The following is a 254,162-nucleotide window of genomic DNA, read 5'->3' on the forward strand; positions in this document are numbered from 1 at the left end:
TCCCCAATGGCCGTTGCGGCCGGTGCGCTGTGGCCGGCACATTGCACTGATCCGAAGCCAGGAGCCAGGAGCCAGGAGCTTCCTCCTGGTCTCCCATGGGGTGCAGGGCCCAAGCACTTGGGCCATCCTCCACTGCACTCCCAGGCCACAGCAGAGAGCTGGCCTGGAAGAGGAGCAACCGGGACAGAATCCGGTGACCCGACCAGGACTAGAACCCGGGGTGCCAGCGCTGCAGGCGAAGGATTAGCCTATTGAGCCGTGGCACCGGCCATACTCTTCCTTTTTCTCCAGTCACTCCCATCACCTTCTAACACACTATGTAATCTATTTAATTATTAGTTTTGTTGCAAGTCTGTCTCCACAGAAAGTACCACAGAAACAATGATCTTCTCTCTCATTCAAGGATGTATCCCAAGGCCTAGAACAGTGGTCAACACCAAGTAGATGCTCAATAAATATGTTTAAATGAATGAATGAATAGATATGCCTTAGAAGTCACACATACATATTTTACTTCCACACCCTGCCATTAACTAGAACCTATTCACAGAATCACACTAGCTATAAAGGAGGTTGAAAATCACAATTTTTAGTTGGCCGGGGATGTACACTGCTAAAGCTTCCATTGCTAAAGCAAAGGGTACAACACTGTACCCCACTGGGGATACAACTCACAGACTACTCACAGTGCAGATTGCTGCTTCCCTCAGAGGGTCAGAGACTAGCATTATACAGCTATGATTTGGTAGGTAGCGTTACAAAAAAAAAGTGGAGGGATTATAAAAAAAAAAAGAGAGTATAAGAAAGTCAAACTATTAGGGAATGGTTAATGTATGTCACAAAAAGAGCCATATAATTTTATTACTAAAAAATGTAGTAGAAAAAGAGAAAAAGGGAAGAGTTTGACCATCTTCGTAAAAAGCTCTTATAAGTGCCTTCGAATGTAAACTGGTGCAGCCACCGTGGAAGACAGTATGGAGACACCTCAGAAATCTGAATATAGACTTACCATAAGACCCAGCCATCCCACTCCTGGGAATTTACCCAAAGAAAAGAAATCGGCATATGAAAGAGTGAGCTGTACCCCCATGTTTATTGCAGCTCAATTCACAATAGCTAAGATATAGAATCAACCCAGATGACCATCAACTGAAGACTGGATAAAGAAATTATGGGGGCCGGTGCTATGGTGCCACGGGTAAAGCTGCCGCCTGTAGTGCCAGCATCCCATATGGGCACTGGTTCAAGTCCCTGCTGTTCCACTTCTGATCCAGCTCTCTGCTACGGCTTGGAAAAGCAGTGGAAGATAGCCCAGGTCCTTGGGCCCCTGCACCCACATGGGAGACCGGGAAGAAGTTCCTGGGTCCTGGCTTTGGATTGGCGCAGCTCTGGCCATTGCGGCCATCTGGGGATTGAACCAGTAGATGGAAGACTTCTCTCTCTGTCTCTCTGTAACTCTGCCTTTCAAATAAATAAATCTTTTTAAAAGAAACCACATTAAAAAAAATAAGCATGAGAATAGGAGAGGGAGGAGGAAGAAAGGTGGGAGCGTGGGAGGGAAGGAGGGTGGGGTAGGAGGAATCACTACATTCCTAAATTTGCATATATAAAATGCATGAAGTTTTCATACCTTAAATAAAAGGATTTTAGGTTAAAAAATATTTCTCCTCTCCCTCTGAAAATAAATGATGGTACTTTCATCCTATTAACTAGAAGCAGTGTTGGGTTGTTAGGCTGCCCAGGATGGCCCATGAAGTGCTAAGGGTTGACATGATTAGGTCCCTTCTTAACCTCTCTGACCATTCCCTACTCTTCCAATTTCCTGGATTCTTCTGCCTCCTGTAGAGGGTGTGTTCCATGGGCTCTGTCTTCTCCCTTTGCTCGTCTTACTCTATGATGGCTCCTTTAGGAAAACCATCTGGTCTCCTGGAGGCTGAACTCACCTTGAGAAGTCTACAACATCACCTCCCTCTCCTGCAGGACTTCTCACCATCTGTTTCCCCTTACGTGTCTCATTGGTACTTCAAAGTCAATGCTTATAACTAAACTCCCCATCATCCCCAAATTGCTTGTCTTCATAGCTTCTCCCTTCCTAAGCAGGAAGAGAGTGCCAGAGCCCTTGGGAAGGCACGCTGCATGTTCTCTCACATTCATGAGCCTGAATCTACCTAATTGTACCTTTCCTTTCTCCAATGAGGTCATATAGCAAATTCCATCCAAGGTCATGCTTCCAGCTTGCTGATCTGTTGATAGATGATAATTTTCCCAAGTTAAGAGCTCGACTCTCATAGGGATATAAAGAGGAACGGATGTTAAAGATTTTATTTAATTCATGAAGGAACCAGATTAGTTGTTATACCTGGTTCAAAAGAGAACTCTAACAACAGATACCTCTACAGATCAGGATTATTGAAATAAATGTGGAAACAGAGACAAAACTGGCTTTTCCACAGGGGAAGGAGGACTGCCAATTAAGCTTCTATTGGACAGGAGAGAACATGCAAAGCTATAGACAAGGCTTGATTATCTGAAACTATAAACACTTTACAGAGTGTGAAAGAGTGTCCATAGAAGAGAACCCAGAGGTGTCTTCTCCAGAGAGTATCTGAACAATGCATAGTTTTCCACTGAAGCACAGATTTCTCTGCACAGCTCAGTCTTTCTCTGGCCTTGACGCCAGTGTCTATCAATTATAATAAAATGCAGCTTTTCCCTCCCACTCTCCTGTGCTTCCACAAAGAACAGCATTGGTTCCTTATTGACACCCACATCCACAGTAAACTTCTTCCTGCCTTTCAAGATGCTCTTTAATCCAGCACCACTCTCTTTATATAACCCTTTTTTTTTTTTTTGCATTCCAGGCAGGCATGATCCCTCCACCCCAAGCCACGCCAACCCCAACTCTTCCCACACACTCTTCTGTGTCCTGCTGTCCTCCCTCCTCAATCATCTGTAGCCTTCTCATTTTGGTGAGTCATTTCAAGCTTTTCTTGTGCTTGGGTTTATTATCTGAAAGCCCAAGTGGCACTTATCCTGTTTCTTAATTATCTATGCTACCTCTACTAGACCTTGGTTTTGCATTCAAATATTTTATGAGCATTTTGCATACTACCAGGCACAGCCTAGATGCTAGATATTTCAGAGATGAAAGCCATGGCCTTCCATGTGTCCAGGGGGAAACAGACACTGAGAATACAGGTGATTGGCACTTTAAGAGTGTCTGCTTTGGGAACAGAGAGTCACACAAGCCAGACAGAGAAGGTCAGCCAAGAGCTTCCTGGAGGAAGTGGCGTTGGTGCAGCAAAGAAGGGGGTAGAAGGCAATTGAGCACATGTGTACATAATTGTGTGAAACACATTTTTAAAAAATCTTGTTATCATGACATCTTTTAAAAATTTTTTATTTTCATTTTAAGGACACAAAGGCAGAGAGAGAGAGAGAGAGAGAGAGAGAGAGAGAGAGAGAGAATCTTCCATATGTTGGTTCACTCTCCAAATGCCCACAATAGACAGGACCAGGTTAGGCCAAAACCAGGAGCCTGGAACTTCATTTGGATCTCCCACATGGGTGGCAGGGACACAAATACTTGGCCATCATCTGCCGCCTCCCAGGGTGCACATTAGCAGGGAGCTGGATGGGAAATGGGACTGGAACCAGGAGTCTAATAAAGAATATGTGCATCCCAAGGAGCAACTTCACTATACCAAGTGCCCACCCCTATGGCATCTGAATAATGCAGGATGGCAGAATATGCCACTTTGATGTAAAGATTATTTTGAGCTAAAGGTCTGGCTTCTCCTTTTCTTCCTGAAAGATCTAAAACTCTCACACAAAAGATGCCCTCCCTGAAACAGGAGGAAAAGGATGTTATCATCAGAGACAGGAGTGGAGGCCAAGAGAAATCTGTTCAAAAAAAAATTTTTTTTTCAAAAAACTTGTTGAAGCCATCCCATATAGTTTAGCTACTTTTGATAATTACTACTCATTGCTCAACCTAGTACATACGCATTTAGGCATAACTACTTTTGATGTCTTTGTTTTCCTTGAAGGCTCACACCTATGCACAATATTAAATAAAATGCATATGATTTTTACTGTTGATTTGTTTTAGGTCAACTTCATTCTCAGGCCCAGCTGGAGATCCTAAGGAGGTGAAGTTCTGTCACCCTGACAGTAATGCAATCCTTTAGGGGCAGTCTTGTGGTGCAGCAGGTTAAGCCACTGTTTTTAACGCCAGCGTCCCACATCTGAGTGCAAGTTCTGAGTTCCAGCCACTCTACTTATGATTCAGCTTCCCGTGAACGCACCTGGAAAGGCAGCCAAGATCGTCCAAGTGCTGGAGCCCCCGCCACTGGTGCGGAAGACCAGAATGGAGTTTCAGGCTCCTGGTTTTGGCCACAGCCCAGACCTGGCTTTCGGGGTCATTTAGGGATTGTACCAGTGACTGGAAGATGTCTCCCTCTCTCTCTGTCTCTCCCTCTCTCTGCCTTTCAATACATACCTAAGTAAGCTTTTAAAAAATCATAGTAGGCGTCTTGTAAACAAGTTTGAGATTAAATCCTGCACTCCAGCGTCCTCAGTGACACCGGTTATTTGGGAAATGTCTTTCTGTCTTCCACCATTAGGCATCTGAAATTGTGATGTGTGGACTTGAAACAAGAAGAAGAAATGAGTGATTCTCCAGAGTCTCCGGCTGGAGCAGCACACGAAGGAAACAGGAAGAGCAGACTGGGCTGCAGACAGGTGTCACACACAGCCCGGGGTCCCCTCTGCCCGTCACAGTGGCCCCGGTCCTGGGTCAGGCGCTATCACGCATTTCCCGCACAGAACCTGCAGCAGGATCCGCCACGCTGCAGGGGGAAGAGCGACCGAGTGGATGCACAGATCTCTCTTCGGAGCGCAGACCGATGAGTTCTGGAGAGTTTATGGAGTGATGCAAGTCCAGCCTACTTAGCCAGAAGGGGTGGAAGCCAGAGCTGACCTGTCAGCCCAATCCACGCAGCCCTCCAGCAAGGACGAGGAACCGGGCGCTGCCAGCGTCCAGCCAGTGTCCACACCAGAGCCGGCCCATGGCGGAGGGCCCGGCCCTCTGTGCACTCCTTCCCCGCCGCTCCCCGGCTAAAAGCAGAGGTCCCGCCGACTCCATGACCACACACTAGTGTAACAGTGCTGGTTTTCGTATCGCTCCCTGGGTGCTCCGTGTTCTCCAGGTTGCATTCGGCCACAAACGTTTTCCACAACGGAAATGTAAAAACATTCTATTCTATTCTATTCTATTCTATTTTATTTATTTATTTTATTTTATTTTATTTTATTTTATTTTATTTTATTTTATTTTATTTTATTTTTGACAGGCAGAGTGGACAGTGAGAGAGAGAGACAGAGAGAAAGGTCTTCCTAAACAGAAGTAAAACATTGTGCCCTACCCGCAGTTTATTTTCAAACACAGTATTTGGGCTCAACTGCCCTTGTCGGTTTTGCATTCTTGGACCAGAATAAAGTTCAAAAGGACAGGAATTTAAAAAAAAATCGCTCCGCGGGCGTGCCTCCCCCACGCAGCAGGTGCACTCAGCATAGGGCCCGCGGCTTCAGGCGCCGCCTCGCCCCAGCCGCGGGTTCCCCAGCGCTGCGCTCACGCCCGCTTAGAGACGCGGCCCCGCCTCCAGCCCCGCCCCTCGGGTGTCGCAAGAGAGGCCCCGCCCCCTTTGGGAGGCCCCTCCCGCTCCTTCCGGGAACCCCGCCCCTTCTCTCTAGCCTGCACGCGCACGCCGGCACGCGTGCGCCCCGCCGTAGCCGCGCGTTCAAGCTCCACATCTCCAAGTCGGCCCGCGCGCGCACGCGCGCCCCCGCGCGCCCCCTCCGACCCTGTGGCCCGCCCCCGGGCGCCTGTCCTGCCTCGGACGCGCGCGCCCGTCCGGCCCCGGCGGCCGCCTGTCGGTGCGCGCGCCGCCCCCCGCGCGCCACGTGCTCTCTGAAGGGCGGCGCAGGGGGCAGAGCTGGGAAGATGTTCTGGCTGCCTCTTCCGGCGGCAGGCAGAGTCGCCGTCCGGCGTCTGGGAGTGAGGCGGTCGTGGGGCCGGGGTCTCGTCACCGCAGACATGACCAAGGTGAGAGGCGGCGGCGCGCTCGGGGGCTGCGGGGCGGGGGAGGACGTCCCCAGCCGTCTGTCTCGCCGCGGACGCTCGCCCTCCCCCGGCCGGGACCTGCGTGTCCCTGTCGCCGCAGAGCTTGGAGGACGTGTCTTCCGAGGCCCCGGAGGACCTCCCCGCTGCGGCGCTCCGGGCCCTCACGAGGGGCTCGGGGGAAGGGGGCGGCTCCGTGGGAGGATCACGGGCTCGTGTGTCGTGGCTGGGGACCGGAGCAGGAGCGCGAAGACCGGGCTTAAGCTCGGGGCCGCTGCAGGCGTGTCCGCCATCCCCCCCGGGTCTCTTCCCAACGCTGTGCCCAGGAACAGTGTCCCCTCCTCTGGCTCCGCAGCTCCCCAGGGGATGCCGTGGAGTCCCCGGGAGCGGGCAGGCTTGGGAAATGAGCGATGCCCCGGAAGCCTGTTTGGTAGAGGAGAAGGACCAGATATGGTCGAAAAGGACAGTCTAGGTCTGTGGCAAGGATCGAGGACTGGCAGCAGAGGCTCGTGGATTCTGGCTCAGTCTCCCCACGGGGCTGGCGTGGCACACCAGGTCTCTTTCTTACCTGTCAGGCGGGAGGAGGACTTTTCCCACATCAGTCACCGGAAGGCAAACGAAATGTTCTGGAAGCCACCAAAAGTCCTGAGTTTGCGTCTGTACTTAAGGTGTTTGGGGCTGGGACTTTGGAGTAGATGCTGGCCAGCCACCCAGTGCTCCCTGAATTGCACACAGCAGTAGCCCAGTATTCCCAGGGTCCTGGCTCCAGGACTCCTGCAGATAGCAAAAATCCACAGTGCTCATATATGAACGGTAATGTGGTGTTTGCATCCAGCCTCCTGTATGCTTTAAGTGATCTCTAGGTTACTTGTAGTACTTGATACAGTGTAAATGCTGTGGCAACAGTTGCATGGTTTAGGGAAGCTAGCTGCAGTTCTTTTTTTTTTTTTTATTTCCTCGAATATTCCTGACCTGTGCTGGGTTGAATCCTCAGAGGTAGAAGCTGCAAGTACAGGGCTGCCTGATTTTTTTGTCTTCTCCCTGAGTCGTCCGGGTATTACAGCCACAGGATTGTAGGGGAGGAAAAATCTTCCCTCTGCCCTGACATGGCACATAATAACAGGAGGAAAGTCATGCACATTTGTTATTTTTATGTGCATGTATAGGTCCGCGAAAGGAAACTGAAACCCAAAAGCTTGTAAATCTTAAAGAAAAAACAATAAAATGTAGCACACCAAGGAAAGGAGCTTGGGAGCGGGCAGTGAACTGTGGGGCAGTGACTAGGAAATGAATGGGAGAGGCTAATGGAAGGTGAGGGTTATTTTAGTACATTCGTTTTACAGGTCCACTTCGGTGTCAGCTCCCAGGCTCTGGTGATAAGAATGTTCTCTCCTGGGAAACTTTATGACCTGCTTTTAGGTAGAAGAGAGGAGGCTGTGGAGCCCTTGCTGCCGATTCCGAATGTGTTCAGCTCAAAATTAGTCTGCATGAGAGGGACAGCTTTGGAGGTGTCTTGTCTGCAGCCCCCCAGGGTCTAACTTGGTGACAGATGGGTTCTTAAGCAAAACACCTTTCTGCTTTGTTTGAAAGTGAAGCCCTTTCCTGGGGGTGACCAGAAAGATCCAGGACAAGGTCCGGGGTGGACGGTGATGCCAGTTGTGCTTGGCAGAGATTTGAAGCAGTGAGGCAGGGAGCAAATGTAGCTTCATCCCTCTGTCCCTCTGTCCTTGGGGATGCAGTTGGGTGGGATGATTTGTTCCTTCTGGAATCTGGGCATCCCTGAGCCCCTGTAAGGGATCTCCTCTAATGAAATTCATCTTTTTGGCTTGCTCTCAGGGCCTTGTTTTAGGAATCTATTCCAAAGACAAAGAAGATGATGTGCCACAGTTCACAAGTGCAGGAGAGAATTTTAACAAATTGGTGGCTGGAAAGCTGAGAGAAATTGTGAGCATGTAAGTGTTACCTGTGGTTTCTGGTTGCAAATTGAAGGAGAATGTTTCTTATGCTTTATTGTAAGTAGATATGATGACAGAAGTCCCTTGGCCAGAAACCTCCCAATGAAAGTGAAAGTATGTATCTCCGGCACTTATTTATATTACATTGTGGGTGGGTCACATTTCTGGGAAGTCAGACAATTTCCAGTCCAGTCAAAAACCCATTGTGAACGACTGACACAGAAGGATCTGGAAAGTCCCGGATTTCCTCAGCTTACCCCCGGCCCAATCACTTTGCCTGCCTGCATCCTCCCTGGCTGCCTCTCTGCAGCTTCCACCTCCTTTAGCTCCCCTTTGCTTTTGGGAGCGTCCCTAGAATAGTCAGAGACAACCAAGGGCTCTGCTCTTTTATTGCATGCCTGGAGTGTCAAGGAATTCTCAGACGTTAAAGTACAAGAGAATCAGCTGGGATGTAGTTAGAAAGCAGATTCTGTCTGATTCCATCAGTCAGGGTGGGCCTGAGATTCCAGCCACTCCCCATCAGCCAGGGTCCAGAGAAAGTAGGATAACACTAGACTCATAGGCCACATTTGGCTGAAACAGTACCACATAAGTACCACAACAATCAGTATGTAGATTATAGATCACCTATCAGAATTTAAAAGGTGCCATCTAGTCATTATCTAATCAGTGGCTAACGGAATTTGATTTCTTCTCAATTACCAGTCTTTCACCAACAGAGCTTCTCAGGTGCCCTGGTTAGTCCATTAGTCCAAAGCCAGCCTGTCAGAGTATAGAGCACCCTAGCCTTCCAGCCAATGACTGTGGCTTGCAGTGCCAGTGCCCCGGGTCTGGCTACAATCTTGGATCTGTTTTGTTTGGAAATTGCCTAGTTTCCTGGAGGTAGCTCCCCCTCAGAAGGGAACATCTCTAAACCAGACCAGTGCCATCCAGTTAGCCACTTTGGACCACAGAGGTTTTGGTGTTGTGTGTCTTTTATTGGAAAGGTTTAAGATTGATTCAGTTTTGCAGTCGTCCATGGCTTAAATCTTCTGTGTAGCTGCACATCACCTACCCAGAGCATTGCTTTCCTTTGCTGTTTTCGAATAAATTTGGGTTAAATCTCATGCAAAAATTTGTAAATAACTTTTGAGCCAGAATTAGAAGTGCTGCATCTGAGAGATCTGGCATGAGGTCGGTCTCTATTTGGAGAAAACCGTGGGTGAAGCTAATCCACGGGAGTAGTGGCAGACGCTGTGACAGTGCTTTAAGGCAGCTGCATGCCACTTGTAAGCAAAGCAACCTGTACCTTGTCAAATATATTTCACTTCGAACAGCATGTGATATTTGTACATATTTATGGGGTACAGTATGATACTTCCATACATGTAAACAATGTGTAATGCAAAGTATAATTTTTAAAGCAACTATTTCCTCTTGTTTTAGATCTGGACCGCCTCTGAAGGCAGGCAAAACCCGAACCTTTTATGGTCTGCATCAGGTATGAGATGAAGATAGTGTTTGTGTGGTTACACCTACGGTGTGACAAGTACTATGGCTGCCTCGCTGTGCTAAAACTTTGGTATTAGGATATATAGTTTTATTCTAGGATTAAGTTATATAAGATTGAAAAGTGTTATTATCACTATCCTAAAGTCCTGCCTGTCTTGTGTTCCTCAGTCTGAAGGTTTTGTTCAGTTCTGGCATTGTGTTATTTGCAGGGTTATCAATATTTTTCAAACACACAAGTCGTAAAATTTTACCAAGACACAAAGATTTAAAAAAATAGAAAAAACACACCAAGGGTGGGTGCTGTGATTCAGCAGCTTAAGCCACTGCTTGAGGTACCCATCTGCCTTATCAGAGTGCCTGGCTTCTAGCTCCTCCTCCTCTGATCCAGCTTCCTGCCAGTGAGCATCCTGGGAGGCAGTAAATGATGGCTCAAGTACCTGGGTCCCTGCCACCCACATGGGAGACCCAGATGGAGTTCCAGGCTCCTGACTTCAACCTGGCTCAGCCCTGGCTATTGCAGTCATTTGGAAAGTAAATCAGTGAGTGGAAGATCTCTCTCTCACTCTACCTTTCAAGTAGATGAAAACCAAACATTAAAAAAAAAAAAAAAAAAGAAAAAAGAAACCCGAATTTCACAGCGGGAGGTCAGTGAACCTTCCCTTGCCTGTGGGAAATGGGCACTTGTAGAATAAAGTGGCTGATCTGGTGAATTTGTGGAACAGGACTTCCCCAGTGTGGTGATCGTCGGCCTTGGCAAGAAGGCAGCTGGAGTCCACGACCAGGAGAACTGGCATGAAGGGAAGGAAAACATCAGAGCTGCTGTTGCAGGTTATTTTACTTTTGATTTAGTGTCCATGACAGTTCTTAACAGCCTTCCAAGTCCACTTGTATCTCTTTTCTTAAAGTTTCTCTCCCTCTTTTCTTGTCCCCTTAATCGTCATCAACACCCTTAGCATACTCATCTTCACAAAAAAAAATCCACTTCCCATCACTGGATGTGCTTGACCTTAGAGTAGAAGCCCACAGTTAGCTCCTGAGGTTTTAGTTTTAATATTTTTATCTCCATGGTTGGGAATTTTGGTCACTGTTATCATATCTGTGTTAAGTTGTGGTTTGTAGGTTTCTTCCTTTGTAATGTGTAATGTGACCCTGTAGTGGCTCAGACTTTAAATAACTCAGAGTGCTCATATTTACAAATTGGAGATGGTGGAAGCAGAGAGTGAGTGCTTGTCCTGTCCCAGGTGGTCCTGGCAATGGCATGAAAGTGTGGGGGTGGGTGCCAGGGACGCCTCTGCCATGCGCACGTGGGGTTCAAAGATGCTTTCCTCTCTGAAGCAGTCAGGGCACGCTTTGTCAGTCTTTGGCCCTGTGTGTTTCAGAAATGCTTGTGAAGTTTACTGTCAAAGTTCATGTGAAGTGGTTATTTTATAACTTTGCGTGGGGGTTTTGGCTGACCTGATGTTAGTAAGCGCTGTGTTAATAATGGACTTTGCTGAGTTCCTTGAGTTTAATTTCAAAGTCACCCTTTCTCTGCCACTTTTAACCTGGGAGGCTTCTATGATGCGGGGATGGGAGGGTAGGGGGGCGGGGGTCCTCAGGCACCGCTAGTGTGTCAGCTACAATACCAGGCACAGCTGCCCCTTCCCGAGGGCCTCCATGCCCACTGTCCTCACCTCCACCCAAGTCCTCGCCCGCTGTCCTCATCTCTGCCCAAGTCCCTGCCCACTGTCCTCACCTCCACCCAAGTCCTTGCCCACTGTCCTCATCCCCACCCAAGTCCTTGCCCACTGTCCTCACCTCCACCCAAGTCCTCGCCCGCTGTCCTCCCTCTGCCCAAGTCCTTGTCCACTGTCCTCACCTCCACCCAAGTCCTTGTCCACTGTCCTCACCCCCACCCAAGTCCTTGCCCACTGTCCTTACCTCCACCCGAGTCCCTGCCCACTGTCCTCACCTCCACCCGAGTCCTTGCCCACTGTCCTCACCTCCACCCAAGTCCTTGTCCACTGTCCTCACCTCCACCCAAGTCCTTGTCCACTGTCCTCACCCCCACCCAAGTCCTTGTCCACTGTCCTCACCCCCACCCAAGTCCTTGCCCACTGTCCTCCCTCTGCCCAAGTCCTTGTCCACTGTCCTCACCTCCACCCAAGTCCTCGCCTGCTGTCCTCCCTCTGCCCAAGTCCTTGTCCACTGTCCTCACCTCCACCCAAGTCCTCACCCGCTGTCCTCCCTCTGCCCAAGTTCTTGTCCACTGTCCTCCCTCTGCCCAAGTCCTTGTCCACTGTCCTCACCTCCACCCAAGTCCTTGTCCGCTGTCCTCATCTCCACCCAAGTCCTTGTCTGCTGTCCTCATCTCCACCCAAGTCCTTGTCCACTGTCCTCACCTCTGCCCAAGTCCTTGTTTTGCAAAAGAGGTCAGGGAGGTGCAGAGCAGTTGGGCGTGGGCACGGGCATCTGCAGCCCGGTGCAGTCGTTACCCCAGCATGGTGCACCGCTCTCTTCTGCGCTTTGACTGACTACAATTTTCTGCTTCCTGTACCCCCTCGGAAGCGGGGTGCCGGCAGATTCAGGAGCTGGAGCTGTCTTACGTGGAGGTGGATCCCTGTGGCGACGCCCAGGCCGCTGCAGAAGGGGCCGTGCTGGGCCTCTATGAGTACGACGACCTGAAGCAGAAGAAGAAGACGGTGGTGACTGCGAAGCTGCATGGAAGGTGATGGAAGGAGACTGAGATGCGGGTGGCCCTGGCCTTCTGACTGCGTGGCCTTTGGAGTGGGAGCCTTCACTGCTAACTGTCCCCAAGCTGTGCTCTTGGCTCTCTGCGTGTGTGGGAAACCCCTGTGATCCCCAAACCCTTCCTTGCCTGCTCGCCATACTGAGCATAACCAAACTGGCTCTTACTCGAGGGGGATTGACGTGACCCGTGTGCCCTCTTCCCCAGCGGTGACCAGGCAGCCTGGCAGAAAGGAGTGCTGTTTGCTTCTGGGCAGAACTTGGCCCGCCAGTTGATGGAGACTCCAGCCAACGAGATGACACCCACCAGATTTGCAGAAATTATTGAGAAGAAACTCAAAGATGCTAGTGATAAAACAAAGGTCCACATCAGGTAATTTGGGGCTGTGTCGTTGACTGATAGGATGTTGCAGCCAGAAGCACCCTCCAGCATCCTAAAACACAGTTCCCTTGCTGTTGGGGCGAGGAACGCAAGACCCTCCAGCAGTCACGTGCAGGCGGGGATCAGGCTATGTCTGAGGGTCTGTCTTTTGATTTTGAGTGAGTGCCGTGGCTTCACACTGCATTCTCCCCTGGCTTCAGCCTGTGCGGCTCACCAGGTAAAGTGTGCCATTCAGTCTCAGTCACATGCCGTGACCACAGTTAGTTTTAGAACATTCCATCACCTCATTTCCCTGTCCCCCAGAGCCTTCAGTTCCACCTTCTGGCTGCTGTGAGTAATGCTGCTTGGAGCACTTGCCTATGAGTTTTTGTGTGGATGTGTTTTCATGTGTTTTCTTGGGTACATCACCAGGAGTTGACTTGCTGGGCTGGATGTTAACTCACTGACTTTTCGAGGAGTGTTGGTTTGGTGCGTTCTTCCTGTCTTAGTACTTTGTGAGGTGGATAAGAATGCCATAGGCCTACCTCTGTGTGGAGAGGGAATTTCTGCCCTGCACTGATCAGTGGCTGGGGTATTGGACCTAAAAGACTCCTCCAGGTTCTTTTGCTTGCCTGGGATCTCCCCACAACCCTTCCAGCAAACCCATGTCTGAGCATTTGAGGATGTATAATTAAAAGAAACTGGCAGATATTTGCTTTACCTAAAGATTTTTTTCATTAGCAGAGTTGTTTCTCAAAGGATTTCTATTTAAAAGAAATCTTCAGTACCTAATTGTGATTAGCATTCACATTTTTCGGGAAAGGCCTGGTGGTCTAGACAATGAAGACAATCTTGTGAATTGTAGAAAACACACAACTTAGAGCTTGGTAGAGTTTCTGGAGTGGTCAGTGTAGCCGTAGTCTGTACCAATGTTTAGGCTCAGAGACTTTCCTTGTCTTACTTGAGGAGACATCAGAGCTACTTGGTGTCAGCAGACATTGCCCTGCAGGTAGAACCTGGCATGCCTGGGAATTTAGCAAAGATGTATGCACAGTGACAGTCTGCATCCTCACAGGAAGGAATGGGCAGGTAAGTGGGCTGCTTAGGGAGGGGAGGATTGCCCGAGGGTGTGGAGCCTGGGCAGAGTCCTGAAGTGTCCTCACAAGTTATCAAGGAAGACTGGGGTTGGGTGTTCCAGGTGAGGAAGCAGGTGCATGGTGTCCCCTTGGAAAACTGAAAGGTTTGTGGCCGACCAAAGGGAAGAGTTCGGCCAGAGAGCACGCTGGATATGTGGGTGGAGTAACTCATCAAACAGACGCAGCTGCAGCAAACCCTCTGTAGTGTAGGTGGGTGCACATCAAAGATATGTGGACAGCTGTTTCAGAAGGGCAGCACCTTAATAAAACACCAGGTACCAAGGTTGTGATCATAAATGCCTTCATTGTGCAGCCTTGTTTCTTTTGAAGTGATTGTTTTTTATTGTAGTTGCTTCCATTTTTATATTGTTTTCCCTTTGAAGTTTGTTGGCCATCTCACAGTGGTGTAAGACTCTTAACACTATATGTCATTTAACACGGATAGGCGGGTGCTGGAGGAGTACCCCTGCCTATGGTTGCTGCTGGTCTGTCCAGGAGTACAGGATTTCCCTCTGGGCCTAGTTACTGTACAGTAAAATCAGAACAAAGCCCATTGGTATCCCGAGCCTAGGTCTGTTTCCATCCTGGCACTCCAGCTGTACCTATGCTTATCAAGTGAGAACTAAGTCCTTTCCCTTGCCTCTATGAGACGTCTCCCACCATGATGGGAACTGTAAGAAACAGTGTGACAACAGTGAAAAGAAAGAATTCCAGCAATTCTAAACAAAGTAGAAACTAGGATATTTTATTCCTGTCAGTGGAATGTATCTCTGTTGGTTTGTATGTTGATTGGTTACTTTGTGCTTCTCAGAAATACCAACAATAGCCGGCGCTATGGCTCACTAGGCTAATCCTCCGCCTTGCAGCGCTGGCACACCGGGTTCTAGTCCCGGTCGGGGCACCAGATTCTGTCCCAGTTGCCCCTCTTCCAGACCAGCTCTCTGCTATGGCCCGGGAGTGCAGTGGAGGATGGCCAAGTACTTGGGCCCTGCACCCGCATGGGAGACCAGGAGAAGCACCTGGCTCCTGGCTTCGGATCAGCGCGATGCGCCAGCCACAGCGCGCCGGCCGTGGCGGCCATTGGAGGGTGAACCAACAACAAAAGGAAGACCTTTCTCTCTGTCTCTCTCTCTCTCACTGTCCACTCTGCCTGTCAAAAAAAAAAAGAAAAAAAGAAATACTGACGATAAAGTCCTGGGCCCCTTAAGTATCTTTAAGAATTTTTTTAGGGTCTCAGAGCATGTTGATTCATCTTTAAATTAAACCTTTAGATACATCTGAGGTTAGGGGGAAACAAAAGTAATAGAGTATCAGAGAAAAAGGGAGAGACAGATCTTCCATCTGCTGGTTCCCTGCTCAAGTGGTCCCAACAGCCAGGGCTGGGCGAGACCAAAGCCAGGAGTTAGGAACTTCATCCAGCTCTCCCCGGTGAGTGGCAGGGGACCAAGTACTCAGGACATCTTCCACTGCCTTCTAGATGCATTAGCAAAGAGCTGGATTGGAAGCAGAGGAGCCTGTACTCTCTCAAACCGGCACTCTGATTTCTTTCATTAACTCCACACTATTACTGGACCTTGTATTGAGTACTGTGCATGTTTTCCCTTGGTGATTCTATAATATTTTGATGGAGGAATCACTGACCTCATTTTATAGATGAAATAGGCTCAGAATCAAATGACTGCCCAAGAATATATGGAGAGCAAATAATAGGAAGTGATCATTGGGATCTTAACCTGCATCTCTATTTTCAAAGCTTGTTATAGTTTACTTTTTAACACTCTGATGAGATTTTTTTGCTAAGTTATTTTGAAATAAAGGTAACCGCCTATGTGCTTTTTCCCCTTTTCTGCCCTGTAGACCCAAGTCCTGGATAGAAGAACAAGAAATGGGATCATTCCTAAGTGTGGCCAAAGGATCTGACGAGCCTCCAGTCTTCTTGGAAATTCACTACACAGGCAGCCCCAAAGCAGATGATCCGCCCCTGGTGTTTGTGGGGAAGGGAATCACCTTTGACAGGTACTTCTTTGCGGTTTCTGTCCTTTGTATTCTGGCCAACACTTTGCATACACCGTGTTATTTAATTCATAGTTTGATTCAGAAGCATGTCCTTTGGTTGAATCATGTATCACTGTTAGTGATACACTGCCACTTATAACATGCTTATTGCTTGAGCATTTTACATCTGCTAACCCTAATCTTGCTCCTGTGAGGTAAGTATTATAGACATTGTGTAGGTAAGGACATTTGAGAGGGGTCCAAGAATTTGTTCAAGCCTCATAACTGATAAATAGAGCTGGAAGTCAGAATCAGGTCTGTCTGAAATGTCTCAGAATCTTTGCATCGTGCGCTGTGGCTACTAGAGATTTTGCACACAGTGGCAAGCAGTTGTTTGGATTGTGCTGCCTTCTTTTTGCTTGCTGAAGATAACTATTAGCTGAGTAGTCTTGCTCCCACTATTACTAAGATGTGAGTATTCCTTAGAATTGAAAACTGGCTCTGGTTATTTCAAGTTTGAAAAGATATATTTCATTGTAAGGGTACTTCAAAAGATTTGTGGGAAAATGGAATTAAAAGTATGAGTTTATTTTGGTATAGAAGATTTTTGAAATCCATGAATTTTTTTTAAAGATTTATTTTAATTATTTGAAAGACAGAGTTATAGAGGGAGGTAGAGACAGAGAGAGAGGTCTTCCATCCACTGATTCACTCCCCAGATGGTTGCAATGGCCGGAGCTGCGCCGATCTGAAGCCAGGAGCCAGGAGCTTCTTCCAGGTCTCTCACGTGGGGCCAGGGACCCAAAGATTTAGGCCATCCTCTACTGCCTTCCCAGGCCATAGCAGAGAGCTGAATCAGAAGAGGAGCAGCCAGGACAGGAACCAGCATCCATATAGGATCCCTGCACTTCAGGCCAGGGCTTTAACCTGCTGTGCCACAGTGCCGGCCCCTCCATGCGTAATTTTTATAATATGTACTATCCACTTATTTTAGGAAAAAAAAGCTTTGTTGGATTTAAAATATATTACACATTTTATTTCATTTTTTCATGAACTTTCTGAAGCATACTTGTATTTCCCATGGAAAGCATTTAACACTGAATATTAGTTTTAGGGGTGCTACCAAATCAAGAACTGGGTGCTAGTGAGGTTTTGGGGGTTTGTTTTTGTTGTATTTATAGGACTTCTCAGGGTACAGATGATGCCTTTTTTCTGGATTTCCTTTGGAAGCAGTGCTGATTCCTGGGCATCATTTTCTACGGCGGCTACTTTGGAAATGCTGCTGGGGAAGCTTCAACGTTGCCATCCCCCAGTGCACTGCTGTACCCGTCTGGGAACCATCTGAGGCAGGGATGGGGTGTAGCCCTTCCAGGAGTGCTTGCAGATGTTGTGAGGCCTGGCGCGGGCAGAGCTGGCTGTCGGGATGATCCCCCTGAATTGGCGGCTTGTGCTCTCCTGTGGTCCACTCACTGGTCACGTTTAAAGCATTGGTCCTCAGATGGTTTTCACTGTGTAGCCCATTGGCAAAAGATTCCAAGCACATGCCATTCAAAAATGCATAAGTTGTTTGCATATATTACTATACTGATGTGTCTCCAAAAACATTACAGCCCATAAACATTAAAGAGTGATAGTTAACCTGTTTTTAAATGTTGTGCTTTTAATGTCATGGACTCTTAGCTCAATGCAAATAGTTATGCTCAAGATGAAGTTTATTGTCAATTTAAATGCATTTTATGCTGAGGATATTTAACAGGGTAGCCTGCCACACAGTCTTTGAGTGTAGAGGAGGCTTCCTTGCAGGAGTCAGTTTTAGTTGAAATGTGATCAGGGGTTGGTTCAGCAGGGCCTGGGGACAAGTGTTCTAAGGTGGGAAGCATGATGAGGGCTGCAAGGTGGGATAGAGCAGGCTAAATTCTTCCCAGTGTGGCTGCACAGCACAGCACAGCATGACCTGGACAGAGGACAAGATACCGATGGAGAGGCAGCAGGAGCTGGTCATCCTGGGCCTGGTTAGATTTCAGACTTTGTTCCAAGAACAGTTGGCAGTAACTGAAGGGTTTCTGGCAGATGGAATAACATTGGATTTCTTTATACAGTAAAATTCCCGCTCTGAGTGTTCAGTTCAACACATTTTAGGAAATGTATACCCACGCAACAACCACCACTATCAAGAACATACAGGATTTCATTACCTGCAGAAAATGCTGTTGTGTCTGCTGGCTACAGTCATTTACCCCACCCCTGCCCAGACGACCTGTCCTTCCTTTGTTTCTGTGGATTAGTTTTGTCTCCTTCAGAAATTTATGTAAATGGGATCTCTTGTGTCTGCCTCCTTGTCTCAGCCTCGTGTCTTTGGGATTGATCCATGTTATTGGTCATGCCACTCATAGGTGCCTTTGTATCACTGAGGAGTATTCTGTTATATGGAAATACCGAAATTTGCTAGTGCACGCATCTATTGATGGAACTTTGGGTTGTTTCGGTTTTATGCTATGAGGAGTAAAGCCATGATCATTTGCAAGCTTTTGTGTACACACATTTTCCTCTCTGTTGGATAAATACCTAGGAAAGGAACTGCTGAGTTGTATAGTCACTACAAGTTTAACTTTATAACAAACTACCAAACTTGTCCAAAGTGGCTTAGCATTTTATAGTCCCACCATCAGTGTATATGGTTTCTGTTTGTTCTTTTAGTATTGTTGGACTTTCTAATTCTAGCCATTCCAGTGGGTATGTAGTGATGTGTCTTTGAGTTTTAATCTACATTTCTCTAGTGACTAATGATGTTGGGCATCTTTTTTTAATATTCAAGTCTTTTCCCTAAAGGATTAATGTTTACTTATTCATTTTTATTTATTTGAAAGGCAAAGCAACAGAGAGAGAGAGAGAGAGAGAGATCTTCTGTCTAGGTGCTGGGCCAGGCCCTTTGTGAGTGGCAGGGATTCGAGCACTTGAGCCATCTATCTCCTGTCTCCCAGCCACATTAGCAGGAAGCGGGATCAGAAGTGGAGGTGGGACTTGATCCCAGGCACTCTGACACAGAATGCAGGCCTCCCGTGCACCATGGTGCCTGTCCTAATATCAGGCATTTTTAAATTTGCTTATTGACCATTAGTATATCTTCTTTAAGGAGGTATTTGTTCAAATCTTTGGCCCTTTTTTATAGGAGTATTTTTCTTACATAGTTAAAAAAAAACATATTGTGTATATAAATGTTCCATCATACATTATTCAGTTATGAATTCTTTTTTTCCCAGTATGGGACTCACTGTTTAATAGTATCTTCTAGGCCGGCGCTGCGGCTCACTAGACTAATCCTCCACCTGCGGCGCTGGCACACAGGGTTCTAGTCCGGGTCAGGGCACTGGATTTTGTTCCGGTTGCTCCTCTTCCAGTCCAGGTGTCTACTGTGGCCCAGGAAGGCAGTGGAGGATGGCCCAAGTCCTTGGGTCCTGCACCCACATGGGAGACCAGGAGGAAGCACCTGGCTCCTGGCTTTGGATCAGCACAGCATGCCAGCTGCAGTGGCCATTTGGGGGGAGTGAACCAACGGAAGGAAGACCTTTCTCTCTGTTTCTCTCTCTCTCTCTCACTGTCTAACTCTGCCTGTCAAGAAAGAAAAAAAAATAGTATCTTCTGAGGAATAGAAGTTTTTTTTTTTTTTATTTTTGACAGGCAGAGTGGACAGTGAGAGAGAGAGAGAGAGAGAAAGCTCTTCCGTTGGTTCACCCTCCAATGGCCGCTACGGCCGGCGCACCGTGCTGATCCGATGGCAGGAGCCAGGAGCCAGGTGCTTTTTCCTGGTCTCCCATGGGGTGCAGGGCCCAAGCACCTGGGCCATCCTCCACTGCACTCCCTGGCCACAGCAGAGGGCTGGCGTGGAAGAGGGGCAACTGGGACAGAATCCAGCGCCCCGACCGGGACTAGAACCTGGTGTGCCGGCGCCGCTAGGCGGAGGATTAGCCTAGTGAGCCGCGGCGCCGGCCCAGAATAGAAGTTTTTTATTTTGATAAAGTATAATTGGCTGACTTTTTATTTTATGGCTTGTACTCTTTCTGTCCTAAGAAAACATTGCCTATGCCATCATCTGTGTTTTCATCTATAAATCTTTCTGGATTTTAAGTTTAAAGTTTTAGCTTTTTTAAAAAAAAACTTTATTCAATTTTCATTTAAAAAAATTGAGTAGCAGAGTGACTGAAACAGAGAGAGACATAGAAACCTTCCTTTTGCCGCTTCCCTCCCCAGATGTCTGCAATAGCTGGGGCTGCACCAGGTTAAGCCAGGAGCCTGGAAGTCAATCTGGTTCTTCCATATGGGTGGCAGGAATCCACTTTCTTAAGCCATCACTTGTTACCTCCTAAGGTGCATATTAGCAGGAAGCTGGATTGGTAGCAAAGTCAGGACTTGATACTTGAATCAGGCATCCCAAGCAGTGGCTTAACTGCTGCAACACAATGACCACTCCAGTTTTAGCTTTTAGGTCTTTTTATTTTTCTATATGGATATCCACTTATTTCAGCACTTTTTGTTGAAAATGCTCTCCTTTCACTACCAAGTACCTTTGTACTTTGTTGAAAATCAATTAACCGGTAATTGTGAGTTTGTCTCTGGACTGTCCTTTCACCAGTAGTACCCTGTGATGCGCATGTTGATTACCCAAGCATTGATAAGTCTTGAAATCTGGTAATAAGCATCCTCTTGCCATGCTCTTTGCAGGAAGCCTTTGATAGCACCTTTGCATTTTCTTGTAAAATTTAGAATCTGTTTATTATTTTTCACTCAACAAAAGCCTACTGAGATTTTTGAGGTAGATTTGAGAGGAAGGGAATTAAAATTTGTTGTCTGTGGGTACGGAAGTGGAAGAGGGAAGATTGATATAGGAAGTCCTACTAGCAGCCTGGCAAATGTCCAAATGGAAGAGGGTGGTAGCGCCAGCCAGGGGAGGATGTAGCAGAGAGGAAATGGGTGGGTTGGAGAAAGAACAAAACCTGAGCCAGATGCTGCTGGTCACTGCTGGTGTTAAAAGCGGACCTCAGAACAGGGCACAGCCTTCTCCAGAGTGGCCTGGGCGAGTTAGCAGCTCCCGGTTAGGGGTCAGAGCCCCTGGCCATGTGCCCAGCCTGTGAAGCAAGTTGCTTCTGGACACTTAGAAACGCTGGCAGCAGGAAGGTCCCTAGTCAGTTAGGAGCCTGTTTGGGGGAAGTAGTTGTTTGTTGCTAACTGCTAATTCAAACCTTACTCTGCCCTCACGCTGTAGTGTTGTCTCTGAGGCTTTGGGTAAGTTCCTTGGTTCTGTGCCTTTTTTTTTTTTTTTTTTTTTTTAAGATTTATTTATTTATTTGAAAGAGTAACAGAGAGGGAGAGGTGGAGAGAGAGAGATGTGGGGAGCAGCTCGGACTAGACTGTTACTGGAATTGAGACTTATTCTATGCACCTGCTCTCCCACAATATGGCGCTGGGAGAGAAGAAAACAGCTTCTACACAGCTGCCTCCAGTTCAACCAATAAACTGTAGGACTTGCTCCTGATTGGAGGAGAGCAGCGTACTCGGCGTGTGGGCAGCCGAGTTGGGATTGGCAGAGGAGGACTATAAAGGAGGAGAGAGACGGCATGCACCAGGAACATCTAAGGGGAACATCTAAGGGGAACACCTGTGCAGCCCCCCGAGAGAGCCGGCCGGTGGTGTGCCGCTCCCCTGCGGAAGTGGGGAATGTGGCCAGGGGGAACTGCCCTTCCACGGAGGTGGAAGGGACAGTAGCCAACCCGGGAAGAACCAGCAGCAAACCCGGGGAGGGCCGAGCAGACAAAAGAACAGCGCAGGGTCCTGTGTCGTTCCTCCATGAAGAGGGGGAGCGACAGAGAGAGAGAGAGATCTTCTATTTGCTGATTCACTCCCCAAAAGGCCACAATGGCCAGGGCCGGGCCAGACTGAAGCTAGGAGCCAGGAGCTTCCTCTGGGTCTCCCACGTTGGTGTGGGGGCCCAAGCACTAGGGCCATCTTCTGCTGCTTTCCCAGGAGCATTAGCAGGGAGCTGGATTGGAAGTGGAACAGCTGGGACTTGAACTGGTGCTGGTGTCGCAGGCTGTGGCTTTACCTGCTCTACCACAACGCCTGCCCCAGGCCCATGCCTCTTCCAGGTTGTATTTTGTCACCAGCAAGGTAACTTTCTGTGCACGTGTAGGGAGGAAATGTCCCCTGTGTTTCTTTCTGTGGGTGTGAGAGGAGTGTCCCAGGCCTCTGTGAGCTTTGTGGGCTTTTGTTAGTAGCTCATGAGCCTCAGGCTCCGCAAACTGATGGATGCATAACATTTGCCAAGAAGACCGTGTGTGGGGTGGCCGCAGTTAATGAGGTAAAACGGAGATGGGATTTGTGCAGCACTGATGCTGTGAAGTGGTCATGTTTCCAGCAGCCCTGCTTCAGTGAAAGTAAAATAAGCAGAGATATCCATCTACGCTCCTGGAATTGTTTTGTATGTTGTATATAGACTGTAACAGCATCTTTTAATATGAAGTAACTCAGATTCTCGGATTTGAAGTTGGCTTTCTTCGGTGGGAATGTGGTGCTTGTGTGTGGTCATTAATCCTCAGTTTCTTTGTTCTGCTGTAAGAACGTGATTCGGGCCGTGTTCTGTCCGTTAATACTGCACCTTGGCCCTGTTTCCCACAGCGGCGGCATCTCCATCAAGGCTTCCGCGAACATGGACCTCATGCGAGCAGACATGGGAGGAGCAGCGACCGTGTGTTCAGCCATAGTGTCTGCAGCAAAGCTCAACTTGCCCATTAATCTGATAGGTAAGGGGGCACACGAGTCTGAGCTCGCTTGGAGATTGATTAAAGAGATGGATTTATTTGTTTGAAAGTCAGCATTACAGAGAAGGGGAGACAAAGAGATCTTCCACCCACTGGTTCAGTCCCCAGATGGCCCCAACAGCCAGCACTGAGCCAAGCTGAAGCCAGAAGCCAGCAGCTTCCTACAGGTCGCCCACATGGAGAACAGGGGCCATCTTCTGCTTTCCCTGGAGCATTAGCAGGGAGCTCGCTTGGAGAGCTGCTGCGATCTAGTCAAATGACAGAACTGAGTCCTCTAAGTAGGAGATCAAGAGGTGGCTGTTTAGTAGCTCTTCATCAAGAAGGAACTGTTCAGCTGGGATGAGTGTTTCATGTCTGAGTTGATTGCGTTAAATGTGTTTTGCAGCCAGTGGGCTGTCACTAGAATCGATTTGTTTTGCTTCTGCAAGAAGTGCCCAGCAGTTGGGGGCAGGCATTGTCCACTGAGAAATGCTCCTGAGGGTGGGAAGGCTCTTTCACAGAGTGCCCGGTGGGATTGTGGCCGGCTAAGTGGCCTGGGACAAAGTGTTCAACACGTGGGAACTCTTAGTGTTGCAAGATGCAAACCCCCAGACTCCGCACTGGGAGTTTGTGACAGTGCTGCTCCCCGTATTTCAGAGGACGGGGAGAAGGAGCAGGGGAGTTGGTTAAATGGCTCGCCAATGTCATAGCCATTGCTGTTTCAGATCTATCTCGCATGCACTCTCCCCTCCTTAATATCTTAGACTTTTTTTGCTGAACCCTTTGAAAGCTAACTTGCAGATACAACCTGTCACCCCTGAATAATTTGGCATGCCTCCCCAGTAAAAGGGCATTCTGTGGAATGACAATATCATTTTCTTTTCCAGAGATAAACACAGTAACTTAATTCAGATTTCCCAATCACATAGAAAATGTCCTCTTTATATTTAGTTTTTTCTTTTAAAATTTATTTATTTGAAAGTTAGAGTGACAAAAAGAGAGAGACAAAGAGAAGGAGATCTTCCACCCACTGGTTGACTCCTCAGTGTCCACAACAACTGAGAATGGGTCATGCTGAAGCTGGAATCAGGAATTCCATCTTGGTCTGTCACATGGGTGGGGGCCCTTAGTACTTGGGTCATCTGCTGCCTTCCCAGGTGTGTTAGCAGGAAGCCAGATCAGAAGTGGAGTAGCTGGGACTTGAACTAGCACTCCAATATCTGGCATCACAACACTGGCCCCTACATTTACCTTCTAAATCTAGGAGCCATTGAGGATCACACCTCATATTTGCCTGCCATATCCCTTTAGTTTTCTTTGATCTAGGACAGAGATGGGAAACCTTTTTTTCTGCCAAGGGCCATTTGGATATTTATAACATCTTAACAGGTCATACAAAATTATCAACTTAAAAATTAGTGTTGGAAATGGTGTTGTGGCAAAGCAGATAAAGCTGCCGCCTGCAGTGCCAGCATTCCATATGGGTTCCTGTTTGTGTCCTGGCTGCTCCACTTCTGATTCAGCTCCCTGCTAATGCTCCAGGGAAAGCAACAGAAGATGGCCTCTGTTCTCCATGTGGGAGACCTGTAGGAAGCTGCTGGCTTCTGGCTTCAGCTTGGCTCAGCGCTGGCTGTTGGGGCCATCTGGGGACTGAACCAGTGGGTGGAAGATCTCTTTCTCTCCCCTTCTCTGTAATGCTGACTTTCAAATAAATAAATCAATCTCTTTTAAAAAAAATTAGCCTGATAATAGATTTATTGAATGTCAAGGTCCCTTGTGTTGCCTTGGCAGGGCCAGACCAATTTATATCATAGGCCTTACTTGGCCTGCAGTTGGGTGTTCCTGCCCTGATCTAGAACCTTACTCCCCAGTTTTTCTTTTATAATATTGGCAGTTTTGAAGGGTCCAGGCAAGTCTTGTGATGTTCCACCACTTGGAATTATCTGTTTCTTCTTGATTAGAATCAAGCTAGATTCTTCTTGTAAGAATGCTACCTAGGTGAAGTGTACTTGCTGTTCCTGACACATGTAGTGTCAGCTGTGTCACTGGAGATGCTAACTTTGGTGTCTGGCGTGCTTCTGCTGGCTCACAGGGCTCCTGCACAAGGGGGTGCCTCTGGGCCCCACATATCCCATGCTCCTTCGTGTATTCTTCCCAATAGGTTTGGCCCCTCTTTGTGAAAACATGCCCAGTGGAAAGGCCAACAAGCCTGGGGATGTGGTGAGAGCCAAGAACGGGAAGACGATCCAGGTTTGTGAGTGGCAGATGTGCCACGCCCTGGCTGGCCCTCCTCAGGGAATCCCAGGGTAGCCATGAGTGTGGAGCCCTCGTGTTAAGGGAGGGTGGTGTCTCTGTTGCTGAGTAGCTTTTCATGCAACATGAAAATTATTTCCTTATGGGAATTTAGGAATGTTTCTCCTACCTCATTCTCACTTCCTGTGCGCTGTAGAGGGTGACTGTGCGTATACAGCTAGGCCTGCAGCACATGGAGAAGCAGTGAAAGCACTGACTTCTGGATATGCCTGCACCGCGATGAGGTTTTGCTATTGTGTGTTCAGCCAGAAAATGCTGTCCTCGTGGGCTCCGTGCTCCAGGATGTGGCACAGATCCTTCGTGTGACAAGTGCATGCAGGCACACATGCCCACAGTGACTGAGCCCCCACTAAGATGAAGGGGCCATCAAGGGAAGGTTGCTGAAGTCCCAGCGGTGCCCAGCTCTGGGGATCCAGGCTCATTTGTTTTCAGACATCTTTCCTCCTCATTGTTACACATTCTTGGCAAAATAAAGCAGTTTTCCATCTGTTTCTGCTCCAAAAATCATCAGCCTTAATACTGTTTGCTCTGCACATTAGATACATTGCTATTCTTACAGAAGTACATTTTTCATACTCAGCAACAAATGTCCCACCAGCTCTTTCCCACATTGTCGTGTGTCTAGTTCTCATACTTGTTACTCCTGTCCTGTCATCCCTGTGTGTTTTTCACCCTTTGTTTTTTGACCCTCTGCTTTGCAGGTTGATAACACTGATGCCGAGGGGAGGCTCATCCTGGCCGACGCTCTCTGCTATGCACACACCTTTAACCCGAAGGTCATCATCAACGCGGCTACCTTAACAGGTCAACCAGGCACTTAAGGAAGTCTTATCTGTTGCATGGATGCAGAAGACAGGGTGTTGCTGCAGTCGGGCTCACTTTGTTTGCATTCTAAGATCTCTGAGCGAAGGAATTGTTCTGTAGTCGCAGCCTGCTGTGAATATTGGGCTTCTTGTTTCAAAACTTTCCAGGCTGCACCTTTACAAAAAGAGCTAACAAGTGGGCCAGATCAGCTCATGTGGAGCGACGTGGGAAATGATATAAAGCAATGTTTTCTGTTACAATCACCATTTGGCACACATCTAAAAAGATTAGTGACAAATTCCCAAATCAATAGTTTTTCTTTATTTTCATTTCTGTTTAAACTAATCATTTAATGTAACTATAACCACTGGGTTGTCTGAACTTTCTATACTTTTTTAAAAAAATAAAGTCTTTATCTATTTGAAAGACAGAGTTACAGAGAGGGTGGGAAACATACACACACACAAAGAGAAATCTTTCATCTGCTGCTTCACTCCCCAAATGCCTACAGAATTTAGGGCTGGATAGACCAAAGTAGGAACTCCATTTTGGTCTCCCACATTGGTGGCAGGAACCCAAGAATTTGGGCCATCATCTGCTGCCCGGCAAGTGCGATAGCAGGAAGCTAGGTCAGAGGAGTAGCTGGGGCTCAAACCATGCACTCTGATCATTGGATGTGGCCATCCCAAGCTCCAGCTTAACCCACTGTGCCACAGTGCCTGCCCCTGAGCTCTTTATATACTTCATGTTATAAATAAATAGAACGTTTTTCCAAAAGATGTATTTATTTACTTGAAAGTCAGAGTTACAGAAAGAAGGAGGAACAAAGAGAGATCTTCTACCTGTTGGTTCATTCCCCAAATGGCCACAATGTTTGGGGTTGGGCCAGCCCAAATCCAGGAGCCTTGAACTCCATCTTGGTCTCCCACATGGGTGTGGGGGCCCAAGGACTTGGGCATCGTCTACTGCTTTTTCCAGGCACATTAGCAGGGAGCTGGATTAGAAGAGGAGCAGCCACGACTTGAACATGTGCTTATGAAATGTTGGCATTGAGGTGGTGGCTTAACCAGCTACACCACACAACAGCCCCAACAAAAACATTTTGAGGGATAGCAAGATCTTCATTTGGCGGACAGTGCAGTGTAAAATATCAAATGAGCGTGAGCTTTAAGAGAGCATGGGTGTGACCCCAGCGGCGCTGCTTTCCAGTTGGTCAGCCGTGAGCATTCCTGGGCCCTTCAAGCATCAGTGCTTGCCTCACAGAGTTGGGAAGATTGGAGGAAACTTCAGGAAGCTTTTAATCCCGTGCCTGTCTGGAGCAGGCATTCAGGGAAGGAAGGCTGGGACACCACCGCCTCCAGAGCAGTGAATTCATTCCTGAAGTGGTGACAGACATGTTGCCTTATTGCAAAGCCCCAGCCCTCAGCATCTTCCATCCACGGGTTCTCTTCCTAGGAGTTTGTTTGCATCTTTCAAGATAAAATCCAGATCATTTGTTCTTTTTTGGTTTTAATCTTTCCCTGGTCACGTGAGTCTTTAGTGTGGCAGCAAATAGTTCATGTTCCCTGTTCTATGTGGCTGTAACTACAGGCCACAGATTTCATTCGCCAAGATTCTTGCTTAAAAGCTGGCATTGTCAGCCCCATTGCTCCACTTCTGATCCAGCTCCCTGCTAACACACCTGGGAGAGCAGCGGAGGATGGCCCTAGTGCTTGGGCCCCTGCCACCTATGTGAGAGATCTGTATGGTTCTAGGCTCCTGGTTTCTCCAGCCTGGCCCAGCCCTTGCTGTTTCAGCCACTTGGGGAGTGAATCAGCAGATGGAAGACCTCTGACTCTTCCTCTAAGTAACTCTGCCTTTTAAATAAATAAATACATAAATAAATCTTCAAAAAAAAAAAAAAAGCTGGCATTGTAGTGTCTTCTGGGTTTTTGGTTTCCTGTTCAGTTCAACGAACACTTTGAGCTACAATGTGTAGGCTCTAGGCAAGGCTGGGGTGGGGGGGGTCACTGATGACACCCCCGGTCTGTGTTGAGGAGTCACAGAGGCTCTGTACTGCTGACCTTTATGACTTAAACATAACTCCCCCACTTTGGAAACGCTGCCTTAGATGTGTGGAATCATTGCTTCAGGGCTGTCTCCTCTGGCACTCCACAGTGTCCTGTGAGAATGCTTGTTGCTTTTTCCTTTCAGTGACTGCCTCGAGCGCCACTGTACCAGGCAGGGTGCTAGGCCCTAAGAAGGAGAGCTTTTCCAAAAGTTCGTGGAAAGGTGTATTATGGGAAAAAAAATTATATGTATTTCAAAAAATTTTTGCACCAAAATAAGCTTATCTTTGAACTCCATTTTCCCAACTTTCTGAGGTACCCCTGTAGCAGTCAAGGCCACAGTTTGGGTGTGAGCAACAGAGGACCCATTTTGCCTGGAGAGGTTGACATTGACCTGAGGGCTTGTGTCTTAACAGGTGCCATGGACATAGCCCTGGGGTCGGGTGCCACTGGGGTCTTCACCAATTCATCCTGGCTGTGGAAGAAGCTATTTAAGGTAGGAATAATTTATGTAGACCTCAATTAATGGAGATGATGACTAAATTATTGTGGCTTTAGAATGATTCATTTGTTCCACTCCTGTTTTAAAATGATTTAATGGGTTTAATGATTTAAAATGTGTTTTCTACAAATGTTCCTGGAGTATGGGTGTGATGCCACCCTGCTCTCCTCCAGGAACCTCAAGACATTGTGGAAGTGGCTGACAAATAACAGGGCTGTGGTGTGGAATCCCTGAGGTGGGAAAGGGTGTGAGGAGGAAGGCCTGGTGATGAGTGCGTGTGCTGAGTGGGATAGCTGCACCATGCTGGGGGAGCTGGCCCTGGCTCATACGCAGGCAGGGATAGGGTGTCCTCTGACTGCCGTGCTCCGCGTCTCCCTCGTCTGCTTTCACAGCCTTTCCTCCCTGCACTCATCTCCATCCCATCACCCCACACTCACAGCACGGAACTGATCTCGTGATGCCATCGGCTCTGGCTTCTGCAATATTCTCTTCTGGTTCTCTTCTTTGACTGCGCTGCTTCAGTCTCGTTGCTGCTGTTTGTGTTGTCTACCCCTGGCTGGTTATCACATGCTGTTACTCCCCAGAGTCCTCAAGGAGACACCCAGCTATGTCCCTGATTTCAACCAGCACCTCTCTGCTGTTGCCCCCTCCCCTCCTGTGCTCCACTTGGTAGCTCATTAATTCTTTCATAAGTAATTAGTGGGCGCTTACTGTGCACCAGTGGGGAACAAACAGAATGTCCCTGCAGACATTCTTGATGTTGGCTTTCAGTCCTGCTCTTAGGTTTCACCCACACTCCTTCCCTGTGTATCTGGCATCTTGTCCTACCCTCTGTAATAGGTAACTTGTCCCCGTCCAGGCCAGCCAGGAACTTCTATGGTTCCCCATGTACCAGATGTCCCTCTCTTTCCTGGTACCCACAGCATTGTTGTTTTTGTTTTTGTTTTAGTTTTTTTTAAAAAAAGCAGCAAAGTTACAGGTGAATAAGCTTTATTGAAATCAGCAGTGAATAGTCTGCGGTCCGTTTTCCTAGAGGCAGCCCCTTTTACCCTCTGCTGAGTCACGTGGTATTTACTGGTGTTCTGAAATAACAACTTGGATTGCTGCTTACTGACTTTCACCGTGGGTCTTTGACTGTGTTTCTCCTGGTAGCAGTAGGCCCTCTGATGTCTCAGGTAATAATATTTTAACACACCTGATAGTGCTCAGTGTAAGTTTGGTGGACGAAGAAGGGAGGAACGAGTTGGTAAATGGGGAAGGAATGAATGAAGTCATTTGTCTCAGAATCTGATCTTCAGTGTTGCAGGTCTACGTGTGTGTTTGCTCAGCACCTGAAGTGACTGCCCTCAGGATTCTTGTTACCCTAATCAAGCCCACAAAAACCAGTGTCCAATACAGGACGCCAGTTTTTTTTGTTCACTTTAACTGAAACATATGATTTTAGTTTGGTGATTTTAGCAAATGTCCTACAGATTGGTAGGATTGCTCCACAATATTCCCGATTCCTTGTATAATTCTTACATAAACCTATTATTTTATTTTTAAAGATTTTATTTGAAAGGCAGATGACAGAGAGTGATCTTCTACCTTCTGGTTCACTCTCCAGATGACCTCAACAGCCAGGGCTGGGCCTGGCCAAAGCTAGGAGTGAGGAACTAGAAACTCTGTTATGGTCTCCAACATGGGTGGCATTGGGTAGACCCAAACACTTGTCCCATCTCCCATTGCCTTTCCAAATGCATCAGCAGGGAGCAGGATCTGAAGCTTAGTAGCCAGGTCTCAACTGACACTCTGATATGGGATGATGGTATTGTAAGCAGCAGTTTAACCCACTGCACCACAGTGCCAGCCCCTTAAATGAACCTTTTAGTACATTGAAACAATTCTGAAACCTGTTGTATACTCTCGTGTTTGAGAGGATAGAGTAGAACAGCTCTTTCCTGCATGCACGGAGCATATCAGTCAGTGCTGTTAATTTTCCGGAACCTTCTTTGCCCAGTCTTCCAACAATCATGTCTCTGTCTTCTTCAGGCCAGCATTGAAACGGGGGATCGTGTCTGGAGGATGCCTCTCTTTGAACATTATACAAGACAGGTTGTAGACTGCCAGCTTGCTGATGTTAATAACATAGGAAAATACAGGTCTGTAAAATGAGCTAAATGTACTCATGTACTTTTTTACAATCATTCTTGGTTGTCAAAATACCTATTTTAAATTTTGTTCCCTTTAGAAAATATCTTAAGTACCTGATTTCCTTTGGAGGTAGTACTTGTAAACTTTCTGTTGTCTTGAGTTTTCAAGGGTTTCCTCTAATTTCTGTGTATTTTCAAATACAGAAATCATTTTAAGCACATGATAATAGAGGAAGACAGAAAATATGAAAATTTGTTACCATAGGAAAAGGGAATCTAGAATTTATCCTGACTGCTTAAAACTGTATCTGAGGCCAGCGCCGCGGTTCACTAGGCTAATCCTCTGCCTTGCGGTGCCGGCACACCGGGTTCTAGTCCCGGTCGGGGCACTGGATTCTGTCCTGGTTGCCCCTCTTCCAGGCCAGCTCTCTGCTGTGGCCAGGGAGTGCAGTGGAGGATGGCCCAAGTGCTTGGGCCCTGCACCCCATGGGAGACCAGGAGAAGCACCTGGCTCCTGCCTTCGGATAGGCGTGGTGCGCCGGCCGCAGCACGCTGGCCGCGGCGGCCATTGGAGGGTGAACCAACAGCAAAAGGAAGATCTTTCTCTCTGTCTCTCTCTCTCACTGTCCACTCTGCCTGTCAAAAAAAAAAAAAACTGTATCTGAGGCCGGCGCCGCGGCTCACTAGGCTAATCCTCTGCCTGCGGCGCCGGCACACTGGGTTCTAGTCCCAGTTGGGGCGCCAGATTCTGTCCCAGTTGCCCCTCTTCCAGGCCAGCCCTCTGCTGTGGCCCAGGTCCTTGGACCCTGCACCCCATGGGAGACCAGGAGAAGCACCTGGCTCCTGGCTTCGGATCAGCGCAATGCGCCGGCCGCAGCGGCCATTGGAGGGTGAACCAACGGCAAAGGAAGACCTTTCTCTCTGTCTCTCTCTCTCACTGTCCACTCTGCTGTCAAAAAAAAAATACTGTATCTGAAAATAAATATTCTGAAAGTGATTCTGGGCTTTTTTTTTTTTTTAATGATTTACTTATTTATCTGAAAGGCAGATTTGACAGAGAAAGAGAGGAAGACAGAGAGAGAGCTCTTCCATCTTTCAATTACTCCCCCTTGGCTACAACAGCTGGGTTTGGGCCAGGCTGAAACCAGGAGCCAGGAACTCCATCCCAGTCTCCCACATGGGTACAGGGGCCCAAGTACTTGGGCCTTATTCTGCCGCCTTTCTGCATTAGCAGGAAGTTGGATTGGAAGCAGAATAGCTTGGACTGAAACCAGCACTCTGATAGGGATGTTGGCAGTGCAAGCCGTGGCTTAGTTGTACCACACCACAGCACTAGCCCCAAAGACATTTTTAAACATTTATTTGAAAGGTAGAGGCAGAGTGGGGGAAGCAAGGAAGAGAGGGAGGAAGAGAGAGACAATGAGTTATCTCCTAATTTACTTCCCAAATGCCTGCAACAGCCAGGGCTAGGCCATGCTGAAGTCAGAAGCCTGGAACTCGGTCCGGGTCTCCCACATGGGTGACAGGGACCCAAGTACTTGGGCCATCACTGCTGCCTTCCTAGGCACATGAGCAGGAAGCTGGATTAGAAGTGGAACAGCTAGGAATCAGCACTCTGATAAAGGGTGCCAGTGATCAAAGCCACAGCTTAACTCTCTGTGCCACAACACTAGCCCCCAGGATTAACTTCTTAATAGGTCCTATAAGCTTGACTTCTGCTGTCGGGTCATAGAACCTACTTAGTAAGAATGTAGGGTCTTAATGAAATTTTCAGTACACATTGACTTTATTCAGCGTTAAATAATGCTTTTTGTCTTTGTCTTCAGATCTGCAGGTGCATGTACAGCTGCAGCATTCCTGAAAGAATTCGTGACTCATCCCCAGTGGGCACATTTAGACATAGCAGGTGTGATGACCAACAAAGATGAGGTTCCCTACCTGCGGAAGGGCATGACTGGGAGGCCCACAAGGACTCTAATAGAGTTCTTACTTCGTTTCAGTCAAAATGATGCTTAGTGCAGATGCTCAAAAGTTTTCTTATTTTGTCTTAAATTGAACAACCGAGCTTCAAAATATTTTTGAATGAATGCATGAAAATCTTTTAAAGGCAGTAAAAAAGAGTCTATATAAAAATGTAGAACAAAATGAAATTTGTATTGTTGATTTGTTTTATTCAAAAATTTATAAAGGTAAAGCTAATATCTTGCTTTGCAAAGATTTTTTTAAGATTACTTTTTTTGAAAATTTTCTAATCACTGCAAAATGTATGTTTTTAATTGAGAAGAAAATTGTATTTCAGATTTGTGATTCTAGGAGCATGAGCAGACTGAGAGTTGACTATGCAATTGTCAGAAACAATAAATGCAACTTTTTGTGCTCTCTTGTGGCTCTGGTATGTACTTACACAATAGTACAGACTGAGTAACTTCGCTATAACATGCTGCTTGGGGATGCAACATCAACTAAGTAAATTGGGGCACAGGGATGTATGTATTTTCTCAATGCTCATCACTTTGGGGCATTCAGTGACTGAGCTTATCAGTTTGTATAACAATGGTCTGGCATGTGGCTTCCAAAATGAATTTGTCACAGTCACAGAATTAGCTATTGTGAACTTAACCACTTGCCAAGCACACTGTTAAAGAGCTTTTGTGTATGACATCATTAAATTCTCATAATAACTCATGGGGTAAGTACAGTTGTTATTTCATATGATAAATGAGGCACCAGAGAGGGTTAATGACATGTCACTAATATCCCACGAGCAAGTAAGTGGCAGAGCAGAGGTGACTGCCACAGCAGGCGTGCGTAACTGGTAGATCGTAACACTTTCCTTCAGTGCAGACACAGGAAGTGGAATTTATTTGAAGCACTGAAGTAAGATACAGGACCATACAAGTTCCTCTCAATGGGTAAACTGCTTGCTAACCTCCTGGGGCTACAACCAATCAACAGAATTCCTTTTGTGTAGATTTGGAATACAGATGCCTTCTCCCCCTCTCCCCCCTTTTTTAATGACTATTTATTTATTTATTTATTTGAAGGAGTAACAGGGAGAAACAGAGATCTTTCACTCACTGATTAACCTGCAAATGACCATAACAGATATAACTGGGCTAGGCAAAAATGAGGAGTGGAGTCAGGAGCCAGGAACTCTATCTGGGTCTCCCACATGTGTAGCAGCGGCCCAGGCACTTGGGCCATCTTCCACTGCCTTCTCAGGAGCACTAACAGGAAGTTGAAAGTGGAACAGCCAGGACTTAAATGGGCACTCTGACATAGGAGGCTGGCATTCCAAGCAATGGATTAACCTGCTGCAACACAACACTGGACCCCCTCTTTTATATCAGGTGAATCAAATCTATGAATAGTATTTTTTTTTAGGACTCTGAAGGCATTTGACAGGAAAAACTATGGTTTGCAATTATTTCTAACATTTAAAAGATTTGACATTTAAGAGGTTATTGTATATCTAAACTGGTTTATGGAAAACATATGGCAATGGGCATGTATATTCATAGTATTAGAAAATCAGTAGTAGTAATAAACAGGTTGCCTGGGTATCTTCATTCAGAAGCTACTTCTTCAGGAAAGATGGAATCAGAAGATTAAAACTATCGGTTTATGAAGGAAACAAAACATTTCTTCTAGGTGATTCAGAAGGTCCAGGCCAGTGTTGACAGGTTTTCTTTCAAAGGCATTTTAAGTATAAAAGAATAGAACTCGTGTTCACTACAGTGAGAAAGCATAGGCTCTGGTTTCATGTTCTTATCTAATCTGGTTGAGATGAAACAGTACTTGCTGCATGAACAACTACCCACCAGGTATTTTACAAACCCTTGTGGTCCTCAGAACCACACTTTATACCCTTATTTGTACTAACTAGGACTAAGTATGCTGTGGAGAGCAACAAATCCAAAATGAAAGGAGCAGGGCAAGCAGAATATAATCACAGATGAATGTATTTAAGGACTTTTGACTGAAGTCCCATATTTGCGGTACTCTTACCATCAACCAGAGTAAGCCATGTCTACTGCACTGGATTTGGGGAATGCAGATTAGCTGGGTGCATTGTCACCCCAATAGGAAGAGAGGAAAGGAGACAGTTGATGAGCATGAAAGCAGAACAGGGTTTAGAATCCAGACCAACAACTATGAAGTCCAGCATCTTTGTATTCCAACATATGGCCTTGAGCTCAAGAAACTCAAGAATATAATGCAGTCTGTAAGCCCTGACAATAAATGGATAATGCACATTTTAAGTGCTCTGAAGACGGGCACTATACCTCCTGCTTTTATTTCTGCTCATATATACACATGATTCAAACCTCTGTCGGATGCCAATACTGGATGGATAGATGAAAAAGGAGACAGTGGGATGGAAGATGAACTTGATGAAATCTTGGAATGCTTGGCAGTTGGAGATTTTGGGATTACTGCAGAGTAAATCCAAAGATGCTATCCCACATCACAAAGAAATCTTTTCTATTTTGGAGAAAAATACGGATTCAGCAACACTGCATGCCTACCAGTGTGCCAGACATTGTGGAAGGTGCTTGGGGATGGCGAAGTACAAAAAGATGTCCCTGCCCTTAAGTAATTCAAAAGTTAAGGTTGGGAGAAGAGTTTTAAAAACACGTTCTGTCACTTAGTGGTAGCTCAGACAGTACTGATCTGACCATTTCTTTAGGGTCCTTCTTTTGCAGCTGGTCATACACACTCTACAGCCTGTACCTCTGCCACCTTTGAGGTGTGGGTTCCTCCCTTGTATCACAATCCTAGAAAAATGTTAGCCTAAACTCTGTCTACAGAAAAGTCAGTTCAACAAATTACCTTATGCATTTATTCCACTCCCAACCTATTATTCTGAGAAAAATCGTGGAGTTCACTTGACTGCATTGCCCTCCAGTAACCATCCTTTCTCTCTATACTAGATCACTGCTTTGGTGGTCTCCATACCACCATTCTTTCTTTTTATCCACATGAATGGAGAATTTTTTAAAAATATAAGTCACATATGTCACTTCTTGTTCCACAAGTTAATCTATTGCAGGCACTTTAGACTCCTACATACATTATCTCATTCCTGGTAACCTTTCCAATGCAGTGTTCTTCCATTTTATGAAGATTCAGGTTTTCAGCCAAATGAAAAGCTCTACTCTGGGATGAATCCATGAGAAATTTCACTGACCAGGCTGGTGCTGCAGCTCACTAGGCTAATCCTCCGCCTGTGGCACCAGTACCCTGGGTTCTAGTCCTGGTTGGGGTGCCAGGTTCTGTCCCGGTTGCTCCTCTTCCAATCCAGCTTTCTGTGTGGCCAGGGAAGGCAGTGGAGGATGGCCCAAGTGCTGGGGCCCTGCACCCATGTTGCAGTTGGTTTCTCAACAATGTTGCAGTGGATTCGTTTACGAGAAGAGGAGCATGATGGGGGCAAGAGGTGCAGAGTCACCACACGGACTCCGGGAGTCAGGTGAAAGCAGGCCTGAGGCTAGCAGCCCGCAGACTCATTTATTACAGTTGGAACAACATCTTATATAGCTAAGACCAGCCAATCTGGTCAAGGGGCAGTTTATGCCCCAACCAATCACAGCCTGTTGCCAGGCAGTTTCAAATCCATCCAGTCACACCCTATTGCCAGGCAGTTTCAAATCCATCCAATCACAGTCGCTGCCAGGCAGGCTCTGTTGCCAGGTGGGTTTCAAAGCCATTCCTGAGTAACTGACGCTAGCTTGCCAGTGGCCAGCTTGGCATGGCCTTTTCATTCCACCACACACCAGCACGGGAGACCAGGAGGAAGCACCTGGCTTCTGGCTTTGGATCGGTAAAGTGCTGGCCGCAGCGGCCATTTTGGGGGTGAACCAATGGAGGGAAGACCTTTCTTTCTGTGTCTCTCTCTCTAACTCTGCCTTGTCAAAAAGAAAGAAAGAAAGAAAGAAATTTCACTGACCACTCTCAAGTAACTTAAAAAGTACTTAGGTAGACTGAAATAAAATGATGCTACTTTTCACATTCATATATTTGTGGGTTTTTTTTGGAAAATATATACTTTTTTAAAAACTTATTTGAAAGGCAAAGTGACAGAGATGGAGAGACAGAGTGAATTTCCAATCTGCTGGTTCACTCCTCAAATGCCTGCAACTGCTGGGGCTGAAACAGGCCCATGCCAGGAGCCTGGAACTCCATCATGTCTCCCACTTGGATGGCAGGGACCCAAGGACTTGGGCCATCTCCTGCTGCTTGCCCAGGCACATTAGTAGCAAGCTGGATTGGAAGCAAACAGCCAGGACTCAGCTTAACCCACTTTGCCAGAACACCAGCCCCAAAGTTACAGTTTTAATACAAATATTAACATGTAAGTTTATTATTTTTCATGAATTGAACTCTTCCGGTTCATATTAATAGGTAAATATTAGATACAGCCCACATAAACAAAAACTTGGGTGCTCAATAATTCTTGGGAGTGCAAATGGGTCTTGAGACCTAAACAGTTTGAGAACTGCTGGAGCAGACTAGCCCCTCCTGGAATTCTCTTTTGGTTCTTTCAATCACCATGTCCTGACCGTGTCTATCAATGCCAGGTCATTTTGCATGATGGGGATAGCGGTGAGACAGCTAGGCACTACAGAATGGCGCCTGCATCCCAGTTGTTCATACGCTGTAGAGAAGAAATTGAAGTGGGAGCGAGGGTGTTAGACTGAGGCTGGGATCGCGGAAAGGAAGGTCCTGTGGGTTCTCTGACCGCTGCGGCTGGCTCACTCCTCTGGCCCCGTGGGCCGCCGCCGGGTTTGCTTACTCTGCTAAGCGGGACCTTCTTCAAGCGCTCCTAGTTACATTTGCACTCCAGTCGCGCAGCGACCCCACTCGGCTCCACACCGAAGTCTAACGGGGAGTCCCCGCGACAGCCAGCATTCGGTACACGGCACTCCCTCAGTACGTGTGGCGTTCACTAACGGGTCAGCTGAGCCCGGAGAGAAAAAGCGACTCGGGCTAAGCCTGCGGGTTTGAGTCGGGTCCAGCGGCTTCCAACTCTGACGGGAGGGCTCGCTCCAAAAAGGTCATCAACGCTCCCCTCCACAGAACTGTGTCACGTTCAGTCAGAGCCTTCAACAAGAGGAAAAGCCTAGGCAGCTTCCAAAACAAACACGCCCCTCAGCGCCCGCCCTGTCTCGTCGCCGGGCTCGGCTGTCACGTGACCCGTAGCCCGGCTCTCGCGCAGGCGCAGTGGGCTTTTCCGCGCCATTCCAAACATGGCGACTCCGCTGGGCGGCATGTTCTCCGGGCAGCCACCGGGGCCCCCGCCACCAGGGTCTGGACTCCCGGGCCAGGCTTCGCTTCTTCAGGCAGCGCCAGGAGCTCCGAGAAGTTCTAACAGTACCTTGGTGGACGAGTTGGAATCATCATTCGAGGTAAAATGAGACTTAGAAGTCTCTCCCCAGCCCTCCCCGCTTCCCTGCCACGTGAACTGCGCTTGCGCCAGTTCTCCAGCGCTGCCAGTGCCACTTAACAAGTGGGGAAACCGAGGCTTGGAGAACGTACGTCCCTTGCTTCAGGCTCCTCGTTGAGTGGTGGCGGAAGCGTGCGGATTCGACGTTTCTGTGGAGAGACGTGCTCTCGAGGTTTGCTTGCCCTCCCGACCGCGGGACCCTTCCCGGGTCCCCGCGTGTTTAGCAGGGGGCGCATTTTCTGTGGAGCGCAGGTTTCACCGCCTCAGCCTCTCCGCTCAAGTTCACTCTTGGGGGGCGCTGGGGTTCTCTCGAGACTCGATTTCAAGGCCTCATTTCCTGTGAGACTTTTCCTGTTTCCTCCGCCGTTTTCTGTGTGGACCGCTCGTGGCTCAGGGCACCTGCTTCTCATTTCTATCTGGGTGCGACCCTTTGACGTCCGTGATGGTAGGGAATTTTTATATATATAAGTGTGTGTGTGTATATATATGTATATATATAGGCTCTTTGGTGGAAGGAGTTGAGGTCGTTCACTCTTGATGTGGAAGGGAGCTTTGGTGGCCACCTACTCCCATCCCCTCCTTTTATAGATGGAGAAGCTGAGGTTCAGAGAGGGCAAGGAAACAGCCTCCCAAATTGGGTTTGTGGGAATGAGAATTAGCACGTAGGCCTCCTGGCTTTCCATGCAAAGGTTCTGTCCTAGGGAATTTCTAAAAAGCATACTTTTGTATTATACATTTTCTAAAGCTGTCAATGGAAATCTGTGTAATCATAAATGTATATGTGTATGTATATATATGAGATATGTGTGTGTGTGTATAGTTTTTAAGAGGGGAGAAGAAGGTACTAAATTCATGAGGTCAGATTTCAATCCCACTCTGTTTGGGGCCCAGCCACCCCTGAGGGACCAGCCCAGCTTTGTGAGACAGTTTGTGACTTAGTTGGCCCTCTGGATGGGAGGTTTTCCGTTAACCATAGGTTTCATGAAGAAGGTACATGCTGCTCACATCCCACGTCCAATAGGAATTAACTCGCTTTTTTTTTAAAAGGTTGATTGATTGATTTGAAAGGCAGAGTTAGAGGGAGAGATCTTCCATCCACTGCTTCACCCCCCAATTGGCTGCAGTGGCCGGAGCTGTGCCAATCCAAAGCCAGGAGCCAGGAGCTTCCAGGTCTCCCATGTGGGTGCAGGGGCTCAAGCACTGGGGCCATCTTTTACTACTTTCCCAGACCATAGCAGAGAGCTGGATTGGAAGCGGAGTAGCTGGGACTCAAACTGGTGCCCATACAGGATGCCAGCACTGCAGGCAGTGGCTTTACCTGCTATGCTGCAGCACTGGCCTCCGGGATTAACTTTCAAAGTAATACATAGAGACTACCGGGAGGGGGATGCGAGCCGAAGGACTGGTAGGCACTGTTTCCGTTGTGTGCGTGGTGGCGACTACCAGACTGTGCGCAGAGAGGGACACACAGATGGAAGATTGCAGTAGGTGGGAAAAGCGAGGAGGCCCTGGGGGCGTACCTCGTCCTGCCCACCATTCCTCCTAGGGCCCAACATCTGAAAACAGATGGAAAACAAAAGCCCAGGTGCTTCCCTGACCCAGCCAATTCTCTTGCTAGTATTCTAGCCTACAGAATTCCCCATTGGAAATAAATGTTCAATTTGGGAAAACTTATTATAGCCATTAGAATATTCTGAAGACATTAAGACCACAGTACAGAGGCCGGCGCTGTGGCACAGTAGGGTAATCCTCCGCCTGCGAAGCCAGCATCCCATTTGGGTGCTGGTTCAGGTCCTGCCTGCTTCTCTTCTGGTCCAGCTGGCTACTATGGCCTGGGAAAGCAGTAGAAAATGGCCCAAGCGCTTGGGCCCCTGCACCCATGTTGGGAAACCCAGAAGCATCTCTTGGCTTCGGATTGGCCCAGTTCCAGGCGTAGTGGCGGCCATTTGGGGAGTGAATCAGCGGATGGAAGACCTTTCTGTCTCTCCCTCTCACTGACTGTAATTCTACTTCTCAAATAAATAAATAAAATCTTAAAAAAAAAAGTAATACATAGAGTATACCATTTATTTTTCTGATTTGCTGAGCAATGACCAGTATTTCCCTAGTCTTCTCTGTAAATCAAGTGGTGAAACTGAAAGTAGAATTTTCCGCGCAGTTGATTGTGTGCACAGCACCAAAGCCAGGCTTGAGAGTGGAACATGAGCAGGAGGAGGGTGCCATTTAGAAAATGGAGACAGGGACAGCCTCTAAGGAAGTGATATGTGAGCATTGAGAGATGGGGCTGGTGTTCAGCGAGCTAAAGGGATGGGTGGTCTGAGACCAGATGTGCCAGCAAAGATCAGCTGCCTGTCTGCAACCATAGGCCCAGCTGGGACTTAGTTATCAAGCAGCTTTCTAAGCATGTGTACATCTTGTCACGTGTAAACCTGGAGGCCGTCATCTCGTGACTTCCACAAGAAGTTATTTCTGAAGTAAGATTTTTGATGTATTTAAATGATATTTTTTTATTTTGTTATGTTTTTATTATATAGGCTTGTTTTGCTTCTCTGGTGAGTCAGGACTATGTCAATGGCACCGATCAGGAAGAAATTCGAACTGGTAAGAATCTTTCAATAATCTTGCCTTCAGCAGGATCTTTTAGGGTTTTTTTGTTTGTTTGTTTTGTTTTGTTTTAAGATTTACTTTATTTAGTTAACACAGAGAGAGGTGATCCTCTGGATCACTCCCCAGATGGTCTGAATGGCTGAGGCTGGGCCAGTCCAGAACCAGGAGCCCGGAGCTTCTTCTGGATCTCTCACGTGGGTGGCAGGGGCCCAAGCATATGGGCCATCTTTCACTGCTTTCCTGGGTGCCTTAGGGAGCTGGATTGCAAGTAGAGCAGCTGGGACTTGAATTGGCATCCATTTGGATACCTGGATTGCAGGTGGTGGCTTAACCTGTTATGCAACAACGTTGGCCCTTTGAAGGCTAATGTTAAACTTAATTTATACTGTCTTTCAGTCCTGCTTGTATTCTGAGAGAACATTTTCAGGGAATAAATCCTATGCAAGTACTTTCTTTAAACTGCTGGTTATTTCTTTGTTTAGTTTATTAATTGATATCTTATGTCACTCATAAGGAACCACTTACAATGAAATTTTCATGCTGGTACTAGATAAAAAGACCAATAGTGTGTGCTACTTTAACACATGTACACACACACACACACAAACACACACATTTTGTTTTTATTATTACACATGTGTCACAGAGAACAGTCTAAAAGTCTGCCCTGCTTCCTCCTTTGTCCCCAGTTTCTGTCCCCAGAGGTAACCAGAACTGACTTCTTGTTTTGTATTTAGAGTTCCATTTGAACTAGAAATCACAGTGCTAACTGCTGAACCTCTGGATTGTCTCTCCTCAGAAAATCGGTGGTTTTCAGCTATTGAGGTCTCATTTTCACCTGCTAAAAGCTCCAGTTATCTGTTCATTGGTGGTGACCGTCTGGGAACTTGGGAGTCATTACTGCTGCAGCCTAGATTAAAACCACAGATCACATCCATGAGAATGCACTCTTGGTATTCTGACCTGTTATGAGAGAGGTTGTAGATGTGTCTTAAGTGTGTCTAGTGTGTTTTTTTTTTTTTTAATATTTTGGTCTTTTTTTTTAGGTGTTGATCAGTGTATCCAGAAGTTTCTAGATATTGCAAGACAAACAGAATGTTTTTTCCTGCAAAAAAGATTGCAGTTGTCTGTTCAGAAGCCAGATCAAGTTATCAAAGAGGTACAAACTCATTTCTTAACTATTTTATTTATTTATTCGGAAGTCAGAGTTAGAGGGAGAGACAGATCTTCATCCACGGATTTGCTCCCCTGGTGGCCACAAAGGCCAGGTCTGGGCCAGTCCGGAGCCAGGAGTTTCTTCCAGGGCTCTTGCATGTGTAGCAGGGATTCAAGAACTTGGGCCATCTTCCACTGTTTTTCCCAGGTCATTAGCAGGGAGCTGGATCAGAAGTAGAGCAGCCAGGGCATGAACCCATGCCCATGTGGGATGCCGGCATTACAGGCGGTAGCTTTACCTGCTACACCACAACACCGGCCCCTCTCCTTAACTTTTAGAAAGAGGAAACATCAGGATTCTATTTATGCTTTAAATGAGATAGACTCTTTTGCTGTGAGTTTCAGCAGGGCTTTATAGAGGAGCATAAAATGTTGTCAGTGTCCATGACAGCCTGACCAGGGAGTAGGGAGTGAGAAGCATTCCTTCAAACAAGCAGCTCTGCTTATTAGTGGCTTTCATGGCAGATTTTTCTTAAAGGGGAAGTTCTGCATGAAGAAATAAAAAAGCTATTAATGTAGGTGGTTTTGGACAGGAACCTGTGACCTTGGTCCCTAGTTGCCTTACCCAAAAGAAGGGTTCTGCTTGATTCTGTTAAACAAATGAAAAAATAGAGAATTCTTAACAGAGGCTCCTTGAAACTCAGTATATCATTTATCTCGGTTGTCTGAAACTAGGGCATCTGGAAGTGAGTTGAGGTTGCTGAACAGAACCTGCCCCTCAGGATGGAGAAATGGAGAATTGTCCTGCCCCAGAGGCCACTGGGCCCCAGGGAGAAACGCATTGAGATGATTGTCTTTTGCAGTTTTTGAAGTGACTGCTCCCATAAGCTCATCAGTTAATCTAAAAGGTGCATTTTATTCATGATGCCAGTTGTTGAGGGGCGAATGGTAAGAAGACCATTATAGTCTTTTGTTCTGATTCGTTTCCTGAAGTGCACCTTTGAATAGCAGTGCAGTGGGCTCTAGGGCAGATCATAGTCTGACCTAAGAGAGTGGCAGCAGGGATCCCACTGGAACAATCAGCATCTTTAGCTTCTTATTTTAGATTCTCAGCAGTAGCCTTTGGACAGAGATCCTGGTTGGCAGGGCCAGGGTGAGAAGACGACTGGTGTCTTTTTGGCTGCCCATTGGTGCTTTTTGTATTTTGTGACTTGTGTAACTACTGAAAGAAAAGTCATTACAGATAAAAACTCTGAGTAGGCAGATGGCTTCCATTGGAAGAATTGTGCTTTGAGTTAATTCAAGTAGTGGCGCCAAGCAGAGTAATGGGCTCAGTATTGCTTAATGGATTCTCTTGGTTTTGGATTTACTTCTTACTGTTGTTAATTTACTGGGAACGACATCCATTTTTCCTGAATGTGCTCTGACTCCATCATTTTGATCTGTAGGATGTCTCAGAACTGAGGAATGAACTGCAGCGGAAGGATGCGCTGGTGCAGAAGCACTTGACCAAGCTGAGGCATTGGCAGCAGGTGCTGGAGGACATCAACGTGCAGCACAAAAAGCCAGCCGAGATCCCCCAGGGCTCGTTGGCCTACCTGGAGCAGGCGTCTGCTAATATCCCTGCCCCTCTGAAGCAGACCTGAGGCAGCCTTGGACAGACAGTTCTGCCTCTCGGTCCACCTTTGGACTTGGAATTGGGAAGCACTCTTTGCCAGAGAATGAGATAATTCTGGTTTTATGCTCCCAATTAAAACTTCCCCCTATTTTTATAAATTGTTAATTTCTTGCATACTTTATAAAAAGGCTGTAGCTTAGGAAAGTACTTTTATTTTTGTCTTGTGCAAAGTTGAGACAGTGTGATGACACTGCAGACTCTTAACGATTTTTTTTTTTTGTATTTTTTGTATGACTTTTCATCCTCTTTACATTTGTTAAGTTAGTTTATGTGATCTGAGAAAAAGAATTACTGTAGTCTGAGAATCAGGGGAAAGGGGTTTTGCTTAGGCCTTTTAGGATAATTTCTCCTCAGGCAATTTAGAAACATATCTAAATTGTGTTCAGACTTTGAACTACCTCAAAAAGAGGAATCTAATGCAACCAAGTCTGCAATGCTTCCGGAGTGTTACAGAAGTTGGTATTTTGTAAATAGGTCAGAAGAGGATTAAATACCCTAGGTTAGGGTTGTAATATTCCAGGGGTCCTTAAGTTCACTCTGGCTTTTATGTGGGGTGTGTTTGTGTTTAGTGTGGTGCATACTTTCATTGGGAGAGGATGTAGCAGGAGCAGTGAGATGCTGGGTTTTGACAAGCTCTGCAGAAGTCAGTGGAGATAACGGCGGATCCTGTTCTTGCAGGGGAAGTAGCAGGGGTTAAAGCTTACTCTGATAGTCGTTTAGTTTGAGTTTTGTTTGCTGTGTTCGTGTTTTACTTTTTTGGAGCAAAGACAGTTTCTAGAAAGCTTTTTGCTTGTGAATTTAATTTTAAGGGGATGGGACTTAGGACTGAGGGCTGGGCCCCAGGGTGATCCTCAGCCTCTGAGCCTCCCCAAAGAGCTGTGGAGCCTCTGTGCTAGGGAGACATTTTCCCCTCTTGTTGAATGGGCTTTTCCTTTCCCTGATGTATAGAATCTCTTAGTGGTTGTGTCCCTCCTCCCAAACGTAGACTGCGCTGTCTTCTGGGCTGAGTCTTAGCTGTTTTGTTCTCCCTGGCTTTGAATGCTCACTGGTTTCCCACCTGGCCCTGGGGCCCTTTCCTGCAGCCTAGGGCGCAGGACTTTGACCTCTTCCCTTGCCCTTGCCCGCTTCACTCTGGGAGGTTAAGGTTGAATCAGTGTCTGTGGGTCGATCCTTGAAGACCTGTTGGAGTTAGGTATTAGTCCCATGTATGATTTATCATTGACACATGATACTCACTACTTAGTTTTCTGGTGTGTGCGATGTTTAGCCCTTGGCTCTGATACCCAGCTGAAGCCAGTGAATCCCTTCAGTTATAAACACAGCTTTTACAAGTCATTTTTGCTTACACTCTAAGAGGGTTAACCTGGTCATCTCAAAGCTAATTAGGAACTCTGATTGGCAGCTTTAAACTTCTTGATTAAAAACTTAAAGTATTAGTCCTTAGTAATAAAGGTGCTCCTCATGAAAAGATTTGAGAATGATGCTGGTTGGTGCTTAGTGAAAATACTTTGAACTAATGTATGTGCCAGTTATTGCCACTTCTTTATTATATTGCCATTTCTGTATTGTATTGAAAAGTTTTCTTTTAAATAAATAGCAGTTTTTCCATGTTGTCAGTTTGTAAACATCTTTTTCTTCTTAAGGATATCCTGCTTGATGAGCACAGGAAGCATTCTGAGGTCTGTCACAAAGTGTTTCAGTGGGAGCTAGCGCTTGCTGTAGCTGTTAGGACACTGCCTGGGGAAATGCCCGGGTTCAGGTCCTGGCTTCACGCCTTATTCCTGCTTTCTGGTTTTTTCTGCTTTGGGAGGCAGCAGGTGACAACTTGAGTGGTTAGATCCCTGCTGCCCACTGGGAGACCTGGGTTGACTTTTCTGCTCCTGGCTTCAGCCTGGTGCAGCCCTTTCAAATAAAAATAAATGAATGCATGAGTGAATAAATAAATGATTTTACTGGTGTCCTCTGGGGTCTCCCTTAACGTCCTACTCACCTTGGATAAGTCTGTCCACATCTTCAGAGCAGCTTTTTCCTTCCTTTGCTGTTCATTTGCTGAAGTGCCTACCCTGCATAAAACCTGTTTTTGTTCTGGGCTTCAGGCCAGGTGCATTCTCCAGGGCTTTCCTGCCTTAGGTGATTCCTCCTCTCTCATCATCCTTCTGCTGGATCGTACCCTGCAGCTTAGAACAGTCCTGTCCTTCCATCTAATGCGTTTCCCTTGATCTTGAGCTGCCATCTCCTTTCTCAGCGCCCCTGCCCACCGCCCCCTTCACAGTCTTCAACTCCTCTCCCCTTCTGGTTGCTCCAGTTAAGTCCAGCAGTGGTGGTGGACCCAGGGCATTCCTTCCCTGCATGGGCCCCTCTAATGGGCAGTTGGCACTGGGGCTCCCATGTACCTGGCCAAAACCTCAGAGCTCTCTGCCATCTGACCCTCCTCCCCCAATTTTCCTTGGCCTGCCTTTCACAGTTGTCAAACCTGCATCATAGTCCAAAGTCTCTTCATGTCTTCTACTTCCTCTCAGCTTTCTCTTACACATGTGTTTGCCCTGCAAAGGATGGGAGTGGGAGACACCTGTACCTGACATCCAGAAGCTGACCTAACGTCATTTAGCCATGTTAATCTTGTACATGAACTGTAAATGCCAGCCTTAGCATTGCTGTGAGGCCATGATAGACAAAACAAGCCTCTTCATTAATTTCATCTAAGCACACACAGAAAAGCCAACAGACAAAAGCCCAAAGCATGGTCACTGTGCCACCTATAAAGTACCAAACTGCCTGGCTAAAATGAGTGCTTTTAAAAAAAACACAATTACTCTTTCTTCATTTGTTTTGCCTTTCTATGGGAAAACAACACTGGTCACAGCCATCTTTGTTTTCCAGTTGTTAGTTTTATTCAAAGAGCAAAGAGCATAGAATGAACATCTGTTAATGGGCCACTTGTTGGGCCAGCACCAAAGGACTGAGAAATATTTTGCCCACTACAAGTTGTATTGGGTGTTATCAAGTCACTCTGCCGGTCAGAAGATGGGCCGAGATCAGGGTCAGCACCTTGAACAGTCATTTCCATTTCCTTCTACTCCACTAAGCCTGTGCAGTGGGAAAGCAACACAAATGGCCCAGACCAAAAGACCAGATGCTCAGTGGATCTTTGACTTCAAAGAACAGTCTAGAAATTTTCAAATGACCAAGTTGGTGCTACAGTCACAGAAATTGAGATGCCTGGTGGGACAAGGCCTGACTGTTCCCAGAAGATTCCAACCCATGTTGGTATCTTAACCATATTGTCTTGTTAAATTGTTACAAAGCTCCTTTTGAGGTAGGTGTTCTGCCCTCTATTGTTGGCTGCTGTCTTAAACCTAGGAAGTCAAGAGTGCTCACTTCAAGTGTACCACAGTTCACTTTTAGTAGGTTTGTTGTTTTCTAAATAGCTTTGCAGTTTATTTTGAGCTTTGTTTTATTCCTGTTCCTTTTGAGGTTAGATGTGCATTTTGGAATTAACATCATTTAATTTAGAAACAACTCTTCCAGTGGCAGTGACTGGCATCCTAAGGAAAAATGAAACCACTTGTAAAGCAGACCATGGAAATCACAAAGTGATACCCATCAAAGTGGATTATGATGTTATGGACACTAGAAATACACTGTGTAGGTCATTAGTGACATTCATAACATTGTCCTATTGCTGCTTTTCCGTAACACTGGTTGGTTTTATCTAATGTCTTTTTTTTTTAAATGAATTGGAGTCACCATGAAATGTATCATATATAAATCATATTACAAGCAAGTTATTTGGTTTTTTCATTCCTTTGATCAGACATTGCAGAAGAAATCTAATGTCCTTGTGATGTATCCCAAAGATTGGTTTAGAAAGAGAAGTACTTAGTGAACCACTCCTGGTGCGGAGGGCCTGGTTTCTGCTGTGCGTCTTTGGGTTGGGCTGTTTCACCATCTTGTGTCCTAAAACAAACCAAAAAAAAAAAAAAAGATTTCTCGTATGGTTTTGAAAATATTCAATGAACCCTACCATCTTTTCAGGGGGAGATAACTGCTCCTTTGCTCCTTTACTCTTCAAAAGATTCAGAACCTCTCTGACATCTGTGGCCGTATCACCTTCAATACGCCTGACCTGGGAAGTGGAAGATATGAGACCCTGACAGCTAGTGTTTGTAGCCGGGAACAAGTTACAAAGAATGAGGGTGGGAGGGAGGGTCTAAAAGGTACAAGAAAGAAATGTTTAATTAACCCAGCTTTATAACATATACCTTATAACACATCACCTGTTATGTATTACAGTATCTCAGTGAAGCCATGAAATACACCTTGAACGAGAGAAACAGGAGGCAACAAGGCACAGGTTGAACATCCGTCATCTGAAATGCTTGAGACCAGAAGTTTTTCAGGTTTCAGTGTTTTGGATTTTGGAATATTTGTATAAACTTTATTCATCGAGCATTTCTAATCTGGAAATCCAAAATGTATCAAAATCTGAAACTTTTTAAAACATTGCTCGAACTGTAGCATACACACCTGGCTGAACACTATCTGCATTTGTGAAGCTTCATATGATACAGTGAGCCAATGGCTTTATACAGAGTCACATCATAATGAAATGAACCCATGGCCACAGTCTGGAGCTGGCTGTGGCAGTTAAAATGGGTATGCTTGCTGTTCCATGCCTATGTTTCCAATGCTTTGAAGCAAAGGGGTTAGGTTTATTTAGGACTACTTGTGTTAAGTAAGCCTTGTGGATTAATCCCTTTAGCCTGATGAGGCAGGTGTATATTATCAGCATTTTAGAGATGAGGATATGGAGTCCCAGCAAGGTCTAGTGGCCTGTCCCAAGCTGCACAGCTAAGAACCACGAGGACTGGAATTTAAATCCGGACCCCAAGAGCAAATGAAGAGAGTCTGCTTCCTTTGTAGCCCACACTGAAGTTTACAGCCAAGCGATTCGGTGTCCCTTTTCTATCTGTTCGAAACAAGGCCCTCTGGAATTTGGTGCCAGAAATAGTACCTCTTCCAAAATCCTCCAAAAAATGATATAATTCCCTTGTTTTAACAGTTTCCTCTCTAGGCTGGGTTGTCATTTCTCCAAGGCAGGCTTGTTCTGTTAATCTTTGTATCTGCCTAAATGCTGAGTGTCTAGGCAGGTGACAGAAAGGATGCATGTTTCCCTCCTCTCTGGAGAAAGGGGGTAACTGCTCCCCACTCACCTTGTAGCAGTTTTCGCCTCTAGAGGCGGAGTGGGCTTGTAAGGCCGGCCACAGCTGGGGCTTGGGTCCAAGCTGGGTGACTTAGTTATCGGAGGGGCACTGATTCTGGAACTCAGATCTCCACTCAGAAAGTTCTTTGCATAGGAGGCGAGGTTTGGCACGCTGACCACGCGGCTGGGCACTTCCTCCATCCTCTTCTTCTGTATGGAAGGAAAGGTCAGTGTTGCCCCCCAAAAGACATTACTATGAAACTACCTGAGGCCCAGCCAGCAAAATTACCTAGGAGAGACAACAATCTTATTTACATATTTGCATGTCATTTTTAGTACCATTTCCCCTCTAATCGTGGTTTTTTGTTTGTTTATACTGAGATGTTCCGCTTTATTTGCAATAAGCAGAAGCTGGAGAAAAAAACATTTTATTAATGCTACAATGAATATATAGTCTATTCATACACTATGTCTGCATTTCACAGTACATTGCAAGCAAACTACCTGAAATATAGTTATATGCAATAACATGAATGAATCACAAAACAACACTAAGCAAATCTGACGAGAAAACATGTATGATTCCATTTATACGAAGTTCAAAAGCACTTAAAACTGAATGGAAGTGCTGAAAGTAAAGTTACCCTCTGAAGTGAGGGAAGGAGGTGGTAAGGATTAAGACAAAGGTAAATCACAACTTCCTGGGTGTTGGCAGTGTCTTATCTTTTGACTTGCAGAGTGGACACACAGGGCATTCATTGTGTGGTAATTTACTTACATGCAAATTACCACTATTCTGCCCATGTGTTATAATCATGTTTTGAAAAACATACAGGACCACAATTTCCTATCCAAAACTTCTGGAAATGACATATTTTGTAATTCAAAATTTTCTTAGACTTTTTAGAAGGCATGTGTCATCCTTTGTAGATCCTGGGTGCACCCTGTCTTCAAATGCGTTAGTAATTCTGGAGTGAAACTTACATAAGGGAGCTTCCAAAATCTCATAGAAAATGGAATTAAGAGAAAAATTTGTTTTGACACAAAAAACTTTGATATGCATGTATGTGAGGGTTTCTTCAAGAAGCTCATGAAAAACATATACAAAGAATAAATTATAGATAGATTTTTGAATTTTTACTTTAAAATAAACTTACCTTTCAATTCCATTTTTTTCACAAACATTTTAAATTATATTTTGTCACCCTAAGAGGGAGACATAAAACTAATAAATGAAATCACATCAGTTCAGTTTAGGTTTAAGGTTCTGTGAGCGATTAAAAATGTTAATATTTTTGAACTCAGGATTTTTGTGATAGTAGATAACAGACTTGGATGTGAATATGCTCATTATAACAAATTCCAAAAGCAGGTGTAGAAATAAAGTTAAGAAGTACACGATTCCTACTTTGTTCCCTCTCCTTCTGATCACCAGATAGAGCTGTTATTAGTATGGACACATATTTATTGTAGAAAATCTGGAAATTACAAAAGCCCATTAAGAAACTCACATAGAATCTGCCCGGCCAGATATAAAGACTGTTTGTCAATTCTTTCAACTATTTCCTGTGGATTTTTTTTTTTTTTTTTTTGACAGGCAGAGTGGACAGTGAGAGAGAGAGACAGAGAGAAAGGTCTTCCTTTGCCGTTGGTTCACCCTCCAATGGCTGGCGTACTGCAGCTGGCGCACCGTGCTGATCCGATGGCAGGAGCCAGGTACTTATCCTGGTCTCCCATGGGGTGCAGGGCCCAAGTACTTGGGCCATCCTCCACTGCACTCCCTGGCCACAGCAGAGAGCTGGCCTGGAAGAGGGGCAACTGGTACAGAATCCGGCACCCCGACCAGGACTAGAACCCAGTGTGCCGGCGCCACAAGGCGGAGGATTAGCCTGTTGAGCCGCGGCGCCGGCCCCTGTGGATCTTTTTTCTAGTGAATATTCCCCTGAATGTACACTAGCCCATTAACAAGCTGGAGTTACCTTTAAGGAAACAAAATTGACAGAACTGAGTATCGCATTGAAAGCAGTAGAATCAGTTTACCTTCATGGAAGGGGTCAAATATCCCGGGTGAGGATTAAAAGAAAAGGACCGATTCCGATGAGACATTGTGCTGGGAAATGCTGCACAGTAGAATCTTCTCTCTTCCTGGAAAACAATACAAGTGAATCTTCATGAGCCTGCGTTTGGTTTGAAGCAAAATGGCTGTGAGGGCAGAATACAGAGAGAGGGGAAGGCCAGGGGAGGGAGAAGCAGTCAGTGGGAATCAAGCTGCAGCCACTGAACCTGTGAGGAAGCACCTTTACCCATGGGGGTCCTTGTGTCCCCAGCCCTTCTTGTAAAAGAAAGGGCAAGCTTATGCCTTGGGAAGTAAGACATCCAAGTATTCTTAGCTGAGGATAAGAACCTACTGCAGAAAGTTAAGTATAGCAAAGAGAGAAAAACTCCAGGGAGTAAAAGGATTTCACCTTCCTCCCTACCTTTCTTCTGTTTTACATCTGATTCAGAGATATCTTCTAATACACATACAAATTAATCCATCTCATAACTATATGGCCAGTCTTGTTTATGTGTATAATCATCCACTGTTTTTCCCTCCTGATATATTATTTTTTATTTTTTAACATGTTTATGTATTTCCATTTATCTGAAAATCAAAAAGAGAGACATGGGGCCAGTGTTATGGCATAGTAGGTTAGACCGCCGCCTGTAGTGGGTGCTGGTTCAAGTCCCGGCTGCTCTACTTCCAATTCAGCTCTCTGTTAATGTGCCTGGGAAAGCAGTGGAGGATGGCCCAAGTGCTTGCCCCCCAACCCTGCACCCATATGGGAGACTGGGAGGAAGCTACTGGCTTCAGCTTGGCCCAGCCCTGGTTGTTGTGGACATTTGGAGAGTGAACCAGTAGATGGAAGATCCTTTTGCTCTTTCCTTCTCTCCCTCTCTTTCCTTCCCTCTTTCTCTGTAACTCTGCCTTTCAAATAAGTAAATCTTTTATGAGAGAGAGAGAGAAAGACAGAGATCTTCCATCTGTTGGTTCACTACCCAAATGCCTCTGACAGCTAGGCAATAGGCAAGAGCCTAGAATTCTATTAGGATCTCTCACATGGGTTAGCAGGGGCACAAGCACTTGAGTCATCATCTGCTGCCTCCCAGGTTGCATTAGCAGGAAGCTGGATCAGAAGCAGAGTAGCCAGGACTTGAACTAGGCACTCCAATATGGGAATTAGGCATCCCAAGCAGCAGCTTAACCTGCTGTACCATAGTACCCACCCCTGATATCTCACTTTTAAAGCAGATCCCTGTCACTGTTTAATCTTTTTCTGTAAAAATACCAATAAGTAATTTTAAGAGATAACGTTTTTTTAAGTAATCACAATACCTTTGCCACACATAGCAAATGCACAATGACTCTTTATTATTATCACCTAATTATCTAGTATCTAATGTCATTCAGTTGGGGATCAGAGTTTACGGAGATAGGGAAGGGAAGAGAGCAGGCAGGAGCAGGTAGAGAAACAGTCATTCCCAGGACAGGAGCATCAGGCCTTGGCGGCTCTTGGTTACAAAATCAGACGAAAGCAGGGATAGGTTCTCTACCAGGAGTCTGGGGAGCAGATCCACTAACTAGAAAACAGGTGGTCATTTTTACAAAAGGAAAAGCAACAACAATAATTTTCAAAAGTTGATTGATTCCTTTAAGATTTAAGCATAAGGCAAGACATTCCAGGTTTTCTCAAATTCTGTAGCTTTAAAAAGCTGAGCCAATATCAACATCAGGCAAATGCTGTTGGACTTGGGAGTGGAATGATTTATTTATTTATAAATAAATGCATTTATAAATATATATTTATTTTCCTGTATTAATTTTAAAGTTTTTTTAATGCTAGGAAAAGACAAAGGATTCTTTGTAAGGCAAAATCTTAAGGAACACACAAAAATGGTAGGTACAGAGGGAGTGCGCATCCCACAGGAATCCTGCAAGGTCCAGGCCAGGTTGGGGGCTGAGACTGCTGCTGCCCGGGTGGCCTCACCGTGAGCTGCTTGATGGTCTCCTCTTTCTCCTTCAAGCGGGTCTGCAGGCGGCCAATGAGCTGGAGGTCCTCAGGCCTGGACGCTCCCTTCCCTGACTTCTCTCCCGAATCTTTCAGTCTGCAAGCCAACATGCAGTTAGTCCCCCTGTAGCAGTTACCTGATGAGGAGCTGGGAGAGTAGGTGAACATGATGAGGACACCACTGTATGCTTAGTCTCACCAGCCTGTGCCCAGAAAGCAGGACTGCCCAGGGCCACCCGGTGAGTTGTCGGCAGAGCCCAGGACCCTGACTCCCAGTCTGACTTGTCCACCTCCCGAGGCTGAATCCCATGTGTATACCTAAATGCTCACATAGCCGGCCTGCAAGAGCCAGACATGCTGCTGGGAGTAGAGCCCTGGGCAGGAAGACACCCCTGGATCCCATCAGCAGCCAGCAGGTGCGCTAATACCCAGGTGGCCCTGGTGCCATCTACTGGTAGACACAGAGCGCGGCATGAGCCCATTCTTGGCAGAGCCTGGGGGGATGCAGGTGACCAGACACCTTTCTCCAAAGGATAGTGGGGTTGCACATGCCCTCTTGACTGTAGTTGATAAGAGAGAAAGGTGGGATAACCTGGCCTCTAATTGTGGCTCTGCGTTTTTCTAACTATGTAACTTTGGGTACAGCATTTCACCTGGGCACCTCAGTTTCCTCTTTTAAATGAGTGTGAACCTGAGTGGTTGGGAGGATTTTAATGAAGTAATGGACTCCTGGTCCATGTGGGTATTGGATGGTAGCTGGCAAAACCTCTCATTACAGGTTTTGCATGATTTGTTTTGTACTGGAGATTTTTAAGACCAAAGCACAGGCTAAGGGTCAAAGAGTGACACTGAAATTCATTTAGTGCAGCATAATCTTGGGCGAGTGGCTTCCTCTGTCTGATCTGTGATGCTGCAGTCACCTCCATGCTGATCCCCAGATCTTTTTAAGATTTGTTTATCTGAAAGGTAGAGTGACAGACACAGAGTGAGAGGCTGAGAGAGATTGATTCCATCTTCCCATATGCTGGTTCATTCCTCAAATGGCCCCAAGAGCCAGGCCAAAGCCAAAAGCCAGGAACTGAACCATGGTCTCCCACCTGGGTGGCAAGAGTCCAAGTACTTGGGCCTGTTCGCTCCCTGCTCTCCCAGGCACATTAGCAAGAAGCTGGATCAGAGACGAGCAGCTGGGACCCAAATCAACACTTCGATTTGGGATCCCAGTGATTTTGCAAGTGGCAGCTTAACTCGCGGTCCTATAACACCAGTCCCCAAACAAATATGACCTCCTTGAAGAGGCCCTTGTTGCCTCTCCATAGCCTGGATCCTGTCTCCCCTCTACTACCTTCCCCACCTGCCATGAAATTAAATATTTTCCTGTCTAGTTTTTATGAATTCTCACCTAGAATTTGTGACCACCATGAGACCTTGGTTTGTATTTTGTTCCTTGCTGTAACTCCAGAGCCCAAATCAGTGCAGGGCACACCGTAGGCCCTTAACAAATATTTGTTGAATGAATAACAATGCACACGTGCATGCATGAGGGGCCCTCGCCTACTTTATCTGCCAGCGGGAATACCAGTTTCCACCGAGAAGGACTGGTATGAAGGGTCCATGAGATGACACTTGTACACCTGGGCAAATGCTCACAGAAAAACAGCCCAGAGCCTGGTTTCTTCCCAGGGTGGGGCTACACCATGCCCACGAGACTCTTCATTTTCACGGAGACCACAACCTCATAAAATGAGGGATGGCCAACCATCCCAGTTGGCCCAGGATTCAGGGGCTCCCCAGAACTCAGGACCTGCAGTTTGAAAACCGAGGAAGCCCAGGGACACTGGGATGAGAAGTAGTACATCTGCCAGTCCTTTCTTCTTCCCACCCCCTCCAACCTTGGGCTCAAGGCTGTACTTACTCTGCTTCCAGGACAGCCAGCCGGGCCTGCAGCCGGGCCTGGGCACCACTGAACTCCGCCACCATGGCCTGCATCTCCTTTCGATGCTCCTGGCGGAGCGTCTCCACCTCCCTGGCCCGTTGGGCTTGCTGCTCCTCCTCTAGCAGCCTGCCGAGGACAGAAACACAGGCTCACCCAGGCTCCAGGGAAGAGCCCTTTGGGCCCTTGGCCTTAGGGCTCCTTCAAATAGATAGCCCGGCTTGGGAAATGCTGGGTGAGGAAGGGTGATGAACTTGAGGTGAGACACCCATGGGAAGGAGAGCTGGGCTCTTGAGCTATGGGGTCCAGGATAGAGCCTGCATGTGGGACCCAGCCCAGCCTCTGTGACAGAGAAAGCTGAGTAGGAGGGCAGCCTTCAGGGTAAGGAAGGGCTGGGGGCTGGCCCAGGAGGGAGGCCCAGGAAAGGCTCCCTGCTCTGGGGGGCAGCTATGGAGGCCTACAAGGACTGGACTCTTGAGACCTGGGAGAGCCCAGCCCCAGTGGAAAGGCAAGCTAGGACAGCTGGGAGAGCAGCCTTTTGGGCTAGGCCACCTGCGTCCATGGCTGCCTTGTCACAGCAGAGTGACCCCAGGCAAACTGCTCCCTGCTCTTCCTCTGATAAGTGCAGGTGACAGTGGTACCCCTGTGTCTAGTTACCGCAGGGAGGAGGTGTGCTGATGCACCTTCACAGCACTCCATGCCACAATGAACTTGGTCAATCCTTGGTTACCACTTTCCTTAAGCTACAGGCAGGGCACTAAGGGGCTCACAGGTGAACCTCAGGGGTCTGCTGCCCTCCAAAAGTTCATGCACGTTTTGTTAACCCAGGGAGCGAGGCCCCGGCGCCGCAGCCTGCTGAGACGTCTCTGAATTACTTCACAGCCACAGGAGCCCGAGGGGCGACCCCACTTTAGATCTCAGTGGCTCACAGGTGGGAAACACGGGCCCCAGCCTGACCTGCGCTGGTCGCGAAGCTGCAGCGCTTCCTGCTGGTGCTGCTCCACCTCGGCTCGCAACTGCCGCACCACATCCTGAAGCTGCGCGTTCTCCTCCCGCAGCCCGCACCTGGCGCTCTGCCCCTGCTCGCCGGCGTCTGGTGGGCAGCCAGCCAGGCCCGAGATGCCCGCCTCCTGAGAAGGAAGAAGGCAGCCACGAGGGGTGTTTTCAGGAGGCGCAAAGAACCAGGGATGTGCTGCGGCGGAGGCGGAGATCTGTACGGGCCCCACTCCGCCGGGAGCCCAGTGCGGGCTCCGGGTGAATGGGTGAGTGCAGTCTCAATGATTTCCTGAGTTGGGTGGGCCATGGCCAGCGCACAGGGAGCCTGGGGACACTGGCAAGCATCCAGACAAGCAGTGCGCTCTGCCCAGCCCATACCCCCAGGGTGCAGAGCACCACCGAATGAAGTGCAAGACTATGTCTACACACTGGTTCCCTCCGCTAGCCTGGGAGCTGTGCAGGGGAAGGAGCCATATCATTGTCTTTCCAGTCCCTAGCACCTAGCACATTCAGCATTCAGTAGGCTGGTATTCAGTAGGTGCTGCATGAAAGCTTGCTAAGTGAAACGATGAGAGAATGTCAGTGGTTCCGATAGAAATGCAAAGATTTATGTGCAACATTAAATGAGGTCAGATTGAATTCGTGATTGCTGAAGGTTAAGACTTCCAAATTCAGTCAAAGATGCCTGCGGGCTTGTGCATTTAGTTTTTAGCTGGCTTCCCATGAGGACTGGACAGTTCTGCACAGAGCCTGCTTCCTGCCCTTGGGTTTGATAGTGTGGGAGGCCCGAGTGCACCCACCGGTGTTCACATGGGTGTAAGATGAAGAGCAGGAGCAGGGAGGCAGCACCCTGCGGGGACCACTCTTGACCCATGGCGGGCAGAAGCCGATGGGAAGAGCCTTTCCCGTTTTGTCCCCAGGTGGGACACACCTGAGTGTTATTTCACAAGGCTCCTCAGAGGATCCCACTGGGATGGACCACCGGTGACCTCAGCGTGGGCCAGCGTGGGGACATGTCCTCCTGTCGTCCCCGCCCCATCCCGTTTCATTCCTGCTGCCTGGGCTGTTCCTCATTGTTGATACCCCTACCTCTGTTGTGTGTTATTCTCTGAGGCTCACCATTCCTTCTAGAAGGTTCAAGGCTTCCCCCGTGTGACATGAAGGTAAAGGACTGGCACGAGGGTACTCAGTGCTCCCAGGTTTCTATTCTGGAACTCTCTGAAGGAGCTGCTGTGCCCTGGTTATAAGCTATCTCCATCCCACGTTTCTCCCATCCTCTTCCATAGGCAGCAGAGGCTCCCGCTGATGAAGAACAATAATGCAACACATCCAGTCTTCCCTCTGCTGGGCCTAACTCCTTGGGCTAAACACCTTGTGATTCATCATTTGCTAATATTTCTCATTAAACACAGACATTGTCCTGTGTTCAGTGCCAGCAAAATCTGACTTGTGTGATCCTGTGTCCCTGTGACCTTCAGCAGGGCTGGGAGACCAACCCATCACCATGCCCATACCCACTGGTGCAGACCCTGCTGTGTGCTTTGGGCTGAGTGTTAGGGGTGGTGGTGGGCACCAGAGGAGGCAGAACAGATGTGGCTTGTTCTCCAAAGACTCCAAAACCAGTTCAGGTAACTAGAGAAGCCCTGAGTGACAGGTGCCTAACAGGAAGTAGAACCCAGTGTGAGCCAGGCTGTGTCATGGAGCTCAGCAGGTGCAGGGGGTGTGGGGTGTGTGTGTGGGGGGGGGGGTGACAGGAGAGACAAGCTGCATGGCAGGGAGGGAGGGAGGGAGGGGGGGAGGTGGTTCAAACAGGAGGACAGAGGCTGGGTGACTGCTCAGTTTGCCAGCTGCAGGGATGTGGCTGGAGATACAGGGTCCAGCCAGTGGAAGAGGCCATTTAGTGGCAGCCTGGGCCATTCGGAACTTACTGCAGTGGGAGCCATGAAGGCTCTCTGTAAAGTCATGCTTGGCTTTGATCTGACACCTGAAGCTGGACGTGTTCCTCAGCTACACTGGGAACTACAGACTTGCAGGGAAGGGACAGACAGAAAGTGGAAAGACAGTCGCTGCCGAGCCTGGTAACATGCCTCATCCACTCACGGGAGCATCGAGGTCTAGACAGGAAGTCAGTCTGCTGAGCTGTCCCAAGAAACTCCTCTGCCAGGTCAGAGGAGTGGCCCAGACCACGCCCTGAGACGCTGTTCTCTCTGAATTATAAATAACGTGCTGCACTTAACATCTGTTGCTTGCTCTTCAGACAGGCGCCTGCAGGTCGGCCCTGGGTGCCCTGGGCCTGCGGAGGGGCAGAGTCTTGCCCAGCTCAGAAGGGGAAGGAGTGAGCATTCAATGTGCCTGTGCTTTGTGGGGCTTCTCCTTGCCGCCCTGGTGCTGCTCCAAAGGGCAAGGGGTGTGACCTGGGTGGGGTACCGACCTCTGTGCTGATGGTGTGGTCCTCACTGTCGCCCAGACACTGGGTCACAGCCTGCTGTCTGCCCGAGCTGCCCATAGTCTTCAGCTCGATCCGCAGCGCCTCCAAGTCCTGCTGGTGCTTGGAGCAAGCTGCCCGCTGCCCCAACAGCTCTTGCTTGAGGGACTCTGGAGAAGGAAACGGTGCAAGTTTAGGCCCACGGTCAAGGCTTCAGTCTGGCCAGCAGGGTCAGCAGTCTCTGGGGTGAGGCCAAACGGGAAGCTGCTGAAAGCTTTCGGTTAAGTTCCCCGAACTTGTCCCAGGATCATGGTAACAAAAGCCCCATGTATCAAGCACTACAAGTGCTGAACCCTTGGAAATCTGTTCCCACTAAAGCCCACAACCTTCCTATCTGCTGTGTCACCCCATCCCCCACCCCAGCTCTATTTTAGGAAAGAACCTAGGATCAGAGAGGATGAGTAAGTTTCCTTGGGCCACACAACTATGAAATGGTGAAGTCGGGATTCAGAACTTGCAGGGGTTTGTCTGCACTCTAAGCCTCTTGGCCCCTGCTGGGTGGCAGGTTAGGGTGAGAGGGCCTGAGGCAACACTTGCCCAGAGCACCAAGTGAGGAAACTGAGGGAACTGACAAGTGACCCCGGGGGTGAGGGTCTCAAGCGTGTGATTTTGAAATTTATGACAATCCAATCTCAGTGTCTCCTTTCCATTGAGAAGCACCCATATATCTATATTGCTTAAACCTGACTCAATGCATGGGCCCACCCATCCATCCATCCATCCATCCACCCATCCAACCATCCATCTGCCCACCCTCCTACCATCCATCCACGTAAGAAAAGTATAGACCCCATAACCAAAGTCAGGCTGGGGAAACAGCCAGCTCGGGCCAACTGACTGATAGTCTCTGGGTTTGCCTGCTGAAGAAACTGATTTCTCAATCAGCCTCTGGTACAAGTTGTTCTTCACTCAGGGGAGAGTAAGGCAGAAACTGGAGCCTCTGCTCTGAGCATGGCGACTGGCTGATTTCTAACTGTGCAGTTCTTTCCTGCGTGATTGAGAAGCAAAGAAAACTATTTTAACATGAATATTTTTTGATGTAGTGATGCTACTCAGTGAGCTCTTAATATTTAAAAAGGAAACAAATTTTCAAAGGCTGGTAAATTCAATACTCAACTTTTCTGTTATGGACTTTAGAGATCAATTTTGTTATTGCAGTAACTTTTGAAACATTGTTCTGATTATTCTGTAAGCCATAAGATTAGCACTCAGTACAGGCTACAGTGCAGAGAAGGTGCTCAACTTGTATTTATGAAAGAAATAAATGATCATTAGGGTAAAAATTAATGATATTATAAAAGTTAATCAGTTATAAAAGATTTCCCATAAGTTTACAAAACTTTTGTCAAAGGTACATCATATTAAATACACATAAAATCAATATATTCTGATGATACTAAGAAGAAAAATCTACTTGGCTATCTTGCCTCACCAATAGAAGTTTAGTAAAGTGATTTCTGTAACTTGTCTTTTAAAAAAAATCAAAACACAATTCAATTTTAAATAAGCTATTATCACAAAAACATGTGCAACAAAATCCTTTAGCAAAGCATGTACTACAGGGTATATATTCATTACCCTCCCCTTCCCTGCTACCTTTCCTACCATTCATCCACCCATCCACCTACTCACCACCCATCCATCCATCCACTACCCACCACCCATCCATCCATCCATCCATCCACCTACCCACCATCCATCCATCCATCCACTACCCACCACCCATCCATCCATCCACCTACCCACCACCCACCCATCTATCCATCCATCCACTACCCACCACCCATCCATCCATCCATCCACCCACCCACCACCCATCCCTCCATCCATCCACTACCCACCACCTACCCATCCATCCATCCACCTACCCACCACCCACCCATCCATCCATCCCTCCACCTACCCACCACCCATCCATCCATCCATCCATCCACCTACCCAACACCCATCCATCCATCCATCTACCTACCCACCACTCATCCATCCATCCACCTACGCACCACTCATCCATCCGTCCACCTACCCACCACTCATCCATCCATCCATCCATCCACCTACCCAAAACCCATCCATCCATCCATCCACCTGCCCACCACTCATCCATCCATCCACCTACCCACCACCCATCCATCCATCCACCTACCCACCACCCATCCATTCCTCTATCCACCCACCTGCTTTCCCACAACCAACCATCCATCTTGCCATCCATGCACCCATTTAGTGTGTCTGGGTCCCAAACCTAGGGAACCAGGCACCCTGGTGGACACCCTCCCTCCCTGCTCCTCATACACTGATCTATACCACAGTTCTTCTGTGCCACACACAGACATGGGAATAGGGAAAATTGGGAACAGGCATAGCTAACATTAGCCTGTTGTTGTGGAAGCACTCCTACCCTTTCCATGACACTCGGAAAGCCTGGGATTTGTTGTCATTGTTACAGGTCCACAAAGCCCCTTCTTTCTGGGACTGGTGCTGAGAATCCCAGCCTGTCCCCAGGGTCTTTCCAGGCATCTCTGAGTCTTCCTCCTGGAAAGAACTGGGCTGCAGCGGCATCAGAAGAGCCAGGGACACGTGGGCCAAATGCTGCTGTCAGGGTGGAATCACTAGCCTAACCAGCACCAGGAGGCCTTGGACCTGAGCCATGGGCACAATCTGGCTCTGTCTTGTGTGATGTGTCTTCCTTCAGTGCTACTAACTTCAGCTTTTCCCATGTGGGCCAACCCCATTCCAGGGGGGCTGCTGACTGGGGCTGTGGGACTCTGCCTCCTTCCTGCTCCTCACATCACCTTCTCCAGACACACACAGTCTAATGGGAGCTTGGCCACATGGCCAGGCAGAGCTTACTCACTTGCAGAGGTAAAGGAAACACTCTTCCCAGACTTCTCCTAAGGACAGCCCTGCCTGAGTTTGGAAGAACTTCAGTGAGGCCAATGTGGTCTTTAATGCTGAGTATGAAATAAGGAGAGGCATTTGTCTTGCTGTCAGGAGTGAGAAGATGGGGTAGAGGAGAAAATGAAGGAGAGAGATGATCTCCCAAGCAGAGAGAGGTCTCCGGTGGTACAATGTTCAGTAGCAATGGATGCAAACCTCACACAGCATTTACCACGTGCCAGGCGGTCTTTGTAAGCCCTTTGCATGCATTTGTTCATGTAACCTCATCCCAGCCCTATGTGGTGAAGGTGGTTATTAACCCCATTTTACAGGCAGGAGACTGAGGCACAGAGCAGTTAAGTAACTTGCTCAAGGTCACAGAGCTGGTGGGTATTGGAACCCGACTTCAAACCCAGGGAGTTTGGCTCCAAACATCTTCACTGTCTCCATTGACTTCTAGAATGTCTTAGGAGTTGCTTTTAATGAAGAAATTGAAAAGGGGCAGAGGACACATAGAAACAGAAGCAGGGAGGCCCGAGTTTCCCGTTTGCAGGAATCTTCTAAAAAGAAATGGGAGGTTGAGGTGACACCACGACATTCCTATAAAGGCTCAGATTTCTGGGTTTTTCCACCGGGTTCAAGTATACGCTAGATACTTTGTTTCCAATATCTCATGACAGCAACACTGTTTCATGGAAAAGGAAAATGTGGCTCACAGTGACTGTTCCCAGGCCCCACAGCCAGTCGGCGGCAGAGCCAGGATCATGATCACTCTGGCCTGGTGCTTCCAGCGTCCACCCGTCCCTCAGCTGCGGCTGATTTCTGGTGTGGGCAGCTGGGTTGTGTACCTGGCACCTGGGTGTGCTGTGCCTGCATCCTCTCACGCTCCTCCTGCAGCTCTTGACTCGCCTTCTCCTCCAAGGCCTGAAGCTCCAGCCGGTGTGCTTGCTGTTGGATCTGCAGGCTGCGGCTGGATTCCTTCTTCAGGTGCTCCTCTGTGGCCTGAGGGTACAAAGGGGAGGAAGCAGCCATGAAAGTGAGCACAGAGGTAGAAGACCCATCCCCTCTGCCACGCTCATCCAAGCTAGGGCACTCTGGGCACTCACCACTCCCTCATGGAAGGCTGGCTCATCAGGCTACAGAGAATAATCCAGCAATGGCCTGGCCACAGCACAACCCCCCGCCTTTTTTTTTTTTTTACCATGTGAAACCATCCTCACCCACAGCTGATTGGACCAGAGTGAACATCCTTTCCATGTTGGGCAGTCTGGTGGTAGATGGTCAGGGGGAGAAAGAGAGACATCTGTGTGCTCCAGACTTAACACACTCAGGATCACTGACATGAACCTCTTCTACCCGCCCAGAACAAGCGGGGCGGAAGCAGGTGTCTGATAAAGGCCCAGGGCTGGTGTGCAAAGGACAGTAGAAATGCCGGGGCTGGGGGAGTAAAGGGCTGGTCCTTGCGGCTTTTCAGCTCTGGGTCTAGAGCAGTCCTGAGAGCTGCCTATATCTCAGCCTTGGGGCTCCTTTAGGTTCATTCTTTCATTCACCCATTCTATTATGGGTCAAACAGGTTTGATGATCAGCTCTATAAACTGCCTGTCTACACTGGCTCGAGTTCACACCTGGATATGTCCACATCTGGATCTCCAGAAGTGGAACATGTTAACTTACACAGTAAAAGGGACATTGCAGATATGATGAAGTCAAGGATCTTGGGATGGGAGACTGCCCTGAATTATCTGGATGGGCCCAGCGTCACAAGGGTCCTCACAGGGGGGGTACCAGAGGGTTAGACAGAAGGCTTGAGTGTGGAAGCAGAGGTTGGGGTGGATATGGGGAGACTGAGGAGAGAAAGACCGAGTTGAAGATGCTCTACTGTTGGCTTTGATGACGCAGGAAGGGGCTAGGAGTCAAGGAATTCGGGCAGCTTCCAGTCGCTGGAGAAAGCAGAGTACTCCCTAGAGCCTTTAGCTTTAACACGGCCCTACCAATACCTTACGTTTAGAGTTTCCGACCCTTGGAACTGCCAGATGACTAATCTGCGTTGTTTTAAACCTCCCAGTTTGTGTTTCTTTTTTTAAATTTATTTTATTTGAAAGTCAGAGTTACAGAGAGAGAGGAGAGGCAAAGAGAAAGAGAGAGAGAGAGGTCTTCCATCCGATGGTTCACTCCCCAAATGGCCACAATGGCTGGAGCTGTGCCAATCTGAATACAGGAGCCAGGAGCGTCTTCCCGGTCTCCCACTTGGGTACAGGGGCCCAAAGACTTGGGCCATAGCAGAGAGCTGGACAGGAAGTGAAACAGCCAGGTCTCGAACCGACGCCCATATGGGATGCTGGTGCTTCAGGCCAGGGTGTTAACCCACTGTGCCACAGCGCCAGCCCCTTGTGCTTATTTCTTATATCAGCAATAGGAAACTAATACCATTTCTGGTTTTGTTTTTTTGTTTTTTTTTTTTTTTTGCTTGCCTTCCTTCCTTCCTGCCTTCCTGCCTTCCTTCCTTCCTCCCTCCCTTCCTCCCTTCCTCCCTTCCTCCCTTCCTCTCTCTCTCTCTCTCTCTCTCTCTCTCTCTCTCTCTCTCTCTCTCTCTTTTCAACCAAGAGAGTTCTGGCTAGAATACAGCTACAGTTTTCAGATGAGACTGAGGGTGTTAGGAGAAATAGGTTTGTTCACACAGTCACAGAAAAGATGCATGGGGGTTATCCCCCCTAGAGCTGAGCCCCAGAAGGACAGAGAAAGCGTTAATCACCTGGGATCTCTTGAGCTCAGCATGAGGGTGGCTTTTTAAGCTTTTAAAAATTTATTCATTAAAGAGAGAGAGGGGCCGGCCCTGTGGTGTAGTAGAGGCTAAGCCTCTGCCTGCGGCACTGGTATCCCATATAGGTATCAGTTTGTGTCTTGGCTGCCCCTCTTCCGATCCAGCTCTCTGCTAGTGGCATGGGAAAGCAGTAGAAGATGGCCCAGGTGCTTGGACTCCTGTGCCCATATAGGAGACCCAGAGGAAGCTCTTGGCTCCTGGCTTTGGATTGGCTCAGCTCTGCTGTTGCAGCCATTTGGGGACTGAACCGGTGGATGGAAGACTTCTATCTCTATCCCTCTCTCTGTCTGTAACTCTGCCTCTCAAATAAATCTAAGAGAGCGAGAAAGAGAGAGAAAAAGAGAGAAAGAGGGAGAGATATTTCTTGGTTGCCGTTTTATTCCCCCAAATTCTTGCAAGGACAGGGAGGCTGAAGCCAGGAGCTGGAAATTGAATCCAGATCTTGCTGCTTCCCAGTCTGCATATTAACTGGAGGCAGCAGCCAGAATGGAACCAGGCACCCTGATGGGATGTGGGCATCCCAAGCAGCAGCTTCACTGCTAGGCCAAACACCCACCTCATAGTACCTCTTTTGATCTTCTCAGTCTCCCATAAGACACCTCCCACTACCTGTCATTTTATAAATGAGAGGGAGGCACTAAGGAGCTAAATGACCTGAATGAACTCCACTACTTTGTAAGGTCCAGACCCAGAACTGGAACCCAGGCAGCCCACTCTCAATGCACGGTCCTAGACTAGAAATCAGCATATCTGTCCCCTAAGTCCAATTAGAATTGGGACTTGACTTCTTTGTCTCATTTTGGAGCCATTCCCACGCAGACCAGAGCCCACGGTGAAGACCCCTGGATCTAGTTCCTGGGTTTCCAGGCACTGGGGGTTAGGCCCTAATGGGAAGTACCCTCTTCTCCCCTGATCAGGTCTCAGGCACTCCTTGGTCCATACTGCGGAGGTCTGGGAGCTGCTTCCTCACAGGTGAGCCAAGCTTCTGGGCTGCCAGGGGTTGAGGTCTGTGCCCTGGAGGGGTAAAGCCCAGGCAAACACACACGCCAGTGTTGCTAGATTGTTGGCCATATTTGAAAAAGACTTACAGGAATAAAAGAAGTAAGGGGTACTTCTAGTAGTGCCAGGCAGCCCACATGAATAATCTCATTTCTTTTAAAAAAAACTCATTTTATATTTTGATCAGGACAATGCATGCACATAGTACAAAGATCCAGATGGTCTTAAATAAAAGGCAGCAGCCTCCCACTCCTCTTTTCCCCTATCTCTGCAAGCTACTCTCTGGAGGTAAACACTGTCTGCTCTTTTAGTTGTTTCTTCTGGTATTTACTAACAGGGGCATATCTGGGGCACATTTCATGCAGTGGTTAAGCTGTAACGGATCTCTTGGGTCCTTGCCACCTTGTATTCTCTCTTCTTTGCTTTGTTCCCCTGTTTTTTTGGGCCATCTCTTCAAAAAACCTCCTAAGAGAGTGGGGAGGGCATCCCTCCAGAGAAGGTAAGCCAAGCCAGAAAGTAGAAGGCACTAGCTGAATCGTACTTGGACCACACTGCCAGATTATACATCATGGTGGGCCTGACTCCATTGTCCTTTTTCCAAACCCTTGGGAAGGTGTTTGCTGCTCCACTGGCCTTTCTCAACCTTGGGCTGCCCTCCTCCTGTCTAGCCGTCAGGCTGAGCCTGACTCCCCAGCACACATCATGCATGACATCACTGAGCCATGAAAGCTAGCTGTGCTTATGCTAGCAAGGTCACATGCAGACAGGGAAAACCAGAACAAGAAGCCAAACATGCCTGAGTCTACATCCCTGCTTTGCCATTTACTGGCTGGATGACACTGAATGAGTTACTGAGCCTCTTCACATGGTAAAAGGGAACAAGGCAATAACCCTGTATAATCATTACAGGCCTTGGAAGTAAGGGGCCAAATGCACTGGACAGTCCATCGCAGGGACTCTCTGGGCAGGTGCCCAGTAAACAGTCTCCTTCACAACTGTCCTGCTCTTTGGCCTTCTCCAGTGCGTGCAGGGCTTGCTGGTGGGCAGCCTCGAGCTGGGCTTTCAGGGCCTGGCTCTGCCCCCGGAGCTCGCCCTGCAGGGCCTCCCTCTCAAGGTCGGAGAGTGGCTTGAGCTCTAGCACACCCACCCCGTAGCTGCCAGGGCACTGTTCCACAGCCTGCTGCACCTGCAAGCCCTGCCCAGGGGCTGACCTCACTCTCCAGGTCCCTTCCCGGTTTGTTTGCTTGCTTGTTTATTTATTTATTTTAAAGCTTTCTGAATGTCACTTCAACCTAGTTGAGCCTCTTCATCTTTGGAAGAGGGTGGAAATTGGAAGCTTTAAGAACCTGGATGTTACGGTCTGAACAGAAATAGTTCCCCAGACTTATGTAGAAATTTAAACCCCAAAGCCTTATGTTAATGGTTGATGGATTAGGGTGGAGCCTTGGTCCAATTGCTGCATCTGAAGGTGGGACCTATGGGAAGTGAATGGATTGGGTGGGGTTGCTAGGGCAGAGACATAGGGACATGGAGGACATGTGCTCTGTCTCTGGGCTTCCTGGCTTCCATGTGATTCTCCTGCCCTTCATATTCCATCATCCAAAGCCAAACTAACAGGGCCTCCCAGTCTTGGACTGTGGACTTCCAAGCTGTAAGCAGAAAGAAGCTCCTCCGAGGCAGTTTAGTTACAGTAATGAAGGGTGACCAGTAGAATGGGGTGTCCAGTTCCTCCAGGGTATGCTGCAGCCCCTGCCATGAATGCCAGGGAAGAAGGGCCATGGGATGGTTTACAGACTTTCCAAGAGAAATAAGAGTCTAGAGGAGGCTGGCAATGTGGCTTAGTGGACTAAATCTCCTTGTGCAGCGCCGGCATCCCATATGTGTGCCAGTTCGTATCCCGGCTGCTCTTCATCTGAGCCAGCTCTCTGCTATGGCCTGGGAAAGCAGTAGAAAATGGCCCAAGTCCATGAGCTCCTGCACCCACGTGGGAGATCTGGAAGAAGCTCCTGGCTCCTGGTTCCTGGCTTCGAATCGGCCCAATGCCAACCGTTGTGGCCATTTTGGGAGTGAACCAGCATATTGAAGATCTTTATCTCTCCCTCTTTCTGTAACTCTACCTTTCAAGTAAATAAATAAAATATTTAAAAAAAAAAAGAGTCTAGAATGTCCTTCAATGGAGAGCCTCTCTCACCTCAGGTGCTTGCTCAGTCTCCCTTCCTGAGGCTTTTCCTGACAACTCCATTTAGTTGGTGCTACACTTGTCCTCCCCATTACCAGATGGCCTCCCATTCCTTCTACCCTGCTCTACCTTTCTTTTTCCTGAAGCTCTTATTGCCTTCTATGTGATTTATTTATTTTTATATCTAGTATTTATTGTCTGTTCACACCTACTTTGCTAAAATCAAAATATATGGACTATGCTCACCTTTGTATCTAAAAAATATATATTCCTGACATATGAAACATAAGGAGATTTGTCTTTTTTTCATTGATGCATCATCAATGCTTCATGAGCATTGCCCATGAGCTTGTTGGTTTTGAATGAATGAATAAAACCAAGAATCCCATACTGTCCTATAGCCATAATGCCCTTCCCAGCTAGGAAGTGAATTCTCTACATGCATTCTCAAGGTTGTTGGGTAAGAGGGAGGAGGCAGGGTGTCCCTCAGTGTGAGGGCACAGCCCCACCAGGGCTGTCCTACCTGGGCTTGCAGTCTGGCCTTCTGGCTCTGCCAGTCCCCCTGCAGATGCTGGATTTCAGGTGCCTTCTCCTTCAGCAAAGAGCCCACTGGAGCTTGCAGGCCCCTTCCCTCCTTGAGGGGCACTTCAATCCTTTGAAGACACAGAGTCCACAATCACAAAAGATCCTAGGACTGACAACAGCACTAGCGACCTGGTACTTGGCTCAGAGGAGGGAGCTCCAGTAGCAGGTGTTGGAGAAACACCTTACTCAGTTTTTGAAAAGCAACCTGGTATATACATAGTAAGTGTTACTGCACGGGATTCAGCAGCCCAGCCGATAGCTGTTTTAGTTAGTAGATGCTTAATAAATGATGATGGATGATCATAATGATGGAAAACTTAAGAGTTACTTTTGGGGTTCTTAGGGGCTCTATAAAAGAGGTCTCTATGATCTAATTTTGTAACTCTTCCTGCTTACAAAAACAAATGAAATGATAATGCTTTCTTTTAGCACAGTACTTTACACATAAAAGCAAGCTCATAATTTTTTTACTGGCTGTCACAAGGATAAGGAAGAGGATTAGAACAAAGCCTCTACATATGTGGCACGAACAAGAGAGAGCTGCATTAAAGCTGCAGCCATTTCTACATTCTAGGTAACACGCTGACCAGTGTCTCTTCCCCAGTTTGAACTTTTGAACCAGCTGAGCTGTTCAAATGTAATTGGTTTAGATTGGAATGTGAAGGTCAATCTCAACAATGTAAAAGGACATGGTGGCGTTTTGCTTCCCCTTGCAAGAACATTAGGTCAGAGGACCAGAAGTTACGGGGTTAGGGCTCTGGACAGGCCATAGGAGGGGGCATTGAGCTTGGCAGAGGTGGGAATTCCCAGCAGCATGGGCTCAGGCTGAGGGGCTAACATGGAGAGTTAATATCTTTAAAGTGCTGGAAACAGTGTCTGGCACACAGTAAGAATTATATAAAGAGCTAACTAAGCATTTTAGAAAGAGAAGTTTTCTTTCCTGGCATTCTAATCCTCTTAGGTTCTATTTTGGCTTTTTGAATATGTACTAAACACAGCCATCATGAAAGAGTAATAAATGGGGGATATTTGGGTCTGAGCTTTGGGTATGAAAAAATCTGAGAGTTAGGAGAAGGCCAGAAAAGCTGAGGAAGAATAGTCATCAGGAAGAAGAGTGATAGTAACACTTATTGGCTGGGTGGATCAGGCAAGCTCTAGTAGAAAGCCTTGGGGAAAAACTGGACTTCCTCTCAGGAGAGGGATTTGGTTATTATATTTTAAATCTTTTACTGACAAAATTTACATATAGTGAAATTCAACAATCTTACGTGCACAGCTCAGTGAGTTTTGACAAATACAGGTATTTGAAACCAACATCTCAATCAAAATGTACATTTTCATTACCCCAAAATTCCAGATGAAATCTTCCTCCAGTCATCTACCCACAGGCAGCCAATGCTTTGATTTCCATCACCACAGGTTACTTTTTCCAGATCTTAAGCATCATGGGATATGTATTTGCTATGATTTGAATGTGTCTCCCAAATTCAGGCATTGGAAAATTAATCCCCAAGTCATATGTCGATGGTAGTTGGGACATGAGGCCCTCAAGGGTGTGGCTTTGCTGAGAAAGCAAGTTCTCTCCCTCCAGCAGCCTGGCTCTGTCTCACCACTCGATGCCCTCCATTGTGTTAGGATATAGCAAGAAGGCCTCACCAGATGCTGGCGCTTTGCTCTTGGTCTTCCCACCCACCAGAACACTGAGCTAACTCCGCTCTATCCTCTAGTCTGAGGTGTCCTGTTATGGCAACAGAAAATGGACACAGACATGAGTAAATCATACCTTGTTCATCCATTTTCTTGCTGGTAGACATTTGGGTTGTTTATACTTCTGGACCATTAGAATAAATCTGCTAAAAATAGTCTTGTATCAGTGTTGTTGTTGTTTTTTTTAATGTGGATATACGTCTTCATTTCTTTTGCTTAAATATCTAGGAGTAGAAATTTTAGTAGGTTTGTGCTAAATTTTTAAAGAAGCTATCAGCAGTTTTCCAAAGTGGTTGTAGCACTCCTGCCAGCACTGTGTGAGAATTTAGTTGCTGTACACTGTTGAGAACATTTTGTGCTGTCAGTCTTTTTTAATGTTAGTCATTTCAGTGGGTGAGAACTAGGATCTCAATGTCACATTTCCCTGATGACTATTAGTGATAATCACATATTCATGTGCTTATGGGCCATTCACATCTTTATAATGGACCTGTCCAAGTATTTTGTCCATCTTTAAATTAGGTTTGTTTTATTATTGATTTACAGGAGTTTTTAAAAAATATATTATAGGTACGGATTGGATACTTTCTACCTGTTGTTTGCTTATTCATTTTTTAGTGTTTTTAAAAAGAAGATTAGTAGAGCTTTCAATTTTGATGAATACCAATTTATCATGTTTTGTAATTAGGATCTCCATGTACCATATTGTATATTCAAATTGATCTTCTGTCCTTTTCAACATTCCAACCTGACTTAAATAGTTTTTAGTATGCCATCTTAGTCCCTTCATTGTATTTTTAGTTTTTCCAATTTGCATCCTTAAGTACTACAATCTGCTTCACCTAAGATGTAAGTCACTTACAAGTTATAATTCCATTAAGCTCACCCTTGTCCTTTGTGCTAATGTGGTCATATGTAGTTGGCTTTCCATATAAATATGTTCTGCCTCCACGGATTCAAACAACTGTTCAAACAATTTTTCAAAAATTGCACCCTACTGAGTATGAACTTAAGGGCACAATGAGTGCATGAATCCTTCTGTATCTGAGCCCTCATTCACTGGAACACTGGGAAGTTTGTATGTCCTCCTGTACCTTTCATCATCGTCGCTGCTGCTTCCTTCTTCGGTGGCCAACTGACCCTTATACTCTTCTCCTCTGGGCAGCGTCTGGGAAGGCTCATTCAGCTTTAAGCACAGATCCTAAGGCAAAAACAATTGCAAGATGAGATTAAATGGAGAGAGGAAGTCATGCACGGTCCCACCATCATGGAGTTGTGGAATGGGATATGCTATCAGGCCATCCGACACTGGGCCTGAACTCTTAACCATTTTACCATATAGTCCCCTTACAAGCTACAGGGAGCGAGTGGTCCTTGTAAGTCTACTTCAGGGACTGGCTATAGTGATCATCACAGAACATTGCTGGCCCATAGCCAGGGATTGGGAAGTGTGAGCAATTGTAATTATTAGTACTATGTTGATGACATAGGCTGTAATCTGCTTATCTCATTACAAGGAACCTGCTGAATGACCAAAAGCATTGAGAAGTGGGGCATGGGAAGAGAATACGGAAACAGCTAGTTAACGAGGCTTCTGAATTTTTCATGAATTGGAATTTGTTCCTCTTATCATTCTCCCCTTTCCAAAGATATATAAAAGTGAAAAAGACCTTTTTTATTTTTTTTTTACTTGTTATGCTGAGCACTGTCTATGGAAGAGTGTAATAAAACAGGCTAGGAACAAACTTGTCTGCCATTAAGTCTCATTAAATAATGATAACTTACAACCTGGGTTTTCATTAAGCTACTTGCATGGCCTTCAGCCAGCATCTTCCCTTTTCTGGACTTGAGCTTCATCAACTCATACAACAGATGGATTGGCTTGCAAATCTGATTTCCATATTGTGTTCCGGTGATCCTGGGAGGTGTCTGAGAGCCCTCAGGGATGAGTAAGAACAGAGCTGAGGCTTGTGGGTAGAGCATGGGCGCCCATCCTGACTTGACCTGGAACAAAACTGCTTTGGTTGCTTTTCTGTGAACTGCAATGTCTGTGAAAGGGCACCCGTGTCAAGCCAACGATGACCTTCATGTGACCAAATCCAGTGGTTAGTTCCCAGGCCTCAGCTCACTGGACCTCTCAGCAGAAGTGGACATATCTGAATCTGATAGCTCCTTTCTTCACTCAGCGCTCTCGCTCTCGCTTTCACTCTCTCTCTCTTCTTTGGCTTTTGGGCAGTCTTCTCTCTTAAGTTTTCTCCTCTCCACTCCCACCTCTCACTCCCAGCTGCTCTTTTTAGGTCTCTTCTGCTAAAGCCTCCTCCTTTCCTGCCCTAGGCTTCAGCCCTTGGCCTTGTCTTTCCTCTCACTCCCTAGAGTCTCATCTAGTCCATAGCATTCAATGGCACAAAGATACTGAAGACAGACCAGTTTATCTATTTTCAAGCTTCCCACAAAGTCTGAACATGAACATCCAACTGTCCTTCATATATCAGGTGGTGTCTAACAAGCTTCTCAAACTGTAACATGTCCAGAGCCGAATGCTGTCTTACCTCCTCCCAACAAGCATGCACCTGCCTTGTGGTCTCTGCACAGGCCATTCCTTCTGCCTGAAATGCTCTTCCCTCTGATATTTGCATTTCTTGTTCCCTTAATTACTAAATCGATCAGGAGACCTCCACTGGCTTAATGCTTGGACTCTGGGACCAGACTGCCTGTGATAAAATCCCAGTTCTTCTAGTTATTAATGATATAAGGCTGGGCAAATTACTTCCATTGTTGAGGAGTCAATGAACCAACGCATGTAAAATCATGAGATCAGAATTAGGTGCGCAGTTAGTACTCGAAGTAACACTCCCTGGGATAACTGTTCCCTGGTCAGCTTCTCTAAAACACCATCCACTCACATTCTCTTTTCCGCACCTTGCTTCCTAAGTTTCATATCACAGCCTGATGTTAACACATTGTCCGTTTTCTTATTTCTGTTTCCTTCACCGGAACGGAAGCTCCTTGAGGGCAGGAACTCTGCTCCCTTCGCCTGTTTCCCTGATGCCTGGGCAGTGTGGGGAACACATAGTAAATACTAAACGCATAAACCCAGTAAGTCACAGGCCACCTAGGATAGTGGGAGCCTCATTCCTCACCTCCTTGCCCCACGCCCACCTTACATCCCAGGGAGGGAAGGGCTTGGTACTGACTGCATTTTCACGAGAAAGTCTCCCTCTTTCTAGGCATGTGGCTGAAGAGTAGGGGGCAGAGGTGGTTGCAGCCCAAACTGGGGTGTTTTCCTGCTGCATGCAAGAGTCCTTTGTACCTTTGTGATTTGTAATTTCAGCTCTTGTTTGAATTATTTGCATTGCCTTGAAATGTTGTGGAATACCATGTAATGCTCAGCACCTTCTTCCGGAGAATCAGTGAGGAGGCGGCATGCATGAGCCCACTGCCCACCTGTGCCTAGAGGGTCTGCGGAGGCTCAGCAATGATGAGTGAGAGGGCGCTCTACCCTCACAGCCATCCCACCCAAGCCTGAATTCCCCACCAGGGTGGATGTGCTCTGTGCGAACAGTCACATCAGAACTACGTTTCCCAGGATCCCCTTCCTGCACCCTTCTGGAGCATGTGACTTTGCATAGATTTGGAAGACAGAAGTGAAGCACTAGTCATTTCCTTCCATTTCCTTTGGATGCACAGGTGCTGGTTGCAGGGCATCAGGCATCACTGTAGCTCAAGCGTGTTGTCACTGGTCTATTCACTCACTTTGGTGGCCTGGCAATATTTAGGGCTCCCAGACTCTCAGCCACTACTGGGTCCTCCTTAGGCATCTGCCTATCCCAGGCTAGAAGCATGTTTAGCTCTGAGATGAAAGAAGCCAGATTCTCCAAAAGGTCCTTGTAGCACCAAAGTTGGCTTCAGAGACTACCCTAGTTCAAGGTCAACCTTAAGGCTTACAACATGTCTGTGGTCTTCCCCACTTTTCATCTGTTCTTTCTTTCCTGCTGACTTCAGACCCGCCAACAGATAAAGAAGCAACTCTTGGACTTTGGAACACACAGTGTTCAACTGGATCCCACAATTATGCCAGTTTTGGTCCTAAATTTAATCTCACAGCTAATATCCTTCCGTGTGTTTCTCTGATCAAATGCTAATGGTTGCATTCTTTAACCTGCAGCTCCTACTGACCCTTCCAGGCCCCACTCTGCTGTCACTTCCTCAGGAAAACTGAACACTCTTTTTCTGTTGCAATTAACTCTTGAAGTTCTCCTGACAATTTCTCTTTAGTACCACAGTTTTCTCACAAGTACTTATTGATCACAGGCTATATGCCAGACACTGTTCTAGGACAAAGCAATAAACGAATTTTGAAAAGGATGAGGCAGGAAAAGATATGTAATGTGTTCAAGGTCATACAGTGAATATACCACAGGGCTAGCAAAGGCAGTACTAAGGAGGAAAGTTCTTGGTGATAAATATCTACATTTAAAAAGAAATGATAAATGCTTGAGATGATGGATAACCTAAAAATGTTTAACTGATCAACACACATGCATATATGTACCAAAACACCACACATAAACATTGTACATAAAGATGTACAATTATTAACTGTTGATAAAAATAAAAGAAAAAAGATCTCAAACAACCTAAGAGCTAGAAAAAGAAAAACAAACTAGCTCAGAGTTGGCAGGAGGAAAAATTGCCACTGCCTGCAATGTCAGAATTCCATATGGGCGCTGGTTTGAGTTCTTGGCTGCTCCACTTCCAATTCAGCTCTGCTAACATGCCTGGGAAAGCAGAAGATGGCCTCGGTGAGTGAGCACCTGCCACCCATGTGGGAGACTCGGATGGTGTTCTGGGCTCCTTGCTGTGGTTTATGGCCTGTTCCAGCCCATCGCTGAGACCATTTGGAGAGTGAACCAGAAAATGAAGGATCTCTTTCTCTCTCTCTCTCTCTGTAATCTTGCTTTTCAAAAAAATTGGATCAACATGAAATAACCTTAATAGATCAATAACAAATAAATAAATTGAATTTGTTTGTCAGCATGCAAAAATTTCCTAACAAAGAAAAGCCAGGATCAGATGACTTCATGGGTGAATTGTAACAATCATTCAAAGAATTAACACCAATTCAGGGTGGGCATTTGATACAGTGGTTAAGACAACACTTGGGATGCCTGCATCCTATATCAGATTCTTTGGGATCAAATACCAGCTCTGCTTCCAATCTAGCATTTCTGTTAATGTGCAATCTAGAAAGCAATGGTGATGGCTCAAAGTACTTGGGCCTTTGCCAACCACATGGGAAGTCCCAGATTGAGTGAGTTCTGGGCTCTCAGCTTCTGCCTGGACCAGCCTTGAGTGTTGCAGGCACTTGGGGAATGAATCAATGATGGAAGATCTCTTGTGTCTCTCTCTGTCACACAGACTTTCAAATAAAATGAAAACAAATAAATAATTTGTAAAAAGATACGGAAACAACTTAAATGTCTGTTGACAGACAAATGGACAAAGAAAAATTTTAAAAACTACAGTTCTGGGCCGGCGCCGCGGCTCAGTAGGCTAATCCTCCGCCTAGCGGCGCCGGCACACCGGGTTCTAGTCCCGGTCGGGGCGCCGGATTCTGTCCCGGTTGCCCCTCTTCCAGGCCAGCTCTCTGCTATGGCCAGGGAGTGCAGTGGAGGATGGCCCAGGTGCTTGGGCCCTGCACCCCATGGGAGACCAGGAAAAGCACCTGGCTCCTGGCTCCTGCCATCGGATCAGCGCGGTGCGCCGGCCGCAGCGCGCCGGCCGCGGCGGCCATTGGAGGGTGAACCAACGGCAAAGGAAGACCTTTCTCTCTGTCTCTCTCTCTCACTGTCCACTCTGCCTGTCAAAAAAAAAAAAAAAAAAAAAAACTACAGTTCTTTAGAGGTGGACTAAATGCCAAACATTTGCCATATCCAGGTATTTCAGGTACTGGAAGGATAAAGATTAATGACACTTAGTTCTTGATTTCAACAAACCTATGGTCCAGCAGTGGGGAGAAATGCATGGCCTGCCAATGCCAACAAAACAAGCACATGGAAAAAAATAATTTCCCTCTTCACTCTCTTCCTGACAATGTGCACCTGTTGTTTCAGGTCGAGGTAAATACTTCAGACGGTGGTGGGATGCCACTTGAATACTTCACAAATAAACTTGACCTGGATATCAATAATGGTTGGCAGAACAAGTACGTTCAAGCCCAGGAGGTCCTCATGCTCAATAGTCTGCTTCTCCGATCTCCAAATGAAACAGACCCTTCCAGTTGACCCCCACTTTTTTTGGGGGGGATTATTTGCCTGAGGTCCAGTGAGCCCACTAGCAGGAATAACCCTGAGCCACTCCAGGTGTATCCTGAATTATCTGCCCCGATTCATACTCTTGGGTTCTATATCAGGCAATTTGCACAGGTTCATCCTGGCACTCTCTTTAGGGGTCAAGAGGCCTGGGTATAAATAGTGTGCCCAGAAAAATAAATAGTTCTAGTTCTCCACCAAACCATCCACTGCGAAAGCCGCCTCCTGACTCCTCCCAAGCAACAGTTGGTTATTTTAAACCCATGTTCACATTAGGTCACCACCTTTCATCTTCCAGTCATTTAACCTCTTCTGAATTGTTTCTATTTTAAAGCCACACCCACACTCAGGAAGTCTCCCAGAAAGGAATATTCAAAGTCATTCTCAGGTTAAGTTGACAGTCTCTCAGAGGTAGCATTAATTATCTACATCTTAAAAAATAGAACAGCTAATGTGCTGGAGTTTCACTGAAATGAGTACAAGGACTATAATAGATCCTATAAAGTCCCCTTACATTTATAGAATCTTTAATAGCTTTGTAAAATGCCATCATGTGCTTTCTTCTCTTCATCACCACATGTCTCTGTGACAGGGACTGTTGCTGCCATTTGCTAAGAAGTAGGATAAGGCATCATGGCTTAGAGTATGGGCCCTGGTGCTACTCTCTGGGCCTCAGTTTCCCCATCTGTAAAGTGAGGTGGACACTAATACTTGCTTCAGCAGGCTGTTGTGGGGAGTATGTGGAAGCACTATGTGCTTGGCACAGTTAGGCCATATCTGCGTTTACCATTGTGAGTAGTAAGAAAACTGACGTTGCAGGGCGTTTTGGAAATGCCTGAGGCCCCTGGACAGGTCTCAGGTAGAACCCGGGCCAGAATCCACATCCTAACACTCAGACAGGAGCTGCTGCCCTGCCCTATTCTGTCCTCTTGGGTTCCAGAGAGGCTTGGCCTGGGGCAGGGATCTCCCCGTGGAGTGAAGAGCAGCCTGACTCTTGCTGCATCAGATGGAACCAGACTCTTAGCTCACCCCTAATGCTGCAACTGATTGAGAGCTTAGTGATTATTCGTTGTCTGGCTGCCAGGACGGTTGATGTCTGGATTCATTCGACCCTCCAGGTGTGGTAGAGGGTTTTGGCTGCCCAGGGGTCCAGCTTTGCGCTCCTTCCCCCAGGCGTGCCTTTGCCTGGGGGAGTCATGTTCAAATCTCAGGATCAGGCCCAAGTCACTCTGCTGCAAAAGCTTCTCAGACACGTGGGCTGCACAAAACCTTGCTGATGTTACTAGAACGCTCGTCACGTCAGGATATAACTTAAGTAGAGAGTTCTCCCTTTTGAGCCCTCTGAGAACCACACATAAGCCTCATTTGCTGGGGCCCCCGGTGGCAAGGCTGTGCAGGGACAGCACTCAGAGATTTGTGGAGATGAAACCACTGGAATAACATTCACCACAAAGACCCTTCTTTTCCTTCTGGAGGGAATACAGGCAGGGGCACCTATGGAAACACCTATCCTCCTCTGCCCAGGTTCAGTGTGAGCTAGGCACCAGTGAAATCGTCGAGGGAAAAAAAAGGTTTTGCTTCAAAATTACCAAGACTGGAGTGGCTGTTTGCAAACCAATGAATGAAACTAGGCATCTATTAGTATCAGTAGACTGGACATAGAAACGAGGACAAAAGGTTTAGTAAGGTCCCAGCTAATTTGGGTGGGGACACAGCCACACCCAGGTTTGGCAACCTTCTCTCTCTGCCTGTTCTGGGAGTGGAATGAAAGGTCTACTCTCGCTTTACTTGATTATTTTTATCTCTCTCCACTCTGGGAAACACTTTGGCAGAACAACCAAGGACCTAAATGGAAACCCTTGTGTCTTGAACAAACTTAACATCTCTGAGGCTGTCATGTAACAGCCTGCCCTGGTGGCCCTGGTCTTCCAATGCATCAGCTGACAGGTTGTTCAGGCCCCTCTGATTTTCTTTAGCATTGCCTCCGCTCCTTGTACCACCCTATGCTGCTGCAGGAAGGGCCACGCTGTCTGTTGCTCACAGTTCCTGTAGGATTAGGCAAAGCTGGGCTGGCATTGAGCTGATTTGCCAAAAATATTTGAACTACATTATAAATCTTTTCTGATTGGCAAAGTTCAGAGTTTTGTAACTTACCATATTGGAAAGGTTATGCAGAGACAGGCACTTCTGGGTACTGTTGGTGGGAGTATACAGTGGAATACCCTCAGTGAGAAACATGTGGTAGCATCTATTGCAGTTAAAAATACACACCCATAAGACCTAGTAAGATGTACAGTAGTAAGTTAGCACCCATGGGACACTGATGCAACTGGGTGCTGTGTCCTACACTGGTTGTGTATTAATTTATTTAGTCCTCACCAAAACCCTCTGATGTAGTTGGTATCATTGTCCCTGTTTCACAGATAAGAAAGCTGAAGAAAAGATACATTAAATCAAAAGTCCAAGGTTATTTAGCAAGTAAGAATCCAGGTGTCTGGCTTGGGGTGAGCTTGCTTAACTACTATACTACACTATATCCCTCTTACAGTGCAATCCACTGCAGAATTAACTGGAACAGCAGAAAGAATCAAACTAAGTGTCCATTATAAGATAATGGTTAAATATATTAAACTTTTTTCTGTACAAAGTAGGATTAGATAATTAGCTTTTTTTTTTTAATGAAGTGGATATGGAAGAATACTGATGTGTTACAATCTCCAAGTTGTAAAAATTTAGGTAAAAGAGAAAAGCAGAGTTCCACAGAGTATGCTGTCATTTCTAGAAGAAAATTCATAACTATGCCTACATATGCACAGTATAGCTCTGAAAGACATACAAAGATATGAAACAAAATAAAGCAAGTAATTTTCCCTTGGATAGGGAACTCACAGAGAGGGGATGCTTTTCATTGTATATTTTTATATACTTTTGAATTTTCAAAAGAAAAATTAATTTGATTTCTTAAAATTTACTTGAAAGGCAGCGAGAGAGAGACAGAGACACACAGGTATCTTCCATCCACTGTTTCACTCCCTAAATGTCTGAAATGGCTGATGTTGGGCCAGGTTGAAGCCAGAAACCTGAAACTCAACCCAGGCCTCCCACGTGTGTGGCAGGGTACCCATGTACTCAAAGTACCATGTACTCAAAGCTCTCATCTGCTGCTTCCCAGGGTGCACATTAGCAGGAAGCTGGAATGTGAAGTGGAGCTGGGACTTGAAACCAGACACTGATATGGAATGAGGGTGTGCCAAATGCTTGCCCCAGAAAACTTAATTTGAAAGGACAAATAATACCTACAAAGGGCATAACAGTGTATAATAAAAAACACAGCATCAGGCTTTAATTCTGCTACTAAATTTCTGCCTCAGGGCTAGTGCTATTGTGCAGTGGGTTAAGCCATTGCCTGCAGTGCCAGCATCCCATATGGGCGCTGGTTGGAGTCCTGGCTGCTCTGCTTTCAATCTGGTTCCCTGCTAATGTGCCTGGGAAAGCAGCAGAGGAAGGCCCAAATGCTTGAGTCCCTCTACCCACATGGGAGACCCAGGAGAAGCTCCTGGCTCCTGGCTTCAGCCATTGTAGCCATTTAAGGAGTGAACCAGCAGGTGGAAGATCTCTCCCTCTGTCTCTTCTCCGTCTGTAACTCTACCTAGCAAATAAATAAATAAATCTTTTAAAAAAATGTCCACCTCATTTTAAAGCTGTTTGTGTATGCATAATTCTCCCCTCTAGCATCCAACTCAGAAGCTGGCATATCTTAGGTGTTCCACAAAAAACTGGAACGAATGAATGAAAGACATAATATGGAGTTGAATCGAAGGAACCCATGTGTGTCAAGGTTCCTCCTGCAACTCTGCAAAGGAAGAGACCACTTCTCTCCAGCAACCCAGCTCAGTGAGGTCAATGTTCCAGATTAAGGAGTTTCCTGGTGGATCATCCATGGCTCTCCACATGCACTTGTATTTTGGACTTTTCTATGATTTGTTGCTTTACTTGCAGCAGTGGTTCTTAAATGGGAGATATTCAGAAATGTCTGGAGACATTTGTGGTTGAGAAAGTTTGGTTGGGGTTAGGGAGTACCAATGGTGTTTGGTAAGTAGAGGTTGAGTTATTTTGCTAAACATTCTATGATGCATAGCACAGCCCCACAACGAAGAGTTAGCCAACCCCAAAAGTCAAGTGCTGACATACAGAACCCTGAGCTGCTATAGCCCCGGATGTCAGATTCTTGTTCATCAGCACTGGAATATATCTAGAACGCTGTACTTGTTGACCCTCCTAAAAATACAGCCCATTGGCCTTTCTGAACTGCATTTTTACTTAGTCCCCAATTAATCAGCCTTATTTTAAGCTGGATCTCATGGGTGAGGATCCCAGCCAACTCCATTCCATCTCCCTGCTACAGTCTCTTTGAGCAGCTGAGAAATGATTGACTATGTGGGGAACAACCTTTCAGGGAATTTTCACAGTGCCATGAAACATTCAGCTACCCTTGCAGCCCAGAGTTCTCCTGAATTCTAGTTCATGAGGGTGCCTCTTGAGCCACTGAGGGCGAATGGAAGTATCTGCACATTTCTTGGGCAGAAATCACCAGAAAGGATGGGGACCATCTCAGACCAGAAAGGTGCCAGCTTGGCTGATGAAGGTGCCTCTTCTCCTTTAGGCTTCTCCTGCATGCTTGTGCAGGGGCAACAGAGCTGCTCAGGCTGTCTGGGTGCCAGAGGAGGAAACCCAAGAAGCCCTTGTCACTCTCCTCAACCCCATGACATTTCGATTCTGTTTTATGTGGAAGGCATCCTGGGTGTGTGACACTCTGATCAAGCGAAGGGAATGAGCGCCACAAAACTGCTGGGCCCATCCTGGCTCAGCTGCTTACCAACCTGTGATGGCAGGCAAGTCACCTTGCTACTTTGACCTTCATTTTCTTCCTCCATAAAATGGGAGTATTGCAGCATAAAAACTCCAATGAAATCAAAGACAGGAACAGTTCTCTGGAACTGGCCAGTTCTCTTACAAATGCTTATTATTCAAATCCATATTCCCGACAGTTTTGGATAATTTTCACAATGGTGAATATGTGGGTTGTCCCCCTGAGACACAACACAAGGTCTGCTGGCAGGATTAAAGCCCTAGAAGACTGGGGTCAAGAGAGAGAAATTACAGCTCCTGAGGGCACTCAGACACAGGAAAATCAATGAATAAAAGATGAGGCTGATGTGGTGAGAGTCAGACTTGGCTACACAGTGTTTTCCCATCTGGAGTCTAAAGTGGACTGAACGTTTAGAGCAACAATAAAAAATAAGCTAGGGCAGTGGGTTTTTGACAGCTCCAGCTAACAAGGTTAAGAGGGAAGCCAAAATGAGAATCACAAGGGCCATTCAAGCCAGGGGAACTCAAACACCAACTTCACAGGAATTATTTGCACTTCTGATATCATTCAAGGAATGTTAACGGAGTACCTATGGTGTGAGTTGAATTGTGCCACAAAGAAAATACGTTGAAGTTCTAACCCCTGGTAACTATGAATGTGACATTATTTGGAAATAGGTATTTGCAGATGTTGCAATGAGGTCATATTAGATGGGTCATAAGGAGTCCTTAAAATCAATGACTCATATTCTTACAAAAAGGCCCTATGATGACACCAAAATGCAGGCTGACAAGGAAATAGGCCATGTGATGGCAAGGGGAGGTATCAGGTGATGTGTCCATAAGCCAAGGAATGCCAAGAACAGACAGTAGCACCAGCAGCTGAGGGAGAGGCAGGGAGCAGGTTCTCCCTTCCTACCACAACCTTGACTTCTGACTTCTTCTTCTTCTTCTTTTTTTTTTTTTTTTTGACAGGCAGAGTTAGAGAGAGAGATACAGAGAGAAAGGTCTTCCTTCTGTTGGTTCACCCTCCAAATGGCTGCTATGGTTGGCACGCTGCATCGATCTGAAGCCAGGAAGGGGCTTCCTCCTGGTCTCCCATGTGGGTGCAGGGCCCAAGCACTTGGGCCATCCTCCACTGCACTCCCTGGCCACAGCAGAGAGCTGGCCTGGAAGAGGGGCAACCAGGACAGAATCCGGCACCCCGACCGGGACTAGAACACAGGGTGCCGGCGCCACAGGCGGATTAGCCTAGTGAGCCGCAGCACCGGCCAACTTTTGACTTCTGACCCCCAGGATCGTGAGAGAAGATATTTCTGTTGTTTAGGCCACCAAGTACATGGTCATTTATTACAGCAGACCTACGAAAACAATATGGCCTGTCATGAGCCCATCAGAGAGCCCACAGGAACCAGTCTCCACCCTCGAGAAGCACCCTTGAAAGGGATGGGAAGGGCTATTAGAATACATGAGATCACGTGGGTGCAGGGAGGCAGGCAGAGGCTGTGACTATGACTGCTCGACTCTCCCGGGGCAGAATCAAGGGCCACCCTTATCAGCCAGGCAGGCTGCTCTCAGAGAAGGGCAGGAGATTAATCTGAGGAACTGCCCTCTTTTTCAAACCACAAGGATAATTACTCAGAACTCTATTTCCTTTGTGGTTTTTGTAAACGGATTTTTGTGTTGGTTTTTTCTTCCCAGGCATTTTGGCAGTGCTGAGCAGGGACATAAAGGAGCCCATTAACATCAGCATGTGTCACTGGGGATGCCAAAATGCTGAAACAGAGGAGAAAGGGATCCTTAATCACAGCAGAAAAAGCTAGAGGTTACCTGGGTCTCCAAAATGCTGTGGCGTTGGCAGTCTAATTCCTGGGACTTTTCCTCGGTTCTTCGGGAACACACCTTGTTTTCTTGGATAAATTCTTCCAGCCTTAAGACCTAAACCAGAAGATGAAAAACACTAGGCAATGAGGCAAAGACCTACCTTCTGGATATGGTAGTTAATCTGGGCATCAATTCTCCGAGGCCAATCTGTCTGCGGAGAGTGTCCCATTGGACACATCCCAAACATGCTTGTGGAATGGCCATTGCTAATTAGCTGCTTGCTTAGTCCTTGCAGAAGAAGAGCCTAGCAGCCTTACGTATTCCATACTTTCCTTTTAATTACTGACATCAAGTAGTGATTCTAGATTTGTAGGGTGACTTGGATACCATTCCCAGAAAGCCTCTCACTTTCTTTTGGAACACAAAAAATGTTAGTTGGTAAAGAAAATGAACAGCATTGAAGAATTGTACAGATAAATTTAGGTAAGAGTAGAGGGAAGATGCTATGAAATTGTCATCTTAACTATGATGATGATTATTAACCAGATTATTATAATGAACCAATCAGACTTTTCTCACTATCTTTGAGGAGAATGAGGCCAATATCCATAAAGGAAACTCAGAAATTGCCAGCAAGTCTTAGTAGTAGAAAACCAAATACTTGTCAGGTCCCATTCTAAAGTACTAGGAGGAAAGGGAAAGAGAGTGGAAGCCAGACAGCAAGATAATGAAGTCTTTAACAAATATATAATGAGACATGGAGCTGTCATTTTAGGGGGGAGATAGATATATAACCACAACAGCACTCAGGGAGGTGCAAACAAAATAGTACCAGCTTCATTAAGGATGCATTTACTCTGTGCCTGTCACGGGCCTAAGGATTCGACAGCATTAACTCACAAGCACTGTGAGGTGCACAGAATTTACAGCAACAGACTCTGCCCTGAGTGCAGGCAAGTTTAACGGCACTGAGGGTGATTTCGAGTCTGTGGGTAGTAAAGGTGCATCCCAGGTAGCAAGACCAGAGTGAAACAATAGAGTAGGTTGGCTGGATGTGAAATCTGAAGAACAATCCCCCAGAGGGAGGGGCTAGCACAAAGGAGTAAATGCACGTGTCAGGGCTGTGAATTGGGTTGGACCCAAATTATGAACCACATAGGGATTAAAGGTTTTAAGGGAGAAAGAGTGGGGCCTTGAGAACATAAACATGGAGTTTTAGAACACGAGTTCAGGAATCAGCTGCCTAGGGGAGACTGGGGAGGCGGGGGATCCATGACAACGCTCTCGCATGACTCAGGCAGCATCTCAGAGGAACTACAAAGATACCAGCATGTTCACTCAGCTTTACATAATGAGTATTTGGGGAAGAAATATTTAAAGATTATGAAACTCTCTTTATACTACATCCTCTAAGGTTTATGGCACATTCAAAGGACTCATGTGCAGTTGTTTATGTAACATTTAAAGGCAGGGAAAAAGGAATCTAGGTGAGCTACTCTGAGGGTCCTACCCTAGGCACTGGTGTGGAGAAGAGGGGACAGAAGGGTTTGAGTTGTAGGATCCACAGGACTTGATAATTGAGTGGAGGGGATGATGGGGCAGGGGAGGGACCAGGGTGAAGACGGGCAGTTGGGAGAGGAGGATGTGGTCAAAGGAGATTCTTCCACTTCTAACTTTGGTAATCGGAGTGAGGGTAGGGGGGCAGTGGTGGATGAGGATGCCATTAAGATGGTAGAAGGAATTGAGGATGGAGAGCAAGACTGAGGTACTTTGTGCATAGTCAACCTCTTGCTCATGTGGACACTCAGGTCCTGAATGAGTCAAAGTCTTTGAAGAGGTGACATATTGTGCTAGACCCCTATCAGCCTAGGAGTTAAGAGTAGGACCTTTAGAGCCACATTATCTGGATTTGAATCCCAGATTTGCTACTTGGTAGCTGTGCAACTTTGGGGAAGTTATATACCTTCTCTGTGACTCAGTTATCTTATTTGTAAATTAGAGATGAGGGCATTTATGTTATAAGAAAGTTTATGAGGATTAAAAGAGTTAATATAGGTAAGCTGCTTAGACAGTGTCCTGATCAGAGCAAGTATTGCTCAAAGGTTAGCCATTGTAGTTTTTAAAGAGCGGTTTTAAAGGACAGTCACATAAACAGATTTCCATGATGTGAGCCAAGCATCCCCCACCAGCAGAACAACTGGGCTGGTATCACACGTATACACCAAGCCACCTTATGTGTTGTGGAGCAGAGTAATCCAGGTCCAATATGAAGACTGGCAGCGTGGTTCACGGGGGTGGGGGGTGGGGAGAAGTGAAGGAGGGAAGAGGGACAGGGATGGGCATTTCACTGTGCAGCCCCACCTTGGTCTGGCCAAGGACAGAAGCCTCTGTAGCTGAGACCTTCACCAAGCCCCACCCTAGACGCTGGTATATCAAGTCTAAGGCATGGTTCACCTTTTGAATGATAACAGTTATAATTAAAAAGTATTTTAAAATAAAGTAGCAGCCCAGGAAGGCAAACATGCCTTGGGTTCCAAGAGTGATAATGCAGTAGGGGGCAGGAAAGATCCCGTTCCTGGTAGAATGTGCAGTAGAATCAGCAGCAGCAGCCTCCTGTGTCCTTCTTTTATGTGACACATTAAAGGCCAATTTGTTTGGGCCTCTCTAAATCAGCTCTCTGCTACTTGCAGCTAAATTTACATCCTCTGAGAGAGCCTTCCGGTCTGGCCGGATGCCTTTTTCTTCCTGGGATGTAAGCAGCTGAGGTATCTCCTGAAATTCCCGGCACCTCAATTAGGCAGAAACACCCAGGGGCCAGAACCATCCTCATCCTCATTCCCAAGCATTGCAGCTGCACAGATTCAGGGCTGACCTCCAGCAGAGAATGTTGGAGCTTCACACTGAGGGCCGCTTTCTCTTCTTCCAGCTGCTGTATTTCCTTTTCTGACTTCTTCTTCACTTCCTCCAACTGTGCTTCTACTTCCTAAATGATGATTAGAAGAATCAGCCACCGAGGTATGAAAGCAGGACACTTACATAGTCACACCCTACCGAATTCCCAAAAGCAGTCAAAGAAACTTATGAAAGTCATAAATATTGCAAGAAAATTTCCATTGGAAACACATGAGAAGATCAAAAGGAAATGATTGTTAAATTCAGACCGTGAAGTCTGATATATATGGGAGTAGGCTGGGATGGGTACACTCAACTCTAAGTTTTCTAGCATCAGATAAGAAGGGGCCAGTGCTGTGGTGCAGTAAGCTAAGCCTCTGCCTGCAGCACCAGCATCCCATACGGGCACCAATTTGTGAGCCGGCTGCTCCTCATCTGATCCAGCTCTCTGCTATGGCCTGAGAAAGCAGTATAAGTTGGCCCAACTCCTTGGGCCCCTGAACTCATGTGGGAGACCCAGAAGAAGCTCCTGGCCCCTGGATTCGGATTAGCCCAGCTCCAGCCATTGTGGCCATCTGGGGAGCAAACCAGCGGATGCAAGACCTTTCTCTGTCTCTCTCTCCCTCTGTAACTCTCTCTCAAATAAATAAATAAATACAAATCTCAAAAAAATAAAAAAAGGTACGCATCATCGGGTTCTAGTCCCGGTCGGGGCGCCGGATTCTGTCTGCTCCTCTTCCAGACCAGCTCTCTGCTGTGGCCCAGGAGTGCAGTGGAGGATGGCCCAAGTCCTTGGGTCCTGCACCTGCATGGGAGACCAGGGGAAACACCTGGCTCCTGGCTTCGGATCAGCGTGGTGCGCCGGCCGCAGCACGCCGGCTGCAGCAGCCATTGGGGGGTGAACCAACAGAAAAAGGAAGACCTTTCTCTTGTCTCTCTCTCTCTCTCACTGTCCACTCTGCCTGTCACACACACACACACACAAAAACACCCTACTACAAAAAACACTTATTTAAAAAGAAAAGGAAAAGAAAATGTTCACTACTGATAAAATTCTCAGATTCCCAAAAGTCACAAAACCAGCTGCATTGTCAGATGCAGGGGTACATGCAGAACAGAACAAACTTTTGCCTTTGCAACAATGCCCCTATATTAGCATGATGGGCTCTCACGGCTGCTTCCTCTAGGGTCCTCCACCAGAGCCTGCAAGGCCCAATACAAAGCAGACTGAGATGAAGCAACATTCTGGAGACCATGTGAATGGCACAGCTGCCTTCTAGCTGTGGGATCTTGAGCACATTTCCCAATCTCTCTGTGACTCGTGCTACAGGTTTAGCATGGTCCCAGGTACATAATAAAGGCTCAGGAAATTCAAGTACTACTATTATTCTTACAGATACTCAGCTTTTCTGAAATAGCTTAACTTCTGGGGAAATTGTGCAAGTATCTAGAGGAGGGAATGAAATGTTTTGTTTCTCTTTGCTGAACACTCAGCACTTACTGAGACGTTTGTTGGCAGGTGGCAGGTACTGATCTCAGAGCTGGGTTCACAAAATAAATTCCTACAAACTAGGAGTTGATGTTCGAGTAAAGAAGACAGGAGTAAGTAAAGCCAATCAGTACAACAGACTAAACACTAGAGTGGATACAGACACAATGAAGCAGGGAAGGGGCTGAACAGTGTTGATGAGGGGCTAACATAAGAGAGAATCTGGCCAGAGAAGAGTTCCAGAGCAAGTGACTCTTAAGTAAAGACCTGTATGGGACAAGGGGCTGGCAAAAAGGATGTCTGAGTGTGAGCTTTTCAGGACAGGCAAAGGCCCTGGCATGTTCTAAGGGCACACAATAGGACTGCAGTGAAGGGGAGCAGAGGTGGGAGATGTGGCTGAGGGACAGAAGCAAGGCCTTGCACAGCCTGGCAAGACTTACAGGTGAAATGAAGGCTTCTCAATGGCCGGGCAGAGAAGTAACATGATTTAGATGATAATATTTTAACAAGATCACTACTGATTTCTGTCTTGCTGGTGGGCTGAAGCACGTGGGGAGGAGGTAAGAGTGACAGCAGGCAAGCAATGAGGAGCTGTCTGCATTAACTGAGGCAGGAGTCAGACCCATAGCAGCTGTGTGGGAGGTGAGGTGTAGAACTCTGGATATAAATGGGATGTAGAATGACAAGCCTTGCTAAAAAGAGAGGCTATTATTGACTGAGCCAGGGAGGATGGAAGAAGGAGCAGGTCTGGGGACTATCTTGGGGGCTTGTTTGCATGTGGTGAGTTTGAGGCATGTGTTTGTTAGAGCTCTCACAGGTAGTTGGAAACATGGGTTCAGGAGAGAGAGCTAGGTTGGAGTATACATTTGGGAATCAGAAGCATATAAAATGCATTAAGACATGTGTTTAGATGAGAAAAGCTAGAGAGAAGATGTAAAAGAAAAAAATAAAATGTTCAAGAACTGAGGAATGGATCACTGCAGCATTTCCTGTGCATTGAGCTTAGACTATCTGGGAGTTATCTGGAGAACAGTTCTTCTGTGCTGTCCACTGTCATGGACCTTTATGGTCTGGTTGAGCAGATGGATGTAATCACAGGAACTGATATTTATTGAGCGTATAGCCTTGGCTGGGTGTCGCTCCCCCTCTTCGTGGAGGAACGACACAGGACCCTGCCTAGGCTTCATATCCGAGTCACGGCCCCATTATGTCGCTCCCCGTCTTCATGGAGGAGCAACACAGGACCCTGCGCTGTTCTTTCGTCTGCTCGGCCCTCCCCGGGTTTGCTGCTGGTTCTTCCCGGGTTGGCTACTATCCCTTCCACCTCCGTGGAAGGGCAGTTCCCCCTGGCCACATTCCCCACTTCCGCAGGGGAGCGGTACACCGCCGGCCGGCTCTTCTCGGGGGCTGCACAGGTGTTCCTTCAGCTAGATGTTCCCCTTAGATGTTCCTGGTGCATGCCGTCTCTCTCCTCCTTTATAGTCCTCCTCCGCCAATCCCAACTCGGCTGCCCACACGCCGAGTACGCTGCTCTCCTCCAATCAGGAGCAAGTCCTACAGTTTATTAGTTGAACTGGAGGCAGCTGTGCGGAAGCTGTTTACTTCTCTCCCAGTGCCATATTGTGGGAGAGCAGATGCATAGAATAAGTCTTAATTCCAGTAACAGTCTAGTCCGAGTTGCTCCCCACAGATCCCCCTTTCTTTTTATTTTTTGGTGTTGATACGCGCCTGTCTTCGGTGTCCCGCGGCACACACTCTGCTCTACTTGCTAGAGTTGCCACAGGCTCTTACAAGTCCTATCAGGCAAACCGAATCTGGGTCCTCTCTTCGCCATGTTGTGAGGAGGTTTTTAGGCGCTGATGCGTGCCTGTGTTCAGTGCCCTGCAGCGCATGCTCTGGTCGAGCCTGCAGGGGCTTACAAGCCCTATCAGGCAAACCGAATCCAAGCCTTCTCATTGCCTTATTGTGGGGGAGACTTATTAGTGTTGGTTCGTGCCTATCTTCGGTGACCTGCAGCTCATACTCTGGTCGAGCTGCTTGCTGGCGCTTACCGCCTTAATCAGGCAGACCGAATCCAAGCCTCCTAATTGTTGCATTGTGGGGAAGCCTTACTGATGTTAATTCGTGCCTGTCTTCGGTGACCTGCGGCGCACAAGCTGCTAGCCGCCCAGGTGCTCATCGCCTCACTTAATCAGGCAGACCGAATCCAAACTTTCTCGTTGCCATGTTGAGGGGAGGCCTTTCTATTTCTCTATTTCTCTATCTCCGGGTATTCCTATTTCTCCCATTTTACTTCTATCTTCCAGCATTCCTGTTTTTCTCACTTTACTTCTAAACTTCTGTTTCTCTTATCCCTGCGGCTTTCCGGCACCTCGCCCCGAGGCTGCTTCTCGGCGGCTTTCTGGCTCTGAGCCTCTTCAGCCCGCGCTTCTCCGATCTGCGCGGCTTCCCGGCGCCTCGCCCCGCGGCAGCTTCACGGCTCTGCGCGGCTTCCCGGCGCCTCGCCCCGCCGGCGGGTTCCCGGCTCTGCGCGCACGCTCCGCGGTCTCCACGCACTTCACGCCCGCACCACGGCCTCGCGCCAATGCCCCGTGCTCTCTCTGCACGCGGCGGCTTCCGCGAATGTTTCCGCCACCACCGGCATTCAGTCCAAGTTCCCCGGACTAACCTGGCGAATCCTGGCGGCCCACGTCTCTGCCTCTGGTTCCAGATCTTCGCCTCTTGCTCCCCAGGGTGACTTGAAGAATTCCAAGATGGCTTGGCCTGCACTCGCGGCTTCATCCTCCCTAACATTTTTCTCTACCCGGTGTGTTTCCCTAAGTTTTCTTCCAACAATATTCCTCCCTCATTTCTCCTGGCCTCTCCCCACAGTCCGTATCCAAGTCTAAGTTTCTTATAGGTTTCACTTTCACTTTCAACCTGCAGTCCGTATCTGAGTCTAAGTTTCTTCTTGCTTTCACTTTAAATCCTAACTTCTTTCCCACAGTCCGTATCCGAGTCCAAGCCTCCTCCAGGTTTCACTTTCGCTTTCAATCTCCTAGCTTTCCCGCCATAGTCCGCATCCGAGTCTATGAAAGCTTTCACTTTCGCTTTCAATCCTAACTTCTTTCCCACAGTCCATATCCAAGTCTATGCCTAGGCTTTCAATAGCTTCTTCCGGCACCTTTCTCGTCCGGCTTTCCCCTAGGCTCTTCGCTAGTCTCTCTCTCCGGTATTTTCCTGCTTCTTCCCGTTTCTTCCCTCCTAAGTTTCCTATCCGTCCTAGGTTTCCTATCCGAGTCACGGCACCATTATGTCGCTCCCCGTCTTCATGGGGGAACGACACTAAACCCTGCCTAGGCTTCATATCCGAGTCACGGCACCATTATGTCGCTCCCCCTCTTCGTGGAGGAACGACACTAAGCCCTGCCTAGGCTTCATATCCGAGTCACGGCACCATTATGTCGCTCCCCCTCTTCGTGGAGGAGCAACACAGGACCCTGCGCTGTTCTTTCGTCTGCTCGGCCCTCCCCGGGTTTGCTGCTGGTTCTTCCCGGGTTGGCTACTATCCCTTCCACCTCCGTGGAAGGGCAGTTCCCCCTGGCCGCATTCCCCACTTCCGCAGGGGAGCGGCACACCGCCGGCCGGCTTTCTCGGGGGCTGCACGGGTTCCCTTAGATGTTCCCCATAGATGTTCCTGGTGCATGCCGTCTCTCTCCTCCTTTATAGTCCTCCTCCGCCAATCCCAACTCGGCTGCCCACACGCCGAGTACGCTGCTCTCCTCCAATCAGGAGCAAGTCCTACAGTTTATTAGTTGAACTGGAGGCAGCTGTGCGGAAGCTGTTTACTTCTCTCCCAGCGCCATATTGTGGGAGAGCAGATGCATAGAATAAGTCTTAATTCCAGTAACAGTCTAGTCCGAGTTGCTCCCCACAGCTGGGCACTTTACATAGATCATTTCTTTGATGTTTATGAAAATTCCATGAGTTATGTATGATTATTAACACTTATTTAGAGGAAGAAATGAAACTTAAAGATATTGAATGACTTGCCCAAGTTCATGTAGCCAGTAAGAGGGGAAGTCAAAAATATTTTTTAAAGATTTATTTTATTTTATTGGTTTGAAAGGCAGAGTTATACAGAGGAAGAGACAGAGAGTTAGAGATCTTATACAGGCTAGTTCACTCTCCACATGGCTGCAACAGTCAGGGCTCAGCTAGGTCATAGCCAGAAGCCAGGAAACCAACTTGGGTCTCCCACATGGCTGGTAAGGGCCCAAGTACTTGGCTCATCATCTACTGCTTACCTAGGTGCATTAGCAGGGAACTGGATCTGAACTGAAATAGCCAGGACTCAAACCAGTGTTAATGTGGATAGCCGTCTCACAGGCTGATGCTTAACCTACAGTGCTGGACCCAGGGAGATCAACATTTGAACTCAGGAAAAGCTGATTGGGCATTTGTCTTTCCTGTGTTCTGAAGGAAAATGTGGTGCCCAGTACAGAAAAATATCATCTGCAAGATCTTCCCATCTCCGCTACAGAGATGCTGAGGTGGTTCCTGTGGGCAGTCCCACATGCTCCCCAAAGCAGGGTGGACAAGTTGTATAAGCTGAATCCCTATTCTGTTTTGGGCAGTAAGAGGTACTTGAGCTGATATATTGGAAAATATGCGGCAAAGGTTTGAATAACTGGAGGTTCATCTGGGGTCAAATAATGGAAACCTGTCACATATTCATTCATTCAAGCAACAAATATTCACTGAATATCTACCATTTTCCAAACATCATGAAAAGGGACTACAGATTTAGTCTTTCCAAAAAAAGTAAAAAATAAAAAAATTGATTTGTAGCATGTGTTACTTTCCATGATGGATGCATTCCTCCCATGGCCAATGTCGAGTTAGTATAGTGATATCACTGAGCATGGAGTTGAGAAGAGATATGACAGCTACCTCTCATGAGCCAGTACAAGTTGCATGTAGTAGTGAGAAAAGCAGTCCATACGGGAAAACAGAGTGATCGGTAATTACAGTGCAATGTGGTAAGAGCTATTAGACTCCAGCATCACTAGGCTCAGCAGGGAAGATCTGTGGGAAGACCCCTGCTTAAGTCAATTGGTTAGTAAGAACTAGATAGAATGAGATGCATGAATTTGGGAGGTGGGGTGGAAAATATTCTCCACCAAGGGAAAGCTGTGCATGAAGGCCCTGATGGGAAACAGCATGGAATGAAACTGGAGGGCAGAGTTAGAGGAGAGGTGCAGGATGAGGCAGGGAAGGCAAACGGGTCCGCTGTCAGGTCTTAGAAACTGTGTTCAGGACTTGGAACTAATCTGTGAGGATGACAGGGAGTTGTTGGAGAGTTTGAGGCCAAGGCTGAATTTTCAGAAAATCCTGCTGGAAAGGAGATTGGATTAGATGAAGTGGGGAGACAGGGGGCAGAGAGATCATTGCAGTCTATCAAGAAAGGGTGGTTGACTAGATCATTGTGGCACCACTGAGAACAGAGGGAAGTGGAAATGTTCCAGGGCCACCAAAGTAGAATAGTCTTGATTGCTGACTGAACGTGAGCAGTGAGAAAGGACTTCTGGGTTTCTGACTTGAGCATCTAACAAGATGTTGCTGCTGACCGCCAGTGTGACACCTTTATGCTTTCTGGGACCAATGGTCCTGGTACAGTCCGTAGCATTATCCCAGGGGCAGTTATTTAACAGAGGAGAAAAGGGTGATGTGACTAGACTGGAAGGGCTTACAGGATTTGTTGTTTTAGAGAGTTCATTTCCTAAAGACAATATACAGATTATCCTTTGCTTCCAAATAAGCTCAGAAAATTCAAGCAACCATGGAATCTCCTAGCAAAAATTCTGATTTTTTTACTTCATTAGTTAGCTTCTTATCCAAAGAAGGTTTTGCTGGATAAAAGTTTTGTTTAACATACTTTCTGGTACAGACGCTAATTCTGCCAAGACGTGTTCACTCTAACTGCATGGTGAACATCCCCTGCCACAATGGCTTCTGGCACAAAGGAAAACTATTTCTAATTTTACACAGCTGATTTCCTAGGGTACACATCATCACAGTTTCAGCTGTTGCCTTGACAAACGAACCTAGAGTGAAAAACAAATTCCCCCCCAGATGAAAAGAATTGATTTCAGCAGTAATTTTTGGCAATAGTACGCTTCATTTTAGGTGTAGAATAATGTGGATTTCTGTCACAAAAGAAGCAGTTCTTGGGTAATGTGGAGAACACAGATTGGAAAAAAGCATGCCCATGTCCAGCTCAGCCAAAGTGCCCTTGAGGATTTCAGTGGGAAGCTTAACCTTCTTCTAACTCAGGTGAGGAGGAGAGACTACTCCCAAGTCAAACATAGGAGGGAAAAAGGAGACAGATGCTTTTAAATATATAAAGTACTGCATTCCAAGCCTGGAAGAGAATCATGGGACATTAATTTATAAAAGATAGAGTACGTTCCTGCTGCTCAGAGGAAGGCAACAGGTCTTCCAGGCTCACTCCAGCCCTCTCTAGGAGGTGCGTTCTCTAGGGTTAGGCGGTATTCAGGAAAGGTAACGTACCCACACCAAGGGCACAAATAGAGCACACCTATTCTACAGTGGGAAATGGCGTCTGTTTTCAGTCCATAAATCCTAGACTTAAAGTCTATTCAAGGTTGTATCTTCCCATAATTTGCCTGTTCTAATTTATGTAAGGGGTATTCTCAGTTTCTGGACATAAGCAAAAAGCAAAAACCAGGAAGTGAACACCAGTTCTATCTACGTGATTCATTTCTCCAGTGGACTCACAGTCAGTGCATCAAGCTGAAATGAAATTTGCACAGCCAGAGTCAGGTTTGGCTGACAGGTTTCAGGCAACCTGTAGCCCTGGGAGAGGTACTGTCTCTTCTCCTGATTGGGTTTGGGATGGAAAAAGTGTTTGACTGTTCACCTGAAGACTGGATTTGTGCAGCCTGTCATAGCTCATGGGGAGAAAAATGCTTTCAATACAGCTGCCTATCCAGTGTGGGAGTCGGGGTTCCATGGGCTCTGGGACCTCGTTGTTGGGATGGAATTGTCCCTCCGCCACCCACTATCTCCATGACTTAATAGATCATATATTTGAGCCTCAGTTTCCACATCCCTTAGATGGGGATACGGACTCCATTTTGTAATACTGTGGAAGGATTAAATGTATTCCTAAGTACAAAGTATAATGGGCACTAGGTAATAATATTTCATATGATGTCACCCAAAGCACATGATAATTAGTAACAGCATTACATGCTATGCACTGAGCTAAGTGTTCATACAATACCACATTTCATCTGTATAACAAATCCTTAAAGTATTTACTCCCATTTCATAAATTAGGCTTCAGAGAGGTTTAGTGACATGTCCATGGTCACACATCTTGCAGATAATCTGGATTTAGGTTCAGAATAAGCTTGCGTCTTTTATGAGTTCATTTATTTATTCAACATATATTAATTGAGTACTTACTAATCTTAACCATCACACAATAGTTCATGCCCCAGTGATACAGGATTATCTATCAGTGGACACTCAATGCTGGTAATGCAGCTTCTTGGATTATAAAGAACCTTTCTTGTAAGCATCAAACAAAGCATTCTACCTACATTCATAATAATGTTTATTTTACACTCCATTCTTTTCCTATAACCTTCACATATGTTATTTGCTTTTCCCAGCAAAATGAGGAGCTGAGGCTTCACATGTCTTCCTGGCAGAAATCTGCCCCCTTCTGTGGGAAGTGGGAATGAGGCACAGACAATGAGGATCTCCCTCCACACCAGCACGCCACTGACTGATCACCCCATCTCCCTGCTGCCCATCATAGCCCAGGCACTAGGGCATGCTTTGTTTTCTCATGTTGGTCCCTCATTAAATCCTCACAGCTGTTCAAAGATGTGCTATTGTTATCAGCATCCAAATTACAGACAAGGAGTCTGAGGCATGCAGAATCCCGCCCTGGGAAAATTTTGGTAAAACAACTTGCTATGTGGTGGCAGAGAAGGCACCTGGATCCAGGCAGTCTTCCAAGCCTGAGTTTTTGGCTCATATTCTTTCCCTGTGTTTCTGCTGAGTGACTGGAGTTGAATTTCCCTAAGTCAACTGCTCAGAAGACAAAATTCTATTCTCTGTCAACAACTCCTGCTCTTATTGTCTCATGGTCTTAGGGGTGTTCCCCTATCACCTCCAAAAGTCCTCAAATTCCCTGTAGTTAGGGATCATGTCCTTCATCTCCAAGCACGCAGAGACCCAGTTTGGAATTCCAGACAATAGGAGTTCCAGGAACATTTCTGGGAAGGGAAGGAGGCGGGGAAAAGGAGAAAGAGGAGGAGTGGTCTCCATGTCAGGGTTCTCACCTTCTGCAGCTTCTTTCTTTCTGCCTCTACAGATGAGCGAACTGACTTGATTTCCAGGGTGTGCTTCTTTACCAAGTCCTCCAGGCGCTTCACCAGCTGGTCTTTGAGACGTTTCTTTTCTTCATCTGTCTGGTATTTGATTTTACGAAGGTCTTCTTCATATCGTTGCTTCATATATTCTGTCTCAACACTTGCATCTCTCTTGGTCTATAAAAGGCAAAAGAACCTTGTAAAATTACCAGGGAGGGGTGCAGAGCAGGGAGGCACTGTTTCCCTTTTATATAACCTTTATAATGTTGGTAGACTGATTTAAAATCATGTTTCACAAGGTGCCGCCAATTTTACAAGACTATATATTTGACATTTGTACAAGACTTAACTTAATCTATCATTGGAAAAAAAGGCTCTTTGGAATGGGGTAGCTATTGTCACAGCAACAGATGTTCCAGTTCATATTACAGTCATTTTGTAAGAGTGCTTTGTTATTTGGGCTGGCAACATGTATTAGTATCTTAAACAAGTTTCTAGCTTCCCAAGAGGTGATGATAAGATATTGGGATGATTTTGTTACATTCTCAGTCTTCTAGTGTCCAATGACAAGGGGTTGGCAGAAGTTGGCTGGAACTCCACTCCTGCTTCATTCATTCCTAAAACCATGGGACCTGCTGATTCAAACAGATGCATGGTGGTTGGGGAATGGCCTCTACCAGAAGCTCCAGCAGAGCCTACTGTGAACTCTTCATCCCCAGGGCTATGTCAGACACTACCTGTGTCTCTGCGCTTGCTTTGGTGCATGGACACTCCTTGAGAAAGCTTTGGTCCTGCTGAGAATGAAGACTGCAAGATTCCAAGTCATTCACTTCCCCCAGGACTTCATTCTCTGGAACTAGCTCAGTCTTCATGTCACCTGCAGGCATAAGTTTCAACATCATTTGAAATGCTCTTGGCCATGCTCTCATATCCAAGGCCTTTTGCAGTTGGTTTCCCATTCTGCTACTCAACTCTCCCCCTCCTCCCCACAGGTAAACCCTGCTCCATGGCCTGCAGGTCTTCTTAGTCAAGGTTGTGATTCTCATCCTTGCTGAAGCAGCATCCTGAGCTTAAATAGTTGTTATGTTCTCCTAATTCCTACACTAGTGATCTTCATTTTTTTTAATTACGCTTTCTATAGATTACATATATACATTCAATTGGATTGCAGTTTAAGGGATCATATGAAAAATAAATATCACTTGAATTGTTAGTTTTTTCTTTTACATTCCCTGAAGTACTCATGCCCTACTTTCAAGACCTTCAACACCCTTCTAGTTCAAATACAAATCTCTTCTCACTTTTCCTGCCCACGCTGATTTCTTCTTTCCCAGACACATTACTCCCCTGCTGCCTGGGCCATGCTCCTGGATCTAGAGAGTGATGTGGGCTACATTGCAATAGTTCCATCAGGGTCTGGAAAATAGAGCCCACCTGTAGTGCCTTTGTTGTATCTTCCAGCATTAAGCTGGTCACACTGAAGGTATTCAGGAACTTTATGTGGAGGGAACCTAGTGGAAACCACTTGCTGTCCTGTACTTTCCAGATACAAACAATAGCTCTATCACCTCGATTACCGTGCAGTTGGCTGAACTTGAGCCAGTCACTTATCCTCATTCGGCCTTGTTCTTGATCTGTAACATAGAAGATTGACAATATCCACTGCACAGAATCACTGGGAAGATCCTGTGATGCAATTGTGTGAAGTGACGTTAAAGATGCAAAGCCTTGTTTGAGCATGGTGGAGGTGGTGGTGGGAAGCCAGCACCAGTGGGGAAACATGGGGGCTGTGGTCCTTCTGCATCATACCTTGTAAATGTCTGGCCTGGTAGCTGGGGGTTTAGGTTCACATGTGCTCTGCGGGAATTGGATTCACACACAGGGCAAGCCAGATCAAACAGTCCAGCTCCTCTGCTCTGCCCTCTAAGGCATCTCGTGGCTGCCAGTAGCACCAGGCCAGTCTGACAGGTAAGCTTCTATCTTCAAGAGAATCATTCAATGGGACCTGCGTTGTTGCACAATGGGTTAAGTTGCTTCCCATATCTGAGTGCTGCTTTGGCTCACAGCTGCTCTTTTTCTGATCCGGCTTCCTGCTAACATACCTGGAAGGCAGCAGAAGATGGCTACTGGCTTCAGCCAGGCCCATGCCTGGCCATTGCGGTCATTTGGGGAATGAATGACTGCATGGACAATCTCTCTCTCTCTCTCTCTGCTCTATCTGTCCTTCCCTTTCTCTCTGCTGCTCTGCTTTTCACATAAATAAACCAATCTTTTTTTATACAAAGAGAAATCATTCAAGGGCATCTCACCAGTTTTCTGTGTTACATGACACTCCTGGAACATCAGTCTGTCTTTGGCAATCGCCAGCTTCTCCCCGAGTTTTTTTGCAGTGCTTTTCAACTCCGTGTTCTCTTGTCGAGCCTCCTTGAGCTGCACATCCAGGTCCTAAACAGACAGGAAGGGGCTCAGTCGTCTGGTTAGTTCTGTGTTGTGACATCCCTTGTGCACAGAACAGTTGTCAGATCTGAAAGGCGGATAAGCATACAGCAGAAGCCCTGGCTTTCTGGAATTAGTGGCTCAGGTTCATCAAATGTGTTCTCATCCTCCGATTGGCTGTGTGGACCGGGACAAATTATTTGGTGAGGATTAAATTAGAAAAAGTATCTGGTATAAGAAAAAGTGCTCAGGGAGTATTAGTAATATTAGTGGCTGCTACTTTAGAGATGGGATTCTGTGCTTTTGTGGGGCTCACATAACTGACTCATAAATGGTCTTGCTCTCTATGAACACAGACTCCTAGGATTTCAGGACAGGCAGGTTGTTATGAAACAAGCAGAGGCTTTAGAATGAGGCTGGTCTGAGTTCAAAAACGTAGTTACCGGGTGCTCAGCTGGGCCAGTTCTTAAGCTTTTCGATTTCAGTCTCATCATCTGTAAACTCAAAGGTTCTAAGCTCTCTGGTTAAAGACCAAGTCTAGCTCACCATGTATCCCTGCCCATAGCCCTAGACTTGGCACATGGTAGGTTTACAATAAATAGTTGCTGAATGACTGTCATTGACCCGAGAGGAGACAAGGCTCACCTTGAGAGAAGTCAAGTGACTAGTGTCGTGCCTGACACTAAATGTGTGATCAAAACAGCAGCTGTGCTTATTACCCAAAGCGATGCTGCCTCACCTGAATTCTTTCCTTCAGCCTCTGTGCATACTTCTTCAGGTCACTTATCTTGCGGCCTCTGTGTTCCAGGTCCCCTTCCAGCTTCCTGACCTGGGCCTGCAGAGCTGACTCCTGGACTTGGAAGTTCTTGCGGAGGTCGGTCTCCTTCTCCTGCCACTGCCACAAGGCCTCACTCACTGACTGCTGCATGGCCTGCCGGATGGCCTCATTTTCCCGTTCGTAGGTGGCCTGCAGCTCCTCAGCCTTGCGGGCATAGTCCTGGCTTAGCTGCTGGTTCTCCACTCGCAGCCGCTCCACCTCCAGCAGGACATCCTGCATTTCAGGGCCCTGGCCTGGCTCTGCCTTGGCGTCTGGGCTCTCCTGGGAAAGTCGGCCCCACTGGGAGACTTCGTGGCTGGTCAGGTGCCGGAGCCTCTTCTCGTAGTCAGCCTTGAGCTCCAGCATCTCTTTGGAGAGCGATAGCACGCGCTCAGCATGCTCTGCCTCCACCCGCAGCTCCCTCTCTCTGGTCTCCAGCCTGCATGTGGCTGACTCAGCCAGTGCCTCCTGTGTCAACCTCTTCTGCAGCTCTAGGGCACTCTCCAGGACCTGGATGCGCTGGAGAAGGGTCTCTTCGTCCTCACTGCGGGCCTGTTCCTGCAGGAGCCTGGCCTTGGTCTCAGCCACAGCGCCTTGGAGCTCCTCCTGGTGTGCTTCCCGCAGCGCTTCCATGCTGGCCTCGGCCTCATCCTGGCGAGTGTTCAGGGCATAAATCACCTGCGGGAACATCAGCAGAGACCAGTCACGGCAAGAGGTGTGGCTGGGAAGAGAGATGCTTCACTCCTCTCTGGAGACCAAGGCTGGTCAGCACAAGCAATACTGGAGAGGAAGATTTGGATGGGAGTGGCTGCTTGCCAGAGAAACCAATGAGAAAGTAGGGAGGTGAGGCAGGGAAGTGGCGGAAGCAAAACAAAGGCCCCAGAGAGGGTGTCTTTGGTGGAATCCCATGGGAGAACTCTGGGACCCAGTGGGAACGCAGGAAAGAGGTTTGCTCAAAAAGAACACTTTGGAATGCAAAGCCCTCAAAATGTTAGAAAATTATATAAAAGGTTTGGTGTAAAAATCTGAAAATCAGTTCATGTAACATGTTGCATCAACAGAATAAAGGACAGAAACCACAGAATTGTCTCAACAGAGACAGGAAAAATGCTCAACAAATTCAACATCCTTTCCTGATAACAACAACAACAACAAAATCCAAGAAGCTAGAAATAGATGGGAGCCTCCGCAACCTGATAAAGTACAGCCATGAAAAACCCGCAGCTAACATCATGCTCGTTGGTAAGACTGAGAGCGCGCCTCAGGCGATCAGGAACAAGACCAGGATGTCTGCTCTTTCTACTTGTTTTAAGAACTTTCACTTGCTGTGTGGAGAAAAGAACAAAGGAAGACCAGAGCACAGTGGGAAGCCCAGGAATCAAGAATGACCAAAGCAAGAGTAGATGCTTATTGAAATGGAGAAAAGTATAAGTAGAACAGGGATAGAGAAGAAAGTCCACAATTCTGTTCTTAAATTTTTTATAGCTCTAGACATTCTAGTGGTGATGGCACTAAGGCAAATAGATAACCAGGGGCAGGCATTTGGTGCAGTGGTTAGGAAGCCAATCAGAGGGGCCGGTGCCATGGCACACTGGCTTAATCCTCTGCCTGCAGCACTGGCATCCCATGTGGGCGCTGGTTCTGGTCCCAGTTGCTCCTCTTCCAGTCCAGCTCTCTGCTGTGGCCTGGGAATGCAGTGGAGGATGGCCCAAGTGCTTGGGCCCTGCACCCGCATGGGAGACCAGGAGAAGCACCTGGCTCCTGGCTTCAGATTGGCGCAGCTCTGGCCATTGCGGCCATCTGGGGAGTGAACCAATGGAAGGAAGACCTTTCTCTCTGTCTTTATTTCTCTCACTGTCTGTAATTCTACCTGTCAAATAAATAAATAAAATCTTAAAAAAAAAAAAAAAAAGCCAATCAGGATGCCCAGAACCCATGTAGGAGTGCCTGATTGACTCTCAGCTACTCAGTTCCTCGTATTGCTTCCTGCTATTGCTTACCATGGGTAGTGGCTATGATAGAGCAAGTAGTCAGGTCCCTGCTGCCCACCTGGGAGACCTGGATTGAGTTCTAGGCCTGACTCTGACCTGGCCTGGCCTTGGTTGTTGTGAGCATTTGGGGAGTCAACCAGTGGATAGGAAGCTCTATCTGTCTGTCTTTCTCTCTGCCTCTCCACCTTTCAAATAAAAAAAAAAAAGATGACAGAACATGAAGACAACTGGGTTTTAGATGCCAAACATTATATTGGCTTCCTTAGGCCTTCAAGAAAAATTCTAAGGGTCCTCACCATTGTGTAGTTCATACTTATTTACCATTACATTTGTTAGTTGCTGAATTTTCTTTATTCAAAAGTGTGTCTATTGAACAAGACTGATTTCATTGTCAGCTCCTACTAGTGCTCCACTTATGGTGTTCAAGCCATATTCCTTGTAGCCCTGAGTTCCTTGGTGGAGGCTGAGGGTCATTTTTTGGGAGCCTGATAGAGGTTCAGGAGGGTGGGATCCCCTTTTCAACCAGAGAATAGCTTTTATACAGGGTCTCACTGACATGTAGCTTAGGAAAAGATGAAAAAGACTTTTGTCCTTTCAAAAAAGTAAAAAAAAAAAAAACAGAGCCTTATATAATTATGAAATAGAGTAGAGGCCACTCAAAAATAGTACACAAGGAACATGAGGCCTTGTGACACTGGAATATCTGGGTTAAATTCTAGACTCTGGTTCCTGATTCCAGCTTCCTGACAATGCAGACCCAGGAAGACAGTGGTGGTGGGTCAAGGAATTGGGTCTCTGCCACCCACTTGGGAGAACTGGCTGTGTCCTGGCTCCCAAGCATTTGGGGAATCTCAGGGCAACTCTTCTGCCAGTTGCCTGCTGGCTTTCACTCACCATCCACTAGATTGAAGCATCATAACACTGGCCCAAGCCTCATTTGTAAATCCACCTTCTCAGGAGGAAGCTGATCAGAGCCCACCAAGGACATGAATAATTTAGGCAGCCAAGAGAAATACTGAGCAAACCGGGAAGTCTTCCCTAGAGTCTTAGAAATCCACTGTTAATGGTTTGACATCACAGAAAATCTCAGCAGATTGCCTGTTAGGGCCTTAGAGGTTGAGCAATGTAGGTTTAACAAAGCTATAATTAATGGCTTGGAAGCATCAGATCCTAAGGAAAAGTTTCCATCATGTTTTGCAGAATTGAAATGGAAAAGGCCAGCGCAGAAGCTCACTAGGCTAATCCTATGCCTGCGGCGCCAGCACACTGGGTTCTAGTCCCAGTTGGGGTACCGGATTCTGTCCCACTTACTCCTCTTCCAGTCCAGCTCTCCACTGTGGCCCGGGAGTGCAGTGAAGGATGGCCCATGTCCTTGGGCCCTGCACCTGCGTGGGAGACCAGGAGGAAGCACCTGGCTCCTGGCTTTGGATCAGTGCAGTGCGCCTGCTGCAATGCACCGGCCGTAGTGGCCACTTGGGAGAAATAAGGAAGACCTTTCTGTCCGTCTCTCTCTCTTTCTTACTGTCTAACGCTGCCTGCTAAAAAAAAAAAAAAAGAAATGGAAAAAAGAATAATACTTGTGGAGTGCTCAGAGTACAACATTCACTGGACCAGGTAATTTAAATATGTTTTTTCAATTAATCTTCTAATAATTCCACAAAGTGTAGATTCTCACGCTCGTACTTTTTGCAGTGGAATTAACTTCATACAAAATAATGACACAGCTTTAGAGCCTGTTGAGTTGGGGTGCACAAAATAGCCCCACCTCTTTCTTTTTTTATGGTTTGGATTCTCCTTTTTTTTTTTTTAACTTTTATGTAATGAATATAGATTTCCAAAGTACAGCTTATGGATCACATTGGCTCCCCTCTCCCCCATGACTTCCCTCCCACCCGCTCTCCCGCTCTCTCCCCTTCCATTCTTATCAAGATTCATTTTCAATTTTCTTTATATATAGAAGATCAGTTTAGTATACATTAAGTAAAGATTTCAACAGTTTGCACCCACATAGAAACACAAAGTGAAAAGTACTGTTTGAGTACTCGTTATAGCATTAAATCACAATGTACAGCACATTTTTTTTAATTTTTTTTTTTTTGACAGGCAGAGTGGACAGTGAGAGAGAGAGACAGAGAGAAAGGTCTTCCTTTGCCATTGGTTCACCCTCCAATGGCCGCCGCGTCCAGAGCGCTGCGGCCGGCGTACCACGCTGATCCGATGGCAGGAGCCAGGTACTTATCCTGGTCTCCCATGGGGCGCAGGGCCCAAGGACTTGGGCCATCGTCCACTGCACTCCCGGGCCATAGCAGAGAGCTGGCCTGGAAGAGGGGCAACTGGGACAGAATCCGGCGCCCCGACCAGGACTAGAACCCGGTGTGCCGGCGCCGCTAGGCAGAGGATTAGCCTAGTGAGCCACGGCGCCGGCCATTGTACAGCACACTAAGGACAGAGTAAGTGCACAGTGACTCCTGTTGTTGACTTTACAAATTGACACTACTGTTTTTGGCATCAGTAATCTCCCTATGCACCAGTCATGAGTTTCCAAGGCTATGGAAGCCTTTTGCGTTCACCGACTCTTATCTTATTTAGACAAGGTCATAGTCAAAGTGGAAGTTCTCTCCTCCCTTCAGAGAAAGGTACCTCCTTCTTTGATGACCTGTTCTTTCCACTGGGATCTCACTCACAGAGATCTTTCATTTAGGTTTTTTTTTTTTTTTTGGCCAGAGTGTCTTGGCTTTCCATGCCTGAAATACTCTCATGGGCTTTTCAGCCGGACCCAAATGCCTTTAGGGCTGATTCTGAGGCCAGAGTGCTGTTTAGGACATCTGCCATTCTATGAGTCTGCTGTGTATCTCGCTTCCCATGTTGGATCGTTCTCCCCTTTTTTAATTCTATCGGTTAGTATTAGCAGGCACTAGACTTGTTTATGTGATCCCTTTGACTCTTAGTCCTTTCATTATGATCAACTGTGAACAGAAATTGATCACTGGGACTAGTGAGATGACATTGGTACATGCCACCTTGATGGGATTGAATTGGATTCCCCTGGTATGTTTCTAACTCTACTGTTTGGGGCAAGTCAGCTTGAGCATGTCCCAAATTGTACATCTCTTCCCTCTCTTATTCCCACTCTTACATTTAACAGGGATCACATTTCAGTTAAATTTCAACACTTAAGAATAACTGTGTATTAATTACAGAATTAAACCAGTAGTATTAAGTAGAACAGACAAAAAAAAATACTGAGAGGGATAACATATTAAGTTGTTTATTAACAGTCAGGGCTATGCTGATCAAGTCACCGTTTCTCATAGTGTCCATTTCACTTCAACAGGTTTCCTTTTTGGTGTTCAGTCAGTTGTCACCGATCAGGGAGAACATATGATATTTGTCCCTTTGGGACTGGCTTATTTCACTCAGCATGATGTGTTCCAGATTCTTCCATTTTGTTGCAAATGACCGGATTTCATTGCTTTTTACTGCGGTATAGTATTCTAAAGAGTACATATCCCAGGCCGGCACAGCGGCTCACTAGGCTAATCCTCCATCTTGCAGCGCCGGCACACCAGGTTCTAGTCCCGGTTGGGGCGCCGGATTCTGTCCTGGTTGCCCTTCTTCCAGGCCAGCTCTCTGCTATGGCCCGGGAGTGCAGTGGACGATGGCCCAAGTACTTGGGCCCTGCACCCCATGGGAGACCAGGATAAGTACCTGGCTCCTGCCATCTGATCAGCGCGGTACGCCGGCCGCAGTGTGCTGGCCGTGGCAGTGAACCAACGGCAAAGGAAGACCTTTCTCTCTGTCTCTCTCTCTCACTGTCCACTCTGCCTGTCAAAAATAAAAAATAAAATAATAAAATAATAATAAAAAAGAGTACATATCCCATAATTTCTTTGTCCAGTCTACCGTTGATGGGCATTTAGGTTGCTTCCAGGTCTTAGCTATTGTGAATTGAGCTGCAATAAACATTAGGGTGCAGACCGCTTTTTTGTTTGCCAATTTAAATTCCTTTGGGTAAATTCGGAGGAGTGGGAAGCCCCACCTCTTTCTGACTGTGGGACCTTGGGTTAGTTATGGATCCCCTCTGAGCCTCAGTCACCTTATCTAAGGCATGCAGAGAGCAATGTCTATCTCATAGCTTTGCGTGGGAATTAAATCACATACAACTCTTCACAGCCTTCCAAGCACATGTTACAGACTCAAGAAATGCCACCTGTTAGTAGTCTATCTTTGATATCATCGCCAAAAGTCATTGATCTAAAAAGTAAGAGTGCTGGAATTCAAACTCAAATCCTTCTGGGTCTAAGGTTAAAAGAGACAGAATCATAATTTTGTTTGGAAAAAAACTTGCAATGACCTTCACTCAATATTCTTGCAGCATTTACTGCATTGTAAGCAAGGTAGTAAGCCCTATAAGAACACAAAAACATTCTGTTGAAGGCTGTAAGACTAGCAGAGTGTGTCAGACTCCATTATCTGTCCAATATTTTCCCCTTTGTTCCCCTTCCTTGCCAATGACCAACCCAATCTTTTGAAGGCAGGAACTTTTCTTCCCTATGATGTGGGGCTTGGCTGTGTGATTTGCTTTGAACAGTGGCATATGAGTGTACCAGTTGCAAACAGAGGCTTTGAAAGTGTTCATGAGTTTTGGCTCATCATCTTGTGATTGTACCATTTGTCAAGAGAAAAGTATGTGCAGGGTAGCCACTGCTTCTAGCATAGAGACATGTGGAGCATGTTGGACCCCAACCCAAAGTCTGAAATCAGCCTACTCAGCCAAACCCAGCTGAGAGCAGCTGAACAGCAGCCAACTTGAGCATAAATAAGTTACTGTTATAGCCACTGAGACTTTAGAGTTGTTTGTTACTCAGCATTACTGCAGGGAAATATGACCAATACATAAAGAGAGAATGAAAGTAAGCTAATTTGCATGTATGGAGGTATCTGAATGACTTTGCGCAAAGTCTGCAGAGGCACAGAGAAGTGCCAAAGGCAGGAAGGATTGCATTGCCCCATTAAGTCCCCTTTTTTTCTCTAGTATCATCATTAATGCATCACTCCTATCAAAATATAAATGTGATATAATTTTTTATCACTGACAAAAATCCTTCCTTCAATCCTCTTTTTAAGTACCCCATTGCAAAATTCTAAAATACTTTGCTGATATCCATTATTACTAATTTCTTGCCTCCCCTTCTCTCTCTCTCTCTTTTTAAGATTTATTTATTTATTTTGAAAGAGTTAACAGAGTGGGGGGGGAGGTGCGAGAGGTCTTCCATCCACTGGTTCACTCCCCAAATGGTAGTAATGGTCGGAGCTGCACCAATCCGAAGCCAGGTGCCAGGAGCTTCTTCTGGGTCTCCCACATGGGTGCAGGGGCCCAAGTCCTTGGGCCATCTTCCACTGCTTTCCCAGGCCATTGCAGAGAGCTGGATCAGAAGTGGAGCAGCCAGGACTTGAACCGGTGGTCATATGGGATGCATGCACTGCAGACGATGTCTTTACCTACTACACCACAGTGCAGACCCCTCCCTTTCTCTCTTAAATCCTCTCCAAAGAATACGAAGGCAGAAAATATCCCAGTAAAGTACAAAGAAAATCCAAAGCAAACAATAGGAATATTCATGGAGAAATGGCAGGACTAAGTTATTACTTATCAATAGTAACCTTGTAAATGGTCTAAATTCTCCAATTAAAAGATACAGGCTGACTGAATGGATTAAAAAATGAGACTCATCTATCCATTTGCTACCTACAAGAAACACACCTCAGAGCAGAACTTTCAATGAAAATTTTAAAGCATTTCTTCAAAGAACTGTAACAAGAGGTGAATGTGGTTTGACCACTGTGATTGTGAAGACAAAGCCCAATCAAAGCAATGGTGACTGAGAGGAAGAAGTGGTCCAACCAAAGCCAAAGTGGACCAGTCAAGGGCAAAAGTGATGGCAGCAGTTTGAGGGGGGTGCTCGAGGTATTTTGCTTGCTGACTCTCTGGAGGGCAGAAGAATGATAACATGTTTTGAGAAAGTGAGCCAAAACTGTGGTGGAAACTTGCCCAAGAAAGCTCCATGAGAGAATTTTTTTCTCCACACAATGACTGATGTTCCTGCTCATTCCTTCAATCAAACGGTGGCTGTTTCGTAAGAGTTTTAATGGGAAATCACTGGGCATCCACCTTCTGGTCCTGATTTGGTTTCTTCTGATTTTTTGATTCTTAATCTTAAAATATCAAGACACCCATTTTTTACAGTTAATGATGTAAAAAAAATATTGCATTAACATGCTTAAAGTCCCAGGACACTCAGCTCTTTAGGGATGGACCAAATCACTGATATCATCGCTTACAAAACAGCCTTGAACTTGCAGAGCTTCTGTTGAGATATAGATTTATACTTTAAAATTTTATCTTTTAGTTCTGTAATTCCACGAATTTTAAAAGTCCTCTTTTATATACATATATATATGTGATCTGTCATTTCATTTTTTTGTTTAACTGTATATCCCAAAGATGTCATCATACAAGAAAAGTATAGACAGATATTCCCAGTATTCTTGTTTATAGTGCATGAAATTCTGTTGTGTGAATCTAGTATAGTTTAACAACTAATATCTTTTTGCTTTATACTTGGGTTATTGCCAATCACTTTGGTATTACAAGCAATGTTTCAATAAATGACTGTCTTCATAGCAATTAAAAAAAGAAAAAGAAATACACCTCACTAACAAAGATACATGCAAACTGAAAATGAAAGGATGGAAAAAGATATTCCATGCTAATAGAAAGCAAAACAGAACAGGTGTAGCCATCCTAATATCAGACAAACTAGACTTTAACACAAAAACTGTTAAAAGAGACAGAATACGGCACTATGTAATGATTAAGGGATTAGTTCATGAGGAAAATATGACTATAATAGTTGTATACGTACCCAAAGACAAGGCACCTGGTTATTTAAAAGTAAGGTTAATGGATCTAAATGGAGACATAGACTCTAATACAATAGTAATTGGGGACTTCTACACCCCACTATCATCAATGGACAGGTCAACCAGACAGAAAATCAGCAAAGGAACAACAGAGCTAATCAACACTATGGACCAAATGGTCCTTCCTAATATCTACAGAACTTTTCATCCCATAGTTGCAGAATACACATTCTTCTCACTAGTGCATGGAACTTTCTAAAGGATAGACCATATACTAGGACACATAAAGTAAGTCTCAGCAAATTCATGAAAATCAAAAACATACCATGCACCTTTTCTGACCACAATGAAATTAAGCTGGAAAGTAACAACTGGTTACTGAACAACATGCTCCTGAATGAACAGTGGATCATTAGAGAAATCAAAAAATTTCTGTAAATGAATGAAGATGATAATATAACATATCAAAACTTATGGGATACAGCAAAAGCAGTGTTAAAAAAGGAAGTTTTTAGCAACTGATGCCTACATCAAGAAATTGGAAAGGCACCAAATAAATAAGCTATCAATGCACCTCAAGGACCTAGAAAAGCAACAACAAATCAAACCCCAAATTAGTAGGAGGAAAGAAATAATTAAAATTAGAGAATAAACAAAACTGAAACAAAAAACCCAAAAGAAATGAAGAGTTGATTTTTTAAAAAATATAAAGAAAACTGATATACCATTGGCCCAACTAATCAAAAAAAGGGAGAGAAGGCACAAATCATTAGAATCGGAGATGAAAGAGAAAATGTAACAGCAGATACTACAAAAATAGAAAGAATCATTAGGAATTACTACAAAGAGCTGTATGCCAACAAATTGGAAAATCTAGAAGAAATGGATAGATTCCTGGACACATACAATCTACCAAAATTGATGAATACATAGAAAACTTCAACAGACCAATAACCAAGATGGAGATTGAATCAGTAATAAAGACCCTCCAAAAAAAGAAAGCCCAGGATCTCATAGCTTCGCTGCTGAATTCTACAAGCCATTTAAAGAAGAACTAATTCCAATTCTTTTCAAGCTATTCAAAACAACTGAAAGGGAGAGAGTCCTCCCTAACTCCTTCTATGAAGCTAGCATCACCTTAATTCCTAAAACAGAAAAATATAACAACAGAGAAAGAGAAATATAGAGCAATATCCCTGATAAACGGAGTTGCAAAAATAAAAAAAAAAAAAAACACTAGCTAATTGAATCCAACAACACATCAGAAAGATCATTCACCTGGACCAAGTGGGATTCATCCCTAGTATGAAGGGATGGTTCAACATTCTCCAACAAATCCAATCCACCCAGTTCATCAAGGCTACTAATACCCTCCATGTTGCCAATTCTCAGTCTTTACCTCTTCAGTTGTCCAGCAGTATTTATCTAATACATCACTCCCTCCTTTTTGACACATTATCCTCACTTGGCTTTCAAGGTGCAATACCTATCCATTGATCACTGAAGCTCCTTCCTCACCTCCTTGGTTTGTTAGTTCCTCCTTATCTCCCATCCTTCAAGTAAGAGTCCTAGAGCTTAGGCTGAAGACTGTATCTCTTCTCTATAAACATTCCCTTGGAATATCACCCAGTCTCATGTTTTAATGCGTTGTCTATTTGCCAGTGACTCCCAAATTTACATGACCAGGCTGGACTTGTCACTTGAATATCAGACTTATAGAACCTGCTGTTTTCCAGTATCTCTACTAGGAATATAATAAGTGTCTCAGATTTAACTCTGGATTTTTCCTTCAAAATCTGTTCATCTCATAGTATTCCCCATTTCATTTCACAGCAACACCCTTCTTATCAGTGTATATGTCAAAAATTTTGGAGTTGATCAATAAGCACATGAAAAGATGCTCAACATGTCTAATGATTAGGAAATGCAAATCAAAACCAAAACCAATTAGGATGGCTATCATCAGCACAAAAGAAAATAAATGTTGATTAGAATTTGGAAAACTCAGAGCCTTTTGGGGGGCAGGGGTGGGAAAAGGGATGTAAAATGGTGCAGTAACTTGGAAAACAGTCTGGTGGTTCCTTCCATAGCACCAGACTTTTCTCTTCCTATTTGCTATTGTATCAATCTTTGTATTTGTAAGACCTTTATGAGTTGAAATTCTAATCTAATGTATGACTTGCAAAAATATCTATTGTATTAGAGTTTATACAATATCTCAGTTATAGCAATAAAGAGGTCTTTGTCATTGGTAGTGCCTTGCTGCCTGTTCTGTCAGTGATGACTTAGCTTTTGGTTGTAAAAGAACAAAAGAACAATCCTTATCTTGACATATTTTTGCCCAAAAAAGTTTGCCCCTGTTTCTTGGAATTCTCAGGTTGTGGCTATTGTAAAGTATCAAACTATACTCATAATTATTTCTTGTTGAGATTTTGTTGCACTGATACAGACAGATAGCCAGATATAAAAATATTTCCTTTCTTGTTAGATAGAAGAATACTATCTGTCTTTGGGAAATATGAATTAAATATTTGGAAAAATAAAAAAAAAACAGAATTACCATATGATTTAGCAATTTCACTTACTTATCTCTCCTCTCTCAGATATGAGTTATAAGAAGATTGGATTTCGTTGTTTCTTACTGCGGTATAGTATTCTAAAGAATACATATCCCATAATTTCTTTATCCAGTCTACCATTGATGGGCATTTAGGTTGGTTCCAGGTCTTGGCTATTGTGAATTGTGCTGCAATAAACATTAGGGTGCAGACCGCTTTTTTGTTTATCAATTTAAACTCCTTTGGGTAAATTCCAAGGAGTGGGATGGCTGGGTCGAACGGTAGGGTTATATTCAGGTTTCTGAGGAATCTCCAGACTGACTTCCATAGTGGCTTGACCAGTTTGCATTCCCACCAACAGTGGGTTAGTGTCCCTTTTTCCCCACATCCTTGCCAGCATCTGTTGTTGGTAGATTTCTGTATGTGAGCCATCTAACCGGGGTGAGGTGAAACCTCATTGTGCTTTTGATTTGCATTTCCCTGATTGCTAGTGACCTTGAACATTTTTTCATGTGCCTGTTGGCCATTTGGATTTCCTCTTTTGAAAAATGTCTATTGAAGTCCTTGGCCCATCTCTTAAGTGGGTTGTTGGTTTTGTTTTTGTGGAGTTTCTTGATCTCTTTGTAGATTCTGCTCTCTGGCCTCAGAATCAGCCCTAAAGGCACTCGGATCTGGCTGAAAAGCCCATGAGAGTATTTCAGGCATGGAAAGCCAAGACACTCTGGCAAAAAGATCTCTGTGAGTGAGATCCCAGTGGAAAGAACAGGTCTTCAAAGAGGGAGGTGCCTTTCTCTGAAGGGAGGAGAGAACCTCCACTTTGACTATGACCGTGTCTAAACAAGATAAGAGTCGGAGAACTCAAGGGGCTTCCATAGCCTTGGAAACTCATGACTGGTGCATAGGGAGATTACTGATGCCATAAACAGGAGTGTCAATTTGTAAAGTCAACAACAGGAGTCACTGTGCACTTATTCCTCATGTAGGATCTCTGTCCTTAATGTGCTGTACACTGAGGCTTAATGCTATAACGAGTACTCAAACAGTATATTTCACTTTGTGTTTCTATGGGGGTGCAAACGATTGAAATCTTTACTTAATGTACACTAAACTGATCTTCTGTAAAAAAAAAAAAAAAAAGAAAAAGAAATTATCAATTCCCAACTTGACTCTCACTGGGATTAAACATGACAATAGGTCTGATCTGATTTCATCATCATTTAAAAAAAATCATCTATTTTTTTCACTTTATGTTTCTGTGTGGGAGCAAACTGTTGAAATCCTTACTTAAGGTATACTAAGCTGATCTTCTGTATATTAAGATAATTGAAAATGAATCTTGATGTGAATGGAAGGGGAGAGGGAGTGGGAAAGGGGAGGGTTGTGGGTGGGAGGGACGGTATGGGGGGGGGGGAAGCCATTGTAACCCATGAGTCGTACTTTGGAAATTTATATTCATTAAATAAAAGATAAAAAAAAAAAAAGAAGATTGGGATTTTTTTTTTCAAGTCAGAGTTACACACACACACACAGAGAGAGAGAAAGAGAGAGAAAGAGAGCGAGAAGAGAGAGAGAGAGGGAGAGAGAGAGAGAGATTATCTTCCATCTGCTGGTTCACTCCCCAAATGGTGGTAATGGGCAGAGCTGATACAGGCCAAAGCCAGGAGTCCGGAACTCCATCTGGGTCTCCCAATGTGGATGACAGGGACCCAAGTACTTGGGCCATACTCCACTACTTTCCCAGGCACATTAGCAGGGGGCTGGATCAGAAACGGAGCAGCTAGCAGCTAGGGCTGGAACCACAGTCCAGTTAGGATGCTGGCGTTGAAGGCAGCGGCTTAACCCACTGTGCTATGATACCAGCCCCAAGATAGGGATTTTTTAAAAATTTTGTTTATTTAAAGGCAGAGTTATAGAGAAGAGGCACAGAGAGGAAGGGAGGGGGAGGGGAGGGGGAGGGAGAGGGAGAGAGGAAAAGAGGGAGAGAAAGAGAAATAGAGAAAGAGATGTCTTCCATCTACTGGTTTACTCCCCAAATTGTTGCAATGGCCACAGCTTGGACAGAGTGAAGGGAAGCCAGAAGCCAGGAGTTTCATCTGGGTCTCCCACATGGGTTTGGGGGCCCAGGCACGTAGGCCATCCTTCCACTGCTTTCCCAGATGCATTATCAAGGAGCTGGACTGGAAGTGCAGTAGCCAGGACTCAGACCAGTGCCCATAAGGGATGCTGGCAGCCCAGGTTGGAGCTTAACATACTACACTGCAGTACCAGCCCCCAAGATGGGTATTTTTTTAAAAAAGATTTATTTATTTATTTGAAAGACAGAGAGAGAGAGAGAGAGAGAGAGAGAGAGAATATCTTCCCTCTGCTGTTTCACTCCCCAAATGGCTGCAATGGCTGGAGCTGAGTTGATTTGAAGCTAGGAGCCAGGAGCTTCCTCTGGGTCTCCCACACGGGTACAGGGGCCCAGGGACTGGGACCATCTTCCACTGCATTCCCAGACTATAGCAGAGAGCTGGATTGGATGCGGATCAGCTGGACCCAAACCAGTGCCCATGTGGGACAACAGCACTGCAGGCAGTGGCTTTTCCCATTGTGCCATAGCACTGGCCCCAAAATGGGTATTTTTTAAAAAAAATTTTAAAAATTATTACTTGAGAAGTGCAGAGAGGAGAGGGAGAGAATGAGAGACGGGGAGAGGGAGAGGGAGAGACGGTGGGGGGGAGAAAATGAGAGGGAGAGGGAGAGGGAGAGGGAGAGGGAGAGGGAGAGGGAGAGGGAGAGGGAGAATCTCTTTCTATCTTCTGGTTCACTCCCCAAATGCCCACAAAGGTCAGGGCTGGGAGAAAGCCAGGAGCTGGAAACTAAATCCAGATCTCCCATATAGGTGGCAGGAAGTCAACTACTTGAGTAATCACCTGCTTCCTCTCAGGGTCTCCCTTAGTAGGAAGCTTGAGCAAGGGACCAGAGACAGTTGTTCAATCCATGTACTCCCAAATGGAATGCAGGTGTCTTAACTGCTAGGCTAACCACCTGTCCACAGGTGAGAATTTTTGTCTGCATAGTTCATTAGATTTCAGAACAGTTTCTAAATATTTGCTGAATTGATGACTCTCTCCACTCTTGCAGAAAAGGCATCAGAGTACAGAGGACAATTGAGTTGGGTTTGGAAAGAGGAGCGAATGTCAGCCAGCTGTGCGGGAAGGGGAGGCAATACAGGTAAAAGGAGTAGTAGTACAAAGGTGTGAAATAGAGGGGAGTCCTTATGGCCAAAACTGGAGTGAGAGGCTGGGAAGAGAGCATGACACAAAGATGGGAAGGGGTCAGACACTCATAAATCTGGCATCCATGTTAAGGAATTTGGACTTTCTCCTGTTTATGTAGCCTGTGTGGGGCATGCACACTCCAGGCTTTGTCCCAGGACCCTGATAGGGTAGATCTGGGGATCATCTGGAGATACTTTTAACATTCAAGTGACAAGGAGCCTCAGGTTCAGAAAGACAGGTAAGTGCAAATTTGGAGAACAGCAGTTCCATTCAGGAAGTTTTTCTAGTAAGACCTGGCATCTCGGGAGTTAGAGACACTCCATTTCTAAACTCTCCATTTCATTCATTTTGGAACCAAAGTGGCCTGGATGTGATGAGCGTGGAAAGAGGAGGGAGCAGAGAGGTAAGACTGGGATTAGAGCAGGGGAAGGGGTTTGGGTTTGGGTTTCAGAGCATCAGAAGGCCACAGTCACTGCTCCTGACTCATATCCCTGCACACAGAGAGGGCTTCCGTTTTCCTGGCCTCAAGTCAGAAAAGAGGGCTAGCTAAATCTCCAGGATGGAAAGCTTGAATTTGGGTGCTGTAATGCCCAGAAAGAGCAGGGGTCATGCAGTTGCTGTCTCTTCCTCCATGGAAACAGGCTGGAACAGGTCCCAGACAAGGCTGAGCTGCTTCAAGCAAAGACATTGGAATGGGTTTCCAGATGGATCCAAAACACTAATTAAAATTTCATCATTACCCATCAGAGAGCTGTTGGTTGGCACCTAGCTGCACATGGCATTGAACTGTGAGAAATACGCTTCCTTGTAATTGAAACCCAACTGTGTCCCAAACCAATTTAGACAAACATAGCTGAAAGGTGATGGCAGGCTCTTAATTAGCACTCCTTCCTCTCACCAGCCCAGTCCTGCACTCAAACAGGGACACAGGCAGGCCTCCCTTGCAGCAAGCTGCACCAGCTGTATGAGATGTGGGACCTGAAAGGGGCCAACCTGCCTAGTTCAGATGTCAAGCAACTTGTTTACAGCTTTACTGGAAAGCTCCTTTGGTTGGCCATCCTGGTCAACGGATACTGGAGTGTGTGAATGATACTTCTTTATTGAATGAAAACAACACAAAGAAATCCTAATACCTCTCCCAGGCAATATTTTGACAGAGAAATAATCCAAGCAGGACCATCAACACTTATAACCATGCTTACAAGTGGAAGTGCGTGAACCCAAAGGCAGACGGCAGCTTATCAAGTTCACAGGTATAGATGATACTTTGAAAGTAGGCTTTATGTGCATATCTATATAGACAGGCATGTACATATTCCATATAAATTATGTTAGTACTAAGGTTATTTTTAACCTATTCATTATTTATTACATATGTACTCTGATGCACTGTTTATCAAATATTTTTTCCCAGAAAACTTTTATTTAAGGAATACAAACTTCATGTATTTCATAAATACAAATTTAGGACCATAGTGATCACTAATGTTATTTTTACACAATAGTTTCCATTTTACAAAATAGCTTCAAAAGGTAAACCCCACAGCATGATAAATACAAATATTGAATGCGCATAATAAATGAAATTTTATTTTTTCCACTGTTCCTGTTCAGGGAACAGGTGGGGGGAATCTCCTTAAATATTTTCCAATCCATTCATTTTACCTTCAGCAAAATCCTTAGATAAACAGTATGTTTCAAGCCAAATGTCCAAACAAAACTTCTATAAAACCAAACATTCATTAAGGGTTGTTTCCTGTGCTCGCTTCCGCAGCACATAAATGAAAATTGGAACGACACAGAGAAGATTAGCATAGTCCCTGCACAAAGATGGCATGCAAATTTGTGAAGCATCCCATATTTTTGTAACTAATAGAATATCTAAAATGTAATCTAGATAAGTAAAATTGACACATTACAAAGTGAATTTTAATAGCCCTTGTCTTGATGGTTAAGAAACAATGCTTTTTGTTTGACAGTTCGTTTTTTTTTTTAATTTTTCTTCACAATATTTGTTGATCCCTCTACTTAGCATAGGGTTAATTTTATGGGTATAAAGTTAACAGAAAGTAGATCTTTGTAAAAAATGGGAATGGGAATGGGAATGGGAGAGGGAGGAGGAAGAAGAGTGGGGGTGTGGGTGGGAAGGAGGTAGGGTGGGAAGAATCCCTACCTTCCAAAATTTTTATATATGAAATGCATAAAGTTTGTATTCTTTAAATAAAATTTTAAAAGGAAAAGTAAGGTTATTTCCTATCTCAGGTCACCTTTGGAAATTGTCTGTCCTGCCATCACTCAATTTCCTTGCTCTGACTTCATGTTGCCCTGAGTGTATCAGCCATGAAAGAGTTGTGCTAAATTAAATACTTGGATGGATTCTCAATTTATAAGTGCTGGTGCAGATGCTGCTCATTGAACCTACCCACCAGAAATGGCAGGGCTGCGCTGAGTCAAGTTCCTGACCAGCCTATTTTTTTGGTTTCTGATTTGTGCTACCATGAGCATTGGTAAAATAGTGATAGTCCATCATGGCAAGGACCTCCAAAACTCATGAATAGATTGATTTAAAATACAAAGGATATAAAATCAAAGTTCTAATACAGTTCTGAGTTTATTTTAAAACTACATATGCATGCTGATTTACATGTGCATACAGATTGACAAAGGAAAAGGTCAGGAATATACCAAGACACAAACAGGGTTATCTTTGGAAAGTAAGATTAAAGGTGATCAGTTTTTCTTCTTTCTGCTTTTGTGCATTCCCAAAATTTTCCTGTGATGAGTGTGCACATCAGAAATTAGAATCCGAAAACATTAGAATCAGAAAAAAATCTATTTCTCTTAAGGCTAAAGAATATCCCCTCAAAATGTAGTGCATCAATTAAGTCCCAAGAATATAAGCCCAGACACAAGCCCTGGAAGGAGAAACAGATTCTGATAAGAAAGTGCCGGGTCCTGAGGTCTCCCCCAAGTGATCTGGCCTTGGCTAGGTGGCCTCCACCTGGCTGGGGAGAAGTGGAAGTTGGTCTGAGCAGCCCATTTCCGGTAAATGTGATGACTTTTGTAATAAAGGTGTTTTAGAGAGTCTTGTTGCCAAGGATGTAGCAAAGTGTGCAAGGTGCTACCTGAAAATTCTACTCAAGAGACAGGGAACCACAGGGTCCAGACGAATAACAGAGGCCACATTGCTTGTGACCACTCTGTGCTTTGAGAGATGAGATTTTGAACTCAACCTCACACAAACCTCTTCTGGGAATAAATGCAGCACCAATAGTCAAGTGTTTGGCTTTTGTAAAGTTGAGGGCAAACCTGCTGTTTGTATAAGCCAAAGATTTCTGGAATACTTTCCTCCAAATCCTGACTATTCTACTTTATGTCTCTTTGATCCTTTCCTACATTGTCTTAGCTGAAGGACTGACTACAATACTTCCTCCTCAGAAGTCCCTCTACCTATCACAGCATCATCTCTCAACCTTTATCTGACCAGAACACTGTAGCATAGGACACAGTCAGTAAGGGACACCACTGCACAGCCTGCTACCTTTGTGAGGCAGGCTGGTTGCTTATTTACCTTGTGCCCAAATGCCGAACACTAGGACAGACAACAGCAGGCACATGGTAAGTCTTCAGTCAGAGGTCCTAGTAGGGCCTCCAGAGTAACTTCACCTAGCAGAAATCCCAGCCCAGAATTCAACAGATGATGAGAAATGCATGACAGAAAACGGGCACCATTCAGACGCATTATATGTAAATCAAATTAAATACAGCGCTGCCTGAGAAGAAAAGGCACGTAATTATTATCTCCTTCCTGCTGATCAATGAATGCAGTTTGGAAGTTTTACTCAACTCAACTAACAGAGTCAGAAATTAGTAGACACTATTCTTCAATAAACACGTAGTAAACACCGGATATGTGTCTGGCTCTGAATCCAGAGGTCTCTTCATTCAGCTCAAATCCAATAGCCATTTGTAGGGATTCACAACCTATAGTAGCACATTCTGAAGTCTGAGGATCTGGAAGTTTGTCAAGGAGAGCCTGCATGATAAAGTGTAAAAGTCACCTCCATTTCTGTAAATGGTGACAGTCTTCATACTCTTGGCCGAGTTCCCTGAGCCAGTCTTTTTTTTTTTTATTTTTTATTTTTTGACAGGCAGAGTGGACAGTGAGAGAGAGAGAGAGAGACAGGGACAAAGGTCACCCTCCAATGGCTGCCGCGGCCAGCGTGCTGCAACCAGTGCACCACGCCGATCCGATGGCAGGAGCCAGGTACTTATCCTGGTCTCCCATGGGGTGCAGGGCCCAAGCACTTGGGCCATCCTCCACTGCACTCCTGGGCCACAGCAGAGAGCTGGCCTGGAAGAGGGGCAACCGGGACAGAATCCGGCGCCCCGAGAACCCCAGGTGCTGGCGCCGCAGGTGGAGGATTAGCCGATTGAGCCGCGGTGCTGGCCCCTGAGCCAGTCTTAAAAAATCTGTCAGTAACAGAGGGTAGAAAATGCTCTGTAAATCCCTTTGCTTTTTAAAAAATAAAGAACAGTCCAGGGGTTATGGAATCATAACACCCTCTCAGCACATTTTGTCCAATAAAAATACCTGAAATCACTTTAAAAATAGTTATTTTTTGCAACCAAATCCTAGATATGTACGGAGTTATTAATCAAGACCCTTTTAGATATACAAACAGAAAAACAAATCCACGAGTTTATATTAAATTTATTAGCTCATGTATCTGAAAAGCTCAGAGCCAGTGCTAGCTTCAGACACAGGCCTTTTTTATGATGTCATCTTGATTCTTTTTCCATCTCTTAGGTTTGCTTTCCTCTGAGTTGACTTTAATCTTTGGCAGGCTCTTGGCAAAGTATCCAACATCAGCTTCAAGATTATCCTCACCAGCTTAGTATGCCCTAGGAAAGAGACCCGTTTGTCAACAGTTCCAACAAAAGCCTCAAAGCTAATTCCATCTACTTGACCATGGTCATGGGTCTAATAATGATTCACCCCTGTGGCCAATGGGATAGAATACACGATTAGTTTCATATCACATGGGATCCAGGAAAATGGGGTTGACTTGTTTCAATGACATGGACTGAAGATTGAGGTTTGGTCCATAGTCAGTATCTCAAAGGAAATTATAAGTCTGATGCTCAAAGAATGGATGCCGTACCAGCAAGAACTGATTTGCACTACAGCTGATGCACTTGACCTTTTTATGCAAATACAGTATGGCTCATTGAACACTATCTTCAACACTGGAGAAGATATAACGAAATATTAGGGCTTGGTCTCTACTCTCACATACAACATGAGAAGAGCATGTACACACAGAGGATCCTGCAAAAATCCAAGGGGCAAGATGACTCCATTTCCTGAAGGTACTGAGGGGTGTTGGAAGAAGCACAAGAGTCCCAAATTCCAAGGCTCAGCTCTCAAGTAGTCTGACCTTAACTTTTCTGAGAAAATGAAGTTCTCTGGCCTAATAAATGAGAAGGTGAATCCAAAGTTACATTTTTCAAAGAAATTGGGTGTGCTACAGGGAATCCATGGTCAAATAGGCTTGGGAAGTGTTTAGGAAGCTCTGCAATAAAGACATCTATTTAACTGGCTTTATCCCAGCAGTTGGCCATTGAGTTCTTTTTTTAATTATACAGATGGTCTCCAACCAAAACTTGTTGGATTTTCCCAGATTTCAATTTTATTTTTATTTTTTAAAATTTTAGATTTCATTCTTTTTTAATGGCTGAGTAGTATTCCATAGTGTATTGTCGCTCCCCCTCTTCGTGGAGGAACGACACTGAATCCTGCCTAGGCTTCATATCCGAGTCACGGCACCATTATGTCGCTCCTCCTCTTCGTGGAGGAACGACACAGGACCCTGCGCTGTTCTTTCGTCTGCTCGGCCCTCCCCGGGTTTGCTGCTGGTTCTTCCCGGGTGGGCTACCGACCCTTCCACCTCCGTGGAAGGGCGGTTCCCCCTGCCACATTCCCCACTTCCGCGGGGGAGCGGCACACCGCCGGCCGGCTCTCTCGGGGGCTGCACAGGTGTTCCCCTTAGATGTTCCTCTTAGATGTTCCTGGTGCATGCCGTCTCTCTCCTCCTTTATAGTCCTCCTCTGCCAATCCTAACTCGGCTGCCCACACGCCGAGTACACTGCTCTCCAATCAGGAGCAAGTCCTACAGTTTATTGGCTGAACTGGAGGCAGCTGCGTAGAAGCTGTTTTCTCCTCTCCCAGCGCCATATTGTGGGAGAGCAGATGCATAGAATAAGTCTTAATTCCAGTAACTCAGTCCAGTCTGGGTTGCTCCCCACAGTGTATATACATTATTTTTTATCCAGTCATCAGTTGATCAGCATCTGGGTTGATTCCATATCTTACCTCTTATGAATTAATATGTAATAAATATGGGGGTGCAGATAACTCTTCTACAAGATGATTTCATTTCCTTTGGGTAAATTCCCAGAAGTAGGATGGCTGGGTCATATAGGAGATTGTATTTTCAGATTTCTGAGGAATCTCCATAATGTCTTTCATAATGGCCATGCTAGTTTACATTCCCACCCACAGTATATTAGGGTATATTTGTCTCCACTTCCTTGCCAGCATTTATTTATTTTTTATTTTTGGATGATATCCATTCCAACTGAGGTAAGGCCTAATTATGTTTTTTTATTTGCATTTCCCTGATGGCTAGTGATTCCAAGCATTTTTCATGTGTCTATTGGCCATTTGAATTTCATCCTTTGAAAAATATCTGTTCATGTCCTTTGCTCATGTCTTTTTTTTTTAAAGATTAATTTATTTATTTGAAAGGCAGAGTCACAGAGAGGCAAAGGGAGGGAGGAAGGGAGGGAGAGAGAGTGAGAGATTGAGAGAGAGAGAGAGTGAGAGAGTGAGAGAGAGAGAATGTCTACCATCCACTGGTTCACTCCCCAAATGGCTGCAACAACTGGAGCTGTGCTGATCCAAAGCCAGGAGCCAGGAGCTTCTTCTGGGTTTCCCACGTGGGTGCAAGGGCCCAAGGACTTGGGTCATCTTCTACTACTTTCCCAGGATTTAGCAGAGAGCTGGATTAGAAGTGGAACAGCTGGCGCCCATATGGGGTGTTGGTGCCACTGGTGGAGGCTTTACCCCTATGCTACAGCACTGGTCCCCCTTTGCCCATTTCTCAACTGGATTTTTTGTTTTGCTATTGAGTTTCTTGAGCTCTTCACAGATCTTGGATATTAATCTTTTATTAGTTGCACGGTTTGCAAATATTTTCTCCCATTCGACCAGTTGCCTCCTCACTTTTTTGAATTTTTCCTTTACAACACAGAAGCTTCTTAGCTTTATGTAATCCCATTTGTCTACTTTTATTCTTTTGCCTGTGCTTCTGGAGTCTTTTCCAAGAAGTATTTGCTTATGCCAAAGTCTTGCAGGGTTTCCCTGATGTTTTCCTCTAGTTATTTGGTGGTATCAGGTCACAGATTTAGATCCTTAATTAATTTTGAGTTGATTTTTGTATAACATGTAAAGTAGGGGTCTTGTTTCATCCTTAAATCACAGTTTTGAATTTGGATATTTTTCCAGGCTGATGACATGCTGTGTGATCCCCCTCCTCCAGGCTGGGCAGCAGCAGTGAGTCAGCTCCCAGTTAGTTCTCAGTCAGCCCTGTGGTCATGAAGGGGAACAACTCCCCAGTGGATGGAATTGCTAAGCCAGGATGTTCAGCAAGCGAGGCATGTTCAATGCATTTTCTACTGCTGATGTGTTTGTTGGGACCTAACCTCACTGCATATCAAGGAGCATCTATAAAGCCAATTAATATCCTGCATAACACATTTTTTTGGAAGTGCTGGGCCAGGGGCCATGTATTAAAATGCCAATGGCACAAGAAAGCAAACACTAGGAGAGCTCAGGACTTGGAAGCCCTTTCTCTCTGGACAGTCAATGCAGGCATTACAGTGTCAGTAGGTGTCCTGAGGGGGCAGAGAGGAAGGGATCTGAAGGGGAAGAGTTTGGAAGGGGCCTAGAGAGAGAGTCTGGGCTGAGGCACAGAAGGGGAATGAAGGTTTTTCTTGGAAAGTTGGGAGAAATGCAAGTTTAAGACTCTGATGAGGTATCTCAGCATGTGAGTAGTTATCGCTGGGTGGTGAGATTACAGAGGATTTTAATTTTTTTAAAGATTTTATTTACTTATTTGACAGGTGGAATTACAGACAGTGAGAGAGAGAAACAGGGAGAAAGGTCTTCTTCCATTGGTTTACTCCCCAAATGGCTGCAATGGCCGGAGCTGTGCCAATCCAAAGCCAGGAGCCAGGTGCTTCTTCCTGGTCTCCCATGTGAGTGCAGGGGCCCAGGGGCCCAGGAACCTAAGCCATCCTCCACTGCTATCCCATGCCATGTCAGAGAGCTGGACAGGAAGAGGAGCAGCCTGGACTAGAACCGGCGCCCATATCAGATGCCAGCGTCGCAGGAGGAGGATTAACCTACTGCGCCACCACGCTGGCCCCAGGATTTTAATTTTTAAAAATTCTTCTTGTGTGGTATTTTCTGATTTCCTACAGTGTACATATTATAGGCTCATTTAAGATAAGCAAAGGATTTTAAAAACATTTTTAAACACCCAAAACCAAATGAACCAATTAACCATGTAGCTTTTTTATGTTTAGTGTTGTATTTGATTGAAAATTTTTCAAATGGATGGTAACCTTTTAGGCTTCTCTTTTAGACTTCTGGCATTGGCATTCTATTCATAATTAAAAACTGAGGATTACAATTATGAAAAGAAAACACTTTCTATTGAACCACATACTTTCTGACATTGTTCCTTACTTTATTTCAGGTGATCTGGCTCCTGGGAGGATGCTGAACACGGGTGCAGCCAATGTCAAGCTCAGTCACTCTAAAGACAACAAGGCAAAGGCAGCAGGTCTCTTCAGGACATGTACCCATGCACAATACTACATGCATCCTGTGCCCAACAGATGCACAGAGATTCCCAGAGGGCTCAGTTAGGGATGCGTGACTGCTCACATCAAGGTTCCTAAATCTGGTCTGCTCAGCAAAACAGTTTTGCAAATACATGAACCAATGACAACGGTGGTGATATGATGCTGATGATTCTGATAATATTGGTAACAATTATAATAGCAACTAGCTATTATCAACCTAAGCTTTATAAGGTGACAAGTTGACAAATACTGAGCCAACAGCTTTATACATCCTAGCTCATCTGATCCTTTGTACACCCAATCAAGCAGGTGAATCTTATTACTGCTCCATTTTTATAGAAAACTAAACCAAGTCACGGAGAAGCTGAGTATTGTGCTTGAGGTTTTGGGCTGGAAAGCATCTGAGCTATGATTCTGCTGTGCCCTGACTCCAGAGCCTGTGATATTAATCACTGCGTGAGTCACTTAAATAAAGCAGGAGTGGCACTTAAGTAAATGTGAATCCTAAGTCTGTGGTTTGTAGGGTCTTAAGTAAAAATTCTCATTCTACAATTAGTAGGGTGCAGGCTAAGCTGTTATAAAAAGATTCCCCAAAACATAGAAGGTTGAATAATGTGGAAATATATTCTTCTCTTTCTCCCAACAGCCGCAAGGCTGGAGGTAGTCAGAAGTGAGTGGAAGGCTCTGGTTTGTGGCCACTCAGTTCAGTCATTCTCAGCCTTCATCTTCCTGCTGATTCTGTGATCTGGGCCTAAAGATGCCACTCTAGTTGTCACCATTCCAAACTGGTAAGAAAGAGGTCCAGGGTAGGCTGCTGCAAGGTGCATACATCATGTCTGCTCACCTCCCTCTGGCCTGCACTTGATATTGTGGCCACACTGAGCCACAAAGGAAGCTGGAATTGTGGGCTCTGGCAGAGCTGCCAGGTGCTCAGTGTTAAAATTTGATCTTGCTTTTTACCAGATTCACTCCTGCTGTGTTATGTACAAACAAGGAGGTTGAGGCTCAGGGAGCTAAAACAATTTTGTCGATATCCTTCCTGTCTTTGGAGCAAAAATAAATCTCAAGCCTGTCCTCTGATCTTCAGTCTTGCATTTTTTTTTCTTAAATTGAGTCTTCAGGTTAAATTAAAAAACAAGAAATTCCTGAGTTGTGCCAGAAAAATATAATAACCTTTAAAAAATTATACCCAATGGTAACATTGCTTTGATGTTGAACAGGGGTCCAAAATGAGTCAATAAATGACAAAAAGAAAGATCAACATATTCATAGAATTTAAAGGTTATATGCAAGATATCAATGAGGCCATCTTCCTCTAGCCTCAGGTAAGGAGATTTTGGCTCCTGGAGCGGACTGACTTCCCCACAGTCACACAGCTTGCGTGTAAGAGCCATGATTGGCCTTTATCTCCCAAGTTTCAGTGTTCCTTTCATTGAACCTTAAAGTCCCTCATCAGAAGGATAAAGGTCCTCTGAACATTGGAGCCCCTGAGACTCCCAGAAACCTACTCCACTCCTCTGGCATCGTCTACAGAATCTATTAATCACTGACCTTGCTCAGAAATTATACAGTTTCAGTTCAACAACCTCCATTTATCAAGTGCCATGACTGATGCTAAGAGATGTGAAAACACAGAAGTCATGGTCTAGGCTCCCAGCAGCTCACAATTTAGCAACAAATAGGTAAAAAATGATCAACCATGCTGTGATGCAAAATGGCAGAACAACTGGTTATGAAGTGGGGGCTACTTTGTTGCCCCGTTTGCAAAAGATCCTGATGCCTGGCCACAGGACTGAGTAGGTATCCTGGGCTGGGCTGATGAAAGAACCCAGTCCTCTGACTGTAGCAACAGGATAGGTGGATGACCAAGCCAGACAAGCACACTCTTTCCTGGGAGTTTCCTCTTTGAGGAGGGAGAGAATCTCCCTCCAGCTTGTTGAGTCTTAGAGTTGGAAGGGTGTGAATTCCGAGTGACCCTGAACTTGTTTTCCATCACATGGAAAAATTCTGTTATTGGTAGAAAAGACAGAGCCTGCCAGGCAGATCAGTGCAGACTTACAAGTGGGAGAGAGTGTTAAAGATATCTGCCCCATGGCAACCAATACTTAGATCCTTGCCCCATCATCATCATCGTCATCATCATTTTAATGTTTACTTCATGCCAGGAGTGGTGTCTATATAATGGTTATATTCTTCTTTTATAGAGGAGAAAACCAAGAAACAAAGAGGACAAATGATTTGTCACTGGTCATGTACCTAGTGAGAGGACTGGGCCATGAACCCAAATTTGTCTGATTCTAAAATCATAGTTTTTTCCACTGCAGTGTACAGGCCTGTGCCCATATGGAACTGTCCTCTGAATTAAGGGAAATGGCTTGACTTTCTTGCATAGAGTAGAATCCAAGCATTCATATTATTGGACTCCCGTCCTCCCAGACTATGTTTGATTCTGGATGCTTCTCTGTGTTCACCTCTGCAGGCCTGTCCCCATTCGGACCTCCTTTCCTCAACCAGCACTGTGGAGTACTCCTTCTAGGAGAGGAATCTCACATCTGGTCTCCAGGACAGATATCAGCTCCTCCTTTGGGCCCCTACCTGCATCTGGAAAATTGACACCTGTGATGTCTACACATCTCTGCAGGTTTTCATTATTCTAGATGTTGGGGAGTTGCCAGGCGGACACCTGAGTGAAGAGTTCTAGGCCAGGGCAGCAGGGTAGGAGGGCAGAGAAGGAAGACAAAAAGAACCTGGTTCTATATGTCGTGAATATTCCATACCAACTTCTAACTGTCTACCTCTGGACTTCCCTTATGCAAGAAAGGAATAAGCTTTTAACTTGGTTAAGGTGCCATTTTCTTTTTCTTTCTTTCTTTTTTTTTTTTTTTTTTTGACAGGCAGAGTGGACAGTGAGAGAGAGACAGAGAGAAATGTCTTCCTTTTCTGTTGGTTCACCCCCCAATGGCCGCTGCTGCTGACATGCTGCGGCTGGCACATCGTGCTGATCCAAAGCCAGGATCCAGGTGCTTCCTCCGTTTCCCATGTGGGTGCAGGGCCCAAGGATCTGGGCCATCCTCCACTGCGCTCCCAGACCACAGCAGACAGCTGGACTGGAAGAAGAGCAACTGGGACAGAATCGGCGCCCCAACCGGGACTAGAACCTGGTGTGCCAGCGCCGCAGGCGGAAGATTAGCCTATTGAGCCGTGGCGCCAGCCTAAGGTACCATTATGTTGTGATTTTTCTATTAAATGTAGCTGAAACTAGTCCTAAGGAATGAAAAGTCCCTTCGACTCACTCATTTTTTATCTACTGCATCTGGGTCAAAGCAGATGCTCATACACAATGTCTGATGAACCACAAAAAGGTGTATGTTAACTAGTTCATACCACAAAGTATAATGTGTATATTCTGTATACATATATAAAACATGTAAATATTTTTAGCTCAGGTCATATTTTCAAGGTAGCTAGAGATGTTTCCTTGTAGCTCTTAAAGCCCAGCTGGGCTGTCACTTACACTCTCTACTTCTTGAAATAAAATACATAATCTTGCCTTTGGAAGAGTGCTGCTTCCAGGCTGGCCTCATTTGTTTGGGTCACAACAGACAGATAAGGAAGAGTGGCAGCTGCTCTGTTGGAAGCTGGCTGGGAGAGATGAGTGAGTGGTTTTGCAATCATACTTATTTAATATTTATAAGCAATAACTGTCATCAGGAGCCAACCTCCATGCCTGCAGGTGCTTTGTATCATAAAGCCTCATGGGAGTTTTATGTTTCATATCATGTATTTCTTTCTCCAGTACAGTGGACTTCATTGCTGGCTCCACATACAAAGCAAGTCGCAAAACCTTATTGTCTTTTGTCCTGGATTTTCATAGCCAGTAGGAATGAAGAGCCAACTTACTATTTTTCTTAAAAATATATCCAGCAATTTCTTTGTAAAGAGAATGAAGTTACCCTTAGAAAATGCAATATATCTCTGCAATATACAACTCCCTTTCATACTATCATTTAGCAAAGAGTTATTGAATTCCCATTATGCACCAGACACTATTATCAGTTTTAAAGGATATAGCATGCTTAAAGCAGACCTGAGTCCTTGTGTACATGACGCTAACATTCTAGTGGGAAGGTCAGATAGCAAACACTTAAAGAAGGAAAATAAACCATAGGTTAAACAGTAATAAAGCAATGAATGAATATTTTGGGGGATGGAGTTAGAATTTTTCAAAGGGAGGTCAAGGCAGGCTTCACTGCAAACGTAACATTCAGGTGAGGATCTGACAAAAAATGAACAATGAGGTACATAATGAACAAGCACTCCTGGCCAAGGTTCAAGAGCAAAGTCCAAGACCACGTGTACCAAGTTGGAGGACATTATGCCATCCACAGGAAGACAAATACTGCATGAGTCCACTTACATGAAGTAGCTAAAACAGTCCCATTTACAGAATCAAAGAGTGGAATGGTGATTACCAGGAGGTGAGGTGAAGGGCAAGTGGCAATTAGTAATCAATAAGTATAAGGTTTCAGTCAAGAAAAAATGAATAAGCCCTAGAGCTCTGCTGGAAAGCACTGTACCTATATATTTATTTCAAAGGCAGACCAACAGAGAGACTTTTTATTCACTGGTTTGCACCCCAAATAGCCAAAATAGCTGGGGCTGGTCCAGGTCAAAGCCAAGAACTCCATCTGGGTTTCCCACATGGGTGACCAGGGCCCAAGCACTTAGGTGATCTTCTGCTACCTTCTCAGGAGCATCAGAAGGGAGCTGGATTGGAAGTGGAGCAGCCTGGACTTGAACCAGAGCTCGGGGGATGCTGGCTTTGCAGGCAGCATCTTAACCCACTGTACCACAATACTGGCCCCATATTTTCTCATATTTCAAGTCTCTCTGATTTCTCTAGCTCTAATTTCTAGATCCATTTTAAGGTTTTATGTGATAAAGTTAGGTCTGCCTGGATAGTCTCCCTATCTTTTAGTCCACTTATTTGGGAATCCGAATTACAACTGCAAAATCCCTTCACAGCAACACTTAGCTGGGAGGAGGTATGTATAGATGGAGGTGCACCTGGGCTGTCTTAGAAATCTGCCTACTACACCAAGTGAAAGAGAACACAGTGACCTGTGTATCTGAAGATGGGCCTATGATTCTTATATTTGAAGGACCTTTATGTTAGTAATATCTTATCAGGCAAGGTAAATAATTCCAAGCAACATTTCAAATGATGATAAACAGTTCCTTAAGGATGGCTGACAACTCTACCAAGTGGTATGAACCTTTTATTTTCATCCAGCCAAGGGACCTTACACTTCAGTCTACAGAAAAGCCCCCTTGGAGCTACTTGAAAAAGGAAGATTCCTGGATCCTAGCCATGTGGAGAGCTTTGCTCAAGAGGAGGGTGGCTCCTGGGATTTCGCCTCCTTATCAGGCTCCTTTGTCACTCTGATGCAGGTAGTATATGGAATAAACTCTGAGAAACATGGGCCTATGATAAAGTAAATTCACATTTTTTAAATGTTTTACAAAAATTAGTTTGCTGGATACCTGAAACATGCTGTGGGAAGTCAGTGGGGTGTTGATGACTCTGCATGGTGGGTGGCAGGTAAAAAGATGTCACGTTGCAGGTGGTGACATCTCAGGTCATTACAATGCAGAGGAGTTTGTTCTCAGGTGCTGGCATGGTGAAGACGTTCCCAGTGTGTTGCATAGCACTCAGGGAACTGACGAATGCAGGATCTGGTCAGCAACAGAAGAGAAGACCATGGGCAGCCAAGTGGGCCTCTGGTTTACCTCAGTTTCTGTCATGGACTTTAGTTTAGAGATCTGGGAGATTAATAATGCACTTCAGAAATTTAGGGAAAATGGGCCAGTGTTGTGGCATAGGGAGTTGAACTATGGCCTTCAAAGCCAGCATCCTATATGAGCATCAGTTCAAGTCCCAGATGCTCCACTTCCTTTACAGCGCCTTGCTAATACACCTGGAAATGCAGTGGAAGATGCCCCAAATGCTTGAGCCTCTGTGCCTATGTGGAAGACCCGGATGGAGTTACAACCTGCCTATCGTGGCCATATGGGAAATAAACCAGAGGGTGGAAGATCTGTCTCCCCTCTCTCTCTGTAATTCTGCCTTTCAAATCAATAAATAGGTCTTTTTTTAAAAATGAAATATAGGGAACAGCTTTCTTATCTAAAGAAAACATGAGGCAGGCCAGCACCGCGACTCAATAGACTAATCCTCTGCCTGTAGTGCCGGCACCCGGGGTTCTAGTCCCGGTTGGGGCACCGGATTCTGTCTTGGTTGCCCCTCTTCCAGTCCAGCTCTCTGCTGTGGCCCAGGAAGGCAGTGGAGGATGGCCCAAGTGCTTGGGCCCCGCACCCCATGGGAGACCAGGAGGAAGTACCTGGCTCCTGGCTTCGGATCGGCACAGCGCACTGGCTGCAGAGCGCTGGCTGCAACATGCTGGCCATAGTGGCCACTTAGGGGGGTGAACCAACGGAAAAAGGAAGACCTTTCTCTCTGTCTCTCTCTCTCTCTCACTGTCTAACTCTGCCTGTCAAAAAATAAAAATAAATAAAATAAAATAAAAAGAAAATATGAGGCAAACAAAAAAATTGAGAAAGAGCCAAAAGTATCAAATGCTACTTGCTTTTTCTTCCCTGGCACAACAGGTGCCAATACTTCTAATGCTGCTTCATAGGCACCTGTCTGTGGCACTGAAGCATGTCCACTCCTGCTTCCTGGGTGTATGCTATCTTCTGGGGGCACCTCACAGTCCCAGTGGGGAATACCTAACTGATTGGCTTTTGGCAACCTCCCACCTGCCTCCCAAAGCTAATCTGGCCCCAGAGATCCAGCTGTTCACTGGGGCAGCCTCCAAAGGGTTGTCTTTCTCAGAAGTAGGATCAAGAATCTTTGGTCAATTGATAGTCCTCAGAGTTGATCTGTGTTTGTACTTGGATGACACATGGTTTTGTCCTTTATGCTTTAATCTTGTTTAATTTTTTAAAAATCAGTTTATTTTTAGTATAAATCAAAAGAACTACTGCTCTCAGTTCAAATAACTTTATTTTAAACCACAATAATTTATTCTAAAATTTCAGGGGTTAAGGACCCTCTAAAGTGAATTTGTAAGCCTCTAAATGCCTACTACAGGAACCCATGGAATGATAAAAAAGAAAGCCAAAGGAGTTAAAGAGAAAGAAGCATCAATGGAAACAGATCTAGAAATTAAACTAGGGGCTGGCACTGTGGCGCAGCGGGTTAACTCCCTAGCCTGAAGCGCCGGCATTCCATTTGGGCGCTGGTTCTAGTCCCAGCTGCTCCTTTTCTGATCCAGCTCTCCGCTATGCCCTAGGATAGCAGAAGATGGCCCGAGTCCTTGGGCCCCTGCACCCACATGGGAGACCCGGAAGAAGCTCCTGGCTCCTGGCTTCGGATTGGCACAGCTCCGGCTGTTGCAGCCATCTGGGGAGTGAACCACCAGATGGAAGACTTCTCTCTCTGTCTCTACCTCTCTCTGTAACTCTGCCTTTCAAATAAATAAAATGAATCTTTAAAAAAAAGATATTAAACTATTAGTATGAAGGGTATTCAATTAGTGTGCATTGCGAAAAAAACTGCATGATTTGAAAAATTTTGCACTAAAATAATCTTTTAATTCCATTTTCCACAAACTTTTTGAAGTCCCCTTGTATGGCCTATATACATGTCTTGAATATACTGTTAGTATGATTGTAATGACTTAAAACATAAGGTCATGTTACCTTAAAAAATAAGCGTGGTTGCATGATCTTAAAAAAAAAAAAAAGTAGAATAATAAAATCACCTCTTTTTCCACTGGTACAAAGGAATGGTAGCCATACAAACATTCTGGTGTGTTTCTGGCCAGCTTGTTTATTTTTTCTTTTAGGAACATATGTACATATGTTTGTATGTGTTTGAAAGGCAGAGCAATGGAGAGAGAGAGGGAGGATGTTATGACCTCAATAGCCAGGTCTGGGTCAGGCAAGAAGTTAGGTGCCAGAAACTCCATCCTGGTTTCCCACATGAGTGGTAGGGGCCCAACTACTTAGGCCATCCTTTGCTGCCTCACCAGGCACATTAGCAGGAAGTCGGATGGGAAGCAGAGTAGCTGGGACTCGAACTGGCACTCTGATCTAGGATGCAGGTATCCCAACTGGTAGCTTAACTTGCTGTGCCACAATGCTGGCCCGACTTGCTTGTTTTTGTGCATAAATATTGAAAGCATTTATTTTCATAGTTAAGATCATGGTATATATCATTTTACTTCCTCATTTTTATATATCTCTTTTTCCTTTATAAACATCCTACTTATTATCAACATAAAATTCCATCATATGCTTCAATCATATTTTATTGCTCTATATACCCATTCTATTGTTGGATATTTCTGTTATTTTCAATGTGAATAATGGTGCTTTAGAATAGAGGTTTGCAGTAAATTTCTTCTCATATTTTGGATTTCTCCCTTAGGACAGATTCCTATAAGTAGAATTTGAGAATGAAAGGCAATGAACATTTTTCAGAGCCACCACACATACCGTGAAACTGCTTTTGAAAATGTTTTTACCACTTCAATCACCACCAGCCTAAGATACGGTCTACTTTACCATACTCTCACTATTCTTGTATATTATTCTTCTTTAATCTTTACTGTGGGCAAAAATGATTGATTTCTCATTATCCTGTTTTCATCTGATGAACCTTAATTCCTCCAGATGCCGGTAAACTGGTATGCCAAATATGCAAAAACTGGACTAAAACACTTTATAAATATTCATAAAAGTAGTTTCATTCTCAATTCATCATGCTTCGTATTCTCATATTTTAATGCAGGGTTTCAACCTCAGCACTATTGACGTTTTAGGCTCCATAATTCTTGGTTGTGGTGAGAGCGCCTATATATTGTAGTATGTCTAGCAGCATTCCTGGCGTCGGTCCACTAGATGCCATTAGTTCCCCCAAGTTGTGACAACCAAAAATATCTCTAGATGTTGCCAGACGTCCTCTGGAGAAAAATAGGCCCTGACTGAGAAACACTACTATAAAAGAAAATAGGTAGTTGAAATTTCATACCGATGTTAAAATTATATTCTTTAGTATCTTAGATGTGATAGTGCTTACCCAAATACCCTTTCTCTCTTCTTCCTAGCCAACACAACTCCCAGTTTGCTCAGCTGTTCCCTCTCCCAGGGACTCAGGGGGTGAATTATATCTAATTATGCCTTTTCTAAGCTGGCCTGGTACTCCTGTTCTCCCTGTTAGTGGCTGGTTTCATCTTGGACGTTGAGCTTAGTCCTGGTAAATGGCACCCAAGGAGACATCCGTTTGGAGGACTTGTGAGAAATATTTCCTTTATGAATAAAAATTGGCACACAGGAGAAAGTACCCTTCTCTTTAACAGATGTCCTATCTCCATGTGTTGCCTGGAAGTACAACTCTGAGGGGAAAAATCAACAGCAGCTGATGTTAGGAAAATGGCCCAGTTTTATCTATGGCGCGATCTACACCCTGATTTACATCCTAGGCCCTGGCTCCCACCACCATTGCTGAAAGCCAGGTAACCACATGGCCCAACCACCAGTGTCAAGCCCCACCCCCATCCTAATGGGATTCGCTGCTCCTGCTTCCCTTCCCGCCCTCCGGCAAAGTTTTAAAAGGGCCTGTTCCTGAACTCGTGGCTCTCTTGACTTCTCTCTTCTCTCCTGCGCACTCTCTCTAGCCTGCTCTCCTCTTTCACTCCCCTCTCTCCTCTCCTCTCTCCTCTTTCTCTCTTACTCTCCTTCTCCCTCTTCGCCCCTTCCTGCTGGTCTGCTGGGTTTTCCCCAATAAACCCTTTCCCTTACTCCGGTGTTTGGTGTGTTTTGTGATGACCTAACAGAAATACATAACAGCTGAGGAATAAGAATGTGGACATCATGTTGCATTGATGATATCATTGGGATGCAGAAATACTCAAGAGCCATGGGGAAACTAACATGCTTCTAAACTTTTTTTAAAAAAAGATTTATTTATTTTTAAATAAGGCAGAGAAAGAGAGAGAGGGAGAGAGAGAGAGATCTTCCATTTGCTGGTTCACTCCTCAAATGGTCACAGTAGCTGGGCTAGGTTGAAGCCAGGAGCTAGGAACTCTGTCTGGGTCTCCCACATGGATGACAGGAACCCAGGAACCCAAGCACTTGGGTCATCATAGGCTGCCTCTCAGCTGCATCAGCAGGAAGCTGAGTGGGAAGCTGAAGTGCGATTCAATCTCAGGCACTCTGATACGGGATGTGGGCATACCAAGTGGCAGTTTAACCTGCTGTGCCACAATGCTTGCCCCTCCTCTAAACTTCCAAGATGCTTTTTGTTGTTATTGTTGTTGCATCTTCCACTATTTTCATTCTTTTTTTTAAAATATTTATTTTATTTGAAAGAGTTACAAGGCCGGCTCCGTGGCTCACTAGGCTAATCCTCCGCCTTGCGGCGCCGGCACACTGGGTTCTAGTCCCGGTCGGGGCACTGGATTCTGTCCCGGTTGCCCCTCTTCCAGGCCAGCTCTCTGCTGTGGCCAGGGAAGTGCAGTGGAGGATGGCCCAAGTGCTTGGGCCCTGCACCCCATGGGAGACCAGGAGAAGCACCTGGCTCCTGCCATCGGATCAGCGCGGTGCGCCGGCCGCAGCGCGCCAGCCGCGGCGGCCATTGGAGGATGAACCAACGGTAAAAAGGAAGACCTTTCTCTCTGTCTCTCTCTCTCACTGTCCACTCTGCCTGTCAAAAAATAAAAAAGTTAAAAAAAAAAGAAATCCCTAAAAAAAAAAAAAGAAAGAAAGAAAGAGTTACACAGAGAGAGAGAGAGGTCTTCCATTCAATGGTTCACTCCCAATTGGCTGCAATGGCTGAAGCTGCACCAATCCAAAGCCAGGAGCCAGGAGCTTCTTCCAGGTCTTCCACACGGGTGCAGAGGTGCAAGGACTTGGGCCATCTTCCACTGCTTCCTTAGGCCATAGCAGAGAGCTGGATTGGAAGTGGAGCAGCCAGGTCTCGAACCAGCGCCCATATGGGATGCCGGCGCTCCAGGCCAGGGCAGTAACCCACTGTGCCACAGTGTTGGCCCCCCACTATTTTCATTCTGTCTTTCTGGGATCCTCTAACACAGTGCCTAGGAGAGATGGTGAAATGAGGTCCTGTCTAGTTTGGTTTCAATATCCAAGGATTGATCTATAGACAGGACCAATGGCCATGTCTGTGTAGAGATATAGCCCCAAGGAGGTCCATTCAGTCGAAGAAGAAACTCAGCCAAGGAGCTGAAAGTCCTTGGAAAGCAGACTCTGCCCTTAAAAAGCTAGCAGGTTCAGACAAGAGGTGGGCTAGGATGGAAGCTACTTCTTAACGGCCAGAAACTCAGGAAAACAAATTAATTTCAAGCCCATGATAGGAAGTAAGAGGAGCTCTCAGTCACAATGAGTGGCTGTATTTTCTCTAGGCAGGACTGAACTTGGAGTTTTCAGAATAGTTTTGGGAAGCTAGAACAGGTACAGGCTGATGGAGCCAGTACCACTTGTATCTTAAGGAGAGTACTATAGTACAAGAGAAAGAACCAAGGTTTTGGAGTGTGAATTTAAAGATTGATTTTGAATTCATGTCTGAGATGTGTGGGTGGGTGAGTCAACAGATAGGAAGATGGGAAAGGTGGGTAGGAGGACAGATAGGTAGGGGGTGGCTGGGCAGAAGATTGGAGGGGTGGAGGGGGTGATGAAAAGAATAGATGGGTGGGTGGGTGGGTTAGTGGATGGGACAGATGAATGGAGGAACAATAGAACTAGATTGACGAACAGGTGAATAATAAGAACTTTCTTTGATTAGAGAGATTCATATTCTTAAAGAGAAAGGAACCCCTGTAGAGCTCAGCGGGATGCATTGTCTTTTGAAGTGTGGTTCCATCTCAAAACTAGACCATAGGAGGAGGCCAGGTCATTGCAACATGAAACTTGTGTAAAGATACATTTCTAAATGAGAATTGTAAATGAATTTCCAAAGTGACATATGACTGCACTTATAAATGTAATAGTATTATTGAAAAAAATAAAAACTTTGGCCCATACTGAATCTGAGTTACTTGCATTTGTTAGAATTAAATGAACAAATTAAGTAATGAACATCTCTTTCAAGTGGAACACAGTTTGATTGACACCCCACTTGCTTTCTTAATTGCAGCTCTTTACCTTGGAAGATAGCAGCTACTTCTAATTTGTTTGCAGTGTTTGAATTTGCTTGTATACTGTTCAGTTAGCAATGCCAATGTGTCCTTTCAACTTTGGTAACTGGGCTTTTGATGAAGTTTCCTTTCAGATCTGTTTGACCTCTGGCCTGACAATTCATCAAGCCCCATCCATCCCACTAGGGCTGCCTCCTTTGTGCTCCCCTCCACCCTACAAGGGCCTCCATTACCTCACATTCATCAAAATCTATTTGCAATGCTGGCTTATTTACACACTTGTCCCCAAATTTGTCATGAGTTTTGTCAAGGAAAGGAATATGTCTTATTCTTTTTTTTAAAAAAAAAATTTATTTATTTATTTGAAAGTCAGTTACACAGAGAGAGGAGAGGCAGAAAGAGAGAGAGGTCTTCCATCTGATGGTTCACTCCCTAGATGGCCGCAACAGTCGGAGCTGCGCGGATCCGAAGCCAGGAGCCAGGAGCCTCCTCCGGGTCTCCCACAAGGGTGCAGGGGCCCAAGACTTTGGGCCATCTTCCATTGCTTTCCCAGGCCAAAGGAGAGAGCTGGATCAGAGGTGGAGCAGCAAGGTCTCAAACTGGTGCTCACATGGGATGCCAGTGCTTCAGGCCAGGGCGTCAACCAGCTGTGCCACAGCACCAGCCCTGAACATGTCTTATTCTTGATCGTGCACCTAGCATCCAGGAATTTCAAAAGTGTTTTAGGAATAAATGAATCCGCTTAGATTTATAAGATTATAACACCAAATTTTATTAAAACAAAGGTTTAAAAACTTCTCTGCATGTATATTTTACTTGAATAAAAAAATTTAGGGGTTGGCATTGTGATGTAGCAGATAAAGCTGCTGCCTGTGATGCCGGCATCCCCTATGGGCGCAGGTTCATGTCCTGGCTGCTCCACTTCTGATCTGGCTCCCAGCTAGTGGCCTGGGAAAAGCAGTGGAAGATGACCAAAGTGCTTAAGACCCTGCCACCCATGTGAGAGACCCAAATGAAGCTCCTGGCTCCTGGCATTGGCCCAGCTCAGCTCTGGCTATTGTGGCCACTTGGGGAGTGAATCAGTGGATGGAAACTCTCTCTGTCTACTCGTAACTCTGACTTTCAAATAGATAAATCGAAAATGAATCTTGATGTGAATGGAAGGGGAGAGGGAGTGGATAAGGGGAGGGTTGTGGGTTGGAGGGACGTTATGGGGGGGAAGCCATTGTAATCAATATTCTGTACTTTGGAAATTTATATTCATTAAATAAAAGTTAAAAAAAAGTATTTAAATGGAATGCAGCATTGTTTTAAATATAGTTTAAATATAGGCAATTTCCCCACATACTTAAGTCAGTTCTATTGTCAATAGTTGTCATTAACTCTGCACAATTAAGCAATTCAGAGAAAAGCATTAGTAAATACTGGGATGGGCTGCCAAGAGTGGTTGTTGGTGGCCACTTTGTGGAAGACTTTAGGAATTGAATAAGATGAAAATATATGAATCAGTAGCTTTCCCAAATATGAAAAATAACAAGCTGAAAAAATGTTAGAGGAGGATGAATTCTGTTTGCAATAGCAGCAAACACACACACACACACACACACACAGGGTCAAATTTAAGATGTATAGAATTTATATTTACAGCATACTATTTTGCCTGCACTTTCATAATAGGAAAGACTCCAAAGACTGAAGAACTGAGCATTCTCTTTCTCTTTCACACACACACACACACCCTTATACATCAAACTATTTTCAATGACAATATCATTGTTAGTGTACTTTTACTGCCATCTTGCTATCCTGCTATCTACATACATTATGAAGCAAAGAAGTAACTTATCTCCCTGAGAACTGAAAATTTCAAAGCTAAAGGAGCTACAGATAACAAATCAAAAGTTAAATTGAAGACCTTTTATACCTTGATTTGAATTAAAACTATCAATATGAACTCACAATATATCTTTAAAAAACATGTGTTTTCTAGGTTTCATAAAAAGACAATGAACAACTTAGTAGCAATGTACACTCCCAGTATATAAATTGTGGTCTCTAAATATCAGTTTATTGTCACAGTGGCTGAATCCAGATCTGGAACAAGAAATGTACTAAATTATACTGAAATACCTTGTCATAGCAGGGAAGGAAAATGCAAGATTATACTGAAATACCTTGTCATAGCAGGGAAGGAAAATGCAAGAAAGCTATCAAAGATTACTGGGGTAATTAAAAAGGAGTCAGGAGACAACATAACAAGAATCCTCTAATCAATCTAAACATAAAAAAGTAATAACTGCAAAGTATTGAAATATATTAAATGTTTATATTTACAAATTCATAATGATATTCTCCTTCAATAAAACATCTCGATTAACTTCAGAGAGTATAAAGGAAATAAATCATTATTTTTGAAACTGGTCATCAAAGAAAGACAATCAAGCACTTAACTTGCTTTTCCAATATGAACTGTACCACCAGATAACCAAATAGGTGATGAGTATAACCTTCTCTTTATAGAAGTAATATAGCTATGAAATTAAGATGGAGTGATATAAGTAGGAACTCATAATTTGCAACCTCTAGTAAAATAATGATTTAACAATCTTTTCCAATAACTACTAACATCACAAAAAGAGAAAGTCAGACAGCATGCGCCTCATGTTGGACGTTCACACTTCCTGTGAAATTTCCTTGCCAAAAAATTGAACCTGAACCTGATAAGTCTTCTTAACTACCAATTTGTGGAAAATACAAATGGAAGGAGGACATGTTAAACAGCATCATATGGATGCAATCAGCAAAATCCAACTGTTGAAAATTCTGCAGGATAAACAACCCAGTTTCTTAAATAAGCAAACGAAAAAAATGTGTGTATGTGTATGTACAATGTGCAAGTGAGAAACTACAAATAAGAGAATCTAAAAGATACACCAATCACAACATATATGTCTTTATTTGAATCCTGATTTGAGAAAAAATATTCTTTGACGAAACTACAAAGCACTGTTAAGTACAAGAAAAAAAGGGTTAAATATGAACACTGGCCAGTTATTTTGTGATATTAGGATTTACTGTTATTGTTTTTCAGTGTGATAATGTAATATATGCTATAAGATGATAGATATGCAATAAAAAGAATGCGCATCTTTCCAAAATATATACTGAAATATTTATGGATTAAACACTTCTGAGGTCTCTATAAAATAATCCAGATGTAAGGAGTAACTATGACTCTAACTGAAGCAAGATTGGCAATGTGTGGATTTTTGAGGATGAGCAATGGGGTACACTATACTGCTTTCTCTAATATTATATACATCTAAAATTTCTTAGGAAAATGTTTTACAAAAAACAGTAGCAAATGTTTGTTTGAGAACACATCATTTGTATAACCAGAATCATGTCAAGAAATTTAACTGCGTGGAGTTCTAAGAAATACAGTTTTCAGTGTTCTAGCCTCTACAGCACATTCTTGAATCAAACTTGAAATGTGTGTGAGTGGGGCCGGTGCTGTGGCATAGCAGGTAAAGCCACTGCCTGCAGTGGTAGCATCCCATAGGGTGACAGTTTGAGGCCCTGCTACTCCACTTCCAATTCAGCTCTCTGCTATGGCCTGGGAAAGCGGTGGAAGATGGCCCAAGTGCTTAGGCCCCTGAACCTGCATGGGAGACCTGGAGGAAGCTCCTGGCTCCTGTCTTTGGATTGGCACAGCTCCGGCCATTTCAGCCATTTGGTGAATGAACCAGCAGATGGAAAACGGCTCTCTCTCTGGCTCTACATCTCTGTAACTCTGTCTTTCAAGTAAATAAAATAAATCTTTTTTTTTTTTTTTTTTTGACAGGCAGAGTGGACAGTGAGAGAGAGAGACAGAGAGAAAGGTCTTCCTTTGCCGTTGGTTCACCCTCCAATGGCCGCCGCTGCAGCCGGCGCACCGCGCTGATCCGATGGCAGGAGCCAGGATCCAGGTGCTTTTTCCTGGTCTCCCATGGGGTGCAGGGCCCAAGCACCTGGGCCATCCTCCACTGCACTCCCTGGCCATAGCAGAGAGCTGGCCTGGAAGAGGGGCAACCGGGACAGAATCCGGCGCCCCGACCGGGACTAGAACCCGGTGTGCCGGCGCCGCAAGGTGGAGGATTAGCCTATTGAGCCACGGCGCTGGCTCAATAAAATAAATCTTTAAAAAAAAAAAAAAGATAGGCAGAAGGAAAGGAAGAATGGAGGAAAGGGGAGGGGAAATAAAATGAAAAAGGAGATTCCTGTGGCAAAAAAAAAAAAAGGTGTTATAGTGCATACATATATCAAAACATCACAGTACACTTATTAAATTTAGACCATTTTAGTCCCTGCACCTGTGTGGGAGACCTGGAAAAAACTCCTGGCTCCTGGCTTTGGTTTGATGCATCTCCAGCCGTTGCAGCCAGTTGGGGAGTGAAACATCAGATGGAAGACCTCTCTCTCTGTCTCTCTCTCTTTCTCTCTCTGCCTCTGCTTCTCTCTGTGTGTAACTCTGACTTTCAAATAAATAAACAAATCTTTAAAAAAAGAAATGTGTGTGAGTGAGATAATCAACAGTGTCCACTTCTAACTTTATAACTCAAACCCTCACCTTTATCTTGAAGGACTATTAAAAATAATCAACTACCTCTTTGGCATCTTAACTTGGATGTTTCATAGGACTCTCAAAGTCAACAGGCTAAAAGCAAAACTAATACCATGCTCCCTCACCCCACAACCAAACCTGCTGTGCTGGTAACCAGCTGTGTAACCCCGAGAAGCCTCTGAACTCCTCTGGTCTCTAGTTTGTGAGCTGGATGAATGACCACAATGTCTCTATGTTACTTCTAGCACAAGCAAAGAATGTAAAGGACTAAAACTTGCTCTACCTTGTCAGTGCTAACTTAAATAAATATTGATTTTTGAAAACAAGCCATCTTAAGAGTAGGTGTTCAGTCTAGTGGTTAAGATGTCCACATTTCATATCAGAGTGCCTGGGTGTGATTCCCAGTTCCAGCCCTCTGACTCCAGCTTCTGGCAGATGTAGACCATGCATTGAGCAGTGATAGCTCACATAGTTGGGTTCCTGCCATCCATAGGGAAGATGGGAATTGAGTTCCTAGCAGCTGGCTTTAGTCATGGTCCAACCCCAGCCATTGTGTGCATTTGGGGAGTGAACCAGTGGGTGGGAGCTCTCTCACAAAGTTTAAGTAATCACTTAGAAGCCCACATCCCATATCAGAGTGCTTGATTCGAATCCCAGTGACTCTGCTTCCAATCCAGCTTCTTGCTAATGTGCAACCTGAGAGCCAGCAGATGATGGCCTGAGTACTTGGTTTCTTGCCATTCAAGTGGGCACCCAGAGGAATTCCTGGTTTGGATTCAGCCTGGCCCACCCCTGGCTGTTGTGGGCATTTGGGATATGATGCAGTGGATAGAAGATCTGTTTCTTTGCCTTTCAAATAAAATGAAAATAAATAAAAAATAAGCCACCTTAAAAGGTATTTCTCCTATATACATTTATTTTTTAAATGTTTCATATATTTATTACTGAACTAATCTGCCAGTATAGCATATAGGAATAAAGAGAAAAATCATAGTCCCAATAAACATTTCCAGTATCACCACCATCATTTTCATCTTGATATGGTATGATGTTAGCAAATTTGATAAAGCATAAATATGTGTGCTATATTGTGTGCAATTCCTGATGCACCCAGCTTGGTTCTTCTCCAGTTTCCTCTCTAGGAGTTACACCTAATTCTATTACTAGTTTTCATCCAAGTCCATTGAGGAATGAGGTAATTTTGCTTTTGTTTTTTGGCCAGAAATTTCTTCATCCTGAAATTCTTGTGAGAGGACATGGTGAGGAAAGGAGTCAGGCACAAATACCATGATGGAAGAGAAAAGCAGAGAGTCCCTATATATTTTTAGCAGCAGTAATGTGTCATGCTAAATCTTAGTATCAGTTTAGCCATCAGTGATCATTTGTTCAATATTGACAGAAAGTTCAAATGACCCCTATGTGCTTTCAGTTTGGGCTTGTATATCCTAGAATGGGCAGCCATGTAACTCATCACTGGCCTGTGTAGCAACAGCCAAGGAGCTGTCTGCTGTTGTGAAGATAATTTAGATGGCTGCCTTTAGCTCCAGCTTTTGTATCAGTCTTAAAAATGTGACAGGTGCAATTTTTCCAAGGCAAGAAGAAGAGATGGTTTGACCTCTGGTGCCTATTGAAGCATCTGCAGAAGGCTGACTTGTCATTTTTATTGCTTTAGTGAGGGTGCTCCCAACAGCAAAGTGAAAGGATGATAAATCTGATTCTCAGAGGCTGTTAAATGGCACTTAGTGGGAGGAGGGCCTGAGTGACAGCTGCACACTGCTCAGGGATCACAACAACACACTTCACCTTTCCATGGCACTCTCCAGTGATCGAACACTGGCACAGTGATCGTAGCGTATGGCTTCATTTTCTTTCTCTGCTCAGATGGCTTATCTGATTTAGGGAGGTAAGAAAATCAAGGAAGCATAATAGAAATCGGAATAAAATATGATTGGGAAAAGGGACTCAATTCAGAACTTAGCCGATGTGTAAAGATAATGCATTTTAAATTCAGTTTATCTTTTCTCAGAGGCAGTGTAAGTCTGAGGTCAGCTTGGTTATCCCACCTTTTAAGATTCGAAGGAGGGGAGCTAGTGCTGTAGCACAGCTGGTAAAGCTGATGCCTGCAGTGCCGGCATTTCATATGGACGCTGGTTTGAGTCCAGGCTGCTCCACTTCCAATCCAGCTTTCTGCTATGGCCTGGGAAGGCAGTAGATGGGCCAAGTCCTTGGACCCCTGCACCTACAAGGGAGACCTGGAAGAAACTCCTGGCTCCTGGCTTCGGATAGGCCCAACTCCAGCTGTTGCGGCTATCTGGGGAGTGAACCAGCGATGGAAGACCTCTCTCTGCCTCTGCCTCTGTCTCTCTGTAACTCTGCCTTTCATATAAATAAATCTTTTTAAAAAATATTTGAAGGAGGGGCCAGAATCCTGTTGTGCTGGGTTAAGCTGCCACCTGTGATGCCAACATCCCACATGAGCGCTAGTTCGAGGCCCAGCTGCTCCAACTTCTGATCCAGTTCCCTGCTAATGTGCCTGGAAAAGCAATGCGAGAGGGCCCAAGTGCTTGGGCCCTGTATCCCATGTGGGAGATCAGAATGAAGAACCAGGCTCTGGCTTCAGACTGGCCCAACCCTGGATGTTGCAGCCATTTGGGGAGCGAACCTGCAGATGGAAGATCTCCCTCTCTCTCTCTCTCTCTCTCTCTCTCTCTCTCTAACTTTGCCTTTCAAAAAAACAAATAAATCTTACAAAAGATTCAAAGGAAATATGACTTGCATCTCTGTGAAATATACAGTGGGAACCCTAGCACTCTCCACCTTTCAGATGTTCAGGGAGCTGCCTTCAGTTCCTCCCTGTCCCTCTGGCACAAGCATTTGTGCTTTTGTTTAGGGATCAACTTGTTTTCCTCATGTGCTATCTTGCTTCTGTAAATACTGTCCCATGGTAGACACTGCCTTGACTCCTCTGCTCCAAGGCCCAAATCAACAGGAGGCTGGTGCAGCAGACTTTCCTGGGGCGTGGGAGTATTACGTTATAAAGCATCATAGCTTTATAACAAGCAGCCTAAGATTACATATTAAACATCTAAGTTCTTAGAGATCAGTCAAGAAAATTTTCAGCCATTCTCCATGGTATTTTCCATCCATCTGCTATGTCATTTACTTCGCATTTCTATAGGCCAAGGTGAGCACTGGTTAAAATATTTCTCAGGTGTTGGCAACTTTCAGATGTTTCAGATAAGACTGTGGCAGACCCTGATGTGACACAAGCCTGACTGCACAACTGGGCTCTTCTCCCTGTATCACTCTGCATTCCCCCAAACAGCTCCATATCTCATGACATGTTCACTTCGCTAAAAATTCTCCTTCAAAATGTTTCCCATGATTTACTTTACTTACTTGAGAAGCAGAAAGAGAAAGCATCTTTCATTTGCCATTTCACTCCCCAGATACCTGCAACAGGTAGGGCTGGGCCAGGCAGAAGCCAGGATTCAGGAACTCCATCTGGAATCAGGGTCTCCCATGTAGGTGGCAAGAACTCAACTACTTGAGTCATCACTTGCTGCCTTCCAAGGTGTGCACTATCAGGAAGCTGGGATTGGGAGTAGAACCAGGACTTGGACCCAGGAACTCTGACATGGGATGCAGGGGCCCCAAGCAGTGTCTCAGCTGCTAGGTTAAATGCTCATCTCATGCTAAAAATTCTTACACAAAATGCTCACTTGTGTCACAGCCCCATGAAGAATATAAAAATTAACACATCCATTACTAAATCAATATTTTAGTCAATTTTAGATGAAGATGCTCTAGAGAAAGTTCAAGATCGATTAGTCACTCAGATCAGGGCCTTCAGGTATCAAGCCTTTAGGCTGCCCATATTTCTCTCTCCTTATTTATTTCTCCCTCTCCTCTCCTCTTCTCTCCTCTACCCCCTCCTCCTCCTCCTCCTTCTTCTTTTCTCCTCCTCCCCCTCCCCTTCCCCTCCTCCTCCTCCCCCCTTCTTCTTTTCTCCTCCTCCCCCTCCCCCTCCCCTCCTCCTTCTCCCCCCCTCCTTCTTCTTTTCTCCTCCTCCTCCCCTCCCTACCCCTCCCCCTCCCCTCCTCCTCCTCCTCCTTCTTCTTCTCTCTCTCTCTCTCTTTCTCTCTCTAGGTATGCAACATTATTAGGTATGTAACATTACTAGGTATTGCTGGTTATATGTGAATTGTCCCTTTCAATTTTCGGAATACTTAGAATCTTAAATGATGTCTGAGAAAATGGGACCCTAATCTCTGGGTTCCCCTCAGAAACTTGACTCAGCAGCAAGAGTCACCACAGTGCTGCAAATTTCCTTAAGAACCTGCCAGGCTTCCTGGAAGAAATGACCTCTCTCCATAGGATTCTGAGACTTCCAAGAGAATCCTGCCTTAGTGAAATGAAGGGTATTCAAAGTTAATGCCAAAGGTTGCTTCCACCTGAATGGATGAAGATATCATCCCAAATTAGTGGTTCTGAAGAGTTGATTTGCTTTTCCCCAAGCTAGGAGAAATTTTGCAATATGTGCAGACAGTTTTGGTTGCTATAACTAGGGAAAGGCTACTGGCATCCAGAGGGTCAAGGCTGGGAGACTACTACAGGACAGAGCCCTCAACAAAGAAAGAATTATTTAGCCTAAAATGTCAGTAGTGCCCAGATTGAGATAGCCTGCCTTAAACCATCTGGAACCCTGGTTGCCTGACAGCACAAAGGGAGCTTGGGGTTTGCAGCCCTTATGTGTTGTCTGACTCAGTTTCTGGGAAACCTCATAGAAAAATAGTTGGTTTCTCCTGAAGAGGGGCCGCAAGGAAACTGAAAGCCTGGGATGGCACCCTAGGGCCTTCAACAGGAGAGCAGAAAGCCAGAGGGAAGAAACATTTCTCCTTTTAGGTGAGCTGAGCGAGGTGACTTGCAGGAACATCAGCAGCAATGGGTAGGGGAGCACTGGAGCCCCTCTTCCCAAGAGGAAGCAGGGAGAAGGACCAGGAGCAGCAACAAGGAGGTATGAAAGGCGGGTACAGAAGCAGGTGCCACACCAGGACTTGCAGGGAGAGAGGAAGGAATTTGAGGGCAGTGATTAATGAGGATCCCTTTTGCAATCAATAGAGTAAACCTTGATTGTTGTCCTGGTGTAGAGAAACAAGGATTTTTATTTCTCTTTCTCCTCATAGCAACCACAAGCCAAGGAAGCAAGGTGGGCATTCTGAATATTAGATAAGAACAAGGAGCCCTAGACACAGAACATTATCTAGCCAGTGGTAAAGAAGGTACCAGAATTGAGTCTCTCATGGTGTCATGGACTTTATTGTACCCCTCTCCCCAAATTTATATGTTGAAGCCCTAACCTCCATGTGATTGTATTTGGAGATAAAAAAAAAAAGGACATTAGGAGGTAATTATGATTAAATAAAGTTACAGTGTTTGGGTGCTAATCCTAAAGGCCTGATGAATTATAAGAAGAGATACCACTTTCTCCACTGTGTGCACAGAGGAAAGGCTAGATGAGGACATGGCAAGAAAGCAACTGTTTGCAAGTCAGGAAGAGACATTCATGGCATCAGAGATCAACCCTGCTGACACCATGACTTTGGACTTCCAGCCTCCAGAATTGTTAAAAAGAAATGTCTGTTGTTGAGCCATGCAGTCTGTGGTATTCTGTTAAGGCATCCTGAGCAGGCTGAAACAACATGTCAGTACCTGGCTCTCAGGAACAGGCTCTCCCAATCCTGGCCAACTGCTCTAGGGATACCAAGGTCACCAATGACCAACTCACTACACCCCTCTGCACTGTCTCCAGACTGTCTCCCTCTGAAACACCTCCTTCCCCTGTCATCTCTCAAGGTTCTTTTGCATGGACTAGCAATCCCCAAGGTCCTGTTTTTGATGGCCTTCTTCGCTTACTCCACAGATTCTCTGGGAAAGCTTCCAATATTTCCATGAGGATCTTAGACAATCTGCTTCATACTGATGAATGGAAGTAGCCAGTCCAGAGTCTGCACAAAATATTTGTGAAGTGAATCAGTCTATGAATAAATTAACAAACCATTCCCCTTGAGATAATTCCTAAAGTTGAATCTCTAGTCTAGACATATTTTCTGAATTCCACACCTGTTGCACTTGTCAGCAACTGCTTACAAGTATGCCACATAACAAACTGCCTCCAAAACTCAACGACCTACAGTTAAGAACCATTTATTTTCACACAGATTAATAGTGGTTGAGCTGATCTAGGCTGGGCTTGGCTGTATGTATTTTCCCTAGTGTTCACATATCCAAGCTTGGCTTTAGGCTCTGGGCTGGATTTGGGTCTGGCTCTGTTAGGGTCAGGCTACAGGGCAGTGAACACCCAGCACTTGCTCTTCTCATGGCAATCACCAAATCACACAAATCATCAAATCGCAAAGGGTCTATGCTCACATCCTTTAATGTTCCACAGTCTAAAGCAAGTCTCACAGAGGAGCTCAATATGAAAGGGATGAGGAAGTCAGTTTGCTTATGGGGTTGGAGAGGTAGAAAAGAATAAGCCTATATTCACTGCATATGCAAATACCCAAACTGGAACAACTAAATTTCAAATCATCAATGGGTTACCTGACCTGATAACATGGGGCAATAAAGCCTCCACAGATGCCCTGGGGGAAGCTCCTTTGCCCATTGAGAGGGATCCCCAAATCTGGGGAGGAATTTGCTCATTTACTCTCTGTGGACCCTTTGTCCTACAGGAGGAGGAGGAGGGGAAGGAAAACCTGGACCCCTTTTCCTTTATAAGCCTCAGTCTAAACAAAGACTGCATGCTCAGCTCTCTGGGGAGCCTTCCTCCCGGCCTGCGCCGGGTGTATTCTCTCCGTTCCTGTAACCTCAATTTCCCCCAGTCGGAGTGACTGGCCATTCTCTCTCTATCCCTTCTGTTCTGACATATGCCCTATCCCCAGTAAAACCTTATTGAAACCGATATCAATATTTCTCATATCAATAAGGGTGTGGGTTCTTGCCATGAATTCAGAGAAGATTCTCAATACTGGCTCAAATAGACCAGGTAGGCCTTTTATCCACTTCCAAAGGGGATTGGTTAGTTAGTCTGATTGGCAGGTGGCATACAAGTGTGGTCAGGTAGGGGCAGGAGATCACACAGGTGTTGTGGTGAAGGTGTGGTCTTCGAGCTCACAAATCTAATCATTTTTATCCTATCTGCCTGCCTACATCATTATTACTTTGTTCTCTGTCTCACACCTGAATTCTTTCTTGCATAAAGACAAGAACCCCACGACTTCTCTACAGCGACATTGCTAGCATGGGATTTGGACACAGCACCTACTTCCCACTAGCAGTTCTGTTAGGTAGGAAGTCAGATATGAGCTTATGTGTGTGTGACAAAGGCCTAAGAGAAGACGTCTATGTCCAGCATATGCATCTCAAAGTCATCCCAATAACCTTATCTACATCCTGCCCTGCCCCTCCTACCCGATAACCTGCCAGGTGGGGGTCCCCGCCCCTTTTGCCTGATAACCTTCCAGGGGCAGCCCAGTATCTGAACCTCAAACATCTTACCAATCTTCCAGGGGGTCCCCGCCATCCTTCCTCTAACCAGGGCGACGCCAGCCAGGCTTCCTCCTGTCTGATAACTTCAGGGGGAAATCTCAGATAGGAATTTTTTGTATTTATTTATTTATTTTTTATTTTTGACAGGCAGAGTGGACAGTGAGAGAGAGAGAGACAGAGAGAAAGGTCTTCCTTTTTACCATTGGTTCACTCTCCAATGGCCGCTGCGGCCGGCGCACTGCGGCTAGCGCACCGCGCTGATCCGAAGGCAGGAGCCAGGTGCTTCTCCTGGTCTCCCATGGGGTGCAGGGCCCAAGGTCTTGGACCATCCTCCACTGCACTTCCAGGCCACAGCAGAGAGCTGGCCTGGAAGAGGGGCAACCGGGACAGAATCCGGTGCCCCGACCGGGACTAGAACCCGGTGTGCCGGCGCCGCAAGGTGGAGGATTAGCCTATTGAGCCGCAGCGCCGGCAATTTTCTGTATTTATATCAAAAAGTCCTTTGTCTCAAGAGGAGCAGAGGTGGGGAGGCAAGACCCATCCCCTTAAAAACCCCCAGCCTCAAACCAGACTGTGCGCTCAGCCCTCTGCCTCTCTGCTGAGCCGCCCGCCTGGCCTGCCCAGGTGTACTCTCTCCACTCAACCATGTAACCCTGCTCTCCCCCAGTCTGAACGACTGGGCACTCTCTCTGGTTCTGTCTGGAGAGGTGCCCATCCATTCTTACAGATGTCCCTTCCCTAATAAACCTTGCTATTTTACTTTCCACTACTCTCTGTCTCATGCCTGAATTCTTTCTTGCGTGAAGACAAGAACCCCAGCATTCACTGGTAACAGGTCCTCCAACTTCTGAGTCATTTCTTCTTCTGACACCTCTCACTGCCTTGATCTACGCAGTTCTCCACTACAGACATGTGCCTGATTCTTTCTTGCATTTTCTGTGCTTTTCAGACCCTGCATCCCTTACTACCCTCAATGGGAAGTTCATTTCCCAGCTCCCATTTTGTTCAGTGCTAGCTTGTCCCCTGCTTGTAAAGCCCAGCTACTAAGGTCCCTCCATGCCTGGTGCTTTAGTTTGCCTAATTCACAAACAGGAGACTGGACACTGGACAGCCCTTTTGTGCTCTGACCCCCAACACTCGAAACAAGGTTCTCTGGCTCACTCTTCCTTAGGATATCTAAAAGACATGTTGCATCTTTCCCCTCCTCCCTTTTCACCCCACCCCAATTCCTCCCTTTCTTCAAGATCCTTGGTGCCAACCAGACCATTTTCAACTCCTTGCAATGCAAATAGGAAAGCAGATAAGCTGTACAGGGCAGCTATGAAACATATAAGAAGTGGCCGGTGCTGTGGTGCAGTGGGTTAATGCCCTGGCCTGAAGCGCCGGTGATATGGGATGCCCATTCTTGTCCTGGCTGCTCCTCTTCTGATCCGGCTCTCTGCTATGGCCTGGGAAAGCAATAGAAGATGGCCCAAGAAAGCAACAGAAGATGGCCCAAGTCCTTGGGCCCCTGCACCCGTGTGGGAGACCCGGAAGAAGCTCCTGGCTCCTGGCTTCAGATTGGCGCAGCTCCAGCCATTGCGGCCATCTGGGGAATGAACCAGCGGATGGAAGACCTTTCTCTCTCTGCCTCTCCTCTCTCTAACTCTGACTTTCAAATAAATAAATAAATCTTTTTTTTGAAAAAAAGAAACATAAGAGGAAAGTTCCCTGAGGCTTCAGAGAGACCCCACTTTTCCGCCAGCTGCCTTGTACCCCTCCCCTGGTAGTGGCAAATTCCTTCCTTAACCGGATAAAAACCTGAGTTCTAAAAGCGCCTGGTGAGCAGTCGCTTCACAAGAACACACTGTTGCCAACCTCCTTGCTTCCAATAAAGCAACTTGTCTCTGTTGATGTCAATCTCCGTCTCCTTATTTCATCTCTTCTTTCTGGGGGTATGAAAGGCCAGAACCCCCAACTATTCCACACCTAACAATACCACCTTATGGACTCAACAATGTCATGGAATTGACATTAGGAGTCCCAAAGGGAGAGAGGTTAGTGAATGCATTACAGGTTAGTTTTGCTTGCCTGAGCTCTGGCTTCGATTGCACTCAGCTCCTGCACCTCTCTCTCTCTCACGCGCTCTCTCTCTCTCTCTCTCACACACACACACACACACACACACACAGAAAACCTATCCTATACTCAGTTCTAATCTCCTCCCGTATATTTATTTAGGCTGTTGCCAGATAATTCGATATTCTTCAGGATAAATGGGCCTTGCTCCAGGGTCCTAAGGACAGGAATAGCAAGTCCGGATGGATACATTTTGGCAGCACAAAGAGGAAAAGCCTTGCAAGATGAATGTCGGCAGTATTGCTGGCTTTTGCCTGCTGTATTAATTTCTCCTTTAAAAGAAAGCTGACCCATTTTTTCCAGCCCACAGCCCTAATGGACTCTTACTCAGAAGCCATCCTTCTCCCACATAAAGAGCTGTATTGTATTTAATGATAAGCCTTTTAATGGATTTTGCTATTTCTGGGTCTTGGAGAAAACGCCATTAATGAGGTTGCAAGTGCAGGGAATAGCAGATGCTGGAGGGGCATGATTTTCAAGGGCAGATTCCCCTGGCAGAAAATTGAACAAAAACCAGAAATAGGCTCTGTTTCACTTCCCTGGAGCTGGTTCGGGTTTACTAACCTAGAAATTCTTTGTTTTCCAAACATGAAGCCATCAGGCCTTATGCTGCCTCTCTTCCCATGAACAGCTATCTATATATGCTATTTACTTTGTTATCACCTATAAATGTTTCTGACATTCTGATCAGAACAAAATTATCATCAGAGTACAAAATCAGAGCAAGACAGGTGGGTAACTAGGCATGCTAACATCTGACTCCTGCAAATAGGTCAATGCCTGTTTAAGAGGCCAAACATACAGGAGGAGAAAGATAGAGAAGAACTGTCCGAAAGACAGATTAATCTTCCTTTGACTGCCTGGAGCAATTCAGCTCTGGCCTCCGACTGCATATTCAATCACCAAATCAGAAGCCTGTAGTTAATCAGACATGATCCTCTGCCCCAGAGCACTGTACTGGTCATCTCTCATTCCTCAGTAAGGCCTTGTAAATTACACCTCTAACTGGACAACAGCTCATTGAAGCACTTGCCTTCCCTCCTTAAGGGGGGGGGGGGCTCTGCTGGTTTTGCACTTTCTGGCATTTACAGTGATGTTCTGGCTACCAGTGATGACTCAGCATTGCTTACAGACTGGAGTTTAGCTAATGTACTCACCTTTTAATTTGTCTCTTGCGCCCTGTGGCATTACTGGAGGTGCTAAAAATATGTTATCAGATGAGATCCCTGTCCTCAAGGGTTTAACAGTTAATAGTAATCTAACTCATACTATTGAAGAATACTGAGAGCAGGGCAGTATGCTAAAAGCTATTGGGAATTCAAGCCAAAGACTTGCTAACCGAAACACAGTGGGCAGTACCACTTAGGAGCTTGTTTTTTTAAAAGGTTATTTATTTACTTGAAAGTCAGAGTTACACCAAGAGAAGGAGAGGCAGAAAGAGAGAGAGAGAGAGAGAGAGAGAGAGAGGCAGAGAGAGGTCTTCCATCTGCTGGTTCACTCCCCAGATGGCCACAATGGCTGGAACTGTGCCAATCCGAAGCCAGGAGCCAGGAGCTTCTTCCAGGTCTCCCATGCAGGTGCAGAGGCCCAAGGACTTGGGCCATCTTCTACTGCTTTGCTATGCCATAGTAGAGAGCTGGTTTGGAAGTGGAGCCGCTGGGACTCGAACCGGCGCCCATATGGGATCCTGGCCCTGCAGATGGTGGCTTTACTCGCTATGCCACAGTGCTGGCCTCAGGAGCTTGTTTAAAATGTACATTCTTAGGTCTCACCCATGGCCTACAGAAATGCTGCAGATGGGGTTCAGACATTTGTGTCTAATATAGCTTTAAAAAAATTAATGTATAGTTATTGGCATTGTGGTAAAACAGATTGAGCTGCCTGCAACACTGTTGTCCCGGATCTGAGTTCCAGTTCAGGTCCCAGCTGCTCCGCTTCTGATTTACGTTCCTGCTGATGTTCCTGGCAAGGTAGCAAATGATAGCCTAAGTACTTGGGCCCCTGCCACCCATGTGGGAGACTCTGATGGAATTTCTGACTCCTGGTTGTGGCCTGGCCCAGCCTTGGTTGGTGTAGCAACTTGGCAGATGAACTAGCACATAGATCTCTCTTTCTCTGTCTCTCTCTTCCCCATTCTCTGTCACTCTGCCTTTCAAATACATAAATAAATCTTTAAAATACATGTGGCTGGCACTGTGGCACAGTAGATTAATCCTCCGCCTGCGGCGCTGGCATCCCATATGAGCACCAGTTCTAGTCCCAGCTGCTCTTCTTCCAATCTGGCTCTCTGTATGGCCTGGGAAAGCAGCAGAAGATGGCCCAAGTCCTTGGGCCCCTGCACCCACATGGGAAACCAAGAAGAGGCACCTGGCTCCTGGCTTTGGACCGGGGCAGCTCCAGCCGTTGCAGCTATTTGGGGAGTGAACCAACAGAAGGAAGACCTTTCTCTTTGTCTTTCCCTCTCACTGTCTGTAACTCTACATCTCAAATAAATAAAAAAATAAAATAAAAAATAATACATATTATCTGATATAGTGCAATATTTCAAAACATATACACATTCTTCAAATCAAGAAATTGGCATAATTAGTATTTGCATTTCCTTATATTTTAAAAACCATTACGGACCTATAAGCTCTTCATCTGAAATCTTCACATAGTATGGAACACATCATTGTGAAGTACAGATGCCCCCTTGTGCCATGAAACACTAGAAACTTTCACTTTTTTTTCTTTTTTTTCGTTTTTATTTATTTATTTTTTTGACAGGCAGAGTGGACAGTGAGAGAGAGAGACAGAGAGAAAGGTCTTCCTTTTGCCATTGGTTCACCCTCCAATGGCAGCCGCGGCCGGTGCGCTGCAGCCGGCCCACTGAGCTGATCCGATGGCAGGAGCCAGGTACTTCTCCTGGTCTCCCATGGGGTACAGGGCCCAAGCACTTGGGCCATCCTCCACTGCACTCCCTGGCCACAGCAGAGAGCTGGCCTGGAAGAGGGGCAACCGGGACAGAATCCGGTGCCCCTACCGGGACTAGAACCCGGTGTGCCGGCGCCGCAAAGCGGAAGATTAGCCTAGTGAGCCGCAGCGCCGGCAAACTTTCACTTTTATTGAACTATTTTGGTACCTATTATCCAATCTCCTTCCATAGCCCTTTCTCCCAAACTTCTCAGTCTTTAGTAATCACTACTCTAAGTTCAGATGAACTTTTTAAAACTTCCACATACAAGACGAACATGTGATGTTTGTTGTAACACTGACATTTGAGCAGCTCTGGCCTAAAGAGCTTCTAGCAGATGTACAATCTCTCTGCTGTCAGGGTAAGACCGGGAAGAGGTAAGAGGACAATGAAAAGTTGTAATGGTTTTAGAGTCTCAGGTCACAATCACAATGGAGTTTTTAAATGCCGAGCTGCCTGAACCCCACCGAAAGATTTTAATTCACTGGTCTGAATTTTCATTAACTGGTTGATTCTGATGTCAGAGGAAACCTTCTCAGGGTTCTGAGAAAGATGAAGGTTTTGGTGATGGTACAAAGGATGCTGTGATAAAAAAGTGAGTATATTCACTTCCTGTTACTGCTATAGCAAGTCATCATACACTGGGTGATTTCAAGCAACAGAACTGTAATTCCCACAGTTCTGGAGGCTGGCAGTTCAAATTCAAAGTGACTGAAGAGACTCCCTTTGAGGCTCATAGAGACAATCTATTTTATGCCTGTTCCACTTCCAGGTGTTTCTTGGCTTGTGGCTGCATCACTCCTGTCTCTGCCTTTGTCCTCATATGGCCTTTCTCTTCTGTATCTCCTATAAGTGTTAGGTAGGAAGTCAGAAATGACCTTATATGTGTGTGACAAAGGCCTAAGGAATTGACATCTAGGCTCAGCATCCGCATCTCAAAGTCATCCTGATAACCTTCCAGGTACAGCCCAGTATCTGCACTTCAAATGTCCTGCCCAGATCCTGATGACCTTCCATGAGGTCCTGCCCCTTCTACCCGATAATCATCCTTCCTCTGAAGCAGGGCGATGCCAGCCAGGCTTCCCCTGTCTGATAACTTCAGGGGGAAAACTCAGAAAGGAATTTTTCATATTTACATCAAACAAGTCCTTTGTTTGGGAGGAGGAGAAGGAGAGGAGAAGGAGAAGGTAGGCAAGACCCATCCCCTTAAAAACCCCAGCATAAATGTAAACTTGGCACTCTCTCTCAGGTTCTGTCTAGATGTTCTTACGGATGTCCCTACCCTAATAAACCTTGCTATTTTGCTTTCCACTACTCTCTGTCTCATGCCTGAATTCTTTCTTGCACAAAGACAAGGACCCTTTGCTTCTCCAGTAACACAAGGACATTTTGTCATTGAATTTAGCATTCTCACTAGTAACACAAGACAATCTCATCCCCACATGCTTAACTTAATCACGTCCCCAATTACCCTTTTCCACATAAGGTAGCTATCAGAGTTGCCAAGGATTTGACATGAATACTTTTTGAGGGACCATTTTTGGTCTTCTAAAGACCATCAAGAAAAGGAAGCATCCATCAAGTGCACAATTAGTAGGAAGGAATTAAAGACTAAACAATTTCGGGGCTGGCGCTGTGGCGCAACGGGTTAACGCCCTAGCCTGAAGCGCCGGCATCCCATATGGGTGCTGGTTCCAATCCCGGCTGCTCCACTTCTGATCTAGCCCTCTGCTATGGCCTGGAAAAGCAGTAGAAGATGGTTCAAGTCCTTGGGCCCCTACGCCGGCATGAGAGACCTGGAAGAAGCTCCTGGCTCCAGGATTCGGATTGGCACAGCTCTGGCTGTTGCAGCCAATTGGGGAGTGAACCATAGGATGGAAAACCTCTCTCTCTCTCTCTGCCTCTCCGCTCTCTGTGTAACTCTGACTTTAAAATAAATAAATAAATCTTTTAAAGATAAGTGTTAGGTAGGAAGTCAGAACTTTTAAAGAGATTTATTTATTTATGTAAAGGCAGACTTACAGAGAGGCAGAGGCAGAGAGAGAGAGAGAGAGAGAGAGGGAGAGAGAGGGAGAGAGAGGGAGAGAGAATGTCTTCCATCTGCTGGTTCACTCCCCAAATGGCCGCAGTGGTTGGAGCTGGGCTGATCCGAAGCCAGGAACCGAGCTTCTTCTGGGTCTCCCATGTGGGCATTAGGGCCCAAGTACCTGGGCCATCTTCTACTGTTTTTCCAGGCCATAGCAGAGAGTTGGATCAGAAGTGGAGCAGCCGGGACTTGAACTTGGTACCTATATAGGATGCTGGCACTGCAGGCAGAAATTGTTACCTGCTATGCCACAGTGCCAGCTCCCTCATTGATCTTTCTTTTTTTTTTTTAAACTTTTATTTAATAAATATAAATTTCCAAAGTATAACTTTTAGAATCTAGCAGCTTTCCCCCCCCCATAAACTCCCTCCCACCCGCAACCATCCCATCTCCCATTCCCTCTCCATCCCATTCTTCATCAAGATTCATTTTCAGTTATCTTTATATACAGAAGATCTACTTAGTATTTACTAAGTAAAGATTTCAACAGTTTGCACCCACACAGACACACAAAATATAGAATACTGTCTTAGTAGTTTTACCATTAATTCACATAGTACATTACATTCAGGACAGAGATTCTACATGGGGAGTAAGTGCACAGTGATTCCTGTTGTTGATTTAACAATTAACACTCTTATTTATGACGTCAGTAATCACCCGAAGCTCTTGTCATGAGCTGCCAAGGCTATGGAAGCCTTTTGAGTTCACCAACTATTTAGACATGGCCATAGTCAAAGTGGAAGTTCTCTCCTCCCTTCAGAGAAAGGTATCTCCTTTGATGGCCCATTCTTTCTGCTGGAATCTCACACACAGAGATCTTTCATTTAGGTCTTTTTTTTTTTTGGCCACAGTGTCTTGGCTTTCCATGCCTGAGAAACTCTCACGGGCTTTTTAGCCAGTTCCGAATGCCTTAAGGGCTGATTCTGAGGCCAGAGTGCTGTTTAGGACATCTGCCATTCTAGGAGTCTGCTGTGTATCCCGCTTCCCATGTTGGATTGTTCTCTCCTCTTTAATTCTATCAGTTAGTATTAGCAGACACTAGTCTTGTTTATGTGTTCCCTTTGATACTTTATCCTATCATTGTGATCAATTATGAACTGAAACTGATCACTTTGACTAGTGAGATGGCATTGGTACATGCCACCTTGATGGGATTGAATTGGAATCCCCTGGCATGTTTCTAACTCTACCATTAGGGGTAAATCCGATTGAGCATGTGCCAAACTGTACATCTCCTCCCTCTCTTATTCCCACTCTTATATTTAACAGGGATCACTTTTCAGTTAAATTTAAATACCTAAGAATAATTGTGTGTTGATTAAAGAGTTCAACCAATGGTATTAAGCAGAACAAAAAAATACTAAAGGGAATAAAATAGTAAGTTGTTCCTCAACAGTCAGGACAAGGGCTGATCAAGTCATTGTTTCTCACAGTGTCCATTTCACTTCAACAGGTTTCCTTTTGGTGCTCAGTGAGTTGTCACTGATCAGGGAGAACATATGATATTTGTCCCTTTGGGACTGGCTTATTTCACTCAGCATGATGTGTTCCAGATTCCTCCATTTTGTTGCAAATGACCGGATTTCATTTTTCTTTTACTGCTGTATAGTATTCTACAGAGTACATATCCCATAATTTCTTTATCCAGTCTTCTGTTGATGGGCATTTAGGTTGATTCCATGTCTTAGCTATTATGAATTGAGCCTCAATAACATTGAGGTGCAGACAGCTCTTTTATTTGCCAATTTAATTTCCTTTGGGTAAATTCCAAGGAGTGGGATGGCTGGGTTGTATGGGAGGGATATATTCAGGTTTCTGAGGAATCTCCAAACTGACTTCCATAGTGGCTTAACCAGTTTGCATTCCCACCAACAGTGAATTAGTGTCCCTTTTTCCCCACATACTTGCCAGCATCTGTTGTTAGTTGACTAAACAATTTCTTGGGTTTGCAGTTCAAAATATTAGAATTTGAAAAGAAGTTCAAGAGTTAAAGCTATATGGTGGCTGGTTGGGATTCAACAAGCAGAATGTGGCCCATCCTTTTAGAAAAGTTTGCTTAATGCTCATTGGACCTCACACGGCTGGAAACATGGCTTTTCCTTATGATGATATCAAATATTCAAAAGTTAGGTTTTTCTTCTTCGTGTCCTGAAGACCCCACAGTTAAGAACAAGGCTTCTTTGGGAACCAGAAACAATGTCTTGTCCCAGAAAGACTGGCTGGTGTGCTACTGTTTCTACTTGATGACTGAGCTGTAAGAGAAGCACTTGCTTCTCTGATACCTTGAGCTTCCTGGGAGCATTTCCCAGGTACATCACCTTCACCTGAAGGCTCAGAATATAGTGAGTAACTTTAAACAGGCCCTCTAAATAGTCAGAATGTGAACTGACAGCCTGGGCTGCAATTATGTCAGCGTAGTTTGAAAGTAGTTACAACATCGTGTCTCTACTGTGTAAGAGTGTTTCTCCTACAGAACTGCCTCAATGTTCAGATTATGGGGGAAGGAAATTGTAATATATGCCTTTTAAAATGTCAAACGTTGTAGTTAACCTCAGCACAATCTGTGTATTGGACTATTCTTAGTCACTAAATATTTCTCTCTCTCAGTTGCTCTCTTCCAATCTTTCTGATATTCTTTAATTGGAATATATGTGCAGCAAAGGTGATTCCAGTCACAGGAATCTTCAAAGTAATAATCTGGCAAGTGCACAGGAATAGAGTAAAAAAAACCAATACTGATTATGACAATGACAAGCTAGTATCAACTAAAATGACCTTCAATGAGGGCTATCTCAAGGGAACTTCTTAGATTCCTTAGATTTTTCATAGTGCTTTCCTGGTAGCATAGCGAAAGTATAAGTAAGTTTTTGTTATATTAGTAGAAATTATTTTTATCTGTCTCTGTTCAACCAACATGTGTATAAAGTAATCCATCTTCCTCATTCTTTGTCTGCTCACACTATCACTTGTGTATGCCAATTGCATGTTATTGCAATCATATAATTTAATCACATAACAATTTAATTCCATGATCATATTACAAAGAGTTAATGGAAAATGAAAGTAAAAGGTAAGTTTATTTTGATGCAAAATTTTTGAAAACCATGCTTAATTTTTCATAATACTAATTCTCCACGAACTTTTTGCATGTTTCTATGAAAACTAGATTAAATGCTTTGGAAGGAAGTTGCTAAGAAATCCTTTTTAAAAAACTTGGAGGGCTGGCACTGTGGCAAAGCAGGTTAAGCCACACCCTGCAGTGCCAGCATCCCATGTGAGCACCAGTTCAAATCCCATATGCTCTACTTCCAATCCAGCTCCCTGCTGGTGCACCTGGAAATACAATAGAAGCTGGCCCAAGTGCTTGTGCCCCTGCACCCATATGAGAGACCTGGAAGAAGCTCCTGGCTACCGGCTTTGGCATGGCACAACCCTGACTGTTGTGGCTATTTTGGGGAGTGAATCAGTGGATGGAAGATCTGTCTATCTCTCCTTCTTGTTAACTCTACTTTTCAAATAAATAAGAAAGATTCTAACATCAGATGTTTTACAAGTATTTTAGATTCTCATTCTCCACTTGAAATACACCAAACTGGGAAAAAATTTGTAAGCATTATATCTTGGGTGTCCTGACATTTGGATCAAGATAGAACAACCTCTGCTTATGCCTATTTTTCAGTGCCCTAGATAGGGTTAGTACACCCTTTCATTCTCAAAGTGCCCTGGCTTGGATAATAAATTAAAAATTACAATAACCATTGGTGTAGTTTATACAAAAAATAAAAGAATGCCAATCACAGGTCATTCCCAAAGAATTAAAACTGAGCTTCACATAAAAGATCAGTGAATGAGGTTCCTTTATGTGCTTTATATTGGGGATTTTCAAACCTTTTCGGTTAAGGAAAAGATAATAATTATTTTAGGTTTAGTCAATGTCTATCACAACTACTCATATCTGCCTTTTTAGCATAAAACCCATCCTAGACAATTTGTGAATGTGCTCTGATAAACTTTATTAGTGGAACTAAACTTGAATTTTATATAACTATCATGTATAACGAAACATTTTACTTTTGATTGTTTTTTCCAAGAATTTAAAAATGTAATCATACTGAATGGGCATTTGACACAGTGGTTAACATGACACTTTGAATGTCCATGTCCCATATTGGAGTACCTGGATTCAAGGCCAGGTTCTGCTCCTGACCCCAGCTTCCTGCTAATGCAGACCCTGATGGCAGCAGTGATGGCTCAAGTGCTTGGGGCCCTATTACCCATATGGGAAATCAACTTTATTCTCATTATCCCCCCCAAAAAACCTCTTTATCCCTTGGTTATGACCCCCTTCCATTTATTTCACCCCTCTTATTTGTACATTCTGTAGTTGATGGACATTTCATTTGCATCTATTTTCTGGCTATAATGAATAATGTTTTTATGAACATTCATGACAAATTTTTGTGTAGACAAAGGCTTTCGTTTCTTCTGGGTATACACCTAGGAGCAGAATTGCTGCTCACTTGATAACTCTCCGTTTAACCATTTGAGGAATTTTCAGACTGTTTCCCAAAGTAGCTATACCATTTTCTATTCCACCAGCAGTGTCTGACACTTTGATTCAGTTTTAAGATCACATTGGCTGCTATGTGGAGAAAGGCTTTGAGGAAGGCTGAGAAAAAGTCAAGAAATCAGAATAGCTATGCAGAAGTCAAGGTTCAAGGACACTCAAAAGTATACTTCATATTGTTTTATGGAATGATGCAAAGATCAGTGAGAGAGAGAGACAGAGAGAGTGTGAGAGAGAGTGTGTGTATATGCGAGAGAGTGAGCACTGTCTTTACAACACTAATCACAAGGTTAAATTGAAAGATTACAACAGAAAGGGCTTGTTAAGACAGATCTGTAGTTTTCAAACCTTGAGTTCTAAAGCAATCTGGAATGGAAATGCTTAAACAGCTGTCCCCAAACAAGTTCCTTCAAGCAGGAGGGTATTTTCAGAGAAGTGAATGGAGTCAGTGGGTGGAATAAAACTTCCACACCTTTAAGCCATGACAACACAGGGCTCAAGTGGCAGTCTATTGGTGATGACTCCTCTCACACAGCCATCCCTCCCTGTGCCTTGCAATAATGCCTGACCTCTCAATCCCACAGACGGGCTGGCTTTGTTCCAGGATACTGGTGTGATGGCTTTGCAGCAGTCTTTGATCTTCTGTGGTTCCTCCCACTCCAGAAGGGAATGGAAATGAACATTTGTCGATCTTCAGATCTGCCTAGGACTGGGTTATACCTGACACTTCACTTGCATTTCATTTGTGAGTGAAACCTCACAATTAATCCCAAGGAGGAAATTTCTCTCCCAATTACAGATGAGAAACTTGGCCTCTTTGAACTGGAAGTTCAAAAAAGGCCTCTCTGAATGGATTCCAGAGAAAGAACATTCCAAATTTCACTCCCACATGGTTCAATAGCTCTCCAGTTGTCCAGGAACTCCATTTGGGTCTCCCATATAGGTGACAAGGCCCAAGCAGCCAGCCCGTCATCTGCTGCCTTCCCAGGTGCATTAGCAGGGAGCTGAACTGGAAGTGGAACAGCCAGGATTTGAACCAGCACTCTGATTTGGGATGCTGGCATCACAAGTGACTTAACCTGATGTGCCACAATGCTGGCTCCCTCCTAAATGTCACTTCATTATGAATAAGATTAATATTGGATATTGGGCCAACATTGTGGTGTAGTGGATTAAGCTGTCACCTGTTACCCTAGCATCCCATATGGGCTTTGGTTTGTGTCCCAGCTGCTCCACATCCAATCCAGTTCCCTGTTAATGCACCTGGGAAAGCAGTGGAGGATGGCCCAAGTACTTTGACCCCTGCCACCCATAAGGGAGACCCAGATGAAGCTCCTGGCTCCTGGCTTCAGCCTGGCCCAGCCCTGGCCAGTGTAATCCCTGGGGAGTGAACCAGTGGATGGAATCTCTCTCTCTAATTCTACCTTTCAAATAAATAAAGAAATCTTTGAAAGAAGAGACAAGGGCTCAAAAGGCCAGCTTCTGTACCTAAACTTGCTAATCAGTTTTATATATTCCCTCTTGCATGGGAAAAAACAGTGAAGATGATGGAGAGAGGCAATGAAAACATAAGGATGAACAACGAAGAAACATAGCTTCCTGCTCCCATATATATGCATCCCACACTGGGTTCTAGATGTCCTAAATCTGCGTGTTAATATATACAAAAGTGACATCTGGGATCTGGTGTCCTAGCTCTGTCAATATATATGAAAGTGATATGTGACAAGAATGCTCACTCCTCCTACATCTATGTCTCAGATTCTCCCTCTCTCCATTAGAGCTGGTGCTTCCTTCATCACAAGGCAGAACTGCTGTGCACACAAAAGGCCAGCATGTGTGTCACATGCTTTGCAGTGTATGCAAAGTAAGGTATTACTGACATGCAGAAGTTGCAGGCACTTGACTCAGTTTTGATATTGAAGGTATTTGGACAGACTTACAGAGATCTGAAACACCAGTGACAGAGAGTCCTAGGATTATTTTACTCCTTATACCTTGAGCTTGATGGCTTCTGGCATTAAGTCTGCTCATCTGCTGGGCACATTTGCTTTAACTGCTCTAGATGAGAGGCAGTGTCATGGGTACACACTTCTTTACTTGCGATCTGGTTGTTCAGAGTAAGCCTTTAGTTCAAGAGATGGTTCCTGGAGAGGAACACACACTCTCCAACTCATTTTCTTGTTTTAATAAAAAAAGGGTCTTCATTAAGACTTGTATTTGGGCAAGACATTTCATTCCTCTTTCAACATTGGGATTGGGGAATCCCTGGGTATGAGAGATTTCACCTCTCCTGGGGATGAGGTAATATAGAGAGAGTTTTAAAAGAAAAAAAAATCAGATAGAGATTTCCAGGAGGATGCAAAAATAGAGAGAATTAGACAGGCAAAAGAACTGGGTTGGGAAAAACTTGCCTGATGCCTTCAGGACTGAAAGCTTGGTGTGGATGTTGACCCAGTGTGTAAGAAGTCCACATCCCATATTGGAGTGTCTAAATTTGGTACCTGGCTCCACTCCAGACGCCAGCTTCTTGCTAATACTGACTTAGGAGGCAGAAGTGATTGGATTCCTGTTACCCATGTGGGACACAGATTGAGTTTCTGGCCTTCTGGCTTCAGTCCCACACAGAGGCCATAGCAGGCACTTGGGGAGTGAACCAACCAGTAGATGGGAGCACTCACTCACCTTTTCTCCCTCTTAAACAAATAGATTTAAATATTTTTAAAAAGTAGATTAATTGTTGCCTAGAGTTTGGAGTAGAAGAAGGACTGACTACAAATGGACACAGGGAACAAGTTTTTTTTTTTTTTTTGGTGATAGAATTGTCCTATGTCTGGATTATGGTTATTGTTCTATGATTCTGTAAATTTACTAAAAAATATTGAATTGCACACTTAAAATGGGTAAATATGTAAATTATATCTTAATAAGGCTATAAAAACTAATCCAGAAATTATTATCCAAAATGGGGCAGAAAGGAAAAAGGAAGAGCAATCTTAGAAATGAAAATATAATTGTTTAAATTCTAATACTGGCCGGCGCCGTGGCTCACTAGGCTAATCCTCCGCCTTGCGGCGCCGGCACACCAGGTTCTAGTCCCAGTCGGGGCGCCGGATTCTGTCCTGGTTGCCCCTCTTCCAGGCCAGCTCTCTGCTGTGGCCAGGGAGTGCAGTGGAGGATGGCCCAAATCCTTGGGCCCTGCACCCCATGGGAGACCAGGAGAAGTACCTGGCTCCTGCCATCGGATCGGCGCGGTGCGCTGGTTGCAGCGCGCTGGCCGCGGCGGCCATTGGAGGGTGAACCAACGGCAAAGGAAGACCTTTCTCTCTGTCTCTCTCTCTCTCACTGTCCACTCTGCCTGTCAAAAAAAAAAAAAACAAAAAAACAAAAAAACAAAAAAAATTCTAATACTTAGCAGGCAGTGACAATTCTGGACTAGATAAATTATTTACAAGACTGGCAAATAGGACGACAGGATTTGGGGATTCACCAAAATCCAACAGTCAAAAAAAATAAAAACAACTTTTTTATATAAATGGATATAAATGGAAATGCTTTCCCATTCACCTAATGGCAGTTCCAGCAAAGAGAATGGAGGCAATGGTCAGGAACAGCATTTACAAGAAAATCACTGATAACCTTCCAGAATTAAAGAAGCACACAAGTCCTTAACAGAAAGTACTCTCCTATTTTTGCAGAAGATAAAAGTTAAACTAAGGCAATACTAGTGAAATTGCTAAACATTAAAAATAAACAAAAACCCTGAAATGCTATCACAGAGAAAAGGCAAATTGTTTACAAAGGAATAAAAACTAGACTGGCAGAATTTTTAACCAGCAACAATTAGCAGCCAAAAACAATGGAGACTCTAACAGTGAGCTGTGGGAAAATAACTATTTACTAGGATTTTATACCCAAGGTATCATTCAACAGTCACAGCAAAATAGACATTTTCAAATATACAACGAATTCACTTTCTCACTAAGATCTCTATATAAAGAAATATTATAGGATATACTTCAGGCAAAAGAAAAGTGAACTCAATTAGAATTCTTTGGATTTAGGAAAAACGTGATCAGAGAAGCTGATATCAGTGAATTTAATTAACTTTTAACTATAAAAACTATTTTGAAATTTTAACATGAAAAACTCTAGGCAGTAGTGACAAGATGGGAAATGGGTAAAGTATGTCAAGATATTTTGTAGAAAGAAAGCCTAAAACAATGTAATATAGGTCACCTTCCTAATTTAATAGAAGGCAAAAAAAAAAAATAGAGTGAAAGGAAGGAGAAAGAATAGTAAGTGAAAAATACAAAATATAATGGAATGATAAGCCCAAATATGTTAGTAATCACATTAAATGCACACAGGTTAAATTCACATGTAAAAGATACAAATAAAATAAAATACATAAATTAAAAATATGTAGAAAATGTGTGAGGTACAAACAGTAGCTAAAATAAAGTTGACGCATCAATATCAATATAAAAAATTTCTGGTGCTGGTGCTGTGGCATAATAGGCTTAACGGCTGCTTGTGGTACCGGCATCCGCATGGGCATGAGTTTGAGTCTCAGCTGCTCCAATTCCAGTCCCATTCCCTGCTAATGTGCCTGGGAAAGCAGCAGAAAATGGCCTAAGTGCTAGAGACCATGCACCCATGTGGGAGACCCAGCAGTAGCTCCTGGATCCTGGCTTCAGATATGCCCAGCTCCAGCTGTTGTGGCCATCTGGAGAGTGAAACAGTGGATGGAAGATCTCACTCACTCTCTCTGTCATTCTGCCTTTCAAATAAATAAATAAAACAGTCTTAAGAGAAAAAAAAAGATCTCTCTCCCCTGTCACTCCACCTTTCAAGTAAATAAAAACAAACAAAACAACAAATATAAATTCCTAAAAGATAAATGTTTAAAAAATATTAAAAATTTCTAATTTCAGTACTAGGCATGAAAAATGGCAAGGAGAGGTATCACATGGTAAGAACCAACTTTTATTTCTAATGCAGGATATATTTTAAGAAACACTTTCAACTATGTGTCAGGGAACATGTTTGCCTTCTATGTTGCTGTATTTTCACTGCTTGGCACCTAATAGGTGCTGTATTAATGTTAATGAGTGGAATGATTACCACATTATATTGAAATCATCTGTTTTTGTTATATCACAGGGTAAGTGCCATGTCTTACAAATTTTTTATGCTGGGGCTGGCGCCATGGCTCACTTGGTTAATCTTCCGCCTATGGTGCTGGCATCCCATATGGGCGCCGGTTCTAGTTCTGGTTGCTCCTCTTCCAGTCCAGCTCTCTGCTGTGGCCTGGGAGGGCAGTGGAGGATGGCCCAAGTGCTTGGGCCCCTGCACCACATGGGAGATCAGGAGGAAGCACCTGGCTCCTGGCTTTGGATCGGCACAGCACTGGCTGTAGCGGCCATTTGGGGAGTGAACCAACGGAAGGAAGATCTTTCTCTCTGTCTCTCTCTCTCTCTCTCTCACTGTCTATAACTCTACCTGTCAAATAGAAAAAGAACACAATTTTTTATGCCATCGATATTCAGCACACTGCCTAGCACATAGCAGGCTCTCCATAACTTCACAATGAATTCAAGTATCATTGATTTCATAAAATCTTCCCTAAACTGTTCTTGCCCATGTGTTTCTGCTTCTACAGCACTCATCATTTGAAGGACCTAATTTAGCAATTGATGATGTGGAAATATCTATTTTTATCTCAATATTTTAAACCTTGTTTCTCATTTCTCCAAAAGTATATCATATTCTTTCAGAGAAGATGTCTTGTACTGTGCCAAATGCTTTCCTTGGTTAGATCAATAGTGCCTGCTGTCCTTGCCAAGGTGTCCATCCAAGGGGTTATCTTCATGTCCCTTTTTCAGCCCTTGGCTAAGAGATCATGGTTTGGAGACAGCCTCATATGCAAAGCATGTGGAGAAGTTAATGAGATAGGCAGAAGGCAGCTCTTAGTGTTCAATTGCAAGCCTCTGTGTTTTATTCCTCTGGCAAATAGGGAGGGAAGGGGAAGCAGGAATGCCTGTGATCCTTCCCCTTCACACACACACACACACACACACACACACACACACAACAGTGAAGGTGGGAAGTGACAGGGAGACAGTGAAGAAACAGTATATTCTATACACTTGTTGGACAGAACCAGAACCTGAACCTGACCTCCCATTGGCAGGACTGGTATCTGGAGTTTTTTATGAGACAGACAGGAAACCCCAAAGCAAATCATTAAATTCCTCCATTTGAAGCCTTATGCGTAGAAGACAAGGAGGATGCTCTCCTACAGACAAGACACAGGAGGGAACAATGACAAGGAGCTTCCTAATTGGGAAGCTGCAGAGGGTTAACAAAGAGCACTGGTGGTTCTTCCTACTGGACCTTAAGAGGAAGGCACAGTCTGGGCGGTGTAGCCAGGGCCCTAGGAAGAGGGAGAGCAAAGGGCTGGCTGACCTCTCAAGGTCTTTTCTAGTCCCATAATTACACGGTGAATTGTGCTCTTCTCCACTGATGGTCCTACACACAACTGCACCTAGTTAGATAGTAAGTCCCTTGGGCTGCCTTCCAGGTTGAGTAGCCTGCCACTGCGAGCTGCTGGCACTCAATAAATGACTCAAATATTTGTACAATGGAGGAATAAACGAATTAAGTGTTTAAATAGAGTCCACATGACCTCCCCAACTGTGAAGTATGGCGTTGAATGAAATCACAACATTCCAGGCACGATCCCTGGAGCAGAGCTGGTAAAGGAAACCACCACCACACCACCACACACACACACACACACACACACGCAAAAACACGAATCACATTCCCACCTAGGGAAAAGCAGGTAAAGGAAAACACAACACAGACACAGACACAGACACACGCAAACACGACTCACATTCCCGCCTAGTAAAAAGCAAAGACCACCTGCTCAGCAAGCAGGCTGCGGGAGTTTCCTTGGCAAGGATCCCGTGTCTCGTCTCTGCTGCTTTAGAATTGTGCCTCGGAAAGATCAAGACACCCAGCTTTAGGACGACTTCCTTTCCCGGTTGGACTCCAAGGCAAAGTTTCTGCCCGGATCATGCCCGAATCTACTGGGGAGGCGCGTCTGCACTCCCTCCCCAGCTCCGAGACCCCAGGCGCGCTCGCCAGCCCGCAGCGCCCCGCCTTACCTTGGTAAGCTGGGCAATCTTCTTGCACATTTTCACATGCATCTCGGGATCACAGTCCATTCTCCAGCCGGGGCCACAGCTAGAGTCGGCTTTGGAGCCTGGGGAAGTCCCGGGCGGGTGAATTTTGCTGTTGAGGGCAGAAGCCATCAGTAAAACGCGCCCAGCACTCAGAGGCTCTCGCTTGTGTTCTCCCTGCCCACCGTGTGTGCACGTGCGTGCGCGGGCGTGTGAGCGTGTGGGCTTTCTCGGGGGAAGATGGCACTGCAGTCCCGCCGCCAGCACCGCCGCGTGGCTTCTGCTTGTCGGAGGTGTCCACCCTCCCTTCTCTCGAGCTCGCTCTCCTGCCAGCTGGCTCTGCGGGCACCCGCACCCTGCAGCTAGGCGCCAGCGCCTTGCACGAGCGGATCGCGATCCGCGCGCCGCGCTAGGACAGGTGCGGGTTTCGCCTGCAAGGGAAGAGCTTCCTTGGCGAGGAGCTCCCAGCCGTGCGGGCGGGGGAGGTGTTGGCCGCGCTTAGTGCTTGTGGACACGTGCGTGGTGCAAGGCTCCAGACTGCCTGATGTGGGCATCGCAGGCCAAGGAAGAAAGGCGACCTGGTTTCGGGCAGCTGGAGTGGTCAAGGGAGGTCCCCTCGTGGTGTGCAGGGGGATACTGGGGACTGCCGGCAAAGGAGCCAGCACCACGAACGGAGCCTCAAAGTGTGAGGCGGAAGGCGGAGGTGGGGGTCGCTGCGTAGAGCTAGTCAACAGGATGCGAGGAGTTCCGGGGTCCCAGGCGCAGTGTGGGCCAGCGCCAGAGCTGCGGGAGCCCACGGCGTGCCTGGGAGTGGGAGTCCGCCTTCCCTCATCCTAGCGAGGAGCCTGGACGCTGCTGGAGGACTCCCAGAGATTCTCCAACAGAGGGCTGAGAGGGGAGCACGTGACCGAAATCTGGGACAAGAAGGCAGAGAGCGTGGTGCTGGGAGCAGTAAGAATCCAGAGAAAAAGTCATCAGAGGTAGAAAGGAGGATGGCAGGTGTCCGTTGGGAAGGAGGAAGCAAACAGGCTGGAGGCCTGAGTAACATAACAGATGGAGCTGACGGTCTAAGTCGAGTGAAAGTGAGGTGACGTCCAATCCACATTACTGGTCTGGCTTGGGCCCACTGGAGCCAGCATCCTGTTAGGTGTTTGGATTCTCAGCTGGTTCTGTTTTAGTTTGTTTGGGGAGGGGAGGGTATAGTGGGCTAGATTTCTTTCTGGTTTCAAACAGTGGGCTTTGGGGTGACCTAATCCTAATCTGATCTAATTTTCTTAAGGTGTGAATAATACTGTTATCATAATAAGCAGATTGCATAATTAATATATTTTATCTTACATACTGCCATATAAAGGGTTTTAATCTTCATAAACAAAACAAATACACTTCAAAGAGTCCCACAAACCACAGCCCCATCCCTCCATACTGCAAGTAGCAATACTTATTTTGTAAATGAGTAGAATTGGCCAAGAAAATTCGTACTAAGGCAATTACAAGTAGCAGAACTGTGTTTTAAACTGAGATATTCCTATTCTAGATTCCTTATTTTTCTTCCACTACACTGGATAAGAATCATCAACCTGAGCTTTTGGTTTCTAGTTTAACCTCCCTTCTCCCCACCCCAGTTTCTTCAGAAAACAGAAGGCCTAAAACAGAATCACCTCAAGAGATTCTTGGGACTTTTACATCCCTTTAGTCAAAATCTTGGGGTGGGTGGGGGATAGGAATTCACATTTTAATTCCACATTGTATAGAGTATTAGGGACTTGATACACACTAAATTTTATATGAATTCAATCATTGCAAGCTAGAGGAAAATTAGCCTTTTGGTCCAGAACTTTACCAAAAGTTGTTCACCACCTTGGAAAATCACATCATCAGTGACCAAGTGGCTCATGGTATTTGACTGTCACTACAACAGACTTGTAGCTGCCACATCCATGGTGAGTCTACTTACACATGCATGCATTTGAGTACTAAGTGATAGCTCATTGCACTAGAGCATTTACATATTGAAAACATGTTATTTAATTGCAATAACTTCCCTTTCATTTTTCCTTTACATTACTATTAAGAAATTAAGCCAATTTAAAAAATGTGTAAATAAAGCATATTATCTATGAATTTCAAAATAGCAACATTGATATTATAAAAAAGGTGATGTTCGAGGCTGGTGCTGTGATGTAGTAGGCTAAGCCTCCGCCTGTGGTGCAAGCATCCCATATGGGCACCGGTTTGAGTCCCAGCTGCTCCATTTTCAATCCAGCTCCATGCTGATAGCATGGGAAAGCATTGGAAGATGGCCCAAGTGCTTGGGTCCCTGCATCCACGTGCAAGGCCTGGAGGAAGCTCCTGGCTCCTGGCTTTGGATCGGCCCAGCTGTGGCCACTGGGGCCATTTGAAAAGTGAACCAGTGGATAGAAGACCTCTCTCTCTCACTCTCTGTCTCTGTAACTCAGCAACTCAAATAAATAAATAAAAAAATTTTTAAAGGTGATGTTTAGTAGATTTCAAATTGAGAACCACTACTCTGGATGATCTCATTCACACTAAAGTTTAGTAAAACTGCAGGCTAATCTCAAGTTTTAGTTCTTTAAATATGATTTTATTAAGTCTGGGGCCAAAATATTTTCCAGTAGGATACATTTTACTCTTAACTTTATAATAGAAGACAGTGGGAAAATCAGATTCCCATATCAGCTTCTTGGAAGATAGCTACTGTAATCATAGTACCATGATCTAGCCTGTGTTGGAAAGAGTCCTCTGCAGCTCCTAGGATTTTCCAGGATTGTGATTATTGTGTTCCTTTATACTATCAGAAATGAATAGAAGGCAGGAAAGAATTAAGCTCTGGGGGCCGGTGCTGTGGCACAGCGGCTTAAAGCCCTGGCTTGCAATGCGGGCATCCCATATGCATGCCAGTTCGGGTCCCGCTGCTCTACTTCCGATCCAGCTCCCTGCTAATGCACCTAGGAAAGTAGTGGAAGATGGCCCAAATCCTTGAGTCCCTGCACACACGTTGGAGACCCAGATGAAGCTCCTGGCTCCTGGCTTCAGATGGGCTCAGGTCTAGCTGTTGCAGCCATTTGGGGAGTGAAACAGTGGTTGGAAGACCTCTCTCTCTGTCTCGACCTCTCTCTGTAACTCTTTCAAATAAAAAATAAATCTTTTTTTTTTTTTTTAAAGAATTAAGCTCTGTACGAAATGTGGGGGTGTAAGAACATTTATTGGACCACCAATGGGCTTTGGGTACTGTGTGAACCCTTCACACCTATACTTGCCTCCTGTAAGGTACTTGTTATTCTCATTCTACAGATTAGGAAATTAAAGCTGGGGCAGGCTAGGTACACAATTTTATAAAGCTAGTAAATTGATCTTGATGTATCTGATTTTATAGGATAAATTCCTCACAATGCTGGCAATCTGAAAATTGTAAAACCATAATTAATTTATCTTTTCCTTATATTATAAATAATTGGATAAAGAATGTAGAGTATGAAGAAAAGGAGAAAGTACCAGAGGAAAATGAGATATCTAAAATATTCTGTTCTCATTAATCAAGTCTGAAAATGTGACTTAACTATGAAAGCTAAAGCTGTAAATCTTCTAAAAATAATATCAGAGAATATCTTCATAACATTTAAGTTAGTAAAGATTTGCTAAAGCACTAACCATAATACAAAAAGACCTGATGAAATGGATCTCCTCAAAATTAAAAACTACTTTACAAAGTATATATATCATTAAGAAAGTGAAAACATAAGGCATACAAGAGCAGCAGATATTCATAACACATATTTCTGACAAGCATATAATACACAGTGTATATAAAGGATTCCTGGGGCAGATGTTTGTCCTAGCAGTTAAGATGTCCACATTCTGTATTGGAATACCAGACTCTGGTTCCTGGCTCCAGCTTATTGTTACTACAGGCAGCAGTGATGGCTCAAGTAAATGGGTTCCTGCTACTCACTTGGGAAACATGGATTTTGTTCCTGGCTTCTGGCTTCAAGACCAATTCAACCCTAGCCCTTGGGAGCATTGTGAGAGTGAACCAGCAGATGATGGGAGCCCTTTCTTTTGTCTGTCCCTTTCTACCTCTAAAATAAGTGAAAAAAAATCTTACAAATCAATAAGAAAAAAGATAATCTAATTGACAAGTGGGCAGAAGATTGAGCAATTACTTTCTTTTTTTATTTTTTATTTATTTATTTATTTATTTTTTTTTTTTTATTTTTTGATAGGCAGAGTGGACAGTGAGAGAGAGAGACAGAGAGAAAGGTCTTCCTTTGCCATTGGTTCACCCTCCAATGGCTGTCGCGGCTGGTGCGCTGCGGCCAGCGCACTGTGCTGATCCGAAGGCAGGAGCCAGGTACTTATCCTGGTCTCCCATGCGGGTGCAGGGCCCAAGGACTTGGACCATCCTCCACTGCACTCCCTGGCCACAGCAGAGAGCTGGCCTGGAAGAGGGGCAATCGGGACAGAATCCGGCGCCCTGACCGGGACTAGAACCTGGTGTGCCGGCGCCGCAAGGCGGAGGATTAGCCTAGTGAGCTGCAGCGCCGGCCGAAAAATTACTTTCAAAAGTGGTATCTGAAAGAAAAATAAACAAATGAAAACATGCTTAGCATCATTAATCCCAGAAATGTAAATCAAAGCCACAATGAGATACCAATACACAGCAATAGAATGGATCAGAGTAAAAGGACTGACGATCCCAGGTGTTTGTAAAGATAAGGAGCAGCTAGAACTTCCATACAATGATGTGGATAAATGTAAAATGATACAATAACTTTGGAAAGTGTTTGTAGTTTTACTAAAATTAAAATGGAACTACACTGTAACACTACAACTTGACTCCAAAGTATAAACTCAAGAATGACTGTACATATTCGCAAAAATCAAAGAATATTTATTGCAGCTTTGTTGGTAATAGCCAAAAATGCAAAGAACTCAAATTATGGTATTCTGTATAATGGAATTGTTTATAGCAGTAAAAAGGAAATAAACCAGTACACTGGTGAAAGAAACCAGGCATAAAACAATACTTACTATATGATCCCATTCACATGAAATTTGAGAACAAGGAAAACTATAGAGTAGGTATTTCCGGGGGATATAAGTTGGGAAGAGGTACTGGGGAATCAGAATTTAGTAGTTTGATCTGAGTATATACACCTTTTTAAAAAAGGTTTATTTTATTTATTCGAAAGGCAGAGTTACAAAGAGAGAGGGAGACACACACACACACACCCCAATCTTCCATCTACTGATTCACTCCCCAAATGACTGCAAGAGCTAGGGCTGGGCCAGGCTGAAGCCAGGACTTCCCCATGGGTGCAGGGACCCAAGGATTTTGGCCATCCTCCACTGCTTTCCCAGGCACATTAACAGGGAGCTGTATAGGAAGTAGAGCAGCCAGGACTTGAGCTGGTGTCCATATGGGATTCCGGCCATGTAGGTGGAAGGTTAGCTTATTTTGCCACAATGCAAGCCTGGTGTATACATCTTGATATGAATTTTAAAAGAACATTTATTTATTTGAAAGGAAGAATAACAGAGAGAGGGAGAGAGAGAAAGATTATTTATCCTCTGGATCTCAAAACATTTTTTGGGGGGCTGACGCGGTAGCGCAGCTGGTTAATGTCCTGGCCTGGAGCACCGTCGTCCCATATGGGTGCCAGTTCGAGTCCCAGCTGTTCCACTTCCCATCCAGCTCTCTGCTATGGCCTCGGAAGCAGTAGAAGATGGCCCAAGTCCTTGGGCCCCTGCACTCACGTGGGAGACCCAGAAGAAGCTCCTGGCTTCGGATCAGCGCAGCTCCGGCTGTTGTGGCCAATTGGGGATTGAACCATTGGATAGAAGACCTTTCTCTCTCTCTGCCTCTCCTCTCTCTGTGTAACTCTGACTTGCAAATAAATAAATAAATCTTTAAAAAAAACAATTTTCTGAGATTTTCCTAAGCAAGGCACAAAGTTTCTTTTCCAGAACAAGTTTATGGAACCCTTTTAATTTTCTGAACACATCTTCTGTAGTGCCCATCTTATTAAAGGTGAGCATTTATTGTAATTGTATAATATGATGTTTGAAGGACCAACCTAACAGCTAACAGTGCTGCAATTTTACTACATTTTAAATGTCAAACCTCTAAAATTTGGTTACTAAATTTATAATTACTCCTTAAGAGTAAAATAAAACTTCAGTTTCATTCTTGTGACACGGTGACACACATCCAAAATGTGTATTTGGTGTACTTCTAATTGCCTCATTTTATCATTAACCTAGTTCTCCAAATACTTGTCTTTCTCTTTCTTTTCCCCAAAGTCCCACGATCTGTGTTACTCCTTGTTCTAGTCTCCATATTTTCCTAGAGAAATACTTCCTGGAACCCTCATACTACTTACTGGATGTAGTGGTCATCCTGGGACTTTCATTCTTACATCTCCTTTGTGAGATATTACAGTTTCAGGATCCCATGAGTTCTTATTTGGATTACTCCCTTGTTTTGGCAAAGCATATCCTCCAGTGGCTTCCTAATAAAGGGAAGATGGTAAGATAAAATTTTGAGACCATGAAAGCAAAGATGCCTTTAATTTAGTCCCACCCTCAGATATCTGGGTACTGAATTCTAGGCTGAAAACCTTTCTCCTTTTTAAATTTAAAGGCCTTGGTTTCTTAGCTTCCCAGCATCTGGTATTGCTACCAATAAGCCTAAATGCTGTTCTGAAAATATCCTTTTTTTCATGTAACCTGTTCCCTGACTCCCACAACTCCCATTTGGAAGCTTTTAGGATCTGTAACCCTGTCATGCTGAAATATGTTGTCACACTTTTATTTTTAAAAATTCATTGTGCTGGGCACTTGGTGGATCATTTTAATTTAGGGGAATAATGTCCTAAAATTTCATAAAATGGACTCCCACATCCTTCACATTCTGTCTCTGTGCTTTTGGAACTCTTACCAACCAAATGTTGCATTTCATTCTGTTATTCTAGTTTTTTTTTTTTTTTTTTTGTCTACCTTTCATCTCAGCATTTTCATCCTTTTTGAAATTTCATTTCTCATCTACTGAATGTTTAATGTTGTTCCCCCTCTTTTTTTCCATTAGCTCTTATTTTATGATTTTTTTTAAAAAAATAGCACTCTGTTCTTATTTCATGGAAATACATATATATATATATATGTATATATTCTACTTCTGAGACCATCACAGCTTCCTTGGGACATATCATGTTCAACCTTCATTTGCAAATTTCCTCAAATGATTCTTGGTTATCAGTATATAGTGTTTTTTTATTTTTTTTAAGGGAAAGGGTTTATTGGGGGAACACCCTACAGACAGGAGTAAAGGGGCGGCAAAGGAAAAAGAGAGAAGGAGACTATAAGAGAGAGAGACAGAGAGGAGGGAGAAGAGAGACAGAGAGGAGGAGAGGAGCCAAGAGAGTGCAGGAGAGAAGGACCTAGAGAACACTCTGGAACAGGCCCTTTTAAAACTTTGCCTGAGGGCGGGCAGGGAAGCAGGAGCAGTGAATCCCATTAGGATGGGGGTGGAGCCTGGCTCAGGTAGCTAGGCCATGCGGCCACCTGGCTAAAACTGCACCAGTTTCCTAACATTCTCCCCTTTTGTTTTTTATAAAGCAGGATTTGTATGGGGTTACATTTGTCCCAAAAGTCCAGGAGGGGTAGAGGGACGATGATCTGTCTTTAGAGCTACTTCCTGCTGACGTGGGACGATGAGGTACTCTTCGCTGGCATGGGGCAATGTTTCAGGCCGCTGTCTCCTGGGTGGGGAGCCGAGTAAATCCTGTAGCAGTATTTGGTTGACTGCCTGGTTGTTGAAGGCCAGTATATAGTGATTTCAAGCGACTAAAAACTGTGCATGAATGAACAGATCTTACGGACTCCAGGTTTTACTGTAACAAATAATTAAGTATCAAGCCATTTTTTTTTTCCATTGCTCATTGTTCATTTTTGTGTTGGGTAGGGTGAGAAAGACTGAGTATGAATGAGCTCAGTCAGCTAGATTCTGTAGCCTTGTTGACTAGAGGCCCACAATACTCGGAATACTGATATTCTTTGAATCACCCTCTTTAATATAGCACATCACTATCACCATCCTGCCCGATTCCCAGTTCTGTTTGGCTCAGTTTCTCCAGAGAATAACCCTTTATTATTTGCTAGAGAAAGATTCAGCAAAAGGAGGGCTAAAATAAGCTTTCAAATAATTCCCTTGTTTTCAATATAGAGCACTTCATGCCCACCTTCCAGGGTATCTTTTGTCTTCATATCCTTGAGTCTTTTGGGGGTTCTGCAAGGCAGAGATAGGTGCTCCAAATTTGTGGACATTTTCTGCAATGAAGAATGGCTTCCAGAAATATTCTACCTATCAGGTATTAAAAAAAATAGTTATACTCTTAATGTTTCTCTTCATAGTAAAGAATGAAAAAGTAGCTGCTTAAAACACACAAACAACAAACAATCCAAAGGACTCATTATTGAGAGAGTGTTTTGAAAATTTGTATCTGGAAATGTTGTAATGGTTGTGTAATTAATTTAGCTAAACATCATGTATCTCTCATAAATAAATTTCATAATGCCACTGGGCCTCCCCACCACCACCCAACAAGTTTTAACCCTGGGTCAACTATATGTGAGCCTTCCAAACTCCCAAATATTTAGAGGTAAAAAAAATTACATAATGCAGTCAGACTGTTCCACAGGAACAACTGACTACAAACCAAGATTAATTAATGCTACTAACACATTTACAGGGTTGCCAAGTAAAACATAGTAAGCCAATTAAATTTGAATTTTAGATAAATGACAAGTTTCTTGGGGTATATGTTTCATGTTTCATTATCTGAAATTCAGATTTATTTGGGTGTCATGTATTTTAATTTGCTAAACCTGGCAATCAAACACATTTAAAGAAAAAATATTCTAAGTAGAATGTGAACACAATAAATAATCTGGGTTCAAAGAAAAAACTGGGCCTTGGACCAAAGTATGCAAACTACTGAAAAAGTATACTTCACTACCAAATAAAAATGGGGGTGGGGGTCAACACCATGTAATACACTTTATGCAAAGTCCCCATGGAATGCATTGTTTGTAGTCAACATTAATGGTAGCAGGAATTCAGGTTTTTCAAGTGGGCCACTCAACTATGTCACCAGACTTCTCCACTCTATTAAGAATTCTGATTACTCAGGGTACAGCTGCAGAACCAATGTAGGGTCTTTTTTTTTTTTTTTTTTTTTATGGAAGTTGGTTACAACCTTGGACTATTCCAATTGTTGGATACCTCCCAATGAAGTTGCTCCAAATGGACCATTACCTAATTAATACCTTGAAAAACATTAGTTGATATCCTGGCATGTCAGGCCTCACAGCTAACATAGATGGAAGGGTACTACCAGAAATAAGCTTAGCAATTAACCCAAACATAATCATTTTCTTTTAAATAAGAAGATAACTACTACTTCCTTCTTTTACCAACTGCAACACTCATTTAGACTACTTTATTCAATTTGTTACAATCTGATTTGATAGCTCATCAGCTCAGTTTGTGTTAGGGACTGTGAACTCAGTTTAGATCTTATTAGGTTGACCAGGATTCTAAGTCTCCTTCTAAATATTACTGGTTATGTAGTATTTTATTCCCCAAATGATCCCAGGAGTTTTCATATCATGTGTCAGCCACGATCTCCAAAATAAACTGCCTAAATTTCTGTCAAATTAATGTTTATGATCCAATCCTAAACTGCTAATATAAATTTGACTTCACACTGGAAGAAACAATCTTGATGCTATCTTCCTGCTACAATTTTTTTTTTTTTTTTAAACCAGGCATTCACTTTCCACATGTCATTGAAGACCTAGTTATAGCTCTCCCAGCTCACAGAAAATGGGTAGCCAATGTCAGGTCAGTGTGGTTTCATTCCTCCTTCTTCTTAGTTTCACTCCCAAAACTTTAATCTCACTGTTGCTACCAACTGAAAGAGGTTGGGAACTGCAAACAATTATCAGACTCAAATACACAGCCACTAACTAAATTGTGTTTAGAAGAGTCAACCATACATCCGAGATTTTCCTTTTGACAAGGCTAGTGAACGAATGCAGACTACTCAGTGGCAGATGCCAGCTACTGTAGCTTCCGGTTTCCAGCAGCACAACAGATATTGGTTCATTGATGGACTAACAAGCCAGAAGCCTGCACAAAGACTTCAGAGTTTCTGGGCCTTTTCTATCAACACTAGCCATTTGAGTAAAAACACTTCAAGCTTTTAACTCTTTGAATTTAGCACATATAAAGTAACCCTAGACAGCAGAAATGGAGTAATGAATATTAGTTCACAGGTTTAAAACAAATTGCGTATGTTTGGTATATGGTTTTGCATTTCCAGTCTCTGGACTGTGCTTAGCAGTTCTCTATATTATTGGATGAATAACTAAAGTTCTAACAAGATATTTAAAAGTAATGGGTTACTTCAAATGACACAAGTTCTCAAACACTGGAGCCAAAAGTGGAAAGCCATTTATTAGATATGGAAGACAATTTATGTATCAGTAAAACAATCTAAGTGACATCTAAGTTCTCTAATTGCTTTAACAATTTAATAACAAAACATTGTTTTCATCACAGAGTTTTTAAGGTAGATAAATGTGGCAAGAACCTCAGCAGGAAAATCAACTACATGGGCCCCACCATCTGCCCTCCTTTTGGGATGTGTTAATTTTTTCCTTTTCTTAGGAAGCAGATGGGGTTAGAAGACAGTGATGGTATCCTAGGCTCAAGGTATCCAGGCAGCTTCAAATAAAAGGCTGCCTATCCATACCAAGGGAGAAAAACACCTGTAAGTGACATTAATGTTCACTGTTTTGGAAATTCTGTTTCATCACTTCTTCAGTAACTACTGCTACAAACAAAATAAATTCGTCTCTCTATCCTAATTATGGTGTCTGCATTTATCAGTGGCCTACTTAGGGAAAGTGTGAAAGTAGTAAATTCATCCTGAATCCCACATCTATGACACACAGAAAGATAGCTTAAGAATTATTTCAGGTATCTATCATTTTGTCCAACCTGGGAGTAAAATATAGAAACAAATGGGCCAACTTTAGGTCTTGACTGCATATGAGACATTTTCTTTAAGTGTGTTTCTTTTCTAAAGATACCAAGTCACTTCTTATCAGATACTACATAGATACCATATCTATTAACCCTATTCAGTACTTTGCAAATGTTCAATATGCCTTAACCAAAGCAGGATTTGTTTCATCTGTTGAGGACAAATGACCATACTCCATTCAGCATGTACAAAGCTGTTGGTTTATTCAGCTGCCAAGCTGGGGAAAGGCTTCCTTTTGGAGTGAATAGAAAAATGCAGTCATGAACAAGGCACTTTTATACACACACACAGAAAAGGAGTATTATGATACATAAATATCAACATTTTAATTTTTAGATTTCTTCACTACCTCCTCCCACCCTTACCCAGCTTAAAAAGAAAGCAACAGGTTCTTATAACATTTTAAAACCAATTTCACAGAACATCTACAAAGGAAGTTTCTGTTACATTCAGTTATACTAACAATATGATATAGTTTCAGGACAGTAATTTCCACTAACAAATATATTTTTTCTACTTATTACAATACCCCTCTTTTTCCTTAAGACAGGACATCTGAGGCTCAGCAGAAATCTTATTATTAAGTTTATTACAGTATAAACATTCTTCTCTCCTTAAAGATGCTATACATTTAAAGAATTTCTGATTCCATCAATACTTCTTTTATACTACTTTGCATATAGCAATTAATTACAGGGAACAGGAAAAAGCAAAACTAAAATAAAGAAGATATATTATATACTTTTAGCAATCTGTTTTTTGATTCCCAGTCAACCGGCACCACACACAGGTTTCATTCTTTATTGCAGAGTGTCTGAAAAGATTCAGTGGTCTTGTGCATTTCATTTTATGGGTGTTGATTTCTGTTTTCATTCAAGTAAATAAATACTCCTAAGACTCATATATAAGAGTACCTATTCTTTTTGTTGTTCAGCCAAAAGAAAAGCTAAAGCTAATCTATTTAGAAAAACAATGCTGTTGTAGCTCTTAACTTCAGGATGTCAGCTGAGATTTCTAATGGAAACTTCTTTAAAGTTATGATTCAAAAAAATTTGCAATGGATGTGGAAAGTGCATAAACTGCTCCAGGAAATGTTCTATAGATAAGACATTTCAATATATTAGCATTTAACGCTGAAAGCATAAATGCTCTCTTAGTCTTTTCCTATTAATCTTTTGGAATGTGCTTTATTTGCTCTTGGCAAACATCTGAATGACAAGATTTGGGAAACATTCTCTATACAGCAGGTTTCTGTTTAATCCCAAGGGATGATCTTTCAGGCTAATTTAGCCAAAAACATGGAGGAGTCTATGATTCAGAATGATGACGGCAACAGCAGGTTCCACAATATGTTTGTAGTAGTGTAGCTAGTTTTGAAACTGAATACTCTCTCAAAAAATTGGAACCCTGAAATGTATACCTATATGTATATATACATATATCCATATGTAGGTATACCTTATTGAAAAGCCAGGGGAGAATACATATTCCCATCATTTTCCTCTGGGTATCCAATTTAATTCACCTCCCTCACTAGAACTCAATTTCACAGTGTGTTCACTTTGCTGAGGGTAGTAAAATTCTTGCTCTCCACAATGGCTGTTCTAATGGTTGGGTAACAAACAAGGAAGTCTTTTTCCTTTCTGTTAATAAATCAGGTATCCAGTTAAAGTACATCACATAGGCAGAGTAAACTACGGAGGAGGTAAATCCTGAGTATAAGGAATATTCAGCTTATCTTTTGTAATATGATCTTTTTTGACTAATTCTCCATCGAAGTTCTCATTTTATCCATAGGATTTGTCAGAGTATGCTCACCATGCATATTTCTGTAGTTGAATTACAGACCTCGGGCACATTCAATACATGGCACTACTTTGGCTTGCCATGACATGGCACAGGTTGATTGAGAAAACATGAGTTTCTCAACTGTGGGCTGTCTAATGATTAATTTTTACCTCTTTCTTACGTAGTAACATAGAGGTATCCAATGGTGGATCTTTATAGGGATGCAGTTAAGAGTTTGTTAACTGCCTTTTGGAAGTCAGTGTAGGAGTAAGTAGTGTTAATGGGTTCAGTTCTGGTAGTTTCTTTAACAGTTTTAGTTAGCCAGCCACAACAACAACCAGAAACACATGAATTGGGGATCTGTTTTAGGTATTCAGGAATGGGAGTGGCTCTACTCAATGTTCGGCTTAACTGTTTGGTGGCAAATTGCAGTGCTCCATTTAGAGTAGCACGATCTCTAGACAGCCGGCTGGGACTTATAAGGGGCTTTTGAAAAGGTGGAACTCCACAAGAAGCCAGAGGGGGCCATTCAGGGATTGGTTCCAGTTTGGGGACACAGTGGGAACAATGAGAGAGTCTTAGACCTATCTCTCGAAGTATATGGACTGGTGTGCTTGGATCTAAGAGTTTAGCGTGATATAACCAGGAATTAGGATTTAAAGGTTTCCAAGTTGTAGAATATTTTAAAAGGCACTTAACCTGCCAGGCAAGACTCTCAAGAGGTGTTAGGTTGGGTACCATGGGGTCCTCTTCTTCAGAGGAATCCCACTCTTCCCCAGAGTTCTCATTTAGGTAGCTAAAATTTTCTTCTTCTTCACTTTCTGATTCTGATAAGGGGTCAGGAGATGGATTTCTGGGACCCATTAGAATAAAACAGAGCAAGGAACCAGAAAAAGACAACAATCTAAGCCAGCAAAATACTGACTAACATTGGCAAATAGAAAATAGACGGAAAATCCTTTCACCAAGATTAATTTGTTTCTCTCAGTCCACTATGCACACAAAGTCTGCCTGTGGCCCACACAACTGCAGTTCTTCAAGATAATGTTGTATATTCTTCACTTACAAAGAAGATATCTCAGTCCTCAGGACCAGTTCAGTGGGTAAAAGTGTTTGTTAGTCACTTACCAGTGGCACAGGTTACAGTGTATCTCCTTCGAATCCTGGCTACCAACAAGAGAAGGGGTCCTCATTTAGGCAAGCTGATTTTCTTAGTGCAATCTCAATTATTAGTGATAATGTGAAGAGATACTTTGTGCACTCTGTTTTGTTGGCAGTGATATTCTAGCTACTTGGTAGTGAAAAGCAAGCTTGGTAGTTGCCTTGGTTGTCCGTTGGTACAGAAACTTGTGTGCAGGGGAGTGATGAGATGAGTTGTCAAGGATATCTGGTGTGCAAAGATCCGATGTTTTCCATAGGTGATGCAAACGCCCTTGGAAACTGATGACTTAGTGGTTGGACTATCTGGAAGGGTGGCCTTAACCTGTGAATGAGAAGACTAGAGACATGATATTAAAGCCTGAAAGCACTGGGTAACATAATTATCCATCTAACTGCAGGCTATTCAAGAGCATGGATGGTGACCAAGAAGACTTATAAATTTTCCCCTATCTCATAAGCAAAGACTGATTTTCCTGTTAGGAATAATCATAAAATTGGGAAGGAGAGTCTGGACAATTTTTATCTTTTGTTGGTATGAACTGGTCAAGTGTGTTTTAAGTGTGAAGTTTTAGCCCAGAAAATTATTTCTGCAAATGCAGACAGACCTCTTATGCTCCAAACTCCTAACATCTATAAAAGGCATTATTATTTTTTAACTTTCAAATGTGCTGGCTGGGATTAGTTTTAGGGGGCCCATCCTGGTGGTACAGCTGCTAGATGTTAGAACCTTTCTGGGATTCCCAGAGATTGTGGTTATGTGACCAACTTTACATAAGCTGTTCAAGAAGAAAGAAAAAAATGTTGAAAGCCAACCAGTTCCTTTTATGAGGACAGTAAAAAATTCTTAATCTAGAGATGAATCAGAAAGAACAAGAAAGAAAAAATATTATAATGAAGTAGAGATTATCCTAGGAGAGTAAGAATTAGCTCAGTTTCAGAAAATTTAAGTCATCAAAACTAAAGGAAAAAGGAGACAGTTTTATCAGCTGTGGATATTTAACCTTCCTTAGCTCCTGATCAACACCTCTTAAGGCATTAAAAAACAAAACATTCTTAGCAAATTAGAAAGAGAACTTCATACCTTGGTAAAAGTTATCTCCCCCAGATTTTATGCAAATATTATCCTAAGTGAAATGAGATATTTTCCTTTTAAAAGTGAGATTAGTTAAGGGTGACCATGATGAGTTATACTGACAGAGTATTGAAAGTCTTATTCAATGTTATAAAAAAAAAAGAATGAATGAATTGGAAGACAATAAAACTATTAATTTGCAGATGTTATGGTCATCTAATTAAAAAAACAGAAACCAAATATATAAACTATTACAGCTAATGAAAGAGCTCAACAAGATTCCTGGATTGACATTAACCTATGAGCATTCATTTTAATGTAGTTACTTGCATAGTGCACACTGATTTCCAGGTACTACTCTAGGAACTGCACAAATGTTGATATTTAAAATTCTTCTAATACTTTCACATGGTGTATACTTTTGTTGTCCTTAATACATTTCACAACAAACAAACCAAAAAACCCCTACAAATCTATAAAGGATCTAAGAATTAATCAGTAGAAGTGATATTGCACAGCAGGTTAAACTGCTGCCTGTAATGCCAGCATCCTATACTGGAGTGCCACTTGAATCTGAGCTGTTCCTCTTACTATCCTGCTTCTTGCTACCTTGCCTGGGAGGCCAGTGGATGATGGCTGAAGTACTTGGGCAGCTGCTACCCCAATGTGTGACACCAAGATGTAGTTCCAGACTTCTGAATCCTACCAAATAGTCCAATGAAACAGAGCTGAGAAAGAGAGGTATCTACTATTTGAGAAAACAGTAGATACAGTTTGCACACATGCAAGGGAAATGGATGCATTTAGAGTATAATGTTAGTACAACTGGTTCATTATCTCAAGAAAAATAAAACTGTATGCTTTTATAAGTCTACTTGTAAAGAAGAGCTCAAACTGGGTTAAAGAGCTAAATGGGGATAGTAAAACTATACAGTTAATCGAATGATACAGGAGGATATCTATGATTTGAGGCACAGACTTATTAAATAAAAAAAGCATGAAGCATAAGACAAATACACAAAATCCAGGAATTCAATCCCATCAAAATTAATCATTTCTGGATTGAACTAAAGATATTGAGGGTGATTAAAATATCCTAACCCAAATATATTTCTTTGGTATATTTATAATTGGTGTTTCAGAGAAACTACAGACCTCTGCAGATAACAGAATAGCTCTGAAAAGCTGTCCTTTGGTAAAAGAAATTTACATCTACTACATTAGTAGAGAGCAGATTTAGGCAGAGGTTTTTTTCTTTTCTTGTTTTTTTCTTTAGTTATTTTCTATTTTCAAGCAATTCCCCTTATTCTCCTTTCGGCCTAAGAAAATGATTGGGGTTTGACCTGTAGTCTTGACAGAGATTATCTCAATTGGCTGTCTCCTAGGAGACAATCTGCAGAGCAAGACAGCCTTTGCTGACGGTGCCCCTCCTTCCAACCTTCTATAGCCTGTGCTCTATCCCTCCAAATCCACCAGGCGTCCAAGCCCCTGTTTACCTCTCTATCAGCTACAACTATCTTATCCATCTGTTGAGTTTCAAACTATGTGTGATTCCCCTGTTTAGCATATAATCTGTCTCCCCCGCCCCCCCCATCTGTTATCAGTTTACTTCACAGCCAAAAATCAAAACTTCAGAGGGAAAAGTTTACATTGAAAACTTCTGTATAATATCAAGGACAAGATGAACTACTAATCAATTTTTAAAATGTAGCAACTTCAGTAAAGAAATAGGTAAAGCAAAAAATCCTTAATTTGCAGAAGAGAAAATTCAGAGGCATTAACCACATGATCATGTTATGCTTTCAGTTTGATAAAAATTACAAAGCTGGATAATGCTGTAGGCAGGCATACAGGTTAAAACTGATTAGGTTTGTGAACTGGAAGACCATGCCTTCACTATGCCCCTGTGTGACCTCATGACCCTACCTGGCCATACTTGAGCACCCACTGGCCAGTCAGGTTAATTAACCACTCCCCTTTGGAAGTGGATTAAAAGCCTGGGGCACTGTGTTCTGGTCTCTTTCTCTCTCTTTCTTTCCTTTCCTTGGCTTTTTGCCAGTGCAGGGTCCGCACAGCCCTTTGTTTCTAGCACACATGGCCTTTGGGCCACCTGCCTCATGCTTCCTGGCTTAGATGCTCCTCTGTGTGGCTGGTTCCTGGTACTCGGTATGAACCCAGATTTATCCCTCTCTTTCAGATAAAGCTCTCACTTTCCTATGCACTTCCTCTCACTGAATAAAAGCTTAAAAATGTACCATACTGCCTCATTCATTTATGCCGGTATTCAGAATTCTCTGAATATTAGGCAAGAACCCACAGGGCTTATTAATATTGGGAATTTATTAATAAGCATACAGTGATATCATATGGCACCCCAGATGGGACAATTGGGGAACTCTTAGGGGGCCATATTCTGATATCGTATTTTAGGGGGCCAATCCTAATATCAATGCCAAGTGTTTTTGGGTTCTCTTTAGGTACTGGCACTGCTGATGGAATGGAATTATATACTAGGGTCATCGTTCTGAAGAGCAATCTCAAAGTACTACATAACCAAATTAGTAATTTGTGCATCTTATGATCCAGCAATCTAGTCTGGTCATATGTAGTAAAGAAATTCTCTGTGAGATCAACATTTATGAGGATATCCTCTGAAACTTCATCTGGGATGATAAGAAATTCTTTGGAAACAGTCTAGGTTTCTATAACTGGAGGAGTGAATATGTCAAGTGTAGTAGAACCGAATTAGAATCCACTAAACAGTATGTATGGAGTTAAAGATCATAGTTTAAAAACAGAAAAGAATCAAGAAACGATTATTTATACCACCCTGAAAGTATATTTCCAAAACAAAGTCAGTGAACATATCCCATTTCAGCACACCGAATTGTGCTAATAATAAGGTCATATGGTATGGCTACAGGGCAGTAATGACTTTTTCTCTGGCTTCCACACATTCTTTTTACTACTTTAGTTGTAGCACAGTGCCTAAATACATGCGGAACTAACTAAGTAAATGTATTTGAAACAATTAATGGAAGAATGAGGAAGGCCTGCAATAAGTAACAACATAAACACTTTATATTTTATTCCAGGGAGAGAAAAATTCTCAAATTATATTCATTTGATTTGGCACTACACTGGATAAAGACAAATAAAAACTGGATTATCTAAAATGGTACTTTTACAGAAATAAAAAGGAAATTGTTTATAATTTTTTTTTGCTATTTTCATTGTCACCAAGTTTTTTATTATGCACCTGTGTTTACAAACAATACAGATTGTTAAATTGCTGTAGGCAGAATGAAAACTTGAATCTTCATTCTAAAAAAAAATTTATTGAAAGGCAAGAGTTAGAGAAAGAGGCATTGAGATTTTCCATCCTCTACTTCACTTCCCAAATTGCCACTGGGCCAAGACAAAGTCAGGAGCCTGGAACTCTGTCTCGGTCTCCCACATGGGTATCTGGGGCCCAAGCACTTGGGTCATTTTCTACTGCTTTCCTAGGCACATTAGCAGGGCACTGCTCTGGAAGTAGAGCAGCAGGGACTTGAACCTGTATCCATATGGGATACTAGTGTTGCAGGTGGTGGCTTAACCCATTGTACCACTATGCTGGCCCCAACTTTAATCTTCATGCTAGACAAATATAATGTTGTACTCTAGAACTTTCTCTCTGCTTTTATCATTATTTTTTTAGAAAATGTTCTGAAATTGTTTTTGTTCCTTTAATGCTAGTTTTGATTCTTAAAAATTTTTAAGCAAACGTTTCTGACATACAAAAACTGAACATATTCGTGAAGTACCATTTGATGTTTTGCCACATGTGTACATTGTTCAATAAGCAAAATGTCCATTAACTCTCTCCTGAAACATTTAACATTTTCTCATTGTGAATACATCTAAAATTCCATCTTCTAGCTTTTTTTTAAATACGAAATACACGATATATTAACATTATCTAATAAAGCCCTAAACTACTTACTTCTATCTGGCTACAACTTAGTATCTGTTAATCAACCTTTCCCAACTCTCTCTCTCTGTTTCCCTACCTAGTCTCTGGTAATCACCATTATACTTTTAACTTCTATGAGATCATCATTTTTATTTATTTTTTTGAGACTCCACATGAGTAGATCATGATACTTGTCTTTCTGTGTTTGCCTTATTTCATTTAACATAAATGACCTCCAGTCCCATCCATGCTGTTGTGAATGATAAGGTTTCATACCTTTTTATAGCTGAATTGTATTCCATTGTGCATATATTCCACATTTTCTTTTTTGATTTATCAGTGGATAGATACTTAGATTGTTTTCATTTCTTAGCTATTGTGAATAGTGCTGCAATAAACAGTAGTACAGAGGTCTCTGACAGACTGCTTAAATTTTCCTTAGATATATACCTAGTAGTGGATGGCAGTTCTATTTTTAGTTTTTTGAAGAATTTCCATACTATTTTCCCTAATATCTGAATTTAACTTCAACTTTTAAGAAGAAAAACAATCAAAAACCCCTTTAAACTGAGGTTATAGTATTATTATACAGTTCAATCTGAAAAGAAAGAATACTCAATCTCTGTCACATGCTACAAGTGTTATTAAGTCAGACAGGGGAAGCTATTGGCTTTTAATTGTTCTGTCCTATATTTTTACTTTGTCCACTTATATTTTTTATTGTTTTCATTTCAAACCAGATTGCATTTGCAAGGATAACTGATGACGTTTCAGTTATGTTACTCTAAACATTCTTAAAAAGGCTGACTGCATTTTTCAAACAGCTGTTATACAAAGGCACAGGTAAATCCTAGAGATATGACATAATAGTTACTCCACATTCCAGGTACCAAATTTTTGAGTATCAAAACTAAATTAGCCACATTTATTCTATATACTTTTTTATTTTTATTTTTGACAGGCAGAGTGGACAGTGAGAGAGACAGAGAGAAAGGTTTTCCTTTTTCCGTTGGTTCACCGCCCCCCCCCCCCCCGCCCCCGCCATGGCCACTGTGGCCGGCGCTGATCCAAAGCCAGGAGCCAGGTGCTTCTCCTGATCTCCCATGCGGGTGCAAGGCCCAAGCATCTGGGCCATCCTCCACTGCACTCCCAGGCCACAGCTGAGAGCTGGACTGGAAGAGGAGCAACCGGGACAGAATCCAGCGACCCAACCGAGACTAGAACCTGGGGTGCCAGCGCCACAGGCGGAGAATTAGCCTATTAAGCTGCGGAGCCGGCCTATTCTATATACTTCTATGTATAATTAATTTACCTTTAAAGATTAACTTTTGAAGTTTCAGAATTAAATAGCCTCAGCATATATATTCTTAAGTTTTTATAAATCAACTAAACTAAGTTCACCCAGGAAGGAAGGAATTTATTCCCACACTTGCTATTATTTGTTGTTCTTTTCCACAGCATTAAAAGCAAAAGTCGAGAAGCATATAAGCTTTTAGGCAATGAGACTATGTTTAAGTTTATCTAGTATGTTTAAATTTTTTTCAGATTATAATGTTCAAAAATTATTAAACAAAAACATATGGCATTAATCATAATAAAGTTAGTTTAAATATGGTTGGGCTGACCTCTGGTGGCCAGTAACTGACAAAACAATTTATACTCATGGTTGAGATACTCAAAATAAAATATAGTAAAGAAATATTGGAGAGTTTACAAACAAAACAACAAAGTTAGCAGGAACCTAAAGCTGAGCAATTAAATGCCACAAAATAAGAAAAATATCACTGACTGTTAGTTTACTAACTGACCTTACGTTAAGAACAAATGACATATGCAGTGGTTCTCAAAGTATAGAATAGTTCTGTGCTGTCCAATGCCGTAGCCAACAGTCCCAGGTGCCTACTCAGTCTTTGAAATGTGGCTAGTGTAAATAAGATACAAATTCTTAGCCTTGGTAAGAAAAACAAGAATGTTAACTTATCTTGTTAGTAATTCATGTTACTGGGAGTGGGCATTTAGATTAATGGTTCAGATAAGTATCTCCCAAACCCAAGTTCTATTCCAGCTCCAGTTCCTTACTCCAGTCCCCAGCTAATACAGACCCTGGTAGGTAGTAGTGATTTATCCAGTAACTGGGTTCCTGCCATTCACACAGGGGACCTGATTGTATTCTCAGCCCAGCCACAGCCCAGTTGGCTGTTGTGGGCATCTGGGGAATAGATGTGATCTCTCTCTCTCTCTGCCACTCAGATAAATAATTCTTATTTTGGATATATTTAGATAAGAAATTAATACCCTTTCTAGCTTTCTATTTCATTAAGCTCTCCAGGCTGTACATATTTCATTGCTAGGGAGACTGTAAGTGTTAACAGTATATTCCATGCACTCTTAAGCCTCTATGCGTTTGCTTTAACTGATTAACCTAGAATACCCATCTTGTCTTTTCAGAAATTAAGACATCTCAATAATTTCAAAATTATGGGCAATCCAAATGCTATCTTATCCATAACCTGAACAAATCCATGAACATTATGATTCTTCATAAAATGGTTAAAACACAAAACAGTAGAATACATTCATTCAATGATTTATCTATATGTCCATAATATAGAAAGCTTTTGTTCTCTAAAAGTTAACAGTAAAGTCTAAAAGTGTTATTTCTAGAGAGGGAAGACAACTCAAAAGGAGCAAGATGCACAGGCAGCTTTGTAAGGGTCTATTTCTTCAGGTGGTTATGGCTACATACTGAGGAACAGGAGGGAGAAATGTCTTCCCTCCAACTTCCTAGGTTCTTTGGCTGGTCTACCAGTGAAGTTGCCCTAAGACAGATTCAACAGAAACAACAACAACAACAACAACAACAAGTAAGGGACAGGAGTCCCAGAAAAAGAGATGACAGCTTACACTTATGGAATATCCTGGGCTACACAAAGCAACCGGGTTTCTGGTTGGGAGGTGGTGACACAAGTTATGAGAGGGTGCAAAGAGGAAACGTGTGGGGACTATAGATCAGCAGAGAACAGAAGTCTGAAGGAGTCCTCTTCCAGATACAGATAGTTCAGTAGTCTCCTAATTTCTTTGACAGACCTAACTTCAAGGATAGCTTTTCACAGCTCCTCCAGAGCTGGCAGTTCCTTATAACAGCTCAAAATAAGCCCAGCAAGTATATTTTAGAGAGGCATGTTCTCGTCTCCTACTGTCATGTTTTGGGGTGGTTTGTCCTAAGCAGCCCCCAATAAAAGTATTCGTTTTTGTCTGACGCAGTTTCACTTTTCTCCCCCAAAAAAGGTTTTAAAGACTGAGTTCCTGTTCCTCACCGTGACCACTTAGCTAGATTTTCCCATTCTCTCCGTTCTCCTTTAACACACTGTAGCTACGCAGGACTGTAAACTAAGCTTTGAAAGCTGGCACGTCCCGAGCCAGCTCAGCTAAATAAAATCATACGCTGCTTCCAGACGTCAGCCCCTCGGGCCCTGGAGAGACCGCGGCCCGTGGAGACCTCGGAACGCCTCCCTCAGCCTACCGGGGAGCGTCTCCCCGCTCACGAGCAGCCGGGCTGCGGTCCGGGCTTCCCGAACGCCCCATCTCCCCCTCCTCTCCGCATCTCCCGCCCCTGCGGCGGGAACACAGATTGTTCCCCTCAGCAGATCCCTGTTCTCACCCATGGAGGAGCTTTTTTTCTCGTCTCACCACCAGACGCACGATCCCGCTAGGCCTAGCGCCACCAGCCCTGTCCCGAAAGTAGAACAGCAGCTCCGCCAGCCCTCCCTGACGACACCACTTCCGGCCAAGCCAACGCCCCCTCTCCTTAGAAACGCCACTTCCCACCGGGAAACACCCGACGCGCATGCGCTCAAAGCGCGGGCAGAGCCAGAGGGACAGGATTCGGTTCTCTCCGCTCTCGCCTCTGGCGCGCTCGCGGAAGTCTCGCGGTATTTCCTTCTCTCGCGAGAGTTATTTGAACGTTCTGGCGGGTAACCACGCCCCAAGTGGCGTTCTGAGGAGAATTCGGTGTTGGGGCGGTCGGGCCAGAAGCACTGAAGCGGGCAAGGATAGTCCTGGCCGGGTCACCTCGCCATGGGAGCGGAAAAGAGAGTGCTGCCGGTTAAGGAGGCCTTTCAGCTGGCGCAGCAGCCGCACCAGAACCAGGCGAAGCTGGTGGTGGCGCTGAGCCGCACCTACGGCACGGTAAGCGCCGGAATGGCTGTGGGCCCTTCGCCGCCTTCGCCCAGCCCTGCCTTGGCTCAGCCTCCCCCAGGAGCTTCCCCGGGACCCTTCGGACTCGGCCCGCGCGACTCCTCCTCCTCCGCTGTGGCGAGCCGCTTTGGAGTGAAGTACGGAGAGGTCGGGCGACTCGCCCAGAATGGCTGGAAGCCCTGGCGCCGTCCACTTTCTCTTCGCGGTCCTTACCCCCGGCCGGAGATGGGGGCGGCGCGAACCGTTAGTCCGGAGGGTGACCCGAGGCGTCCGGGCTCTCAGTGTCGGGTCGCCGAGTAGGTCGTGGACCCCAAGGCTCGGTGGTCCTTGCCCGTCGGGCCCCCGCTCACAGCAGAAAAGCCAGCCATCATCAAATCAGTCTCATCCCGCCCTATGTCAAATTGAGTCCAGCGTCCAAGCAGATTACTCGCGAGGACCTTTCCCTTCCTGTTCACCTAAATACCGTGTGTTTGTTTTGAGTGAAGCCGTGGGAAGAACAGGACAATGAAGCTCGGAAGATAGATTATCTTGAAGTCTAAGAAAAACTAAGTATAGCAAGGGCTTTGAGGATATGAGGTAGGATGTGAAAGTTTTATCAAAAAGGAATTGCGGGGTGATGAGCAAATTAAATACGGTACATAAAAAAGCCAGCGTAGGTTTTGAGTTTTTCCATGAAGAAGCATGCTTCTACTAACGTGATTCTAAAGACATGTAAAGAAGTATCAAAAGAGTCCATTCACTGTCAAAATTTATGGTTGCAGACTCTTTGGGGGAAGCAAATTACATCGTGGAGAGAAGTTTGTGCAAGCTTATTTTTCCCTTTTTGCTGGTGTGGATACTTCAGAGTTTACAAAAAAGTTTTTCGTTTGAATTAGGGCCGGTGCTGTCAGCAATGTTAAGGTAATGTTTTGAAAAAAAGTATTACCAGTGCAGTTCAGTTCGTGCAAGTTATCTTTTGTCTTTCAGATGAATGATAAAACAGTTTTTCATGAGGAGTTCATCCATTACCTTAAGTATGCTATGGTGATCTATAAACGTGAGCCAGCTGTGGAGAGAGTAATAGAATTTGCAGCAAAGTTTGTTACTTCCTTTCACCAATCAGATATGGAAGATGATGAAGAAGAGGAGGATGGTGGCATTTTAAATTATTTGTTTACTTTTCTCTTACAGGTATGTTGAAAGCTAACACCTTGGAGAAGTGTTGTAGAAGGTTTTACCGTAAAGTTTATACATTGTAGACAATGAAATGTCTGGTGATTGAGAAAGCATCTGACTTTTTATAGGAAATAGTAGAACTATCATTAAGATTAAAAAGTGTTTCTTAAAAAATGACTCCAGTAAGCTGCGCTGCGGCTCACTAGGCTAATCCTCCACCTGCGGCGCCAGCACACCGGGTTCTAGTCCCGGTAAGGGCACAGGATTCTGTCCGGGTTGCTCCTCTTCCAGTCCAGCTCCCTGCTGTGGCCCTGGAGTGCAGTGGAGGATGGCCCAAGTGTCTGGGCCCTGCACCCGCATGGGAGACCAGGAGAAGCACCTGGCTCCTGGCTTCAGATCAGCGTGGTGCACCGGCTGCAGCCCGCTGGCCACAGCAGCCAGTGCGGGGGGCGGGGTGAACCAACGGGAAAGGAAGACCTTTTTCTTTGTCTGTCTCTCTCACTGTCCACTCTGTCCAAAAAAACCCCAAAAGACTCCAGCATTAAATTTTTAATGACTTCTCAACCCTTTGTTACATGTTTGTTTTAAATGAGTTATTTATTTTAGAAATAAAGTAAGAGTTCCTAAAAGAGCAATTTGTTCTTATTTATTTATTTGTTTTTATTTGACAGGCAAAATAGACAGAGAGAGACAGAGAAAGGTTTTCCTTCCATTGGTTCCACTCCCCAAATGGCTGCTGGATCCGGCGTGCTGCGCCAATCCAAAGCCAGGAGCCAGGTGCTTTTTCCCAGTCTCCCATGCAGTGTAGGGGCCCAAGCACTTGGGCCATCCTCCACTGCCCTGCCTGGCCACAGCAGAGAGCTGGACTGGAAGCGGAGCAACCGGGGCTAGAACTGGCGCCCATATGGGATGCTGGCTCGGCAGGCGGAGGAGTAACCAAGTGAGCCAGGGCAGTGCCCCAAGAGCAATGTGTTGTTATAGCAAATATTTCTTCTAGGCTGTGTTTGATTATATACAAAATATCTATTTACTGCACCGTGATCGTTAACCACTTCTGCAACTAAGGAGTTACTGTTGTAAATTCTTATAGAAAGTTCAAGTCATATGCATTGCTTAAAAATGATATGAGTGAATAAATTTTGATTTGTTTCTGTTTTAGTCTCATGAAGCAAATAGCAATGCAGTCAGATTTAGAGTATGCCAGCTCATAAACAAGCTTTTGGGAAGTATGCCAGAAAATGCCCAGATTGATGATCATTTGTTTGATAAAATTAATGAAGCTATGCTTATTAGATTAAAGGATAAGATTCCAAATGTGAGAATACAGGCAGTTCTGGCTCTTTCACGACTTCAGGATCCTAAGGATGATGAATGTCCGGTGATTGATGGTATGTTTAGTTTCCTAAATTTTTTCGGTTTTGTTGATTTTTAAAAATTTTTAGTTGTTGAATTTTTTTATTATGAAGTACATGTATGTCTGTATATGGAAGAGTGTAGGTAGTGAATATATGATTTAAATAATGAGATTTAAAATATAAAGATCAAAGTACAAATATAAAATAAAAATAAGATATAAACAATAAAGTTTAAATAATAAAAGATGTCCAAGTAAGAACCACTCATATTAAAACAGTAGAATATCATTAGTACCTTTGAATCTTGCTTCACATCATCTCTCTCCAGTTGTATACTTCTCCGCCAGAGGTAACTGTTATCTTTAACTTTGGGCTAATTATTTTCATACTTAAAAAAATTTTTATTAAGAATCTAGTTTGACAACTTAATTACATATATCTAAATATTAACTTTTGTCTATCTTTTTATGTGGATCATACTATATTTTTCTCAATATATTTGTAATTCTAGCATCCATTCATATTGATACACTAATTTTTTTACTGTATTTCATATATTTAGTAGTTAATTATTCATGAATTGATTAATGACAGGGACATGTTCTGATAAATAGGTTGTTAGGTAATTTCTTCATTGCAAAAAATTATAAGATGTATTTACACAAACATAGATGGTATAGGTCAGTCACCCAGTGAGGCCTCTTGATCAAGAGATGAGATTATGAAACTGCTACTGTGTAACATGGCATACTGTTTCACAGTAATCTTAAAAAATTTTTTTATTCTTTGAAAGAGAATCTGATAGAGTTCACTCCCAACCTTTTCATTTATTACCTAAATGCCCATATTAGCCAAAGCTGAGAGCCAGGGGCCAGGAACTTGAGCGAAGTCTCCCATGTGGGTGACATGGACTCAGTGACTTGAGCCATCACCTGCTGCTTCCAGGGTGTGTATTACCAGGAAGCTTAAACCCAAAAACTCTGATATGGGATGTAGTCATCCTAAGCAATAGTAGACCAAACACCTGTCTGTAACCTTTTTTTTTTTTTTTTTTTTTTTGTTAACTATAAAAAGTCCTCTAACAGTGAAAATACAGTGTGGTAAATACATAAGCCAGTAACATCATTTATTATCATTATTATAGTTTTATATTCTGTACTCAATTGTATGTGCTATATTTTTCTGTGACTGGAAGGATGATATTGTATGACTGGCATCACCACAAATAAATGAGTGTCTAGTGCTGACATTGGGATGGCTACAGTGTCACTATGCGAGCTTTTTCAGCCCCATTATAATTTGAAGTACTATCTAATATATGGCTGTCCTTGAACAAAATGTTGTTCAATGTCTTGTGACTGTGTTTTTCTATAGTGCCTGTTAATGTGTTTTACTCCTTTTTCTTCTGGGCTTTTAATTTAAAAAATAATTTTTAATTGATTTATTAGAATTATTTATTCTGAAAAGGAATTTTTTAGGTTATATGAATTGTAAATTGCTTCTTCTGAAGGCTGTGGGGTATCTTTTGTTTAACAGAAAATCTAATGCTTAATCTCTGCTGTTAGAATTTATGCTTTTTAATCTGTTATTTAAGAGACCTTTATCTATGGGGTCATAAAGATAAATCATCTTTAGTTTTTCCATATATGCCTAGGTATATTTTGTACACACATACATTTCATTGTTTTTTGTCTTTCTTACCAATTTTATAATCAATATATTTTAATATTAAATGATTCATAGAGTAATACTGCCCAAAACATGTTTGATAGTCTATATGTCTTAATAATAAAAACAGAAGATGTGAGAAGTACAGGTGAATGAATGTTTAAATATGAGAAGCAGATTTTGTTTCACTGAGTAATGCTAGAAACTATTTCTTTTTAGAACTTACTAAAAAATCAAAATAATGAACCTTTATAAAACCTTATCTGTTTAAAATAATGCCTAATAATGTCCTAAGCTTATTGCTAGATGTTGAGGATTACAAAAAAACATAATTTTATAGATTTTTTATGTCTTTTTAGTGCTATTTGTTTTCAGTTTTAGCTTTCATGCCCAGTCCATTAACTAATTTCTCATTCTATCCTTAGAAGGGAGGTTAGTAGAAAAAAATTTTTTTAACTAAAATTAAAGTGTGAGAATAGAAAATGATATTTTTATCATTTTAAAAACTTTAAAAATATCAGAATGTGGGCGATTTTGTGATTGTTAAGTAATTTCTGTATTATTAAAGCATATTGTTTTATTTTTAGCATATACTACTTTGATTGAAAATGATTCAAACCCAGAAGTGAGGCGGGCAGTATTATCATGTATTGCACCATCAGCAAAGACTTTGCCAAAAATTGTAGGACGCACTAAAGATGTGAAAGAAGCTGTCAGAAAGCTGGCTTATCAGGTAAGTCAGTCCAGGATCTTCTGTAGGCATATTTGTTTGTTTGTTTGTTTGTTTTGATAGGCAGAGTGGACAGTGAGAGAGAGAGAGATAAAGAGAAAGGTCTTTTTTCCATTGGTTCACCCCCCCATTGGCTGCTGTGGCCGGCATGCCACAGCCGGCGCACCATGCTGATCCGAAGCTAGGAGCCAGGTGTTTCTCCTGGTCTCTCATGTGGGTGCAGAGCCCAAGAACCTGGGCCATCCTCCACTGCCCTCCCAGGCCACAGCAGAGAGCTGGACTGGAAGAGGAGCAACCCGGACAGAATCCAGCGCCCTTACCGGGAATAGAACCCGGTGTGCTGGTGCCGCAGGTGGAGGATTAGCCTAGTGAGCTGCGGCGCTGGCCTGTACGTATATTCTTAAAAGAAGCCATTTTCTTGAAGTGCTTTTGAAAAATACTTGATAGACAATAATGATTTTTGTGATTAGATTTTAATGAAGGGTTGCACATTTAGCAGAGTGATATGATGTTGCTGGGTTGCCCATGTTCCTTATCAAGAGTGCTCTGCTTCTTTTTTTTTATTTTAACTTTTATTTAATAAATATAAATTTCCAAAGTACACCTTATGGATTACAATGGCTTCCCCTCCCCCATAACTTCCCTCCCACCCACATCCCTCCCTTTTCCTCTCTCTCCCCACTTCCATTCACATCAAGATTCTTTTTCCATTCTCTTTATATACAAAAGATCAGTTTAGCATATATTAAGTAAAGATTTCAACAGTTTGCACCCACATAGAAACACAAAGTAAAAAATACTGTTTGAGTACAGTTATAGCATTAAATCTCAATGTACAGCACAATAAGGACAGAGATCCTACATGAGGAGTAAGTGCACAGTGACTCCTGTTGTTGACTTTACAAATTGACACTCTTGTTTATGGCATCAGTAATCACCCTAGGCTCTTGTCATGAGTTGCCAAGGCTATGGAAGTCTTTTGAGTTCACCAACTCTGATCATATTTAGACAAGGTTGTAGTCAAAGTGGAAGTTCTCTCCCTTCAGAGAAAGGTACCTCCTTCTTTGATGACCTGTTCTTTCCACTGGGATCGCACTCTCGGAGATCTTTTATTTAGTTTTTTTTTTTTTTTTTTTTTGCCGGAGTGTTTTGGCTTTCTATGCCTGTAATACTCTCATGGGCTTTTCAGCCAGATCCGCGTGCCTTAAGGGCTGATTCTGAGGCCAGAGTGCTGTTTAGGACATCTGCCATTCTATGGGTCTGCTGTGTATCTCGCTTCCCATGTTGGATCGTTCTCTCCCTTTTTTATTCTATCAGCTAGTATTTGCAGACACTAGTCTTGTTTATGTGATCCCTTTGGCTCTTAGTCCTATCATTATGATCAATTGTGAACTGAAATTGATCACTTGGACTAGTGAGATGGCATTGGTACATGCCACCTTGATGGGATTGAATTGGAATCCCCTGGTATGTTTCTAACTCTACCGTTTGGGGTAAGTCAGCTTGAGTATGTCCCGAATTGCACATCTCTTCCCTCTCTTATTCCCACTCTTATATTTAACAGTGATCACTTTTCAGTTAAGTTTCAACACTTGAGAATAATTGTGTATTGATTACAGTATTCAACCAAAAGTATTAAGTAGAACAAACAAACAAAAAAAAACTAAGAGGGATAACGTATTAAGCTGTTCATCAACAGTCAGGGCGAGGGCTGATCAAGTTACCACTGTTTCTCATAATGTTCATTTCACTTTAACGGGTTTCCTTTTTGGTGCTCAGTTAGTTGTCACCTATCAAGGAGAACAAGTGGTATTTGTTCCTTTGGGACTGGCTTATTTCACTCAGCATAATGTTTTCCAAATTCCTAACAGGGATCACTTTTCAGTTAAAATTTAAATACCTAAGAATAATTAATTGTGTGTTAATTACAGAGTTCAACCAATAGTACTAGAACAAAAAAAAAAATACTAAAATGGAGAAAGTATTACATTGTACATCAACAGTCAGGACAAGAGCTGATCAAGTCACTGTTTCTCATAGTGTCCATTTTACTTCAACAAGTTTCCCCTTTGGTGCTCAGTTAGTTGTCGCCGATCAGGGAGAACATATGATATTTGTCCCTTTGGGACTGGCTTAATTCACTCAGCATAATGTTTTCCAAATTCCTCCATCTTGTTGCAAATGACCGGGTTTCATTGTTTTGACTGCTGTATAGTATTCTATAGAGTACATGTCCCATAATTTCTTTATCCAGTCTACTGTTGATGGGCATTTGGGTTGGTTCCAGGTCTTAGCTATTGTGAATTGAGCTGCAATAAACATTAATGTGTAGACAGCTTTTTTGTTTGCCAATTTGATTTCCTTTGGGTAAATTCCAAGGAGTGGGGTGGCTGGGTTGTATGGTAGGGTTATATTCAGGTTTCTGAGGAATCTCCAGACTGACTTCCATAGTTACTTAACCAATTTGCATTCTCACCAGCAGTGGGTTAGTGTCCCTTTTTCCCCACATCCTCTCCAGCATCTATTGGTAGATTTCTGCATGTGAGCCATTCTAACTGGGGTGAGGTGAAACCTCATTGTGGTTTTGATTTGCATTTCCCTAATTGCTAGTGATCTTGAACATTTTTTCATGTGTCTGTTGGCCATTTGGATTTCCTCTTTTGAAAAATGTCTATTGAGGTCCTTGGCCCATCTCTTAAGTGGGTTGTTTGTTTTGATGTTGTGGAGTTTCTTGATTTCTTTGTATATTCTGGTTATCAACCCTTATCTGTTGCATAGTTTGCAAATATTTTTTCCCATTCTGTCGGTTGCTTCTTCACTTTCCTGACTGTTTCTTTTGAAGTACAGAAACGTCTCAATTTGATGCAATCCCAAATGTTAATTTTGGTTTTGACTGCCTGTGCTTCTGGGGTATTTTCCAAGAAGTCTTTGCCAGTACCTATATCTTGCAGGGTTTTTCCAGTGCCCTCTAATAATTTGATAGTGTCGGGTCGTAGATTTAAGTCTTTAATCCATGTTGAGTGAATTTTTGTGTAAGGTGAAAGGTAGGATTCTTGCTTCGTGATTCTGCACGTGGAAATTCAGTTTTCCCAGCACCATTTTTTGAATAGACTGTCCTTACTCCAGGGATTGGTTTTGTATCCTTGATCAAATATGAATTGGCTGTAGATGTTTGGATTGATTTCTGGTGTTTCTATTCTGTTCCATTGGTCTATCCATCTGTTTCTGTACCAGTACCATGCTGTTTTGATAACAACTGCCCTGTAGTATGTCCTGAAATCTGGTATTGTGATGTCTCCGGCTTTGTTTTTGTTGTACAAGATTGCTTCAGCTACTCGAGGTCTCCTGTGTCTCCATATGAATTTCAGCATCATTTTTTCTTCCGTATCTTGATTGGCATCACATTGAATCTGTAAATTGCTTTTTGGGAGAATGGACATTTTGATGATATTGATTCTTCCAATGCATGAGCATGGAAGATTTTTCCATTTTTTGGTATCCTCCTCTATTTCTTTCTTTAAGGTTTTGTAATTTTCATCGTAGAGATCTTTAACATCCTTCGTTAAGTTTATTCCAAGGTATTTGATTGTTTTTGTAGCTATTGTGAATGGGATTGATCTTAGAAGTTCTTTCTCAGCTGTGGTATTATCTGTGTATACAAAGGCTGTTGATTTTTGTGCATTGATTTTATATCCTGCTACTTTGCCAAACTCTTCTATGAGTTCCAATAGTCTCTTAGTAGAGTTCTTTGGGTCCCCTAAGTAAAGAATTGTATCATCTGCAAATAGGGATAGTTTGAGTTCTTCCTTCCCAATTTGTATCCCTTTAATTTCTTTTTCTTGCCTAATAGCTCTGGCTAGAACTTCCAGAAGTATATTGAATAGCAGTGGTTAGAGTGGGCATCCCTGTCTGGTACCAGATCTCAGTGGAAATGCTTCCAACTTTTCCCCATTCAATAGGATGTTGGCCGTGGGTTTTTCATAAATTGCTTTCATTGTATTGAGGAATGTTCCTTCCCTACCCAGTTTGCTTAGAGTTTTCATCATGAAAGGATGTTGTATTTTATCAAATGCTTTCTCTGCATCTATTGAGATAATCATATGGTTTTTCTTCTGCAGTCTGTTAATGTGGTGTATCACATTGATTGATTTGCGAATGTTGAACCATCCCTGCATACCAGGGATAAATCCCTCTTGGTCTGGATGGATGATCTTTCTGATGTGTTGTTGCATTCTATTGGCCAGAATTTTATTGAGGATTTTTGCATCTATGTTCATCAGGGCTATTGGTCTGTAATTCTCTTTCAATGCTGCTGCTTTTTTTGGCTTAGGAATTAAGGTGATGCTGGCTTCATAGAAAGAATTTAGGAGGATTCCCTCTTTTTCGATTGTTCTGAATAGTTTGAGAAGAATTGGAGTTAGTTCTTCTTTAAATGTCTGGTAGAATTCAGCAGTGAATCTGTCTGGTCCTGGGCTTTTCTTTGTTGGGAGGGCCTTTATTACTGTATGAATTTCTGTCTCAGTTATGGGTCTGTTTAGGTTTTCTATGTCTTCCTGGTTCAATTTAGGTAGGTTGCATGTGTCCAGGAATCTATCCACTTCTGATAGGTTTCCCTGTTTGCTGGCATACAGGTCCTTGTAGTAATTTCTGATGATTCTTTTATTTCTGTGGTGTCTGTTGTTACGTTTCCTTTTTCATCTCTGATTTTATGGATTTGGGTCTTTTCTTTTTTTAGTTAGTTGGGCCAATGGGGTGTCAATTTTGTTTATTTTTTCAAAAAACCAGCTCCTCGTTTGGCTGATTTTTTTGTAATGTTTTTCTTGATTCAATCCTGTTGATTTCTTCTCTGATTTTAATTATTTCTCTTCTCCTACCAGATTTGGGTCTGGTTTGCTGCAGTTTTTCTAGATCCTTGAGATGCATTGAAAGCTCATCTATTTGGTGCCTTTTTAATTTCTTGATGTAGGCACCTATTGATATAAACTTTCCTCTTAACACTGCTTTTGCTGTATCCCATAAGTTTTGGTATATTGTGCTGTTATCCTCATTTACTTCCAGAAAATTTTTGATTTCTCTTTTTATTTCTTCTATGACCCATTGTTCATTCAGGAGCATGTTGTTCAATCTCCATGTGTTTGCGTATGCTCTAGGGATTCCTGAGTTGCTAATTTCCAACTTCATTCCTTTATGGTCTGAGAAGCTGCATGGTATGATTCTAATTCTTTTGAATTTTCTGAGACTTGCTTTATGGCCTAGTATGTGGTCAGTCCTAGAGAAGGTTCCATGTACTGCTGAGAAGAATGTAAAATCTTTAGCTGTAGGATTGAAAGTTCTGTATATATATGTTAGATCCATTTGGGCTATAGTGTCATTTAAATCTACTGTCTCCTTGTTGATCTTCTGTCCTGTTGATCTATTTCTGAGAGTGGGGTATTGAAGTCCCCCAGTACTATTGTATTGTGGTCTAAGTCTTCCTTTAAGTCCCTTAACAAATCTTTTAAATAAACCAGTGCCCTGTAATTAGGTGCATATAAATTGATAATCATTATATCTTTCTGTTGAATTGATCCCTTAATCATCATATAGTGTTCCCCCTTTGTCTCTCCTAACAGTTTTTATGGTAAAATTTATGTTGTCCGATATTAAGATGGCTACGCCCTCTCTTTTTTCATTTCTGTTGGCATGGTATATCTTTTTCCAGCCTTTCACTTTCAGTCTGTATGGATCTTTATTGGAAAGATGCGTTTCTTGTAAGCAGCAAATAGATGGGTTTTGTTCCAATCAGCCAATCGGTGTCTTTTAACTGGACAGTTCAGGCCATTCACGTTCAATGTGACTATTGATAAGTAGTAGCTTTGCCCTGCCATTTGCCAAAGATATTTTCTGATATATGTTTTGAACTTCCTGTGATCTTTTGCTGTGAGATTTCCTTCATTTACCTTCTTTAATATTGATGACCGTGTTTCTGTGTGTAACACATCTTTAAGCATCTTTTGCAGGTCTGGATGAGTGGTGACAAATTCTTTCAATTTCTTTTTGTTGTGAAAGGTCTTTATTTCAACTTCATTCACAAATTGGAGCTTAGCAGGATATAATATTCTGGGCTGGCAGTTGTTCTCTCTTAGTACCTGGGGTATATCTCGCCATTCCCTCCTAGCTTGTAGGGTTTCTGATGAGAAGTCAGCTGTGAGTCTGATTGGAGATCCTCTGAGAGTAATCTGACGTTTCTCTCTTGCACATTTTAGGATCTTTTCTTTATGTTTCACTGTGGTGCGTTTAATTACAACGTGTTGTGGTGAGGATCTCTTTTGGTCATGTTTATTAGGGGTTCTATGAGCTTCCTGTACTAGAATGTTTCTGTCCTTCTCCAAACCTGGGAAATTTTCTGCTAGTATCTCACTAAAAAGGCCTTCTAATCCTTTCGCCCTCTCCATGCCTTCAGGAACTCCTAGAACCCGAATGTTGGGTTTTTTAATAGTATCCTGAAGATTCCCGACAATATTTTTTAGATTTCTAATTTCCTCTTCTTTTCTTTGGTTTGATTGTATATTTTCCTGTGCTCTGTCTCTAAGTCTGATATTCTCTCTTCTGCTTTACCCATTCTGTTTTTAAGGCTCTCTAATGTGTTTGTCATTTGATCTATTGAATTCTTCACTTCATTATGATTTCTCATCACTATCACAGTTTCCTGTTGTACTAGTTGTTTCATTTCATTTCGATTCCTCCTTAATATATCATTTTCACGAGAGAGATTTTCTATCTTGTCCATTAAGGATTTCTGTAGTTCGAGAATTTGTTTTTGAGAACTTCTTAATGTTCTTATCAATTTTTTGAGATCCGCTTCTTGATTTCTTCTATCTCATCATCTTCATAATCTTGAATTGGGGTGTCTATTTCATTTGGGGGCGTCATAGTGTCTTCCTTGTTCTTGTTACCTCGGCTTTTGCGTTTGTTTGGCATATTGGAGATATTCTTTGTTTTTTTCTCATTATACTGTGACTCTAGATTAAGAGGGCTGTCTGCTTTTGATGGATCCTTAGAGGCTGTGATGGGTGTGGCCAGAGAGCTCTGGTTCTTCAGGGTTAAGGGTGTGCCAGAGATGATTCACCCTGATTGTTCTCTTGCTTTCTCTTGCTCTTGCTCTCTCTCTCTCTCTCTTTTTTTTTTTTTTTTTTTTTTTTTTTTGACTCAGTTGGGAAGTAATTCCACACTGCTGAGTGGAATTGAGAGTAGTTGATGTATGAAATCTGGCTCCTGTGGGTATTTGTTTGCTTACCAGAGTCAGGTTTTTCTGCTTGGCTAATGAGGGGCACTGCTTTACATATGCAAAATGTCAGGCACCACTTTACTTATGTAAAATGGCGCCTGCCCTTTGTCTTGCTCAGCTTTGTAAGGTGAGTGGAGAGAGAGGCTAAATGTCTGTGCTGGTTCCCCTTATTTATTCGATTTTTTTCTCTCCTCTGGCCAGCCTGGTGAACTTTCCCCAATGGGGTTTCAGGCCTCGTTCTCTGCAGGCTCTTTCTGCCTTTCCCCGCCAATGTCTCGGGTTACCGAGAGGTTTTTGTCTCACCTCCCCTTCCAGCGCTGGCGCACAGACTCGGTGGGTCTGGCGGGTCCTGCTGCTCCCGTGGCTCGGCTTCCACGCGGAGGGCAACCTTGCTCTCCCCGTAGGTCCTCCGAGTCACAGCCACTAGATCCGGAAGAGTTTGCTCTGATTTTTCCCTGATCCTTTTCCTGAGGCTACCATAACTCCACTTTTATTAAACTATCTTTTCCCAGACTATCTGTGCGCGCCCTCACTATTCCGCCATCTTGGCTCCACCTCGCTCTGCTTCTGATTATGGCTTCTTGGTAATGCACATACTGGGAGGCAGCTTAAGTAGTTGGGTCCCTGCTACTCATGTGAGAGACCCAGATTGAGTTCCAGACTTTTCCTTTTTTTTAATTTTTTTTTTTTGACAAGCAGAGTGGACAGTGAGAGAGATAGAGAGAAAGGTCTTCCTTTTCCGTTGGTTCACCCCTCAGTGGTCACTGCGGCCAGCGCACCGCGCTGATCCGAAACCAGGAGCCAGGTGCTTCTCCTGGTCTCCCATGGGGTGCAGGGCCCAAGCACTTGGGCCATCCTCCACTGCGCTCCAGGGCCACAGCAGAGAGCTGGACTGGAAGAGGAGCAACCCGGACAGAATCCGGCGCCCTTACTGGGACTAGAACCCGGTGTGCTGGCGCGCAGGTGGAGGATTAGCCTACTGAGCCACAGTGCCGGCTGAGTTCCAGACTTTTCCTTGAGTGAACCTGTGGGTAGAAGATTTCTCATTCTCTCTGCCTTTCAAATAAATTGAAAAAAATTGTACGAAAAAATTTTGAAGTAGAATATAGGTAATTTAGGTGGAATCTTACCGTATTAAATAATTTAATGTAAATTTTTTGAGATTCTGGGTAATTTTCTAAGATTAAGGTAATATGACTAGTTATCTGATCTACAAATTGTGTTGTTTGATCACCATCTTATTATCTTTTCAAGGTTTTAGCTGAAAAGGTTCATATGAGAGCTATGTCCATTGCTCAGAGAGTCATGCTTCTTCAACAAGGTCTTAATGACAGATCAGGTAAGATACACATCTTTATATCTAAAACTTTAGTTTCTTTTGAGGTCAGGCTTAATAAGGCTTAGGAAATAAATGTCATAAAATAGGTTGAGGAAGCCTATCATTCCTATAAACATAGTGAAGCTTATTTTTGTTTATTACATAGAAAATATATCCTAGGGTTAAAGATCTTGGTATTTCATCTGTGTTTACAGATGAAGAAAGCTATACTTAAGTCTGTATAGTTCATGTGCATTAGGATTTCTTTTTGTTCACATTTTCTCTTTAAAACATTCTATTTTTGTTTATGTGTTCTGTGCATCAGAAACAAGAATTAGGTATAGTCAGACTAGTAGTTTTCCTAGTTTTTTCCACCCCTCCTGTTAAACTAGAGAGTGTATTTATAGGAATATTTTTAAAATTTGTAACTCACATGAGAAAAGATGGCTTAATTTTGCTTTGGCAAGAAAATCAATTTGAGTTTGAAAACATTCTCAGGGAACTAATGACTAGGATGATCTTAAAAGCCAAAACTAAGGGCCAGTGTTTAGCCTAGTGGGTAAGATGCCTGCATCCCACATTGGAGTATCTGGATTTGATTCTTGCCTTTATCTCCTGACTCTAGCTTTCTGCTAATGCAGACTCTTTGAGACAGTGATGATAGCTCAAGTAATTAGGGTTTTACCACCTATTTGGGAGACTCTGGGTTCCTGGCTCTGGTTTCATCTCTGGCTGGGGACTGTTGCAGCCATTTGGGAAGTAAATTGGGATGGGAACACTCACTCTGTCCCTGCCTTTCTCTCTGCTTCTCAAATAAACTTAAAAAATATATAGAAAGCTAAGAATAAGATTTGTTCAGTGATGTATGATGTACTGTGCCAAATAATAATCATATGTAGTAGATGAAGTCAAGCAACAAATAAAATAATACATATTATATTTACTAGACTAACACCTGAAGCCCCTTTTTGAATCTGGAGGAGGAGGAGTAGGCTGGAGTAGTGGTTGGAATTTAGTGCTGAACCTTCTCCATTTTTATTTGGAAGTGAGCATAATAGTGACCTCTGCAATATCATTATACCTTTTTTCTTTAATGTGCTCTTTGTTTTAAAAGATTTATTTTATTTATTTGAAAGACAGTTACAGTGATAGAACCATTGAGAGAGAGAGGTTTTCCATTTGCTGGTTCATTCACCAGATGACTAACAGCCAGAGCTGAGCTGATCTGAAGCCAGGAGCCAGGAGCTTCTGGGGCTCCTCTGTGGGTGCAGGGGCCCAAGAACTTGGGCCAACTTTTGCTGCTTTCCTAGGCCTTAGCAGAGAACTGGATAGGAAGTAGAGCAGCCGGGTTTTGAACCACTGCCCATATGGGATGCTGGCACTGCAGACCCTTGAATGTGCTCTTAAGCTCTACTTATTTATATCATAAATATTAACTTTATGTTAACATTGATCTAATGAAAGTTAATTGAAGCAGACAGAATACAGAAATTGGAAGCTAGAGGGAGCCTTTGTTCACCTATGCTTCAAATGACTGAACAGATGCAGTGAAACACGCAGTGAAGAAGCATCTTCTCCAAGGCTGGTTGCGATTCACCGAAGGAAATATCTTAGAATTGCTGCATCGGCTAGATGTTGAAAATTCATCCGAAGTGGCAATCTCTGTCCTCAGTGCCTTATTTTCGGTGACTCCTCTCAATGAACTGGTGGGAATCTGTAAAAACAATGATGGCAGGTACACAAAGCATTCATTTTATCTGTTCCTTTTGTTTTCTTTATTTTGAGATTATCATTTTTCCCTTCTGCCACTCCCAACCCCACCCTTTAGAACTGATTTAGCATAGATTCTATACTTTAGCTGTGTTTCCTCCTTCATTTTATTACTGTGTTTTAGGTATTAACTTTCCATGAGAAATCCCAATAGCATAACATGAAATAAACTGAAAATGTATAACTCTATGATATGCCTGCTTTCCTTGTTTTTTTTTTTTTAAGGTTCTTGATTCATTTTTGTTAAATTAATGATTTTGTAATTAAAAGAATGATGGTTATAACTCAAATCTGCTTCTTATTCCTACTTTTATAATCGGTTCAGTTATTTGACCTGGATATAAAGTTCAGGCTTTCTTGTGTTCTCTTCCTTTTACATAAGGAAATTGATTCCAGTTGAAACCTTAACTCCTGAAATTGCTTTATATTGGCGTGCCCTGTGTGAACATTTGAAATCAAAAGGAGATGAAGGTGAAGAATTTTTGGAACAGATTTTGCCAGAGCCTGTGGTATATGCAGAATATTTACTGAGGTAAAGTTATTATTATTTTTTTTTTTGGATTGTGCTTATGTTGCTACATATGTCAACATGTCTGCTTCCTTTCTCAAAATCATATCTAACTAGAAATAAATTTTAAAACTCCTCTGTTTTTGGATATACAGGGATAAATGGGGACATGCATTGAGTCTGAAGAATATCTTGTGCTAGTCAGTATACTGAAAGTGCGGAGTCAATATTTTTAGGATAGTTTCCTCAAGACTGTTTAGATGTGATATGAACATTTCTCCATAAAGTTGGTAATGATGTGTTACTTTGTGAAATTTATTGACAAATTCTTTTGAAATGTCCAGATAGTAAGATTTTGGGGTCCATGTGTTTTTTCATCTCTATCAGGACTCAACTCTGCTGAGGTATTGCAAAAGTATTTGAGCTGCCTCCTAGGCACAATATTAGGAAACTGAATCTTTTGAGACTCCAAAGTGGTGTCTTCACTGCTGTACCACAATGCCTGTCCCTAATGCATTTTCTTTAAAGCTTCCATTTAATATGAATTATGGGCCTGATTCTCTGGAAATTAATTTTTAGTTACTGAAAATTGTCATGTAAAGACTTAGTTCCTCCTGTGAGAGCAGAATTTCTTTTTTAAGATTAATTTTATTTATTTGAAAGTGATATTGGCAGAGAGGGAGGGATATGTTGACATCTCTTTGATGTTTTGTAAAAGATTCTACTTATTGTTTCAGTTACATCAAGAGCATTCCTGTTGTTAATGAAGAACAGAAGGGTGATTTTTCCTATATTGAAAATTTGATGACAAAAGAGTTCATAGGTCAACAGTTGATTCTAATTATTAAGTCTTTGGATACCAGTGAAGAAGGAGGAAGGTATATCTAAAAGTTAACACTTATTCTAATTTGCTCTTCTAATTTCCTATATTGAAATATTTTCATGTTATAATACGGTTAAATATATTTACGTTGTGTCTCTGTAGTGCTATAAAATTTTTCTTTTTTTCCTTCTTCTTCTATTTTTTTTCTTTTTAAAAAAATACTTATTTATGTATTTGAAAGGTAGAGTTATAGAAGAGAGAAAGAGAAGGAGAGACAGAGAGATCCTCCATCCACTGGTTCACTTCCCAAGTGGCTGCAATGGTGGGGACTGGGCCAGGCCAAAGCCAGGAACTAGGAGCTTCTTTTGGGTCTCGCATGAGGGTGTAGGGGCACAAGCACTTGAGCCATCTTCTGCTCTCCCAAGTGCATCAGCACAGAGCTGGATTGGAAGCAGAGCAGGTAGGACACGAACCAGTGCCCACATGGGATGCTGGTACTGCCAGCAGCAGCTTAACCCTCCTGCTATGCCATAGCACCAGCCCTGTGTATCCATATATGGGAGTGTACACCCATATTCAGCATGTATTGCTTAACAGTTGGGAAATGTTCTAAGAAATATGTAGTTAGTCAGTTTCATTGCTGTTGGGACATTATATAGTATTTTTACACAAACCTATATGGTATAGACCAATCACTAGATGTGGCCTCTCAGTGCAATTAAGAGACATAGTAAATGTGATGTGTACAAGGCTGCTGCCAGTGAAACATCATAAAATTATTTGTAAAAATGTAAATAATCTTTTTATAAGTAGAAGTATGCTCTAAAATAATGATAAATCAGCAACATGGTCATTTATTATATTTATTATTATAAAGTATTATATATTGTGCTTTATAATATGGTCTATGCCTTAATATGACTGACAGATAGGGTTGTTTATACCAGTAACACCACAGAGTAATATGTTGAGCTACAATGTTACTGTGGCTTTGCTATCGTGTTACTAAGATTAGAAACTTTTTGGCTCTGTTAGATTATTTTATGGGACCACCATCATATATATGGTTTGTCCTTGACCAAAATGTCTTTATTTGCCCGTGTGTGTGTGTGTGTGTGTCTGTGTGTGTGTATGTATGTATATATGTGTTTGTATGGTTACTTATATATGTACCATTCAATTTCTTTGGAGTAAATAAACTGCAGGATTTTTGGTTAAAAATCTCTGTTGGTTTTTATCACAAAGAGGACTTGCTGTACTACTGCATAAGAGGTTTATTTATTTCTGGTATTTTGTCATTGTTTATTTACTGGAGATTATAGAGTGGTTTATAAAAATCAAGTACTGTATAATATGAATTAAAGTCTGTATATCTGGATTTTTATACCTATAGTGATTAAAGGAGAGAACAGAGACATGTGATTAAGTCTTTGGAGTGTGTGACTATTAGAGATAAAATGAATTCTGTCAGTGATATTTAAATTAATTCTTTTTTGACTGCAGGAAACGGCTGCTGGCTATTTTACAGGAAATTCTTACTTTACCCACTACCCCAATATCCCTAATTTCTTTTCTTGTTGAGCGACTACTCCACATCATTATAGATGATAATAAGAGAACACAAATTGTAAGTTATTTTCTTCACTGATAAAAAGTTTTGGTAACTGACGTTGAAGATTGTTTGTTTTCTTTTTAGAACTTTTAATTTTGTTTTTGCTTTGTTTTAGTTTTGTGTAACAATTTTTAAATTTCTTAAAATCACATTTCCTTCTCTGGCCTCTCCCCTTCCCATACACATAGTAAAACAAGTCAATCTTTTCTTTTTAGTATGCCTATTACTGTGTTGAATGAATTTGAAGTGGACCAGGTTTGGGAGGAGGAGAAAAATGGGATGAGGTTTTGTCCATGAGGCTTTGGACATTAGGGTATTGGAGAGTTTGCTCAGGTCATATGTAACTTGGGTTCAAAGCCCTTTTGATGCTTTTTGTCTTTGTGACTTTGGGCAAGTTATTTAGCTTCTTTATTTATCTGCAAAATAGGATTAACACTGAAACCTACTTTTCTATTGTTGAGATAATATGCATAAAATGCTTGGTAAATACACAAATAAGTATTATCTACTATACTATTTTTTGAAGTTTTTTTTTTTTTTAATTTTTTTATTTGGAATAGCCAAGAGGGTAGATATGTATGATCTTTTTTTTTTTCCATAAAATCATATTATTTGACTTGTAGGTTAATTCAGAGGTTGTCTCTTCCAGCCTCTCCTTATGTGTACATACTTACACATCTACAACTTCCTTAGTTTTCATTATCCAGCAACCACTTAAGTACTTTTACTGGAGACAGCTTTTTACCTGAAATAGCCAACTCCAAAGTTCAAGAAGCTCTGAAAGGAAAGTATTTCCTTATGTTGTATGTATGGAAAAGAAGAATTAAGAATATACTGTTTTTCTATACTTAACTGCACAGAACTGAACAAAGGAGGAGTTGGATCATTTTAGGCAGAGAATTTTAGTTGCTAATGTCTATAATCAGTCTTATGCACCATAATTCATTCTTACATGAAGTGTGGTTTATCTTCAATGTCTATATGCCTATTGATTTTACCTTCAAGCAGTTTTAGGTTTTAGTCCGAAATATTTATTGTTTGGTCTTTTTATTTATTTATTTATTTTTTCTCAAATAGTCTAATAGCATGTCTGCTGTTTTTATATGTATATTTGGCCCTGTTTTTCAATAGATGGTGGTTACTACTTGGAATTTTATATAATGGTTTGGTATTATTTGCTGATATAAATGTGTTAAAGCATGTACTCTGAATTATAACTTATCAGGTTACAGAAGTTATTTCGGAGATTCGAGCACCCATTGTTACTGTTGGTGTTAATGACCCATCTGAAGCAAGAAAAAAAGAAGTCAAGGTAGTCTTCTAAATTAGAAAAATGTATAATGAGTTGAATATAATGTAGTTGTGCAACTCTTATTTCTTCTTGTTTTAGTTTTGAAATTGTTTTCACAGAGTCAAATTATTGATTAATTATTAAACTACAAGTATCTAAAATGTGATTCTGAACAACTTGCTGAACCCTGTATCTGGAAGGTTACAACTTTGTATCTGCCTGACTGCTTAGATTCTTGGTTACTGAGCTATTAGATAACACTTTTCAGCTTGCTATAGATAATCATGTTAATTTTTGTTTCGTGTTTAAACAAATAATTTATATCTTTTCTTAGGTGGCTGAAATGAAAGTTAAACTTATTGAAGCGAAAGAAGCTTTGGAAAATTGCATTACTTTACAAGATTTTAATCAGGCATCAAAATTAAAAGAAGAAATAAAAGCACTAGAGGATGCCAAAATAAAGCTATTGAAAGAGACAGAGCAACTTGAAATTAAAGAAGTCCACATAGAGAAGGTATACATTTTTCATGGTAAATCTCATCTGTATCTGTTATTAATCATCTCAATTAAGTCTTATCTTCTTTAACTCATAAAATTGCCAGAATATATTGACCTTTGAGGGATTAATAACTACAAAATGAACTAAAATGAAAAAATTTTTTTCTGTTCCTTTGTATTTTTGGATTTTGAAAGGCTTTAATTAATTGTAATTATTTTAGTTAGGGATTTATTTGCTCCCTTGTCATGCTAATCTTTAGGATCTGAAGGTTGTTTTTCTTTGCCAGGGAAATTAGCCTCATAGTGATTTACTTCTGAGTTCTGTTTTTCTTGTTTTAAATGGTTAGAAGGAAAATGCATTCATCTTTCCCTTTTTTGTGGAAGACCCATATCCTTTCTACTGCTAGGAAAAGAATTTCTATGGAAACCATACCATTATGCTTGTGTATTTTAAAGCTTAATTACTCTTATGTTTTTAGAAAAAGCTAAGCAGCTTTGTTATTTTTTAATAAAACATTCAATTTGATGTCTAATAACATTTAAAGTTTTCAGCAGTCTTTTTTAAAAGTCTTATTTATTAAATTTATCTTTTAAATGGATTATTTCTTTCCCTGTGAACTTATTTTAATATATAACATAATGGTATCAATTAGTATATTTGTTAACTTTAATTCATATCTTTTAGGATCTTAATTTTCCTAATGAACATTTATTGCTATACTTTTGGTTTTGGAATTGCTGATTGGAGTATTCTTGTTAAGAAAATGCTGTGCCAGAAAAGAGTTTAAAGGAGAATTTCACAACTTATGTCTTTGACTTCTAGATAAACATTCCTGCTCCAACACCCCATCTTCCCAATGAGTGAATTTTATTTTCAGTTAATAGCTTATTTTTTCTAAAGATTTTATTTAGTTATTTGAGAGGTAGAGTTACAGACAGTGAGACGGAGAGAGAGAAAGGTCTACCATTCGTTGGTTCACTCCCCAGGTGGCCGCAACAGCCAGAGCTACGCTGATCTAAAGCCAGGAGCCAGGTGCTTCTTCCTGGTCTCCCACATGGGTGCAGGGGCCCAAGGTCTTGGGGCATCTTCTACTGCTCTCCCAGGCCATTGCAGAGAGCTGGATTGGAAGAGGGGCAGCCGGGACTAGAACCAGTGCCCATATGGGATGCTTGCGCTGCAGGCAGAGAATTAACCAGTACCCAATAGCTTAATGGATTATTTGAGAAGCAAATATAGTGTAAATACTGAAAATAAGTTATCTGAAAAATAACAAACTACAGGTTTCAATTAAGAAAATATTAGCAAAGGTAGTCTATTATAATTAATATCAACTCTTTAACTTGACTTTCTTTGACTTTTTATATGTCCCTTTGTGATCAGGGAAGTATACAGATTTTGTGAAGTGGTTACTAACCCAGATAGAGTATTGTTGGCTTCCCTAGAAGAAGAATGTTTTAACCTGAGATTTGAATAAGAATAATGTAAGCCAACAGTTAAAGGATGCTTTTTCTGTGATTGTGCAACAAGTGTGAATTTGTTCAATTCTCATTATGACCCTGTGAGGTTGGTTCTGTTATCTTCATTGTATTAATGGCAAGTAATTTGTCCAAAGTCACACATACAGTAAATGGTAGAGACAGGATTCAAATCCAAACTGTGGCTCTAGGTTGCTGCTTATTAATTTATTAAGGTTATGTTATAGACATGTTGGATGACATGTGTGATAGTCCAGAAGGTTAAGAGGTCTGTTGTGTTGGGGCCATTGCTGTGGCATAGTAGGCTAAGCCTCCTGCTGTGGCACCAGCATCCCAAAAAGGCACTGGTTCATGTCTTGGCTTCTCTTCTTCCGATCTAGCTCTCTGCTATGGCCTAGGAAAGTCCTTGGGCCCCTGCACGCACGTGGGAGACCCGGAGGAAGCTCCTGGCTTCTGGCTTTGGATCAACTCAGCTCCGGCTGTTGCGGCCATTTGGGGAGTGAACCGGCAGATGGAAGACCTTTCTCTCTGCCTCTACCTCTCTCTCTTACTCTGTCTTTGAAATAAATAAAAATAAATCTTTAAAAAAAAAAGAAAGAATTGACAGAAACATTAAAAATAAATATGGGAGAAAAGTAATGACCAAGTCATGTAAGGCCTTATGTAAGTAAAATTAAATAATTTGGGCCTCACTCAAGAATTCATGGTGAACTAATAGTGTTTTAAGTGGCAGTGTTCGTTACCTGTTCTATAAGGCCACTCATTCAGAAATGTTACAAAGGAGTGAAAGTATGGGGTAGACAGGCACAATAGTTGGGAGTCTTTTTTTAGGTTTGAGATGATGGCAGGCTGAACTGACTGCACATGGAAAGAAGCAATGGCTTTGAGAGGTTATTTGGGAATTGGTAATAGGAAGAAGACAGAGTCAAGAATATATCCTGGGGCTGGCGCTGTGGCATAGTGGGTAAAGCCACTGCCTGTAGTGCTGGCACCCCATATGGGTGCCACTTTGAGTCCCAGCTGCTCCACTTCCGATCCAACCCTCTGCTATGGCCTGGGAACGCAGTAGAAGATGGCCAATATTCATGGGCCCCTGCACGCACGGGTGTGACCCAGAAGGAGTTCCTGGCTCCTTTCTTTGGATTAGTGCAGTTCTGGCTTTTGCAGCCATCTGGAGAGTGAACCTCTCTCTTCCTCTGCCTCTGCCTCTCTGTAACTCTGCCTTTCAAACAAATAAATCTTTAAAATATATATATATATATATATATATATCCTAGATTATTTGGTGTGAACAACTTGTACATGGTGGTGACATTATGAAGGTAGAGCAGGAGGGGTAAAGTTGTGAATAACAATGAGTTGATTCCTTTCTGGATAGGTTGAGTTCGAGGAGCCTATGGACTATCCAAAAGGTAGCGATTGTATATATTAATCTGAAATTTAGAATATAGCTGGGCTAGCTCATAGATAATAAATTAAGCTGTATGACCAGATAGGATCATTCTGGGAATACATATGTTGAGTGACAAAGCTCTGAGAAAGCAAACATTTAAGGGATAGGCAAAAGATATTCTTACTAATGCTGAATATGTTGTATTTTATTTTAGAATGATGCTGAAACTCTACAGAAGTGTCTGATTTTGTGCTATGAACTATTGAAACAGATGTCCATTTCAACAGGTATAGGAGCAACCATGAATGGGATCATTGAATCTTTGGTATGTTGGTAGCTAAATAGAGGGTTTATTATACCTTATTCCTTCCTCATTTTATAAGTTGTTTAGTAGCACTTAATAAAAATATTAGTATTTTAAACATCAAATAAATGCAAATTGTGAAAAATATGTATACAGTGGCTACTTTATTATGAGGATTAATAAGATAATTCAGGCAAAGGACCTGATACATAAGTTATGATTCTTTTAGAAGGTTTGAAAAAGTTTTATATTAGGAAGAGATGCAGAATGTCTATGTTCTTAAAATAGTAAGAAGAAATACTGAAACATAGCAGGAATATTTTAAGTATTGGAATCTTGCTATATAGAAAGACTGACAAATTTGACATTATGAGCCCTGTGAAAGGAATTTGTGTTATATTTAAAGAACTTTTATAGTAACCTGTCATAGGTAATTCCCATTGTATTGACTATAGTGACATGAGTGCTGCAGAACTCTAAAATAACATTTTCTGACAGGAATTTAGCCTAAACCAAATGTAATATTAAATTTCTAGAGTCTACAAAAAATGAAAATAAGCAGGTACAATTAATTTTAATATATTAAATACATACAGATAACATTTTTGTTCATATGTATCCAAAATGCTATCATTTACTTGTTAAAAACTATTGAGATATTTTACATGCTGTTTTTTATATTAGATTCTTCCTGGAATAATAAGTGTTCATCCTGTAGTAAGAAATCTGGCTGTTTTATGCTTGGGATGCTGTGGACTACAGAATCAGGACTTTGCAAGTAAACATTTTGTATTGCTGTTGCAGGTAGGATTTATTTTTTGACAAAAGCTTGACTATATTTTCTGAATACTGTGTGCGTGTGATGATAATTCTCATACTCTGTATTCTGAAGATGATGGGAAATTATCATAATTCAATTTTTATCTTTTGATTTATTAAAATGTTACTGTAAAATGCTGAAATATCAGTTAAGAAACTATTAATTATTCATTTAGCAACTGTTTATTGAGTGAATATTATGTGCTAGTACTGATTTAGAACTAGACAAAATAAGGTATGTAGGTAATATAAACAAACAGAAGAAGAAAGTTGTCCTAATGGAGCTTACATTTTAGAAGAAGAAACATGTATGTATATAATATGACAGAGAAAAATAAAGCAAAGAAAGAGAATAGGGAGTGAGAAGAGAGAAAGGGGGATTTTGGTGGAGATAGCCCTTACAACCAGATTTGTTGAGGATTAAATAAGATAATTCAGGTAAATACAAATTTGATGTTTGGGCCCATCCCAGAGAGAAGCAAAGGAGTGAACCTAGTCGATATCTGGTTTTCCAAGGAAAGTGAAGGGCAAGGACGGGCCCTGGGATAGTACTTTGCTAGGCATGCTCAATGAGCAGGAGGATACCTGGATAGGAAACATTGAAACAAAGTGAAGAATAGTAGGAAAAAGGATTTGCAGGATGCCTGTGTCTTCTAGGAATTTACAGACTAAAGATCAGCAGTTTTCACTGGTGAACGAGATGGGAAGAAATTGGAGGGCTTTGAGTAGATTGTTATATGATTGGGTACAAGATTGGGTAGACTAGAGAGGGGTTGGCAGACCTTTTCTGTAAAGGGCAAGAGAGAAAATATTTTAGACTTTGTGAGCCATGTGATTGTCTCAAGTATTCAGTTCTGTCTTAGTGTGAAAACCGCTGTAGATGTTACATAAATGAGTGTGACAGTTCAATAAACTTGATTTAGAGACGTTGGAATTTGAATTTTGTACAATTGTTCAATAATGTAAAAGTATTCCAAACTAGCAGGCTGTTAAAAACCAGTAGTATTTGGCTTTGGCCTGTGGGCATAGTTTGCCAATCTAGTATTAACTAACTATAAGGATACAAGTATGGAAACAGGAATGCTAATAAGGAGGATATTCAGCAATTCTGGAAAAAGATGATGATGACTTGGATCAGAGTTGTGGTTACTGGGATCATGAAAAGGGTGGTATTAGGCAGAGTTCTTTAAAGAGACAGAACCAGTAAGGTATCCATGTTAAGTATCTATCTATCTATCTACCTATCTATCTATCTAAAGCAAAGGAGAGCCTATGTACCTGTCTTGAAAATAACTTATGATGACATGGATCATTGTTTTCTTGAAAAAATTATTTTAAAAGACCAGACTCAACCAGTAAGGTGAATTTTTCCCAAATATAGTTCTCTTATCTTGTAACGCACTTTAACGTTGCATATGACATTGGCAAGAAGAAAATTAGATCTTGATAAAGTCATGTGTCCTAGAATTAGCCAGACTGGCCTGTAGCTTGATTAAAGGAGAAAAATTAAAACCATACTTTTGTTAAAAAAAATCCCTGGATATTTCAGGATTTTGCTTTAATTTTCTGAGAGTTCATGGACAGATTGGCAGCTAAGTAGTTCATTATAATATGTAGTGATGAAGATTCCTAATGCCTCTTTGTATTTTTCATCCTATGCTGTTATCACAGAAAAATTGCTATTACTGTTGAGTTCTGTTTGGTAATACGGAATGTCAGTATTATCTTATTTTTTTAAGGATTTATTTATTTCTTTGAAAGAGTTACAGAGAGAGAAGGAGAGGCACAGAGAAAGAGAGTCTTCCATCCCCAATTGGCCGCAATGGCCAGAGCTGTGCCCATCCTAAGCCAGGAGCCAGGAGCTTCCTCTGGGTCTTCCCACGCATGTGCAGGTACAAGGACTTGGGACATCTTCTAATGCTTTCCCAGGCCACAGCAGAGAGCTGGATCAGAAGTGGAGCAGCTGGGACTCGAACTGGTGCCCATAAGGGATGCCGGCACTGCAGGCGGCAGTTTTACCTGCTACACCACAGTGCCGGCCCTCAGTATTATCTTTAAAATAGTGAAAAGTTCATTTGTAAATGAACTACAAGAAAAATTTTGGTACTCGTCCAGATGGATCATCTGGTTTTGTTTCGAATTAAGAAATAATCTCCATGTATTACAGAAAGTCATTACTTTTTACATAGCAGGTATTGGCATCAGTGATTGTGTGAATAATTCCAAGGAAGTTTTGCTCGTAATTATGAAATTTAGGCTTTATAGGTGTCCAGGAAATAAAATCCTACATTTTCAAACAAATTTGCCAAGTACACTTGGCCCTTAGTATATGTAGGGGATTATTTCCATGACACACATATACACCCACACATACCTGTGGATTCCAAAATTCTTGGACTCTTAATTCCTTTATGTGAAATGACAGTATTAGTGTATAACCTATGCATATCCTGTATAACTTAAAAATACCTAAATTATAATTCCTAATGCACTGTAAATATTATGTAAATAGTTGTTATTTGTAGTATTGAGGGAATAGTGACAAGGAAGAAAGTCTGTATATTTTTAGTACAAATGCATTTTTTTTTCAATATTTTGAGTCCTTATTTGGTTGTTTCTGGATGCAGAACCATGAATGGGGACGGCAGATTGTAATTGTATCCATAAGTTCTCTACTATTTCCTGGCTTTCTGATTATGAGCTTTGAGGTGCTAGAATGTAGAAGAAAAAATTTACATGGAAGAAAAATCTTAGAACTTAATATATGGAAGGTTCATTTATGTGTAGCTTAGAAAGTAGTTCTTTTGGGGTGGCAATATGGCAAAGCAGATGAGCTGTCTATAATGCCAGCATCCGATGTGGGTGCCAGTTTGGATCCTGGCTGCTCCACTTCCAATCCAGCTCCCTACTAATGACCTTGGAAAGGCAGCAAAAGATGGCTCAAATGCTTGGGCCCCTACCACCCACGTGGGAGACCCAGGTGAAGCTCCTGGCTCCTGGCTTTGGCTTGGCCTGGCTCAGCCTTGGCTGTTGCTGCCATCTGAGGAGTGAACTAGCAGATGGAAGAACTCTTTCTGACTCTTCTCTTTCTAACTGACTTCCAAATAAATAAATGAATCTTAAAAAAGTTCTTTTTGGCTCTAAATATGAGGTAAAACATTCATTAAGATACACTTATACTATTATGAATACTGCTGAAAATTTTTGAATTGTTACACTCAAGTTGGAACTTTGATAAAAGAGATTGGAGTCAGACAATTATGTAAACGTTTTAATGCAGTGGCAAAAGGAAATAGTGTAGAACTTCTCAAGGCATATTTAAGTTCACTTGACCTTTAAGACTTGTGATCTTTTTAATTTTTGCTTTCATAACATCAATAATAAATGCCTTGGTGATTTCATACAAAATCATTTAACATTAAAGAATGCCCTTGGAGTGAGTGTTGTGGTACAATCCATTAAGCTGCTGTTTTGGATGCCTGCATCCTGTATTGAAGTGCTGGTTCAAATCCTGGCACCTTCACTTATCCAACTTCTTGCTAATGCATCCTGGGAGGCAGCAGGTGATGGCTCAAGTGCTTGGGTCCCTGCCACTCAAATAGGAGACCAGATAGAGTTCCTGGCTCCTGGTTTTGTTCTGGTCCAGTCCTGGTAGTTACAGGCATATAGAGAATGAACCTGTGAATGGAAGATAATCTGTCTCTCTGCTGCTATGCCTTTCAAGTACATGAAAATAAATTAACACTTAAAAAATGCCCTCGAACATTCTGGAATTATTTAACGTAAACTCCTGCCCTACTTGATGAGAGACCTTGATACTGTTTCTCTTTAATTTTGTGTAATGATCAGGAATTGTCAGCATCAAATTGATGTGACAGATTAAGTGATGTTCCTGATTAAGAACACGTCACAATTATTTTTTCCCCAGATCCAATCAGTCAATAGCAATAGTGCCATAGATTTAAAAGTTAAAAAAATTTTGTTTAAAGAACTTTTATCTCTAAATTTTTTTCAGGGGTTATTAATGTTTGAAAACTTTCTGTGTGTGTGAAAAATTTGCTTATCTTTTTATATTATTCTGCAGTGAAATTTTTTGAGCTTTTATTTAGACTCCTCAAGCAGGATCCATGATCAAAAGGAGTAGTTAATTACTGAGGGGCCAGTGTTGTGGCACCATGGGTTAAACTGCTGCTTAGGATAACTGATTCCCGTTTCAGAATTCTGGCTGGCTACTTTGCTTCTGATGTAGTTTGCTGCTAATGCACCTGAGAAAGCAGTGCAAGATGTGAAAGACCCGGATGAAGTTCTTGTCTCCTGGCTTCAGTCTGGCTCTGCCTGGCTGTTGCATTTCTTTGGGGAGTGAACCAATGGATGGAAAATCTCTCTCTGCTTCTCCTGTCTCGGACACTCCACCTTTCAAATAAATTAATAAATAAATCTTAAAAGTTAAGCACTGAATAGATTTACTGTTTTATAAGGGTATTTTCAAGTCTATCATTGGAAGATGTAGATAGGCGGGAAAGAGCTGTGGTTTTTGTTGGAGGGTAAATAGTCCTTTTTAGGTTTTTTTAGGTTCTAATTAGTCATTTTTATTCAGTTTTAGTAATAAAAATTGAAATAAGGGATATATAAGCACTTAGAAAATGAGGGGAGCATTTTAAAATGTGCTTTCTCCAATTATTGAGAACGTGGCTGCTTGGTAAAGGATAGAAGAACAAGGAGTAAGTGCTGCTGAGATAGTGGCTTGTTTAGAATTTGTACAGAATAGTGACGGAAAATATAATCATTTGGCTTCAGCAGATTTGCAAGGTTTGCCTTCAGAAAACAAGTATTATATATGTTCTTGAAATTTCCTTCAAAATCTTGAGAATTTGAACCATTTTCTTCAATTCACTAATTTGGCCAATTTATAGGTTATTCATTCTGCAGGTCAAGTAAAATAGCCAAGTTATCAATAACCAAAATTAATTGCATTGAAGAACATAGTAAATATTTCATGATAGATATATAGAGGTCTTTTTTTTCCATGGCAATGACATTTGGTGTGCACGTTTAACTCACGCTAGACTCATGAACTGCTGGGATTATGGTTCTCCTTTGATAAAGGAGTCCAGTTGAAAATTCACTATTAACTGTTAACAACAGGAGTCACTGTATACTTACTCCTTATGTGGGATCTCTGTCCTTAATGTGTTGTCCAATGTGAATTAATGCTATAACTTGTACTCAAACAGTATTTTACACTTTATGTTCTGTGTGGGTGCAAACTGATGAAATCTTTACTTAATATATACTAAATCGATCTTCTGTATATAAAGATAATTGAAAATGAAAAGAAAAAAAAGAAAATTCACTATTAATGAAATCTGAGTTTACTGAATTAGTAAGAGAAAAATCTATCTTGAATAAACCTTGGTAATCTGGAAGAGTACTGATGTTCTAACAAAAGCTTTTGTTGGTTAGAATGTAATGTTTTTCTCTTGATTGACGGGCTAGTTTGAAAATAATTAAACTTTTTCTGGATCAGAGTGGTAAAACCTTAATTGAAGGTATTATTCATTCTTTTTTTAAATAAAAGGAGCAAATAATATAATTCAATCTGATTCTAGTTCCAGACTTTTTTTTGACTGCAAAGATTGTTTCTTAAAGAATATAGCTCTAAATGTTATGGTGCAAATAAATAAAATATACCTTTCTAAAAATGAATTTTATTTCTGTAAAATGATGCTTTCTGTGGACTCTGTTTTTGAAATTTGACTAAGAAAAAATAAGATATATTAACTATTCACAAGAAGCAGAATTAAACCAGTTTACTGATTTTACTTTTTTGATGGAATGTTTCAATGTAGGTATTGCAAATTGATGATGTCACCATAAAAATAAGTGCTTTAAAGGCAATTTTTGACCAACTGATGACTTTTGGGATTGAACCATTTAAAACCAAAAAAATTAAGGATCTTCAGTGTGAAGGTGTAGAAATAAACAGTGATGCTGAGCAAGAGTCAGAAGAAGTTGAAGAGACTGCTACAGTGAAGAATGTTCTGAAACTACTTTCTGATTTCTTGGATAGTGAGGTAAGAAATAATCCCAGTCCTATGATTATGAAGTGTCATTTTCAGCATGTATTTGTTTATGCTATATTTCATTTTTGTCCAAGTTTAAATTTGGACAAAAATTTAGTTTGCTTTTTGAATATCTTAATTAAATGCCAGCTATCCCTTGTACTAATTTCTGTCAAAACAAATGTGCAAATTGAAGCATATACAAAATTAATTGACAATTACAGGAGATTGTTAATAATTTTTCATCTTTTACCTTGTATTTATGATTGAGAGACTGTTTTTTTCCTGAGGAGATTTAAGAAATAGTTTAGAATAATTTTACATTGGGTAGGTAGGAGGTTCAAAAGGAGGTATAACTGATCTTTTCTTTAAGATCTTGAAGTACATTTTTATAGCAAATATAAACATTTAAAGTGTTTAAAGAATTCAAAAGGTGTTGTTGGGCAGTTCCAAGATGGTGGAGTAGGGAGGGAGCTTACTGCTCTAGCCCAGGAGAAGATAATTTAAAAAAAGTGGAGAGAGTCTAGTCTCAGGGAAGAGTTAGGGAGAAAATGGCAGAGGAAACTCTACCTAAATTAGAGGGACATGGTGGACCTATGTGGAGGGAATGGGCGCCCATGGGCTCAGGACTCCAGCAGCTGAGAGCCTATGCACCAATGCTACAAAGTGAGGTGAGACCAGACTCAGCAGCCCATGTCACTGGCAAAAAAGCTGCAGGAAGAGACTAGAGCAAACCCCACTTGGATCCCCATTGGGGAAAGTGTACCAGCCAAACTAGAGGAGAAAAAAAAAAAAGTACAGGACACAACACATTTCTCTCTCCCGATCACTTTACAATGGCATGCTGTAACAAGCTGATAGAGCAGGTACCATTTTAGGCATAGGTAACAACTGTGCCAGCTCGTGTTTGCACCCAGCAACCAGACGAGTGCAGACTCCTGACTGGTGGGGAGAACTTATGGGGCTAGGAGCTTGTGACTGCATGAGGCTTCTGTACTGGGACTGTGGAAAAAAAAAAAACTGAGGGTGTGTGGGAGGACTCATGGTGTGGCTGGGACTTTGAGCAGTGTCAGTGGGAGACTCCATAAGCATGTGGGTTCCTGGTTACCTGATGAGAAACTGCTTGGGAATCTGAACTTACAATAAGGACTGCACAGATCCTTTGTGTGGTTCTTGGGACAGAGTGATGAATATTATACCTACTGGTGGTAGTGCTCGGGCACTGGTCTCCATTGAGGAGAAGAGCTCAGCTGAGCAGAATAAACCTCCCTTCTGATTCAAAAGAAAGAGAGATTTACCATGCCAAACTTGGTTGTGTCACCTTAGGCACGCCCTTAACCCTGGAGAATTGAACCAAGCTCTCTGGCCACACCCACTACAAGCCTCTAGAGATTCACTGAACCCAGACATTCCACTTATCTACAGAGTCATAGTAAAATGCTAAAAGCTGCTACAGCAAAAAAAAAAAAAAAAAAAAAAAAAAAAGGAAACCAACAGATATCTCAACAAATGCTGAAAAACAAACACACCAATCCAAGAAACAAGAATAAGGAAGATAACATGACACCCCCAAAATATCACGACACTTCAGTACTAAATTGTGAAGACAACGAGACAGAAGAAATGCAGGAAATGGAGTTCAAAAAATGGATTATAAGATTACATAGAAGTAATCAAAGGCAAATGCATGAACTACTGAAATCCGTGCGGGACATGAAAGAATATTTCTCCCATGAAACTGAGATCTTAAAGAGAAATCAAAATAAAATGAAGAATTCAACAGAGCAAATAAAAAATGCAGTTGAGAGCCTTAACAACAGAATTGGTGAAGCAGAAGAAAGAATATCAGACTTAGAAGACAAAGCACAGGGGCCGGCATTGTGGCATAGCAGGTAAAGCCACTGCCTGCAGTGCCGGCATTCTGTGTGGGCACTGATTGAAGTCCCAGCTGCTCCACTTCCAGTCCAGCTCTCTGCTGTGGCCTGGTAGAGCAGTAGAAGATGGTCCAGGTCCTTGGGCCCCTGCGTCTGCTTGGGAGACCTGGAAGAGGCTCCTGGCTTCTGATTGGCACATTGCGGCCAATTGGGGAGTGAACCAGTGGATGGAAGACCTCTCTCTCTCTGCCTCTCCTTCTCTTCTGTGTAGCTCTGACTTTCAAAAAAAAAAAAAAAAAAAAAAAAAAAAAACGAGCACAGGAAAGTATGTAGTTAAACCAAAGAGGAAACTAGGAAACTAAAAAAACACTGTTGGGAATCTACTATTAAAAAAAAACCAACATACGGGTTCTAGGATTTCCTGAAGGCATAGAGAGAGAAAGGATTAGAAGGCCTTTTTGGTGAAATAGCAGAAAATGTCTCTGGTTTGGAGAGAGAAAGGGATATCCAAGTACAGGAAGCCCACAGAACTCCCAATAGACATGACTAGAAAAGATCCTTGCCAAGACACATTGTCATCAAACGCACCACAGTAAAACATAAAGAGAAGATTCTAAAATGTGCATGAGAGAAATGCTAGATTACTTTGAGAGGATTTCCAATTAGACTCATAGTGGACTTATCAGAAACCCTACAGGCTAGGAGGCAATGGTGCGATATAGCCCAAGTACTAAGAGAAAAGAAACTGCCATGCCAGAATATTATATCTTGCAAAGCTCTCATTTGTGGATGAAGGTGAAATAAAGACCTTCCATATCAAATAGAAATTGAAAGAATTTGTCAACTACCTGTCCAGCACTCAAAAGATGCTTACGGTTATGTTGCACACAGAAACATGGTCATTACTATGCAAGAAAGTAAAGAAAGAAAATCTCTCAGTAACAGATTAAAGGAAACTCAAAGTAAAAATGAAGAATATTTTTAGAAAAATGGCAGGGCAAAGTCACAACTTATCAATATTCACCTTGAACATAAATGGCCTCAACTCCTCAGTTAAAAGACACGTACTGGCTGAATGGATTAAAAACAAAACCCATCAATTTGCTGCCTATAAGAAACACATCTCACCAACAAAGAAGCATGCAGACTGAAAGTGAAAGGATGGAAAAATATATTCCATGCTTACAGAAACCAAAAAAAAGAGCTGATGTAGCCATCATAATATCAGGCAAAATAGATTTTTAACACAAAAACTGTTAGACAAAGAAGTGCACTATATAATGATTAAAGGGTCAATTCAACAGGAAGATGTAACTATTATAAATGTATGTGCGCCTAATTACATGGCACCTGCCTGTTTAAAAGAAATGTTAAGGTATTTAAAGTTTTTGTGAAACTGCCAAACTTTTTCACAGCAGCCAAGCTATATTACAATTCTACCTTCAGTGTACAAGGTTTCCAATTCCTGTACAGCTTTTGCAACATTGATTCTCTGTTTGTTAAAAATTATAGACATCGTAGTAAATATGAAGAGGTATCTCAGTAAGCTGTTGATTTGCATTTTCCTCATAATAAAATGATGTTGAGTGTCTCTATCATTTTCCTATTTGTATTTTTTATTCGGAGGAATGTCTATTCAATTCCTTTTATTAAAATAGGATGGGTATTTATGGAGTTCTTTATATAGTCAGTAGATCCTTATCAGACATACTTTATAAATATTTTCTTCTACCTCATATTTCATATTTTTACTTTCTTGATAATGTCCTTAGATGTATAAAAGTTCTTAATTTTGAAGAAGCCCAATTCATCTGTTTTTCCTTTTGTTACTTGTTTTTGGTGTCATACCTAAGACTCCATCACCAAGTCACAAAGATGTTAATTTCTGTATTTATTCTAGGCGTTTTATGGTTTTAGCATTTATATTTGGCCTGTTGATGCATTTTGCAGTAATATTTGATATAGAGTGAGTTGGAGCCCACCTTCATTGTTTTCCCTGTGATATTTGGTTGTCCCTGTACCATTAGTGGAAGAGATCATTTTAGCACTCTTGTTGAGAATCATTTGGCCGTAGATACTAATGTGTATTTCTGGATTCTCCAGTTCTATTTCAATGCTGTGTATCTATCCTTATGTCAGTTGTACAGTTTTGAGTAGTTGTAACTTAATAAGTGACGAAGTTGGGAAATATGAGTTCTCTAATTTGGTCCCTCATTTTCAGTCTTGTTTTGGGTATTCAGGTTCCCTGTAGTTCTGTGTGAATTTGAGGATTGACTTTTCTATTTCTTCAAAAATCCTATTAAAGTTTTGATGAGGATTGCATCAAATATGTAGTATTGCCTTTTGAACAATGTTAAATCTTCCAATCCATGAACATGGGAAGTCTTTCCATTTATTTAGGTTATCTTTAATTTCTTTTGGTAATATCTTGTAGTTTCAGTGTAGCGATTAACACACCTTTTACTTTCTTGGTTAAATTTATTCCTAAGTATTTTATTTCTTTTGGATACTGTTGTAAATGTATTTTTTCCCTTAATTTCCTTAGGGGATTGCTCATGGCTAGGGTATAGAAAGTCAACTATGAATGTATTGATTTTATTTTTGCCCTGGAACTACTGAATTCATTTGTTAGTTCTAGTAGGTTTTAAGATTTATTCATTTGATAAGACAGTTACAGAGAGAGAGGGAGAGTCAGAGTGAGAGCAAGGAGCAAGAGCTTCCATCCTCTGGTTACTCTCCATCCAAATGGCTGCAACAGCAAGGCCTGGGCTAGGCTGAAGCCAGGAGTCTGGAACTCGATCCAGGTCTCTTAGGTATTTAGACTGTCTTCTGCTTTTCTTCAGGTGCTTTAGCAAGGCTCTGGGTTACAAGTGGAGTAGCTGGGACTTGAAGCAGTTCTTATATGGTATGCTGATGTTGCAAGTGGCAGTTTAATCTGCTGTGCCATAATGCTGACCCTGGTGTCTTTGTTTGCTTATTTATTTATTAATTCAATTTTGGTGAGGATCCTTTGGGACTTTCTCTCTATAGCATCATGTCATATGTAAATAGACATAATATTCCTTTCCAATTTGGATGCCTTTTATTTCCTGTCTAATTGCTATGACTAGAACATCTAGTACAGAGTTGAATGGTAGTAGACATTCTTGACTTGTTGATGGTCTTTTACCACTGAGTAGGATATAACTTGTGGTTTTTCATAAATGCCCTTAAGTGTTTTTTTAAAATTAGGAAAGTGTTGAATTTTATATTGTTTTTCTGTATTTTGTTTACCTCAGAACTAATCTTTATTATTTTCTTCTTCCTTACTTCCTTGAAGTGTACCACTGCTCTTTTGTTTTTCATTCTCCAAAGTGTAGCATCATCGATTTGAGAGATTTCTTTTTATGTAGACATTTATTGCTACAGATTTTCCTCTGAACATTTTTCACTGCATCCCATAAGTTTTTGTTGTGTTTTCATTTCAGTTCATCTCTATTTTGTAGCTTCTCTTACAGGTTTTTGATTCATTGATATGTAAGAGTGTATTGCTTATGTAATGTCTTCTGTGTCTTGTTTTAATTTGAAAAATTTTTACTGCAAATTGGCAAAAGTAAGTCCTTTCATTTCAGTGATTTCTTTATAAATATCCTAAACTCTAATCAAAAGGCAAGACCCAGCTATATTGGTAGAAAAGGTGGACAAAACCATAAAATCCAACTGTATTGTGTCTGCACTAGACTCTTTAGAGCCAAAGACACAAATGTTGAATGTCAAAGTATGTAAAATATATTCCATGTAAATAGTAACTGATTGAGAACTTGGTGGCTATTTTAATATCAGATGAAACTTTAAATTTGGAGCCATTACCCAATGATACACTAATTTCTTGTTGGGAATTGTCCATGGTCATAGTCTTACTAATATTGCAAAAATGGGTAAACTATTGATCATTAGATTGTTTGACAATAAGTGAATGATATTGTTTTTTTTTTTTTTTTTTTTTTTTTTGACAGGCAGAGTGGACAGTGAGAGAGAGAGACAGAGAGAAAGGTCTTCCTTTGCTTTGGTTCACCCTCCAATGGCTGCCGCGGCCGGCGCGCTGCGGCTGGCGCACCGCGCTGATCCAATGGCAGGAGCCAGGAGCCAGGTGCTTTTCCTGGTCTCCCATGGGGTGCAGGGCCCAAGGACTTGGGCCATCCTCCACTGCACTCCCTGGCCACAGCAGAGAGCTGGCCTGGAAGAAGGGCAACCGGGACAGAATCCGGCACCCCAACCGGGACTAGAACCCGGTGTGCCGGCGCCGCTAGGCGGAGGATTAGCCTAGTGAGCCGCGGCGCCGGCTGAATGATATTGTTTTATTTTGGTTTGATAGCACTGGTACATTAAATCTCTCACATAAGCTGAATTTTCTAGCTTAGACTTTGTCTCTTATCTACTTAAAAACCTAAATTTCCTTGACTTTCCTCTGGGCCATAAGAAGCCACCTTTTAAGTCATATACTCCTATCCCAATTCTTGCCATCCAACTTCAAGTGGGTTACAATTGCTAGCAAGAAAATAATCCTGTGTCATAGTGTGAAATTTAAATTGGTAGGCTTGTTTTCTGGTAGCATCAGTGTGAGCCTTCAATAATGCATTTATTTTCTTGGCCTGTGTACTCATCTGTAAAATGGGGGTTATAGGAGTATTTAGTACTATGATTATTTAATTCACTCAAGAAATGTCTGGTGTCATTCATCTACCAGTCACATTGTAATCTTGCTTATATAATACTAAATAAAACAATGTCTCAGCCCTCATGATTGTGGTGAGCACAGGATGAGAATGTGGAAAGCGCATGCCTATGTCCTAATACTTAATGTTTTTGACCCATATCATTTTTCTTTCTGAACTTTGCTCATTTCATTGTTTTTTACTTGTCTCCCTAATTTAGACTTTCATTTTTATAATTTCTCAAGATAATTGATTTTTCTCAAATTTCACTTAAATCTTGTCTCCTTACATTTCCTTCCTTCCTTCCTTCCCTCCCTCCCTCCTTCCCTCCCTCCCTCCCTCCTTACCTCCTTCCTTCCTTCCTTCCTCTCTCTTTCTTCTTCTTCCTCCTCCTCCTCCTCCTCCTTCTCCTCTCCTCTCCTCTCCTCTCCTCCCCTCCCCTCCCCTCCCCTCCCCTGTCCTCCCCTGTCCTCCCCTATCCTCCCCTCCCCTCTTTTCTTCCTTTCTTTCTCTTCCCTTCCTCCCTCTCTCTCTCCCTCTTTTTTCTTTCTTTTCTTCCTTTCTTCTTTCTCCTCCCTCCCTTCCTTCTTTCCTTCCCTCCTTCCTTTTTCCCTCCCCTCCCCTCCCTTCCCCTCCCCTTCCCTTCCCTTTTGTCTCTTTTCTTCTCTTTTCTTTCACTTATTTGAAAGGCAGAGTTACAGAGAGGGAGAGAAGTCGTGCATGCACTGGTTCACTCCCCAGATTGCTGCAGTGTCTAGAGCTGTGCCAATCCAAAGCTAGGAGCCAGGAGCTTCTGCCAGGTTTTCCATGCGGGTGCAGGGGCCTAAGGACTTAGGTCATCTACTGCTTTCCCAGGCCATAGCAGAGAGCTGGATTGGAACTGGAATAACTGGAACTCAAATCAGCAGCCACATGAGATGCTGGCACAGCAGGCTGCGTCTTTAGCTGCTATGCCACAGCTCCAGCCACCCTACATTTTCAATTACTCTTCAATTCCAAATCACACATTACTGAATTTGAACTTCTTGACCTAACTTCATGGTTTTTAATCTGACCACTGAGCATCAATCACAGTAATTTTATTGAGCATTTACTTTGTAAATGGCACATCTAAGATCTTCAGATGTATCCTTTTTTCATCTTTGTAACTGTTTAAGTGACAAGTACTTTTATTATCTACTTTTTGTGTATTAAAAAAGATGAGGTACAGAAAAGTTAAATAACATGCATAGAATAACTTGCAGCTAGGATGTGTCAAAGACTTGAATCAAATTCTGTCCCAGTAGTTAGTATTCTTAATCACCACACTATACCAATACCTCCATTTGAACGCTGCTGTATCTTCTTTTCCTTTTTCTTCTGTAGGTTTGTTTTGATTCTTTTTTTAGGAATGCCTTTTTCCATATCTATACTGTGTGTTCACATTATACCTGTTATTCAAACACATTACCACTCAAACCTGCAGCTTTTGTTTACATGTGGCCTTCCTCTGGTGGTGGGATCATTGCTGATGATATTCTGTCTTAGAAATGCCACGCATTTTATTTTTCCACTTGATTATTGTTTAAAGTCCTTGCCTACATTTCTGTTAAATGAAGGTCTTTTTACTTGTTGATCCTTTAATGGAGCATCAAGTCCTTGATTGTAAAGTAAATTAAAGATATGTTATCTCAGAAGTGAAGAGGAAAGGGAGACAGAGGGAAGGAAGGAAGAAGGAAGGGAATATCATTATATTCTCAGAATTGTATCTAAGAACTATATTTATATTGAACCTTTTGAAAACTAAAAAAAAGTTAAATATAATGAAAAAATGCATATTATAATGATTTTTTGTTTCCTTTCATTTAAAAAGGTCCTTTTGGTTCTACTAAAGAGTTTTAAGGAAATTGACGTTTTCATGGCCAGACTAATGATTTGTCTTGCATTGTTTACAGTTTTTTTTTTTTTTTTTTTTTTTTTTTTTTACAGTCAGAGTGGACAGTGAGAGAGAGAGACAGAGACAAAGGTCTTCCTTTGCCATTGGTTCACCCCCCAATGGCTGCTGCGGCCGGCGCACCGCGCTGATCTGAAGCCAGGAGCCAGGTGCTTTTCCTGGTCTCCCATGCGGGTGCAGGGCCCAAACACTTGGGCCATCCTCCACTGCACTCCTGGGCCATAGCAGAGAGCTGGCCTGGAAGAGGGGCAACTGGGATAGAATCCGGTGCCCCGATCGGGACTAGAACCCGGTATGCCGGTGCCGCTAGATGGAGGATTAGCCTATTGAGCCACGGCACTGGCCTACAGTTGTTTAAAAGCATTAGTCTTGCTATAAAAAAACAAAATCTTCTTGTGTACCTTTAACACATAAAATCACCTGTTGATTTTAGGTAGTTCACATAAATATATAGGACAGGCTACATTGTGAGGCTTAAAAAGGAAATAAAAATAATGTCTTAAAATGAATGTCATTTTTATTAGGTGTCTGAGCTCAGGACAGGAGCTGCGGAAGGACTAGCCAAGCTGATGTTCTCTGGACTTTTGGTCAGCAGTAGGATTCTTTCTCGTCTTATTTTGTTATGGTACAATCCTGTGACTGAAGAGGATGTTCGACTTCGACATTGCCTAGGCGTGTTCTTCCCCATGTTTGCATATGCAAGCAGGTACTGAGTAATACTAAAACCTGATTTGAGGTCATATTCTGGCCCCTAATGAGTTATGTCTATAATGTCATTTTGTTTTTGATAGTCTGTCTTCAGTGGATAAATTATGAAATGTGAAGAGTTTATATATGTCTTATCTGCCTGAATTATTTGTCTCCTTCCTGGATGAAAATGTACTTTATGGGGTGAATTTTACACTTCTGTCTGCTAACATTTTCTAATTTTTTTTTCAATAGGACGAATCAGGAATGCTTTGAAGAAGCTTTTCTTCCAACTCTGCAAACACTGGCCAATGCTCCTGCATCTTCTCCTTTAGCTGAAATAGATATCACAAATGTTGCTGAATTACTTGTAGATTTGACAAGACCAAGTGGATTAAACCCTCAAGCCAAGTATTCCCAAGATTATCAGGTGGATGAATATGTTAGCCTGGGAATGGTTAGGATGATGACAATATGTAGACCATTATTTTGGCAAAATATTCCTTCTCTTCAAAATAGTGGAGTGTTGTGTTTTTATTTTGAGATTTCATGTTTAGTATGAAAAAAGAAAATGATGTTTCAGGAAATGTGGAGAAATCAAATGGAAAAGCTGATGCTAACTAACATTTTTGCTCTTGAAATTACAAAAAATTCAATAGCCCCATTTATCCCTTTGCCACTTAATATTGCCTGGAAATCACTGATGGATGACTTGTGTTATCCCAGGACTCACTGAGTCTTCAAATGTTGGCTTACTTGCTATGCTGCTGCTATTAAAGACTGAAACTCATCTCAAGCTTATTTTGGTTTTTAATTCAAAGATGACAATTCAGCTGCAAACTGAACCACAGATTAAAATTGATTTTTAAATCCTTCAATGGCATGATTTCTGATATAAATGATCAAATTGAAAGTTTTGCTGTTCTCTCTTATTTAGTGACTATGTACTTTGCTCAAATCACAATGTTATTGGAATGATAAGATTAGAAAGGATATTAGGCAAAATGTAGTAAGGGGTCAGTGACAGAGTCAGTAAGTACTTTTAGGACTTTTATAGAAGGGCAAATTCATAGGGATGATGAGTATAGCACTGATAGTTACAAAATTTTTTTGAATAAAGCTCATTTAGGCCTTGTTGGATTTGGGGAGCAGTATAGAAAAGAAAGATATTTTAGTAAAGGTGATAAATGTAGAATTGTTATGTCACTTATGTTGAGAAACTGGCAAAAATCATTCGGGCTAAGGATCCTGAAGAAGACATAATTTTGTGAGTAAATTATAGATTGCTAAGGGGCCAAAGTGTAGGATATTTTGAGTTGGCCTCATTTGCAGTGAGTAACTGTATAGAAGAATCATAAAAGTTGTACTGGTTACAGAGGACCAGAAGAGCTGTTAGTATAATTTGAGAGTACTCTCATTAACATGTTGGAGGAAAGGAATGTACTTTAGGGCATAGGACCAAGTTTAACTACCAGGCAAATAGGCCATGGCTGGTAACTTAGGAAGTTCCAGAACTTGGATCTGCCTTTGAGTTGTTCGGAATTGAGAAAAGTTGGGCCACTGTACCTATGCTTTAGCTAATCATTGGATATAGACTGATCATTGAGGGAGGAGGTTTGACCTTAGGCAGTATCCACTCTCACTTGCTTGTATCACTCTTATAACTGGGAACTTTCAGCCTCTAAAAGGTGCAATAACTGGAATGAGTGCTTTAGTCCTAAAAGGGGTGGATCTGGAATGCTGTATTACAGCATTTACCACAGAAAGTTAGGAGGAGAACTTATTTTGGGGCAAAAGGTATATTTTAAATTTGGTTTTAGACATTTTGCATTTGGGATTATAGTAAAATGATTGGAAATGTTTGCTAGCTGTATCGTATTCATTTTGAACTTGCAAGTAATTTTCCCTTAATTTTCTAGGCCTTTACAGTACATGACAATTTGGCTATAAAAATTTGCAATGAGATCTTAACAAGTCCATGCTCACCAGAGGTTCGCATCTATACAAAAGCCTTGAATTCTTTAGAACTAAGTAGCAATATTGCAAAAGATCTTCTGGTTCTCTTGGGTGAGATTCTGGAGGTAAGATATTTTCAAATTACTCTTAATTAGTATATGTTGATATTTATGCAATAGAATTTATAGGGATGTATTAATTTATACATATTAGCATATTATGACTGCTCATTTGAAGTAGTTCTTTCAATAAGTTTTATATAATTTTTAGAATGCTTTTTTTATGTAAGCTTTTATTTTTTAAGATTTATTTTATTTGAAAGAGTTAGAGAGAGGCAGAGGCAGAGAGAGAGAGAGAGAGAGGGAGAAGTCTTCCATCCACTGGTTTGCTCCCCAGATGGCCACATTTACCAGAGCTGCTTCCTCTGGGTCTCCCACTCAGGTGCAGGGGCCCAAGGAGTTGGGCCCCTTCTGCTGTTTTCCCAGGCCACAGCAGAGAGCTGGGTTTGAAGTGGAGCAGCGGAACTCGAACTGGTGCCCATATGGGATGCCAGCATTGCAGGTGGCAGCTTTACTCACTATGCCACAGCACCAGCCCTTATTATTTTAAAAATTATTTGAGAGGCAGTGAAACGGAGTGGACTACCATCTGCTGGTTCACTCCCCAGATGAGTGTAATAGACCTGTAAAGCCAGGAGGTAGGAACTCAATCCAGGTCTACCATGTAGATCCCAGGAACCCAATTACTTGAGCCACCACTTCTGCCTCCCAGTGTTTGCGCTAGCAGGAAGCTGGGGTGAGGAATTGGAGGTGAGTATCAAATTGATGTACTCCCATATGGGATATGAAGTCTTAACTAGCCTTTTACTGCTAGGCTAAATGCTAACCCCTTGAATGTTGTAATATTGGTATATAACTTTTTTGTAGGAAGATTAGAATATGTGTATTTCAAATATATTAATGTTCTCTTTTTGTAGGAAGTAAAAGACAGGACATGTTTAAAAGCTTTGGAGAAAATCAAGGTTCAGTTAGAAAAAGAAAATAAAGAATTTGATGACCAAACTGTGGCAGCACCGGAAGCCAGTATAACCACAACTGGTTTTCAAAATGAAGATGGTAATGACCAGAATATTTATAACATTCTAACCTTTTCATCTTTACTTAGTTTTATTTTTTTTCCTTCTAATGTATTTGGTTGGATGTAATAAATGAATGAAAACTTTTTTCTACTTAATTCCCTTGGAATAGAGTATTATTCATTCTGATAGTGTTTATTCTACTTTTTAAGTTGAATAAGTATACATTTCAAGTATGAAAGCATATATTTCTCATCATATAACCATATTTTCAGGAGTTCTGATTGTTTCCAGTACTCACATTTTTTTGGAACAGTGATTTATAACCTCTCAACAGCTTGCTAAGTGTCATGTCTGAAATATTGACTTGAAAAGACCATTTGAAATATTTCATGAAGCTATATTTTATTTAGATTGTTATATTGTTTTCTTTAATAGAAAATAATAAAGAAGTATACATGACTCCTCGCAGGGATGTAAAACCAACCTGGATGTCAAGCTCTACTCAGCAAAAGACTAATAGAGGTAGTGTACTGATTGACTAGCTTTGCAGTAAAACTGTTTTCAATTTTGTCTCCTAATGCAAAATCCTTACTCTCTAAGTTTATCCTTGTTTTCTTAGGGATAAAGTTTTTTCAGTGTCTTCGGTAGCCTTTTTAATTCTTTAAGTTGGTATTAGTTTTGCTTAGTGTCTAAAGATTATGAAATCAGTGTTCCAAATGCTTTTGCTTAAGGACTAGATTTGGTTAAATGATGATTTTATATTACCAGTTATTGTGTTCTGTCTTTTATGATGGCTAAGCATTTTTTTTTTGTTTAATCCATGTAGCATTTTTGGGCTTTTTTTTAAAGGTAAGTTTATTTTTTTTATTTTTATTTTTTTTATTTAACAGGTAGAGTTATAGACAGTGAGAGAGAGAGACAGAGAGAAAGGTCTTCCTTCTGTTGGTTCACTCCCCAAATGGCTGCTCGGCGCTGCGCCGATCCGAAGCCAGGAGCCAGGTGCTTCCTCCTGGTCTCCCATGCGGGCTGGGGCCTAAGCACTTGGGCCATCCTCCACTGCCCTCCCGGGCCACAGCAGAGAGCTGGACTGTTAGAGGAGCAACTGGGACTAGAACCCGGCACCCATATGGGATTCTGGCGCCATAGGCAGAGGATTTACCAAGTGAGCCACGGCGCCAGCCCTGGGCTTTTTCTGTTTCCTCCCATTGTATTTCGTATTTATGTGATAATTTATTTCCTGATACATATCCAACAATAGGGGATTTGTTGGAATAAAGGAAGTATTGACTCTTGGGAGGGCTTTTATTGTTTTATTATTTTATTTTACAAAAGCAATGCATGCTTATTACAGAGAAATCAAAAAGTACATCCAAGAAAACTGTTATAAAGAACACTAATAATGCCAATCATGAATTTAATCTTTGAAAAATAGCTTTAAAGGCCTTTTTCTATGTAGATTTAATTTTTTTCTAAAATGGAATGTGGCCACATTTTTTTTTTTAACCAACTATTTAGATATCAATTACTAGATATGGTTGTACAGTAGTCCCATATTGTTGGATGTTTTCTTGGGAATAAATGCATTAGTAAAAACAAGTAATGTGCAGAAAAAGCAAAAGTGTAACATGAATAAGGGTATATATGTATAATTTTCAAATTGTCATACTGAACAATTTCAGGAGATTGTTTTAGTTAAATAGTACACCATGAGAATTTCATCCTTTTTTGAATAGTCTAAACTTTATGTATACATGCTTACTTTTTATCATAAATGAGGAATATCACAGGCCATGCTGTCATCTTAACCTTGTAAGTTTCCATCAAGTAAAAGTTTTACAACGCTTGGTACATAAAGTTTCTAATTTTCATATTGAAATATATTCTAGAACATCCATAATTAAATTGTGTATGTACAAATATAAGAAGTCACTACCTTAGTGATGAAAATTATTTTTAGAACCTGTTTGTGTTTCTCACCAACCTTTCTAATCTTAATTTTCAGTCTGTGTACCTTTTGTTACAGCAGTGATATTAAACATGTTTTTTCAGATGCTCCTGTACCCAAATACATTGATCTAAAATATGACTCCTTGTAACTTGTTTGTAACTTCCATATTTCCCTTGCCCATTATTGTGTTTATAAAAGAAAGTAATGTAAATTTTACTTTTACTTGGGTTCCTTTCTCTCTGGTGATCCTAATTGGTACCAAGGTAGCAGAGAACCAGTAGGAAATAAAAAGAAAATTGTTGAAATGATTGATAAAATAAAGGATTTATATAACCTGGAAACTAGAGTAAAACTAATATGTAATTGATAATAAATTGATAGTGAATTATATTGTCTTTGAGGACGGAAAAAAGTGACAGCTTCAGCGAGGATGAACAGGAGACGTCAGACTGGTGAGGCTGAATGTGAAAGGTAAGCTTTGCATGTAAAAAAGTCATATTTTTCTGTGAATGATGAAACTCATACAATATAGTGAAAAGTAAAAATAGCCATGCCTTGGTTATATGAGGGATCTTCAGAAAGTTCTTAGAAAATGTTTATTATGAAAATTATGCATGGACTTCAAAAATTATTTTGGTGCAAGGAAATTATCTCTTCCTTTGTTTCTCACAAACTTTGTAGAGTACCACATATAGTTGAGAATTTCATCATTAATAGTATTTGACTTTTGATGGCGTATATCTTTTTGCCTTTAGTAATAGGTAATCATCTTTAATATATTCTCTCAATTTGATTCCTCATTGAGCTTGAATTAGCAGTCTTGATTTAGATAACATTTGGGTTCTTTACATTTACAATGATAGAATTCTGCCCATAATTTGGATATATTGGTGGTATGACAGATGCTTATTTTGTTGTCAATTATGCCACTGCTAGAACTTAAAGTTTTTAACTATCTTGCATTTATCTATCTATTGATTGGTAAAATTATTTTATATATATTTTCACTACATATATTCATTACGTCTTGATTAAATTTAGTTTCTTTGGCAAACTTGTTTATAGAATTTTAGGAATTTATTGCCTGAATCAAAATAAATATTTTCCCACATCTCAATTCCTAAGAAAAACTGTGGGGAAGGTGTATGGTTCTTGTTTAATTACAAGATTAAAGAAATTTGGAGAATATATTTTTTATCCCCCTCATCCTCCAATATAACACTAGGTTCCATATAGTATATCACAAAATTAGGTTGGGCTTTCTGTGACTGATTTTTTTTGGATAGCCAGTCACTGTTTGATTATTGTTTTGAGATTTTTAGCTGTAAGTTTAGTTAATGGGATCTATCAATCACGCAGTATTAGAATGTCATCAGAAACAAAAAGTGTTTTATTTATAAACTAGTTTTAAAGCTTGTATCTAAATTGGTGTATTTTCAACATCTGTTTAGTGATCATGAAGTTCCAGAACCAGAATCAGAAATGAAGATGAGATTACCAAGACGAGCCAAAACAGCGGCACTAGAAAAAAGTAAACTTAACCTTGCACAATTTCTCAACAAAGATATAAGTTAGGAGAGATATTGAAGGTAGAGTCCTTTAAAAATCTGTTTAGTTCTTTGAAGAAAATTATAAATAAAGTTATCCTTGTGTCTAAATCAGTAAAAGTCTGATGTCTTTCTGAAGACTTCTCACTGTATGATGCCACATAACTTCGTTGTACAGCCCCAAATTACTGTCACTTGTAATAAAGCACAAGGACATTCATTTGTGATATAGAGACCAACTGCATCAGTGTCACAGATGTATCAGAATCTGAGGTCCCAGAGATCTGCTTTTTATATGTTCTCAGGTGATTCTTACGGACTATTAAGTAAAGCCACAGTATTATGGGGAATTTGGAAGTGTAACTAGCTTGTAGCTTGCATTTGAGAAGCTCATGACTCAGATGGAGCAGACCCAATACAGATCAAAGTGTCTCAGAACATCTTAAATAACTGACATTTCGGCCGGTGCCACGGCTCACTAGGCTAATCCTCCGCCTTGCGGCGCCGGCACACCAAGTTCTAGTCCCGGTTGGGGCGCCGGATTCTGTCCCGGTTGCCCCTCTTCCAGGCCAGCTTTCTGCTGTGGCCAGGGAGTGCAGTGGAGGATGACCCAAGTGCTTGGGCCCTGCACCCCATGGGAGACCAGAATAAGTACCTGGCTCCTGCCATCGGATCAGTGCGGTGCGCCAGCCGCAGCGCGCCGGCCGTGGCGACCATTGGAGGGTGAACCAACGACAAAGGAAGACCTTTCTCTCTGTCTCTCTCTCTCTCACTGTCCACTCTGCCTGCAAAAACAAACAAACAAACAAACAAACAAAAAAACCCTGACATTTCAAGGGTAAATGAAATACCACAAACTGGTAGGATGAACTTACCACCAGTGAGGAGGACCAGTACAACAAACCTTGCAAGTTCCACAGTTAACAGTTTTGTGATTGTATATAAAAAAATATTTGTGATAATGCTACCTCATTGGGTAATCTCACTTCCTAAAGTATTTTGCACATGGGAGTTCTTATTTGAGAATGTTTCTTGGGTTAGTGAGATCTTCACATATATATTAATTGTGAAACTGTTTTCTGTGTTTTTGGCACAACAAAAAATATTTTATATTGGCAGCAACTGACAGGAAGTCTTTATATACTAATTTATGAGCACTAGTTTTTCACTGTTAATTTTATTTATCTTTTGAAATTGGTACTTGTCTGATGAAACACTGTATGAAACTGGTCTTCTTTCTGCAACACCCAACAAAACACCTTTTTCTTATTCCTCTGATAATTTTTATTATTCAGAATAGAAATTTGTTAACATGATCTTTTTTAATAATAATTGTGCTTTTTAAAGTTTACTTACCAGAGGCCATTTATTTAAGGTGATGTTCTAAGATAGAGCTTAAGTAAAATCATTGGTTTTTAGAATCAAATCGCTATGTTAAATAACATGTGCTTCACAGACTTAGAAATAAAAGTCAAAATTACAAAGCAAGAATGCTTATTAAATGAAAAGGTAGATATGTTAAAGATAGCAATGAAAAATGGATGATTGTTCTTCATTCTGTTGGCTCTTTTTCTGTGCTTCAAATTCTTTAAGAGTCTTCATAAGTCCCTGTCATTTAAAAAATAATTGGGGAAGGAGTAGGAGGAAAAGGACTGAAATGGTATATAAATTGTGTTCTGAGGACAAGTCTTCAGAAACACAATAAACTAAAAATTCCACTAACACATGGCCATAAAGGTAAAGGAGCTATATTCTTATATTGACCACCATACCAAAGCTTGTTGTCTCTGGCATGGGAAAAATAAATTTTAAGCACCAAACCTTCAGTATTTTGATCAAATTTTAGACAATCATGTAGCCATGGCTGAAGTTATGCTTCACATCAATGAAAGGTAGGAAGGAATATTACCCTGCTTTTAAAAGACATCTCTTTATAAGCTTTTGAAGAAATGGCTAAAATACAATAAAACCAACAGATGTAAATCCATTTACCATTTTTCATTCAAAACTGGTAATTTACAGAAACCAAACAGTATTTTGTCTACCATGAGGCACAGATTTGCAGAAGAGTAAACATGCAATTGTGCCATAGCTTACAGCCCACAGACTATAGGTTTAAAATACAGAGAAAGAACTGATCAGCTCAAATTCTCCTATGAATGGAAACATGCTATTGAATGACAAAGTATGATCAATTATTTTTCTATACATATGTAACTTTGAAAGTGAAATTACTTCCAAGAAATACCTTGCCTTTTCTTTTACCAATTTGCTTCGAGGTAGTTGGTATCCACCTGTTACACAACTGTTCGTAGGTCAGATCATCATCACAAATCTTTACAATACTAGCTTTCTAAATCACATAATGTTATATATTAAAACTTTATGCACAGAAATAAAACTTAGACACTTATGTATTTAAACTTAGGGCATAAAAAATTCACAAAATACCATTAAAAAGAGAAACATCAAAGTCTGTACTGCAAAATTCCACAATGATCTGGTGTAAAACATGTAAAAAAATAATCAATGATTAATGCTAATGATTTTCTATATAAAGACAAATCACGGGGCTAGAAATATTTTAAAGATCAACTGATAAATGCTCATTGTCAGCAGAATTATTGATGTACAAAATAAGGATAGTGCAAGAACTGCAATCTATTTCTCTTCACTTTTGAGATTTTGGTTATGAACTGTACAGCTTGTGAGAGATGTTGCTGTCAAATTCAGATTCCATTCAATGGGACGATTAAGGCACATCTTAATGGGGCTCAAAGGGCAACTTGCTGTAGTCCCATCAGACAAATTCAGTTTCTCATCAGTTTTCATTTGTAGCAAGCTGGAAAAAAAAAAAGTGTAGGGCATTTTAGTTTTACTTTAATTTCTAAGAAATTATCAACCTTAGAAAATCCAGTATTGCTGTTTGGACCTCTAAGTATTAAAGCATTTACTGGCCTGCAAGTATGAGAGTTTTTTCTTCTGCCTCCTTCTAAATACAATGAACAGTGCCACATGTAATCAAGGAAACTTGAGAGGTCACTGGACAAAAACTTTACCTATGTGGATTACATAATTATACTCAGAAAGGACATTATTTAGGCTACTGAGCCTGGAAGAGTTCAACACTTTTAACTTGTTTTATGATGTCTTCAGGTCAGAACCACTTTGTGAAAAGAAGGAATTAACATTTGTTGAATTGCGTAGTATGTTCCAGGCATTCACATGTGTTGACTGATTTGAATTAACCAACCACCAAGCAAAGTTGGTATATTTACAATAACTGATAATATATAAAAGTGAGTCTCTAAGACATAAGTATAAATATACCTGAGGTCACATAATTGGAATGCAGCTTTTGTTCTTTCCATTATAGCTTGTCTACTAGCTCTCTGATAAATCATCAATAGAAGAAAAATATTTCAGTTTTGATGGTGGAAAAGCATCAATTTGTTTACGTCACATGGTGGCCAGCTTACCAGAAGAACCCATGTGGTATCCATAGGATACTTATTCTGTGTGTTTATTTCAAAGTATTTTTACACCGCTGGAAGTTTTTACCTTGATTGGATTTTTATTAAGTTGATCAGATCTCTTCAACATTATTCTCTAATGTATACTCTCTGTTCTGGGCAGATTGATGTCTTCTTTCATAAGCCTAATGAGCACAGACTGTTGTTCGCCACCTAGGGTGCCCTGCCTCCTGCTCTGTTAACCAAACCTATTAATGCTTCAAGGCCTGATTCAAATCTCAGAACATCTCTAAGCATGTTTAGTAAAGTATATTGCTCTTGACTGTCAACTGCTCTGTTCTCCACTGTATTTAAATTTGAGTGGCAGAGAGAATATGTGTGCTCTCATCATTGGTTAACTCCTGAAAATGTGTCCCAAGGTTGGGGCTGGGCTGGGGTCAAAGCTATACAAGTCTCCCACATATGTGGCAGAAACAAATATTTGAGTGATTACCCCTGCCTCCCAGAGTCTGCCGTTATTGTCAGGAAGCTGGAGTCTGAAGACAGAGTGTGAAACTGAAACCAGGTACTCCTATGTGGTATAGAAACATCTAGATTAAATGCCTGCCCCTCCACTATTATTTTATCTCATAGTCTTGGGAATCCTTTCGAGATCTGAAGGAAAGGAGTGTTAGCTTTCTTAATTCTCTGGCAATAAGCTCAGTGCTGAATACACAGTAGCTGATCAGTATATATTGATGGAGCACTACTTCTTAACAATCACAGAAACTTGAGTCCAAAAGTTAGTTCACCATATATGTAATCACCAGACTGTTTATATAAACTATTCAATATCACTATACATTGTTAACATTTAGCTGTGGTTAGTTTAGTTCCAGTGTACCACTCCTATGCTATCTCAGATATAAGTCTTTAACTTTGTTACTAGTAATGAGAATACTGAGATGTCTACTATTTAAATGACTTGACTTGGTAGATTTGAGAAATGGCAGCATCCAGACTTCAGTAACAGTTTTTGATTGCTCCTTGCAACTTCAGCCCTATTGCAACTTTGCCCTATAGTAAGCTAAATCTGTAGGTCATGTTTTAACACTGCTATTCTCACTGGTTTTCCCCAGAAAAGCAGTCCCAGTTCCACTGACCTGATTTCAGTTTGTATAAACAGATACTAGAAAAAATGAAATATTACAAGGTAGCTAAGTGCCCATCAAAAATGGTGTATCATACAAAGCCAAAACAAATGGGAATAATAGGGAGGTGTTTAAAGTAAATCACAGCTTGATATGTGACAAGTGAAGTAAAATGTATTTTCATTTCTACAAGAAATTTTAACTAATGTTTGAAAATATTTATATGGATTGTTACTATCATTGGATTAAGGATCTGAATAACCTCAAGAATTTGTTTTTCAGGTTAGCAAATCAGGTAAAGCACTAATATTTTCCATCCTCCAATGACTGTCAGTCTTCATATTTTTATTACTTATATTTTCAAAGCAGGTTTTTCTCATTTTGAGAAAATCTAAGGTAAGCAACAGAAATACAACTGTAATAATAAGTACAGTTTAGTACCTAAGTATATCAAGTAGTAAACTGAGAAAGAAAATCAAGGTATAACAAATCATGATCATAAAAACAGTCTGTTTTGCTATTTGACAAAATGTATTCATAAGAATGATACTTTAAAATGACTGAAGATGACAATACAACCATATCAAAACTTATGGGATACAGAAAAAGCAGTTTTAAGAGGGAAGTATACAGCAACTGGTGCCTGCATCAAGAAATTGGGAAGATAATCAAATACATGAGCTATCAGTGCATCTCAAGGACTTAGAAAAATAAAAACAAATCAAACCCAAAATTAGGAGGAAAGAAATAATTAAGATCAGAGAATAAAAATGAAAAACAGTAAAGAAGGCCAGTGAAATGAAGAGCTAGTTTTCTGGAAAAAAAAAAAAATTGATGCACCATTGGCCCAACTAACCAAAAAAAAAAAAAAAAAATCAATGAAATCAGAGATGAAATAGGATATGTAACAATGGGTAATAGAAATAAAAGGAATCATCAGGAATTACTACAAACACCTATCTGCTAACAAATTGGAAAATCTATAAGAAATGGACACATAACAAAATTGAGACATGAAGACAGAAAACCTAGTAAAGACCCTCCCAACAAAGAAAAGCCCAGGACTAGACAGCTTTACTGCTGAATTCCAGACATTTAAAGAACTAATTCTAATTTTCCTCAAACTATTCAATAACAATTGAAAAGGGAAGAATCCTCATGAACTCCTTCTATGAGGCCAGTATACCTTAATTCCTAAACCACAAAAAGACACAACAAAGAATTATAGACCGATAGATATCACTGATGAACATAGATGCAAAATCCTCAACAAAATACTAGATAATCAAATTCAGCAACACATCAGAAAGATCACCTGGACCAAATGGGATTCAGTCCTGTAATGCAGGGATGGTTCAACATATGCAAATCAATAAAGGTGACATGTCAAAGTATACAAATTGAAGAATAAAAACTATGATTATCTCAATAGATGCAGGAAAAACATCTGATAAAATACAACATCCTTTCATGATAAAAACGTTAAGCATACTGAGGGTAGAAGGAACATTTCTTAACACAATCAAGGCAATATATGACAGATCCACAGTCAGCATCATATTGAATGGGAAAAGTCGGAATTATTTTCAATAAGATCTGAAACCAGATAAGGGCCCATTTGCAACATTGCTATTCAATATACTTCTAAAGTTTTAACCACAGCTTGGTGCTGTCAAAAGAAAAAAAAGGGTAGACCCAATGGAACAGAATAGAAACCCCAAAAATCAATCCATGCATCTACAACCAATTTGTCTTTGACAAAGGAGCTAAAATCAATCCCTGGAGCAAGGAAAGTTTCTTCAACAAATGGTGTTGGGAAAAGTGGGTTTTCACATGTAGAAGTGTGAAACAGGTCCCCTAACTTAAACCTTATGGAAAAATCAACTCAAAATGGATCAAGGATCTATACCTACAACCTGGTATCATTAAATTACTAGAGGAGAACATTGGGGAAATTTGGCAAGACATTGGCATAGGCAAAGACTTCTTGGAAAAGACCCTGGAAGCACAGGCCATCAAAGTAAAATGAGACAAATGGAATACATCAAGTTGAGAAGCTTTTGCAGTGCAAAAGAAACACAACAAAGTGAAGAGGCAACCAATGAATGGGAGAAGATATTTGCAAACTATGCAACTGATAAAGGATTAGAATCTATAAAGAGCTCAAGAAATTCAACAACAAGGAAACAAATAATCCAGCTAGGAAATGGGCAAAGGACTTGAAAAGGCATTTTTCTGGAGAGGAAATTCAAATGGCCAACAGACACATGAAAAAATGCTCAGGATCACTAGCCATCAGGGAAATGCAAATCAAAACCATAATACAGTTTTACCTTACCCCAGTTAGAATGGCTCTCATATAGAAATCAACAAACAAGAAATGCTGGTGAGGATGTGGGGGAAAAGTACCCTAATCCACTTTGTGGGAATGTAAACTAATACAGCCATTGTGGAAGACAGTATGGAGGCGATACCTCAGAAGTCTGAATATAGATCCACCATTTGACCTAGCCATTCCACCCTGGGAATTTACCCAAGGGAAATGAAATCAGCATTTGCAAGAGTGATTTGTACCCTCATGTTTGTTACAGCTCAATTCACAATAGCTAAGATATGGAATCAACTCAGATACTCATTGACCAATGACTAAAGAAAATTTGGCATATATACACTATGGAGTAGTACTCTGCAGTAAAAAAAGAGAATGAAATCTTGTCTTTTACATGAAAAGGGTGCAACTGGGATCCACTATACTTGTGAAATAAGCCAGTCCCCAAAAGACAAACATGTTTTCCCTACTATGTGGTAATTAATAGAGTACTTAAAATATGATCTATAGGAGTGAAATTGATACTTTGAGATGTGGTTGTTTTGCACAGCTCTTAACTGTTGAGGAACAGAGGTTTTTTTTTTTGTTTTTTTTTTTTGTTTGTTTTTTGTTTTTTTTTTTAATACACTATTTTTTGAACTCTTTACTTAGTGGAGGGTTAATCTTATGAGTACAAAGTTCACCAAAAATAGATCTTTGGAAAAAATAAGATTGGGAATATGAGAGGGAAGAGGAAGAAGGGTGGGATCATGGGCAGGAGGGAAGGTAAGGTGAGAAGTTCATTATGTTCCTGAATCTGTATACATGAAATAAATGAAATCTGTATACCTTAAATAAAATTTACAAAAAATGTAAAAAATTCTATCTTCCTGAAAAAAAAAAAAAAAGGAACTCTTTGGATGGTCCTATATACCAATTATTTATTATTTAAATTAATGGTTACTGGAAATTCTAATTTTATCAAAAATTGAATATATCTTGCTGTAATAATTCAAAACTCTTTTACTTGTTACTGGAGATATGTGACTGCTCAATTCTGTCACAGACAATTAACTTCATGGTAACTAACTTGGAAAACATTTTAGTGCAAACAAGACAGGTCTGAAAATATCATTTATAGACTTACACATTCTTTTTAAAAATTTACCCCACTTAATCTTAACCACCACTAATTAAAGCTCACAAAAGTAAAATGGTTCACTAATTCACACAACTAATAAATGGAAGTCTTTGTGAGGAATGAACTATTGCCTAGTACTAACTCCTGAGTTGTAATTCTGTCATAATTTTTACTTCATGTTAATACTTTTTTTAAGAATACTTAATATGTGAGATTTGTGGGCAAGTTTGTGGTTATAGGTTTCAGACAGAAAGAGATCCCTAAGGTGTGGAGAACTTTTCTGCCAAAGGCCATCTAGATATTTATAACATGATTTGTGGGCCAAAATTATTGACTTAAAAATTAGTCTGCTATAGACTTAGTGACTTTTGAGTCCTGACTGACATTGCCTTGTCAAGGCCAGACCAAATGACCATCTGGTCCACAGGCCAGATGTTTTTCACCCCTGGTAGTCATAACCCTCTCCAGGAGAGCTGTATATTTAGTGCATGAAGTTAACTCAAAACATTAACTAAATAAAGTGTTGCTCCTCACATCCTTTTTTTTTTTAAATTAATTTTTTAAATGCAAATTTCATATGTACAACTTTAGGAATATAGTTATTCTTAGCACCATATCTGCCCTCCCACTCCTCCCTCTTCCCCTTCCCAGTTACATTCTCCATTAAGATTCATTTTCAATTAGCTTTGTATACAGAAGACCAACTCTATGCTAAGTAGAGATTTCAACAATTTGCACACATACGCATACACACACACACACAAATGAGAACAAGTATCACATTTAATTCTCATAATACAACTCACTAAGGACAGAGGACATGGGGAATTAGTGCACAGTGACTTCTGTTCTTAACAATTAATACCCTTATGTGTGATGTCAGTGACCACCTAAGGCTCTTGACATGAGCTGCCTAGGCTGTGCGCTGTGGAAGCCTTTTGAGTCCACAAACTCCATCAGTATTTACACAAGACCATTACCAAAATGGAATTTCTCTCCTCCTTTTAGAGAAAAGTACATTGTTTCGTGGCCACTTCTTTCTTCTGGGTCTCATTCACAGAGATCTTTCATGTAGAATATTTTTTTGCCACAGTGTCTTGGCTTTCCAGGTCTGAAATGCTCTCACAGAGTTGTCAGCCAGACCTGGAAGCCTTAAGGGCGATTCTAAAGCAGTTATCCTTCTATGAGTCTGCCATGTATTCTGCTTTCCTTGTTGGAACATTCTAGAACATTTTCCTTGTTAGACTATCCTTTTTAATTCTATCTACTGTAATTACCCCACACTTGATCCTATTTATATGGTCATTTTAATACTTAATCCTATCTATATGCTCACTTTAACACTTAAGATGACGTTTTTATCACCCAGCTTAATGGCATTTGGGGTCCCACGGCACGTTTTCTTTTTTTTTAATTTTTTAATTTTTTTATTTTTTGACAGGCAGAGTGGACAGTGAGAGAGACAGAGAGAAAGGTCTTCCTTTGCCGTTGGTTCACCCTCCAATGGCCGCCATGGCCGGCGCGCTGCGGCCGGCGCACCGCGCTGATCTGATGGCAGGAGCCAGGTGCTTCTCCTGGTCTCCCATGGGGTGCAGGGCCCAAGCACTTGGGCCATCCTCCACTGCACTCCCTGGCCACAGCAGAGAGCTGGCCTGGAAGAGGGGCAACTGGGACAGAATCCGGCGCCCCGACCAGGACTAGAACCCGGTGTGCCGGCGCCGCAAAGTGGAGGATTAGCCTAGTGAGCCGCAGCGCCGGCTCCATGGCAAGTTTTTAAACTGTACCCTTAGAAATTAGTCCTTAAGAATGTATGTGGAACTATATAGCTTTAGTTACAAACTTCCTCCTCCTCTTAATCCCACTCCTATTTCTTACTGAGATCCATCTTCAACTGACTTTATACACATGATTAACTCTGTTAAGGGTTTTACAAATAGTATGAAGAGAAAAAAAGGAACAAAAAAGAAACTGTTCCTTGACAGTCACACCTCAAGTCATCCCTTCTCGAAGTGTCGATTTCACTTGTACAGATTTCGTTTTAGGTGCTCTACTAGTTCTCACAAATCATGGATAACATATGATATTTGTCCCTTTGGGGCTGGCTTATTTTACTAAGTATGATGTTTTCCAGATTCATCCATTTTGTTGCAAATGACTGGATTTCATATCCTTTAATTATTCAAGGAAAAAAATGTTATAGCACAGAATGATGTGTTTTTGAGAGCTACTGTAAGTAGATTCTTTATTTCAAGAGTTTCAGGGAACAAAAGTTCACCTTTTCAAAGAGAAAAGCCAGCTACAGGCAGAGTGGATGCCAGTATACAACCTGGATGTTGAAAAGTTACCATAATGTATCTGACAACATCAAATCTGAACAACTTTAACTCTAAATTCTGGAGGACTGATTACTTAACTTTGGATACTGTGCTTCACTCTAAGTGTTAATACCTACTGAATAGCTATTATGGCTTGGCTCTACTTTGCAGCCTGAGGTCTCTGCTAACCTATCCAAAAGTCATAAAAGGGCCTAGATAGAGGCCCTTGCAATAAAGCAAAGCAGTCAAGTTCTGTAAAGCCAACCTTGGACTATTAGCAAGTCCATGTGGTGCATACAGTCAGGATTCACTCAAATCCTTTCCTTACTCCCTTAACCAGTACCCACCTAATGCATTAGGAATATTAAAAATTATTGTGATGGTGTCTGTCTTCAAGGGTAAGGAGACAGGAAAACTATTCATAAATTAATGGAATAAAATAGTAGTATGCAATAAACATGAAAAGGAGTTAATAAGGACTAAGGAAATAAAGAGAGGGGAAAGCAAGTGGGGGGGGGGCCAGGGAGGAAACCTTTTAAATTGGTCTTTATGTTTGTGGATGGTGGATGTTAGTAAATGGGAGAAATCTACAGAGCCTGAGTTGATTCTGAATCCAATCACTGACCAGGTAAGTGCATATTCCTTAATTTTCAGGAGCTTCTGTATAACTGGAGATTGAAAATAGTGAAAGTCACCAACTCTTATGGGTAACTGGACTATTAACTGAGTTTTATATAAAGAACGTGGCAAAGAGAATAGAATGTATGTTAGTAGCCTGGCTCACTGACTGGACACATGGTAAGGGTGCAGCAAATGTGAGTTAATGCTTCTACTACTAATGAACATAAAATAAAAAGGCAGTCTTTACTGTGGATAAAATATAGCAGCTATGTGTATGATTTTTTTCTACAAAGTCCATCATATTAGGTTCTTCTGGTTTTTGTAGATTGATAATACAGTGATTTAATGTGTGTAGACAGAATTACAGTAATTTAATTTTGAATGTCTGGGCCTAAGGAGGGGTAAATGTAAAAGAACTACAGGATCTAGCAAAGTAAGAGTCTGCCAGGGTGACCTCAAAGTCTAAAATTTGAGGAAATCCTTTCTCTTGCTTGACCAACTCTGTAAATTAGACTGTATTTTTTTGTTTTGTTTTCAAGACTTAATTTATCTCGAGTCATATTTCCCTTTGGTAGGATACTGATGAATTTAATGACCTTAGTAGATTAAGTGGAAGGTTTTACATTTCTCCATTGACTTGCTTATGCTATGGCACATTGTGATTGTCTAGAGAACATGGAGAATAAGAGCAACACTAGTGTTCAGTAGCCTTGGAGTATATGCCTAGATTTGTAATTCACTATAATTTTTGGATAATCATTTTATATTGCCATTTCAAAAAATATAAAGATGACACAAACATTGGTACACTGGTACATAATAACTAGTAAGTGCTATGACTAGAGCAAACCACAATAGGAATTTAGAAGAAAACATAGCTTCCACTGAGAAACAGGACATCTACCTGAATTTTTGGTTGAATAGGAAAGAAACCATAATCAGATAAAAGGCATAATCTGAACCATCTGCAGAAATAAATGAACACAGTTTGCACTGCTATACAATTTAGAAATGAACCTTGGACATATAGGTACAATAAAACTTTATTTTTTGTTTTAAACCCTGTGGGGCTCTTTGTAAACATTCATGGGAATAATCATCTATACAAAATAATGTTTTATAATATCTACTATATGTAATTATCTAATACATAACTGCTTAAGAGGCAGAGAGAGAACTCCCATCCAGTGGTTCACACTAAATGCTCACAATGGCTGTGGCTAGGCTATGCCAAACCTAGAAACTGGGAACTCAATTCAGGTCTCCCATGTGGGTGGCAGGGACCCAATTAATTGCACCATTGCCTGCTACCTCACAGGGTCTGCATTAGAAGGAAACTAGAATTCAGATCCAGAGTTGTGACACAAACTTCCATTCCAGTGTGGGATGTGGATGTCTTAACTGTTAGGCCATATGCCTGTCACATGGCTTTCTTAATGAACTTGGATATTAAGTTAGTAAAACACAACTGAATTGTTCCTAAAGTAGCAATTCAAATATGAGTATTCAAATACCCAGCAAATATATGATTCAGCTAACTTTATAAAAATAAAAAAACCAGGGAATTTTACTAATGTGGAATTAAAAGCAGTTAACAAGTTGTTGATCTAAAATAATGCCAACAGGAAAAGGGAAAAACCTGACATGATTTCAAAGTTTTGGATCCACTCTCATCTGCTTTCCCAGGAACTTATCAATGTTTCTCATCTGCTTTCCCAGGATCTTATCAATGTTTCACAATACTTTCCCATTTTCTTTTTTTATATACTATCCATAGCAAATTGATTCATTAAAAGCTCCAATTCTTCATTCATCCTTAAATTCACTCTTAGTCTTAGAATTTTAGCAATATTCTCCCATTCTGTCTAACATATGTGTTGTGCTCTAATCTATCGGATGTTGGCAAACATGATGGAAGCTGAAAGATGAGAAATTGCTTGGGCAAACCTGCTGGACGTATCCGAGTGGCACATGAAGCAGACATAAGCTGTCCTACCTGATAGCCAGCGAACACTAAGACAACATGAAGGAGTCCAATTAAGGCTTACAACAATTGTCCTAGCTTACCTCTCAGCCATACACATATGAACAAAATATTTTAAGCTGATGAGTTTTGAGGTGGTTTGTAATGTAGAATTGTTGGGGCAACAGATAAGAGACATCTTTTCTTAATGCTGGATCTTCACCATGACATTTAAACAAGTACAAAATCTCTCATTCTTTATAATACAAAAACAAGACTTCACTTCATCTTTTATTTTTCTCAAGTTAATATTTTTAGAGGTAGATATCCTTTAATTATCTTATACTTGCTATCAATATTTTATTACTTTGTTTCCTTAAGCTACTCCAGTTCTGCTCCAAGTACTTTCACCCTATGAAAACAGCTCCTACTAAAGCCAATGATGATTCTTACATTGACAAATCCAATGATATTTAGTTCTAGACACTTTGCAGCAGTTAACACTGTTGACTATTTTCTCTGCTTTGGACTTGTGCCTCCCTCACTCTTTTCATTTCACAATCTAAGCCGTAATGTGACTATTTGGAAATAGGGGGTGCCTTTAGGTAAGGTAAAATAAAGGCATATGGGTGAGGCTCTAATCTGATAGGACCAGTGTCCTTATACAAAGAGGAGGAAACACCACAGAACCCTAAGTCAGTGATGACACAGCTAGAGGTGGACATCTGCAGGCCAGGAAGAGAACCACTGCCAGACCTCAATACTGGACTTTCTACTTTAGAGTTGTCAGCAGGCAAATTTCTGTTAACTCATGCAATCTGTGGTATTTCATGTGGCAATCCAATGAGACTAAGTACCCTTTCTCTCTCTCTCTCTTTTTTTTTTTTTTGACAGGCAGAACTAGACAGTGAGAGAGAGAGAGAGAGAAAGGTCTTCCTTCTGTTGGTTCACCCCCAAAATGGCCACTATGGCCAGTGCACTGTGCCAATCTGAAGCCAGGAGCCAGGTGCTTCCTCCTGGTCTCCCATGCAGGTGCAGGGCCCAAGCAGCGGGGCCATCCTCCACTGCCTTCTGGGGCCACAGCAGAGCTGGACTGGAAGAGGAGCAACTGGAACTAGAACCTGATGACCATATGGGATGCCGGCGCTGCAGGCGGATGATTAGCCTAGTGAGCCGCGGCACCGGCCAGTACCCTCTCTCTTGAAACTCATTTCTTTGGCTTTAGAGACAAAACACATTACTTACTTTTCCTTTTGCATTGTAAGCCATCCTATTCTGGATAATAACGTTGGCATTTCTCCAGGATGAGTCTCAGGCTTTCTTTTTTCTTATTTACATGTTTTTTAGTAATCTTACTCCATAGACTTTCAGTCATCAGTAACGTCCTAGATATATCAACTCCCAGCTTATGTGTTCTTCAGAAAGGATATCCTTGACTATACATCCTAAAATATCTCCTCCCTAGAAACTTATTCTATCACCCATTTTCACTAAAATGAACTTATCACTGCCTTATATTTTCTATTTTGTTTTTTTCACCACTAAATGAGAGCTGATGTCTTATTTAGCACTTTATTTATTTTATATTCAGCACTTTAGTCTCAGATACTTAGCATATACAAAGTTCACAGAAATTTATCAGAAGAATGTGGGATTTCTGTTTCTGGCCACAATGAAGCATGAGGACTAGATTTGTCCTCTCACTTTGAACAACTCTAAACATACAAACTATATGAGATAATGACGTTAAGACACTGGAAATACAGGAGAACAATGATCTCTCAAAGAAGAGAAAGAAAGGAAAGAAGACCTAAAAACTGTCCTGGCTTACTGCGGATAGTTTTCATGCTGTATTACAGTTAACAGAAACAAAGAGAGATTGCAAATATTCCTGAGTAGAGGAGAGTCTGGAGCTCTGGGTGCTCAAGAAGCCATTTAAATTTAATTATAGTTTGCATTCCTACCAGCTTAAAAGTAAAATCTTAACACACTGGGCATTTCTTTAGTAAGCGAGTATTGGTTTGCTTCACTAGTGGGGTCAAATAAGTTCTAGAGTAGTGTTTCTCAACTTTGGCACAATGACATTTGGAGTCAGATAATTCTTTATTCTAGGGGCTGTCTTATGCATTGTAGAATACCATGCAGCATCCCTGGCCTCTATCCATTTGATGTTGATGGAACCCCCTAAATTTGACAATCAAAAATGTCTTCATACAATGCCAAGTACACTCTGTGGGACAAATCATCCCTACCACTGTCCTAGGCTAGATGCTATATTGGCTCTATATACCAATGCTTAAAAGCAAGAGTTGAAAGAATCCAAAAGTCTCTCAATGAGTTTAGTGTCCTAGAACAAAGCTCAAAACATTTAAAGTATTTCCAACACATACACACAAACATACCCCAAAACAACACATTCAGTATATAACATAAAATGTATAGTATCTGACATCCTATCCAACATTACTAGGTATGCAAAAAGTAGGAAAACATGATCTGTATAGAAGGGGAAAGCAATCAACCAATAGGAACAGATAAAGAAATAACACATTAAAACACATGTCTTTTCAGGTACTTAAAAATTACTTTTAAAAATTTACTTTGAGAAGTAAAGATACACACATGTGAGTGTGCATGCGCGCACACACACACACACCATTCCCATCTGCTGGCTTATTCCTCAAATGCTTGCCACAGCTAGGGCACCAAAGTAGGGACCTCAGTGTAGGTTTCCACGTGGGTGGCATGGACCCAATTACTTGAGTCACCATTGCTGCCTCCAAGGGTTCACATTAGTAGAAAGCTGAAATCAGGAACTAGAGTTGGGGATCAATCCCAGGGATTCTGATGTGGAACTTGGGTGTCCTAACTGGCATCTTAACCAAAAGGCCAAACACCTCTATGTAGATATTTTAAATATAACCCATAAATTCAAGAAGTTTAAGAAAGTCTGAACATGACAGTGAGAAACACAGCAAGTATAAAGAAGGATGTTTGAACTTATGTAAGTGATAAATTTATGAAATAAAAAATATCCTAATTATATTAGCAGATTATACAATGCCAAAGAAATGATGAGTGAACCTAAAAAATGAAACAGAGAAAAAAAAAACTTCAGGGACCAGCGCCATGGCTCACTTAGTTAATCCTCTGCCTGCGGCACTGGCATCCCATGTGGGCACTGGGTTCTACTCCCAGTTGCTCCTCTAACAGTCCAGCTCTCTGCTGTGGCCCGGGAGGGCAGTGGAGGAAGGCCCAGCTGCTTGGGCTCCTGCACCTGCATGGGAGACCAGGAGGAAGCACCTGGCTCCTGGCTTTGGATAGGCACAGTGCAGGGCGTCGCGACCATTTGGGGAGTGAACCAATGGAAGGAAGACCTTTGTCTCTGTCTCTCTCTGTCTCACTGTCTATAACTCTACCTGTCAAATAAAAAAAATGTCCCCCCTCCAAAAAAAAAAAAAAAAAAAAACTTGAACAAGAATGAGAAGTGTATCAGTGATGATGGCTCACAACAAATGTGATTAAAATTGCAGGAGTGGAGAATGGAGGACAGAAACATATCCTTATTTGAAGAAATAATGGCTGAAAATTGTCCAGATATGATGAAATCCATAAACTCATATATCCTAGGTATTCAACAAATTCCAAGTAGAGAAAATATGAAAGGGGCCATGCCAAACCCCTTTAAAACCAAAACCAAAATGTTGAAAAACAAGGATAAAAAATCTTAAGCATCCAGAGGGGGATAAGACACCTTAAATATTGAGGAGCAAATACAAGAATGACAGCAGACTGATCTTCAAAAAACATCACATGCCATTAGAAAAGACAGTGGAGCGACATCCTTAAAGTACTAAAAGAAACATGGACAAATTAGAACTCCATATTCAGAAAAAAACAAAAGTGAAGTAAAGCCCTTTTTAGACATACAAAGTGAAGGATGAATGAATTAATCACTATAGGAAATGCTAAAGGAAGTTTTATTCAAGCAGAATGAAATGATATCAGATGGAAATGTGGATCTGTAACAAAATGATTAAGAGCATCAGAAATGGTGATAAAAATACTTTCCTATTTTAAAAATCTTTTGGAGAGGTTACTGTGTAAAGCAAAAATAGTAACAAAGCACTGTAAGGCTGTAACAGCTATAAAAACAAAATGTATGGCCACAATAGTTAAAAGGTTTGGAGGAGGAAATTGTTGTAAACTTCCATGAAGTGGTATGACATTATTCAAAGGTAGAGTCCAATAAGATAACAATGTATAGTAGAAACTCTACAGCAACCGCACTTTAAAAAGCAAAATAAGAGCGTAAATAGAATGAAATGTGCTCTACTGATCCAAAAGACAGCAGGAAAAGAGGGAGCAAATAGATAACACAAGTAGAAATAGGAAAAAAAAACTCATTTAAGTTCAGTCATAATAAAAGTCAACTAAGTGCAAGTGGTCTACTAAAAGGCAGAGATTTTCAGATTAGATAAAAAAGCAAGCCTCAACTATGAGGGGTCTTAAAAGGTTCATGGAATATGTATAACATGAAAAAAAAACTATGCATGAACCTCAAAAATTTTTTTGCAGCAAAATAAACTCATGTTTTGAATTTCTCACAAATTTTCTGGAGTACTCTCATATATGTTCCCTAAAAAGAAACACACTTTACATATAAAGACACACTTAGCTTAAAAATACAAGTCTTAAAAAAAGATGTAAGATTGTAACATTAGAGAAAGGTAAGTTGGAATGACTACAGTAGTATCAGATAAAATAGATTTGAGGGTAAGGAACATTTCCAGGGATAAAGAGGTTATTTCATAATGATAAAGGGGTCAGTTTACTAAAAGTAAATAAAAAGTCTAAATGTGTGTACACCTAATTGTAAAGTTTAAAAATACATGAAGCAAAAGCTAGTGAACTGGAAAGAGCAGTAGAAAAATCCACAATCACAGCTGCAGAATTTGACACCCTTCTCTCAAGAGCATATAGATCAAGTACACCAAGCGCCATTAGGGACAGTGAAGACATCAACTTGCTAAACTGACATTTATAGAACACTCACCCAATAGCAGCAGAGTATATGTTACTTTAAAAATATACACAGAATGTTTATTAGATAGTTTTGGTTAGATTATGTACCACATATATCTCTGTAAATTATTATAAAGTATATTTTACTACTATAACAAAATTAAATTATAAATCAGTAACAGAAATCTATCTGGGAAAATCTTCCAACATTTGAGAACTAGCCCACACACTTAAATAACTTACAGGTTAAATAAGAAATCACAAGAGAAATTAAAAAATACTTAGCATTTAATGAAAATGAAAACACAACAGAGAAAGATTTGTTGGAACTAAATTAGCTATTCCATGAAATTTACCAGATTATATTAGTAGAGAATATCTAAACCCCAGTAGTTCTTAAAGTGTGGTCTCTGGACCAGCAGCAGAAGCATCACTTGGGCTCTGCCTCATATCTGCAGAATCAAACTCTTTGGTAGCCCACCAAACGCTGTTTTAAGCAAGCTCCTCTGGTGAGTCTGCTGAAGTTGTCAAATCACTATTCTACAGAACAGCTCTCATTTGGGCTATCAAAATGATCCCTGCTTTCACTTTTGCTTTACACCATTCATTCTTCACAATGCAGTAACAAAGATCTTTCAGAAAGCAAAATTTGATGATAAACCTTCCTCATCCATTTCACCTTAAATCTCTACTCACGGGAAGCAACTAAAAGTATACAAACTTATCAGGGCTTATGACAACCTGCATTGTCTCATCTTACAAAAGTCCGTGGGAAAGGTGTATTGTATGTAAGAAAAATTTTGCATGGATTTCAAATTCTTATTGTGCCCCTCCAAAATTTAAAAACAATTCCATTTTTCCCACAAACTTTTTGAGGCACCCTTGTATTCCTTTATTGTCCAAGTACCACCATATTTGACATCATGCCTCCCGTTTCTCTCTTGACTCTCAACACACTAGCAATTTCTTCATTCTCTAGCCTGCCAAGAGTCCCCAAAACATGCAATATCACCTTCTTCCTGGTTTCTATGCCACTTGGGCAGGTTAATTCCTACCCATCCTTTACTACTCAGCTCAATGGCCATTTACTTAGGAAAGTATTTCCTCACTTCACTGACTTGACAGAATCTCCCCTCTGATAAATTCTCATAGCACCACATACTAATTGAGAGCTTACCATATATGTGTAATTATTTTTTCAATGCCTGCCTCTCCAATAAAATGTGAGGGCAAGAGCATTATCTGATTTTGTGCCCCATAATTTCCTATGTGTCCAGCATACTGCTTGCCAGAGGAGACAAATATTTTTGAATGAATAAATAGTGTTTAAACTACAGGTTTTAAAAATCTTTGTGCTTGTATAACAGAACTAACATCAAACAAAGGAATTTTCCAGGTTGCTTAGAACTAGATGGAAGAAAAAAAAAGCCAAGGTCCTGTGTAAAATAAAACAAGGGGGAAAAAAGTGGCAATATATTATTCAGACACCTACGCTGCCTTTTTAAAAAAATTAAACTCTAGATGATTTCATTAGTCTTAACATAATGATAATCACAGAATGTTCAGCTCCATGACAAAGGAAACTTTTTCTTGCCCAAGAAAAATGAGAGGAAAAAATAGCCAGCAGAGCTGAACTGAAAATTTTGAATTCTGTAGTAAAATAAAGGAAGGAATAATGAGGAGAAAAGAAGAGAACATTTGGATCTTGAGGTAAGAATGTGTCATGATGTAAAGTACTGAATTCAGTATCTTTCTAATCTGTGGTAACAGCGGGTTGAAGGAGAAAAGTATCACCCTTGCACTTACCTCAGATATAGAAAGCAGGTCTGGAGTCTGTAGGCAGAGAATAATCACTTATAAAACAGAGTAAAAGTGGTGCTCGTAGCTCCCCCAACACCATTCTGCTGGATAAAGACATATATTTCCCACAGAAATAAAACACAACTAACATGTCAAGTCATTATACTGTGTTGGAGGAGGGAGTGGATGGGATATGTTGAGGATGAACAAGAATGATGTTAACCTGTT

At 42.7% G+C, this 254,162-nt stretch overlaps 5 protein-coding genes, 1 long non-coding RNA gene and 1 other non-coding gene across 14 annotated transcripts; 5 read left to right on the plus strand and 2 right to left on the minus strand.

Annotated features, from left to right (window-relative positions):
* Positions 1 to 5,980: 5,980 nt before the first annotated feature.
* Positions 5,981 to 32,755, plus strand: LAP3 (leucine aminopeptidase 3). The gene is made up of 13 exons (XM_002709366.6): positions 5,981 to 6,106; positions 7,958 to 8,073; positions 9,502 to 9,556; positions 10,290 to 10,395; positions 12,115 to 12,274; positions 12,503 to 12,667; positions 15,649 to 15,807; positions 22,456 to 22,580; positions 24,739 to 24,827; positions 25,592 to 25,694; positions 28,159 to 28,238; positions 30,276 to 30,385; positions 32,203 to 32,755. Exons 1-13 carry the CDS (start codon positions 6,005 to 6,007, stop codon positions 32,390 to 32,392), a joined length of 1,560 nt encoding a protein of 519 aa, XP_002709412.1. The 5' UTR covers positions 5,981 to 6,004; the 3' UTR covers positions 32,393 to 32,755.
* Positions 32,756 to 37,614: 4,859 nt separating this feature from the next.
* MED28 (mediator complex subunit 28) lies at positions 37,615 to 44,872 on the plus strand. 2 transcript variants are annotated; one of them, XR_016229784.1, is made up of 4 exons: positions 37,615 to 37,782; positions 40,355 to 40,421; positions 41,227 to 41,586; positions 43,031 to 43,358. XR_016229784.1 is itself a non-coding variant. In XM_002709367.6 (4 exons), exons 1-4 carry the CDS (start codon positions 37,624 to 37,626, stop codon positions 43,226 to 43,228), a joined length of 537 nt encoding a protein of 178 aa, XP_002709413.1. In that variant the 5' UTR covers positions 37,615 to 37,623; the 3' UTR covers positions 43,229 to 44,872. The 2 variants fall into 2 exon arrangements, 1 of the variants encoding a protein (XP_002709413.1); XM_002709367.6 differs by having other exon boundaries at positions 41,474 to 41,586; positions 43,031 to 44,872.
* A 1,256-nt stretch (positions 44,873 to 46,128) lies between these two features.
* FAM184B (family with sequence similarity 184 member B) lies at positions 46,129 to 187,996 on the minus strand. Of its 7 annotated transcripts, XM_089326975.1 has the most exons (21): positions 187,857 to 187,994; positions 179,136 to 179,490; positions 173,349 to 173,470; positions 171,492 to 171,620; positions 165,073 to 165,199; positions 98,042 to 98,797; positions 97,176 to 97,311; positions 95,604 to 95,743; positions 94,837 to 95,043; positions 84,968 to 85,078; positions 82,102 to 82,209; positions 70,186 to 70,292; positions 67,323 to 67,452; positions 61,649 to 61,802; positions 57,870 to 58,033; positions 55,400 to 55,572; positions 54,425 to 54,571; positions 52,492 to 52,609; positions 50,504 to 50,608; positions 48,474 to 48,673; positions 46,129 to 47,217 (listed from the first exon to the last, which is right to left on the minus strand). In XM_089326975.1, exons 5-21 carry the CDS (start codon positions 165,130 to 165,132, stop codon positions 47,124 to 47,126), a joined length of 2,910 nt encoding a protein of 969 aa, XP_089183101.1. In that variant the 5' UTR covers positions 165,133 to 165,199; positions 171,492 to 171,620; positions 173,349 to 173,470; positions 179,136 to 179,490; positions 187,857 to 187,994; the 3' UTR covers positions 46,129 to 47,123. The 7 variants fall into 7 exon arrangements, 5 of the variants coding, with proteins under 5 accessions (XP_089183101.1, XP_089183102.1, XP_089183100.1 ...); XM_089326976.1 differs by lacking the exon at positions 179,136 to 179,490 and having other exon boundaries at positions 187,857 to 187,992; XM_089326974.1 differs by lacking the exons at positions 171,492 to 171,620; positions 173,349 to 173,470; positions 179,136 to 179,490; positions 187,857 to 187,994 and having other exon boundaries at positions 48,474 to 48,670; positions 165,073 to 165,630.
* LOC138848434 (uncharacterized) lies at positions 55,501 to 56,887 on the plus strand. Its single transcript, XR_011386202.2, has 2 exons — positions 55,501 to 55,704; positions 56,725 to 56,887. It is a non-coding gene; the product is annotated as an uncharacterized LOC138848434 (long non-coding RNA).
* On the plus strand, positions 114,614 to 114,720 carry LOC127490405 (U6 spliceosomal RNA). Its single transcript, XR_007918367.1, has one exon. It is a non-coding gene; the product is annotated as a U6 spliceosomal RNA (small nuclear RNA).
* Positions 176,397 to 179,012, minus strand: DCAF16 (DDB1 and CUL4 associated factor 16). The gene has a single exon (XM_089326978.1). It carries the CDS (start codon positions 178,869 to 178,871, stop codon positions 178,221 to 178,223), a length of 651 nt encoding a protein of 216 aa, XP_089183104.1. The 5' UTR covers positions 178,872 to 179,012; the 3' UTR covers positions 176,397 to 178,220.
* Positions 187,997 to 188,062: 66 nt separating the features above from the next.
* Positions 188,063 to 234,278, plus strand: NCAPG (non-SMC condensin I complex subunit G). Its single transcript, XM_002709370.6, has 21 exons — positions 188,063 to 188,383; positions 189,359 to 189,562; positions 190,707 to 190,935; positions 193,158 to 193,303; positions 201,822 to 201,906; positions 203,428 to 203,620; positions 204,038 to 204,187; positions 204,901 to 205,041; positions 206,490 to 206,613; positions 207,824 to 207,910; positions 208,224 to 208,403; positions 211,471 to 211,581; positions 212,245 to 212,364; positions 218,229 to 218,453; positions 227,467 to 227,648; positions 227,885 to 228,059; positions 229,549 to 229,710; positions 230,562 to 230,700; positions 231,099 to 231,185; positions 233,013 to 233,082; positions 234,063 to 234,278. Exons 1-21 carry the CDS (start codon positions 188,273 to 188,275, stop codon positions 234,184 to 234,186), a joined length of 3,045 nt encoding a protein of 1,014 aa, XP_002709416.1. The 5' UTR covers positions 188,063 to 188,272; the 3' UTR covers positions 234,187 to 234,278.
* Positions 234,279 to 254,162: the final 19,884 nt, after the last annotated feature.

Source organism: Oryctolagus cuniculus, chromosome 2, assembly GCF_051225735.1.
Source record: "Oryctolagus cuniculus isolate XC-2025 breed Fujian yellow rabbit chromosome 2, ASM5122573v1, whole genome shotgun sequence".
In the NCBI taxonomy this organism is placed as follows: Eukaryota; Metazoa; Chordata; class Mammalia; order Lagomorpha; family Leporidae; genus Oryctolagus; species Oryctolagus cuniculus.

Bases quoted from the DNA above. Each gene is read 5' to 3' on its own strand.
- LAP3 (XM_002709366.6), top strand. From the start codon at position 6,005: ATGTTCTGGCTGCCTCTTCCGGCGGCAGGCAGAGTCGCCGTCCGGCGT. The intron at 10,396-12,114 runs GTTATTTTACTT...CCCCCTCGGAAG, and splicing joins CATCAGAGCTGCTGTTGCAG to CGGGGTGCCGGCAGATTCAG. The intron at 12,668-15,648 runs GTAATTTGGGGC...TCTGCCCTGTAG, and splicing joins AAAACAAAGGTCCACATCAG to ACCCAAGTCCTGGATAGAAG.
- DCAF16 (XM_089326978.1), bottom strand. From the start codon at position 178,871: ATGGGTCCCAGAAATCCATCTCCTGACCCCTTATCAGAATCAGAAAGT.
- FAM184B (XM_051841992.3), bottom strand. From the start codon at position 165,219: ATGGCTTCTGCCCTCAACAGCAAAATTCACCCGCCCGGGACTTCCCCA. The intron at 82,210-84,967 runs GTCAGCCCTGAA...CTTCTGGTTTAG, and splicing joins TCCAACATTCTCTGCTGGAG to GTCTTAAGGCTGGAAGAATT. The intron at 55,573-57,869 runs GTCGGTACCCCA...CTTCCTTCTCAG, and splicing joins ACCACACCATCAGCACAGAG to GAGGCGGGCATCTCGGGCCT.
- MED28 (XM_002709367.6), top strand. From the start codon at position 37,624: ATGGCGACTCCGCTGGGCGGCATGTTCTCCGGGCAGCCACCGGGGCCC. The intron at 37,783-40,354 runs GTAAAATGAGAC...TTTATTATATAG, and splicing joins AGTTGGAATCATCATTCGAG to GCTTGTTTTGCTTCTCTGGT. The intron at 41,587-43,030 runs GTACAAACTCAT...TTTGATCTGTAG, and splicing joins CAGATCAAGTTATCAAAGAG to GATGTCTCAGAACTGAGGAA.
- NCAPG (XM_002709370.6), top strand. From the start codon at position 188,273: ATGGGAGCGGAAAAGAGAGTGCTGCCGGTTAAGGAGGCCTTTCAGCTG. The intron at 201,907-203,427 runs GTAAGATACACA...ATGACTGAACAG, and splicing joins AGGTCTTAATGACAGATCAG to ATGCAGTGAAACACGCAGTG. The intron at 230,701-231,098 runs GTAATGACCAGA...TTTCTTTAATAG, and splicing joins TGGTTTTCAAAATGAAGATG to AAAATAATAAAGAAGTATAC.